Consider the following 250016-nt stretch of genomic DNA (forward strand, 5'->3'; position numbering starts at 1 on the left):
AACCGAAACCCTGGTGGAGAATGCAATTCAGTTGCTCCAGTCCTGGATGGTACTGAGTTATGAGGGGAATGCTCCTCAGTGGGACTTGGGGAGGTGGTGGGAGACTGGAAAGATAAGGCACGGGAGATTTGTTTTTGTACAAGGATGGGAGGATAATTACGGTCAGTGAAGGCTTCAGTGAGACCCTCGGTATATTTTGAGAGGGACTGCTCGTCACTGCAGATGCGATGACCACGGGTGGCTAGGCTGTACAGAAGGGACTTCTTAGTATGGAATGGGTGGCAGCTGTTGAAGTGGAGGTATTGCTGGTGGTTAGTAGGTTTGATATGGACGGAGGTACTGATGTAGCCCTCTCTGAGGTGAAGGTCAACATCTAGGAAGGTGGCTTGTTGGGTTAAGTAGGACCAGGTAAAGCAAATGGGGGAGAAGTTGAGATTCTGGAGGGATGTGAATAAGGTGTCCTCACCTTCAATCCAGATAGCAAAGATGTCACCAATGAATCTGAACCAGGTGAGGGGTTTAGGATTCTGGGCATTTCAGAAGGACTCCTCTAGATGGCCCATGAATAGGTTAGAATAGGATGGTGCCATGCCGGTGCCCATAGCCGTACTGCGGATTTGTTTGTAGGTAATGCCTTCAAAGGAGAAGTAATTGTGGGTGAGGATATAGTTGGTCATGGAGACTAGAAAGGAGGTTGTTGGTTTGGAATCAATAGGGCATCTGGAAAGGTAGTGTTCGACAGCAGTAAGGCCATGGGCATTAGGAATGTTGGTGTACAGGGAGGTGGCATCAGTAGTGACAAGCAGGGCACCGTGTGGTAAAAGGATAGGAACTGTGTAGAGTCGGTCGAGGAAATGGTTGGTATCTTTTATATAGGAGGATAGGTTCCGGGTAATAGGTTGAAGGTGTCACTCTACGACAGCAGAGATTCTCTCAGTGGGGGCACATATTCCGGCCACAATAGGGTGTCCTGGGTGGTTGGGTTTATGGACTTTAGGAAGCATGTAGAAGGTGGGAGTGCGGGGAGTGGTAGGGGTAAGTAGAGAGATGGACTCTGGGGAGAGGTTCTGTGATGGGCCTAAGGATTTGAATAGTGAATGGAGATCCTGCTGGATTACTGGAATGGGATCACTGTGGCATGGTTTGTAGGTGGAAGAATCTGATAGCTGATGGAGTCCTTCTGCCACGTAATCCTTGCGGTTCAAAACAACGGTGGTGGAGCCTTTGTCAGCAGGTAGGATAATAAGGTCGGGATCAGTTTTAGATGGTGAACTGCGGTTCTTTCTGCAGATGTAAGGTTAGTTTGCATGTTGAGCGATTTGGGGAATGATGTTGAGGCAAGGTTCGAGGTTAAGAAATTCTGGAAAATTAACAGGGGGTGGTTTGGAGGCAGTGGGGGTGGATCACGGTTGGATGGAGGAGTGAACTGAGTTAGGCAAGGTTCAATATTGGTCTTTGGTTGAGACTGATTGGTTGGGTTGGTAGTGAAAAAGTGTTTCCACTGTAGGGACCGGGAGAAGGGGAGAAGGTCTTTAACTAGTCCAGCATGGTTGAATTTGGGAGTGGGGCAAAAGGTGAGGCCTTTGGAAAGGACTAATATTTCTGTGGGACTAAGGCTTCTGGAGGAAAGGTTCGTAACTGTGTTGCGGGTCTGTTTAGGTTCTGGGTTCTGTGTGGTGGTGGGAGGGAGTTTTTGAGGGTGGGGTAAATGTAGTAGGTCTGCAAGACAGGGTTTGTCAGCTATGAGGGGATGTGGGGGAGGTTTGGAGGTGGTTGAAGAAGTTGTGGGCAGTGGTACTCCGAGGCAGGAGTAGGAAGTGAGTAGGATGGAGGGCTTTTTGAGGTGGCATTGTGCATGTTGCTCAAGTTCCTGCGGGGCAAGGGTTTCAATGTGTGTTATGGGTTGCAGGAATTTGGGATTGCATAGCAGGAGAATTTTGCGGATGGAGAGAAGGCACTGCAAGGAGTATTGGGCTTGGTTGGTGAGGGCTAAGGATTGGCGGAATCTGAACAGGTGGAGGTCAATGTGGAAGGAGGGGGTGGCACCAGATTTCCCAATCATTGTTAGCAGTTGTGTTAACCACTTCAGCTAACAGACACTTCAGTTTTTCAGTACAACTAACGTAATTAGACAGACAGCACAATTTCTGATTGCTCAATGCCATTTCAGGCATCCCAAAACAGAAGCCATTTGTATTTTATCAGTTTGCCACCAAGTTTTGTGAACTTGATCAAGTATGCCTGGTAGGCAGACTGTTTCATGCTTAATACAAATTTTGTCTAAGTAAAGCTAGTAATTACTGTGATGTGTCTAAGTGCATTATCTTTCCTTTCATTAGGTGTAGGGTTTAACTGGTATAAAGAAAATGTTTTTGTTACTCAGTAGACACAATGCATGTTTGCGTTGATTATAAGTTATGAACAAGGAACTGTTTCATTGCAAGTAAAGTGTACAAAATTCAAAAATTATAGTAAGAACCTTACTACAAATTTTTATAAAATGATGTAGGCGATTTACTATTCCCTCACAACAAGACTTCTGTAATCTGATGTCAAACCTTGCCATGATTTTTGTTCTCAGCTACTCACCTTTTGTAGAATTACATCAGCAACAATTTAGTTGACCATATAAACCAGAAGTTAAGGAAGAATTAATGATATGTGAGAACTGAAGGCAAGTTTTGATGTATGTAACATGAGCTACATCCATGAGACAATGTACATTGAAGTAACAATTGCAGAGGATTGGATTACCCGTGCTGCATGACTTCAGTTAGTCACTATGTTGCTGCTACAGCAGAATAATGTATCAATATGGGAATGCCTTGCAGAGATTGAGGTACTGTGCCTTCATCAGACAGCTACATGTGCCAGGTCACATATGGCGAGGAACGTGAGAGCCTGCTTCAGAGAATTGCCTGTACCGTCGCTTTCCAGTCTTTATGTTCTGACATGTCACACATCAGACGTGTTTGGGGTGTTATGGGTTTGTAATTGTTCATTGTAGTCCATTGTTTACCCCCTCTGTGTTACAACTCTGTGGATGCACATTCGCTAGGAAAATACCCAGCTGTTCTTTTTTTAGACTATGCTACATGGTTTAGAGGCTCTGATAGTAGCATGTGTGGATTTCACATCATATTGTATTCTCAGAGCAGTTGCAGTTGTGTACTCTTTATCATTAGTCTGTTATCATGTAGCTAGCCTATGATATAATGTTGATTCCAGACAGGTACCTTTTATGTCTTGCAGTTTCCACAAAAATTAGTGTATTATCCACAAAAGGAAAATTGACTCAGGAAAGCTCTAAAATTACATGGACACAGAATGTGTACGGTGAAATCCCAAGTTTTGCCAATAAACACATTTAATAGTAGACAAAACTATATCTAGTTTTCAGATATGTTAGATCCTTTCTTAGAAAGAAAAAGAGGGATATTTTGGGAAAGGCTGGAAATAGGGCGCAATTCACTCAAGCCCCATGATGAGCAGAAGTGTGCACATTCCGGAGGAGGACTTTGTCCTGGGTCTCAATTAGTCATACCAGTTCCTACATTTGCTACTCAATGCCTTTTTTATCTGATGTATCCTCATACAGATATTTCTGTTTTGTGCTACAGTCTGCACCTGTTGAACACCCTATTACTTTTCAGACAAGCATTTATGTTTGATGCTGGAAGTAAATAAATAGTGTTACAAAAAAAAGTTGCTTTATTATTAGTAATGTCAATAAAAATAAGATTACAAGACTAAAGTGCAATTATTTCCCTAAAATATACTTTTAACTATGTTAATGATTTTTCATTCTGATGTTTCTTGTTTATTTGTGTTTATGGACGGAATTAGTTTTAGCTCATCTTTTGTACTCTTTGAACAATATTGCATGCAGTTGCTGACACTAATGACAACACGAAGGCATTAGCAATTAATAAATTACATTATAATGTATATGTATCCAGAGAGCAACTGTAAAAGTTGTTTTCTCACCAACTAAAATTTAAGGACGGAATTCATAATATCACAAGAAAAGTTTTAAATACCATATGATGGCAACATAAATATGCAGGCAAAATAAGCTACACAATATAGCATGCTCTCTGCTAAACAAATGAATTCATGTAAGTCAAGTATACACATTCTCAAATAATAATAACTTGCATATTCCCCCCCCCCCCCCCCCTCTCTCTCTCTCTCTCTCTCTCTCTCTCTCTCTCTCTCTCTCTCTCTCTCTCTCTCTCTCTCTGAGGAATGTGTTGGACGGATTAAGTTTGAAACAGAAAAATTCTTCTGGTTGCATCTGCATTACAGCTGTACAGATGCATGACACAAAGGGCAGCTCTGTCGCACAATCATATCTTGTTCTGAAGCACAATGTTTGCATACACCACAGGTCCATACTGAGGACATGTCCAAAAGTGGTCTCCCAGTAGCAATACAACTAGGAAACTTTGTCCCACAACTTGGGCACATTCTAAACCTGTAATAGAAAAATTTAGTTTAACTGTGTTACTGAATAATAATAATAATAATAATAATAATAATAATAATAATAATGATTATATTAGTATAAAGGAATTTTTACACTTCAGATATTTTTTGCTAGACAAATGTCTATGGCAGACTACTGATCAGTAGAAAATGTATCTATCAGAACACTCATTAGTAAGTGACTACGATACTAATCAGTCCTCAGATTGTAAATAATCAATGATAAAGGTGAATGATAACTAGCACTGCTGTGCCATCCCAGAAGACAGTGTCTGTTATTAGCAGCCTTCAACTATTTTTAAGCAAAAGTGCTGGCTAGAGAAACACACAAATTGGATAAGCTGTAAATGACCTCACTGTTGACAGAACAATAAAAAAATTGAATTTTGTATGACATTCATATACTGTACAGAAATCTCTCTCTTATCCACAAATGGTTCATTCTGTTGACTTTGATTCACACCATGTAAAATAAATAGCAGTATGATCCAGCCACATTATTAGTCAAATCCCAAGCAACTCCAAGACAATAATTTCCAATCTATGTGCTTTAGAAAACAGCAACTGTGTGTGTGTGTGTGTGTGTGTGTGTTTGCGCGTACAAAAAAAGTCTGCGTGCACGCACACGCACACACACACACACACACACACACACACACACACACACACACACACACACACATATATATATATTTTTGGGGGGGGGGGGGGGTTCAAATCCGTATTGAGCTATGACGATTTACTTTTTTCCATGATTTACTTAAATTCCACCCCGCCCTCCCCACGTCCCATGATATTCAGAATGGTCCCTTCAATATGGGCATAGCTGATTTCATCCTCCAGTCTGACCTAACACCATGTTCCACACCTGATGGTCTCATACTAAACTTCTCTTTTTTATAATGTGCTGGACAATATATACACACCAATTTCAGCCTTCAAACCTTTAAAGAGTCAAAGGTATGTCCAAACTACCGACAGTTCCACAAGAAAGTATACACCATAACATTAAATTAACGTCTGCAGCAACAGCTCTGGTAGTGGTCTCAAATTTGTACTCAATGTGCTTTTGCACAGTGTTTGGATAAACAGTGTGAGAATTACATGTTTTGCTTTGTTGGATGCAGTTTTAGCTATTTGGACTTATTTGTAGCCAATTTAAACACTGAAAAAATGTGCAACATTTGTCAGAAATGCCTGCTGAGGTCCAGTAAGAAGCTGTTTGGTTCGAACAAGACACACTGGTTGCTTCAAACATCACAGCCATCTCTGTACAGTGTGTAAACAAGACAACGGGGTGTCCATCACGGGTTGGTCTGCAATGTCTCTGGATGCAAATCTGATCAAAAATCTTTCATATATTAAGATGAAGCTTAAAGGAAAGTCAATATATACTTTGAAGCAGCTGTCATATCAAATCAAGATGATATGGAGATCATTAATGAGAGAATATGCAGCATATCTCATGAAAAGCATGCCAAAAAGGTGCCAAGCTATCATCAACAATGGTGACAATTGCATTAACTATTAGATAAGTGTGCAATTAGTAATAACATGTACTTTCATGTAAACATATATGTATAATAGTGCCTTTCATTTCATACAAATAATGACGTACACTTTCTTGTGGAACTGACTGTAAATGTTGTGGCAAGAGAAATGTCATTTACTGCTATTCTGTAAGTCCACAGGGAAGTTACATATATTGTGACAATAGCTTTCTGTGCCATATTGACTTAATTTTGTAATACTGTATAATTACTCTTGGAACAACACTTTTCGTTTGTGGTAAGTGAAGATCACCTCCATATTAACCATTAGCTAAGGCTTCACTATGCGGAAATGTGAGTGAAATGCATCAAAACTTATTCTGGTTTTCAGGTTTGAGAAGTACTGGAACATGGAAAATGACATGCTTCAAAATAGGTTTTAGGTTTTAAGATATGTGTATAAAGACATAAAGACTTTAGTAGATGTACACAAAAAAGTGAATCATGAAATCTTTTGATACTACGCTCTTTTATTTAGTAACATTTGTATTAAGTTTAGAATGACATGAGATACTTAATGTAGAGTTCTGTGTAACACCTCTATGAAACATGAGTGTATTACAGTGTGAATTTTTCATTATGGGATGCACTTTAAAAATCATTATTTTGTACATGTACCTCATGGACAGATGTGTCCACATTACTACGGGAAGTTAGATTAGGGTTTAACATCTCTCTCATGAAGACAAGATCATTAGAGACAGGCAATGTTTGTAGGGTTTTCTGCAACACTATCAACTACTAAACTGACCACACCACATAATCTTGATATGTCTACATACAGTTAACTATGTCACCTCTCTCTCTCTCTCTCTCTCTCTCTCTCTCTCTCTCTCTCTCTCTCTCTCTCCCGACTAAGTTTCCTCTTTTTGATTGTTTTAACCTTCTTATCTTTCTATTACAAAAATTACATAAAACATGGTATGACTAATTTATTAGAAACATACATACTGGGTCCATATCTTTGCAATCAGAACGCACATGGAAGGAGAAATACGATAACGTAAATATTTTATTTACTCACTCATCTGGCACCATAGTCTCACAGGCAGTACATTCTGATCGGTTGAGTCTGGAGTCTTTTGGTGTATATTTTGTGAAAATATCCATTGCTAGGTCTTCATATTCTTGTCTCTTTGCTTCAGAAATCTGAAATTCAATGATAAAAAAAATCTAAATTATTTCAAATGCTTCTTGTGATATACAAGGAGACATCAAGTAGGAAACACTTTAATATGGTATGACAGCGGTTCTGCCAATAAAATACAAATTTGAAGAAAGGAGCCAGGAAACAGTAGATATGTAGCATGAGATATGTTTTTTCAATGATGAATTCTTCTCGGTTTATCAGCCAAGTGGTGGCATCGTCTTGTCACAATGTTTTGTACCCATCATCTTCTGGCATATGTTTTTTCAGTACCACTGAATCAATACCAATGAACCTTGAGGTTCTTACTTGCTCAACATTTAAAATTATATACATCTACATATACGTTTTCCAAGTCGTCTTGCAGTGTGTGGCAGATGTACATTTTGTTTCTATTATAGCAGTGAATAAGAATGGCTGCTGGTAAGATGTAAAATGCTCCAATTTATTTGATTTTTACCATCATGGCTATTAATGGCTATTATGTGAGACGTACGTGAATCGAATTTATTTTATTCCTATAATCTTCTTGGAATTTTATACTCGTGGACATTTAACAGTAAAACTCTACACAATGACCAACACTTCTCTTCTAACATCCACCAGTGGAGTTACTGAGCAACTCCACGATTCTCCTGTGCTGACTAAACAAATTGGTGACAAGATACACAAGTCTTTTAGAATCTTTTCTATCCACTCTTTTAATCCTACCCTGTAAGACTGATGAGCAATGCTCAAGAATCAAATGAACAGAGATTCTGTAAAATACTTTCTTCATGGATGAATTAAGTTTGCTTAGAATTCTTCCAATGAACTTTAGTCTGGCACTTGCATTTCCAGCAACTAGTGTTATGTGATCATTCCACCTTAATTCACTCTGTATGAAAGGTGGACCAATTTCTATTTTCTTTGCCAAGTTATTAGTTGGTCAGTTGAGTATGAAATTTGGGTGGTGAACATGACAAAATTTTAGTGTGTTTGGAGGAGATAAAAAAACTGGCCAGTTATGAGTAGGACTCACACTCTAAGGGTTCCATACAAACTAAATTGTGTATATAGACAGTTCATCCATCCCGGGAATTGAGATTCTTGCCAACTTTTGCCTGTTATTGACACTGATACTGGCAAGATATCAGCCCCAGGAATTCTATGTCGGTAACAAATGGCAAAATAAATATTTTTTGTATAATACAACTACAGATTACTAATTCTTCAATTTTTTTTCCTTTACTTGTGCTGTGAACCATGATTCCAGAGAAATTTCATGATTCTATGGTAATGGGACGTACTCTATAGGTTTTAATGAGTGAGTTTGCAAGTATAAAAATATGTGATACAAATGGCCGTATCTTTCAACTGCATTGACTTAGAAGCATCAAGTTTTTGCAGCACTAAGGGACCATAGACCTTAGCATGTGACATAAATTTCAACTCGATAACTCTACCTGTTCTTTGGAAAAAGGTGTCTTAACACACAAATGGACAGACATTCAGTTGGATAACTAATAAAATTACTTCATGTGATATAATTACAAATTAACAATTTTCTGATGTTGCCTTTTTGTTGTACTGTGAAATCTTGCTTGCTGCCAAATTTCATGATTCTAGGTCAATGACAAGTAGTCTATGGTTTTAATGAGCAAGTTTTCAAGTGTCAAAATATGCAACATAAATAGCCATATCTTTTGATTGCAATGCCAAGGGACCATGGACCTTACTATGTGGCATAAATTTCAACTTGATACATCTACCCATTACTGAGAAAAAGGGTTTTTTACAGTCAGAGAGACAGGCAAACAGACAACAAAGTGGTCCTATAAGAGTTCTATTTTTACCGATTGAGGTATGGAACCGGAAAAATGTCACAGGTGGAATATTCCCCTGTTAGTGAGTACATCAAGGTTTTGAAATTAGTGGCGATCAGAGATGGTGTTCACAGTGTTGTGTGATTAATATTGTTTTAGATATGTCGCTGAAAATGCCGTTCATTTGTGTATATGCACAACTGGCATCTGCATGCTAATGCTTGTCTAACAAGCTCAAAACAACAAGATATTTCACAAATAATGGCTTAAGCTTCAGCCAAAACAGAAAACCAGGTCTTCTGCAGCATCTATTGGTGTCTTGTACTCCAAAAGCCTGATCCCTCCCCACAAAAAGATATCCACTGTAGAAGGCGATGACATCATCAAGCATTAAGTATTGACATTAAGCTTTATATTCATAAAATAAGTGAATACACAAGGAAACACAAATCAAAAGTTGGGAAACAGTAGAAAGAATATCACTTGCAGAGTCTCCATTATGTGAGGAAACAAATTCTCAGACAAAAGTCGTTAACAGCAGTCATAAAAAAAAAAAAATCTGATGAAGATACATAGGTGACATCCAGGGAGCACAAAGTTAAAGTTGATACTAGTGGCAAACAGTTTGGCAAAGTGTTTCTATACTTTGCAGCACACTGCAACTGGACATGCCCACCACACAGTCCGAGGCTTATGCTGCTGTGGTCACATGCCTGCAATGCAACATCCCCTGGTGAGTGATCATCCCCAACCTCGTGAACATCTCTGATGTTTTAGTATCAACACCAGTACCAGACACTAAGAGGGACGATGAATAACATGTTCTCTCAGAGCCTTTCTACTGAAGCATTCTTGCAGTGCCAAGTACACTGAGCTGGAGCATAACAGCAGTAGTAGCAGTGAGGCATGTATGGCAGCATAACAGCTTGGACATATGTGGTTAATGGGACTGCTGATGAGCAGCACTACAAGCTGCTGACTAAAAGTGTAACTTCGTTTTTTGTGCTTTTTCCACTGGGGCTGAGCAGTGTGATAGAATAGCTAAGGGACTAGGCTACCATTCCAGGAGTCATTGGGTTAAAAATCTTCATCTGGCCATCCAAATTTAGATTTTATTTTTATTAAACTGATTTAGGTGAAAGACAGGACAGTCCCTTTTAAATGAACAAGGATGATTTTCTTTGACATTCCTGCCCAATCTTACCTTGTACTCCACTTATAATCTTGTTGACAACAATACTAGGTTAATCTTTTAAGCCAATGACTTCAGCATTGGGTACTAACGTGACAAGATGAGACACGACAGGAAGGGTAATGATGTAATGAAGAACAAAGAGCTTGATTCTTCCATTAACCCTTTCATGCTGGCATTGTGATAGTCGAGGCATGCACATGCACACTGTACAGTAAACTCCCCCCTATCCCCTGCCATGGGCTTTCTCTGTCCCTGCTTTCACACTCACAGTTTAATTACAATAGTAAGAAATTATTTTAAACACTTATTTGGGAAAATATTTCTATATATTCAAATGTTTCGATCTTCATTTTGAATAAAAAGGTTGTTCTGGATCTTTTGGACAATTCGTGTAATTTTTTTGTATCTTCTATTAAATTCACAGTTTCGGACACAGCAATGGTGGGGTGGATGCTTCATTATTTGAAACATGTGTTTAACATTATTTCTGACACTATTATGACAAAGGTAGTCACTACTCACCATATAGCAGAGATGCTGAGTTGCACATAGGCACAACAAAGCTTTCAGCCAAACAGCCCTTCATCAGAATTAGACGACACACACAAGTACACACACACATGTGCGCAAACACAACTCTCACACATGACCTCTGTCTGTGGCTGCCAAGACCACACTTGCCATCTCCGTTACACGGTGAGTAGCAACTATCCTTTTCACAATATTGTCATTACTCCATCCTGGATTTCCATTGTTTAAAGCTATTTTTGTTTACATGTGTACATTAATGTTCATTTACATTTGGTTTACATTATATTACATCAATTTCATCTCACAGAATGCTACATTTAAAAAAATTCTTCAGTTTATGATAAATTGTGAAGCACGGAAAGGCGCACAGTGTTGTATTGCATTCCTTACAACACATCTAAGTGAGGAGCTCACCACATCAGTAAAGAACTGAAACAAGGCAGGAAATCAGTAGTGCAACAGAAGCTGAAACTACACTTTAAAACTGATTGCAACTGTTATCTAGTGAGTCTACTGCTAACTCTACAGTCCTCCAACACAGCTGCTAGATGCTGGATAGGTCAAAATGTCCACAGACGTAGAGTTAGTGAAGCACATAAATACCAGGAGAGACAGAACTGCTACAGCTGAGCGGCACAGGTCCCTCTCGAGTTCTGCAGCAGTTCACCGGCTGAGCAGCACAGTCCTTCCTGATTTCTACAGGAGGTCACTGGTGCAAAAGGGTTAGTGGTGTTCTGTTTATGTTTTCTTTTTTGTGGAGGAAATTATATACTGAATCTCACTGTGGACACTGCTGTTACAGATTTTGTGTTGTATTGCATGCTCACCTCGTCTGCATCTTCAGGTTTTACCTTGGGCATGATTGCAGATTCAGTGGCTGTCCTCCTGTACAGGTTTTACAAATACATACTCAGGTACAAGTGGGACCTATTTCCTACAAGCTACATTATTTGAAACATTCTTTTCTACATCATTGAAAATTTTAAAACTTAAGATAACTGTTAGGATGTTTTAAATGATGTAGCTCGTGTCGCCTTCAGCTGCTTCACTGCCCCAAGGTAGGTTGTGTATTTCATCACCTAGATACAGAAGCTTTGATGGAAGCAGAACTGTGTCAACCACTCAAAACCATCTCTGCTACTGGAAATTGCGTGCAAGAAGCCACACACAAAAATAAAATCTCGGCCAATTTTTTAGGGTAAGTGCTGTGTCAGAAATACCTTTAGAAAAGACATTAATTAAACCCTTAACTGAAAAGTCACAAAGTCCATCATTACACCATAATGTCCAGTCATTCAGAAATAAGATTCAAATGCTGGAAGTGTTACTTCAGTCTCAAATAAATCCAGATGTAATATGTATTACCGAACACTGGCTGTCTAAAGAAGAAATTCAGTCAACCTCTATTCCAAGGTACTCATTAACAAGCTTCTATTGTAGGAATTTCTCCACACATGGCGGTACTGCTATATTTGTAAAGGACCAGATAAAATTCAGTGAGGTAGGCCTAAATGAACAGATTGCATTATCTGAAGATAAGAAATTTGAGCTTTCTATGGTTAAGCTGCCTGAACTAAACTATATAATTATAAATGTATACAGAGCACCAAGTAGTAATATTCCAAATTTTATGACCAAATTAGAAGTTCTGCTGAATAGTGTCAGCTCATTAAATATGAGAATAATACTTTGTGGCGATTTTAACATTGATTTATCAAAAAACAGTAATGCTAAACTTGATTTGTTAAACATGACCAAATCCTTTAATATGATCCCCACAATACACTCTCCAACAAGATCAACAGAGCATACTGATTCAATAATTGATCAAATCTTCATAACTGATACTGGTTACAAATTCACTGGCAAAGTACTGAGCATGGGACACAGTGACCATGATGCTCAGCTACTGAGCGTTGACATGGAAAATAGTAAAATCAGCCCCAAAAAAGTATTTCAAAGAAGAAACTTTTCAGATGGCAATATTAGGATTTTTAACTTCCTATTAGCTAAGGAAAATTGGGACAGTGTTTACATGCAAACAACTGTTGATAATATGTTCTTAAGCTTCCATAACACCTTCCTTTATTACTTTAATACAGCATTTCCTTTTGAAACAAAAACTTCAAGCAATCAAAATAGAAAGTTGTGGGTAACAAAAGGAATCAAAATTTCTAGTGAGACAAACAGATTTCTCCAATATTGCTCCAAAAAATACATAGTCACTGAAGAATTTTCTGACTATTGTAAAGCCTACAAAAAAAACTTATCTTAGAGTGATTAGACAGGCAAAACTTTTATGGAATGACAATTTCATAAGAAACTCTTCAAACAAAATGAAAGCTATGTGGAAAGTTATTAAAAAAGAAACTTGTAGTTCAACACCTAAAAAGGAAAACATTTCTCTAACACTTAATGACTCTAAGGTCACAGATCCATACACAGTTGTAAACAAGTTCAATGAATATTTCACCTCACTAGCAGAAGATCTCATTCAGGCAAACTGCAAGGTATCGTTCTTCAATTCCACCAATACGTCAAACAACACTAATGCTACAATGTTTGTTTATGAAACAAACCCTGATGAAATTATGAACATAATAAAATTGTTATGCAATAAAATCTCTAGTGGCTATGATGAAGTACCTGACCTCATATTAAAGGTGTGTGCTCCCCATATAGTAAAGCCATTATCAACCATCTACAACCAATCATTAAAAACTGGCATTTTTCCAGATGTTCTCAAAATAGCTAAAGTCTCACCATTACTAAAGAAAGGTTCCCCTGATTTAGTATCAAATTATAGACCATTATCCATATTAAGCATCTTTTCAAAAATCCTGGAAAAACTTTTTTATGACAGGCTTATAAATTTCATAAAAAACCACGCACCAATCAGCATCCAACAACATGGTTTTAGTACATCTTTATCCACCCAGACAGCAATTTTTGAACTGTTGGACCACATACTGAAATCAACTGACCAACATAATATAGCTGCAGGTATCTTCTTAGATCTCTCTAAAGCCTTTGACGTACTAGATCATAAAATACTGCTTGCTAAATTGGAAAGAAGAGGAATAAGAGGTGTGGCTCACAACTGGCTATGCTCTTACCTACAAAACCGCAGACAGAAAGTATCACTTCAATACGATATTAATGTACAGAATAAAATAAATAACACAGTTTTCCTCTCGGAGGAAAGAACAATAAGATATGGTGTTACCCAGGGTTCTGTTCTAGGGCCATTACTTTTCCTCATTTACATAGATGATCTTGTTGACCGTATGAGCCCACAAAAAACTATCCTGTTTGCTGATGATACAAGCATAGTGTTGACTGGATCTAGCCCTGAATCCCTTCAGACAATATCTGATAACTCTATGGAAAAACTTTCTGAGTGGTTTAATAAAAATGGCCTAATTGTTAATAGTGGGAAAACTGTATGTATCAACTTCCATCTAATTCCCACATCCAGTCAAAAAACTATCCAAGTAAAGTTAAATAATGATAAAATTGAAAATGTAAATGCAACAAAATTTTTGGGTCTATGGGTCCAACAAAATTTCAAATGGGACACACATATAAACAACTTATCAAAGAAACTCTCATCATTGTGCTATGGACTAAGAATACTAAAATCTACTACAAGTAAATCCACACTAATGCAAGCATACCATGCGCAGTTCCACTCATTGCTCCGCTATGGAATCATCTTTTGGGGAAATTCAACTCGCAGCACAAATATATTTAAACTACAAAAAAGAGCACTGAGGATAATCTGGGGCCTCAAAAAGCTGGAATCCTGTAAATGTAAATTTATAAAACTTAATGTTCTAAGTATCCCATCCCTATTCATTCAAGAAACAATCCTATTCACCAGGGAATACCTCTCAAGAACAGGCAAATTAATCCAAAACAATGATATACACACTCATTATACCAGAGGGCAATCTAATATCCATCAAATTTTTTCAAGGACATCATCATACCAAAAATATATAACTCATCTGGGTGTCGTATTACACAATAAAATTCCAGAACAAATAAAAACTGCTCCAGATACAATATTTAAAAATAAACTAAAGGCATTTCTGACAAAGCACTGTTTCTATTCAGTACAAGAATTCCTGGAAATGAAAAATTATAAAGTTCCTTTGTAAAATACTGTGATTAGAGTAAAACATTCTGTAGAAAAAATAATAACCTAATTTCTACTATACACAACTATGTTTCAGTTTCACTTCACAAAATTTTTCAACTTGCTTTTGAATGTACAAGTACACATTCTATTAGTATTAAAACTTAATTGTCTGTGAAATATCAATGTTAATTTCATGTTTAATGTAGTTTTTAAATGACATTGTCCTTCTGTTGTGTTTCCAGTTGACATTTTCACTATTCTGTAATCTCAGTGATTATTTGTGTAAATTTAAAGTAGCACTACATTGCCTACATGTTTCTTAGTTCCCCATGTAAATTGTTTGTATTCTCTATATGTGAAGTTACTATATTCATCAATGAACAATTTTGTGTACATTTTTTAAATGGCAGTCCATTGCCTATTTTTTTTTCTCCAAACTACATATTTGTTAATAAAAATGACTTGTCCTATATCATGTGTACTTTGTACAATATGTGATCCACAGGATAAATAAATACAAATACACTCCTGGAAATGGAAAAAAGAACACATTGACACCGGTGTGTCAGACCCACCATACTTGCTCCGGACACTGCGAGAGGGCTGTACAAGCAATGATCACACGCACGGCACAGCGGACACACCAGGAACCGCGGTGTTGGCCGTCGAATGGCGCTAGCTGCGCAGCATTTGTGCACCGCCGCCGTCAGTGTCAGCCAGTTTGCCGTGGCATACGGAGCTCCATCGCAGTCTTTAACACTGGTAGCATGCCGCGACAGCGTGGACGTGAACCATATGTGCAGTTGACGGACTTTGAGCGAGGGCGTATAGTGGGCATGCGGGAGGCCGGGTGGACGTACCGCCGAATTGCTCAACACGTGGGGCGTGAGGTCTCCACAGTACATCGATGTTGTCGCCAGTGGTCGGCGGAAGGTGCACGTGCCCGTCGACCTGGGACCGGACCGCAGCGACGCACGGATGCACGCCAAGACCGTAGGATCCTATGCAGTGCCGTAGGGGACCGCACCGCCACTTCCCAGCAAATTAGGGACACTGTTGCTCCTGGGGTATCGGCGAGGACCATTCGCAACCGTCTCCATGAAGCTGGGCTACGGTCCCGCACACCGTTAGGCCGTCTTCCGCTTACGCCCCAACATCGTGCAGCCCGCCTCCAGTGGTGTCGCGACAGGCGTGAATGGAGGGACGAATGGAGACGTGTCGTCTTCAGCAATGAGAGTCACTTCTGCCTTAGTGCCAATGATGGTCGTATGCGTGTTTGGTGCCGTGCAGGTGAGCGCCACAATCAGGACTGCATACGACCGAGGCACACAGGGCCAACACCCGGCATCATGGTGTGGGGAGCGATCTCCTACACTGGCCGTACACCACTGGTGATCGTCGAGGGGACACTGAATAGTGCACGGTACATCCAAACCGTCATTGAACCCATTGTTCTACCATTCCTAGACCGGCAAGGGAACTTGCTGTTCCAACAGGACAATGCACGTCCGCATGTATCCCGTGCCACCCAACGTGCTCTAGAAGGTGTAAGTCAACTACCCTGGCCAGCAAGATCTCCGTATCTGTCCCCCATTGAGCATGTTTGGGACTGGATGAAGCGTCGTCTCACGCGGTCTGCACGTCCAGCACGAACGCTGGTCCAACTGAGGCGCCAGGCGGAAATGGCATGGCAAGCCGTTCCACAGGACCACATCCAGCATCTCTACGATCGTCTCCATGGGAGAATAGCAGCCTGCATTGCTGCGAAAGGTGGATATACACTGTACTAGTGCCGACATTGTGCATGCTCTGTTGCCTGTGTCTATGTGCCTGTGGTTCTGTCAGTGTGATCATGTGATGTATCTGACCCCAGGAATGTGTCAATAATGTTTCCCCTTCCTGGGACAATGAATTCACGGTGTTCTTATTTCAATTTCCAGGAGTGTAGATTCCTTGAACTTTTTCTTCCTCAGCAAAGATTGAGTAATTGCCTGCTCTAATATGGATGATTATGCTGGCACATTTATCAGGGACATGAAAGGGGTACCACGCCCATGAAATCCATGCCACATTTCACACAAGTCACTGTGCCCACATAATACAAAAGGAGTGTGCCCAAACTGCTGGAACTTGTAACATTTCTTTGTATTTATAATGTATGGGTGTATCTTGAGGCACAGAAAACATAATTTCATATATTCAGGTAACACAAGAAATCAAAAGTAAAAGTGATGTCTTTTTCAGTTTACCGTTTGTCTTTCTCATCGATAAATACGAGGGCAGTTCAATAAGTAATGCAACACATTTTTTTTCTGAAACAGGGGTTGTTTTATTCAGCATCGAAATACACCAGGTTATTCCCCAATCTTTTAGCTACACAACACTATTTTTCAACGTAATCTCCATTCAATGCTACGGCCTTACGCCACCTTGAAATGAGGGCCTGTATGCCTGCACGGTACCATTCCACTGGCCGATGTCGGAGCCAACGTCGTACTGCATCAATAACTTCTTCATCATCCGCTTAGTGCGTCCCACGGATTGCGTCCTTCATTGGGCCAAACATATGGAAATCCGACGGTGCGAGATCGGGGCTGTAGGGTGCATGAGGAAGAACAGTCCACTGAAGTTTTGTGAGCTCCTCTCGGGTGCGAAGACTTGTGTGAGGTCTTGCGTTGCCATGAAGAAGGAGAAGTTCATTCTGATTTTTGTGCCTACGAACACGCTGAAGTCGTTTCTTCAATTTCTGAAGAGTAGCACAATACACTTCAGAGTTGATCGTTTGACCATGGGGAAGGACATCGAACAGAATAACCCCTTCAGCGTCCCAGAAGACTGTAACCATGACTTTACCGGCTGAGGGTATGGCTTTAAACTTTTTCTTGGTAGGGGAGTGGGTGTGGCGCCACTCCATTGATTGCCGTTTTGTTTCAGGTTCGAAGTGATGAACCCATGTTTCATCGCCTGTAACAATCTTTGACAAGAAATTGTCACCCTCAGCCACATGACGAGCAAGCAATTCCACACAGATGGTTCTCCTTTGCTCTTTATGGTGTTCGGTTAGACAACGAGGGACCCAGCGGGAACAAACCTTTGAATATCCCAACTGGTGAACAATTGTGACAGCACTACCAACAGAGATGTCAAGTTGAGCACTGAGTTGTTTGATGGTGATCCGTCGATCATCTCGAACGAGTGTGTTCGCACGCTCCGCCATTGCAGGAGTCACAGCTGTGCACAGCCGGCCCGCACGCGGGAGATCAGACAGTCTTGCTTGACCTTGCGGCGATGATGACACACGATTTGCCCAATGACTCACCGTGCTTTTGTCCACTGCCAGATCACCGTAGACATTCTGCAAGCGCCTATGAATATCTGAGATGCCCTGGTTTTCCGCCAAAAGAAACTCGATCACTGCCCGTTGTTTGCAACGCACATCTGTTACAGACGCCATTTTAACAGCTCCGTACAGCGCTGCCACCTGTCTGAAGTCAATGAAACTATACGAGACGAAGCGGGAATGTTTGAAAATATTCCAAAAGAAATTTCCGGTTTTTTCAACCAAAATTGGCCGAGAAAAAAAAGTGTTGCATTACTTATTGAACTGCCCTCGTATAAATGGCGTTCAAAAACTTTTGCACAGTCGTATATAATTTTTTTTATTTTTTGCAGGAGGAGAATGAAATTTTTTGTGAATATACTTGTAACATTTAGCTATACATTGAGCCTACTCAATGTAGCCTCCATCAGCTGGCCCAACGTTCTTTCCACGATGTAAATCCACTTTGGTAAAATTCTAGGGATTGACTTTTACACCATCACTTGACACAGAAAATAAGGTCTTTTTCACTATCAAATGTTTTATCGTGTAGGTGGGCCTTCAGACAACCAAAGATGCAAAAATCAGACGAAGTCAAGTCCGGACTGTAGGGAGGATGAGGAACAATTTTCCAACCCATTTTCCTGATTTTATCTTGCGTCATATGGGCAGTATAGGGTTTGGCATTGTCATGGTGTAGTCTGACAAGCTGACCCTGAAGCTGTGGTCTGTGGGTCTTGATGACACATCACAGCTTGTCCAATGACAAACAGTAACGGTCCTGGTTAATTGTGGAGTCAGGTTCCAAAAAGTCAATGAAAATGAAACTACACTGATCCCAGAAGAAGGAGGCCACCATCTTTCGGCCTGCTGTTCATGAAAGTCTGTTTCTTCTTCCAAGGGCCAGTCCACGGATTGGGTTTTGCTCTCAGTTTGGACAAAAACAACCATGTTTCATCCTGGATAATGACACCGTCAAAACACAGTTTCCACTCTTCAGTAAAGGTCTTCACGAGACCCTTGCGCCCATTCTTCCTCATCGTTTTCATTTCTCTTGTCCATAATCTAGGCACCCAATCTGAACAGATTTTGCTGTACCCTAGTGACTGTACCAGTGATACCACACTACCCAGTGACAAATGAGTCATTTCAGCACACTGTCGTGTCATCACATATGTAATTTTGGATGATTTGATCAATGGTCTCCTTATTCACATCACTCACTGCCATCGATGGTCTATTGCATCGTGGATTGTCCAGTAGAGAGAAATCACCTTCTTCAAACCTCTGCAACCACCGTTGGATACTGCTGCGATCCACTGTGTCCTCCTCACAAACAGGGAGCAACTTCCTGTGAATCAATGAGCAGAGTCATCGCCGGTCTTGGAGAGGAACTCCCTCACCACCCGTTGTCGCAATCTGACATCTACTTCACGGTCCATTATGGCTCACTTGTAAATAAAAGAGAATACTTTTATATACCAACTTGGAACATTTAGCTATAAGTAATTCTCCTCTTGCAAAAAAAAAAAAGAAAGTACAACTGTGCAAAACTTTTTGAACACCCTTTGTATACCTCATTTTGACTTCTTTAGGAGTTCATAAGTTATCATGGCTTCAGCTATACACCCTATCACATGAGTTATTATCAAATGTTTTCTAAGAGCATTACTTTTAAGAAGATTACTGACCTGATGAAAAGCTCTTGAGTTACCTTTTTTATTAGATACAAAAATCTTTTAACACAATGGGCATGTCTTGTTACTTTAGTTCAACTTACTTACCGCTACCCTCTTGGTTTCTCTTAAGGGATCACTAGGTCCAACAGAATCACTTGGAGTGTTTTAGAATTGATCAACAGGTTCCATATTTTTCTTGTGAACTATAAAGAGTGCTGAGTCAAAGTTCAATGGTTGGGTAGAAAGCTAACACACAAGTCAAGCTGGATTCAATCAGGGTAAAAACTGAGTAAGTGAGGTAAATTTTTTTAAAATTTTTTAAACACGTTTGCTACTGTCACTAATAACCTTTCAGCCAGCAAGGCCTTTGTCGAAAATAGTGCGCGCACACACCCACCCACCCACCCACCCACCCGCACGCACGCACGCACGCACGCACGCACACACACACGACAGCAGTCTCTGGCAACTGGAGCCACACTCATAATTAATTATTACTCATAATTATTAAAGACACATCAACTCTCTGCTTTTGAAAGACTACAAATACTTTCTTTTCAGGGTATGTGTCTGATGAATAACAATGGTGCATCTGCAGTACTCTTGCAACTACTCTGGCACATTTATGGAGATGGTGTTTACAGGCCCCTATATCCGTAAAACAGTTTAACAATACAACTGCTGAGTAACTGGAAGCTTACTGTTTCAAGAGATTCAAGTTTGATAAACGCTTTAGAACAAACTCCAAATGCCTTATTTGCACTGCTGGCTAATGCAAGTATGCAATATACATCCTCAGATTCAAGTATATCTTCATATTCACGTAGATGGAGGGCAGTTTTCATTGCAGCTTCAAAATTGCCTGTAAAAAGAGGTATCAAATCTTAATAGCTCCCAAAATGTTTGGATTCTCAAGCAGAAATATGGCATATAAATTATCTCATACATCTACTGCATTGTGAGATCTAAAGAACATTGATTTATTACATTATTTATCACACAACAACTGCAAGATTAAATATAACTGAAACATGAACTAGTAAAAGCTATACTGCAAAAGTATTCAGAACATCATTTGATACTCCATAATATTCAAGTAATGACATTATTTTGTACCAGAAATTGCAATACTAGAATAAGAAAACCATTTACAAGATTTCACAGTAATTTCATAAATGATATTCTTTTCCGTATGAAATTACTGTGAAATATTGTAAATGGTTTCCTTATTCTTATATCACAAGGCAATATCTACCAGAGGCAGAATGCAAAATTTCACCTAAACCAAAGAACTGTTGAGGAGGTGAGCTGTGCCCATCATGTAAATAAATGATAGCTGTTGTGGTAATTAAAATACTACAGTTTCTGTTTTTCCTTATGCAGTTTTTGGTTACAGGGTATTGGTTACTAATAAAGCCTTTTTTCACCCTGTTGTGCAATTTAACACAATCTGCCCAGTAAGGATGGAAGGTATGCTGGCTAAGGGCCGGGAGGGAGAGCCAGCTAGGGAATGGGAAATGAATGCAGCACTCATTAGCTCACCCTGAAGAAGACATGAGGAGTTGTGTGTGGCATGCAGTAGAGAGTAGATTGGGAGGGTGAGCTGGAGTAGAAGAAGAAGGGAACTGCAGAGATGATGTGTGTGTGCAATGAATTATGTGGAGTTGGGTACCCATACCCAAGTGCTAGAAGAGACTGAGGTCATGAGGATTGTGGGATCAAGAGATGTGGTGTAAGGATAATTCCTGTCTATATAATTCAGAGAAGCTAGGAGCTGGTCCCAGGAGAAGGGTCTATAGGACTCGGGTAACAAAGCAGCAAAGCACCCATTGATGTCAAGCAGTTTTGCTCAGCACCCTGTTCTGCCACCAGGTGGGCAACTGTGTTCTTGACCATGGTTTTTGGCAGTGGTCTTTCATTTTGGTGAACCCTTTGTTTGTGCTCATACCCACATTAAGGTTGGGCAAAAGTTAAAGTGAAACTGGCATATGAAGTGACTGTTTCCACCTATGGCCCTGCCTCTAACAGTGAAAGATATGCCTGTGACTGGAATGGAATAAGATGAGCTGGGTGGGAGCACTAGACAGCTCTAGCACCTGGGTCTTTCATATGATCCATGAGACATGGGGCTGGGAGTATATGTGGCATAAGGATATTGTTTTTATAGCAGAATACCACTGAGAGAAGTGACAAGAATTGTGGTTAAGATCCTCCTCATTTCTGGGCATGATGATAGTTGCAGAAGCCTTGGCAAAAGACGTTAAATTTTTGTAGCCCTGGGATGCTACTGGATAGCAAATGTGGCGCAGTCTTGCATCTAGCGAGTGGGAGAGGTTTGAGGATTGGTGGTAAGTGTGAATCTGACCAAGTACAGCTTTATTTCCACTACTCAAACTTAAATTCGCAACTTTTTGGGGTCAATAATAATAGTGTTTAATTAATTACACTGTGGAGGCAATTAATTGGATGATAATTTAATATGTCTCATTAATTTTGCAGATCATTTTAATGTACCGACACAGTCATGGCAAGTATCAGGCTGGTTCCTAATTTCCACCTTTTATACGCAAGAAACAAATAGGTAAAACATACATACAGGCATGTGCGCCATAATACATATGTCTGCTTGTGTCTGTGTGTGTGTGGATGGATGTGTGTGTGTGTGTGCGAGTGTGTACCCGTCCTTTTTTCCCCCTAGGGTAAGTCTTTCCGCTCCCGGGATTGGAATGACTCCTTACCCTCTCCCTTAAAACCCACATCCTTTCGTCTTTCCCTCTCCTTCCCTCTTTCCTGATGAGGCAACAGTTTGTTGCGAAAGCTTGAATTTTGTGTGTATGTTTGTGTTTGTTTGTGTGTCTGTTGACCTGCCAGCACTTTCATTTGGTAAGTCACATCATCTTTGTTTTTGGATATATAATACATGAAGGTTCACACAGGTTACAATATGTGTAAGTACACAGTGGAAACTGCTACAAAAAAAAATCAATGAGATTTGTGGAAAATGTTGGGTAATATGCACTGGAAACTGGTAATCACGAAAAGGTGATACTTACTCTATTAGTATCTGAGACCTTTGACAACACTAATCAATAGACATTGATTATCTATCACATACTTTATCACTCACTTTCACAATGATTTTTGTATCTGACAAGGGGAGGCCACGATGTTTGGAACACAGATTTACTGCAAACTTCGTACACTTGTGGTACTCCATGAGGACAACAAAATGTGTAAGCAGTAGCATGTACTTCTCAAGCGTTATTGAGAAAATCGCAAGATAATTTCAGTCATCAAATATGTACATGTGCGTGGCCGTTATTGTCACGAAGCAGCGGCATCTGAGTGGTTAGTGTCCAAGCCCAGTAGGACGTTGGTCACTAGATCAAATCCCGTTCATCACTCCCCCCCCATAAAATCTCTTGATATTCATACAAGTGGTTCTCTTTTCTCCAAAGGTCTCTTTAATTTTCCTGTAGGCAGTATCTATCTTACCCCTAGTGAGATAAGCCTCTACATCCTTACATTTGTTCTCTAGCCATCCCTGCCTAGCCATTTTGCACTTCCTGTCGATCTCATTTTTGAGACGTTTGTATTCCTTTTTGCTTGCTTCATTTACTGCATTTTTATATTTTCTCCTTTCATCAAATAAATTCAATATTTCTTCTGTTACCCAAGGATTTCTACTAGCCCTCGTCTTTTTACCTACTTGAGCCTCTGCTGCCTTCACTACGTCATCCCTCAAAGCTACCCATTCTTCTTCTACTGTATTTCTTTCCACCATTCCTGTCAATTGTTCCCTCATGCTCTCCCTGAAACTCTGTACAACCTCTGGTTTAGTCAGTTTACCCATGTCCCATCTCCTTAAATTCTCACCTTTTTGCAGTTTCTTCAGTTTTAATCTACAGTTCATAACCAATAGATTGTGGTCAGAGTCCACATCTGTCCCTGGAAATGTCTTACAATTTAAAACCTGGTTCCTAAATCTCTGTCTTACCATTATATAATCTATCTGAAACCTGTCAGTATCTTCAGGCTTCTTCCATATATACAACCTCCTACGCGAAGAAAGAAAAATTCTTATTAATAATAGATTCTTTGGGGTGGGTGGGGGGGGGGGGGTCAGACGAATCCTGGTTTGTACAACGAAATTTTCACCGATGACGAAGGACTTGGAACATGTATGGTTAAAGTCGTACCTCCGAAATGCATGCCAATTTGCCAACTGTGTGATGTTCATTTCTACAGGCAAGTTAAACATTTCATTAAACATCTTCAAAATTGTTCTTATTTAATCGAAAGAAAATGAGTAATTGCTTCTCATGTAGACACTATTAAAATACTCTCGATACTGCATGACCAATTACCAGTGTCGATATTCAAGGAAATGTTGTGTTATGCATGGTATGCTTCCAAATTATCGGATGAAAGAGAGGTTTTTAAAAATGTTAGCGAGGTTTATTATTCCATGGAAAACCTCAAAAGACCTTGTGTGGAAACATAGTATATATTCAATGCAGCTGCTGCCATTTAACTTTATGTTTTCTATGTTTTTACGAGAAATACCATCCTGAAACTTGTAATGTTGAAAGCGACGATTAGTTGTACATCTTTTGAAAGCTGTCTGTGGCAGTCAAAACTTGCAGGTAACAAGTAGTTTTGGGCTCCTTCCAGGTATAAGGGATTTCTCAAATCACGGAAAAGCAAACATTTTCAATATCACTTTATGCGTTTATATGGTTTATATGGTGTGGAGACCTGGACACTGAGGAAGGAAGATGAAAGAAGATTGGAGGCACTAGAGATGTGGATATGGAGAAGACTGGAAAAAGTGAAATGGGAAGACCGAGTAAGGACTGAAGAAGTATTAAGAAGGGTTGGAGGAGAAAGAAACATGCTGAAAGTCACCAGAAAGAGTAAAAACATAACTGGATTGGGCGTTGTTTGAGGAGGGACTGTTTATTGAAGGAGGGAGTAGAAGGAATGGTGGAGGGGAAAAGGGGAAGAGCAAGAAGAACATATCAAATGCTGGACAATATCAAAGGAGACAAATATTCAAAAATGAAAAGACTGGCTATGGACAGACAAAAGTGGAAGAGGCTTAACCCATGACAAGACCTACCGTAAGGCAGAATACCATATTACTACTACTACTTATGCGTCTGGTCGTTTACTAGTCGATAGTTATGAATATTATATTATTTGTGATAACAAAAATTTGTAGACTGCCAAATAACATTGTAAATTTAATAAAAGTTCATCTGATTACACGTATTTTTCCCATTATATCAATTGTAATATAAATATTAAAGAATATGACTGTAAAAAAAGAAGAAGAAGAAGAAGAAGAAGAAGAAGAAGAAGAAGAAGTGACAAATGGGACTCAATCCAACGACCTAGGATTACGGGGCTTGGACGCTAACCACTCAGCTGCCACCGCTTTATGATAATAAAGGCCACACACAGGTACATATTTGATGACTGAAATTATCTTGCGATTTTCTCAATAACTCTTGAGAAGTACGCGCTACTCCTTACACATTTTGTTGTCCTCACAGAGTACTATGAGTGTACAAAGTTTGCAGTAAATCCGCATTCCAAACATCATGGCCTCCCCTTGTGAGTGATGTTATGTTGCCTGTGATTGAAATTACATTTTAAATAGTAGCTCCATTCATAGCTGCCCACTGAGTTGAACCTTCCATGACATAATGGTAAAAACACACCTACAATTGTAACAAACAAAGGCTATCTGGAAAATAATACTGGAACAGTCAAAGCAAATTTATCAGAAGATTATCATCTTCTAAGGATATGATAAATATAAAACAGTTGGATGTTTGTAATGAAATTTTACTTTTACCACGTTTCGATACTGACTACGGGTGTCTTCATCCATAATTACCTACAAAGATCATAAATAAATAGCAATATACATAAAAATAAGAATAAACAGTTTTTATTCTGAACAGATTTATAAGAAAGTTGTACTCATTGTTGCACCTAACAGACAAATTTAAGAGCAATAATACTTGTCACATAACAATACGTATTTAAGAAGTTAATTTTAAAACCACATAAAATTAAAGTCACTGAAACTGACATAAGCTGCTAACTGCCAGTAAAATTATAGTTACATCATGTAGCACAGTACACATTGCTAAGGGCTGCTATAGGAAACAGTTACTGGAGGTGATATCAGCCTAAGAGGCTCCCATGCTGGAGCTGCCACAATGTGGACATGAAACAAGTCATGCCATCTAATTGCTACCAGCTACTTTATTTATGAAAAATATTTTAAACAGCATATAAGTGTTTATCTCGTGTATCAGTAGCCATTAGTATGCACAATGGAAGATTATACGAGACAATGCAACAGCAAATATCACGTACATTTCTGTATGAAACAAATACAATGTAATAAATGAAAAAGTGGTGACAAAGTCTCTCTACATAAAATTCTGCCACCTGAGATTGCAATGACCTTAGAATGGTATCTTGAAATTCTTCATCAGAGTCAAGTGATAGGAGCCAAGTCCCTTTCTTTGAGCTTAAAGAGGTGAAAATCATTTGGAGCAAAGTTTTGGCTGCAAGGTGATTGTTCAAAACACCCAATTGTTACTGATGCCACAATTCTTGTGTTTGTTATGCAGATCAGGGCCAAAGATTGTGAGGCAAAAAAATGAAAGCGCATCATTTGTTTCGAACTGTTACTGCCTCATAGTATGATTCACAACCAATTATCATTCCATATTTCACTAAATTCACAAACAAGACTCCTTCAACACTCCAAAAAATTTCTGCAGCAATTTCATTTCTGACTGACAGAGTTTGGCATGCCATTTTCTAGGGTTGCAGTAGTCTTGTTGAAGTCTCTCTTAAGGGTAAGGTTTGTAATGGAAATGAAAGTAGCATATAATACATCGTAGTGATCTTATCACTACGATGGAATGACCACATTTTACTCAGACCTGATGTCTATGTTGTGAAGAAAAGTCATTCCATCATCACAGGTAAGAGAGGAAATTACACTAATAATACATGTCTGATAAAACAAGGTGCATACCGATGGACTAAAAAGGCCTTGAAAATTAGGAAAGCTGACCCTCTGTAATGTAACTGTGCAAGGAGGATGAGGAAGAAGAGGAAGAGGAAGAAGAAGAAGAAATTGTAATTACTAGTTCTAACTGAGTTAACACACAAATCTACTTCTGATTAATGTTTTAAAATTATGGAAATACAGTAAAATATCAAATAATTAGGTTTCACCATTAGCTTATAATACATAAAATTCTCATATTCATATTAAATTTCAAATCCTTCACTGTTGAAAGTTTCTTACCTTCATACAACTGTTTCTGAGCAAGCATAAAAAAGTGATAAGCTTCTGCACCTTTCCATGCATTGTCAACATGTTTGGTATCTAGATCAGAATCTGTATCACTATTGAGCAAGCCCATCAATGCTGTGCTTCGGCCACCTAAACGGTGATAAGAAAATATCAGTATCTAATTTCTAATTTAATTTACATATTGTACACTGTAGCAATAGTTGCAACAGCAAGGCAATGAACATTAACTATACATAGGTGGTTTCCTGGTAATCTCAGCTGTCACTGTCTTTCACATCTAGTTCAGTCTGTAAGTTACTATTTAAAAATAACATAATCATTTCAGTAACAGACACAAAATAAAAATATTTCCCTGAAAAGTCCAAACATTGTATTTCAAGCAATTGTAAGATGAATCAACGTGGGCTGTAATCAAATTAGCAGGCAGTTTGGAACATCAGTCACTCTGCATGAAACTTTTTGACAGGCACCACTGATTTAACTGGTCACTAGCAGTCATTCTCTTCCTACCTCAAGTATAGAACACACAAAAAAATTTTTAGAAGAAAAAAAACATAGCAAATAAAGTTTATGCAAACATACAGATAGGTGTCTCCCATCACCCTTCCTCAATGATGTTCTCATACAGGTTATGTTAACACAAGTCTCAGAAACAATGAATTTCAAAGACATGATGCATGAACAAATCAACAAAATCGAGTTCATATTATGATAAAATGAGAAAAGATGCAGCTGCATAATGGTGGTTTATTATTATTTATAGTCTGTGAGATGTAGTGTGACCCATGATATCAGCATATGCAGTAGCCAAATACGTGTTCTGTGTAGTGGAGGGAGGAGCTGGCTCAGACTTGCAGTAACTGCCTCATGTTCCCATTGCCCACCTGACTATCCGGGAAACATTGGGTAAATTGTACAAGTCTGTTTTAAACTATGCTATTCATGCGAAAATTGTTGAATCATCTGCTACTGATGATAAACGTATGTGATACTGATGATATGATGTGCATACTCTGAAATGCTGTGATTGCGGCCCTCCTTGCTCTGTTTTGGGTTTTGACTGTCACTATTCCCAGTCTACAATTTGCTACTACCACTGAGATTAATCAGTCTTGCACACTTCTGCCTCGGTTTATCTCCTCATTCCATCCTTGTTCCATCGCCCCACATCCTTACCCCTACCAAACTGCCATATTACTTTCTTCTCTCCTGTACACACATATAAACAGTCAGTGTATGTACAATTTTTTATCCTGTGGATAAAACATCTGGGCTCAGTCTATATGCAAACACTCCACTGTGATAGGGCACATTTATTAACACATATACACCCACCCTGTCCCAACAGATACACACCACACACACAAAGTGTGCACACATATATTTCACAAAATTCTGATCTGTTTTAGAAAATGAAGAATCATTTGTAGGACATAAAGACGTAATTTATAGAGAAAACAGTAAAAGACAAAGTAGTCATCAGTATGCCCATGGCACATTTTTGTCATTGAGTAATTGCCACTCTCATTTTATACAACCAACAGCTTCTTTCTGACTTTAGTAACAAGCCTGGAAAATTAAAGTATTAAACTGGAACAACACACATCCATGTGTTTTATCTTTCAACGAAAGATAATATATCAATGTGCACATCTGCATACTAAATTAATTATTTTCAACTAATGACCTTTACTTTATAGAGCACCACAGTCATACAGAATTTTTTAAAAGAAATTTCTGCGATTTGACTGTCAACTGTTCATTTATTTAACACAATCATGATTTTGGCTTTATAGCCACCCTAAAGTACACAATGAACTGAAAATATTAAAGTGTACATATCATACAGTGCTGGGCACAGGAACAAGTATTTATTACATATTTGAAAACATTACATACATATTAAAATTTGTCTGACCTGCTTTTGACATGGCATCATCAAAAGAATATGTTTCTAGATTTACACACCAGTTGTCGTACTGTATTACAGGATATGAGTACATATCGAAGGCACATAATATGGCTGATATTGTGCACAGTGAAAAACATTTTTTACACAAAGTATGGCGTATTCCCCCCCCCCCCCCCCCCCCCCGCCACCCACCGTATTACCCCCCCCCACCCCCCTATGAACCACGGACCTTGGCGTTGGTGGGGAGGCTTGCGTGCCTCAACGATACAGATAGCCGTACCGTATGTGCAACCACAACAGAGGGGTATCTGTTGAGAGGCCAGACAAACGTGTGGTTCCTGAGGAGGGGCAGCAGGCTTTTCAGTAGTTGCAGGGGCAAGTCTAGATGATTGACTGATCTGGCCTTGTAACACTAATCAAAACGGCCTTGCTGTGCTGGTACTGCGAATGGCTGAAAGCAACGGGATAAAATATTCCAGAGGTAAAATAGTCCCCCATTCGGATCTCCAGGTGGGGACTACTCAGGAGGACGTCGTTATCAGGAGAAAGAAAACTGGTGTTCTACGGATTGGAGCGTGGAATGTCAGATCCCTTAATCGAGCAGGTAGGTTAGAAAAATTAAAAAAGGGAAATGGATAGGTTAAAGTTAGATATAGTGGGAATTAGTGAAGTTCGGTGGTAGGAGGAACAAGACTTTTGGTCAGGTGAATACAGGGTTATAAATACAAAATAAAATAGAGGTAATGCAGGAGTCGGTTTAATAATGAATAAAAAAATAGGAGTGCGGGTAAGTTACTACAAACAGCATAGTGAACGCATTATTGTGACCAAGATAGACACGAAGCCCACGCCTACTACAGTAGTACAAGTTTATATGCCAACTAGCTCTGCAGATGATGAAGAAATTTAAGACATGTATGATGAAATCAAAGAAATTATTCAGATAGTGAAGGGAGGCAAAAATTTAATAGTGATGGGTGACTGGAATTCGGTAGTAGGAAAAGGGAGAGAAGGAAACATAGTAGGTGAATATGGATTGGGGGTAAGAAATGAAAGAGGAAGTCGCCTGATAGAATTTTGCACAGAGCACAACTTAATCATAGCTAACACTTGGTTCAAGAATCATAAAAGAAGGTTGTATACATGGAAGAAGCCTGGAGATACTGACAGGTTTCAGATAGATTATATAATGGTAAGACAGAGATTTAGAACCAGGTTTTAAATTGTAAGACATTTCCAGGGACAGATGTGGACTCTGACCACAATCTATTGGTTATGAACTGTAGATTAAAACTGAAGAAACTGCAAAAAGGTGGGAATTTAAGGAGATGGGACCTGGATAAACTGAAAAAACCAGAGGTTGTACAGAGGTTCAGGGAAAGAATAAGGGAACAATTGACCGGAATGGGTGAAAGAAATACAGTAGAAGTAGAATGGGTAGCTTTGAGAGATGAAGTAGTGAAGACAGCAGAGGATCTAGTAGGTAAAAAGACAAGGGCTAGTAGAAATCCTTGGGAAACAGAAGAAATATTGAATTTAATTGATGAAAGGAGAAAATATAAAAATGCAGTAAATGAAGCAGGCAAAAAGGAATACAAATGTCTCAAAAATGAGATCGACAGGAAGTGCAAAATGGCTAAGCAGGGATGGCTAGAGGACAAATGTAAGGATGTAGAGGCTTATCTCACGAGGGGTAAGATAGATACTGCCTACAGGAAAATTAAAGAGACCTTTGGAGAAAAGATAACCACTTGTATGAATATCAAGAGATTTTATGGAAACCCAGTTCTAAGCAAAGAAGGGTAAGCAGAAAGGTGGAAGGAGTATATAGAGGGTCTACACAAGGGCAATGTACTTGACGACAATATTATGGAAATGGAGGAGGATGTAGATGAAGATGAAATTGGAGATATGATACTGCGTGAAGAGTTTGATAGAGCACTGAAAGACCTGAGTCGAAATAAGGCCCCGGGAGTAGACAACATTCCATTAGAACTACTGACGGCCTTGGGAGAGCCAATCCTGACAAAACTCTACCATCTGGTGAGCAAGATGTATAAGACAGGCGAAATACCCTCCGACTTCAAGAAGAATTTTTTTACAGACGAATGGAAAAACTGATAGAAGCCGACCTCGGGGAAGATCAGCTTGGATTCCGTAGAAATATTGGGACACGTGAGGCAACACTGACCCTACGACTTATCTTAGAAGAAAGATTAAGGAAAGGCAAACCTACGTTTCTAGCATTTGTAGACTTAGAGAAAGCTTTTGGCAATGTTGATTGGAATACTCTCTTTCAAATTCTGAAGGTGGCAGGGGTAGAATACAGGGAGCGAAAGGCTATTTACAATTTGTACAGAAAGCAGATGGCAGTTATAAGAGTCGAGGGACATGAAAGGGAAGCAGTGGTTGGGAAGGGAGTGAGACAGGGTTGTAGTCTATCCCTGATGTTATTCAATCTGTATATTGAGCAAGCAGTGAAGGAAACAAAAGAAAAATTCGGAGTAGGATTTAAAATCCATGGAGAAGAAATAAAAACTTTGAGGTTCACTGATGACATTGTAATTCTGTCAGAGACAGCAAAGGACTTGGAAGAGCAGTTGAATGGAATGGACAGTGTCTTGAAAGGAGGGTGTAAGATGAACATCAACAAAAGCGAAACGAGGATAATGGAATGTAGTCGAATTAAGTCGGGTGATGCTGTGGGAATTAGATTAGGAAATGATACACTTAAAGTAGTAAAGGAGTTTTGCTATTTGGGGAGCAAAATAACTGATGATGGTCGAAGTAGAGAGGATATAAAATGTAGACTGGCAATGGCAAGGAAAGCGTTTCTGAAGAAGAGAAATTTGTTAACATCGAGTATAGATTTAAGTGTCAGGAAGTCGTTTCTGAAAGTATTTGTATGGAGCGTAGCCATGTATGGAAGTGAAACATGGACGATAACTAGTTTGGACAAGAAGAGAATAGAAGCTTTCAAAATGTGGTGCTACAGAAGAATGCTGAAGATTAGATGGGTAGATCATATAACTAATGAGGAGGTATTGAATAGGATTGGGGAGAAGAGAATTTTGTGGCACAACTTGACTAGAAGAAGGGATTGGTTGGTAGGACATGTTCTGAGGCATCAAGGGATCACCAATTTAGTATTGGAGGGCAGCATGGAGGGTAAAAATCATAGAGGGAGACCAAGAGATGAAGGATGTAGGTTGCAGTAGGTACTGGGAGATGAAGAAGCTTGCACAGGATAGAGTAGCATGGAGAGCTGCATCAAACCAGTCTCAGGACTAAAGACCACAACAACGAACAACATATCTCCAGTCTACCACCACCTACCAAAGTCTACATCTACATCTACATCTACATCTACATGACTACTCTGTAATTCACATTTCAGTGCTTGGCAGAGGGTTCGTCGAACCACAATCATACTATCTCTCTACCATTCCACTCCCGAACAGCGTGCGGGAAAAACGAACACCTAAACCTTTCTGTTCGAGCTCTGATTTCTCTTATTTTATTTTGATGATCATTCCTACCTATGTAGGTTGGGCTCAACAAAATATTTTCGCATTCGGAAGAGAAAGTTGGTGACTGAAATTTCGTAAATAGATCTTGCCGCGACGAAAAACATCTTTGATGTAATGACTTCCATCCCAATTCGTGTATCATATCTGCCACACTCTCTCCCCTACTACGTGATAATACAAAACGAGCTGCTCTTTTTTGCACCCTTTCGATGTCCTCCGTCAATCCCACCTGGTAAGGATCCCACACCGTGCAGCAATATTCTAACAGAGGATGAACGAGTGTAGTGTAAGCTGTCTCTTTAGTGGACTTGTTGCATCTTCTAAGTGTTCTGCCAATGAAACGCAACCTTTGGCTCGCCTTCCCCACAATATTATCTATGTGGTCTTTCCAACTGAAGTTGTTCGTAATTTTAACACCCAGGTACTTAGTTGAATGGACAGCCTTGAGAATTGTACTATTTATCAAGTAATCGAATTCCAACGGATTTCTTTTGGAACTCATGTGGATCACCCCACACTTTTCGTTATTTAGCGTCAACTGCCACCTGCCACACCATACAGAAATCTTTTCTAAATCGCTTTGCAACTGATACTGGTCTTCGGATGACCTTACTAGACGGTAAATTACAGCATCATCTGTGAAAAACCTAAGAGAACTGCTCAGATTGTCACCCAGGTCATTTATATAGATCAGGAACAGCAGAGGTCCCAGGACGCTTCCCTGGGGAACACCTGATATCACTTCAGTTTTACTCGATGATTTGCCGTCTATTACTATGAACTGCGACCTTCCTGGCAGGAAATCACGAATCCAGTCGCACAACTGAGACGATACCCCATAGGCCCGCAGCTTGATTAGAAGTTGCTTGTGAGGAACGGTGTCAAAAGCTTTCCGGAAATCTAGAAATACGGAATCAACTTGAGATCCCCTGTTGATAGTGACCATTACTTCGTGCGAATAAAGAGCTAGCTGCGTTGCACAAGAACGATGTTTTCTGAAACCATGCTGATTACGTATCAATAGATCGTTCCCTTCGAGGTGATTCAAAATGTTTGAATATAGTATATGCTCCAAAACCCTACTGTAAACCGATGTCAATGATATAGGTCTGTAGTTAGATGGACTACTCCTACTACCCTTCTTAAACACTGGTGCAACCTGCACAATTTTCCAATCTGTAGGTACAGATCTATCGGTGAGCGAGCGGTTGTATATGAGTGCTAAGTAGGGAGCTATTCTATCAGCGTAATCTGAAAGGAACCTAATCGGTATACAATCTGGACCTGAAGACTTGCCCGTATCAAGCGATTTGAGTTTCTTCGCAACCCCTAAGGTATCTACTTCTAAGAAACTCATGGTAGCAGCTGTTCGTGTTTCAAATTCTGGAATATTCCATTCATCTTCCCTGGTGAAGGAATTTCGGAAAACTGCATTCAATAACTCTGCTTTAGCGGCACAGTCGTCGGTAACAGTACCATCGGCACTGCGCAGCGAAGGTATTGACTGCGTCTTGCCGCTTGTGTACTTTACATACGACCAGAATTTCTTCGGATTTTCTACCAAATTTCGAGACAATGTTTCGTTGTGGAACCTAGTAAAGGCATCTTGCATTGAAGTCCGTGCCAAATTTCGCATGTCTGTAAATTTTAGCCAATCTTTGGGATTTCGCGTTCTTCTGAACTTCGCATGCTTTTTCCGTTGCCTCTGCAACAGAGTTCGGACCTGTTTTGTGTACCATGGGGGATCAGTTCCATCTCTTACCAATTTATGAGGTATGAATCTCTCAATTGCTGCTGCTCCTATATCTTTGAATGTCTGGTGATATAGGAGCATTCCTGACGTGTCTTGGTACCACCCAGGACTGGAGCAACTGAATCACATTCTCTACCAGGGTTTTGACTACCTCTCATTGTACCCTGAAATGAATGTCGTGCCCACTATCCCCCCACCTCTCCACCAGTGGTCTCGTTCATCCCTACACGACTCCTGCTCCAAACCTCTTCCTCATGGCTCATATACCTTTTGTAGATGTGGATGAAATATCTGTTCCACACACTCACCCACCACCCATTGCTCCAGTCTGGTCACAAGGATCAGCTATCCCATCCAAGGAGGGGCTGCTAAAAGCTGAGCTGCAGCCACTGTGTTGCATTCTACATGGCAACCAACTGTCTGTCTGCATAAATGGCCATCGACAAACTGTGACCAAGAAACAGCAGGACCACTGCATTGCTAAGTGCACCTCCCAACACACTGTTGTCCATTTGAATGACAGCCTCACAGCCTGTGCCATCTGGGCCCTTCCTACCAGCACCAGCTTTTCTGAATTGCACAGGTGGAAACTCTCCCTCCAATACCTCCTATGTTCCTGTAATCTTCCTGGCCTCAATCTTTGTTAGTTTTGTCTTTTTCCCCAAGCCACTTTTCTGTTCCCATTCCGGCACTACAGAGTTCTCAATTTCACCAACGCACACACAGTCTTTTTACCTCTCTCCTTTTCCGCTAACCCTCCCCAGCCCTCTGTTGTAACCTCGCAATTGTACCTAGTTGCCCTGCTCTCTCTCTCTCTCTCTCTCTCTCTCTCTCTCTCTCCACTTCATCCTTGTATGATTCTGCAAGCAGCACTCTTTGGTCCCCCCACCCCTACCCTGCTATCCCTCCCCCTCCCTACCCCAATTTCGTCCCTACCCTGCACCACTCAGTTGCATCTCCCATCATGTGCTGCTCCTCTCAGTGCAGCCTCAGCAGCTGGAGACTGTGTGTGTGTGTGTTTCTGACTGGGTAAGAGTGCCTTAAATAGTGCCAACTGCCGGCTGTGTTAGAGAACCTCAGTGCACAACAATTGTGTAGTCATATGTGCTTCAAAGTAAACATTGTAATCAATCAGAAATGGTGGGGTCATTATTTAACCTTTCAGTAGAGCATCCTAACAACACAGGAATCACATTTCTAATGCCTAAGCTGCTAGCTTCCCAAGTGCTACATGCCTACCCCCTTGGGACACAATTCCTATTAGTGGTTGTCATGCCAGACGATCTTCGTTGTGGTTTCCATGGGAAGAGCTCCTGGTTGGAGTAGGGGTCATCAGGATGGACGTTTCACACATGGAAAAACATCAAACTAAACCAGCATAATGACCGTAATGATTTGGCTGTCTCAACAAAGAGGTATGGACAGTTACAATCAAACTGCTTTTCATACCCTGGCTACGTCATGGGAAAAGGGTCAAGCCAGACGACTGGGAACAAAACCAAAAACAGATGGAGATACTTCTACAGCAACAAAACTGTTATTTTTCATGGAACAAATAGAAGATAAATTTCGAGAAGTGGACTTGGAGGGGGGGGATTGTGAAATGGATCACTTTTGATTAGCCTTCTTACTGCACAATCCCAAGCACTTAAGATATGTGAAAGACTGGGTGACATACAAGCGACCATTACACCACATAAACCTCTGAATATGCTACTAGAGTTATTTCACAGAGACCTAATGCTCCAAACAAGTGAAGAGGTATGAGCTAATGTAGAATGAGGAGATGTTCATTTTTGTCAGATGCAGAAAAAAAAAGTCCAAATATAACTGAAAAGGCACCGAAGCTTTCATATTAGACTTGAAGGAAATGTTCAAATAAAGTTAGGTAGGTTTGTATAGTTGTTAATAAAACTTATATCCAACAACGTGAGAAAGATTTCCATGGCTTATGCATTGGACATATATCATCTTGTTGCACAGCATACCCAAAATGTGGAAACTGTGGAAAATCAATTCACAACCACCTTTGTATATAAACGTTACAAATTATGAAAAGTTGCAGCAATCACACCACCTACTTCAACATTTTAAAAGCTAACCATCCTCACCTTCTGTGGGTCCTGAGGCACAGTCTTCAGTAACCACTTCTTGCACCCGACCCTAGAAGCAGCATCATTCTCCAGTATCTGCTGGTGGCAGGGCTTCCTCTTGGAGCCTCTCTCCCAAGAAATCTCCAGTGCAGAGACCCAACACCAGTTACAGGCTGAAGGAGATGCTCACAAGACTAAAGCACCAAAAGTTTTGAAAGAGAAAGATAACCACAGCTAACCAGGACACACTCATGATAATCCAGTGGAACTACAATGGATATTATTGTCACCTGCCTGAACTAAAACTAATTTCTTGTTGTGCTGCATTCTTTGTTGCTTTGCAAGTACTACACTTCAGTGATGATTGTTCCCCAATGATTGGAGGTTACCAAGCAACATGTTGGAACCATATTGACCCTGAGGGGGCAAATGGAGGAGTAGTTATATTAATTTGCACAGATGTTGTCAGCGAGTAGATTTCTCTCCGTACCACGTTGTAAGCAGTAGTGACGCGAGTGGAAATAACCCCAGCAATAAACCATTTGTAATGTTCATGTACCTTCGGTAGATCTTAAGCCAGCTCCTCTCATCCCCCCCCCCCCCCTCCCTCTTTGTTTCTCCTGATGGGGATTATTTCAATGTGCACTACTCCGTGTGGTGAGAAGTCCCACTTTGTCTGATAGGGGCCTTCTGAATGACCAGCTTTTTTTCCGGTCTTGATCTCTCTCTCCTCAATGGTAGTACTCCTACCCACTTTGGTGTTTCCCGTGGTGTCTTTTCAACTGTCAACCATCTGATGTCTGCCTCCAATCTCATGGCTTCCCTACAGTGGTTGCTACATGACAATATTTGTAACAGTGAGCACCTTCCAATGTCCTGTTACTTCCTTGCCATGGCCTTACTGACTAATTAACATGTTGGATGCTTCAAAAGCCATGTGGCAATTGTGTGCCTCTGCTGTCACTTCACCCTATCTGTCAGATCGCATCAGTGATGTGGAAGACAGCCTGACACAATCGTCCATGCCACTGGAACTGATATACACCCCTTTCTACAGCTATTCAGGATTGGTGCAGAACTTTGCAATCCCATCTCGAGCAACATCCTTCAGACAACCCTCCTCACTTTCAAGAGACTTCATGCTAAGTCTTGCTGTCTGTAGTAAAGCAGTAAGGAGAAATGCTTGGAGCACTACATCTCTTCACTATAGGCATGTGCCTCTTCATACCAAGTGTGGGCCAAGATTGTGTGGGCTGCCAAAGCTAGACAACTCTTCTGGTATCTTCCAGCAGGGTGGGCTTTATACCAAAGTGTATGTTGTTGCTGAACACTGTGCGACAGTGTCGGCATCCTATTATCACCTGGCCTACCTTTTGAAAGCATAAACAAGATGTTGAAGACCTCTTCCTGTTCTTCACCCACCTGCCATGCTTAAAAGTATAATGATCCTTTCACTGACTGAGAACTGCTTCAGGCTCTTGCCTTGCTACACAATGTGCCATAATATCCTGATTAGATTCATAGTCAGATGATCTAAAATCTGAATGTTATTCAAAAGGTCCTTCTCCTCAAGTTCTTCAACTGTATTTGGCTCGGAGGTGTCCTCTTCATAATGGCAAGATAGTGTCATTGGTCACCCAGGCAGAAACCCAAAATCTATTGACAGCTGCTGACCAATTAACCTTAAAATATGCTCTGCAAATTTCTGGAAAGGATAGTCACTGACCTATTGTAGATTCTCAAATCTTGGGGATGTTTCATCTCCCCTGTCAGTATGGTTACCGGGAGGCACAATCTAGTCAACCATTCAGTTAGTGACGTCCATTGGACCACTGATCATGCCTGCAATGCATTTTGCTAACTTAAGCATTTCATGTAGCTTCTACCCTGCAGCCTCAGCCGAACACTGGCCCCAAGGTGCCATCCACTAGGCCTCCACTTGGACTGACTCTCATTGCTACCTGTTACCTTGCTGCAAGTCGTGCATTCCTGTCGTCCTGACCGAGAATCCTTCTTGAGTACCAAGAACTTGGACTTGCAATGGTGTCCAAAATTAAAACAACAAACTGCTATATCCCCATCCTGTGTCTGTCACGATATAATCATACCAACTGTCAAGAGATGTCTGCATGGTCGTATTCTGCGCAGAAGAGGCATTCTGGTCAAGGGACAACCATGCCAGCGATGATGTCGGGGCACCCATCAAACAGGGTAGTATTTGTTTGGTAGCCCCACATTCACAATCACTATTTACACAGTCACAGATGGTGCAGTATGGCACAGAGAAGACGTCTGTCACACTCTGTTCTGCGGAGAGGCGTAGGAAGAATGGAAGCAAGACGTATGTGAAACTGGTGTCTCCCAATGGCTTAAAGTGAATCATTCTGTTGTTTCTCGGATGTGGCGGCAGTTTGTAGATACCGAAGGACCAGGGCAGGGCTGACCATGTATGACAACAGAGAGAGAAGGCAGTTATTTGGCTGTAAGGGTACAATAGCACTGGCTAAGTACAGTACAGTACAGCACAGCAACTGGCATCTGACCATGCAGCAGCCACTGGATGTGCTGCATTTAGGCAAACAGTGTACAGAACACTTCAGCAGACTGGCCTTTATTGTTGGAGACTTGCTGTATGTGTACCTCTGACGGGTCTTCACAGAAGGGAATGTCTAGGGTGGAGTCATCAACATGCCATCTTGGATGGTCGAACAGTGGGCTAATGTTCTTTTCACAAATGAGCCCTGACTTGGTCTGGAGAGTGAATCTCGAATTCGCATCTGGGAAGGAATGTTGAACACTGTTTCGGGATCCAAGCATTGTGGAAAGAGATCAATATTGAGAAGGGATTCTAATGATGTGGGCAGGGATTGTGCTGATCACTTGAACAGCCCTTCGTGAAATTGTACAGGTGAATCGACAAGGTTTAACTACTATCAGGTATCGTGCTGAGATTTTGAGACCTTGTTTGATTGTTGCAAGGTGCTGTGGGTCCAGACTTTGTATTAGTGGACAATAATGCTCGACCTCATAGAGCACAGGTGGTTGATGTTTTCTTGGAAACAGAAGGGATTGCACGCATGAGGTAGCCTGCTCACTCTTCAGATTTAAATCCCATAGAGCATGTCTGGGATGCAATATGGAGATGGATTCCATCACATAAGCATCCACCAACTGCTCTTTTAGACTTGTGACAGCTCTGCAAGAATAATGGTTGTTATTGCTCCAACATGAGCTTGGTGACATCATACACAGCCTGCCCCATCATCGTCAGATCGGTATTGCTGCAAGAGGTGGTCACACCTCATACTGGGCACTATAATCAGTTGTCAGAATGTATGTGCAACCCAGTTAAGTTGGAAAAAATGAACGGTTTTTTTGTACTGTTATGTTTGTTGCAGTTGCTTACATTCTGGATTCTTTACATTGTTTATACTTTACTATCACATGTTTATACTGTGTTGTGGCAAAATAAATGCAACCTTGCAAAATTTCTGTTTGTTGCTTCAATTTTAGACACCATTGTGGTTGCGTAGTCCTGAATTTATGGTCTCCTCTTTGATAACAATAAAAAAAACCCTATTTGGCTGCCCCATATTCATCAGACTAGTAACATGCGAAAGCTTTATGCTCTCATTCTTCTCTTCCGCATATTTACTGGGCACTCGTCTCATTCAGATTGGACTGTGGTTGCCAGGTTTATGGCTGATGTCCAGCGCAGTCCTGGACGAAACGTCAGGAGCAGAAGTGTGTCTTGAACCCCCTCTTTCCTATTAAAATTATCCTGATGCTTATATTCAATGGCTTCTCTATATCGTCGTGGGTAATAATTTAACGTTGTTACCAGCAGAAAGAAAACTGGCGTTCTACGGATCGGAGCGTGGAATGTCAGATCCCTTAATCGGGCAGCTAGGTTACAAAATTTAAAAAGGGAAATGGATAGGTTAAAGTTAGATATAGTGGGAATTAGTGAAGTTCGGTGGCAGGAGGAACAAGACTTTTGGTCAGGTGAATACAGGGTTATAAATACAAAATCAAATAGGGGTAACGCAGGAATAGTTTTAATAATGAATAAAAAAATAGGAGTACGGGTAAGCTACTACAAACAGCATAGTGAACGCATTATTGTGGCCAAGATAGACACGAAGCCCATGCCTACTACAGTAGTACAAATTTCTATGCCAACTAGCTCTGCAGATGATGAAGAAATTGATGAAATGTATGAGGAGGTAAAATAAATTATTCAATAGTGAAGGGAGCCGAAAATTTAATAGTCATGGGTGACTGGAATTCAAGCGTAGGAAAAGGCAGAGAAGGAAACATAGTAGGTGAATATGGATTGGGGCTAAGAAATGAAAGAGGAAGCCGTCTGGTAGAATTTTGCGCAGAGCATAACTTAATCATAGCTAACACTTGGTTTAAGAATCATAAAAGAAGGCTGTATACATGGAAGAACCCTGGAGATACTAAAAGGTAGAAGATAGATTATATAATGGTAAGACAGAGATTTAGGAACCAGGTTTTAAATTGTAAGACATTTCCAGGGACAGATGTGGACTCTGACCACAATCTATTGGTTGTGAACTGTAGATAAAACTGAAGAAACAGCAAAAAGGTGGGAATTTAAGGAGATGGGACCTGGATAAACTGAAAGAACCAGAGGTTGTACAGAGTTTCAGGGAGAGCATAAGGGAACAATTGACAGGAACGGGGGAAAGAAATACAGTAGAAGAAGAATGGGTAACTTTGAGGGATGAAATAGTGAATGCAGCAGAGGATCAAATAGGTAAAAGGACGAGGGCTAGTAGAAACCCTTCGGTAACAGAAGAAATATTGAATTTAATTGATGAAAGGCAAAAAGGAATACAAACGTCTCAAAAATGAGATAGACAGGAAGTGCAAATTGGCTAAGCAGGGATGGCTAGAGGACAAATGTAAGGATGTAGAGGCTTCTCTCACTAGGGGTAAGATAGATACTGCGTATAGGAAAATTAAAGAGAGCTTTGGAGAAAGGAGAACCACTTGTATGAATATCAAGAGATTTGATGGAAACCCAGTTCTAAGCAAAGAAGCGTAAGCAGAAAGGTGGAAGGAGTATATAGAGGGTCTACACAAGGGCAATGTACTTGAGGACAATATTATGGAAATGGACAAGGATGTAGATGAAGATGAAATGGGAGATATGATACTGCGTGAAGAGTTTGACAGAGCACTGAAAGATCTGAGTCGAAATAAGGCCCCAGGAGTAGACAACATTCCATTAGAACTACTGACGGCCTTGGGAGAGCCAGTCCTGACAAAACTCAACCATCTGGTGAGCAAGATGTATGAGACAGGCGAAATACCCTCAGACTTCAAGAAGAATATAATAATTCCAATCCCAAAGAAAGCAGGTATTGACAGATGTGAAAATTACCGAACAATCAGTTTAATAAGTCACAGCTGCAAAATACTAACGCGAATTCTTTACAGACGAATGGAAAAACTGATAGAAGCCGACCTCGGGGAAGATCAGTTTGGATTCAGTAGAAATGTTGGAACACGTGAGGCAATACTGACCCTACGACTTATCTTAGAAGAAAGATTAAGGAAAGGCAAACCTACGTTTCTAGCATTTGTAGACTTAGAGAAAGCTTTTGACAATGTTGATTGGAATACTCTCTTTCAAATTCTGAAGGTGGCAGGGGTAGAATACAGGGAGCGAAAGGCTACTTACAATTTTTACAGAAAGCAGATGGCAGTTATAAGAGTCGAGGGACATGAAAGGGAAGCAGTGGTTGGGAAGGGAGTGAGACAGGGTTGTAGCCTATCCCCGATGTTATTCAATCTATATATTGAGCAAGCAATAAAGGAAACAAAAGAAAAGTTCGGAGTAGGAATTAAAATCCATGGAGAAGAAATAAAAACTTTGAGGTTCGCCGATGACATTGTAATTCTGTCAGAGACAGCAAAGGACTTGGAAGAGCAGTTGAACGGAATGGACAGTGTCTTGAAAGGAGGGTGTAAGATGAACATCAACAAAAGCAAAATGAGGATAATGGAATGTAGCCGAATTAAGTCGGGTGATGCTGAGGGAATTAGATTAGGAAATGAGACACTTAAAGTAGTAAAGGAGTTTTGCTATTTGGGGAGCAAAATAACTGATGATGGTCGAAGTAGAGAGGATATAAAATGTAGACTGGCAATGGCAAGGAAAGCGTTTCTGAAGAAGAAAAATTTGTTAACATCGAGTATAGATTTAAGTGTCAGGAAGTCATTTCTGAAAGTATTTGTATGGAGTGTAGCCATGTATGGAAGTGAAACGTGGACGATAAATAGTTTAGACAAGAAGAGAATAGAAGCTTTCGAAATGTGGTGCTACAGAAGAATGCTAAAGATTAGATGGGTAGACCACATAACTAATGAGGAGGTATTGAATAGAATTGGGGAGAAGAGGTGCTTGTGGCACAATTTGACTAGAAGAAGGGATCTGTTGGTAGGACATGTTCTGAGACATCGAGGGATCACCAAATTAGTATTGGAGGGCAGTGTGCAGTGTAAAAATTGTAGAGGGAGACCAAGAGATGAATACACTAAGCAGATTCAGAAGGATGTAGGCTGCAGTAGGTACTGAGGGATGAAGAAGCTTGCACAGGATAGAGTAGCATGGAGAGCTGCAACAAACCAGTCTCAGGACTGATGACCACAACAACAACAACAACAACAACAACAACATGGTGTATTTCACAGGAAATATATTCCTGTGACCTGGATTAGTCACTTCTGTTCAGCAACTGATGTAAACATATGTCAATACAGCGGCAGAGATAATAACAAAGTAGCACCACTGTGTGAGCCAAATGATCTTTGCTTTATCAAAGGTATTACGACGTAGGGGGGCAGTGGGTACTTATCTAGTGATGCTCAAGTACATAGGGTAATATACTAATGTACCATCCCCACCCCCTCCTCTACCCACCCTGTCCTCTCCTCCAACTCCAATTACCCCTCCCCATTCTCCAAACCATAAAGTACTTTCTTAGGCTGCTGGCTTATGTACCTTATATAGATGTAATTTCAGAACCATATTACCTTATAGTGACATCAGTGAATTGTGATTTTCTTTTAGTTTTGCACCGTAGCTTAAGTTAGTCTTCATGTACTACTTCCACCATCTATGTGTTATATGACTTTTCAACAACAGATGGTAATTTTATAGTTTTAACAACTTCCAATAATTTTTGATTATTATCAAGGTATGTCACCTTGAAAAAAGTGTATAGAACCCATTATGTTTGGTAGAGATATTCACATGCTTTAAGTAGAATGGCTACATAAATATGTACTTAATAATATTCATGTAATATTGCAGTGTATGGTCTGGGTACATAATATAGCATATTGATGTACTATGTTAGAAATGTATACAGAACCTATTACATTTGGTTCAGGACTTCATATGCTATAAGTAATGGAAGTACATCAATATGAATTTAATGGAAATTCATGTGATACTGAAGTGTATGGTAAGGTATATAATATAGCTCACAGACGTACCATGCTCTCCTTACCCTGCACCCCTAACTCCCCTATGCACACCCCCAAATCTATTCCATCTCTCAGCCACTCCAACATGTCCCACTTATCTTCATCTGTCCTCTTCTCCGCTCTCTCCACACTCTATTACCTGTCCCTACCCTTGCCACCCCCAGCCATCTTTTTTCTCACTCTACTGAATGGTCATATTATGTAGTGGGGACTTCCGTACTTCAGTAATGTGCCGTGAATAGTTCTGACTCAGGATCTTTCAGTTTCTGAGTTCTGTGGCAGACCCAACACTTCACATGGATCATGGAAGTTGTTGCACAGGTACAACATCTATTATGTAAGTCTCCACAAATCAGTGAATTACAATTTTATAATACTGCACCCATGCAATGGTTGAAGGCCAAAGTTTACTGTGCATCTAAAATGATTATATTTACACTCTGAGTTAAGAATATTACAATGTACACCAGCAAAAAGCTGTTATAAGTGTGTATTACAAGGACATGTTAAGCATTATCTAAATATATATCCATTTTCTATTTCCTAGTAATATCTCTGGTAAAGCGAAGATCATGTGGCTCACACAGTTGTGCCACTTTGTTGTGATCTCTGCCACTGAACTTACTTATGTTAACGTCAGCTGAAGAACATTAGTGACTAATGCAGGTCATAGGACTACAGCGGCTATTAAATATGCCATACTGTGTGTTAGTGGTTTTTCGCTGTGCAAAATGTCAGCTATATTATGTATCTTCATTATGTGGTCATATCCTGTAATATGACAACTGGTCTATAAGACCAGAAATATGTTGTTTCAATGATGGCATGTCACACACAGATCAGACACATAAGTAATGTTTTCAAATACATAACTGCTTGTTCCTATGACCAGCATGTTACGTATACTTTATTAATTTTGAGTTCAACACACTCCTGAGAATGGGTTTAGAGCCGAAACCATGACTGCGCAAAATAAATGAACAATTAAGTCAATTGGCTAACTTTTCTTTCAAAAAATAATTTTTTCGTCTTAATTTCCTCATTTTGCACAATCTTTTCTTTTATCTTGGAGATCTTCAGTTCTAATTTGCCAAAGTGATGTACAGTACACCCATTAGTTAAAAAATCATTCCAGTCCTGTCCATACACCTACACTATGGAACATTTTATTTGTGTCAAGCAAGGTAGCATTCCAACTTTCTTCACTAGTATTATTTGCTAGTGATGTCCAACTGACATGGGTCCATTGCTAGGGACTGATCCCAATAATAAAAAATTAAAACTAATATGTAAATAATCAAACTATCTCACACTCAAATACAATAAAGAAAAGCTTACGAAAAACTACACATCATATTTCAAAGAACTTCTAAAAACCAGGAAATGTACCTGTGGATCCAATAGCTTTTTGCTTTAATAACTGCTGATGTTCTTCAACTAACAAAGCAGCCAGAACATACAACTTTTTTATTCGCTGTGGCTGTGAGTGCTTTCTCCCCTCTTTCTCAGCCATCTGCAAGCAGAAAAACAAAATTAATTATATTTAAAATACATATTTTGTTGCATCAAAGCTGAAATAATTGTTAATTCTGCCTCAGTAGGTGTTGGACTCACAAGGGAACATTACCAACTTAACTTCAAATTTTAAGGAGAAGGAGGTACACTGCCTGTAGGTCAGTCCCAGCAATCAATCCCATACATATGAGCCAAAATTTTGATAGTATACAAGTATGACTTTCTGAATACACGGTTTTTATTCGCTCCACCCTACTGCAGCTGCCTAATGCCTAAGTGCAAAGATACTGCGCAGTGGAGTGACAAGCAGCATCCTCCTATTGATAGGATGTTGAAAGAGAGGGAAAATCAGAGGGGAGGGGATCATGTCTGCTGCACATATTTTGAAATCTTGTACAAGAACACGTTTTACATGAAAAGAGTACATAATATGTCAACCTCACACATATATAGACTATGTTCAATATTACACCTCGAAATTAAAATGAATAAGCTTAATCAATTGAAGAATTAATATGAAATTGAGTTAATGATATCTGATTTACAATTCACTCATGTCAATCATCTCGAAGAACAGCACAGTGCCTGCAAATGTACTTCACTTCAGTAGTGTCACTTTTTCAATCCAAAGAAAGTAATACACAATAATGATGTTAATAATTAAAATGCATTACGCTATTCCTTTAATGACAAATCATTAATTTACACTACATTTGTGGATCGCAACACAAAACTGTTATAACATCAAGTTTAACAAATATATTTCAGAACGACACAACACATATAAGTCACAGAGTAAGTTGACAAGCAAGACATGTGTACACGTTAGCATTCGAATGAGCACTGAGTCTCAGTCTAGCGGCCGCTGCTCGGCTGGCCACTTAGGTGGTGCAGCTGCTGCATGGCTGGCAGACAGCGCCGCACGTAGAGGACGCGCGTAATTGCGTGGTGGCGCTTTGAATGATCGGCGAGTCACAACACTTTTCCCCCCTTTGAAATTGTTGCACTGGTCTTGATGGAGGTGTCCTGGAGATGGCTAACGTCCATAGGCGTTGTTTGACTTGCCGTAAAGTCTTGAGGAGGAGGCTTCCCGTACGGACGGAAGTGTCCCCGATGATAACGGGTCGAGATGACAGGAGACGTAGGGGTCGAATCTGCTGGGACCCCCTGCACCAATCTGCCCGTTGCGGCAAGTCCAGTTGATATGACAGGAGACATGGGCGATGTGTCGGCGTCTGTTGGAGGAGGAGGCGAGTAGATTTGCTCTGACCGAGGATGGTCATCCAGTTCCTGCATGGGCACGTCTCCTGGTGGCGTCCATTCTTGTGCTGGCATCACGATGACGGTGAGAGGGCAGCGTTGTGAGTATTGAGAGATGCCAAGATCCCGAGCGTCAGGTAGGGCCAAAAGTGGTGTAGCGGCATTCGGAACAGGCGTTGCTGGCACACGAGGCCGAAGCTGGTCCGAATGACGCACTGCAACACCCGTGTCCGTCTGGATTTCATACAGGCGTCTGCCACGGTGTCTTAAGATGCGGCCCGGGCTCCATTTTGGCCGCCTGCCATATCCCCGTACCCAGATGAGGTCGTCGGCGGTGAACCGGCCAAGGGAAGGCACCCACGGCTGTGAGGTGGGAGGCCGCAGAAGATGAAGTAGCGTGCAGGGCTGTTGGCCATGTAAGAGCTCAGCCGGGCTGTGGTCGCCCATGGGGGTGAAACGGTAAGATGCCAGAAACTGGAGAAGCGCATCATCAGCAGCAGAAGAAGTCAGAAGTTTCCGCATCTGAGCCTTAAATGTGTGGACCAGTCGTTCAGCCTCACCGTTGGATTGTGGATGGAATGGCGGGGCCGTGACATGTATAACGCCGTGGCGAGCACAAAAATCTGCAAATTCGGAAGAGGCACATTGCGGACCATTATCAGTAACAAGAGTAGAGGGGAGGCCTTCCAAAGAAAAAATGCGGGCGAGAGCACTGGTGGTTGCCGCGGTGGTAGGCGATGTGCAACAGACAATGAAAGGAAAGTTAGAGTAGGAGTCAATTACGAGGAGCCAATAAGTACCTAAAAAGGGTCCCGCAAAGTCAGCATGAATGCGCTCCCAGGGCTTCTCAGGCGAAGGCCACGGTGACAAAGATGACTTCGGGGCAGCGGCCTATGACGCACAAGGGCTGCAGGCAGCGACCATGTGTGCTATTTCAGAGTCGATGCCAGGCCAGTACACATGACGGCGTGCCAGAGATTTTGTGCGAGACACACCCCAGTGCCCTTGATGAAGGAGGCGCAAGACCGAAGCATGCAAAGACGCAGGTACCACGACCCACGGCGAAGCATTGTCAGTGGAGAGGAGGATAACACCATCCCTAGCCGTGAGGCGGTAGCACAAAGTGTAGTAGTTCCGCAACGGATCAGAAGTCTTAGCGGACGGGCGATCTGGCCAACCCTTCTGAATACAGTGTAAAACCCGGGAGAGGGTAGGGTCAAAACTCTTAGCAGCCGCCAGCTTGTCCCCAGTGATGGGGACCCGTCCACAACCTGCTGCTCAGCAACAGGCAGGTGGAAACACAAAAGTTCGTCACTATCGAATGCCTGATCAGGACCCATGGGAAGGCGAGACAGAGCATCAGCATTTGCATGTTGAGCCGTTGGCCGGAAATGAATATCATAATTGAAACGAGACAAGTAAAGATGGATGAAACAAGGAAACAAGTGGTTTGTGATCCGTAACAAGATGAAATTTTGAGCCATAATGAAAAACACCAAACTTATGAAGAGCATAAATAATGGCCAAAGCTTCTTTTTCAATTTGAGAATACTTTTGTTGGGCTTCCGTGAGCGTTTTGGAGGCGTAAGCAATGGGTTGTTCCGAACCGTCAGAAAAACAGTGCGCAAGGACTGCACCAACCCCGTATTGAGAGGCGTCTGTGGCAAGAACAAGATGTTGGCCAGGTCGATAAGTAGCCATGCACGGGGCCTGTTTCAGCATAGTCTTCAATTTCTGGAAAGCCGCATCGCATGACGCGGACCAGTGAAAAGGCACGTTTTTATGCAACAGGCGATGCAACGGCTGAGCCACCGAAGCCGCAGACGGTAAAAACTTGTGATAGTATGCTATTTTCTCCAAGAAGGCCTGCAGTTCCTTAACAGATGTAGGGCGAGGAAGGGCATCGATCGCAGCGACAGTTTGCTGAAGCGGACAAATACCATCTCGAGAGAGTTGAAACCCCAAGTACATGATAGATGCCTGAAAAAATTGTGATTTCTGAAGATTACACTTAAGACCGGCAGTCTGTAAGACATGAAAAAGTGTGCGGAGATTTTGAAGATGTTCTTCAGTGGTGGAGCCAGTGACAACAATGTCATCCATGTAATTGATACACCCAGGGACAGGGAGCAATAATTGTTCCAAGAATCGCTGAAAGAGAGCAGGGTTGCTAGCAACCCCCAATGGCAAGCGTTGGTATTGATAGAGGCCGAAAGGCGTGTTAAGGACCAGAAACTGCCGGGAAGCAGCATCGAGAGGAAGTTGATGATAAGCTTCTGACAGGTCAATTTTAGAAAAATACTGGCCTCCAGCAAGTTTAGTGAACAGTTCTTCAGGACGGGGCATAGGGTAAGTGTCGATGAGGCATTGAGCATTTACAGTGGCTTTGAAATCGCCACAGAGACGAATATCACCATTTGTCTTAGCAACGACAACGACAGGAGAGGACCACTCACTGGAAGTGACAGGAAGCAAGACCCCTGAAGTAGTGAGACGATCCAACTCCCGTTTTACCCAATCACGAAGGGCCACAGGAATGGGCCGAGCCCGAAAAAACTTAGGCCGAGCAGTGGGTTTGAGCGTGATATGAGCTTCAAAGTTGTTTGCACGGCCTAACCCAGGAGAAAAAAGGGACGAAAATGTCGTCGACAAGGAATCCAGTTGAGCATAAGGAATAGCATCAGAGACAATATTGACAGAGTCATCTATGGAGAACCCAAAAATGCGAAAGGCATCGAAACCAAAAAGATTTTCTGCGTTGCTCTGGTCGACCACAAATATGGGAACAGTGCGAACGACGGATTTGTAAGATACCTCAGCATTAAACTGTCCCAAGAGAGAAATCTTCTGTTTATTGTACGTCCGTAATTGCCGAGTGACAGGTGACAGGAGTGGAGAACCCAACTGAAGATACGTCTGAGAATTAATTATAGTGGCAGCAGAACCGGTATGCACTTGATGCGAACATCTCGAACAAGGATTTGGACAGTGAGGAATAACTTCCCTGAAAGGGAAGAAGTGCAAGTGACAGACAACATAGAATCAGAATCAGCGTCATGTTCATGAACATCATGTATGCGGTCGGATTTGCAAACAGAAGACACATGACCTTTCTTTTTGCAATTGTGACACACAGCCCAACGTTGGGGACAATCCACGTGTGAATGTTTCGTAAAACACCGCGGACATGAAGGAAGTTGCCGGGGGTTTTGCTGCAGTTTCTTAGCGGGTTGTTTACGGCTAGGCCGAGGCTGTGCGTGGGAGCGCACTGCGGCCACATCGGCCGACGGGAACGCGCCACGCACGTCGTCAACAGCGCACAGAGGTTGTATTTCCCCGACATCACCCCATGCCTCTATCTGCGCCCCAGCGGCGCGAGAAATTTCAAAAGACTGCACAATGGAGAGAACTTCATCTAGAGTCGGATTTGCCAACTGAAGGACACGTTGCCGAACTTCTTTGTCGGGCGCCGACCGGATAATAGCATCCCGTACCATGGAATCGGCATAGGATTCTTTGTGAACATCAGTAACAAATTGACACTTACGACTGAGGCCGTGAAGTTCAGCAGGCCAAGCACGATAGGATTGATGTGGCTGTTTTTGACAACGATAAAAGGCAACACGAGAGGCTACCACATGCGTTTGCTTTTGAAAACAGACAGACAGAAGTGAGCACATTTCAGCAAAGGACAAAGATGCAGGATCCTTCAAAGGAGCCAACTGCAACAACAACCAATACATTTGAGGTGAAATCCAGGAAAGGAACAGAGACTTACATGGTTGTACGTCCGTGACATGAAATGCCAAGAAGTGCTGTCGAAGACGTTTTTCATAATCAGACCAGTCTTCCGCCGTCTCGTCGTAAGGAGGAAAAGGAGGTACAGCCAATGACGAGAAACGCCCCGCATTTGACGCCGCGACGAAATCGTGAATCGCCGCTGTTAGAAGCGTTTGCTGTTCAAGGAGATTTTGCAATAGTTGCTCGACAGTAGCCATGGAACCCTGTGGGTCAACAGTGAAAAAGAAAAATCCACTACCTCGTCGCCAATTGTTATAACGTCAAGTTTAACAAATATATTTCAGAACGACACAACACATATAAGTCACAGAGTAAGTTGACAAGCAAGACATGTGTACACGTTAGCATTCGAATGAGCACTGAGTCACAGTCTAGCGGCCGCTGCTCGGCTGGCCGCTTAGGTGCCGCCGCTGCTGCATGGCTGGCAGACAGCGCCGCACGTAATTGTGCAGCGGCGCTTTGAATGATCGGCGAGTCACAACAAAAACATAAAAATATTCAAACCAAAGAGATTTCTGGCAGCACCTACAGGGTAGAAATCACATACTTTCACACACTGAACAAAGCACTAGCACTTGTTGGTTCACTGACATTATGCAGACAAAGCTCTCACTCACTCTCTTGTACAGTACTTCAAACTCAGACAACAGGTGGCTGTTGTGACACAGAGGAAGTGCCAACTGGTGCAAGTGAATTTTAAGTGCTGTACATTCAGAACATCATAACTGTGTGCTACAAGAATTATGGAATTGATTGGATGGGATTGACTGATAATGCTGATAGCTTGTAAGTGTGCTTTTTTCTTACTTAAAATATGAGATCAAGTTGGTGATATTTCCTTGTCAGGCACGTTGCTGGGGAGGACATATCTTACTTTCAGTCTCCCAACCATGAAATACAAAATTCTGTTGACATATTATTTGGTGTTCCTTGCATCCCATTTAGAGGAAATATTAACATTGAAAATAATAAATTACTATAGTGGCCGGCACGAAAATAGGGCTTCAAAGTCATCTCGTCTTCTTACAGCATTGCCAGTTTTTTTTGTTTATAGTGATAATTTCAAAGGTTCATAAAAATTCAAAAAGAAATATTGGGCAACTCTATTTTTAGTCTAGAATATGATGGAGTATGTTCAAAAGAAAATTCTCACTAGCTGCTAGGAAAAAAAAATGAAAACTAATGTTACAAGAAATTTTGGAGGAAAATAATTTTTTACTTCAACCTGTGGTAGTAACAGAATCACTAATGTAATTGGACCGAAAAAAAAATTAACATCCTCAAAGTTTACAGATGCACATGATGCGTCTTTTATTTTGGAAACATAAAAGTATTCTGAGATAAAAAATAAAATCTTATAGGAGGAAAGAAATTGTGCCGACTGCATAATGAAAAATGTAGTCACTGATGAATTTTCGTTCTGTATGACTGCGAAGAAACTTCCCGTGAGAAAGTTGTTAAGAAAACTACAAAATTTTTTTTGGTAGCATTTCAGACATAATTATCATATCGTATCACGTACAGAGGAAAATTACTTCTGCGATATTCTGTGCGCAGCAGCCCATGGGTCATTGTAGGCTGTCGCCAAGAGTTTTGTTCGGATGGCTGGCTTTAATATGACCGAGAATATTCCCTACTTCCAAAAAATGTTACTGGCTGCTAATACATATCCTTTGTCATTGCATCAGTCACTGAAACCATCAATTACACTGCCCAAATGTAATTGTAGTTATTTTGAAGCCAATATTTCCACTGAAGTCGAGCAAAGTATTTGTTCAAAAGGTTTTGTGAAACCCAAGTTTTATCTAAATTTGCTGTAAGCCTATTATTCTCAGCAGGCAACAAGTGCTTAGTACACAAAAACCTCGTTCTTACTACTGCAATGTCCCTGTCTTGTGTTACAAATTTCATCCATCATTACAGTTTCTGAATTAAAAACCAAGTGGGTGGAGATGATAGTGTGTTGAAGTGACTGGCCAGAATAATCAACTTTATCACAGACATTACCCTATATTTCTCTAGCCATCGGATACTATCCTCTGTCATACTAAAGTAATACAATTCTACGTTCTAGCTTTTTGTAAAAGTCATCAAATATCATAGATTTCTATGCACTTCTCGGAGAATCAGAATAGGTGCTGGGACTGTTCTGATGCAACTGCACTGTTTATATATACAGTCAATACAGAAGCACCACGACGTTTTGTCATTTTATGAACTACATTACTCTTACTACAAAACAACCAGTAAATCCTACTATGAAAAAAAGGAGTTAAATTTCGAATGTAGAAGTAAACAGAATGAAGTAAGATTATATCTGAATGTAAAGACATTTGATACAGGTTTTTAGGGAAAACTGTCGTTAATTAGTGCAGAATTGACAATCTTATTTTAATTACCAGTTACTGTTGAGTAAACTAATTGCCACCACTTGTGATAAATTTATCAGATGTCTTCTGTAAGGAAAAAACATTCGCATTATGTCCTCTATAACTGAAATGAATAGACAAACATTTAAATCAAGTCTGCTTTTTCCATAGACAGCACTTACGTAAACTGAAGGATCTTCTAGCTCCGTGTCTTCAGATTCACTGTCACTTGTTTCAGCTAGGTGTATCATCACAGATTTCACTATGGTGTCTCTTAAACCCTGGTTCAAGAAATCAGTTTCTTGCAATGTTTCTGCGTGTTTTACGCACCTCTACCAGTCCTGCTGAGTAACACTGTCAAGAGCTTCGTGTGTTAGCTCTGACATCAGCAAGTTTGAATGTTGTTCTTCTTTTAACTACTTATCGCTTTACTTGGGCCCATATCAATTCAATGGGATTATACTGGCAGTGATATAGTGGTAGACGTACAACTTGGTGTCCCATTTTGTTTGCCAGTTGATCTAATTTGTAAGTCTTTTTGGCACCAACGATTTCTTCCTTAGAGAGGAGTTCAGCCTTCGCTTCATCGACTGAAAATGAAACATTCTTTCTCTTTAAACACTCTATAATATCTGCCTTGTGCCAATTTGAACATGGCAGCTTTTCTGTCCGAATGGAGTGGTAGCTGGCGTTATCCATCATGATAATTGACCCTTCTTTCAGCGCAGACAACAGTCGAATAAACCAATTCTTAAAAACTTCTCCATTCATTTCTGAATGGTAATCAGATTGGTAAGAACTTTTCGCACCGTGAAAAACAAGTTTGGCCTCTGGTACGATGCCTGTGGTTAATGAACCAGCGTAGGTGATGATTAATCAGCCACCTTACCAGTAGGTACTTTCAAACCGCTGTTTCCTTTGGAGTCATGCCATGTATGCTTATTGGTGTGGTTCTGTGAAATCCAAGTAAACTACAGGCCTGGTGCCTTCAGCATGCAAGAAATGCATTGTACACAAAAACTTCCTCTTGCTGCTGCAATATCTCTGCGATCCATTACGAATTTCCGTCCGTCATTAACTTCTTGAATCGGAAACCAAGGGAGCGGAGAAAACAAAGAACAGGGGTCTCTGAGCCTGAGTAATTTTTTCATGGAGGTCAGCCTGTATTTTTTTAGCCATTGGATACTGTCCTCTGACATAATATTCAAGTACAGTTCTATGCACGAGTTCTTTGTTAAAATTGTCAAAGTCAGTTGATTTCTGTTCATGTTCGTATCCCTTTCTTGGAGAATTGAAACGCTCATTCATGTCTGGAAATTCTGCCAATGACACAGATTTGCTAATACGGCCTACAGTTGACTTGGAGACACCACATGCTTTAGCATTAAGGTTATGAATTTGCGCAAAATTTAAATTATTCCTCGCTTCTTCATTGTTGGCCAGATCAGTAAAAAACTTGAGTACATTGGATATGATAATTTTCGATTGTTTATGAATGTCTTTCCACCCTTTAAGCACACTGACTGGAGGAGTACTACAAGGAGGCCGTTGCTCCTGCATTGTTGTTCACCACCGAACACACGTCAAAGCACCTTTCTAAAGACAGTAAGATACCGAGATCAGACGTGAGCTTTCTGCTGCTCTGACCTACCGCACCGCTAATGGCACCTACATGGCAACAAAGCCGAGCGGCGGACGAATCACAGCCTGCAGTCCCTGCTGGTGGCAGGCAGTGGCCATGACCTAAAGAACTCTACTTTCATGCTGGCCACTCTAACAATGTAATGTAAAAGGAGAGATAAAAAATCTACTCACCAAGTGACAGCAGGAGAACACACACATAAAAAGGTTTAACTTTTACAAGCTTTTGGAGCCAGTGGCTCCTTCTTCTGGCGGAAGAGTTGAAGGGGGAGGAAGACTGGAGAAGGAACAGGACTGGAGAGGTTTAGGGAAAGGAGTAAAGTTCAGAAAAAGCCACCAAGAACACCATGTTAGGAGAGACTTAGCGGACAGGATGATAAGGAAAAACTGATAGTTAGGGACTGCACCAGACGAGATTTGAAAACCTGAGAGCTTAAAGGAGGAAGATAGCGTAATTCTCTGTATTCCATATTACCCTGGAATACAAACTGTTTCCTGCTGGCCATATACAATTTTAAAAACTCATAACCAGTTCCTCTAATATTCAGTTTCCATAGATTGTCAAGTAATGGTGTGTTAACACAATAAAATGCCTTTTCAAGATCAAGGAACACTCCAGTGGCACACACCTTGTTCTCTAGGGCAGTTATTATTTCATCTTTGAACTGTGCTGTGGCTACTGAAATTGACTTGTTTCTCATAAGCCATTCTAATTTTCAAATAGTAGATTATGTTGACCCAGGTATGTCATTAGTTTAATGTAATAACTTAACTTTTTCAAATATCTAAGAAAATGCAAGCAAGATTGAGATCTGATTGTTGTAACTTGGATACACAACACAACCAAGACTGTTAGTACAACTTTATTTGGCTCTGGCATGCACGCCAATCACCATAACATTTACTGAACAGAATAAGATAAGGCAAATGTATATAAGCAGTAATAACATGATAACTGACCATGAGTGTAGCACGGCTGGGTTTGCCCATGGTGGAGTCTATCGAAAGTTCACAGGATTACTCTTTCGTGGTGCAAAGTCGCGGATGGCATCACATTGCTAATGTATGCAGCTTTCATGTGTGCATGCGTTACTTCATTCCTCTTCCCTTGGGGAAAGGCTGGGATTTGTAAATGTTCATGGCATCTTCATGGCCAGAAGTACTTGGGGCGCAGGCAGCACCGCAATCCGCCTTCCCGTGTCAACCCTTACGGTAGGATGGGTGACATTGGCATGAGCTCCATGTCCGTATCAGGTCCAGGGCTTTGGGATGGATGGATGTTGGTTGGTTGGTTTAAAAGAGAGGGTAAGGGACCAAACTACGAGGTCATCAGTTTCTCGTTCCTAATAAAACAATGCCACAAGTGTGAGAATAAAACAGACGAGACACATAACACAAAACAGAAAGAAAGGAAAAACCACAAGAACGAAGGAGAGGCAACGAACACTAGAACGAACAAAGGAGGGCAAGAAAACAACAGAGAGACACTACAAACAGAAGAGAGTAAAACAAGAAAGCAGATTACAGTGGCTGGCTGACCACAAGAATAAAAAGGAGAAGCCAGTCACCCTGCAACACGCAGAGGGACAAAGGACATTTGCTAAAACTTAGATCAGATGATAAAACCCACCCTCATGAATTACACGAAGAACTAAATCAATGAGTAGTTGTCAGGTAACATTAGCGGCAACGAGTTCAGTAACCGAAGATTTCGTCGCATGGCAGTCAAAGTGGGACAGTGCACCAGAATGTGGGCCACTGTGAACTGGGCGCTGCATCAGCACTGAGGCAGATCTTCACAGCACAGGAGGTAGCTGTGGGTCACCCAAGTGTGGCCAATGTGGAGCCAGCAGAGGACAATTGATTTTCTGCGAGAGGCCCACATGGCAGACTTCCACACATTCGTAGTCTCCTTAATGACATGCAGTTTGTTGTGCGTACTGTTATGCCATTCTGTCTCCCACAGCCAAAAAACTCTACAGCGTAGGTCAGAGTGCAGGTCAGGTTCAGAGATGCCCATCTCCAGAAGCAGTTTCTGCATAGCCTGTTTGGCCAGCATGTTGGCAAGTTCATTGCCTGGGATGCGGACGTGTCCTGGAGTCCATACAAAAACCACTGAACGACAGGACCGGTCCAGGACATAGATGGACTCCTTGACGGACGTCACCAAAGGATGGCGAGGGTAGCACTGGTCGATAGCTTGTAGGCTGCTCAAGGAGTCAGTACACAGAAGAAACGACTCTCCACGGCATGAACGGATGTGCTCAAGAGCATGAGATATAGCCACCAGCTTTGCAGTGAAAACACTGCAGCCACCAGGCAAGGAATGCTGTTCAATATGTCCTCCATGGACATATGCAAAGCCGATGTGAGCATCAGCCTTTGAGCTGTCGGTGTAAACCATTTCGTGGCCTCGGCACTTGTCAATAATCAAGAGGAAGTGGCAGTGGAGAGCCCCGGGGTTAACTGTGTCCTTAGGGCCATTTGACAGGTCCAGGTGAAACTGTGGCCTAGGTGTACACCATGGAGGTATATGTGAATGGACCTCAAGTACAAGTGGTAAAGGCAAGGACTCAAACCACTGTGGGTGGGAAAATGAAACGGTGATTTGGATGCGCAGGAGAACTACGAACTGGCCAGCAGTTGTGTATGCCTAACGTGCAATTGAGGCACTACAGCTTCCACAAGGATGCTGGTCACCAGACTCGTCCTAAAAGCTCCTGTCACTAGGCAGACACCACAGTGGTGCACTGGGTGGAGTAAACGCAATGCTGAGGGCGCCGCCCAACCACAAACCAGACCAGACTCCCATAGTCAAGGCAGGATTGAACAAGGGCTCTGTAGAGCTGCAGCAGCGTAGAGCCATCTGCACCCCAGTTGGTGTTGCCCAGGCAGTGGAGGGCATTGAGGTGCTGCCAGCCTTTCTGCTTAAGCTGACGGAGATGAGGAAGCCAAGTCAAATGAGCATCGAAAATCACACCTAAGAATCGATATGTCTCCAGTACAGTGAGTGGATTGTCATTAAGGTAAAGTGCTGATTCCGGATGAACAGTTTGATGCTGACAGAAGTGCATAACACACGACTTTGCTGCTGAAAATTGGAAACCATGGGCTAGAGCCCATGACTGCACCTTGTGAATGGCTCCCTGTAGGCACTGCTCAGCACCACCAGTACTGGTGGAGCAGTAGGAAATGCAGAAGTCATCTACATACAGAGAAGGTGAGACAGACGACCCTACAGCTGCTGCTAGACCATTAATGGCCACTAAAAATATGAAGACACTCAATACAGAGCCCTGCGGGACCCCATTCTCCTGGATATCCGGGGTACTATGGGAGGCACCAACTTGGACACGGAAAGTATGAACGACAGGAAATTCTGGATAAAGGTCGGGAGTGGGCCTCGGATACCCCACTCATATAAAGTGGCAGGGATATGATGGTGCCAGGTTGTGTCATATGCTTTTTGTAAATCAAAAAACACAGTAACCAGGTGTTGGCATCTGAAAAAGGCTTTTCAGATGGAAGACTCTAGGGACATAAGATTATCAGTGGTAGAGTGGCCCTGGCAGAAGCTGCCCCTTATATGGAGCCAGTAGGCCACATGACTCAAGGACCCAACCCAACCGCCAACACACCATACAAGCTATCCACATCAAGTGGGTTTTTACCAGGTTTGAGCACCGGAATGATGGTGCTCTCCCGCCATTGCAATAGAAAGATGCCATTGCACCAGATCCGGTTGAGGATGACGAGAAGATGTCGCTTGTAGTCAGGTGAGAGATGTTTCATCATCTGACTGTGGATCTGATCTGGTCCAGGAGCTGTGTCAGGGCAATTTGCAAGGGAACTGAAGAGCTCCTACTCTGTAAATGGGGCGTTATAGGATTCACTGTGGCGTGTAGTAAACAAGGGGACTTTCCCTTCCTGCCACCGTCTTAGAGAGCAAAAGGCTGGGGGGTAATTCTCCAATGCAGAAGCTCAAGCATAGTGCTCAGCAAAGTGCTTGGCAATTGTGTTTGCATCGGTAGATAACACCGGGAACAGCCATTGGGGTCTGGTACCCAAAAACACGTCTGATCTTTGCCCAGACTTGGGAAGGTGACGTATGGCCCCCAATGGTTAAGACATATCTCTCCCAACACTCCTGCTTCTGTCGTTTTAATTAGTTGGCAAACATGAACACAGAGCCGTTTAAAGACTATGGGGTGCTCCAGGGAAGGGTGCCGCTTATGCCGCTGTAGAGCTCGTGGACGCTCCTTAATTGCTTCAGTGACTTCTGGCAACCACCAAGGGACTTCCTTTTGCCGGGGGCACCCTAAAGAGCAAGGGATCATGTTTTCTGCCACATCAATGATTGCTGTAGTCACCTGCTCAACCATCACATCGATGTTCCCGTGCGGGGGAGATTCAATGGTGACAGCTGAGGTGAAAGTTTCCCAGTCCGCCTTGTTTAAAGCCCATCTGGGCAGGTGTCCATGGGATTGACGCTGGGGCAGTGGCAGGAAGATGGGGAAGCGGTCACTACCACACAAGTCTTCATGTGCCACAGCCAAAGCCATAGCTCCTGAAGTAGGTGGTGCAGGAGCAACAGGGAGGGAAGTGCCCCTAATCATCAAGGGGGCAGGTGTAGTCTTCTGGCTCTGAGAGGTAACTGGGGTTGGTGGAGCTGATAGGGCTAGAACTGTTGTAGTGGCGGTGTAAGATAATGTCATGCGTACAGGATGTAGGTGTTCAAGTTTCCTCTTAGCCTCAGTGTAGGTCAGTCGGTCCAGGGTCTTGTACTCCATGATTTTCCTTTCTTTCTGGAGAATCCTGCAGTCTGGTGAGCAAGGTGAATGGTGCTCTTCGCAGGTGACACAGATGGGAGGTGGGGCACATGGAGAATTGGAATGTGACGGGTGTCCACAATCTCAACACGTGATGCTCGTGGTACAGCTGGAAGACATATGGCAGAACTGCCAGCACTTAAAGCACCGCATTGGGGGGGAGGGCAATGTATCACCCTTGAAGGCCAAGATGAAGGTGCTGGTGGCACCCTGATTATCTCTTGGATCCTGGTGGACATGCCGGACCAAATGTACGCCTTGACACTCTAAATTGGCACACAGCTCATCGTCAGACTGCAAAAGAAGGTGCCTGCGAAGTACGATACCTTGACCATACTTAAGCTCTTATGGAGTGTGATGGTTACAGAAACATCCACCATCTTATCACAAGCGAGTAACTCTTGTGACTGGTCAGAGGATGCTGTTTTGATCAAGACTGACCCAGATCTCATTTTGGACAATCCCTCCACCTCCCCAAGCTTGTCCTCTAAATGCTAAACTAAAAACCAAGGCTTCATCATCATGAAAGATTCCCCATCAGCTCCCGAACATATAAGTTACTGGGGCGAATAAGATCTGCTGCCATCCTTTGCTTGACGTTCCTCCCATGGTGTGGCCAAGGAGGGGAACAATTTTGGGTCATACTTGTGTACATTGAATTGAGCCTTGTATCACTTAGAGACTGCTGGTGTTTGACCACCAGCAGCGGGCCCTCCCCACGGGCGCCACTCAGCTGCATCAAAGGCCACCTGGCAGGATGGCCAATTCCAGGAGTCCCGATGCCCCAGGGGGATGGGCATCTATCTCTCAGCTTAAGTGGGGAGTTAATGGTGCAGGCATCAGCAGAGTGATCCCTGTGTGGTCAGGGGGCTACAACCAACAGGGTACATGGCAGCCCTACCACAATGGACTGGCTACCGTGCTGGATATGAGGTGCAACCAAGCAAACAAGTCCATTATCATCGTCAACATAGAAAACAATACTGCACAGTTGATGGAAAAATACGCACCCAGGAGGCTAACTTCACCCAAAAGTTGTAGAATGAGCAGAAGTTGAGATCCATGTCGGAGAAGGATGCGATAGGTCTCAGCGCATGATGGACACGATGCACCATGTAAGGCACCCTTCCCCAATTGGCTCACTCTTTGGGAAAATTTTGGAAAATGGAGGTCAAACCCTACAGGGGATCCTCACATAAAGGGTGAAATGTGTGAGACTCCTTTTAGTCAGGCAGGAATACCTCGGGCCTATTCTAACCCCCAGACCCGCAGGTGGGCCTTGGGATGGTGGCCGACCCACAGTTGACGACTGAGGCAGAGGAGATGGCTCAGTTATGGATGGCGCCTGCATCAGTACAGGTAGCAGTATTGGAGGAGCTGCACCAGGTTCATAAACCGGAGATGGGGGACCTCTTGTATGTTGTGGCAGAGACCCAGCCACATCAGGTGATCCATCAGGCAATGCAGACTGGTGTTGGAACATCGGTGTCCTGGACAGGCATAACCGGTTGAAATGACGTGCACAGAGGCCCTCTTCCGTACAGACATTGCGGAGACAGTGGCCGCAGCTTTGGGAGATAATGGTAGGAATACATTTCAGGCAACGACCAAACCCCCGTGCCCGGATAATCACCCTGGCCAGAAACGGGATGACGGTTGCTCAGGTAGGTGTCCCTTGTTGGTCCACAGGAGATGCAGGAGCGTCTGGGGTTGATGCCTATCGAACAGCTGAACGGCATGAACCAATAAGGAGACAGAAATTGATCCAACACCACGTCAGATGGGACCAAGTCATGTACTTTTTCATTTGCATTTTGAATGTCCTAACTAGGTTAGGCAGCAAAACTAAATTGCCGCAAAGGTGTAACCATCCCGATGGCTTCATGACAATGACTTAGGGGGTAGCCCATTTGCTGGATGCGATTGGTTGGAAGAACCTGGTTGAGCTCCTCCCTGACTTGGTCATGGAGTACCATCGGCACCGAGCAAGCCCAAAAGAAACAGGGTCTGGAATTTTACACTGTACAGGAAACCATGAAACTTCTTTAAGGCATAAACAATGGCAAGGGCTTGTTTCTCTATTTGTGAATATCTAGTATGAGACAAATTAGGCATCTTCGATGTGTATGCAATAGGCCATTCAGAGCAATCAGAATATTTATGAGCTAACACTGCCCCCAGCCCAGGCTGGAAAGCATCTGTTGGTAGGATACAAGGCAAGGTACAGATTGTAACAAGATGGACTTCAGTTTGAAAAATGGCATTTCACATGCTTGCAACCAATGGAAAGACATCCCCTTATACAGGAAGGCATATAACGGTTGTGCAACTGATGCAACCCGAGGAAAAAACTGATGACATAAGCAATCTTACCTAAAAAAAAACATGGAGTTCCTTGAATGACGCATGATCTGGAAGAGCCACAATGACAAAGACAGTCTGACAAAGGGGTTTGATACCAGCACTAGAGACCTTGAACACAAGATAAGAAGTGGCACCACTTTTCCAAACTGCACTTGAACCCAGTGGCCTGTGACACCGAGAAGAGTGTATGTAAATTTTGGAGATGCTCAGCAGTGGAGGAGCAGAAGACCACAATATCATCAAGATAGCTGCCACAGCCACACACAGACCTCATGAGTTGTTCATGAAACCATAGACAAATCACTGGGGTGCTGGCCACACCAAATGGTAACCACAAGTATTGATATAAGCCGCTGAGAGGCAGCATCAACGGGAAGCTGCAAATGTGAATTGGATGGGTTGATCTTGGAAAATACTGACCACCAGTAAGCTTAGCAAAAATTTTGTCAGCACACAGCAAGGGTTACGTGTTAATGATAGACTGTGTATTGCCACAAACTCTGAAATTGCCGCAAAGGCGTAACCATCCCGATGGCTTCTTGACAATGACTAAGGGGATAGCCCATTTGCTGGATGTGATTGGTTGGACAACCCCAGAGGCCGTGAGCTGGTCGAGTTCCGCCTTGACTTGGTCATGGAGTACCATCGGCACTGGGTGAGCCCAGAAAGAACAGGGTCTAGCAGAAGGTTTCATGGTGATGTGGGCTTTGAAATTATTGGCACAACCCAAGCCCACAGAAAACAGGGCAGAAAATTCAGAGTGTAGAGAGTCGAGTTGAATGTAAGGCACTTGATCAGAATGAGATTAACTTCATCAGAGATAGTAAACCTGGAAAGGTTAAAGGCATTCAAACCAAACAAATTTTTGGTGCATGTATTGTTCACCACCACAAAACACAGTAGATGAACCACAGATTTATATGTGACTAGGGTCAAGAAACTACCCAATATCGGAATGCCCTGTTTATTGTAGGTGGCTAATGTAGGTGACACTGGCACTAAAGGGGGAGAACCCAAGTCAACTTATGTTTGCAAATTGAGTAATGACACGGCAGCAACAGTGTCGACATGCATGGGCAAAACCTTCTGATAAACCTTGACGTCAATAAGAAGTTTATTGGGAGCAACAGAGATTGCCGATGCACAACTGACATTCATGTCAGCATCTGCAATAGGCTGTTGGAATTTTGCGTTACAAACAGGAGCAATGTGGCCCATTTTCTTGGCTTGCTGTGCTGCTGCTGCTGTGGCTGTAGCTGCTGCAAAAAGTTGTGCCAGCTGCTGTGGTGTTTTGCTTGCTTGCAGACTGCTGCCACCATATCATTCCCCTGTGAACTGTCTGAAAAACCTTCTGATAAATCTTGATGTTGATAAGAAGCTTATTCGGTGCAATGGAGATTGCTGATACACAACTGACGTAAATGTCAGCATCTGCAATAGGCTGTTGGAATATTGCATTACAAACAGTAGCAATGTGGCCTGTTTTCTTGGCTTGCTGTGCTGCTGTGGCCGTGGCTTCTGCAGTGAGTTGTGCCGGCCACCATGATCTTTTTCTTGTGCGCGAACCACTGCCACAATATCGTTCTCCTGTGAACTGTCTGAAAAACGGTGGGCGAAAGCGGGTTGAACACCTGCAACATCACAAGATGATTCAGTTTGGGTACCCGCAGCCCTCAAAACTCAAATGATTATGCTAAAGACAGAATGTCGGAGAGGGAGGGGTTTTCACATTGAATGGCCTGCTCATGAACCTCAAGATCAGGGGCCAACCGAATGATTACATCATGAACCATTTGGTCGGCATATTAATCCTTATCTACACTCCTGGAAATTGAAATAAGAACACCGTGAATTCATTGTCCCAGGAAGGGGAAACTTTATTGACACATTCCTGGGGTCAGATACATCACATGATCACACTGACAGAACCACAGGCACATAGACACAGGCAACAGAGCATGCACAATGTCGGCACTAGTACAGTGTATATCCACCTTTCGCAGCAATGCAGGCTGCTATTCTCCCATGGAGACGATCGTAGAGATGCTGGATGTAGTCCTGGGGAACGGCTTGCCATGCCATTTCCACCTGGCGCCTCAGTTGGACCAGCGTTCGTGCTGGACGTGCAGACCGCGTGAGACGATGCTTCATCCAGTCCCAAACATGCTCAATGGGGGACAGATCCGGAGATCTTGCTGGCCAGGGTAGTTGACTTACACCTTCTAGAGCACGTTGGGTGGCACGGGATACATGCGGACGTGCATTGTCCTGTCGGAACAGCAAGTTCCCTTGCCGGTCTAGGAATGGTAGAACGATGGGTTCGATGACGGTTTGGATGTACCGTGCACTATCAGTGTCCCCTCGACGATCACCAGTGGTGTACGGCCAGTGTAGGAGATCGCTCCCCACACCATGATGCCGGGTGTTGGCCCTGTGTGCCTCGGTCGTATGCAGTCCTGATTGTGGCGCTCACCTGCACGGCGCCAAACACGCATACGACCATCATTGGCACCAAGGCAGAAGCGACTCTCATCGCTGAAGACGACACGTCTCCATTCGTCCCTCCATTCACGCCTGTCACGACACCACTGGAGGCGGGCTGCACGATGTTGGGGCATGAGCGGAAGACGGCCTAACGGTGTGCGGGACCGTAGCCCAGCTTCATGGAGACGGTTGCGAATGGTCCTCGCCGATACCCCAGGAGCAACAGTGTCCCTAATTTGCTGGGAAGTGGCGGTGCGGTCCCCTACGGCACTGCGTAGGATCCTACGGTCTTGGCGTGCATCCGTGCGTCGCTGCGGTCCGGTCCCAGGTCGACGGGCACGTGCACCTTCCGCCGACCACTGGCGACAACATCGATGTACTGTGGAGACCTCACGCCCCACGTGTTGAGCAATTCGGCGGTACGTCCACCCGGCCTCCCGCATGCCCACTATACGCCCTCGCTCAAAGTCCGTCAACTGCACATACGGTTCACGTCCACGCTGTCGCGGCATGCTACCAGTGTTAAAGACTGCGATGGAGCTCCGTATGCCACGGCAAACTGGCTGACACTGACGGCGGCGGTGCACAAATGCTGCGCAGCTAGCGCCATTCGACGGCCAACACTGCGGTTCCTGGTGTGTCCGCTGTGCCGTGCGTGTGATCATTGCTTGTACAGCCCTCTCGCAGTGTCCGGAGCAAGTATGGTGGGTCTGACACACCGGTGTCAATGTGTTCTTTTTTCCATTTCCAGGAGTGTATATCAGTGACAAAGTGACAATGGTGGCTTAAACCATGAAGTTCAGCTGCCCAAGTCTTATAGGATTGTTCCAGTTTCTTGTGACACTGATAGAATTCAACCCAAGTGGCAAAGACGTGTGTCTGTTTACAGTAGTATTTCAAAGGAAGCTCAAAATAGAGTGAAGATGGATCCTGCAGGGGGGCCAGCTAGCAAAGGAGTTGATACATGTGAGGCGATAACCAAGGCAAAAAGAAAGCCCGACATAAAGTAACATCAGTAAACCCAAATGCACGAAAATGCTGCCACAACCATTTTTCATAGGCTTCCCATTCTTCAACAGACTCATCATAAGCTACAAATGGTGGAGAATTAATGACTGGGGTAGGATGTGCAAGGCGCAACACAGCAGGCAATGTAGATTGAGATGGATCCAAACTGGCCAAAAGAGAGGAAAGTGTTTGCAATACCTGGTGACAAATGCTTCCTGCTGTTGACTGAGATGCTGCAATGTCGCAGTAAGAACCCCTTGCTCATCAACCAGCCGGCATAAAAACTCATCAGTAGCACCATCAGAGATTGTAGACATATCAGAAGACCAACCAGAGACTGAAAACCACATGGAGAACAATCCCACACCCGTCACTTGTGTTGTAACTTGGACACACAGCACAGTTAACAACATTAGTACAACTTTCTTAGACTTGGCATGTACGCCAATCGCCATAACATATACCGAACACAATAAGATAAGCTAAATGTATGCAAGCAGAAATAACATGATAACTGAGTGCAAGTGTAGTACTGCAAGGTTTAAATAAGCACTTGTCCGTGGCGGGGTGTATCGGAAGTTTACAGTATTGATCTCTCACAGATGACAACACACTGCTAATGTGTGCGGCTTTCAAGTGTGCACGCATTACTTCATTGATAGTTCTCAATTTTAGATTTACCACCCTTCTTGTAAAGTAGGGTTACTTGTGCTATTTTTAGATTGTTCGCTAAACTAGTTGATACAATTATCTACTGCTGTGACCATGGAATCAGGCATGTTGTCTCTGTGCTTTTTTTCATGTGCTGATAGACAACCCATCAATGGCTGCTGGTTTTGAAATTTTTAGTGATCAGACTGACCATTTTATCTCCTTACTGTTAGTTGTGGCCAAGTATATGCTTTTTTTTTAAAACCGGAATTTTCTTATATCTACACTGGTGATGGCTTAAGAGGTGACTCTGGCATTTTCCAACAGAAGAAAAGTACTTGTCACAAGCTTCTGGTATCAGATAGTGGTAACTGAAATGAACTGCCTTTATAGTTGATGGTAAGATCACTAGCTGATTTGTTCTTACAATCTACAAAGCTACTTACAACTTTCCAAACAGCTATGGCAGTGTTACTTGAGTTTCTTAACATCATGGCTACATACATGGTCCAGTCATACTAATATGACCACCACCTATGCCCAGTGTCAATGCACAATAAACACTCATAGACAGCAGGTGTCAGCACTAGCAGTGGAGGCAACAAAAGCATTTCTGAGGGGATATAGAAAAAGTGCACTAATTGTTGACGTGTGGCAACAGAGCGATTTATCTGACACCAAAAAGGGCATGATTATTAGCTTTCGGGTCAAGGCTGGAAGCATTTCCAAAATGGCTAAGTTTGTAAACTGTTTGTGTGCCACCATGGTTAAAGTATATGCAATATCAAAAATCAGTCCCCAGGCAATAGTGGCGAACCATGGGCCATATATGACAGGTGTGAAAGTTGGCTGCGGAGATGTGTAGGGGCAAACAGACATGCAAATGTTGAGCAACTGATCACCCACACGAGCGAAAAGGCTACCAACAGTGACTCCTCAACAACTATTCGGCGAATGTTGCTGCTTATGGGCCTCCACAGCAGATGCCTGGTTCATGCACTCAAGCTGACTGCTGTTCATTGGTGACGAAGGCTGAAATTTGCATGCCAAAATCGCAAACTGTGCATTCACTGAGTGACGACAGGTGCCCTTTTTAGATAAATCATGTTTTATGCTCCATTGGACAGTGGCCATTGGCATGTACAGCATGAAACATCTGAAAGCAAACATCCTGCCCCAATTGTCAGACAAGGGAGCGTTGTGGTCTGTGAAATGTTTTCATGGCATTCCCTGTGTGACCTCATCATTTCTGAAGGCGCAATGGATCAACACAAGTCTGCATCTACCCCTGGGGACCGTGTCCCTACATGCAGTTTGTTTTTCCTTGACATGATGACATTTACCAGCAAGACAATAAAAGTGGCACACAGCTGGCAATGTACATGTGTGGTTCAAAGAGCACCACGGTGAGTTTAGCATATTCCCCTGACCACTAAATTCCCAGGATTGGGTTTAACCCAATAGAGAATCTGTGAGACCACCTCAAATGGGCTGTTCATGCAATGGATCCTAAACAAAGAGATCTACTACAGCTGGCCACAGCACTGGAGTTGGCATGGCTCCATATCCCTGTCAGTACTGTTCAGAACCTCACTGACTCTGCAAATGTTACAAAAGGTGGTTATTCAGACTTTTGACATGTGGTCACATTAATGTGACTGGATACTGTACTTACTTCTACTTTCTAATAGCAGATCTGTATAATAATCATGACATAGTTTTTAAATTCTACCTTTAGTCTACGATTATTGCCATTCTTCATCATTGCACACTGGAAAAATCTAACTGTTTCTCTCGTTGTCTTCACTTAATGAGTTATCCAGTTATTTGTTTATACTTTTTTGTAGTCATAAACTGGTAATGTCATATTTTCAGTTTAAATCAGTACCTGAACAGCATGGTGGTTAGAAATGGCAAGCTTCTGAACCGATGCATTGTATTTAAAGTGAGTCATGTTAGTTTTAAAGTTGTTGATGGACGATTTGCTGCTATTAACCTCTCTAATGGGTTAATTTATCAGGAAAGTTAAATTAAACTGATGTAGTATTAGTATTAGTTTTTTTCTTTTTTTTGAACTGGAGTAAGTAGATAGCAAGTCCATGTTATGTTTATATCTCCTGTTAGTATGATGTTAACTTAGCCATTTTTTTTCAGTGTTTACTGTCTATATCAGCAAGCAGGTCATTTAGATTTTCAAAGAAAATATCTGCGCTACCACAGGGATGTCTGATAGACCTATAATGATTAGGTTCCATTTCACCCACTTGTAGTTAATAGCTGTTAGATTTATTATACCCTCTATATCAAAGTACTTATAGATATTACATTATAGTTACTACCTCCTGCAGCGAACTCCACCACTGTGTTTCTCTTTTCTGCTGAAGACAGAGAAAAAGATCATGGAGAGTGACTGACATACACTAATTAGCAAACTCAATAGTTTACCGATTACTGTATAAAGCTTCACACATTGCTCCACATCAGTACTGAAGATAAGCCCTGCTTTGTCTTTGGTGTTTCATTGATAATGTTTTGGACTACCTACTTTGTGTCATGACAACTTATTCTTCAACTTTTGATACTTGCAAATTTGATGGCTATTGTCATTTGAGGATGCTGTATGAAACTGTAGTGATTGCAGTTCTGCAAATGCAATTGCAGCCTGTTATGTGCAACAGCTAACACAGCTGACATGCACTTCTAATGTTGTGGTAATTGCAACAGGGACAAAGATATGGCCTAGAAAAATAGCCAAGATCTAATAAACACATCAAGAAACAAACTACCTTGCATTGTGTCAAAATGGTTTTAGGTGATGTGCCATTTAGGCATGACCTTCCAAATTGGTCATTGGTCATTTGTGAACAAAGAAGTTACTAGTATAAACTTGCATTTGTGTGTGTGTGTGTGTGTGTGTGTGTGTGTGTGTGTGTGTGTGTGTGTGTGTGTGTGTGTGTGTGTGTGGTGGGTGGGTGGGTGGGTGGGTGGGTTCATGCGTGTGCGTGGGTGTGTATATGTGTCTATTGCTGACAAAGGCCTTAATGGCCAAAAGCTATAATTGTGTGAATCTTTTTGTTGTGCCTATCGCGACTCAGCATCTCCGCTATGTGGTGAGTAGCAACTTTCCTTCTCTAATATTGTTACATTCCATCCTGGATTTTCCATTGTTTAGTTTATGTGTGTATGTTGTCTATTACTGATGAAGGCTTTGCTGGCCGAAAGTTCACTTTCTGCCAGTCTTTTTGTTGTGCCTATCTGCAACTCAACTTCTCAGCTATATGAAGAAGGTACTGCACACATAAACGATGTTATCCAATTTTCAGCATGCACAAATTCTCCCAAGCTGTTGGAACTATTGCATAATGCAAAAAATTGTGTAGAAAAAATAATTTTGTACAGGAAATTCAAACACATTTCCCTGTTTCATGTGATAAAAAAGTGAAATGTAAAACAAATAAACACAGAAATAATATGTATGTACAACAATACACTAATTCAAAGGTAAAAAGACAGGCATGATATATTGTGTATCAATTAGTGAAATAGTTCAGCATTTTATTGTACATTATACATTAAGTGAACATCTACTGTACAGAATTAAAGGTTGGTAAATAAGTGCCTGACTACAAATTTATACTTTTGTGCATGGTACTTGACAAATTTTATGAAGCCTAGCGTGTTTTATGTAATCTGTAAACTTGTCCAATTTTGAAAATTATTTTAGTCCCATGTGATTCGTTTCAAGCAACTTTAATTGTAAATGTAGCTTCTCAGGAATAAACAGCACACTGCAGCCACAGTGCAGTTCTGTCCAACACCTTTCACCAAAGATTGAACACATTATCAGCAGTTTATAGTCTATTATTAGATGAAATTGCATGCTGTACTGAAATATATGAAACTTCTTGATTTCTCAATCACTCACTATACTAGGATCTCTTTTTTTCACCCAAGAGTAATTTAACTGAGGTGCTGATAGTCTTTAGACATAAAAATAATAGGCTGACCAGTGCCATTTGCATTTTCATGGGAAAAAACTGAACTTACACTTTATAGTGATGCTCCCTCTGCTGTTTAATACAAGATCTTTGCCAGGCAAAAATTTTGCAAGGTAGGGCAGAGATCTGACACACTTCTTTAATTGTGTTAACTCCTTCTCACATGCCTCTGAATGTATAAATCTGACACCATTCATATATAACTGGTCCAAATGATATGAAATTCAAGCCACCTTAGGCAGAAACTGAGCATATAATTTATTTTATACTTGAATGACTGCAGTTCCTTGAGGGTCTTTTGGATTGTAATGTACTTTTTTGCAACTGCATGTTCTGCCATGTTTTCTAAATTTTCTGTACTCAATATTTACACACGTCAGACGGAATGTCTAACACTAAGATGTGCTGTTTTTCCACATACACAGGCAATTGTAAATATGTATGCACTAGGTATACTTCTGAAAAGAACTGATCTCTGGCTAAATTTGTTAACAGTTATTCCAAACAAAGAATAGCATATACGAGGTGGAATCCAAAATTTTCGGGACTGGTGCTGCCATCTGGAAAGTAGGAGTAGTAGATCTTTGCACCGATAGGTGGCGAGAGCTGCATATCTTATCAGTCAGTGTGCAGAGTCGCTTTCAGCTGGGAGGACGTGTTGCATGTCCACAGTGATTTCCATAATACTCTGTGTTTGGTGTGTGGCAATTTTATGATGGATCCGCGAACAGAACAGTGCGTGTGTATCAAATTCTGTGCGAAACTTGGGAAAAGTGCTACGGAGACCCTTGCAATGATTCAACAATGAGTGCATCAATTCCATCCTAAACCTGATGGACAAAAAACAGGAAACAATAGGAGTATTTATTGACTTGTCAAAAGCTTTTGACATGGTGGACCATAAAATTCCGCTATCAAAGCTTGAAAGATAATGGTATTCGAGGTCTGTCTAACAAGTGGATCAGTTCCTTCCTGACTAATCGTAAGCAGGCAGTGTTCATCAAGCACACAAATATTGAACTAAAAACTGTATCTAATCACTTATCTGACTATAAACAAATTAAATGTGGTGTACCCCAAGGATCAGTAATGGGCCCCCCTTCTGTTTCTTCTGTACATAAATGATCTAAGCTTAAATGTTGATGCACACAAAACAATCATATTTGCAGATGACACCACGATTCTACTAAAAGGAGATGACAATGAACAGTTACAGCAGACAGTAAACCAGTAAACGCGGTCACAAAACAACTTAGCAGCTGGGCACAAAGTAATCAGCTTGTAATAAACAGTAAGAAAACCATTGCTCTAAAATTCCACAAAGTTCCTAACAAGGACATGTTTATCCCATCAGTCTCTATCAATGATGAACCAGTTGGTAACAATACTGAAACCAAATTCTTAGAACTTTGGCTGCAGAGTAACATCAGATGGAATAAGCATATTGAATATCTAAATGCAGAACTGAGCAAAACATGTTACCTTCTTTGTTCATTAAAATCATGCTGTAGTGAGAAAACAGTATTGAATGCATATCATGCGTACTTTCATTCTCATCTTAGATATGGGGTCACCTTCTGGGGAAACTCTAAAACAGCTAATAGCACTTTTAAACAACAAAAAAGGGCCATTAGAATCTTGTTTGGGTGCAAGCCTAGAGACTCTTGTAAACCCCTGTTTAAGAAATCTGGTATTCTTCCATTACCTAAGAAATCTGGTATTCCTCCATTACCATGTGTATACATTATGGAAACCCTTTTGTTCTTTAAATTAAAAGTGATAGGTAAGGACTGGAGACTGCAAAAAAACTGTGATATTCATGATCACTTTACCAGACAAAACAGAAACTTATATATGACTCAAATCAGCACAGCACTGTGCCAAAAAGGTACTTTTCACGTGGGAGTTAAGCTTTATAACAAACTTCCTGAAAACATAAAAGCTATCACAGAAAATCTCTAAAGTCATATTTACAGCATCACTGCTTTTACTCCATTGAAGAATATTTAAATTTATGAAATGTGTTATATAAACACTTATGTGTAAAGTATATTATTGTAACCTCAAATATGTATGCCTTGAAATGACTTTCAGCCTGTATATTTATAACTTGACTTGTCCAATGTCTTATGCATAAGCTGCTATGTAGACAACAGGACCACCAAAAAAGTGTTTGGGGGACAGAGAATGACCCAGAGACAAAGCAAAAATTGTCCCAGTGGAAGAGAGCCCAGGCTCTCCAAGACCCAAAAAAGTGAGACAGGTGAAGAGCAAAGTGAAGAGCATGATCATAATTTTCTTTGCTACCAAGGGAATTGTGCACAAAGAATTTGTCCCACCCAACGAAACAATGAATTCCGCATACTACTGTGACGTTTTGCGAAGGATCCGTGAAAACGTGCAGCGACGACGGCCTGAACTTTGGTGTCAAGGGTACTGGCGACTGCATCATGACAATGCGCCCTATCACACGTCCTTGCTCACCAGGAACTTTTTGGCAAAAAACAACATGGCGGTTGTCCCCCACCCACCATACTTGCCAGATTTGACAACTTGTGACTTCGTGCCATTCCCAAAACTGAAACTCAAGTTGAAAGGCCATTGGTTCGAGAGGATTCAAGAAGCATCGCTAGCAGTGATAATCACCCTCAAAGAACAGGACTTCCAGAAAAAGTTTGACAGGTGTGTACGTGCGGATGGGAACTACTTCGAGGATAATAGAGACCATTAGTCCAAAGGTACAGTTTCCAACAGATGGCAGCACCAGTCCCGAAAATTTTGGATAGCATCTCGTATGTCTATATTTTACTGAGCAGTGACCAGGGACTTGAAGTTGCTGCAAAGGCCCACCAAACTGTTTGGCTTTTTTATGACAACCATCTGGAGTGGCCAGAAACTACAAACAATGTAGTAGAGATCACTCAAAGGCCTCTTAAAGATTCTAGTTCCTTTTTGGATTCTGTGCCTCAGTTGGTAAAAAGGAGAACCCTTATAGGACCACTTTGTTGTCTGTCTGTCAGTGTGATTGTTAACAACCCTTTTTCTCAGGAGTGGGTATTTGCTTCAAGTTGAAATTTATGTCACATTCTAAGGTCTTGGTCCCTTGCCCGTGTAAAAAACTGAAGTGCCTAAGTCAATGCAATCAAAAGATATGGCCATTAACGCAATGTATTTTGGTACTAGAAAACACACTCATCGAAACCTATAGGGCACTTTCTGTTTACCTAGAACCATGAAATTTGGTAAGGAGCACGGTTTCACAGTATAACAAAAAGAAAATTCTGGTAGATTGTGAGTTTGTAGTTATATCGCATGAAACCTCTTTTCCTCAGGAATAGATTGACATACGTAAGCTTCTAACTCACTGCAGTCAAAACATATGGCCATTTATGTCACATATTTTGATACTAGAAAACTCACTCATCAAAGCTATATGTGCTTCCCATTGACCTGGAATTATGAAATTTGGCAAGAAGCAAGGTTTAACAGTAAAAGTAAAAGGGAACAATCTGACTATTGTGAATTTGTAATTATAGCACATGAAAAAAAAAATTGTTATTGGTTATCAATTGTTTGTCTGTCGATCCGTCTGTTATGACCATTTTGCTCAGGAACGGATATACAAATGAAGTTGAAATTTATGCCACATACTAAGGGCTACAGTTCCTTGGCTTGTAACAAATGTAAGCTTCTAAGTCAATTCAATCAAAAGATACTGCCATTTATATCAATACTTGGAAACTCATGAAAAAACATTCAACAGCCTAGACCACATAAAATATTTCTTTATTTAAGACAATTGGTTCTGACAGACTTTGCTGTCATCTTCAGGTCATAAAAATCTTTTTGTTGTAAAATGTGTTCATTTTGTGTTGGACTCTACGCCAAGATGTCAAGTGGATGTTTACATGAGATGGGCACATTCTAAAGAAAGTGACAACAAAGTCTGCTGAAACCGGTTGTCTTAAATAAAGAAATATTTTATGCGATCTAGGCCGTAGACTATCTTTTAGCAAGTGAAACAGATCACACCTTCAGTAATCCCTCTGCAGGCACTTAAATGTGATTTGCAGAATATCCATGTAGATGTAGAATCTCAAAATGAGAAAGGTCAATCACTCATCAAAATCTGTAGGATACTTCCCAATGGCCTAGAATCTTGAAATTTGGCAATAAGGGAGGTTTCACATACAAGTAAAAGAAAAAAATACCATAAACTGTTAACTTGTAATTATATCACACACACACACACACACACACAAAGTCATCTGTTATCTGACTTAAAACTTATAAGGAAAATGCATCAAGACTGAATATTTTAGAAGCTACCAATCAGTTCACTATTAAAAATTATACTTTTATAAGTACATTTGACATGCAACTTGTTCTGTCAGCTAGCCTCTCAGTGTATTTCCTTTTTGGCCTTAATTAACCACTTGCCACTCCATCCTGTCAAGTGGCAGTGAACCAATGTCGTCATGACAAGTTAAGGTCCTCTGTCAAGCTGGAGCTTCAACTCAATGGTACTGGCCAACAGTATGATAATTAACTTTCTTTTTGGAATTTCGGTTATTACTATGGACCCCATCTCTATACTGTGAAGCAATGCAGTATTTCACAGTGAAGTCATGTGCTCCCCATTATTCACACTATACCAGATATTCTTTGTTCTGGCAGGCATAACATATTTCGCTTAATGAGGGCAACAATACTTACTATGTCTGTTACAGCAAGTACAGCAAGATTTATGAGACTTACAACTATGGGCATTATTTGCAAAAATGCTGTGTTGAAGTGGTCTTTCTCTGCTTTCAAATATGCCATCAGAGCCAATGTTACATTACATATTCATTTTCTGGAGCTTTTAAAGGTATTACAGAGGTACGTCTGCTAGCTACTTTTCTATTTACTTTACTCTGCAATATCACTTTACTGTAATGCAACAGTGAGTTGGAGGAAAATGATGACAAAATACTGTCAACCAATGAATGCTGATCACAACACTGATTAGCAAAAATGTTTGCTAGTTTCACTTTGTCATCAGAGGCTTTTTGTGTTTACAATGTTACTTCAAATGCTTGAATAATTTCCAGTACTTCAGTAACCGCAAGCTCTGACATTATGAAAGCCTTAACTCTGGTTTCATTGCATTCTTATTAAAGAAGTTGCAGAGTTGCGATCCACATAACATTCCATAAATCACTTTCTTTGTAATAATGATGAAACTCAAGCCTACATGTCACTACAATCAAGCTCTCTAGAACTTTCTAATGGTATATTCATACTTGTAAATAATGGCATTGTTGCACTGTAACATAAGAAATTTGATTATTACTTGGTAAGAGTGCGCACCTGGAAAAGCAGTTTTGCTGCGTCCAAGAAGTGGTTTGCCTTGCGATAGAGTTCTACAGCTTCGAGTAGTTTATTCTTAGCCAGCAAATGGCTAGCGTATTTGGAAAGTAAATCATTTATTTCTGGGAGTTTATACTGTTTGGCTAATTCAACTGCTTGGTCCCACTGATTTAAGCCAACACATGCATCAACTGCTGGTTTTATTTGACCATACTGCAACAAACAAAAACAACATTTAATGAGTAGGTAAACAACCATCATATAATATTTTGAATGAACTAATAGTAAATTTTGCTACCTTAGTGTATGCCATGACAGCTTGTGCACACATCCCTACTGATGCAAACATTTCACCAATAACAGGCAGGAGTGAATGTTTGTCAGGGAGATTTGCAACACATGATTCTAGAGCAGCATAATCTTCTAGCATGTAATAACAGTGGACCAAACGTTCTTGATTGCGACCTTTTTCATAGTATTCCCTGGCACCTTCCCTTCAAATTGTATCAGACCAATCGTTAAAATAAATAAAAAAGTAATACAACGATCTGAAACAGCAAACGTATATTATCATTTTGTTTAGTGTGTAATAACATACCAATTCTGTCTATCTGCAAAGTAGTTGCCAATTGAATTCCATGCCTGTTCCATCTGAACATCCGAGCCACCAGCACCCATTTTCATTAGCTGCACTACTCTAAACCAGTCACCAAGTTTCTCACGAAGGGATATCGCTAGGTCTCTAAAATAAATTATACAAAATTACTTTACAGACAGAAATATATTGTTACATGTACCAGCAGGAAATTCTAAAAATTCTAAATATGTGTACAGTTAAATATTACTACAGAATTTATTTATAAAAAAATTCTATCAGCTCTAACTTATGGATCAATTGCAGGACTTCTATGACAGAATAATCAAATCATTGCAGATTATACATATACTCTCGTGTATTTATGTTAAAAGACTGATTCTATTCCAACATAGAATCTCTTGACACTATCATTTACTTCATGCATCGACTAAGCCATCCTACATTGAAATGATTATGAGCCTATCCTAATCTACCTCGTAAACATAACTAACTTTGTTGTAAAATTGCTGTTCCTTATTTATGTGTGAATGTAATTTATATTGAGTGAGTTTACAGAAATTTATATGGCAACAATGTGACTTCCTTATACCATTTCAGGAGGATTCCACACTGCCAAAAATATTATATTGTAACCCTCTGCTGAGTCAGTAGATAAAGATCAGGAATGGCAACCACTTATCTATAGCTGATTGATCACGGTAGATAAACATGTATCAGCACAGAGGTTTAACTAGCTTCACATACACACACCCTTCTGCACACGTTAGTGATCACATGCCACATGTGCACGACTTCCACCTCCCCCCCCCCCCCCCCCAATGTACCGCACGAGTGTGTGCCCCCCCCTCCCCCCCCCCCCCCACACACACACATTGAGAGAGAGAGGGAGAGAGAGAGAGAGAGAGAGAGAGAGAGAGAGAGAGAGAGAGAGAGTAGCCACTCATGACCGATTAATCATATGTGCATGTGTACGGTTTCCTCATTTGTGGTGATATTTGCAATCTGTCCACGTGATTACCTTCTCTATAAATATTCATTAATAATCAGGGTGTTGTTTCCTCTTTGTTTGTATATTATCATTTGTGACTTTCTCTTCATCTAATCCCTCACCTGCCAAACTCCACAGAGATACTACTGTATCATATTTCCTTAAATTCCCAAAGGAAATTTAGATTCAGAAGTGTTCACTACAGCTCATTCCTTTAATACATAAAATATTCCAGATATCCATATAATTACATAATACATACTATATAAACAAATAAATTTATCAGTCAGGAACATAAGTTGGTAAAAAGGAAAAACAGATAAAACCATTACTTGTTTTGGTGACTATTTAAAAGCTGTAGCCATTGTTACATAGCTTTTAGCACAAACATGTACTGCTTTAATTTAAGTTTTCTACAAATTTCAAACTGCTAGCACATGATTTTTTTTTTTTTTGAGAACAGATAAAAAAAGTGTATTTAATGAGTGAGAACTATTCAAAGATTATAATACCTACGATCCACTTCAAGATAATACTTCTCAGCATCATTAAAATTCTGGAAATATGCTGCGACTTCAGCTTTCTTTAACGTATCATTTTGTATATTCTGCAGTCTTTTAACAAACTGAATTCCAGGATAATCACTGCATCGAACAAATGCAGCTTCTGCGGTGGACAAGTCAAGCTGCTGGACAGCAGCCTCTGCCAGAAGACGCCTGAAAGTAAAATCATATTTCAGTGTAGTATACAAATAACAGTAATAATAAAAACCAGAAAATAAATAAAAACACATCTGCTTCCTACTACATACACCCTCCTCACTATAAAACAAGCACAGATGAGTGATGTAAATGGTATGCAATTATGCAATGTTTCCTTTGTCACAAGAGAAATGGAAAGTGCATGAATGAAGAGAGAGGGGGAGGGGGAGAGGGGGGGGAGAGAGAGAGAGAGAGAGAGAGAGAGAGTGTGGGGGGGGGGGGAGGGGGGGCTAGCTCTCTTACACCTTATACAAGTCTTCGCTTGTAAATTTGAGAAAGAGCATTCACTATAATCAGTTGAAACACTGCAGAACTCCCAAAGCCCTACTACTCTCTCACTTATTTCCCACATCCCACATTTTCTAGCAGTTCTGCTTTTCTTTCCTTCCCCTTCCATATCATTTAGTCTCTTAACACTAACAGATTTTCACCCTCACCCATAGATTTGATCACTCATTTGTCTTGCATTTTCTCTTTAATTCACAGTCATTGGCTTGTGATGTGTCGTGTAAATCCACAAAACAGGAGTTGGCACTGACATCTTTTCAGTTGTTAAAACCAATTCAACTGCAGCACTGATGTGGCTCTCATTAAAAGTCATTTGTTGTATTCTTTTATTCTCTCTTTGTTTTGCATCACTAAATATGTATTAAGTCTCAGTTCAGTGTATCTCCACCTGTCTTCAGATATTTCAGTATCCACGGAACATTTGAAATTCTAATATTCTGCACTGAAGTTAATCAAATATTACATTTCTTCTTCCTCCAGATCACTCTCGTCTATAATATGTCATGTAAATATACACGTGTGTCTCTCACAGCATTCACCTTTGAAAAATAAAGTGATGTTCATAAAGTGGTCCACAATATGCTAATGTTTTCCAGAAAGAGAAATGCGATGTTCTTTCCAGAAGTAACATCTTTAGCTGCACAAGATACTGAATAAAATTTTCATTTTATCCCAATACATGTACATGCTGCAACTTAGTAATGGCAGCCTCAAACAGAATACTGGTAGCTTCTATGCAAACTATCTCTTGTGAGTTCATCTACAAGTCAGTGTTCGTCCTCCTGTAAAACTTTTCTGAGTAATCACTAGCTATATAATTCAATAGTTCCACAATATTATGTGATCAGTGCTTCCAGAGATACTTTTTAATTTATTTATTCATCCATAGATAGTCTCACAATGATACATGATTTGTCAACATAATGCAATCAAAGACACATATGCATAGAATATACAGATATGTGTTTTTATGTCTACAGTTTTATGTGTGAGGAGGTAGGTGGCCTTTAGTCTGTTGGTGGAGTTCTGACAAAATGTATTCACTCATGACAGCAGTCCTTGCAGTGCGGAAGAATGGTATGAAGATTAGTGTGTAAAGTGTCATTGACTACAAGCTCACTAGAGATGGGATACTAATGATGTACAGGGATGAGGAAAGAAATTGGCCATGTCTTTTCAAAGGAGCCATCCCTTCATTTGCTTCAAGTAATTTGGAGAAAAACATGGAAAGTCTAACTCCTGACAGCCAGAAGAGTATTTGAATGTCAATCCTACTGAAAGTGATTCCAGTGTCTTAGCCATTTCACACCCTCATTCAGTACAAATCTCATTGGAACGAAGGCAGATGTAAAACTGAGATTCATTGGACAAATAACAATAAAGTGTATTTCTTCCTATGAATAAGATCACTCATAAAGACAGATTACTGAATACTGTTCAGCAATATGGAACGTGTCCTAGGCTGATAGGATAGGTTGAGTTGGTGGAAGGATTGAGAGACTTTGGGGATGAGATGTGTGGTTCTTCAAAGATTTGTTTAGTCGGCATGATAGTGTCAGGGAAATGCTGCACAACGTCCTTGGTAGAAGTTATACTAATTTTGTCAAGGTTTAATCTTCAAATTCCAAGAGAATACACATGAAGATAAATGTCAGGTAACATCTTTAGCAAAGAGAATGAACCAGATAGTATCTGATTACAATATTATTGGTGAACATCTTGAGCATGTCATGTTATATAAATATTCAGGGGTAATACAAGAAGTGATATGATCACATATAATTAGTAAATCACTATCATGATTCTAGTGTGACCATTTCTGAAGTATTGTCCCAGTGTTTGGGAGTCCTTACCAAGTAGGCATGACAACAGATATTGAACTAATTCAGAAGGAAGGAAGCTTAGAGTTTAATATCCTGTTGACAATGAATTCAGAGATGGATTACCAGGATCATATCAGGTCAATATAACACATACAAAAGTCTAACAGAAGTACTTGGGGAACTTAAATGAGAATCCCTGGCAGAAAGGCAACATACTTCTTGTGAAACTTTGTGGGTGAATTTAGGGAACATGTATTTGGAAAAGAATGTAGACTATTCTGCTGCCATTATCATATATCTAATGTAGGAATAATGAGACAATATTATGAAAAGGAAAGTTGCTACTCACCATATAGCAGAGATGCTGAGTTGCAGATAGGCACAACAAAAAGAATGCCACAAATAAAGCTTTCGGCCATTAAGGCCTTCATCAACAATAGACGTAGACACACACACACACACACACACACACACACACACACACACACACACACACACACACAAAAAAACTCATGTGTGAGTTGCGTGCGTGCTTTTTGTGTGTGTGTTTGTGTATGTGTACATTTATTGTTGACGATGGCCTTAACAGCCGAAAGCTTTATTTGTGACAGTCTTCTTGTTGCACCTATCTGCGACTTAAAAGCTCTGCTTTACGATGAGTAGCAACTTTCTTTTTCATAATATTATTACATTACATCCAGGAATAATGAGAATTATGTAAGAGAGAGAGCAGGGCATGTACAGAGGCTTATGGACAGTCCTTTTTCCCTTGCTCAAAACATAAATGAAATATGGAAGAAAACTGATAATAATTGGTATGATGTACCCTCCTGGGGAGTATTTATGTACATGTAGGTGGTTGGCCTTGGCCTTAATGAAGGAACCATACCAGCATTTACCTGAAATTGTTCAGAAAAACCACAGAAAGCCTAAATCAGGATGACCAAACAGAGCACCATCCTCTCAAATATGAGGTCAGTGAGACTTCCTGGCAGATTAAAAGTGTGTGCTAGACCAAGACTTGAACTCAGGACCTTTGCTCTTCCAGGCAAGTGCTTTACAAGCTGAGCTACCCAAGCATGACTCATGATCCATCCTCACAGCTCTACTTCCACCTGTACCTTGTATCCCACTATCCAAACTTCACAGAAGTTCTCCTGAGAAACTAGTGGCATTAGCACTCCAGAAGAAAGGATATTGTGCAGACATGACTTAGCTACATCCTTGGGGATATTTTCAGAATGAAATTTTCATTCTGCAGTGGAGTGTGCACTGATATGAAACTTCTGGTAGATTAAAACTCAATAAGACTCAAACTCAAGACCTTTGCCTTTTGCACCAAGTGCTCGACAAACTGCGCTACCCAAGCTACTATGCCCAAAGCACATCTCCATATTCTCCCTTCAGTCCGTCTGAAAAACTGAATCAGTGACGAGAATGAGGAGTGAGATGTTGCGCTCAGGAGGATGATGAAAGAATGCAATCATGCGCTATAGATCTTGGCCCATGACTTTATTGTAAACACAATTCACTGTGATTATGTACAGGGTGTTCCAAAAAAAAAAAGTGCCAGGATTTTGAATAAGTGCTACAGAAAAAAAGCTGTTCAAGCTAATTAAAGGATTTAATGTCAAATTGAAGAGTAAAAATCTTAAGTTTTGATGTGAGCTCCATTTGTCACTCTGCAGACATAAAAACGATACTCGATTTCATGCCATGTAGCATCTCTGGTGTTACATTCATGAAGGCTGTCAAAATTTGCTCCTGCAGATGCCTCAAATATCGAATTTCTTCAGCTTAGACAATGTTTTTGACATAGCTCCAGAAAAAGAAGAACAAAGCATTACAATCACGACTTCTGGGAGGCCAGGGAATAATCACATCCCTGCTGTTTCTTTAAATAAATATATTTTACTGACCTTTTCACCTCCTTGGGCAATTTATTACACAACTTTATTCTCTGATAAAAAATGCTGTTCTGAGTTTTTTTTAATTTGTTTTTCCTTGGTAAATGTTAAGTCCAAACTAGCTCTTGTTCCATGATTATGTACGCAAATATTAGCGAAAAACTTATTAATATATTTCCTGACATGCACAACAGATTGGTAGATGTATTCACTTGGTGCAGTAAGGATAGCCAGTTATTAAATAGTTCTTTACAATAAGTCTAAATACTACTTTTAGTACACTTTCAGAAGTGTAATTATAACCAGATTTGTCCAATGTCTTATGCAAAAGATGCTTTTGTAGACATTAGGAGCAATAAATACAATACAATACAATCCAAGACCCTTTTCTGCAGTTTGAAAATAGTTTCTATGTTTTGTGCCTCTGATATCCATGAAAGAACCCCATAGCTACGAATTGAGTGTACATAGGAATAGCGTTGTCATCACAAGACATTGGCTGGTACACAACACTTTCTTTTATTTTCCCTCTTTATGCTGAAGTGTATGCTGTTTGTTTTCTTTATGTTCTAAGTTAATTTATTACATACTTCCAAATTGTAACCATCCTTAAGGGTTTTATTTGCCTTCTCTATTAGGAGTTCTGGTGTTTCATAAATGACTTCCATGTTGCTGTCATCAGCAAAAAGAACTTTTTCCTCATGTCTTATACTGGGTGGAAAGTCACTGATATATATCAAGAACAGAAGTGAGCCCAATAAAACTGAGATTCACCTATATCTATGTGTTTCTTGTATGACAATAGTTTTACTAACGATATATCATTATTAGATATGTGTACTACCTTATGCACTGTATTTTCCAGATAAGACTGGAACCGTTTGTTTTCTATTCCTCTTACACCTAGTTCTTCTAGTTTGTTTAGTAGTATTATATGGTCAACAGACTGTCGTCCTCTTATAGAGCTCCAAGTTTCTTTTTTTTTTGTTTTTGAGCTCTGTAATGGCTGACATTGCACTTTTTTCCGTTTCAGAAACCAAACTGTGCTTCACTGAAAAGGTTTTAATTGAATAGATGAGTTGAAAAAGGTACACATTCCACAAATTAAACTGAGATAGCCATTTTCTTCTTTGGACGTATTGACATCCAGTGAGAATAAAAAAAACATCTTCCTCTACTTCAAATGCGCTTGCCAACAATAGTTAGATACGAGTGAGTTGAAGAAGGGACATATTCCTGGAATATGTTCCTTCTTCAACTCAAAGCCGCACTAGTGTCGGCGACACCCACCACAGCACTAGTGCTCGCTGCTCAGTCATGTGTTTGGCGTGTAATGTAGCAGATGAGCGAGCTGTTTAAGGTTATGTTGGTTACAGTGAAAAGTGATAAGATCAGTGCCAAAATTAGTTTAGTGAAGTTTATTAGTTTTTGGTTTACTTTAACCAAGTAACAATGTCAGCAACAGATAGTGACAGCAGTGAACCAAGACGTAAAAAGGGAAGACATTACAAAGAAAAACATGTATGGGAGATGGAAAAGTTAGCAAGGCATCAAGGTGAGGAGTTTGTAACTTCAGAAGGCGTTCATGTTCCAGCCAAAACAACCAGCCCTGACTGTAAGTGTAGGAAGAAATGCATGGATAGTTGCTGTATTGAGGAAAAGGAGAACATTATTAAAACCCTATATAGTGGCAGACCTAAGGACGAGCAGGGCACATTGTTAATGAGCCTAATGGAGAGGTATGAGGTTGCAAGGCACAGGCCATCAAATGAAAACTCCAAACCACATGAGTCCTCTTTCAAGTACTTTGCCATGAAAGAGACAAGCAGAGTTGAAGCACGTCGTAATGCTTACATAAACCTACGTTCGGTGTCACACAAAGTTGTCATTAGGTTGACACATATTTTGGCCTCTGGGAAATCCCCTATTGACATGAGAGGTAAACAAGAAAACCGTTCTAATACTGTTCCAGCCTCACATCTAATTAAAGTACATGAACATATTGATTCATTTCCAAAATTTGTTGCTCACTATACGTCTACACCAGTCACATATCTCAATGCTCAACTTAATGTGGCAAAAATGCATGAACTTTTCATATACAAATTTCCTGACATGAAGAATGTAATTAAGTATGAGTTTTACTTGGACTATTTCAAGAAAAACTTAAGTTACCGATTGGCAGACCTCAGGTCGATGTCTGCAGTACTTGTGAAGACCTGAAGATCAAAATTAAGTCAAACATGCTTAATGACAATGCAAAACATGTAGCATCTGCTGAATTAATGGTGCATAACAGACATGCCAAGCATTTTTATAACAAGATGCAAGAAATAAAAGAACTATCAAAATCCAGGCCTGATGTCATGGGAATTGCTTTCGATTATATGCAAAACCTGCCACTACCACTGCTGCCTGTACAAGAAGTATTTTACCTTAGAAAACTATGGTTCTATGTCTTCAATGTTTATGACATAAAAAAATGACAAGGCCTATTTTTATACCTACCCAGAAGGTGAGGGAAACAACGGGCCAAATGATGTATGTTCAATGGTTTCGGATTTTATCACAGTTCACATTCCTGAAGAAGTGCAGTACCTCCATGTATTTAGCAATGCATGTGGAGGCCAAAACAGAAATCATGCTCTGTGCAGACTTTTGTGCTCCTTGACCATGAACAGTAGATTCAAGGTTATACATCAGTATTACCCCATTAGAGGGCATAGCTTTATGCCATGTGATCGTATGTTTGGCACAGCGAAGCGTGAAGTCCGGCGACATGATCATGTCTACTCACCTGAACAGTACAGCTCCATGATTGGTAGTGCAAAGAATACACAGCCTACTTTTGAAGTGACTACTATGCAATGTGATTTATTTTTGGAATTCAAGAACTAGTGGCCACAGTACTTTGTGAAACAGCTTAGAAGTGTAGAAAGCAAAGCAGTTTCTTTCAAAATAAGCACATACAGACCCTTCGTCTTCAAAAGTGATGCAAAAGGGTTTGTTGAAACATCCGACTATACCGACAAGCCCGTAAAACAGACCTTCAAGCTGAAGAAAACAAACACTGTTGAAATTCCTGACACCAAGGCATATCCAATGGGACAGGTTCTCATACAGAAAGAGAAACTGCAGGATCTCCAGAAAGTTGAACACTACATCCCAGATGAGCATTGACCTTTTTTTGATGAAAGACTGTCTTGGCCAACCAGAGTTACAAGAGACGTTAATGAAGAAGAAGAAGATGATGATGATTAACTGATCCACCTACAAGGTAAGAGTAATAAAAACATATTTTAAAGTAACATTTATGGGCTATGTATCGCACACAAATAAATAAAACTAAAAATAATAATGATAGTAAAAATAAAAAAGAACATTTTTTTATAATGCTTTTCAAACAATGCTTTTTTCAACTGCTGATTGACTAGAATAAGAAGACTGATGACTGTCTACTATGAAAAGTCCAACAATGAAAAATGTTTACCCGAAAAACATTATTTTTTTGTAAATATATGTCGCCAACAGTTTTGTAATATATTTTTTTGCCTTTTTACAAAGATTGAATACTTTTACTTACTTATTTCTGAAACCTTTTTAGCATAATCCACAAATTCGGATAAAGTTTGTGCATTTAAAAACTTTGAGCTGAAAAAGGTACATATTCCTGAACATATTTACACAGTTACATGGTATATAACAAATATTTATACATAGGTACCATGTGCAATGTGTTTGCTACACTTAATTGTACACATTCACAATAGTAAATTTTTCTGTATAACAACCAGTTTTCTCACAAAACAGTTCTTTTTTTATTTGCCGAAAGTTTATGTTTTTGGAATGTGTACCTTTTTCAACCCACCCATTCAATTATTCATGTAACTGTCTTTCAGGACAGGTTCAATTATTTTTGAGAATGCTGACAGTAGTACATAGAGTGCATGTGAACTCCTAACAAACTGCTAATTCACACACCATGGTTTCTTCCACTTACTTCAGATAGCTTCATAACCAATCCAGAGTGTTGAAAGGAATAAAGAAATCTGTGATAATTTTACAAAAAATTCTTACCACAAACGAGGATGTGGATTCTCTTCAATGAATGTTGTTGCTTCTGCTATTCCAACCTTATCCAAAAGATCTCTGGTATCTCGAAGCGATTTCACTTCCATGTCAAGAATGTTTTCTGAAGTTGGCCTTTCAGGATTCTGCATGATTTCATCTAACAACACTGCTCGAATCTCCAACTCCTGGAATCAAATAATTCATTGAGAATAATTAAAACACACAAACTTCTTCTGTTCTGGACAATTACTCACACAAACTGAAAATTTCATGGATTACAACTAAAGAGGTATTATTTGTTTATTACAACCATAAGACCAACAGAGCATTCAGCAATTTAGTTTCAACTGAACTTGCACTGATGACTCATATTCGGAACTTACAACTATGAAATACACATCATCGTTTCACATGAGATTTGTTGATTATTAAAGTCTTTCCTGTTTCTGCTGCACTTTCCACAGCATGAGGATAAGATGAACATACAATGGAATTCTCGACTAACACACACTTGGTGAATGAATACTGGTGATAGGGTACAGGGGTAGGTATACCTTGATAGACATTTTATAGTGGAGCACAACTGTTATCAACAACACAATGAGTGAGCAAGAGCATTATCACCAAGTTTTTACTAAAAGACATAAAAAATTTTAAAGAGCACTGCATCTCTACAAGGAGAAGGTGCTTTCTTTTCGTGGCTTCCCATGGTTGCGACATAACTCTTTCTGGTTAGCTTTGCGGTGTTCGATATTGTTTTAGTACTTATTTTTTACAAGTAAAGTATTTTTTTATCATTGATAGGTGCTCACTCAAGCAATTTTCATCTCTGCAGTGACACCTCTGTTGCGAAATAAGTGAGGGTAAAGAGAGGAAACTGGTAGTCGTGGAATTGAGTGGGTGCAAGGAAAGATGTGCTCATATCTTTGTACCATTTTTGTTAATAATATGATAAGTTTAAACAATCCACAATGTGACTACATTACTAAACTATCCAATATAATCATTTTCCATGTATGGTTAAGTACTTCAAGCTGCAACTGCTTCAGCACATTCAAGAAGGGATACAAATAAGAAAGACATATTAGAACTTATTGATTGATGGGTGATGGAGCAAATATGAATATGGTCCAGACAAGTTAAATACATACTTTCCTGCTGAAAAAAATTGTCCTAAGTGCTTCTTTTATTCACCAAGATATTCCGTATATTAACTTCGTCCACTGACAAAGAATAATAATGTCCACTATGACTCAACACTCTGGGATGAATTTCGTTCACACAACCTTTTCTACTATGAAGGAAAATTCAAACTTTGCAGTCCACCTTGGTCCATTCCTACTTATATGTTATGTCAATGATTTCCCAGTTACACTCAACAATAATCCCACCACTACAATTTATGTTGATGTTACATGTGGCATCTGCTGGGCAGATACTACAAGTAGTCTACCTTGATAGCTACAGAACTTTATAGCAATTGTAAGAACTTTTTTTTTGAGAAGGCCAATATAACAGTTAAATATCACAGTGGAAGGTCCTCTAATACAAGGAGTAAATGTAACAAGTAACCAAATAGTTGAGATTCTGAGCGAGTGACTGATAGGCATGTAAATGTTAGAAAGGAAATAGGAGTAGTCCACTGAATTACAACTGATGTTGATTTACATCAGGATTTTGGAACTGTGTTCAAACATTACAAATTACCTCTTTATTCTCATGAAGTGATGAGTGATATCAACAAGGGATCTCAAATTGATTTCATATTTCTTGATTTCTAGGTTTTTGATACTGCTCCTTACAAGAGACCTCTAATCACACTGCGTGCCTATAGAGTATCGTCTTAATGGTGGTGCTACTGGATTTCTGATTTTCTGTCAGAAAGGTCACAGTTCATAGTAACTGATGGAAAGTCATTGAGTAAAACAGAAGCGATATCTGGTTTTCCACAGGAAGTGTTATAGGCTCTCTGCTGTTTCTAATCTGCATAAACAATTTGGGAGACAATGTGACCAGCTCTTTTTCGTTGACTGCAGATGATGCTATCATTTGCCCTCTAGCAATATCATCAGAAGATCAATACAAATTATAAAATGTTTTAGACAAGATATCCATATTGTGTGAAAAGTGGCAATTGACCCTGAACTATAAAAAGTGTAAGTATATGATTACTAAATAGAATCCATTAAATTTCAGTTAGATGATAAATAACACAAATTTAAAGATTGCCAATTCAGCTAAGTACCCATGGATTACAATTACAAGCAACTGAAATTTGAGTTGTCACATAGAAAATGTTGTGGGTAAGGTGAGCCAAAGCCTGAGTTTTACTGGCAGAACACTTACAAGATGCAATAGTTCTACTTGAGAGATTGCGTAAACTACAATTGTCGATCCTCTTTTGCAGTACTGCTGCATGGTTGGGACCATTACTAGAAAGGATTTACGGAAGACATAGAAAAAGTTCAAAGAAGGGCAGCTCATTTTGTATTGTAGCAAAATAGGGAGAGAGTGTCATCGATATGATATATGAGCTGTGGTGGCAATCATTAAAACAACGTCATTTTTTGTTGTGGTGAGATATTTTTGCAAATTTCAATCACTAATTTTCTCCTCTGGATGCAAAAATAATTTGTTGATCCCCAGCTACAAAGGGAGAAAGATCAGAGCTCACATGGATAGAGTTAAGTGTTTACTTTTCCTGTGCACTATTCGAGAGTGGAATGGTGGAGAGATAGTCTAAAGGTGGTTCAATCACCCTCTGCCAGTCACTTAAGTATGAATTGCATGATAGTTATGTAGATGTAAACAAGACTGAGAACTTCACGAGCTTTCAGATAAATCCTTTTTCAGAGCTAGAGTACACAAAAACACATGCAGGAACACACACACACCTGTACACTAGCTCTGGCTTATGGGATGCCAGCATTCCTGCACCCTGCGCATCCTCTCCTCCTCACCCACTCCAGCTAATGCAACTGCTCACTCCAATGAGCACAATAATAGCAGGGGCAATGCAGGCACACAGGTGTGTGTGTGTGTGTGTGTGTGTGTGTGTGTGTGTGTGTGCGCGCGCGCGTAGTGAGGGGTGCTCTAGCTCTAAAGAAGTTGTAAACTTTATTCCTTAAATTAATTAATTTCGGAGTTAATGTAGGCTAAATAAATGTTGTGTACTTTAAACCAGGGGCACCAGAATGAAGATATTGTTGTCTCACCTTGCTCTGTATGTGAAGTTTGTGTGTGTGCAAAGAAGACAGATTCTCATAAAAGCCTATATCGATTAGAATACTACCTATGAAACTATGTGGTTCCAGAGACCTTTTAAAGTTTCAAACATCAATCCAGACTGAGTCGATGAGTGAAAATTTGTACCAAGGCTGGGATTCGAACCCGAGTCTCCTGCTCACTAGGCAGATTGCATATATTACTGAACACATTGCATACCTATGAAGAACACAATTTTAGTACTTTACTTGAAAAACTATCAACTCTGTGAGAGTTTTTGCTTTTGAGAGATTAATTACATTATTATTTCTTTTGCAGAACATGGAGTAACTGAAGATTGCCTGTATGCATGTGGCATTGCTCCTTGCATGAACTCTACTGCTTTAAACCTTGAATCGCACATGCTAAACTTTTGCGCTACTTCAAAGAAGTGACTATTAAGTATTATGGTTATCTGACTTCTGTCATTTATTTTCCTTCACAAGACGCACACACGCACACACACACACACACACACACACACACACACACACACACACACACACCTCTTTGCAGCTACATTGTGCTGGTTGAACAAACAATGCCAGTGTTGCAGTTTGGCAGCTAGACTGAGGTTATGGGTTGTGTCAGGTGGGGTGGGTAGAAGGAGAAAGAGACAGAAATAAAAGGAAGGGTTGGTGAAGGGTGGCTGACAGATTCGAGAGAGGCAGCAGATATGCACGATAGGAATACAAGCAGATGTACAGGATAGGAATGGGCAACAGAGCTAGTGAGTTTGTGCAGCGACCGATGACAATGTTGTGGAGCAGTAGATTTGGAGGGAAGACCATTGCGTAGAGGGTGCGGGTGCAGTGGGTCAGTGGACACTGAGGCCAGGAGGAGTATGGTAGCAGAGGATGTGTTGTAAGGATAACACCCATCTGCATGGTTCAGAAAAGCTGGTACAAGAATGATAATGGTTGTGAAGCAGCTATTAAACTTGAGTATGTTGTGCTCAGAAGCATGTTCCACCCCTGGGTGGTCAACTCTGCTCTTTGCCACAGTTTGGCTGTGGCCATTCATTCTGATGGAGAGCTGATTGGTGGTCATGCCAACATAAAATGTTCTGCAGAAATTTCAGCAGAGCTGTGTATGATGTGGCTCCTTTCACAACAAGTGCCCTGCCTCCAATGGGATAGGGCAAGTCTGTGAGGCGACTAGAGTAATATGTACTGGATGGGTGAACCATGGAGGTACTCCTAAATTATTTTACACTGTGGTATTTGGGTCTTCCAAAGCGATATGACCCCTGTGGGAGATTTGGAGTGGGAGTAGCATATGGATGGACTATGTGGGCATCAGAATACCACTTTTGGAAGGATGGGAAGGATCTTGGATAGGATGTCCCCCATTTCCAAGCTTGATGATAGACAACTGAAGCCTTGGTGAAGGACATGGTTGAGTTGCTCCAGTCTGGGATGATGATTTATGATGAGTAGGATGCTCCTTTCCAATTGGTTCTTGGGGTTGGTGGGAGGACTAGAGATGTGCGAGGATATGGTGTGGGATATCTTTTTGAAAAATAGGTCTGGGGGATGGTGCCTGTCAGTGATGGCTTTTTCCAAACCTTCACACATCCTCTGCTCCTGTAATCCTCCTGGCCTCAATCTCCACCAATCTACACCCTCTACCCTAAAGTTACCCGCTTCCTCGGTCATGTCAAGCTCTCCCAATCCACTCCCATCTTGTGCGCAAGAACACACTGGCTCTGGGGGCCATCTTTCACATTCCTATCCCATGCACCTTCTGCCTCTCCTTCCCACATTCCTATCCCGCACATTTGTTGCCTCCCTCCAAGCCATCAACTACCCTCCTCAGCCCCTGCTCCCACTTTCTGCCTCTCTCTCTCTCTACCCACCCCATCCGACACAATTCCTAAGCCTAGTCACCTGCCAATTCACCATCCTGGCACTGTGTGTTTACCTGGCACAATCTAGCTGCAAAAATGTGTGTGTGTGTGTGTGTGTGTGTGTGTGTGTGTGTGTGTGTGTGTGTGTGGGTGGGTGGGTGGGTGGGTGGGTGGGTGGGTGGGTGGGTGGGTGGGTGTGGGTGTGTGTTCGTGTTCATGTGCTTGTGCATGTGTTCAACTGCAAAGTTAACAGCGTCATGATCACAGCGCTTCCACTATTTGGAGGATTTTACACTGTGCAGCGACTTGAGATTACATAAAGGACAGGCAAGTAAATATGAGACATTTGGAAAAAAAGTAAGTAAACTGTTTATTATTCCAAAAGTAATAATTGTAACTGTTAGTACATTTATCAATTACTTCATGGATAAATGTTTACAGTTGCCTATGCAACCCTGATTGTACCCAAGCGTACACCTCTTTGTCCAAAGCAAATTGACAGATATGAATGTTTTTCTTAGAGGCTCCAAAAATATGGAAATCGAATGGGAAGAGATCACGACTGTATCAAGGATGTGTAAGGGATTCCCAGCAAAACTTCTGCAGTGTAGTTAAAACAACCTTGTTCTGATCTCTCCCCTCAATTTCCATGTTTCTGGAGCCCTGAAGAAAGACAGTTGTGGCCATCAGTTTATTTCAGATGAAGAGGTACACACCTAGGTACGATAACTGTTCTGTAGGCAACCACGAACATATTTCCATGAAGGCATTGACTGGCTTGTCTCATAGTGGGATAAATATACAGTTATGACAATTGCATTTGAAATAATAAACAGTTAAGTCACTTTTCTTCATTCGCTTCATAATCATTCGACTGCCACTTATATTTCATGTAAGAGACTAGCAGCACATGGAAGAAAACTAAAGACATTCATCTGTCAGAGGAGTAATTTTGGAACAGTACAGCAGAACTCCTTCTTGATACAAAGTTGTACATAACTGTCACATGCCCATGCTTTACTCATTTTGTATACAACGTAGTAGAAAGAACACATAATTAATTTTGTAGGTGTTTTGGGGAGATAAAAGGAGTGAAATTTAGTACAAAGCTGTATCTCTGACAGCAACAATGGCTCCAACTGGCTCGGCAGTGAGTTAAACTGAGCTTGAATGACAGATACAAGAACATCATTGCAGTGGATGGCAAGTGTTGGCATGCCAGTCTCTTGGTAACACATGAACAGATATCAATGGGTGAAAGATCTGGAGAACACTCTAGCAAGGGTAATAGTCGAACACCCTCTGTACTGAAGTAGGTCATGGCTGCACAGACAACATGCGTTATCTTGTGAAAAGTTAACGTTATTGAGACCTTGAAGAGAGGGCACAATCACAGGTCTTAACATGTCACAAATGTATTGATTCCTATCCATATTGTTGACTACACAAACTAGTGGCGATCATGTTGTGTATCCAATGGTACCCCATAGCAAAGGTTTAAAATGTGTGTGAATTCCTGAGGGACCAAACTGCTGAGGTCATCGGTCCCTAGACTTACGCACTACTTAACTTATACTAAGAACAACATATACACCCATGCCTGAGGGAGGACTCGAACCTCCGGCGGGAGTGGCCGCGCAATACGTGACATGGTGCCTCTAACTACGTGGCCACTCTGCGTGCACCCCATAGCATTGCATTAGGTGCTGACCCTTTGTGATGATGGCAAATGTAACATGGAAACATTCCTTCTCCTTAAAGCCTCTGAACATGAATAGTCACTTGTGATGCTTTAAGTAGAACTGGAACTAGTCTGAAAAGATAATGTGTTCTCGCTCCTGTGTCCAGTACTCACCTATTGTCATGTAAAGGGAAACTGCAATAATGGTCTCCATGGTGACAGTCTGTAATGCTCCAGACTTTGTCACACTGTCTATGTGCACACCTCTCATGCTGCACACAAGCAAATTTTCTGACTCAATGTGTTTGACACGACTGTACTATGAAGTACAGCCATGAAAACATGTAGCATGTACAGCAGGATTCAGCTGCCCTGACTGCTGTTGTTTTATGCATATTGCATTGTTATAACTGGTCTTCATAAACCACAAGCGACATTTTCATATTCTCTCATTTGCTACATGCAAACTATTTTTACTACAGAAAAAATGACCAGAACCTATTCTGTAGGAAATGTAATGCAATTATAAATTTTGTACTGGGATATGTTTTACCTCGAGACCATGATTCTTGAGTTATTCAAGAAAAATGTTGTTTGTCCAACAACCAATAACATAAAAATCAAAGTGGCTGCAGTCAAAACTGTCTACCTTGACACAAATTTAATGGCATTTGGCAAGTTTTCAGGGTTAAAATTCAGTTTACTGTCTTATGTGAATGAAACAGCAGTGTCAACAGTATGTGTATGTATCAAATCCAGCCTGTGTAGGTTCGTTGAGAAGACGCCCTCACCATTGTGCTTTATATTACTGAAAAGTCTTTGGTGGAATACTGTATAGTTGTGGTGCTGAGGGTTGACAGACAGATGAATAATATTGAAAACATAAATACTTTATTCCTCAGTGATGAATTACCCCAACATATGGCATCATATTTTGGGGTAATTCATCACTGAGGAATAAAGTATTTATTGCACAAAAGCGTGTAATCAGAATAATAGCTGGAGTCCACCCAAGATCATCCTGCAGACATTTATTTAAGGATCTAGGGATATTCACAGTAGCTTCTCAGTATATATACTCTCTTATGAAATTTGTTATTAACAACCAAACCCAATTCAAAAGTAATAGCAGTGTGCATAACTACAATACTAGGAGAAAGGATGATCTTCACTATTCAAGATTAAATCTCACTTTGGCACAGAAAGGGGTGAATTATACTGGCACTAAAGTCTTTGGTCACTTACCAAATAGTATCAAAAGTCTGACAGATAACCAACAAGTATTTAAGAAGAAATTAAAAGAATTTCTGAATGACAACTCCTTCTACTCCATAGAGGAATTTTTAGATATAAATTAAGAAAAAAAAACAAAAAATATTTAAAAAAAATTAAAAAAATAAAAATAAAAAATAAAGAAAAACAAAAAAACACAATAAAATAAAGTTGTTATATTAACTTAAGTATGTTGTTAAATTAACCTAATTATGTCATGTATTGGAAAATTCGACCGTTCCACATCATTACGAAATATCGTATTCATGATCCATGGAACTAGTATTAATCTAATCTAATCTAATCTAATCTAGTGAAGTGACTCATGTTATGATGTGCAGCATAATCATATATTAGAAGCCTTAGTCCCATACCATATATTATTTGGCAGTGACTACTAGCTTAATGTAAGGACTATTGATACTGGAGGGCATGGTGTCACTGGCAGCCCATGCACAGTAACCCAGCAACACATATGATAGTCAGTGGCAAGGTATGATGTGTGAGGCAAGAAAGCAATAACTGCACTGATGACATTTCTTGCTTCTTTTCATAATTGACAGTAAGTAAGAAATTCTTCATGCGGAATAATAACAATGAGTAAACATTTTATATTACTGAAAAGTCTTTGGTGGAATACTGTATAGTTGTGGTGCTGAGGGTTGACAGACAGATGAATAATATTGAAAACATTCTTGAGCTTTCATGGAACATTCTCCTTCAGAGCTAGCTAAACAAACAAACTCACTCCTGGCTACATTGTCCTTGTTGGTTATATTCTCCTGGGACTACAACCCAGTAAAGTAAGAGGATGAGACAAGTGGGTGAAGGTAAGAATGAAACATGGGCTACTAGAGACTGAAGCTATGAAGAACACCAGGCTGAAGGACCTGTTGTAAGGACAATCCCCATGTATATGCAATTCAGAGAACCTGGAAGCAGGCACAGCTGTGAAGTAGCCACTGAAGTAAAGTATGTTTTGCTCAGCAGCATGTTTTGCCACTGGGTGGTCATGCCCATATTAATGATAATGCAAAAGTTACAGCACAGGGGGTATATCACATAACTACTTTCACAGGTGGCCTAGATCGTAATAAGGCAGGACATTCTGACATTCCTGGAACAGAATGAGCTGGTTGGGTTTTAGTACAGGTATTGAATCTGAGTTTTCTACAGAGATATCACCAATGTGGCAGGAGGTTAGGAGGAGGTGTGACTTAAGGGTGGACCAGAATAATTCACAAATTGGGTGGGTGGTGGAACAGCCCTTTGGGAGAGGGTGGGTAGGATTGTAGGTAGTATCTTCTTCGTTTTCGAGCATGGTAATAGATGTTGAAGTCATGCTCAGGGCTCTTTTATCTTCATGTTCACTCCACCCAACACAATCTCTCTCTCTCTCTGTGTGTGTGTGGTATTAGTTGGCTCTAAAGTCCATTCTCTGAAAGCTCAACAACAATTTCAGTCTCACTATGAGCCTATCAATCACTCAGTGTGTCAACAATATGGTGAGTGGTGACCTTTAGTCCCCCAATATTTAGAGATTTATTTTATTTCAAATTTTACTTGCCTGTAATTTAGGATATAAATAATAAAAATAAACCAAAATTAAACTTCAACTGAGCATTTAAATTGTTAAACTATAATAACTGCATTTATATGCATCAGGATTTTTATAATAACAATAAGGAAATGATAGACTGCTACTTGCCATACAAAGAAGACGCGATAACTAGCAGACAGGCTCAATGAAAAGGAGTGCTAAAATATTAAAGCTTTCAGATAAAATGCAGTAACACACACACACACACACACACACACACATATTCACACAAGTACAAATGGTCACTGACTCAGGGCACTACAGCCAGACACTAGTGCCACAAGACAGTGGCCATGTGTGTGAGTTGCGCTATAGTGAATCTGTGTGTGTGTGTGTGTGTGTGTTTTTTCTACTGTGGAAGAATGACTTTGTCTGAAAGCTTTAATATTTCAGCAACCTTTTTCATAGTGCCTGTCTGTGACTCAATACCTGATCTATATGGTGAGTAGAAATCTATCCTTTCCACTTGGTTGTTTTTCCATCCTAGAGTTTCCATTGCTGGATTTTTATATTTTGACACAATATAAGGAAAAAATCATCACCTGAAATGAACAAATATATCCAGAGCTGAGTATAGGTTCTTCTGGTTCAAGTCCACGTAACACATACATACGTGTCTTCTCCATTATAGCCAATAATTCAGGATTGTCACTGGCCCACTGCACAGCCCACACATCTTTTCTCTCAAATTTACTAAGCTCCTTGTAACCTGGGCTGCCTGAATTATTCACTGAATCTCTCGGGCTACCAAAAATTGGATATGATTCCAAGTCCAAAAATGTGAGAACACCAGTTACATCAATTACTGCCAGTCTCCTGCACAACAGAAATATGTATTAAAATTATAAGATAAAAAGGTAGGTGTGTAAAAGAAATAAGTTTTAATAGTTACATCATCTTCAAAAGAAAATATAAGTACAAGGAAATATGGTGTACTACCGTACTTTTGTACAAATTGCTGAAATAAGAACTAAAAGTAGAAGCATGCTGCTTTGTTAACTATAGTAAGTGCTACCATTTTAATTAAAGATTATGCCATGAAATAAGCAGAGATTGTTACAAGTGTAGTCTTACAATGTTTCCTCCATAACAAATTTTAACAGCAACAGTCTGTTAACAAGTCTCTTTAAGATGCACACTGTTGCTCATTAATTTATTTTTTCAGTAAAAAATAATAAAATATATATAAACCAATGAAAATTGCATACAATAACATTTAGTAAAAGTTGGAGCACAAGAATAAATATCCTAAATGCAAATTCATCTGAAGGACATATAATGAAGGTATGTAGCCTTAATGTCAACTTTATATATAAATAAGACATATTGGCTTCTGCCTCATGTTCAGTGATTTGCCAATGTAGAGAATATATTAATGTAAATTTCTTGAGTTTACAGTCAGATGAGTTTCTCAAAATGACACACCATTTTGATCAATGTCATTCTTATCACCTTCTACTAAGGGACTCACAAGAAGATGATGGGAGTGACACTTATCAAAATGTCACACCATTTTGAAAAATCCACACAGCTGGACACATAAGAACATTACAATGGTGCAACTCAATGAGGAAGACAGTGAGATCACACAGAGAACTGATATTTGGTCTAAAATACGAGGGCGGTTCAGAAAGTAACCTCCGATTGGTCACAGTGCGGGTTGTGGGGGGAGTAGCGACGCCATCTGTGAGTTCATGCACTCAACAGGTCAGTCGGCATCAAGCCGTGGTCGAGTGAATGTCGTACCTGCGCTAGTTTAGTTTTTGTGGCAGTTTGAAATGTGTGCTGCAATAGAAAACCCCGCCAAATGTGAAGTGCGTGCTGTCATAAGGTTTTTTACAGCCAAAGGATATTCTGCAGCAGCTATTCATCGTGAGCTTTGTGCCGTGTACGGACCAAGAGTTATGAGTGAAGGAGTTGTCCGTGAATGGGTACGTTTATTTAAAAGTGGACGAGAAAACGTTCGTGATGAAGAGAGGTGTGGTAGACCATCATTGGTGACTGACGAACTCGTTCAGACAGTTGATGCAAAAGTTCGTGAAAATCGACGTTTCTCAATGTCGGAGTTGTCTACTGGTTTTCCACAGATTTCTAAGACTCTCGTGTACGAGATAGTGACAGCAAGATTGGGTTACCGTAAGCTCTGTGCACGATGGGTGCCCAGAATTCTTACCGACCACCACAAAACTCAAAGAATGGCCTCTGCATTAGACTTTCTGTCACGTTATGAGGACGAAGGAGAACCATTGTTAAACAGAATCGTGACCGGTGACGAAACTTGGGTTAAGTACGTGAACCCTGAGACAAAAGAACAATCAAAGATGTGGGCACATTCAAATTCGCCTACCAAACCAAGAAAAGCCTCGCAAGATTTTTCTGCCAGAAAACTGATGGCAACGGTGTTTTGGGATGCCAAAGAGGTGTTGTTGGTTGAATTCATGGAATGTGGTACGACCATTAATCAAGACGTGTACTGTGAAACAATAAAAAAGTTACGATGGGCTATACAGAACAAACGCCGTGGTATGCTGACTTCCGGTATCGTTTTTTTGCACGATAACGCCCGTCCTCACTCTGCTCGCAGAACAACGGCCCTTCTTGAGTCCTTCAAGTGGGACGTTCTCAACCATCCACCTTACAGCCCAGACCTGGCACCAAGTGATTATCACCTCTTCATGCATTTGAAGAAATGGCTCGGGTCACAGTGGTTTGATGACGATGAAGAGCTCAAAGATGCGGTCACAGGCTGGCTCCAGGCACAAGCGGGTGATTTTTATGCAGATGGAATTTCAAAGCTTGTGAAGAGATACGATAAGTGCCTCAATCGCTATGGAGACTATGTAGAAAAATAGTGCAAAGATGTAGTTGTAAGATGTATATATTAAAATATTTTTATTTAACTTGGTGTATTTTTTTAAATCAACCGGAGGTTACTTTCTGAACGGCCCTCGTAGAAACTGGGTTAATCAAATATGTGTCTTTACACAATACCTTGACTTGCACCCCATTCCTGAATATTCTCCTTCATTATGAGATATGAGATCTGAAGAGCATGATCAGCAAGGCAACAAATTAGAGACAGACCTGCTTTCCATTAGGAACTTGTTCTATCAAGAGTAACTGGCAAACTTGACCAGTATATGTTGAGCATTTACACAAGGAAAGACATATTTTTTCTACTAAAAAAAAATAACAAATGAAATAATGATCAAATTCTATAAAATGAAGAAGGGTGAAGGTATCCTTGTTACAATGAGGGATAGCATACAAAATAAGTTAAGATATAGTTGCAAACTATTCATTAAATATAAACATAAAAGCATCTTACGTTGAATTGCAGTTGATAGACAATTTGTATGGTCTGGTGCTCAGCGAATACCGGTTGGTAAGTGCTACTTGTGGTAGTGAATAGCGCTGCAACATGCCTGACTCTCTACCAATCACAAGCATTTTGTCAGTGGCACACATACAACAAATTGGATCACCTGTTTCTTGCATGTTTGTGGTAGGCTGGAACAAAAATATTAAAGGATTAAAAATATGTTATACTGAATCTGGTGACAGCAACTTTTAAGAAAATTTCTTCTTTCTTCAGAAGCACAGGAAGTAAAGGTAAATGAGATAAGAGGTGCGCAAAACTGTAAGAGAAAAATAACATTTGACACTGATCTTAAAATGTTATGTATTTGGGAGACATCAAAGTTAAGTTAGAAAAATAAAATGAAGAAAGTTAAATAAAATAGGGTTCATAAGGATTAAAAACATAAAAAAGTAATACTTTAACACAGTTGTAGAAAACTGTACTCTGTTACTCTGTGTTAATCTAAGTAATCTAGGATGGTTTCAGAAGCCTCCCGATAGGTCTGAAAACTTGCATTTACTAATGCGTCAAAAAGTGAAAATTTGAGACTTACATGTCTTATAAAATTCAGGTAATTTCTTACTGGAAAAAGCTGCCAGCTACTATCATTTATATTTATTTAAAACAGAGTAATTAATGGTTCTGAACCTGAAAGGTTGCTCTTCAGATGCCAGTATGTGTTTTATATACTGTCTTTAAATTTAGTTGTTGACAGCATGTTGTTAGTTTATATTGGCTGCTTCCTGCCATGATGGTCAAATCTTTCTGGTGCACTGCAGAAAACTTAAATATTTACAAATGCTTCAAGAATACTCCACTTAAAGTTATGTGATATATTATTCAAATAGATCAAGACAGAATGAGAGATTAAAAGAGGTGCACAAGGCACAAGATTAACTAGATTTTGAACTATTATTGGGAGTTTTTCTTTCACAGAGAAAACAAGCACCTTTAAGAAAGAAAGAGTCTCTTAATACTATATTAAGTGATCAATAAATATATGGTGAAGATAACATTATTCAGCCATTTTGTTCTTTCTCAGAATTCAGAGGATGAATACAACAGTGAGTCGGTAAGTAAGTCACAACATAAGGAAGTGACAGCAGTACTTTTCAACATATTCCATCTGTAAATTTAAACACTTATCCCCTCACTTGACAAGATCTTGAAAGACTGCAGCAAAGAATTCATGTGGTAGTTGTTGTATCAAATGAGTAACTTCTCAGGTTATGGTCTCAGTGTCTTCTAAGTGCTGCGCCACCAAATGATTTTTGAGAGACCCAAACAAAGCCAATGGGAGCTACGTAGCAGTTGTACAGAGGATGTTCCATGTATTCCCAATGGGACATTTGAAATAACCCCAATGTTAGTCTTGCTGTGTGAGGGCACATATTGTCATCCTATGGAATCATACCCACTGTCAAGATTCTGGGTCACCAGTGGTGTGTAGCTTGAAATAATTTCCGCAGATTGGTAGAGTAGGATGCAGAATTAACAGTCTCACCATGAGGCTGGAATTTCAGCAATATGACCTACTGCATGTCCCAAGTAACCTTACTTGCCAATGGAATTGCCTTGAACCCTTTTTTAGCTGGGCAGAAGGGATGTTTCCATTCCATGGATGATCACTTTTACCCAGGTTTCCAGTAGTGAACCTATGATTAGTCCCCTATAATGATCTGTATTAAGAAGCTATCTCCTTCTTAATTGTAACACATGAGGTGCCACTGCTCCTTTTTTTTCTGAGGTGAACCAGCAGAATGTCTAATGTACACAAGCTTTACCAAAATTCAACTGCTAACACATAATATTGTACACAGGTCTTGAAATGAACCTGGATATGCAGCAAGATCTTTGCAAATCATTTATTCCACACACTGCAATTTGGTATCATTGAAAAATTCCAGAGGGGAATAGGATGCTTCTTGCTTGTGGTGCTTCATATTTTGATGAATACCTGTATCTAACTGAGAACAGTTTTCTGCAAAATACAGTCCTCATCATACAGAGGACATATATCATGATGTTCTTCCACCACAAAGTCCCATGGCCCAAAAATGTTCCACAACAGTGCGCTGTTCTAGTCACACATTGCTCTGTACAGTACTTGTAATCTCACACTGGCAACTGTTACCTACTCACCTACTGTGGAATATCATAATATATCAACTATATTACACCTGACATATGCTGTGACCCTAAGAAACTTGGTTACAAAATTTAATATGGTGTTTACGTCTTATTTACTGACTCACCATTGTAAATACTATTTAGTGTTTCAATCTATTGCTCACAGGTTCTACTACACACACGGGGATTAGTTTCTCCTACATTTGAATATTTTCAATCCTAAACCCAGGGGTAAAATAAATATCAGATGAATATTTTCAGTTACCGTAACTGATGCTTTATAAAAATTTAACTGTGATGCAGCTATTTTTTCTGAATGATGCATAAAGTTTAATGAAAGCACTGAATAATATGTAATAGATAATATATGAAGTGTTCTTATTGAAACTGGAACAGCAACTAACTGAATTATAATTTCCACATGAAACAGCAATAACTGTAATTTAAACAACAGACTAGTAGATATATTATCAAACTTTGAAAGCAGTAGACCTGCTATGAATGTATGGAACAACAGTTTTAAAAACAACAGCTTGAACACCATAGTCATTATTTATTAATATTGTACTTTGTGTTTTGAGGCTTAACATGTCTTTAGCCCCATATTTTTACATCTGGATAGGTATTTGTCAGGGTAATGTTATTACACCATTATCGACTGGACATGCCAGTATCCACAGCTTAGTGAACAGATGGCGGAAGAAATTTAGCTGGTAAGGGAGGAGAGACAGTGACATAAAGTTCCTGGTCACCTGACGTAACACCATTGTCTGGATTAAATTCCAAATCTCCCGAGTGTCTCATGAAGTGAAGCTGATACTGTTGATGGTGATCCGACCATTGTACAGGGATATCAAGCCCAGCCTTACGCTTCGTGCTACTCCAGAGAAGTAGGCTACATGTCAGCACTGGGTTTCGCTTTCTCCCTTCTCTCATCATCAGACAAGACAAACATGACAACACAACACACTTACTTACAGTAACTTGCAGTCAACAAATATACTTAAGACATAACTCTTAACACACCATACATATAGGGGCCATTGCGCTGTGTGATTAGGCACGCAAACAATCCTCCAGGGTCTTCCAGTCAACAATGTCATACAACCCTATCTTTTTTTCACTGGAATCATCAAGGAACGGGAACCAGTGTGTCCTGCCATAAGATTGCCTATCCCAGATGTAGATAACATGTACTTGATGATGGAATATATTGCTACTGAATGATGTAAAATTTTATAATATAATTATTCATGTTCAAGTTTTGCTTGTACAAGTTGATTATGAAATACTACCTCATAAGACCTATCGAGATCTTGAATAACTTCGGCAACGCCAGATGGAGTGTCATCAATATGGTACAACCTCTCCTTGCGCTGTCGGGAACCTAAACAGTTTTTTTCATTGTCAGTCTACATTATATTTTCAGCCAATTATACATAATGTAAAATGGTGATTCTGTGACTTACTTAGTGCTGCAAATGTTGAACGAGATTTAGGTGTTCGATAATGCCAAAGTAAAAAGTTGCTGTGTGATGCTGCAAACACATGGGATGAGTTCATAGCCGTCCAAAGAGGTTCAATATCTGTATATTTTGCTGAAACCACAAAGTAATGATTAGTGTGAAGAAGCCAGTCAGACTTACAGAAATAACTACGTTCAGACCATAAACGTTTTTTTTCTCAATTTAAAAACTGAATCCCATCTACTTTACTGGGTTCCAGGGATGAACCCTAGAAAAAGAAATGCCATATATCTTGGACACTAGTGGCTTGGACATCACAAGGGTAACATAACGACATGGAGGAACACCACAAGTTTTGTGAGGTGGTGGGCCATATGTAGTGTGCTTGGGCAAATGTACATACCAAATGCAACTGTAACTGTGTTTCTTGAAGTTTGCCTGATGGATCGAATATTTCATCATTTTTTCGGAGTGCATCCAAAATATTATTAGTATTGAGAATTGCTGAAAGGTTTTCAGTCAAAATATCAGCACAAGAGGTAAAATAACCCAGATGCACTCACGAAAAAGATGGAACAAATGTAGCTGTGAACAACAGTTGAATTGCAACTGCCAGGGTAAGAGGATATTTTTTGTGCAAGAGAAGGCAGTCTGTCTTGAGGCCGGCCAAAATCAAAATGCCAGCTACAGTATTTCAGGCAGAGTGTGGGCGAGTGTCGCAAACCCCCCCCCCCCCCCCCCCCAACCCCACCCCTCAAAACAGTATCCTGCCCTAGGACCAGCAATTTTGACAGACAGGAAATGTTGAATCACTAAAGGGAAAATCTGTGATATCATGGATTACTCAGATGACCACCGAACATGAACAGGGGTCATTTGTGAGAAGTCTGAGGATATCAATTCATGGCCTGGGATAACAACTGCACATGCTGAAAGCCATAGTGCCTGATGTCATACATAAAAACTAACACCTACACAGTTACAAATTGAATGGAAACCCGATTTTTTTGTGTAACACAAATAGATATGATTTTGAATTTCATATATAATAAAAAAAGGGAATTAATGTGTTTTCATGGGACTAACTATGAAATCTTTCACAAGCTTTTTCCAACAATAATATGTATTTAGTAGATTATATATATATATATATATATATATATATATATATATATATAAAAAGAAAGATGATGAGACTTACCAAACAAAAGCGCTGGCAGGTCGATAGACACACAAACAAACACAACTATACACACAAAATTCAAGCTTTCGCAACAAACTGTTGCCTCATCAGGAAAGAGGGAAGGAGAGGGAAAGAGGTCTTTAAATATGTCTGCTTGTGTCTGTATGTGTGGATGGATATGTGTGTGTGTGCGAGTGTATACCTGTCCTTTTTCCCCCCTAAGGTAAGTCTTTCCGCTCCCGGGATTGGAATGACTCCTTACCCTCTCCCTTAAAACCCACATCCTTTCGTCTTTCCCTCTCCTTCCCTCTTTCCTGATGAGGCAACAGTTTGTTGCGAAAGCTTGAATTTTGTGTGTATATTTGTGTTTGTTTGTGTGTCTATCGACCTGCCAGTGCTTTTGTTTGGTAAGTATCATCATCTTTCTTTTTAGATATATTTTTTCCACGTGGAATGTTTCCCTCTGTTATATATATATATGAGGGAAACATTCCACGTGGGAAAAATATATCTAAAAACAAAGATGATGTGACTTACCAAATGAAAGTGCTGGCAGGTCGACAGACACACAAACAAACACAAACATACACACAAAATTCAAGCTTTCGCAACAAACTGTTGCCTCATCAGGAAAGAGGGAAGGAGAGGGAAAGACGAAAGGATGTGGGTTTTAAGGGAGAGGGTAAGGAGTCATTCCAATCCCGGGAGCGGAAAGACTTACCTTAGGGGGAAAAAAGGACAGGTATACACTTGCACACACACACATATCCACCCGCACATACACAGACACAAGGAGACATTTGTAAAGGTAAAGAGTTTGGGCAGAGATGTCTGTCGAGGCGGAAGTACAGAGGCAAAGATGTTGTTGAAAGACAGGTGAGGTATGAGCGGCAGCAAATTGAAATTAGCGGAGATTGAGGCCTGGCGGATAATGAGAAGAGAGGATATACTGAAGGGCAAGTTCCCATCTCCGGAGTTCTGACAGGTTGGTGTTAGTGGGAAGTATCCAGATAACCCGGACGGTGTAACACTGTGCCAAGATGTGCTGGCCGTGCACCAAGGCATGTTTAGCCACAGGGTGATCCTCATTACCAACAAACACTGTCTGCCTGTGTCCATTCATGCAAATGGACAGTTTGTTGCTGGTCATTCCCACATAGAAAGCTTCACAGTGTAGGCAGGTCAGTTGGTAAATCACGTGGGTGCTTTCACACGTGGCTCTGCCTTTGATCGTGTACACCTTCCGGGTTACAGGACTGGAGTAGGTGGTGGTGGGAGGATGCATGGGATAGGATTTACACCGGGGGCGGTTACAAGGGCAGGAGCCAGAGGGTAGGGAAGGTGGTTTGGGGATTTCATAGGGATGAACTAAGAGGTTACGAAGGTTAGGTGAACGGCGGAAAGACACTCTTGGTGGAGTGGGGAGGATTTCATGAAGGATGGATCTCATTTCTGGGCAGGATTTGAGGAAGTCGTATCCCTACTGGAGAGCCACATTGTCTGATCCAGTCCCGGAAAGTATCCTGTCACAAGTGGGGCACTTTTGGGGTTCTTCTGTGGGAGGTTCTGGGTTTGAGGAGATGAGGAAGTGGCTCTGGTTATTTGCTTCTGTACCAGGTAGGGAGGGTAGTTGCGGGATGCGAAAGCTGTTTTCAGGTTGTTGGTGTAATGGTTCAGGGATTCCAGACTGGAGCAGATTCGTTTGCCACGAAGACCTAGGCTGTAGGGAAGGGACCGTTTGATGTGGAATAGGTGGCAGCTGTCATAATGGAGGTACTGTTGCTTGTTGGTGGGTTTGATGTGGACGGACGTGTGGGGCTGGCCATTGGACAGGTGGAGGTCAACGTCAAGGAAAGTGTCATGGGATTTGGAGTAGGACCAGGTGAATCTGATGGAACCAAAGGAGTTGAGGTTGGAGAGGAAATTCTGGAGTTCTTCTTCACTGTGAGTCTAGATCATGAAGATGTCATCAATAAATCTGTACCAAACTTTGGGTTGGCAGGCCTGGGTAACCAAGAAGGCTTCCTCTAAGCGACCCATGAATAGGTTGGCGTACGAGGGGGCCATCCTGGTACCCATGGCTGTTCCCTTTAATTGTTGGTATGTCTGGCCTTCGAAAGTGAAGAAGTTGTGGGTCAGGATGAAGCTGGCTAAGGTAATGAGGAAAGAGGTTTTCGGTAGGGTGGCAGGTGATCGGCATGAAAGGAAGTGCTCCATCGCAGCGAGGCCCTGGACGTGCGGAATATTTGTGTATAAGGAAGTGGCATCAATGGTTACAAGGATGGTTTCCGGGGGTAACAGACTGGGTAGGGATTCCAGGCATTCAAGAAAGTGGTTGGTGTCTTTGATGAAGGATGGGAGACTGCATGTAATGGGTTGAAGGTGTTTTTCTACGTAGGCAGAGATACGTTCTGTGGGGGCTTGGTAGCCAGCTACAATGGGACGGCCGGGATGATTGGGTTTGTGAATTTTAGGAAGAAGGTAGAAGGTAGGGGTGCGGGGTGTTGGTGGGGTCAGGAGGTTGATGGAGTCAGCTGAAAGGTTTTGTAGGGGGCCTAAGGTTCTGAGGATTCCTTGAAGCTCTGCCTGGACATCAGGAATGGGTTTACCTTGGCAAACTTTGTATGTAGTGTTGTCTGAAAGCTGACGCAATCCCTCAGCCACATACCCCCGACGATCAAGTACCACGGTCGTGGAACCCTTGTCCACCGGAAGAATGACGATGGATCGGTCAGCCTTCAGATCACGGATAGCCTGGGCTTCAGCAGTGGTGATGTTGGGAGTAGGATTAAGATTTTTTGAGAAGGATTGAGAGGCAAGTCTGGAAGTCAGAAATTCCTGGAAAGTTTGGGGAGGGTGATTTTGAGGAAGAGGAGGTGGGTCCCGCTGTGACGGAGGATGGAACTGTTCCAGGCAGGGTTCAATTTGGATAGTGTCTTGGGGAGTTGGAACATTAGGAGTAGGATTAGAATCATTTTTCTTCGTGGCAAAGTGATATTTCCAGCAGAGAGTACGGGTGTAGGATAGTAAATCTTTGACAAGGGCTGTTTGGTTGAATCTGGGAGTGGGGCTGAAGGTGAGGCCTTTGGATAGGACAGAGGTTTCGGATTGGGAGAGAGGTTTGGAGGAAAGGTTAACTACTGAATTAGGGTGTTGTGGTTCCAGGTTGTGTTGATTGGAATTTTGAGGTTTTGGGGGGAGTGGAGCTGGAAGTGGGAGATTGAGTAGATGGGAGAGACTGGGTCTGTGTGCAACGAGAGGAGGTTGAGGTTTGCTGGAAAGGTTGTGAAGGATGAGTGAGTTGCCTTTCCGGAGGTGGGAAACCAGGAGATTGGATAGTTTTTTGAGGTGGAGGGTGGCATGCTGTTCTAATTTGCGGTTGGCCTGTAGGAGGATGCTCTGAACAGCCGGTGTGGATGTGGGAGAGGAAAGATTGAGGACTTTCATTAAGGATAGGAGTTGACGGGTGTGTTCATTGGCTGAGTTGATGTGTAGGTGAAGGATTAGGTGGGTGAGGGCAATGGATTGTTCAGTTTGGAACTGGTATAGGGACTGATGGAAAGAAGGGTTACAGCCAGAGATGGGAACTTTAAGTGTGAGGCCTTTGGGTGTAATGCTAAATGTCAGACAAGCCTGAGAAAATAAAATATGGGAGTGTAATCTGGCTAGGGCGAAGGCATGTTTGCAGAGGGAATGTAAATAAAACTTAATGGGGTCGTTGTGGGGATGTTGTGAGGGTGACATGGTATTAGAAGGTGGAAAGTGTATGAGTGGCGGCAACTTGAAATTAGCGGAGGTTGAGGCCTGGCGGATAATGAGAGGAGAGGATATACTGAAGGGCAAGTTCCCATTTCCGGAGTTCTGACAGGTTGGTGTTAGTGGGAAGTATCCAGATAACCCGGACGGTGTAACACTGTGCCAAGATGTGCTGGCCGTGCACCAAGGCATGTTTAGCCACAGGGTGATCCTCATTACCAACAAACACTGTCTGCCAGTGTCCATTCATGTGAATGGACAGTTTGTTGCTGGTCATTCCCACATATATATTTTTCCCACGTGGAATGTTTCCCTCTATTATATTCATCTTTGTTTTTAGATATATTTTTCCCTCGTGGAATGTTTCCCTCTGTATATATCACACAAATGCATAATTCCAAAGCAACAGTGAGACTGACTGCTGATATGAGACTGCCAGTGGAGATGGCTGAGGTGTGAGAGAAGACAGGGCAGAGGCAGCTGGGAGGGGCAGGGAGAGATATGGGTGGCAAAGAGGGAGCAGGTAAGTGGTGTGTGACATAAAGAGTGAAAGGTGGCTCTGTCAGGTAGTGAAAAAATGAGAATTAATCATGAGGAAAAAAATCACAATAATCAGTAAGTGGAACATGAATAACAGAAAGAGAGAGAGAGAGAGAGAGAGAGTAGGTGGGGTGGGTGGGGTGAACAGGAAGTAAAATACTTAGGTTTCATGGTTTTAATATCATCCTCAACTATCAAAATGGATGCAAAGTCCATATGGTTGGAGGGCACAAGTGTTATATGGCAGCTGCCTGATCTGGTGCCTACATGAGTGCTATCCAGAAAACAACCTCCATTTTCATGTTGCAAGAGAAGGAGAAAAGATAGGGGAGGGGTTGGGGAGGGAGGCAATCGTCACACTGTCTCAGGCAGTAGGTCAGCGGTCACAGTGCTTAGAGAAGGTATAGCAAGAAAACTACATTCCTTTTAGGTTGCCCACAGCAGCCATTCAAAATGCATGTTGTGCTTGACAGTTTCATCAAACGAGAAATCCATTCTATAACAAAGAACACAGACAGCTGGATGCCTACATCTAGTAACTTTTAGTATGTTAAAGAAATCTTGTTTACTGATTTTATGGAATGTGAAAGGACCATCAATTCTGAATTCTACGATGGGATATCAAGAAAATTGAGAAAAGCCAATCAAAACAAGTGACATGAACTCCTCTGACTGCTGGTGCTGTGTCTTTGATACATAGCAAACACAAGAATTGATGTGTCTGTTTGAAAGGAAAATTTTTGAACAATCTTCCAACAGCTTAGACTTAGCCCTAGATAACTCTTCAAGCACATGAAAAAGTGGCTCAATGCCTAGTCTTCTGCCTCCAATGAAGATCTTCAGGATACTGTCACTGGCTGGCTGCAATCTCAGGTGTCAGAATTTATAATGATGAAACTTATCGCCTCATTAAGACACAACATAAATACTTAAAACTGAATGGTGATCATGCAGAAAAGTAATATGAAGTGCAGTTTAAGATTTTTCTGATAAATTTGCTTTGACAATTCCAGTCTTCTATTCATATCCTAACAGAAGTCCTCATATAACTGTGAAATAAAGTTCGTGTCATTGCCAAAACAAAAGGGATAGCAAAAGAACTGGGCAGAAAATGACAGGAGAATGTAGGGTGAGTGCAAGAGGTAGTAAGAGTGCAGCTGAGGACAGGAATTAGCAGGGATTTCAGTGTCAAGAATTGTGATTTCCTCTGGTGCTCACAGCAAAGTGGCTCGCTTCCATCCTGTGGTTCAAGTGCTGCGCCACCTTTTCTTTTTAGCCTTCCCCAACCTATCCCTCTCTCCTCCTTGAAGACGGAACTATTAGTCCCAAAAGCTAACAAGTGAATGTACTGTTGTACGTGTCAGTTGGCAGTACTGAAATTTCGCCTCCAGAGGGCACATAACGCCCAGCTGTTCCTTATCATATTTTTAATTTTATGAAAAGGATAACTGCTACTCCCCATATAGCAGAGATGCTCAGTCAGAGATAGGCACAACAAAAAGACTGTCACAAAATAAGCTTTTGGCGAAAAAGGCCTTTGCCAAAAATAGACGACAGATGTGCCCATGCACACGCGTGCCCCCCCCCCCCCCCCCCCCCCCCCACACACACACACAGTCTCTAGCGGATGTGGCCACACTAAAAGCGGCAGCAGAGAATGATGGGAGAAGCAACTGGGTAGTGGTAAGGAGGAGGTGGGGGCAGGAAGGGGGGGGGGGGGTGGATTGCAGGATAGGTGTGGGGGACGGTGAAGTGCTGCTGAGGAGCCTGCAGGGCCAAGGTGGAGAGAGGGAAGGGCATCCAGGTCTCAGTGTGGTTGGGGGGTTAGACGGAGGGTGGGAGAGAAATTTTTTTTTTTTTTTTTTTTTTTTTTTTTGTTGTTGGAGAGTGGGGGGGGGGGGGGTGTAAAAGGAGAGAATTAAAAAGACTGGATGCGTTGGTGGAATAGAGGGCTGTGTAGTGCTGGAGTGGGAACAGGGAAGGGGCTAGATGAGTGAGGACAATGACTAACAAAGGTTCAGGCTAGGGGGTTATGAGAACATAGTATATATCGCAGGGAGGGTTCCCACCTGCGCAGTTCAGAGAAGCTGGTGTGTGTGGAAAGGATTCATATGGCAATATGGCAGAGGCTGTGAAGCAGTCATTGAAATGAAAAATGTCATGTTGAGCAGCATGCTCAGTAACAGAGTGGTCTAGTTGTTTCTTGTCCACAGTTTGTCAGTGGCCATTCATGCGGACAGACCAGCTTGTTGGTTGTCATGCCCACATAGAATGCAGCACATTGGTTGCAGCTTAGCTTGTAGATCACACGATTGGTTTCACAGGTAGGCCTGCCTTTGATGGGATACGTGATGTTTGCAACTGGACTGGAGTAGGTAGTGGTGGGAGGATGTATGGAACAGATCTTGCATCTAAGTCTATTACAGGGATATGAGCCACAAGGTAAGAGGCTGCGAACAGGGGTTGTGTAGGGATGGACTAGTATATTGTGTAGGTTTGGTGGATTGTGGAATACCACTGTGGGAGGGGTGGGAAGGATAGTGGGCAGAACATTTCTCATTTCAGGACATGACGAAAGGTAGTCAAAACCCTGGCAGAGAATGTAATTCAGTTGCTCCAGTCCTGGATGGTACTGAGTTATGAGGGGAATGCTCCAGTGAGACTTTGGGAGATGGTGGGTGACTGGAATGATAAGACACATGAGATTTGTTTTTGTACAAGGTTGTTATGATAATTAAGGCCTGTAAAGGCCTCAGTGAAACCCTTACTATATTTTGAGATGGACCACTTTTCATTGCAGATGTGACGACCATGAGTGGCTACGCTGTATGGAAGGGACTTCTTGGTATGGAACAAGTGGCAGCCATCGAAGTGGAGGTATTGCTGGTGGTTAGTAGGTTTGATGTGGACCGAGGTACCTCTGTGTCTAAACAGTGAGCCTTTGGGAGGTGGTAGGTGACTGGAAAGAGAAGGCATGAAAGATTCGTTTTTGCACAAGGTTGGCAGTATAATATAAAGGCCCCAGAGAGACCCTCAGTATGTTTCAAGAGGGACTGCTCGTCACTGCATAGACCTAGTAGTAGACCTAGATGCAAGACCTGTCATACATCCTTGCACCACCACCTATTCCACTCCAATCACAAACATCACCTATCCCATCACAGGCAGGGCTACCTGTGAAACTAAGTCATCTGGTCTACAAATTAAGCTGCAACCACTGTGGTACATTCTATGTGGGCATGACAACCAACAAGCTGAAACTTCCTGGCAGATTAAAACCGTGTGCCGGATCGAGACCCGAACTCGGGACCTTCGCCTTTTGGGGGCAAGTGCTGTACCAACTGAGCTACCGAAGCACTTGCCTGCGAAAGTCAACAGTATCGGTCTTGCACACAGTTTTAATCTGCCAGGAAGTTTCATTTCAGTACACACTCAGCTGCTGAGTGAAAATTTCATTCTGGAACCAACAAGCTGTTTGTCCGCATGAATGGCCACTGATAAACTGTGGTCAAGAAACAACTAGACCACCCTGTTGCTGAGCACATTGCCCAACATGACATTCTTCACTTCAATGACTGTTTCACAGCCTGTACCATATGGATCCTTCACACCAACACTAGCTTTTCTGAATTGTGCAGGTGGGGACCCTCCCAGCAATATATCCTATGTCCCTGTAACTCTCCTGGCTTCAACCTCCGTTAGTCATTGTCCTCACCCATTTAGCTTTAGCTCCTTCCCTGTTCCCACTCCAGTACTACTACTACACAAACCTCTATTCCACCAACGCATCCAGTCTTTTAATTTCCCTCCTGTTCCGCTACCTCCCCCCCCCCCCCCGCCCCAAATCTCTCCACTCCCCTCTGTCTAACCTCCCAACAGCACCTAAACCTAGCTGCCCTTCCCTCTCTCCGCGTCGTCCCTGCACGCTCCCCAGCAGCACTTCACCGTCCTCCACTCCCACCCTGCTATCCCTCCCCCTCTCTGCCCCAACCTTCTCCTTACCTGTACCCAGTTGCCTCTGCCATCATGCACTGCTGCTGCTGCTGCTGCTCATTATGATCTATTTTTGACAAATGCCTTGTTGGCCAAAAGCTTATTTTGTGACAGTCTTTTTGTTGTGTCTATCTGCAACTCAGCATCTCTGCCATATGTGAGTAGCAACTATCCTTTTCATAATGTTGTTACATTCCATCCTCGATTTTCCACTGATTGATATTTTTTAATTTTATCATGTCTCTGTTACAATTGAGAAATTACATTTAAACAATTTTAATTGTTGATGTGACCTGCCTAGTTTTTATTCAGTTTGTTCAGCAACTGAATTACTTACTGTCAACAGGTGTACTTATAGCATTGCATAAAATAAGCCCGTATTGTCCTCCATTGTCTATGTCATCAGCTCTTGTAGCAAGCACACAGTGTTCACCTGAGGAAGCCACCCCGAGGAGCAGGCGCACATTTTTGTTATAGCACTGTGAACACAGACACCATATAAATAATCAAAACAGTCATAAAGGTTGAAATAAACAGAAAAAACCTATACATTGGTTTTATAAACTACTATGACATAATTATAATTAAAAAAGATAGCTTCGTACATAATCCTGTGTAAATATCTTTAAAATAACTGTTCAAAAGCTATCAGCTTCAGAACTTTTGTGTAGGTTACACTTCTATCTTCCCCCTTTTTGTATGCTGTAGTAATCTATCATAATTTTAGTTGCAGATATTAGATAAATACTCTTATGACAGTCAATATGTATTTCATTTCCCGCAATATGATTCATCTTTGTAGGAAACATACAAGCAATACATACACTTTTTATCAGAAATACAATACCATTTACTGCATAAATAAATGTCTGATTTTAAAAGAATTAGAGTATTTAATTCTGTATGCTTCTGAGACATATATAAAAAATGTGACAGTTTACCTCATTGTTCTTTGTATCCCAAAATGTTACAATGGTTCCAGGTCGATCAGGTCGATTGTAGCAATAAACAACTGTATTCTGGAAGTATGTCCACTTATAGTCAGGTCGTATGTTAGCGAAATATATGAAGGAGTCAACAGCTAAGGCAACTCTGAGAGAGCCACCTTCCCATACACAACTATTCACCTCATGGCCAGGAATTTTAAGCGTACGAAGGTGCTAGAAATGGGGAAAAGATAGTTTAATTGAATGGCAGTCAATAATTAGCATAGAAAAGTATATATAAATACTACAGTTAAATGTTTTTGCATAAAGTGTACTACAGAATTTTAAAAAGGACTAGCACCGTTTTGTAAAAATAAAATTATTATAAAATGCATGGAAATGTGCACTGATGTCACTGAAAACTGTATGAACCAAATAATTTCTAGCATGAAATACAGGTTGTGGTGCATGCTGACACATTCTTGTGCAATGTATTGCACACAGATGTGTGTTTACTGTGCGCCTTTGCACATAGAGATGACAAACAACAAACAAGTAGAATACCTGAGTGGCGCAGAAGACAAATATTCCATTAGGGTTGTCCACAACCAGTTATAGTAAAAGTTCGACAGCATAATTCCCAGAATGAGACATCTGGAATCCACCCAATTTCCAATTTCCACAACTCTGCAGATGCAAACTTACTGTCTAACAGAACCTCTAATTCTATCACCATCTTCAACTCAGCATAAGCTAGCCTATCTCTTCATCTGTTCTCCTTCCTCCACTGGGGTTTCTCAAAAATTTTTTTTTGTTAGTTACTGTCTCCTTTATACTTTATACATTACATTCAATTTTTCTTCCCATATGGCATCTTCTTCTCCCCTTCTACATCCAGTCTTATTTCTCAGTTTGGTTATTCTCTGATCTAAATCCAAGTGGCTGCAAGTCGGTCCAGAAGGTGGAAGTTTGTAACTCTGACCAGTAGATGAAAATAGATCTCATGTGCCTTCCTGATGAAGGTTCTGCCAGTGAGCTCAAAGTGATGGGTTTGAGTCTCGACATGCCTCAGGTAAACGCATTTCTTCCCTGCACTATACCCTCCTTAAATTGCCAGTATCTGTGAATGGCACTCCAGTCACCATCCACATAGACTTTGGATCTTCTTTCAGTCTGCAAACATACAGGTGGTAAGAGTCACCGCAACTAAGACACTCCATAAAACACTGAACATCTACAGGGTGAAAAGTATTTAAACCGACAAACTCTGGGAGGTTGTAGGGGACATCAAAACAAATATTTTCCCTAATGTCATTTTTTCCTATGAGGAATATGTAAACCGGTAGAGGAAGATTTATCTGGCGGCAAATTAATTAAACCAACAAACACTTTTCCATTTTTTTATGACCAAGAGACAACACATTAACACAACCCAATTTCAATTACAGTAGATTTTCAAAAATGCCTCCATTGACATGTAAACAAAGGTTAAACCGTCGGATCATGTTCTGTCTGACACTTGCAAAACCCCAGGAGTATCCTGAATTGTTCCTGCTGCTGCTACTATCCGGGCAACCAGATCCTCTTCTGATGCAACAGGAGTTGCGTAAACAAGGATGCGCATCTCTCCCCACACAAAAAAAGTCCAGAGGTGACATATCTGAGGATTGAGCAGGCCATGGTACAGGACCACCTCTGCCAATCCACGTTTCTGGAATCGACGCACATGACGACTGAAATGTGCCGGCACCCCATCATGTTGGAACCACATGTGTTGTCTTGTATGGAGCGGGACGTCTTCCAGCAATTCTGGAAATGTTCTGGCGAGAAAATTGTAATAGTGCCTGCCATTTAATGGCCTAGGTAGCAGATACGGCCCAATTGAATAGTCCCCAACAACACTGACCCACACATTAATGAAGAACCGCACTTGATGAGTGCTAGTAACTGTGACACGTGGGTTATGCTCACTCCAAACATGCGAATTGTGCATGTTGAAGACTCCATCACGCCCAAACATTGCTTCATCGGTAAACAACACAGGGGATGGAAATGTAGGATGCATTTCACACTGTTCCAGGTAACACTGTGAAAACTGTGCTCTGGGTGGATAATCAACTGGTTCCAGGTTGTGGACATGCTGTAAGTGAAATGGACGTAACAATTGCTCTCGAAGGACTGTTATTACATTCATCTGATTCGTCCCCATGTTACATGCAATTGTACAAGTGCTGATTGAAGGATCCCACTCCACATGCTGCAAGACAGCTTTCTCAAATTGCAGCGTTCTTACCATGCGACGGTGTCCCTGTCCAGGTAATCTGCTAAATGACCCGATCTCACACAGACGTTGGTACACAGCAGGAAAGGTCGTATGATGCAGGATACGGCAATTAGGATATTGTTGTTGATAAACCCGCTGTGCAGCTCATCCGTTGTGGTGTGCTACGTAGTACACACCAACCATATCAGTGTACTCACTCCAGGTGTATCGATCCATTAGTAAACAGAGACAATGCACTACTACACTGGTGGACAGCAGTTGTCTACAACTGAAGAGTGTAATACGCCCTCTAACAACTGAAGATCGTAATACGGCCTCTAACAACTGAAGAGCGTAATATGGCCTCCACTGGTTTAAATAAACCTCATAGGAAAAAATGACATTAGAGACAAGTATTTGTTTTGATGTCCCCTACAACCTCCCATAGTTTGTTGGTTTAAATACTTTTTACCCTGTATAGTAAAGATGAAATTACAGTCTGTGGCCAATAATTCTTTCCAACCACCTGGCATAAGAATCCTATTCTCATGGTACGGTTGCTGGTGGTCCAGTCACAGGTATGATGTTTTGGCTCTTGAACTCTTCTCCAAGTTAGGTTTGGAGGCATACGATTTGACTATCCAGGTATGTGCTCCCTACAACACATGCACTTTTCGGGTCCTGTACGGAAATACATCACCATGTTTGATGGGCAGACAACTTATGTCCAAGACTATGAAGCCCATATCATGTTCCAAAATTTTGCTCCCCTTTGCCTTGAGGGACAAATGGTTCAAATGGCTCTGAGCACTATGGGACTCAACTGCTGTGGTCATAAGTCCCCTAGAACTTAGAACTACTTAAACCTAACTAACCTAAGGACAGCACACAACACCCAGCCATCACGAGGCAGAGAAAATCCCTGATCCCACCGGGAATCGAACCCGGGCGTGGGAAGCGAGAATGCTACCGCACAACCACGAGATGCGGGCGAGGGACAAATTACATCTGAAACTACAATGGTTGCAGGATTAAATTGCCCTCACACCAATCACCAATTGTTTGTTGGCCACATCCATTGTGCAGGTCAGAAAACTGGGCAGCTCCTTTGCATTGGCAGTGATTTTAAACCCATGATAAATGCCCAAACAGTTGCAGATCAACACCTGATATCCAGGATGGAGGACGTCATGGCAAAGCTGGCTGGGGCAAGATTTCTGCAAAGATAGATGTTTGCGAAGCTTATCTTCAGTTGCCCTTTGATGACTGGCAAAACACATCCCAATGATTAATACACCCTTTGGCTTAGTTTAGAACATCATTTGTCCTTCAGGATTTCTAGTGCCCTGGGCACCTTCCAGCACTACTTGGAGCAATTGACAAACAGCATCCCAGGAATGGCTAATTATCCGGATGACATTATTGCCATGCAGACAGCCCCAACAGATCTGTTGTACAGTTTGGAGAAGCTCTTTCAGGTCCTTGAAAGGACTAACTTAAAGTTTACCAAGGGCAATTTTTTTCCCTACCAGTGGAATACTTAGGCACAATTTTTTGCGCTGCAGACATCTGACGTATGCTGAAGCATGCTGAGGCCATCCAAAATCTTCTTTATACCACTGATGTGAAGCAGTTGAAGTTCTTGGCAAATTTAATTATTACAGAAAATTTATTCCTCAGACAGCAGCCACTGCACCATCTGTTACACAAGAATGTAAAGTAGCACTGGTTGCCCAGAAGCCAACAGGTGTTTCATGATCTGAAACAGCCACTCCTGAAGCCCACCTGCTCAATCATGTATGATCCTCAGAAGTGGCTGCAGATGTCTCAGATTATGGGCTGAGAGCAGTCATCTCCCATAAGGTCAATGACGTGTAGTGTCTCTTCACTTTCGCTTCCAAGATGATGACCTCAGCTCAATGTAATTATAACCAACTATGACTAAGGCCAATGTCTTCTCTTGTTAACTGATCATAAGCCATTACTATCTTTCTCTTACACATGGATGCTAGCATATCTCAAAGGATGGCATGCAGCTTTCAAAGGTGGGCCATGTTCCTCTATATATATATACAGATATGATGTTCAGTACTGTACTATCACTCAACATTTAAACGCTGATGTTCTCTTTCATCTTTCAGAAGGACAGAATATATCCTTTTATACAGTACCAGAAGCTGGTTAACACTGATGTTAACTCCATAGTGGCAGTGGTTCATTTCCTCATCCATCCCTAAGCTGGTTCCTGCCAATCCAGTACTGCAGGAGGTCTCACATTAGGCTGCCACATGTTGGCCATTACATAAGAAGTTCATCTACCTAGTGATAACAGTGTCATGAGCCCATGGTCTTCAAAGCTAAAGGTGTTCTCCTTTTCTAGCATGTTAATGGCAAGAAACAGGTCATCATCTCCAGAGCCCTTCACTGTCAAGTTCTCAACTCATCCATTAAGGATGAAGAGGCTGGCACGAGAATATGTATAATGGAGGGACATCAAATGCACTCTTGCTGACTAACAGTCCTGCCAATGCCACTAGGAGGCCCCACCAAGGAGATATTTCCAGTAGCCTCTGCCTACACAGTCGTGTTTGTGACTATATCTGAATACTGTGGATCTATTTTTAGGAGCTCAATGGCTTATTTTGATCAAAGCAGGAAATTTCCATACATTTCTTGTATGAGGCCCATTACTTCTTCCCAAACTTGTCTACTAATGTCATGCATCTTTTCGATTGAAAAGTTGCTGACCAGTCTGGTCACACATATCAGGCCTCAATTTTGTTCACAAGACATGGGGCAATTCTGTGAGGTGAATGGCATGCAACATGATCAAACGGTAGCCTTTCATTTGGAACCTGATGGCTTTGCTCAGCATTTTGTTCAGACTTTCAAGACACAAACAGCCAAGCTACAGCAGCCTTGGAATGGAACAGGCAACAGTCCGTGCAATGAGTATTTAAGTATTCGCACCACACCTAGCCAGCTAGTTCCAGCTGTGGGCTGTCCCAGACGCTCTCAACCCTGTACATTCAACAAGCAGCCAAACTGAATACAAGTGTGAAGCTATCACTCTCACCACTGAACAGTGCCTCATTGGATTCGGCCAATAGTGGACAGTAAACTTTCACGTGGACTTATTTTCTCTGTGAGGAACTTCCCAGTTGGACTTGGTCTCAATAACATACTTTCTAGCTGTTCTAGTATGTCAGTGATTAATTAACTGCTCATTCAAGCACAACAGAACTTTTGTTTCTTTGTTTCAACTCTGAGAAGATTTCACTGTGGATTACCATAATGTCTGATATAGTGGATTTTAACAATCTATAAATCCATGACATTGACCAACCATGGGTGCCATTTCATCACATGTATTTGCAAGTAAGCTACTAACAGACTACACCTTTATCTGAAAAAATACTGTATATCTTCCATTTCTTGTATGACAAAGACCCTTTCACATTGACGGTTCAGTTTCTAGCGTATAACAGTTCCTCCATTACCTCATCATTCCAATTAATGAACCAAACATAAGCTAGCAGCTTTTTTCTTCTACATAAAAGAGCATCTAATCAATTTCTCATGAAACTGTGACATTACTCAATGTAACTGATCTCACCTAGCAACATGTTCAGTTTCTAACATTGTACTGACAATTTCTTTAATTGTGTTAAAACAAGTGTTTGCTCAACAGTAAGTGATATGTCAACAATGGCAAACAGATGCTACACGCCAATTGCAAACAATCTTTCCTGAAGTTTCTGGTTAACAATAGGTGAACAAAGTGATACAAAACTTTGTTGTTGAGTTCAAATTTTATGAAAATCATAAACAATCATTCAACAGAAAACTTATGTGAAATTTCAATTTTTTCATGACACTATTTCTTTAAACACTACCTGTCAATACTCAGCCTATTTCTGAGGTGCTATTCTTTTAACAGCAGCAAATGACTACTGTAGTACCACTGTTCACGTTTACGTCGCACTTCACTTAGCGTAGACCGGGACTGTGTCCTAGGCATGCCCGATGTTAACTGACTGGGCACGGCCCGTGCTGCCGGAGTTGTTGTTGTTGTCAGGCCGGCAGAGGTCACGTCCGAATTCTCGCGTGCCCTCTGGTGGACGGGACTCTACTTGCGGCAACTACCGTCCGTGACGCGCCGTGCCAATGTGCGCCTCCCGCGATCTTTCTGGTGGCTACTGCACTCCTCCTCCTTCGGGGGGTGAAGCCACTGTGATCCACTGCGTCGGAAGGTGGAGCGTCGGGCAGGAGCGATGACCCCCACATCCATTGGATGGTCGGAGTCGAGGGGATCAGCCAACCCTCGAGCCGGAACCTTCGAATACGGCTGGAAGTGACCCACACGAAGAGGCCCCCGTCGTCCCACAACCGGAGCCCGGGACAGAACGGGCAACAAGCTGTCGAACTCCGGATCCTGTTCCACCTCGGGAGGGGCAAGACCCAGTGGCGGGGACGAAGGGGAAGGGACGACCACAGGTGAACCAGCCTCCTGAGAAACCGGGCCGGCTAGGGGGGCCGGCTCTCGCTGGGGCATCACGAACGATGGCAATGCCGGTGCTGGAGCTACTGGAGGCTGCCAAGGCTGAGAACCATCTCCGTGCGGCAGAGTCACAGCGGGGAGAGGAGGTAACGTCCCCTGTGAAACCAACACAGGTGCCGGCAATGGGGAAGCCGGTGTCCGAGAGGTCGGAGGGTGGGTGCCCGAACGTGGATGTAGCTGATTTTGGTGACGACGTACCACCCGGTCCCCTGCCTGCAAGGTATAGAGCCGGCGGCCATTTCGGCGCAGGACCACCGCCGGTATCCAACGTGGATTGCGACCAAACCCACGGGCCCAGACCGACATACCCAGTGGAAAACCAGGTACTCCGTTTTGTGAAGACTGGCGAGGACCAGGCTGGAGGAGGTGCAGCAGAGTCCTAGGTTGACGCCCATGGAGGAGCTCTGTGGGGCTGTGTTCTCCCATTGGTGTGGTCCGGTATGCCGTCAAGAAAAACGTCAATGCTTCCTCTGCAGGAAATTCGTGCACATACTTTTTCATCTGCGTCTTAAATGTGTGCACCATGCGCTCGGCTTCCCCATTCGATTGTGGATGGAAGGGGGGAGAGCAAACGTGCTGAATACCGAAGCGCCTACAAAAATCCTGGAAGGTCTGCGAAATAAACTGCGGTCCATTGTCCGTGACAAGGGTGATTGGCAGACCTTAAACAGAAAAGATTTTTGCTAGTGCCTGGATTGCAACTTCTGAAGTGGTTGAGGAGCAGCAAACCACATATGGGAAGCGGGAATAAGCATCAATGACAATGAGCCAAAAGCCATTGAGAAACGGGCCCGCAAAATCGATGTGAACACGTTCCCATGCTTGGGTTGCCGGCGGCCATGAAGAGAACGCTGACCTGGGAGATGCTTGTTGGCTCGCACACTGGGAACAGGCGGCCACCAAGTGCTCAATTTCTCTGTCAATACCGGGCCAGTACACATGTCTGCGAGCCAAGGTTTTAGTACGGGAAACACCCCAGTGCCCCGCATGTATGGAGGATGCCGTATGGTGGTGAGATTCAATCTCTGAAGCTCTGCTGTGGTGGCACGTGAAGTGTGTGGTTTGGCATTGTCATGCTGCAGGAAAACATTTCCCTTTTCCTTTCGGACCTTTGTTAGCCATCATTTCAGAGTTCGCAGCATTGTGATGTAACACTCCGAATTAATTGTTGTTCCACGATCAAGGAAATCAACATGGATAACATCATCTGTGTCCCAGAACACTGTGGCAATGATTTTTCCATCTGAAGGCTGCATCTTGAACTTCTTTCCCTGGGGCAAGTCTTTTTGTCAATATTCCATAGACCGACATTTCATCTCCGGGTCGTCATGGTGTACCCATGTTTTGTCTCCTGACACAATTGAATGGAGAAAGGCATCACCTTCATTCTTGTAACATGAGAGGAGTTCCTGGCAAATTTAAAGTATGTGCGCTTTCATTTCAGGAGTCAGCATCTGGGGTATCCATCATGCACAGATCTTGCGATAGCCAAGCAAAGCAATAATGTGACCCACACATTCTTGTGAAACGCCAATTGTGCTTGTAATTTCTCTCTGAGTGATACGATGATCATCCTGAATCAATTTGTCACCATTTTACTTGTGAAACTTGGTGGATGCTGTCACAGGATGTCCAATTCATTGTTTGTCATGCAGGTTTGATGTTCCCACCTCAACATCTATAAACGTACTTGCCCAACAATGCACAGTACTCACATCAACACAATCACCGTAAAATGCTTTCATTCTGATGAATCTCCTTTGGGGTGACACCTTCTGCTGTCAAGAATTCAATGACTGCACATTGCTTATATCGCATAGACCAACTGTCTGCGCAGAGGTCCATACTTTACACTGTAACAACACAACCGTTCAATGCTAAGGCTTCCTGCCAACTGGAGCTGCAGTGAAGAGGCTACGGAACAAGCCAGCACCTGCCGCATACCAATGCTGCCAACTGTTGAAGAGTTATGAAGATGCAGACATTACTTTTCAGTCAATCCTCGTATTTATGGATTCTGCCAGATAATGTCCTTACTGTTGTGTAAGTCAGCTACAGCTGTGTGTGAGATTCCTAGAGTGAAGTTAAACCTTATCAGCTATACCATGGTATTCTTTTTCGTCCACATGAATTAACTAACTACTGCAGTGACTTCCAGCACTGTCTATTAGTATTGTCACACATGTGTTACTATATGGAAACTTGCCAGTATTCGGTTTAACCAGCATGTACGGTGAATTAGATGAGCAAATTCTGCATATTTTCTTGTGACTCAGGACAATTATTTTATTTTATTGTGAACTTATTGACTTTTGTTTCATGTTGCAACGTACTTATGCAAATGTGATAAATAACTGTTGCCACAGAAGACTGTGTCACAAAAATTTAGTTCCTATTTGATGGTCATAGAAAAATTATTAGAAAAGTTTAAACTGATTGTAAATCACACTCTGGAAAAGTCTGTGCAAAGTAAGTGGATTAAGGACAGAAAGGACCCACTGTGGTTTAGCAACAAAATTTCAGAAAATGCTCAGAAAAATAGATTGTTGCACTCTTGGTTAAAAAATGAATGCAGAAATGTCATAGGCAAAGGCAGAAATTTGTGTGGCTATAAAAATATCAATATGGAAAGTATACTATAGTTTTCATAGTCATACATTAGTGAAATATTTTTTTAAGAATCCTTGAAAATTCTGTTTCTACATAAAATTGCTAAGCTGCTCACAGCAGAAGAAAAGCTGAAATTAAAATTTTGTTTTAAAGGTCCACACAGTCATATCATCATTTAACCACTACACAAACTTCCAGACATCAATGGACGGCATCGAAATAGACATCCCAGGCATTGAAAAGCAACTGAAAGAATTGAAAACAAATTAGTCACCAGGTCTGGATGGAACCCCAATGTGTTTTTACAGAGAGCACTCTTTAGTATTGGCCACTTCCACAGATTGACTTTTATTACAAATATCTCAGCTTGTGAAAGTAACTGCAAAAGAGTGCAGGTCACTCTCATATATAAGAAAGGTAAAAGAATCGACCCATAAAATTACTGACCAATATCCTTAACATCACTTTGGAGCAAAATTCTTGAATATGTTTAAAGGCCAAATATAACAAAATTTTCTTGAGAGAGAAAAGCATTGGACACAGGTCAGAACACATCTATAAAGAATTGCTCATGTGAAAATTAGCCTGCCATTTTCTTGCACAATATCCTGTGAAACTTGAGTGAAGGGCAACAGGCAGATTCCATATTCCTAGATTTGTGGAAGGCATTTGACACAGTGGCCTACTGCAGACTACAAACATATGGAATAGGTAATCAGATATGTGAGTGACTCAAAAGACTTTTTAAATAATAAAACTCAACACATTATCCTGACCAGTGAGTGTTCATTGGAAGCAAAGATATCATTGGGAGTGCCCTATGGAACAGGTCCACTCTTGTTCTCCATATACGACCAATGATCTGACAGATAGCATAAGCAGGGATCTGTGACCATTCACTAATGAGGCTGTAGTGTACGAGAAAGTGTCATCTTTGTGTGACTGTAGGAGAATACCACATGACTTGGACAAAGTTTCTTTTTGGTGTAATGACTGACACTTTGCTCTAACTGTAGATGAATATAAGTTAACGCAGATGAGTAGGAAAAACAATCCTGTAAAGTTCAAATACAGTACTAGAGGTGTGCTGCTTGTCACAGTCAAGTCAATTAAATATCTAGGCATAATATTTCAAAATGACATAAAACGGAGCAAGCACACAAGGTCATTTTTAGGGAAGGCGAATGGTCAACTACAGTTTGGTGGGAGAATTCTAGTAATATGCAGCTCATTTATTAAGGAGATGACAAAGAGAAAAATTGTGATTGATTCAATAATTGAGGAGGGTTACAGGGCTAAACGGTGAGGTTATCAGTCCCACGATTCCAAAGTTATTTGCAGAAGACAGAGAGGGTTCACTAAAAGTGGATGGATCCAGCCAGAGGAGTCAAATTATAAAACAAGGAAGTTAAAACACACCAGTATAAGGCATAAAAGGGTAGCCCAAAACTAAAAACTGGGAAAACAAAGGGATAAAAGAGAGGTCTTGCAAGGGGAGTGATCGTGGATCTCAGACCAAGAAAACATGAAGAGGGGGCCCCAATCAGAACCACCCTGCCCTTGCTCTAAGAGTAAAGCAAAACGTTATATCTGAAAATAAAAAACACTTCCACAGAGGAATTTAGGACCAGTTCAACCACCCATGAATTGTCTGCTAATATTAAAATTAAGGAATCTAGAAAGCTATACATATTAAGAGGAGCCAAAAGAAGGGAACATTCCACCAATATATGGGATACCATCAGTCTGGCTCCATAAACACATTGTGGGTGTGGTTTGGTACAGAAGAGAAAACACTGAGTGAGTCTGGTATGACCAATGTGTAGACAGCATAAGGCAGTGGACTCCTTCTGAGAAGGGAGAGCGCCAAACTGCAAAAGACTCCTTGATTGTGCGGAGTTTATTACTGAGAGCAGTAGCACATCACATTTCATTCCACTTTTGGGCAAAGAGAGATTTGACATAGATTTGCATATCCACAGCATGAAAGGGAATAGGGGGGGGAGGGGGTGGGGAAGAGGTAAGTATCTGTTGCTCTACGCAGTTCATTCCCTGGGTTGCCCACATGACTTGGCACCCAGAGGGCAGCCAAGGGCGGAGAGAAGATCATGGATAGCAGAGACCAAAGGGTGACAAGAGTAGCATCAGTCGATAGCTTGCAGGCTACTCATGAGTTGGTACATATTACAGCACTGTGGAGGGAGGCCTGAGTAACAAAAAGGAGGGCCTTATGAATGGCTTGCAGCTCTGCAATGGACACACTACATGATCCTGGCAATAAATGGTGTTATAAGCCAGCAGGAGATGTGAAAGCATAGCCTGCCTTATCTATCATCTTATAACCATCAGTGTAGAAGATGGTGACGCCCTGGAACTCTACAAGTATGGAACATACAAGATGCTCTAAGATCATAGGGGTGACAGAGACCTCGGGACCCTAAGAAAAATTATGCAGTCTATTCTTGGATACTGCTTGAGTATTTGGGACTCCCACCAGGTCGGATTCAAGGAAGACATCAAAGAAATTCATAGGAATTCTGGTAGACTGTTACTGATAGGATTGATCAACAAGTGAGTATTACAGAAATGCTTCACGAACTCAAATGGAAATTCCTGAAGAAAAAATGGCATTCCTTTTGCAAAACACAATTGAGAAAGTTTAGAGAATTGGCTTTTGCAGTGTGATTCTACCACTACCAACGGGCACCTCACAAAAAGAACTTGAAGACAAGACAAGAGAAATCAGGGGTCATTCAGATGCATATAGAAAATGAGGTTTCATTTGCTCCACTTGTGATTCGAACAGGAAAGGGAATGACTACCAATTTACAAAATAACCTTCAACTTGTACAATATAGTGGCTTGCAGAATATGTATGTAGATGTAGATCAGTGGTTCTCAAAGTAGTCGGTACTGCTCTCCGGGTGGTAAGCGGGATCCAACGGGCGGTCACAGTATTTTGAGCTACTGTGGGAGACATAGCTCTGTCTCACCAAGTCCTATGGAGATGATCCAAATATCTGCATTGCTTCAAGTTCGTGCCACTGGTTGGTGCTGAAATACATTGCGAATTGTCAAAAGAATGAATAGCATCCACTGTGGACTTGATACACTATTTGTATCTTAAAAAAAAATTATGTTGCTTATGCAGACTCAGTTGAATTTAGCCTAAATTTTATACTGTAGTCAAATTGCAGAAAAATAACGTTTCATTAACTTTTCTATCAAGCTCATTTAACATGCAGCTTCTTGTAGCCTGCTGAGTGTACAGGATATATTTTTAAAGTTATTAAGAAGTGGGAGTCAAATGTAAATGTTGACAAATGTTAATAATCACAAGTCATAATTGTAGGACTATAGAGATAGATATTTGATGGAGGTTATTTCTTAATGACGCTTATTTCAAAATATTTCAGAAAAGAAATGGCAGGTCCAAAGAAAAAATGTAGACAATGTAATGTATAGTACCTGAAGTATGGGTGTATCCCAATGCCTGCAAACCAGTAGCTATGAATGTGCCTAATAGGTGAAAGAGTCTTCTCTAATTAGGCCATGAGGCCTTGCAGAATAGCTGAACATCTGTGAAAGACAATTCCTGACAAGGTGAACATGGATTTAAGCTTTTTAGTCTCTGCAAAATAAATTTGAGAAGCAAACATGTTTCACAATGGCCCACAACAAAGTACTGACACTCTCTTGCACTATACAACATTTCATTGTTGCTAGCTAAATATGGACAAAAACATACAACAGGTGAGGGACTCATCCTACCAGCTGTTAGTTAGGCTCTGTGAACTGTTTTACATAACTCACCACATGGCATAAGTGAGACTATTGCACTGAGTAACAGTTCTGTGCAAAGGCAAATAGATGAAGTGGATGATAATGTGGAAGACACGATATGCTCTATCCTTAGAATGATAGATTTTGCATAACAACTTGATGAGTCAATGAGCGAATCTTTACTTTTAGTTTTACATATGCTTCATAAAAATGAAAGATTGGTTCAGAGGTACTATTTGCACAGCAACTAAACATACATACTAAGAGAGAATCAATAAATGGTGTTGTTGAACAACTCTTCAGAAAGAAGTAAATCCCACATAGGAATATACTTTCTTGTGTATCCGACAGTGCATCGTCATTGGTAGGTCACTACAATGAGTTTATTGCCTACTTGATGAAAGCTGTCACAGGTATGTTTACAATTTACTGTGTCATTTATCACCACCATTTAGTAGAAAAAATCTAAGGGGCTGCTTACACAACTTGATTCCAACTGTCATCACTGCGATGGCAAAATTAAATCCCTAGCTGTCAGTAATGGACCTTTTCAGATGTTCTGTGGATGATGAAAATTTTGAATGTCTGCTTTTTCATACAGAAGTTTAATGGCTGTCAAAAGGCAGCTGTATTAAAAGGTTTTATGACTCCTTTGGTATTGCTGTGGAGCTTTTCTGAAAGGTTGTGTTTTTTGCACAGTGAAGAACTAAAAATGATCAGACATGATGTTGCTTACCTGTCAGATTTGTTTCCAAAACTTGATGAAATTAATGTCCATTTGCAAGGTAACTTTATCAAAGCCAAATCTGTGAGTTCAACATTTGTTTCAAAGCTGGTTTGTTCAAGAGGAACCTAGGCTGTGGAGAGTTATACTGATTTCCAAGCTTCTAAGGCTTAGGTGAAAAGATTAGAATTCATGTGAATAATCTGCATGTTTACTGTATTATATGTGAGTTCTGGATGACAGAACAATTTAATTATCTGATTTTGATGGAAATTCCAGTCTGGGTGATAAATCCATTTTCAGATATTAGGAAAGTGGGAGTTTAGGAGGAAAGAAATAATGGAGTTAGAAACTGATATTAACTTAAAACTAAAATTTCAGAAGTCTTATCAGGATTTTTGGTTTCAGAAACCCATCCTTTGTAAGTATCCTACAGTATGGAGAAAGATTAATAACCTCCTCCATTCATTCCCTCACCGTATCACATAGAACATTGTTTTAGTGTGGTGGTGTGACTATTTTCAATGCAAAGAAATAGCGTTCAGATAACTCAATGGGCAGATCTGAGGCTCTTATTAACTGATATCTCTTCATCAAGTCCATCCATCCCATTATGCTTTTTATGAATGTCAGTTCAGAACATTTCAATGCAAAGTCATTGTTCAGTTATAAAGCTAATCTCATTACTTAATTTAAAATAAATTTCAATATTTGTTTTAAAGTAACATGAGCCATTTTTCCATATTTAGACTTTAAAAATTAGTAATTGATAATTTAGGGTGGCACTGAGGATCTAGGATGATTAAGGGGGGCACTGAGGATGAGTGCATTTAGCTAAGTGAGCAGCAGTCTGAAAAAGTTTGAGAACCATTGATGTAGATGATAATGGCTAGGCCTACCATACATATGGGGTTATCCAGACAGTCTTGGTATTTTAGGACTCTGTAGGATAGTGTTTTGGGTTGAAAAAATGTCCGAGGTTTGAGGATTTTATGATTGGTGAGAATTTAAAAAAAATATGTTGACCTATATGTTCAACATTGCATTTTTAAACCACAGATTTCACTTAGTCATTTGGACACACAAGAGGAACAATGTTTCTATGTTGTTTTTGTATACGACATAACTCATCTATAAGTTTTTGGTCATTTTATCTCTAGTCATTTTTTTCTCATCATTTAGAAATGTACAAAAGTAAATATGTGCTTAATGTCAACTTGCAACAGGAATACAAATATTTTTAATTGTGTAAGGAGAGTAACAATGAACATGTTTGTTGTGCACTATACACTAGAGAATCTTCTGTTGCACACACATGAAAGGGTGTTATTAAATACCATGTGAAAACAGTTAAACATAGAAATGCTATTAATGCTGCTGTTTCAACAAACACAATAGTTTTTCAAAGCCAAAGATGGAAATAACAGTGTTGCTAAAGAGGATACTTTTTCATACTGCACTGCTAGACACAAACTCAGTTCCAAAACATCAGACTTCACATTTAAACTGGTTAAAAAGTTATGCCCTCAAATTATCATCTGATACAACCAATACCGAGATGACTATTGTGTTGTCAATTTTATGATGTAACTAAAACAAACAAATCATTTCCGAAAAAAAAAGTTATGTCTGATGAAACATACAACCGAATAAATAAAGTTTACTGTCAGTAAACTGTTATGACTTCAAAGTAATTTCAAAAGTATGATCTAGGGTGCACCCAAAAAATATGGTAAGCCTGGAAAACTGCCAGCCTTACCTACGTGCTCTTTCTTTATTCTTGATGTTCAATTATTCATTGTAATTCATAGTGGCACAATATGTAACAGTCAAACACATGCTGGTGTTTACTAAGTCCATTACTCCTATATGTGGCTGTACATTTGCATTTTTGTAAATGTGAGACAAGGAAAAGGGTTAGAGATGGGTAAAGGGTGATTGATGGAGGTGAACTAGGTGGACTAACATGCATTTGATAGTGGTGACGGATGTTTACAATCTTGAACTCTGGTCTCTGTGTCCTATTTGTGAATCTAAATTTCTCTATAAGATGAATGGTGATATATTCCTTCCTGATTCACAGTTAATCTGCTCAAGATTTCCCATTGTTATGAATACTGTTGAAGTTACAAAAGCTTCAGAAAGTTATAAACATTTTTAAAATCAAAAGTAAACAGACATTAGAAAAGAAAACACAGAAATTGCTTTCAGTAATACAATGACAAGGAACTGTAAAAATAATTCATGCTCACCTCTCCAAATGGAGTAAAAAACTGAATTACATTGCAGTCTTTTGGTTCATTCTGCAGTTGCATGATTCCTGTAACTGCAATAATACTGCCATTGTGATTCCAGCGACAACACACAGCTGCCATACCAGTGTCAATAAGCACAGGCACTGTAGCAATTAAAAAAGAAAATACAGAGGAGATATTTGATTGTGCTCTCATTGACTGTATTATCAATTAAATAAATAAATATTCACATAATCTGTTGTATCACTTTATGCTGTTCATTTTATTCAGAAACGTCATAACAAGTGATGAGAAATGATCAAGTTAAATGTTTCAATGTTACACATATTTGGATGTCATCTACAATTGTCTTACAAATTTTATCAATAATACAATTTGTTGCTTCAGTCATGACTGCTTCAGCACAAATGGTGTTGTTTATAATGCTTTGACCAACTCTTCACTGACTTCTCAGAATACGTTAAAAACAACAACAGTTGATACTGACAATTTCACATGAAAAATAAAGGGAAACAAAATAAGAGCTTTAACTTACTGTCATCGTTTTCTCCTCTCATGATTTGCATGCAGCCATTCTGATAACAAATAGCCAGAACAGGGCAATCTTGATCAACATAGCCATAACGACCATCATACCAATCCATGCTCACAACCTGCAAAGGTCCTGGTATTGTTGGAAGGCAGTGGACTGTTAGTTTCATCTATGAAATTAAAACCAGAAAATGTTCACTGTCTGGGTGACTTCAGGAATGAATCTCAACAAGTTAATGGAATCTTTAAAGAAAGAGAACTCATGTAGGTAACTCTACATTTTTATCAAACCAAGTGTTATTTTCTGTTAAAATATCAGAACTTTGATGTCCTTTAAAGAACACACACACACACACACAGAGAGAGAGAGAGAGAGAGAGAGAGAGAGAGAGGAGGTGGGGGGAGGGGGGGGGGTCAGAAAAGTCAAATCATTCTGTCACAATAGCTCTACCCTATCCCCTCAGAGAACAATACACAGTACAAGCAAACAATGAAATTATATGAGCAAATACCTCAAAAACTACAAGCAATTGCCAATATTTTTTACAGTCGTTTGCTTCAGTACAGAGGGGTAGAAGAATCACTGTTTTCTGTATTGTGGTCAAACAATATAGAAAAATAGATCAAAGGTTCAGTTAAAATTGGATGGAAAAGCATTTAGCAGTGCAGAGGCTCATAAAAATGGGATTATTGCAGCTACTATTAAATGCACTCTCTCTCAAAACTTTCTGTCTCTTTCTATTATCACTATGGTGAAACTACTTTTTACCAAAGAATTCATGTCCCTTGAGATATATTTTCATTATGCATATCACAGGGATATTCTTGTTTCATAAGATAATGATTTATGCCTGTATCAGGCTCATACAGTCTATGTGGCACATTAAGAACACTGCAAGACCCACTCATCCTCAATACTGAAACACAAAACTCATTCATTCACACACCATGTTCCATAAACCCGATGATGATGAAAAGTGCTGGCTACTTTTCTGTAAAGCACACTAAGAATAAATTATGACTAGTGCAAATCTGCCCAAACTGATAAGTATGGTAATTATTTCTAGATTACTTTAGACATGTAAATTAGGAGACAAACAGCTACTTTAAAAAAAAGAAAATTCACTCCTACTCCTCCTCCTCCTCCTCCTCCTGTACTATTCAGCTAATGTCATTGTCCAATACATCAAACAAAGCATTTACGTAACTTCAGCAGTCTACATAATGGAAAAGTCAGGATCTATCCAACACAAATATTAGAATTACAGTGAAGTTAGTGTCTCGAGTCCAAGTATTCTAACACATTATTGAAGGAGTGGCTAATGAGGTATTTTTTTCATTTGGTTTTCAAATACTTAGGGATGTTTATTATTCAGCCTGAGGTTCACTGGCAACCTGTTATACACTTCTGCCCCAGAATGTAAAACTCCATTCAGAACATTATGCAGCAATTGAGCAGCAATTGATAGTCTATATGAAAAGCATTAGGGCTGTTCAGTAAAGAATGATTATACTTGTTTTTGAAAAAACACCATTATTCATCCAGATAATTTTGGTGATACTTTTCAAAACTGTCTCATTTGGATTTGATGCACTTGTTCCAGCATTTACGTCATTCTGCAAAGACATGCTGGAGACAATTTTCTGAAAGACTTTTCAGAACTCTTTCAGAACTGTCTTGCACCTTTCACCTGTGCTACTGGTGACGGAAACGCCTCCTTCGAAGATGTTTCTTCAGAATAGAAAATCCGGATGGATTATGGGGGGAAGGATGCACTTCACTTCGATTTTTGCAACATATTCAGTAGCAGCACTTGCAATATGAGGCTTTGCATAACTGTAGTGCAGCATCCAGCCTGTTTTGCAGGTATGTGGTGTTTTTTTGCCTGATATGGACTTGCAAAGTTTCCAGGACATGCCTACAGTATTGTCCAGTTATTGATGCATGCACAGATACAATATGCTGGTAAACCATTCCATGAATATCAAAAACTGGAGTGACCATAACATTCTCATCAGAAGCAACCAGTTCTGCTTCTTGGTGGGGTGCATGATGAAGAAGATTTCCTCACTGAGCTTTGCTGTTTGCTTTCAGGATCAAAACGATATAGCCAAGTTTTATCAACAGTGACTACCTTTGACGGAAACTCCATATTTTCACTTACATCAAGTTCTACTGCATGCAGATCTATATGCAATGTTCTTTTGTATGGGAATCAGTACTATTGGAATCCACCAGGCCCAAACACTTGGGTGGTACCCAGTGAAATTTTCAGTGTTTCAGAAAGTGTTCGTATGGTGATTCATTGCGCTTCTCTCACAATAACAGCAGCAGCGATAATGTTTTCTTTGGTAAGAGCAGTAACAAGTCCACCTTTCTTTGAAACTGATTGTCTCCACTCTTTAAACGATCTTCAAGCTGTGCTTCAGGAAAAAACAGGCCTCCTGTAACATTGCATAGGCCTCAGCTGAAGATTTGTTGAAAAGGAAGCAGACTTCCAAAGTCGCATATTGTCTGTCGCGCAACACATCCATTATTACAGTAGGTGACACTGAACATGTCACAGCCTGCCTGTCTTTCACAGATGGGAATCAGAAGTGCCAACAATGAAACTAGTAAGACACATTTGTTAGACATTAAACTAACAGAATATCATAAGATTAAATTCTAACATGAGAAAATATGACAGCAAGAAGTTATCATCATTCTTTATTGAACAGCCCTCATATTTCTGTTTCCAGTACTGTGGCTGTGAATTGCTGAGTTCATACTCAGTTCACTCTCTTTATTAACCTAAAATACCAGTAGGAAGTACATATACTGGAATGTCAATGTAAGAATCCCTACAGCACTGAAGAGGCTTCAGCAAGATGTTCAGTTATCAGTTTCCCACAATATTCTTCCTGAAAGTTAATGTAGCACAAATACTTTTTCCACATTAATTGCAATGCCCCAAAATATTATGCCACAGGACAGAAATGAGTGAAAGTATCACTGAGAGAGACTTCTATGTGCAAAACAGAGAGAACTAACTTCTTGGTTCACTCTTCAACACACTGGTGCCACCTAAGTTTATTATGCATCTGGATGCCTAGAATCTTCACAAATCCATCCATTTGGAAGATAAATGAACAGAGATCAATGTAGTGACATAAAACTGGAAGTTATTTCAGACCAGAATTTACAATCTCACTGATCCACCTCCACACAGTACTCATATACTTATCAAAATCAGAATTACTGCCATAAGTTACTAAGTGTATTCTGTTAAGGATAAACAATATTTTATCTTTAGAATTTTCTATTTAAGTTGTTTTGAAGATTTCATACCGTAAAGCTTCCTTGATTGTCATAAACATGTATCTCGCCATTTCTGAGGCTAAATAGCAACATCTTTCCATCAGGAGACCACTCGACACCAGTGAGTGCAATTCCCTTCAGTTCTTTCCCCCAGATACGATTGCCATCAACAGATCCAACAATTACAGCTCCTGTCATTTTGGAAAAAAGAACCATCAATCACAATGTCAGCCAAATAATTTTAAAACGAATACAGAGAAGAAAACTACAACTGAATAATTAATTTTCTCATTATAACTCTGTTATTTTATAACAAAAACAGCTAATTTTATTTCCTTTTCCAGAAATTAAATATACAGAATATAAATTTACTTCATAGTGAATTAAAATGTGAAGAGAGAACTCTTCACAAAAACTCTCAGGTTTTCCTACCATTCTTGTTGTTTCCAGTTCTTGGGTATTTAGTTGCCTTTATAGCAGATTATTTTAGTAATGTAGCTTGTCACCATTATCAGGTGCCACTGTGCTACAAAAATATTACGAAAATACTCTGAAAAGAAAATTTACTACTCACCACATAGCAAAGATGCTGAGTCACAGATAGGCACAACAAAAAGACTGTCACAAATAAATAAAGCTTTTGGCCATTAAGGCCTTCATCAACAATAGACGCAGACACACACAACACATACACAAATGCAACTCACACACATGACCGAAGTCTCAGCCAAGTGAATCCACACTGCAAGCAGCAGCAGCAGCAGCAGCAGCACCACTGCATGATGGGAGTGGCAACTAGGTGGGGGCAAGGAGGAGGCTGGGCGGAGAGGGGGAGGGATAGTACAGTGGGGGTGGCAGACAGTGCACTGCTGCAGGGTAGATAGAGGGCACAGGAGGCAGAAGCAGAAAAGGAGAGACGTAAAAACACTGAGTGTGGTGGTGGAATGACAGCTGTGTTGTGCTGGAATGGGTGAGGACAGCGACTAACAAAGGTTAAGGCCATGAGGGTTATGGGAACATAAGATGTATTGCAGGGGGAGTTCCCACCTGCGCAGTTCAAAAATGCTGGAGTTGGTGGGAAGGATCCATATGGCACAGGCTGTGAAGCAGCCATTGAAATGAAGAATGTCATGTTCGGCAGCATGTTCAGCAACAGGGTGGTCCACTTGTTTCTTGGCCACAGTTTGTAGGTGGCCATTCATGCAGGCAGCCAGCTTGTTGGTTGTCATGCCCACATTGAATGCAGCACAGTGGTTGCAGCTTAGCTTGTAGATCACATGACTGATTTCACAGGTAGTCCTGCCTTTGATGGGATAGCCTTTGATGTTTGTGACAGGGCCTACAGTACGTGGTGGTGGGAGGATCTATAGGACAGGTCTTGCATCTAGGTCTATTACAGGGGTATAAGCCATGAATAAGGGGTTGGGAGCAGGGGTTGTGTAAGGATGGACGAGTATATTGTGTAGGTTCGGTGGACGATGGAATACCACTGTGAGAGGAGTGGGAAGGATACTGGGCAGGACATTTCTCATTTCAGGGCACAATGAAACCCTGGCAGAGAATGCAAGTTAGTTGCGCCAGTCCTGGGTGGTACTAAGCTACGACAGGAAAGCTCCTTTGTGGCCAGACAGTGGGACTTTGGGAGGTGGTGGAAGACTGGAAAGATAAGGCACGGGAGATTTGTTTTTTTTTTTTACAAGGTTGGGAGGATAATTATGGTCTGTGAAGGCTACAGTGAGATCTTCAGCACATATACCAGGTGAAACAAATGTGGGAGAAGTTGTTGAGGTTCTGGAGGAATATGGATAGGGTGTCCTCTCCATCAATCCAGTTCAATTGCTCTTCCAACTCCTTTGCTGCCTCTGACAGAATTACAATGTCATCGGCAAACCTGAAAGATTTTATTTGTTCTCTCTGGACTTTTAATTCCTACTCCAAATTTTTCTTTTGTTTCCTTTACTGCTTGCTTAAAGTACAGATTGAGTAACATCGGGGATAGGTACAGTCCTGTCTCACTCCCTTCCCAACTGCTGCTTCCCTTTCATGCCCCTCGACTCCTATAACTGCCATGTGGTATCTATACAAAATGTAAATAACCTTTTGCTCCCTGTTTTTTTACCCCTTCCACTTTTAGAATTTGAAAGAAAATATTTCAGTCAACACTGTCAAAAGCTTTCTCTTAAGTCTACAAATGCTATAAACATAGGTTTGCCTTTCCTTAACCTATCTTTTATGAGAAGTCATAGAGTCAGTATTGCCTTGCTTGTTCCTATATTTCTCCAGAATCCAAAATGATCTTCCCCAAGGTTGGATTTCACCAGTCCTTCCATTCTTCTGTAAAGAATTTGTGTTAACATTTTGCAACAATGACTTATTAAACTGATTGGTAATTTTCACATCTGTCAGCAAGTGCTTTCTTTGTAACTGGAATTATTATGTTCTTCTTGAAGTCTGAGGGTATTTTGCCTGTCTCATACATCTTGTTTGCCAGATGGAAGAGTTTTGTCATGGCTGGTACTCCAAAGGCTATTAGTAATTCTAACAGAATGTTGTGTACTCCTGGGGCCTTGTTTTGACTTAGGACATTCTATATACTCCATCCACCTTTCTGCTTTCTCTTCTTTGCTTAGAACTTGTTTTCCAAGAGAGCTCTTGATATCTACACATGTGGTTCACTTTTCTCCAAAGGTCTCTTTCAGTTTTCCTGTAGGTGGCATCTATCTTTCCCCTAGCAATATTTGCTTCTCTAGCCATTCCTGCTTAGCCATTTTGCACTTCCTGTCAATCTCATTTTTTAGACATTTCTATTTCCTTTAACCTGATTTATTTACTGCATTTTTTAATATTTTCTCCTTTCATCAATTAAATTCAGTGTCTCTTGTGTTAGCCAAGGATTTTTATTAACCCTTGTCTCTTTACCTACTTGATCCTCTCCTGCCTTCACTATTTCATCTCTCAAAGCTATTATTATTATTATTTCTTTACTTTCTCAGACGTTAAGTCTGGTTGAGAATGGAAAGTGACGCAGACCTTGATCAAGCGTCACTTCCTTTTAACTGTACGGTATGTGTTATATTGCATTTAGGAACTTTCGGGTAATTGAACATGTATCAATAATTACGGATTTCTGTAGTTGTATATATATGTTTGGATGTAGCTGTATTGCATTGATGTACTGGTGGATATTGTGTGGTATGACTCCTGTAGTTGATAGTATAATTGGTATGATGTCAACTTTATCCTGATGCCACATGTCTTTGACTTCCTCAGCCAGTTGGATGTATTTTTCAATTTTTTCTCCTGTTTTCTTTTGTATATTTGTTGTATTGGGTATGGATATTTCGATTAGTTGTGTTAATTTCTTCTTTTTATTGGTGAGTATGATGTCAGGTTTGTTATGTGGCGTTGTTTTATCTGTTATAATGGTTCTGTTCCAGTATAATTTGTATTCATCATTCTCCAGTACATTTTGTGGTGCATACTTGTATGTAGGAACTTGTTGTTTTAAAAGTTTATGTTGAAAGGCAAGCTGTTGATGTATTATTTTTGCGACATTGTCATGTCTTCTGGGGTATTCTGTATTTGCTAGTATTGTACATCCGCTTGTGATGTGATCTACTGTTTCTATTTGTTGTTTACAAAGTCTGCATTTATCTGTTGTGGTATTGGGATCTTTAATAATATGCTTGCTGTAATACCTGGTGTTTATTGTTTGATCCTGTATTGCAATCATGAATCCTTCTGTCTCACTGTATATATTGCCTTTTCTTAGCCATGTGTTGGATGCGTCTTGATCGATGTGTGGCTGTGTTAGATGATACGGGTGCTTGCCATGAAGTGTTTTCTTTTTCCAATTTACTTTCTTCGTATCTGTTGATGTTATGTGGTCTAAAGGGTTGTAGAGGTGGTTATGAAATTGTAGTGGTGTAGCCGATGTATTTATATGAGTGATTGCTTTGTGTATTTTGCTAGTTTCTGCTCGTTCTATAAAGAATTTTCTTAAATTGTCTACCTGTCCATAATGTAGGTTTTTTATATCGATAAATCCCCTTCCTCCTTCCTTTCTGCTTAATGTGAATCTTTCTGTTGCTGAATGTATGTGATGTATTCTATATTTGTGGCATTGTGATCGTGTAAGTGTATTGAGTGCTTCTAGGTCTGTGTTACTCCATTTCACTACTCCAAATGAGTAGGTCAATATTGGTATGGCATAAGTATTTATAGCTTTTGTCTTGTTTCTTGCTGTCAATTCTGTTTTCAGTATTTTTGTTAGTCTTTGTCTATATTTTTCTTTTAGTTCTTCTTTAATATTTGTATTATCTATTCCTATTTTTTGTCTGTATCCTAGATATTTATAGGCATCCGTTTTTTCCATCGCTTCTATGCAGTCGCTGTGGTTATCCAATATGTAATCTTCTTGTTTAGTGTGTTTTCCCTTGACTATGCTATTTTTCTTACATTTGTCTGTTCCAAAAGCCATACTTATATCATTGCTGAATACTTCTGTTATCTTTAGTAATTGGTTGAGTTGTTGATTTGTTGCTGCCAGTAGTTTTAGATCATCCATGTATAGCAAATGTGTGATTTTGTGTGGGTATGTTCCAGTAATATTGTATCCATAATTTGTATTATTTAGCATGTTGGATAGTGGGTTCAGAGCAAGGCAGAACCAGAAAGGACTTAATGAGTCTCCTTGGTATATTCCACGCTTAATCTGTATTGGCTGTGATGTGATATTATTTGAATTTGTTTGGATATTAAGTGTGGTTTTCCAATTTTTCATTACTATGTTTAGGAACTGTATCAATTTAGGATCTATTTTGTATATTTCCAATATTTGTAGTAACCATGAGTGGGGTACACTATCAAAAGCTTTTTGGTAATCAATGTATGCGTAGTGTAGCGACCTTTGTTTAGTTTTAGCTTGATATGTCACCTCTGCATCTATTATCAGTTGCTCTTTACATCCTCGTGCTCCTTTGCAACAGCCTTTTTGTTCTTCATTTATAATTTTGTTCTGTGTTGTATGTGTAATTAATTTCTGTTTAATGATTGAAGTTAATATTTTGTATATTGTTGGTAGGCATGTTATGGGGCAATATTTAGCTGGGTTCGCTGTGTCTGCTTGATCTTTAGGTTTCAGATAAGTTATTCCATGTGTAAGTGTATCAGGGAATGTGTATGGTTCTGCAATGTAACTGTTAAATAATTTAGTTAGATGTGAATGTGTTGAGGTGAACTTCTTTAACCAGAAATTTGCTATTTTATCATTTCCAGGGGCTTTCCAATTGTGAGTAGAATTAATTGCTTGGGTGACTTCATGTTGCAAAATTATCACTTCAGGCATTTGTGGTATCATCTTGTATGTGTCTGTTTCTGCTTGTATCCATCGTGCATGCCTGTTATGTTGTACCGGGTTTGACCATATGTTGCTCCAGAAGTGTTCCATGTCTGTTATGTTTGGTGGATTGTTTATTTTAATGTGTGTGTTATCTATTGTCTGGTAAAATTTCTTTTGGTTTGTGTTGAATGTTTGGTTTTGTTTCCTTCTATTTTCACTTTTTTTGTATCTTCTGAGTCGTTTGGCTAATGCTTGTAATTTCTGCTTCTTTTCGTCTAATTGCTCTGTCGCTTCTTGTTGTGAGATTTTACCTAACCTTTTTCGTTTTTTTTCCGAGATTTCATTTCTTATAAATTGTGTTAGCTGTCCGATGTCTTTTCTCAGTTTTTCTATTCTGATCTGTAGCCTGTGTTGCCATGCTGGTTTTGTGGGTTTCTTCTGTGTGTTGGTTGGTTCTGATCTCTGTCTAGTGTGTATATTTAGTGTAGTGAGTGCTCCTATATAAACCAGTAGTTATTATTATTATTATTATTATTGCTGTGAAATTGGAAACATATTAAGAATCACAATAAAGCCAAATGGAAATTGTTGAGCGTGGTCAGTGCATTGGTTTAGGCCACAATCCTTAATCTAATGTTACTGCTAACAACATTTTATTAAACCCTAACAAAAAAAAGAAAAGTGATTGTAAAATATGGGGAAGGAAAAAGATTACAAATGCATAATGTTGTACCATATCTGGTTTGAAATATTGTGTGCTAATTTTTTGGCTGTAAAAATTAATAACACTCCTCCTAATCTTTTATGCAGTTGTCCTTGAAAAACAATGAAGGTTATCATTTAACTGCCTCACATTTTTAAATTTGCGGGTAGCAGTTTGGATTTTGCAGACCCAGTGCCAGGCCACATATTTGTTCCATACAGTACTGCACCCCCCCCCCCCCCCCTGCCCCCACCCCACTCATACATGGCAAATGTTCATTTGCATAATGTACAGTTTCAGTATGGAAAAATTTAAATTCCCTGACTATTTGCACCCAGTTAGGATTTCTGTGGTTTTCTTAAATCATTTCAGCAGCATTTCGTGATCGTTGTTACAGTAATATCATATCTGATTCTTCATCCCATTCTCATTCAGCTGTGGCAGAGTTCATCTCTGTTGACCGAAATCCTGATGCAACATCAAATCCACATTCTCCTCCTCTCCACAATGCAGAGTAGATTTTGAAACACCTATATAGAGTATGAGTCATTATACAATAGTGGATAAACAACCTAACGAGGAGGTTGTGAATAGAAATGGGGAGAAAAGAAATTTCTGGCACAGCCTCACTAGAATAAGGGATTAGCTGGAAGGGCACATTCTGAGACATCAAGGGATCACCAATTGAATACTGGAGAGGAGTGTGTGTGTGTGGGGAGGGGGGGGGGGGGGCGGTAAAAATTGTAAAAAGATGCCAAGAGATGTACACAGTAAGCAGATTCAGAAGGATGTAGGTTATTGTAGTTACTCAGAGATGAAGAGTCTTGCACAGGATAGAGTAGCATGCAGAACTGTGTCGGAGCAGTCAGACCAGAACAACAACAATAATTAACAGTTAAGTTCATCTGCTAAGTTTTGCCTTTTACCTTGGTCAAGAACAACTCCAAAACTGGCAGTTTTTGAAAATAATAATTTATAATGGTCACAAGATTGACTGTTGTCTTCTTTATGTTCTTATTACAATACAGTGTAAATTATGGTGGGAGGAATAAGCAAAAATCTTACCATCTTCATACACAATACAGATCTTCTGACCATCAGAATTCCATGCCATTCCTTTAACAACTGACTTATTCCTATTGTTTATCATTTCCTCATACCAGGCACCCTGGAAGTAAACAGTCAGTGAAGCACTTAGGAAACAGTTGATTAAAATGAACTCATACAAGAAAAGTTTTAAGTCTGTAATTCTTACTTGCTACATTTATTATTATTATTAATTTGGCTGATTCTAGACCACATAGAACCTAAGACTATGGTACAATCTTTCTCTTTTTATCTTCCCAGAACTTCATGCATTGGCTGATGGCCTGCCTCTGTTCATTTGCCATCACACTCCTAGGTTGTTGGTTTTATTGTTGGATAGAAAATTTTGCAGTATGGATTAGTAGCCTGAAATTTTCCCTGTCCTGCATGGTGTCTTCTGTAATGTTAAAATTTCTCAAATTCCTTCTTGTCTCTTACAGCAAGCCTGTTCTGTTTTTAATCTGGAAATGAAATTAAAAATTTTCTTCACTAGCCTACTATCATCCATTCTGTAAATATGACCATAAAACTTTAATCTCCTCTTCCTTATAGTGTCTGTGTTTCTATGTTTCTTTATCAATCTTCACTTCTCCTCGTCCAGTTGTTATCTTTGTTCTTTTGTGGTCCTAAAATATTTCTGAGTATTTTCTTTCTTTCTTTCTTTCCAGTTCTTGTTCACCTCTTTCATTCAGTGTTAGGCATTCAGATCTGTATAGTGCCTGTGATTTAATTACTGTTGCATATGTTTATTTTTCACCTGGAACAATACTGATCTTTCATTACATTGATTTTGGGTGAGTTTGTATGCTAATTCCATTTTCTTTTATCTTTCTTTACTTGTGGGATTATCTAACCCATCTGATTGTATCCAACTTCCCAAATACTTAAACTTGTCAAATCTTTTGACTTCTTAACATGATATTTGTAATTAGGTTTTAGCTGCATTTTTGTAAAGTGTTTCCTTCATTATCTTGCATCCCTTTTTTCCTTCAAAATTATTACAATATTGTCACCAAAAGTGAGACATTTCACCTTGAATTTTCCTCTTCCTTCTGATAGATGGACCTCCTTTTTTTTTTTTTTTTAAAAAAAAAAAAAAAAAAGACCAGACTGAAGAGAATTGGTGACCGACCATCGTCTTGCTGGGCTTCTGTATTAATTTTGAGAGGTTCAGGAACTTCTCCTAGAAATTTAACTTTTAAAGTTGCATCTGTGAATGTCTGCTATATTAATGTTACATAAAGCTTAAACATAAAACAACAGGGAGACAAAATGGGGTGGATCTCATTCATTTGTTAATAGGTAATACAGACTTTCAGGCTGAAAAGAAAGGTAATTCCTTATTAGTGAACAACAAGAATGGTGAAACATTTGGAAACACAGCAATATGTTTACACTACTAGTGATCAGAGAGACAAAGGTAAAGCTTAGTGTACTCCATCTCTGAATTCTCATCCTCATGTTTATCAAATGACTAGTAAGCAATTTTGTTTGATCAGCTGGACTTAACTCATACTTGAAAATCCCAATCTATGAATCAGATGATAATATGCTGATGTGGTAGTAAATATGATCTATACAACTGAAATGCTTAGCTCTAGAACACACTCCATAATGTAGTAATAAGCATATGATTCTTTATCTCTGGTATGACCCATACATCAGGATAATTCTACGTAAGTTATAAAAAAGATTTAATTTTCTATTTACTGCAGTCATCTGCTTACCCTAGCATGTCTATTTAGAAGTTCACTACAGTAGGTATGGAAGACAGTAATTATAAAAACAGAAGCCCTTTTCAGTGATGGCTTATTTGTCCACAGGAAAATATATTTAAAAAAAATTGCATATAAACACAATGCAGAAATCAGCAATATGATAACTAATATTAGATCCTGGTATTTAAGCACATATGAATGTAAATTCTTCTTAATGTCACAGTTTACAGAACTTGGTATGTACTTATAATGGGCAAATAAATTTGGCACACGTGACTGCTATATTCAAAGACTTGGTGTATTCATCTTTTGATGCTGCTCTCTGACTGATCAGAGAATAATGTCTGGTCATCAAAGTTGCATGGATTCAGATTCAGATTCTTTATTGGTCATTCAGCATTATTACATGCAATAGACTTTGTCAGTTCACTTAACCTATTAATTTTACAAAATAAATTTTTACATATTTAAGTTGATATTGGGCATTTCTAAAAATTCTTCTAATGAATAGAATGGATTAGTTAACAAGAAGTTATGAACATTGTCTTTAAATAATTTGTCAGGCTTGATTGACCCATTTTTAGACAATTTGTTATATATTTTAATTGCCATATACTTATGACTATTGTTAGTTTTAGCTAATCTATTTTGTGGCAACAGCAGAGAAGTACACGTTCTTGTATAGTAGTCATGCCTTTCATTTGTTGCACTTAAATTAGGTAGTTCAGCAAGTATGTAGTTAACACTGTCAAGAATATATAAATTAATAACTGTTAAAATTCTATATTTAATGAACAATGGTTTACAATGTGTTCTATTATCTACCTTAGCCATTACTCTGATTGCTTTCTTCTGGATCACCATAATTTCATTTATTTTTCTGCTGTTTCCCCAGAGTATTAACCCATACCTTAAAACAGATTGAAAAAAGGCAAAGTACGCTGTCCTTACATACTCAAATGTCACACAACACATCAGTCTCTTCAACAAATATATAACTCTTGACAACCTAACCACTATGTGATCAACATGAGAGTTCCATGTTAGACTGTTGTCAAGTACAATACCAAAAAACTTTGCCTTTTGTTTTTCTATTTTTGTAGTCTTTGATAGACTGAACCACATATTCTGGGTCTTTTCCCCATTTAATAGCAGACCATTGGCATTAAACTATGATGTTGCATATTCTTTTGCCAATTTCATATCACTTACAAGGTTATCAAGTACATGGTTTACAGATAGAAAAGTTGTGTCATCTGCATACATATATGTCTTTATATCTATATTTCCTGGTAAGTCATTTATGTGTACAAGGAAAAGAAGTGGTCCCAATTTAGATCCCTGTGGCACTCCGTGTTGAACCTCGAGTATGTTTGACAGATGACTTCCTGAACTCACCACCTGTTTTCTTTTATTGAGATATGATTTGATGAGTTTTAAACTTTTATCACATATTCCATAGTACTCAAGTTTAGAGAGCACAAGTGAGTGGTCAACACAGTCAAAAGCTTTGCTAAGATCACATAAGGTTACCTGCGTGTGCGCATGCTCCTCAAATGCTGCTAGAATGTCTCTGACTAAGAGCTCTATGGCATGTATAGCTGACCTTCCTTTTCTGTAACCAAACTGTGATGCACTTAACATACCATTTAGTTCTAGGTACTCATACATCTGCTTATATATTATGCCTTCAAAGACTTTTCCTAGTACTGGAATTAGTGAAATTGGTCTGTAGTTTGCAGGATCTGATTTGACACCCTTCTTAAAGACTGGAGTTACCTTGGATAGTTTGAGAGGATCAGGAAAATACCCTTCTGTGAGACACAGGTTTATAGAATATGTTAATGGTGCTGCAATGTAATGTATGATTTCTTCCAATAGATTGTTTGACATATTAAAAATATCTGTACTGTATGAATTTTTCATTTCTTTGACTATTTTAAGAACTTCATGTTGGCGTACCTCTTTGAAGTGTTTCAATGATGATCTGGCCCTATTATGATTTAGGTTTGCTCTCTTAAGATAATCTATACATGTTACACTGGGTTTACTGATCAGCTTTTTGACATCATCAGCACAGCTTACAAAATATTTATTGAATGTATCTGCTGGTATTGGGACTGTCTTGTCAAAGTTTCTGACTTCACCTTTAACAGTATTAATTACTGACCAGGCTGTTTTGCATTGGTTTTTACTATTTTTTCTGAAATTTGTGTTGTATCTTTGTTTCGCCAATTGCAACTCTTTCTTATACAGTTTCTTAGTGATTTTTTCGAGATCCTTAATTTCATTAGAATTGTTTACTTTGGCAAGGTGTTTCAACAGCAGTAGCTTAATTTTTAGATTCTCCAGTTCTTTGGTGTACCAAAATTTACCCTTTCTTGTTGTATGGTATTTCTTTTGAACAAGATGGGCTTTTAAAATACCTGTTAAGTAATTGTGGAATGTTTCATAAACTGTTTGGGCACTGGAATCACAGTTTTGAAATAATTTGTCCCAGTTTGTTATGCTCAGCTGATGTGTTAAGTTTTATGAGATTGTGTTTTGTTAATATTAAAGTATTAGACTTTGTTAACTTTTGTGCAGCCTTGCTCTCATCCCCTTTTATAAAATGTCTTAACTCTACTGTTAACATGGAGTGGTTTGAGAAAACAAATTCCTTTACCTTGGTGGAGTACATATCATGAGCACAGTTGACAAAAGCATTATCCAAGCACGCTTGTAGTCTTGTTGGTTCTGAATTTACATAATGGAAGTTGTGCTGCCTTAGCATATTCAGTAACTTATTTACACTGGGCTTGTTACATGTTACATCAAAGCTTGAATTAAAGTCTCCCCCAATTACAGTTACATACTGTTTCCATTTCGTTATGTAGCAGAGTACACTGTCTAAATTATCATCTGAGTCAGGGGAATGGTAGATACATACTACGATAAGTTTCATTATATCACATATGATCCCGGTAATTTCCAAGTGTTTCTCTACACATGCCCAACTAAGATCTAGTTCTCTACACTCTATTTCATTTGAAGCGTAGATAACAGTACCACCATTACGGTACTGAGATCTGCAAAAACTGTTTCCATGTTTATAACCTTTTGGTACATAGTATTGTATTTGTTCTGGTTTGAGCCAATGTTCTGATAGACAGTGGATCGTTTGTAGGATATAAAGGATAAAGAGTACATTTAATATGCTTTTTGGGTAAAATGTACTAATACTGAAACTTCTTGAGAAAACAAACCTGTGTGCTGGACCAGAACTCAAACCACAACTTTATCCCTTCATGACTATATTCTTTTTCCTGTAGCTGACAGTCCAATATGATACACAATAAGGCCTCCGTAAAGTATGGAAAACAGCAAATAAGTAACAGAGGGTTGAATCTTAAGCAAAATTGTGAAGCATGGCTGTATAGCTGCTATATCTGACAATGATGCTGATATGGAGAGGCAGACTAGCATGTTCAATACTGTGTCCCACTCTAGTTCCAACGTAGCACTTGCCAAAGATACGACATGAGCAGGCCGCCGCAAGACATAATGATAAGAAGGAAAACTTGCTGCCTCAACACCAGCAGCATGTCTATCACCCCATTTGTCTGCAAGATCTCAATAACAATCACGTTCTGAGCTCTGGCCTTAAATACACCCCTCAGATTTCCTGTGTCAATGGAAGCTCTTCTCAGTTTACGGCCACCAGTATCTTGTGACTTTGTATGACAAATTGTGTTTGGCATTGTATGGCAGCTTGGAAGAATATGGTATGAACTGCTCTGTGTAGCTGTGCTTGTGTGCTCTGTGTAAAATAATTTATTCCTTAGGAATTCACAGTTCACAACAATTGCTGATGAGAGTTTCAAACCTGAGTGCAGCTACCTTGGAGCAGCTGCTCCTCGAACTCCATCAGCAAAGAAGGGACTAGTTGGATGCCGTGCAACAATAACTGGCTGCTCTGAAAGATGCTTTGCCAGTGACCCTGACATTTCCTTCGTTTAGTGAGGAATTTGTATCTTCAGCAATTGCACCAACATTTCAATGCTTTGAAGGGGAGGTGGTTCAATTCCTTCAAAAGTCATGTCCCTTAGAGAAACTTGAGAATTGCAATTTTATCACACCTGTGAAGTGTTGATGGAATATCATGTCTAGAAAATCCATGTAGTTACAGTGACACTAGCTTTTAAGCAGTGCCACAAGGAATCCAATCAGTTGTACAAGGAGTGGGAGGCAGAATTGCAGGGTATAAGCCATGGTTTCAAATTCACAATGACAACAAGCTGCAAACAAATCTACACTGATTCTATGATATGTGGTGCAACAATCAGATTAGCAACAGATAAAAAGGTGCAAACACCAACACTATGGATGAATGACACCTCCTCAACACCATCCTTTAAATAGCACTTAAGTTTGAAGATGTGCACGCTATAGGAAAGCTTTTTCTATAGGACTATGAAGTTTCTGCCTCGAGTGTTGCATCACAGTAGGCTCATCACCAGTCAACACTGGTAGACGCAGATATGTTGTGTAGGACTGCAGTGACTCATTCATCAAAGAACCTCTCTGATCACAAGTTTTTCATGACAAGCAGAAAGTACAGTACACAAGGCAGTGTGGTCTCAGTGTCCTACAAGTTCTTCATCTTCTCTTCCTCCTCAGCATCATCTCCTGCACACTGGAAGTGGCAGGGTTATGTCATGCCCCCTGTGTTTTATTAAACATCTGCAACAGCAGTGCGCAATTCTAAATGCTGTGTGTTTTCAGGGTGGCATATCAGGTCATATTAGAAGTGTCTGAACAGCAAAGAAGACGAAGAAAAAGAGAGAGAGAATCTCGAGGTCTACTAGTTTGCAATACAATGTCATCAAGCTAGGGTAATCTGCTCAAATTAATGGGTGAGCTGTCAAAAGGTCAGAGCAAAGTAACATTCCATGTGGACACACTTGTCTCAGTGTCACTGATCAATCGGTACAATTGGTTGCTCAGATCTCTTCCATTAGAAATAAATCCTAAAACTGCAACATCTTTGGCAGCCATAGCATCCTGGTTGTAGGCCTGTTTTGAATGCAAGCATCTTATAGTGGGGTTGTCAGAGATACATCTCTCTTGGTTATAAAGGATGGTGAGGTATAAAACATTTTCAGACTCCATCAATTCAAAGAATTCAGGTTTTTCTATACCAGAATACGTGTGTGTATTTGCACCAAACATGCTTCATCAGGACCTGGCAAACCTCAGTGCTCATTCTGCAGATCTGTTCTCCCCAGGATCAGGGTGTGCAATGAACAAAGAACATATTAACATGCCATCATAGATGGCACCACATTTCACTCATGTTTGCCTGATTCCATACATGTTATGTGATTCCATCAAGACTGATAGGATCAAAATGTCATCATTCCCATCTCGGCTAGTGTATGGATCATAGTTAAGAAACCAAATTGTTCATTCCAGTTGTGTCAATATTTCAAAGCTAATAATTCCCAAATTGCTGCGGATGTATTCCCTATACCACGTCTGAAATATTTATTTTCCTGTCTTAATGAAAGTACATGTTTCTCCAAAGCTGACCTTGCTGATGTGTACCTCCAGTAGCCACTAGATGAGGATTCTCAGAAATATCTGGGCTTGAATATGCCATTTGGCCTATATATATACCTATGTCTATCTTTTGACATTGTCTGCACACCATCAGTTTCTCAGAGTTTGCTAGAGCAGCTGATTAGCAGGGTACCACCCTGCATATGACACTGCAGGAGAAAATATGTGACAATGCATGGACAAGTTAATGCAGTTATTTCAGATATTGCAGTAGACTGGATTGGACATGAATTTTAAAAAGTGTAAATTTTCCCAAAAATTCATTCAGTACTATGGATTTATAATGGAAAAGCATGCAATCCACCCCAGCAAGCAACATATGCAAGCAAATGAGGAGATGCCATGACTCAAAATAAAAAAGAAGTGCACACTATTCTTGGGAAAGTTGATTATTATAAGTAGTTCCTCTAGAATGTGCCTCAGATTGCCAAGCCACTGAACATTTGTGGAAGAAAGTGGTAGCTTTTATGTGGTCCCCACAATGTGAGGGGGCTTTCCCATGCCTTAAAATGAAACTCAACTATGCACCATTTCTCATTCCTTACTCTTGGTGGAAACTTCCAGTTCTAGCACTGTGATGCACCTCAGCATGGTATTGGAGCAGTTTTCTTATATAAATAAAAGATAACGGTGGTTCAGAACAACCAATCAGATACATTTACAAGACTGCCCAAATCAACCATTACCAAATTGAAACGAAGGCAGTGGTGATTACTTATACCATTCAGAAGTTCCATAGGTACTTGTAGGGGACAAAATTTCATCTAGTACCAGATCATAAGCCATTACTTGCACTGTTTGGACTTAGATCTGCCCTGTCAAACCGAACAATGTAAAAGCTTCAACACTGCACACTGCTCTTTAGTTCATACTCATTTTTTACATAAGTCCATGAGTAAACATCTAAACACAGACTCACTACCGTACCTCCCCCATGTGTCCAAGATTTCAATAAAGAAGATGATGTGTGTTTTCAGTTATACCAGGCTGTGTGTCATGACCTCACAGATCTTCCACTCTCCGTAGCAGCAGTGATGCCAGAAACAGCATCTGACCTAACACCTCAAGACAGGGGTGCAATGTGGTTACCCTCAGTGTGTCTTTTCCTATGACAATGGCAGTAAAGGGTCACTTTTTGTTGAAGCACAGATTATCTGTCACCATCCTCCTGGCAATACAGGATTTGATTGATTTTAACAGGAGAGCTAAAACAGCTTAGGTGTGACCCGCCACTGCCCGCACCGAAACTAGGTTTATTGTGCAGTATCGCTCCCTGTATATCTAGTAAAGCCAACCAGTGCCCTTAAATAGTGCAAGGAGTCCCTCTACAAGTTTTCTGTTAGACACAATTTCTTCAGGTCTAGTTGTCCCGAAGATTCTGTATCTTTTACTCTCCAATGCGATAAATTCAAAGATTAGGTGTGATGCAGTTTCTTCACCCTCATCACAGATCCTACATTTAGGGTCCTCTTCCATTATACCCATTGTGTGTAGGTGTTTTTTGAAGTTCCCATGGATGGTAATCAGTCCAGTCATGAGTTTGATCTCTTTCCTGTTCAATCCCAGGATTACAGAGCTTCTTTTAAAACATGGCTTGGGCATCATTACCTTACCATGTTTTTGTTTGTGGACCTTGGTCCAAGGCAATACAGGACACTCACCATGTGGTCATTCCCCCAGGCTCTGCATAGTGGACACTGGGGAATATGGTGAACAGAAGTGGTAACACAGTGTCATGTGTATCAGCCAGCTATTGACAAGGGCAATGAGCATGTCATCAAGGGGTGCCAACAGTGTTCGGACAAAAAGCAGATATTCTCTACCTGGCCAAAACCAACCAAACTGTTGAATGGTCACAAATCAATTTCGGCCTCTACAGTAATTCTGTTTGGCTCATAGTAATGCAGGCTTTCTCAAAATACTTGTTTATCAGTAGAGTGACGTCAGCAACAGCATACTCTACAACCTGTGCACTATCACAGATTTTTGCAATTGAGGGCCTGGCCCTGCACCATAGTTACTGACAACAATCACCAATTCCACTCCATCCAGTTCTCAAAAATTTGCTCATCACATAGGATACAACACCTCCTCACTGCCCCGATTCACCCACAATGAGGTTCAGTTGTCTCAACCAGTTCTCTAATACGTTCTGTCCTACACTATCATGGTATCTATTTCCTCAAAACTCACTTGATTAGGTCAGTTAAGTTTTATATTCCTCGTGCTTTGTTGGTATCCTCGGTATCTCTATTGGCAGGTACTCACTGAAGTGTTTCTTATTCACTTTTTTGAAGCTCCTTTCAAACGGTATGTACTCTGGCTTCATCACAATGTTGACATTTTATGATTGGTCTGTATTTGTTGTTAGAGACTAATTGGCTTGACTGTGTGTTTCTTACATTCGACTATGGTCCAAGAGAAGATAAAGCTGTTGTCAGTATTTTATCCTCTTCACCAATTGACAATTTTGAAAGAAAATGGTAGTTTGCTGCTGTGGATCAGCTGAAGGTCATGCAACTATGTCCATGCCTTGAGCACACTTAAAATATCCCAGAATAACGTTGGTATCACAGTACTATCTTCCCCCACAGAAGTGACAGACATGTTCACCAAGGTTTTATTTAGTGGTGACCTGAACACCAAAACATATATTTTTAGGATTCCATAACTCAATCAGTGAACATGGAACCCTTACAGGATCACTTTGTTGTCCTTCTGTCTTTTTTTCTGTCTGTTGGTCTGTCTGTCTGTCGGTCTGTCTGTCTGTCCAGCTGCTAAAAACCCATTTTCTCAGGACTTACAACCTGTAGGGTACTTCCCGTTGATCTAGAGTCATGAAATTTGGCAAGAAGCATGGTTTTGCAGTACAAGTAAAGGGAAAAAAGCAGAAAACTGATAATTTGCAATTGTACCACATGAAAAAAATTTCTTTTGTAATTTGTTATCCACCTTAAAAATTAAAACATTCTCAAAAGTCTTGGGATTCCTGGGACCAATGTCTTGCCAGTATCAATGTCAATAACAGGCAAAAATGGTCCAAATTCTTGATAAATGGGATGGATAAACTATCTATATACATAATTAAGTTTGTATGGAACCCTCAGCATACAAGTCCTGCTCACAACTGGTCAATTTTTTTAAGTCAAAGCACAGTCTGTGAAGCAAATGAAACTTCATTGATAGTGGAAAGGTGTCTTTATCATGTGCCAAGTACAGCATTCTTTGGCTTCCATGGTGGATTCTGCTCACAGAATCAAAATTTAAAAGCTGTAAACTGCTTTGAAAACCAAGCCAGTTTCTCAAACTTGAATAATTATCTATTATTAGTCATTTTAACATTGTTCCAATGCATATTAAATTTTTGAACTGCCTATCCCACATTACTTGTAACCCACACAAATCATTATCTCATTTCTGTATATGATCTGCATAAGAGAAAATGAATCATGCTCATCCTCACCCTCATTACAAAATGTATTCATGATTGTAAAATGCAAAATGAACAGCTTCCCTTAAGAAAGACAGAGAATAAAAACTGTTTCTCACAAAGCAAAATATTACAATTAAATACAACCTCTATTTTGTAGTGAAATTTAGAGGAGAGTTCACATATTGGTGATTCCTAGTGTCATACACAACTTACTTTGTATAGTGTCCACACAATGATGAGTCCATATTGATCACTTGTTGTTAGCTTCTGATGAATCTCATTCCATGTAATAACTTGTATTTGTCCACTATGGCCTTCCAGAGTTTGATTCATAGACAAGTTTGAAGGTGCTGCTAGCCCTTTCAGTTTTCCATCCTTCCCTAAAAACATTATAAATGAATTCTCAAATAAAATGCTACTCATAAAAAGCCTCTTGTGTCACAGGGAAAAAAACTGAGGTTTGATATATTTCTCAAAAACTACTATTTACCTCTGTGTAACTAAGTAAGATGATTATCTGGAGAATGGATGAAACTTAACTGGTTTTGAGTGGAATTCTATAATTTCTCCAGAATGAGATTTTCACTCTGCAGCGGAGTGTGTGCTGATATGAAACTTCCTGGCAGATTAAAACTGTGTGCCCGACCGAGACTCGAACTCGGGACCTTTGCCTTTCGCGGGCAAGTGCTCTACCATCTGAGCTACCAAAGCACGACTCACGCCCGGTACTCACAGCTTTACTTCTGCCAGTATCTCGTCTCCTACCTTCCAAACTTTACAGAAGCTCTCCTGCGAAACTTGCAGAACTAGCACTCCTGAAAGAAAGGATATTGCGGAGACATGGCTTAGCCACAGCCTGGGGGATGTTTCCAGAATGAGATTTTCACTCTGCAGCGGAGTGTGCGCTGATATGAAACTTCCTGGCAGTTTTAATCTGCCAGGAAGTTTCATATCAGCGCACACTCCGCTGCAGAGTGAAAATCTCATTCTGGAAACATCCCCCAGGCTGTGGCTAAGCCATGTCTCCGCAATATCCTTTCTTTCAGGAGTGCTAGTTCTGCAAGTTTCGCAGGAGAGCTTCTGTAAAGTTTGGAAGGTAGGAGACGAGATACTGGTAGAAGTAAAGCTGTGAGTACCGGGCGTGAGTCGTGCTTTGGTAGCTCAGATGGTAAAGGTCTCCATAATTTCTCTTAGAAAAATAACCAGATTTAAACCATAAATGAGACTACAAATTCATTTGCATCACTGGTGAAAATCTGCACGTCAGTGATGTAAATTATTATTTACTCCATATGCCTCAATCCATTATTGGAAAAATGTTACAATGTAATGTACTAAAGTTTGTGAATAAAGAGAGCAACACACACACACACACACACACACACACACACACACACACACACAGGTAGATTTTCTTATCCTTTTAAAATGTGTAAACAAGGATCAAGGTAAAAACTAAAACTTTTATTTCATTTCAGTAACATGGGTCTTTTTTAGAATAAGGGCCAAAGTAAATTCAAATACATCCCAAAATATATGAAAATTTTGCTATAGTACAGTGATAAAAAGTAGCACTTGTTAAACTACCAGTCAATCCTTTATTTCTTGGTTACTAGGAAACTATCAGCTCCACAAATCTTTGTTTATTTTTGTACAAAAATGACATACACTGTTCATGGACAAGTCTATTATCACAGCAAGGTTGCAAAATGAGAATACTGTAGCAAAATATAGAACAACCTGTAGGGACTGCCAGTAAACCCTGAATAGAAATAAATGCCCCATACTGAACATAAAAAGGTAGAGAGAGCCATTACTGTTTAATCACACTATTGGTGATAAATCACTGAAGGCAGTAACAACTGCAAAGTACTTAAGAGTAATAGTCCTGTGGGATCTAAAGTGGAATGACCACTCAAAAGTAGTTGTAGGAAATCAGTTGCTTGGCTGAGACTCAATGGAAGAATCATATAAGGAAATGTGATTCAACCACAAAAGAAGTAGGTTACAAAACACTTCTTCAACTGAGTCTTGAGTACTGCTCATCAGTCTGTTGGTGTTACCAGCTAGGACTAAAAGGAGGGAGAGACAAGATCCAAAGTGGGGTGGCATATTTCATCACTGGTTTCTTTAGTAAGGGCAAAAAGAGGCATTTTAAAATTCAAAGAGTATACATTTCAACAAGAAGTAGATATGTTACTTTCTCCCACAGACACCTCACAAAATGAGCATGACAAGAAAAACTGGAAAAATTGGAGCTCATATGGGAAGCTTAAAAACACTATGTATGATTGGAACAAAGAAAAGGGGGAAATTATAGTGGTACCAGAAGTGTCCTCTGCCACACACTAATAGTAACTTCCACACACATCATACGATGGCTTGCAGAGTTTAGTATCCAACACAGCTGGTAGGGAGAATACATCAGAGATGCCTCAGGCTCTAGATTACAGCCATAGTAAGCACACCAGGTGGTGTGGCCCTCCGATGAGCAGTTACCAATAAAAACCATGGCTTGCTTCTAGATAGTCATTCTCTCACTAGTCTCTGCAGCCTTTAGTTATACGTCATTAAGCAGCAGAGTCTTGACTGCCTGGTTTATGTTTGTGATTTGGATTAGTCCCTGGATTGTTGTATACACTTAACATGACTTTGCTACACTCTGGACTGGTTCTGGTTATCCATTCACATCATGAACTCTACTGACATTTTCTTCTGGAACTGCACATTCTACATCTACATCTACAACTATACTCTGCAAACCATCATGAGATGCATGGAAGAGGGTATGTCCCACTGCATCAGTTATTAAGAGTTTCTTGCTGTTCCATTCACAAATGGAACATGGGAAGAATGATAATTTGAATGCCTCTGTGTATGCAGTAATTATTCCAATCTTATCTTCACAATCCCTGTGTGAGCGATAGGTATGGAGTTGTATATTCCTAGAGTAATCATTTAAAGCCAGTTCTTGAAACTTTGTTAATAGACTTTCTCGGAATAGTTTACATCTACCTCCAAGACTCCTCCAGTTCAGTTCCTTCAGTATCTCTGTTGTAAGCAATCTCCTCTGTAGATTAATTGCACTTCCCGAGTATTCTAGCAATGAACCTGCTTTACCCATGACTGAACCTATGTGATCATTCCATTTCTTATCCCTACAAAGTGTTACACCCAGGTATTAAAATGTGTTGGCCGATTCCAACAGTCACTCATTGATGTTATAGTCATACAATAATATGCTTTTTTTTTTTTTTTTTCATTTTGTGAAGTGCAAAATTTTATATTTCTGAACATTTAAAGCAAGTTGCCAATCTCTACACCAGTTTGAAATCTTATCAAGATCCAACAGAATATTTATGCAGCTTCTTTCAGATAGTACTTCATCATAGATAACTGTATCATCAGCAAAAAGGCTGATTTTACTATTAATATTCTCTGCAAGGACATTAATATGCAATAAAAACTGCACAGGTCCCAACACACTTCTCTGGGGCACACCCAAAGTTACTTATACATCTGTCAATGACTTAAAAAAAAAAAACAACAACAACCACTGCATCTACCTGGCTGCCTTGATCCAAAGTTTTCAGTGTGTCATGTGAGAAAACTGTGAATTGGCTATCATGTGACCAATATTTTTGAAATACATGCTGGCTGGCATTAAGGAGGTTATTCTGTTTGAGATACCTCATTATGTTCTAAGATTCTACGACAAATCTATGCCAAGGAGATAGGACGGTAATTTTGTGGATCACTTTTACTACTGTTATTGTAGACGGTTGTGGCATGTGTCTTTTTGCAAGAACTGGGCGTGTATTTTGTTTCAGGGATCTGTGAAGGATTGTAGTTAGAAGAAGGGGTAACTCAGCTGCAAATTCAGTATAGAATCTGACAGAGATTCCTTCCTGCCGTGCAGCTTTTTTCAATTTTAATTATTTCAGCCATTTTTCTACACCACTGACACTAATACTTATTTCATTTATCTTTTCAGTGGTACAAAGATTAAATTGGGGCAATCTCCTGGGTATTCCTTTGTAAAGGAACACTGGAAAACAGAGTTAAGCATTTCAGCTTTTGTCTTACTACCCTCAATTTTACTTCCTGTCTCATTTGCTAGGAACTGGAAATAACAGCCTTTACATAGGACCAGAATATCTTTGGATTCTGTGAAAGGTCACTTGATAATATTCTGCTATGCTAGTCATTGAAGGCTTCTCACATTGCTCACTTGACAGCCAAATGTGTTACATTCAGCATCTCTCTATCTATAGCCCTATGCTTTGATTCACACCTATTATGCAGTAATCTCTGTTTCTTTAGAAGTTTCTTTACAGTGACTATATATGATTAAGGTTCCCTACCATTATGAACTGTTCTACAGAGTACGTATCTATCTGGTGCATGGTCAACTATTCTTTCAAACATAAGAGCCACAGTTCTGCTACATGCTACTGCCCTGTGCTGTAAGTTTCAAATTTCTCATTGATATATGTCACTACTGCGTTTTTACCTAGTTTACTGTACATATATATCTTTCTGCTTTTTTTAGTTGCCCTTTGTACTTTGGTAATCACTGTTGCCACAACAGCATCATGGTCACTGATACCAGTTTTAATGTGGATATCCTCAAAGAGGTCAGGTCAATTTGTTGCCATTAGAGCCAATATATTTCCATCATGAGTGGGGTTCCTAACTATCTGTTCTAGACAGTTTTCAGAGAAGGTATTAAGTAAAGGTTCACAGGATGTCTTATCATGCCCACTGCTAAAAAAACTGTAATTTTCCCAATTAATTGTTGGATGATTGAAGTCTCCACCAATGTTGCAGAATGACTGGGGAACTTAAGTACATTTGAACTGAGGTTTTCTCTGAAGTTTTCAATTGCATCAGGAGATGAGTCTGGTGGGTGATAGAAGGCGCCAATAGGAGCCAATTTTATGCCCACCCCTGATACTGAGTCTTGCCCAAACAATCTCACAAGCTGCTTCAATTTCTACTTCAGTAAATTTGAGTTTCTTGTCTACTGTGACAAATACACAACCTCCATTTCCCATTTGCCTATCCTTTCACTATACACTTAAATTTTCAATAAAAATCTCACTGCTATCAATTTCAGATTCCAACCAGCTTTCTGTGCCTAGTATTATGTGAGCTCCACTGCTTTTCATGAATGCTTCAAACTCTGGCACTTTGTTGCAAACACTTCGGCAGTTTACCACTAGGATTTTAATACTCTCACATGTGGGAGGCATTTCTTTTGATCTTATACTGATAGTTCTGGATTTCCTTCAGCTCTTGTTATCTACACTCCTGGAAATTGAAATAAGAACACCGTGAATTCATTGTCCCAGGAAGGGGAAACTTTATTGACACATTCCTGGGATCAGATACATCACATGATCACACTGACAGCACCACAGGCACATAGACACAGGCAACAGAGCATGCACAATGTCGGCACTAGTACAGTGTATATCCACCTTTCGCAGCAATGCAGGCTGCTATTCTCCCATGGAGACGATCATAGAGATGCTGGATGTAGTCCTGTGGAACGGCTTGCCATGCCATTTCCACCTGGCGCCTCAGTTGGACCAGCGTTCGTGCTGGACGTGCAGACCGCGTGAGACGACGCTTCATCCAGTCCCAAACATGCTCAATGGGGGACAGATCCGGAGATCTTGCTGGCCAGGGTAGTTGACTTACACCTTCTAGAGCACGTTGGGTGGCACGGGATACATGCGGACATGCATTGTCCTGTTGGAACAGCAAGTTCCCTTGCCGGTCTAGGAATGGTAGAACGATGGGTTCGATGACGGTTTGGATGTACCGTGCACTATTCAGTGTCCCCTCGACGATCACCAGTGGTGTACGGCCAGTGTAGGAGATCGCTCCCCACACCATGACGCCGGGTGTTGGCCCTGTGTGCCTCGGTCGTATGCAGTCCTGATTGTGGCGCTCACCTGCACGGCGTCAAACACGCATACGACCATCATTGGCACCAAGGCAGAAGCGACTCTCATCGCTGAAGACAACACGTCTCCATTCGTCCCTCCATTCACGCCTGTCGCGACACCACTGGAGGCGGGCTGCACGATGTTGGGGCGTGAGCGGAAGACGGCCTAACGGTGTGCGGGACCGTAGCCCAGCTTCATGGAGACGGTTGCGAATGGTCCTTGCCGATACCCCAGGAGCAACAGTGTCCCTAATTTGCTGGGAAGTGGCGGTGCGGTCCCCTACGGCACTGCGTAGGATCCTACGGTCTTGGCGTGCATCCGTGCGTCACTGCGGTCCGGTCCCAAGTCGACGGGCACGTGCACCTTCCGCCGACCACTGGCGACAACATCGATGTACTGTGGAGACCTCACGCCCCACGTGTTGAGCAATTCGGCGGTACGTCCATCCGGCCTCCCGCATGCCCACTATACGCCCTCGCTCAAAGTCCGTCAACTGCACATACGGCTCACGTCCACGCTGTCGCGGCATGCTACCAGTGTTAAAGACTGCGATGGAGTTCCGTATGCCACGGCAAACTGGCTGACACTGACGGCGGCGGTGCACAAATGCTGCGCAGCTAGCGCCATTCGACGGCCAACACCGCGGTTCCTGGTGTGTCCGCTGTGCCGTGCGTGTGATCATTGCTTGTACAGCCCTCTCGCAGTGTCCGGAGCAAGTATGGTGGGTCTGACACACCGGTGTCAATGTGTTCTTTTTTCCATTTCCAGGAGTGTAGATTGGATGGAGAGTCGCCTAATCTAAAAAAACCTTTGTGGGTACCCCACACAGTCAGCTACCTGAGTAGCAGACGCTGATGTGTAGTGCACTCATGACCCATTTAGGGGGAACCTACAGTTCTCAACCCTATGGCACAAGTCCAGGAAGTCACAGCCTAGCTTGTCACAGAACTTTCACAGTGTTCCGAAACGAGTCTAGGTGTAGATGTAGAAATGTCTCTATTAATGTACAAAGAATGAGCTTGCAGAACGTAATGGTGTAGAGAGATAGCACACCTGCGATGTGTCAGTGATATGGCAACATGTGATTGAATCTTTTATTTAAGGTTGCCTGATAACAGATAGTGAGTCATTACACACTTATTTCCCTCACAATGACAGGAGCATAACTGCAAATATCTATTGTAAAAGTAGGTACTTTTAAATATAGACAAATATGCTTGCAGGAACAAAGCTGGTCAATTTGCAGAACTGCAACTTGAGCTGGCTGTGATTGTGTAAGCGTAGACCAGATGTGGTTTAAATTCAAAGAAATAATATTGAGGACAATTGATAATCTAATAAGAGGGGGTACTGATCCCCCGTGGTACTCAAAACATGTCAGAACACTGTTGCAAAAGCAATGAAAAAAGCATGCCAAATTTCAAAGAACACAAAACCCTGAGCTTGGTTAAGTTTTACAGGCATTCAAAATTTAGTAAGAACTTCAATGTGAGATACTTTTATTAGTGTCCATAATGAAACTCTATCTCACAATCTAGCAGAAAGTCTGAAAATGTAAACTACACTAGCAGAAAGACACAATCAATATTTTCACTCTGCAATAAAAATGGTGACGACATGGATGACAGTGCCACTAAAGCCGAGTTACCAAATAAAGTTTTCCAAAATTCCTTCAACAAAGAAGATGAAGTAAATATTTCAGAATTCTGATCAGAAAGGATTGCCAACATGAATAACTTAGAATTAGATATCCTCAGTGTAGCAAAGAAGCTTAAATCAATTAAAAAAGGCAATACCTCTGATCCAGACTGTACGCCAGTCAGGTTCCTTTCTGAGTATGCTGATACAATAGCTCCATACTTAGCAATCACATACAATCTCTCACTCATAGAAAGGTCCATACCTAAAGACTGGAAATTTGCCCAAGTCACACCAATACCCAAGAAAGGAAATAGCAGTAATCTGCTTAATTACAGACCCATATTGCTAACACCAATTTTTAGAACGATTTTGAAACATATATTGTGTTCCAACATTATGAGTTACCTCAAAGAAAACAATTTATTGACAAACAACCACTATGGATTCAAAAATGTTGTTCTTGTGAAACACAAGTAGCTCTTTATTGTCACGAAGTAATGAGTACTACCAACAGGGTCTGTCAAATTAATTCCATATTTCTAGATTCCCGGAAGGCTTTTGACACTGTTCTTCATAGGAAATTTCTAATCAACCTACTTGCCTAAGGTCTATCATCTCAGTTGTACAACTGGACTTGTGACATCCTGTCAGAAAGGTAACTGACAGAAAATCATTGAGTAAAACAGAAATGATATCTGGCATTCTCCACGGAAGTGTTATAGGCCCTCTGCTGTTCCTGATCTACATAAACAATTTTGCAGACAATCTGAGGCCCTCTAAGATTGTTTGCAGATGATGCTGTCATTTACCATCTTGTAAAGTCATCAGATGATCAAAACAAATTGAAAAATGATTTAGACAAGATATCTGTGTGGTGCAAAAATTGGCAATAGGTCCTAAATTATTAAAAATCATCCACATGAGTACCAAAAGGAATCAGTTAAATTTTGGTTACAGGATAACACAGACATTGAATAAGTTGGGTGCTCATTTTGTATTATCACAAAAATAGGGGTGAGGGTGCCATGGATATGATATGCGAATTTGGGTAACAATCATTTTAAAAAAGGCATTTTTCATTGTGGCAGGATTTTCTCATGAAATTTCAATCACCAACTATCTCTTGAGTGTGTGAAAATATTTTGTTGGTGCCCAACTACATAGGAAGGAACAATTATCATTATAAAATAAGACAAATCAGAGCTCACACGGAGAGATTTTAGCGTTTGTTTTTCCTGCACACTGTTTGAGAGTGGAACTGTAGAAAAATAGCTTGAAGATGGTTCGATGAACCCTCTGCCAGGCACTTATTCGTGAATTGCACAGTAATCTTGTAGATGCAGACACAGATGTTGGTGACACACTGATGTAGATGATGGACAGCAAACACACTTCATTTGTGCCACCTCAGTGAACTGACAAGCCCCTTGACAGAATGACTGTTATGCCACCATGTGAAACGGTATACCAATTTCAGTGAAGAAACAATAGATTGATACTATAGTCGAACGGTATTCCTCAGGACAGTGCATTAGCATTTCTTCTATTTGATATACACAATGATAACTTATCCATTGAACCTACAATTCAGCCTTGCATTTACGCAAACACCATAGTGATTGTTGTCCAAATATCTTATGAAGAGGATGAAAGTAATGTCGACACTGCTCTCAATACTTTGGATACATATCGCGAGTCTAAACAATTATGGGGAGTAGTAATAGTGTTTAATGTACCACCTCAATAAAACGTGAAATAAATGATTAATTTTTTTAAATAATTTATTCTGTGGCACAATCACAACAATTTTGATACAAAATTACTGGCTTCACATATCACTGGTTGTCTGCATTAAGGTTTCTTCAGTGATGGGAGAGAACCATGGCATCTGTCTTATGATCTAAAAATGGTCATTGACAGCTGAAACCCATAATTTCATACTGAAATTGTTGTCATTAGGGCAAACAAAAAATAAATAAATAATAATAATAATAACAGTAATAATATTAATTTCCGTGGAGGCCCGGGAAAAGAATAGGCCTTCGGTATGTTCTGCCAGTCATAAAAGGCGACGAAAAGAACAAACCACTAATAGGGCTAACCCCCCTTTTAGTGTGATTAGTTGGTTCAGGGCAGAACTAATGAAGCCTCGAACAAGCGCTGTCATGGTCGGGGATGACGCTTGAATCCTATGCCCGTCCACAATGGTAACGACACTGCTAGCCACATGGAAAATGATTTAAATCCAAATAGAGGTGGTTTGCAGGATATGCTTCCTGCAACCACTCTAGAAGGAAAACAAAGACAGAGAATGAGATGGTCAGATGAAGTTAACCGACACCTCATGTTTTGTTATTACCAAGCAACAAACTTAGGAACTAACACAACTGGATACAGATCACAAGTATACACAAAATTTATTACCAGATACCCAGAATTGAAACAAGGCCCCGGGAGTAGACAACATTCCACTAGAACTACTGACTGCCTTGGGAGAGCCAGTCCTGACAAAACTCTACCATCTGGTGAGCAAGATGTATGAGACAGGTGAAATACCCTCAGACTTCAAGAAGAATATAATAATTCCAATCCCAAAGAAAGCAGGTGTTGACAGATGTGAAAATTACCGAACTATCAGTTTAATAAGTCACAGCTGCAAAATACTAACACGAATTCTTTAGAGATGAATGGAAAAACTGGTAGAAGCGGACCTTGGGGAAGATCAGTTTGGATTCCGTAGAAATATTGGAACACATTACTTATCTCAGAAGAAAGATTAAGGAAAGGCAAACCTACGTTTCTAGCATTTGTAGACTTAGAGAAAGCTTTTGACAATGTTGACTGGAATACTCTCTCCCAAATTCTAAAGGTGGCAGGGGTAAAATACAGGGAGCGAAAGGCTATTTACAATTTGTACAGAAACCAGATAGCAGTTATAAGAGTCGAGGGGCACGAAAGGGAAGCAGTGGTTGGGAAGGGAGTGAGACAGGGTTGTAGCCTCTCCCCGATGTTATTCAATCTGTATATTGAGCAAGCAGTAAAGGAAACAAAAGAAAAATTCGGAGTAGGTATTAAAATCCATGGAGAAGAAACAAAAACTTTGCGGTTCGCCGATGACATTGTAATTCTGTCAGAGACAGCAAAGGACTTGGAAGAGCAGTTGAACGGAATGGACATTGTCTTGAAAGGAGAATATAAGATGAACATCAACAAAAGCAAAACGAGGATCATGGAATGTAGTCGAATTAAGTCGGGTGATGCTGAGGGAATTAGATTAGGAAATGAGACACTTAAAGTAGTAAAGGAGTTTTGCTATTTGTGGAGCAAAATAACTGATGATGGTTGAAGTAGAGAGGATATAAAATGTAGACTGGCAATGGCAAGGAAAGCATTTCCGAAGAAGAGAAATTTGTTAACATCGAGTATAGATTTAAGTGTCAGGAAGTCGTTTCTGAAAGTATTTGTATGGAGTGTAGCCATGTATGGAAGTGAAACATGGACGATAAATAGTTTGGACAAGAATAGAATAGAAGCTTTCGAAATGTGGTGCTACAGAAGAATGCTGAAGATTAGATGGGTAGATCACATAACTGATGAGGAGGTATTGAATAGAATTGGGGAGAAGAGGAGTTTGTGGCACAACTTGACGAGAAGAAGGGATCTGTTGGTAGGACATGTTCTGAGGCATCAAGGGATCACAAATTTAGCATTGGAGGGCAGCGTGGAGGGTAAAAATCGTAGAGGGAGACCAAGAGATGAATACACTAAGCAGATTCAGAAGGATGTAGGTTGCAGTAGGTACTGGGAGATGAAGAAACTTGCACAGGATAGGGTAGCATGGAGAGCAGCATCAAACCAGTCTCAGGACTGAAGACCACAACAACAACAACCCAGAATTAAAATTTTTAACAGAATGACAACTAGCTGATCAGACCCGTGTAATAATAAAAAATAACAGGATACCCCAGTCAGAATTAGAAAACATCAAACAACAAGTACAACAAATACTGGAACAAAATAATGTGCATCAGAAGAAGAAGAAGAAAATACAGTAATTGACTCAAATATCCCAGAGCAAACAAACAAAGAACAACAGACATCAATTAAACAATCAGAGGAAAACGAAATCTTAAGACAGCCACTAGAACAAGCACAAATAGAACATGAAGTGACACACATGTTAGATATAGAAGAAAAATTACAGCTAACATATATAGAATACAAAGGCACAAATACAGACATTAGACCATTCTTGCATAGACCACCAAATAACCCACAAGTCGAAAGAAGAATAACAACTATCAACAAAATCATACACAACAAAATAAATGAAAATACAACTATGGAAGAGTTACAACTACTGGTTTATATAGGAGCACTCACTACACTAAATATACACACTAGGCAGAGATCAGAACAAATCAACACACAGAAGAAACCCACAAAACCAGCATGGCAACACAGGCTACAGATCAGAATAGAAAAACTGAGAAAAGACATTGGACAGCTAACACAATTTATAAGAAATGAAATATCAGACAAAAAACGAAAAAGGTTAGGTAAAATCTCACAACAAGAAGCGATAGAGCAATTAGATGAAAAGAAGCAGAAATTACAAGCATTGGCCAAACGACTTAGAAGATACAAAAAAAGTGAAAATACTCTCCTGGAAATGGAAAAAAGAACACATTGACACCGGTGTGTCAGACCCACCATACTTGCTCCGGACACTGCGAGAGGGCTGTACAAGCAATGATCACACACACGGCACAGCGGACACACCAGGAACCGCGGTGTTGGCCGTCGAATGGCGCTAGCTGCGCAGCATTTGTGCACCGCCGCCGTCAGTGTCAGCCAGTTTGCCGTGGCATACGGAGCTCCATCGCAGTCTTTAACACTGGTAGCATGCCGCGACAGCGTGGACGTGAACCATATGTGCAGTTGACGGACTTTGAGCGAGGGCGTATAGTGGGAATGCGGGAGGGAGGCCGGGTGGACGTACCGCCGAATTGCTCAACACGTGGGGCGTGAGGTCTCCACAGTACATTGATGTTGTCGCCAGTGGTCGGCAGAAGGTGCACGTGCCCGTCGACCTGGGACCGGACCGCAGCGACGCACGGATGCATGCCAAGACCGTAGGATCCTACGCAGTGCCGTAGGGGACCGCACCGCCACTTCCCAGCAAATTAGGGACACTTTTGCTCCTGGGGTATCGGCGAGGACCATTCGCAACCGTCTCCATGAAGCTGGGCTACGGTCCCGCACACCGTTAGGCCGTCTTCCGCTCACGCCCCAATATCGTGCAGCCCGCCTCCAGTGGTGTCGCGACAGGCGTGAATGGAGGGACGAATGGAGACGTGTCGTCTTCAGCGATGAGAGTCGCTTCTGCCTTGGTGCCAATGATGGTCGTATGCGTGTTTGGCGCCGTGCAGGTGAGCGCCACAATCAGGACTGCATACGACCGAGGCACACAGGGCCAACACCCGGCATCATGGTGTGGGGAGCGACTCCTACACTGGCCGTACACCACTGGTGATCGTCGAGGGGACACTGAATAGTGCATGGTACATCCAAACCATCATCGAACCCATCGTTCTACCATTCCTAGACCGGCAAGGGAACTTGCTGTTCCAACAGGACAATGCACGTCCGCATGTATCCCGTGCCACCCAACGTGCTCTAGAAGGTGTAAGTCAACTACCCTGGCCAGCAAGATCTCCGGATCTGTCCCCCATTGAGCATGTTTGGGACTGGATGAAGCGTCGTCTCACGCGGTCTGCACGTCCAGCACGAACTGGTCCAACTGAGGCACCAGGTGGAAATGGCATGGCAAGCCGTTCCACAGGACTACATCCAGCATCTCTACGATCATCTCCATGGGAGAATAGCAGCCTGCATTGCTGCGAAAGGTGGATATACACTGTACTAGTGCCGACATTGTGCATGCTCTGTTGCCTGTGTCTATGTGCCTGTGGTTCTGTCAGTGTGATCATGTGATGTATCTGACCCCAGGAATGTGTCAATAAAGTTTCCCCTTCCTGGGACAATGAATTCACGGTGTTCTTATTTCAATTTCCAGGAGTCTAGAAGGAAATAAAACCAAACAATCAACACAAACCAAAAGAAATTTTATCAGACAATAGATAACACACACATTAAAATAGACATTCCACCAAACATAACAGACATGGAACACTTCTGGAGCAACATATGGTCAACCCCGGTACAACGTAACAGGCATGCACGGTGGATACAAGCAGAAACAGACACATACAAGATGATACCACAAATGCCTGAAGTGATAATTTTGCAACATGAAGTCACCAGAGCAATTAATTCTACACACAATTGGAAAGCCCCTGGAAAAGATAAAATAGCCAATTTCTGGGTAAAGAAGTTCACCTCAACACATTCACATCAAACTAAATTATTTAACATATATCTAAAAACAAAGATGATGTGACTTACCAATCGAAAGTGCTGGCAGGTTGATAGACACACAAACAAACACAAACATACACACAAAATTCAAGCTTTCGCAACCAATGGTTGCTTCGTCAGGAAAGAGGGAAGGAGAGGGAAAGATGAAAGGATGTGGGTTTTAAGGGAGAGAGTAAGGAGTCATTCCAATCCCGGGAGCGGAAAGACTTACCTTAGGGGGAAAAAAGGACAGGTATACACTCGCACACACACACATATCCATCCGCACATACACAGACACAAGCAGACTTGAGAGAGTTTATTATCTTCCTGATTTCAGAAAGAGAGGTGGGTGAAATTTCAATTGTATAAAATTGTGTGTAAGGCCTCTTCCATTAATTGCCTTGCTTCTTCTAATGAACATTTAGATCCTATTTTCTCTACAACATTTAAAAAATGATTATTCAAAATGTTTTCGACTTCTGGCTTGTTAGTCCAGTTTCCATTCGCTTCGATGGTAATGCCGTCATCCTGTACTCTTACTTGCCCTGTCTCCCTTGTAATAATATTCCAAATTGTTTTGATTTTGTTATCAGCTGCACATATGAGTAGAGAGAATAAGATGAGAGGAGGAGTTGCCATATATTTCAAAAGTTATCACTGTGTAAAAAGCTTAGATACAAAAAAGTTTTGTCTAGAGCAACATATAGAAGCATGTGTCTGTCAACTTTAAACTTAAGGAGGGCTCTTTTATAATTGTAACAGTATATAGGTCCCCTTCAGGAAACTTTCATTTTTTCCTGGAAAACTTGGATGCCTTGTTGTGCTATCTGTCAGATAGGGGAAAGCAAATTATTATTTGTGGGGACTTCAATGTTGTTTCACTGAAAGAGTGTAATAGGAAGAATGACCTAGAAGTCTTGCTCGGTTCATTCAGTTTGACATCTGTCATTAATTTTCCTACTCGGGTAGTAAAGGACAGCAGCACATTGATAGATAACACTTTTATAGACCAAGATAAGTTTAAAAACACAAATTCTTGTCCTGTTGAGAATGGCCTTTCTGATCATGGTGCTCAGCTAGTTACAGTATATGACATAGCTCCATTCAGTAATTCAAAACTACCCTCCAAAGTTGTGTGTTCAATTATGACTCAACAATTAGAAATTTCAGGGAAAATCTTCAGCAGTTAGACTGGGATGAGGTGTACAAGGAACCCAATGCTAATTTAAAATATAACTTATTTCATGATACACTTGTAAGAGAATTTGAAAACTGTTTCCCCAAGAAAGTAGTTAAATCTAATTATAAGAAAACACGCAAAAAACTTTGGCTTACTAAAGGTATAAAAATATCTTGTAACCACAAAAGGGAACTGAATCTAACAACAAGAAAGAGTAATGACCCAGAAATAGCCAAATATTATAAAAACTACTGTGCTACATTAAGAAAGGTTATTAAAAAGTCCAGAAGTATGTGCATCATGTCTGAGATTAATACCTCTGATAACAAAATCAAAACAATTTGGAATATTACTACAAGGGAGACAGGGCAAGTAATAGTACAGGATGACGGCATTACCATCGAAGCGAATGGAAACTGGACAAACAAGCCAGAAGTCGAAAACATTTTGAATAATCATTTTTTAAATGTTGTAGAGAAAATAGGATCTAAATGTTCATTAGAAGAAGCAAGGCAATTAATGGAAGAGGCCTTACACACAATTTTATACAATTGAAATTCCACCCACCTCTCTTTCTGAAATCAGGAAGATAATAAACTCTCTCAAGAATAAAAGCTCACATGGAATTGATAGCATTTTCAGCAGGATAATAAAAGCTTGTTCCCAAGAGATACATGGGATTCTTAGCCACATATGTAATAGCTCTCTGAAGCAGGGTATTTTCCCAAATAGACTGAAGTATGCCCTTGTTGAATCACTGCATAAAAAAGGGGATATGTCTGATGTCAACAACTACCGCCCAATCTCTCTTCTGACTGCCTTATCCAAAATTCTTGAAAAATTAATATAATGTACAGTAGCTTCATACCTTTGTAAAAATAAAGTTTTAACAAAATGTCAGTTTGGTTTCCAGAAAGGTTTTTCAACGGAAAATTCTATATATACTTTCCCTAATGAAATATTAAATGCTCTGAGTAACCGGAAGTCACCCGTTGGGATTTTTTGTGATCTCTCAAAGGCTTTTGACTGTAAAAATCATGGAATACTTCTAGATAAGCTCAAGTACTGTGGTATGAATGGGACAGTGCTCAAGTGGTTTAAATCATACCTAACTGGAAGAGTGCAGAAAGTTGAAATAAGCAGTTCACATAATATGCAAAAAACTGGTGATTTATCAAACTGGGGAACAATCAAGAATGGGGTGTCGCAAGGTTTGGTCTTGGGTCCTCTGCTGTTCTTAATATACCGGGTGATCAAAAAGTCAGTATAAATTTGAAAACTGAATAAATCACGGAATAATGTAGATAGAGAGGTACAAATTGACACACATGCTTGGAATGACATGGGGTTTTATTAGAGCCAAAAAAATACAAAAGTTCAAAAAATGTCTGACAGATGGTGCTTCATCTGATCAGAATAGCAATAATTAGCATAACAAAGTAAGACAAAGCAAAGATGATGTTCTTTACAGGCAATGCTCAATATGTCCACCATCATTCCTCAACAATATCTGTAGTCAAGGAATAATGTTGTGAACAGCACTGTAAAGCATGTCCGGAGTTATGGTGAGGCATTGGCATCGGATATTGTCTTTCAGTATCCCAAGAGATGTCGGTCAATCACGATACACTTGCGACTTCAAGTAACCCTAAAGCCAATAACTGCACGGACTGTGGTCTGAGGACCTGGGAGGCCAAGCATGACGAAAGTGGCGGCTGAGAGCACACGATCATCACCAAACGACGCGCACAAGAGAGCTTTCATGTGTCTAGCAATATGGGCTGGAGCGCCATCCTGCATAAACATCCTACGTTCCAGCAGGTGTTTATCAGCCAGACTGGGAATGATGCGATTCTGTAACATATCGGCGTACCTCTCACCCGTCATGGTAGCAGTTACAAAACCAGAAACACACATTTCCTCAAAGAAAAAAGGCCCGGTAACGGTAGATGTGGTAAATCCAACCCATACCATGACTTTCTCGTCGTGCAATGGAGTTTCCACGAGAGTTCTAGGATTTTCAGTAGCCCAAATTCTGCAGTTGTGGGCGTTGACAGATGCTCGGAATGTGAAATGAGCTTCGTCGATCCACAACACATTACTCAATCAATCGTCATCTTCCGCCGTCTTTTGAAATGCCCACACCGCAAATGCCCTCCGCTTCACTAAATCGCCAGGTAACAGTTCATGATGCCGATGGATTTTGTATGGATAGCATCGGAGGGTACGCCTAAGTGCCAACTAAACAGTAGTGTATGGAATGCTGGTGCGACATGCGACTGCATGAGCGCTGACCTCCCCATGCATAGACGAACCCACTACAGTCTCCACTTCTTCCTGAACTGTCTCAGCAGCATTACACCTTGTGCTCGGTCGGCCACTACAGGGTCTATTGTCTAAACAACCCGTGGCTTAGAACTTCGAAATCATTCTCGCCACAGCTGCATTTGTCAACGGATCTTTACCCATTCGAATTCCCTTCCTACGGTGATAGGATCGTAATGCTGAACTAGCACATTCCCCATTCTGATAATACAGCTTCACTAAAAGCGCCTTTTCAGGTAATGTCAACATGCTGCGACTGCTGGCGCATCTGATTCTCTCTCTCATTACAGCTCCTTTTATACACGATTGTCACGTGCAGTCACTGACGTTTTGCTGTCCAGCGCCATCGGTGGGATATTTTGTGAACTTTTTTTTTTTTTTGTTCTAATAAAACCCCATGTCATTCCAAGCATGTGTGTCAATTTTTACCTCTCTATCTACATTATTCCGTGGTTTATTAAGTTTCCAAATTTATACTGACTTTTTGATCACGCGGCATATTAATGACTTGCCATTCTATATTCACGAAGATGCAAAGCTGGTACTTTTTGCCAATGATACAAGTATAGCTATCACACCCAACAGACAAGAATTAACTGATGAAATTGTAAATGATGTTTTTCAGAAAATCATTAAGTGCTTCTCTGCAAATGTGCTCTCATTAAACTTTGACAAAACACAGTATATACAGTTCCACACAGTAAATGGAATGACACCATTAATAAATATATACTTCGATCAGAAATCAGTAGCTAAGGTAGAATAATCAAAATTTCTAGGTGTATGCATTGATGAGGGGTTGAACTGAAAAAAACACACTGGAGATCTGCAGAAACGTTTGAGTTCAGCAACTTATGCTATTAGAGTCATTGCAAATTTTGGCAATATATATCTCAGTTAATTAGCTTACCATGCCTAATTTCATTCTCTGCTTTCATATGGCATCATATTCTGGGGTAACTCATCATTGAGTAAAAGAGTGTTCATTGCACAAAAGCGTGTAATCAGAATAATTGCTGGAGCTCATCCAAGATCATCCTGCAGACACTTATTTAAAGAGCTACAGATCTTCACTGTAGCCTCACAATATATATATTCACTTATGAAATTTGTTATTAACAAGCCGAACAAATTCAAAAGTAATAGCAGTGTACATGGCTACAACACAAGCAGAAAGGACAATCTTCACTACTCAAAGCTAAATCTAACTTTGCTCAGAAGGGGGTAAATTATGCTGCCACAAAAGTCTTTTGTCAGTTACCTAATAGCATCAAAAGTCTGACAGATAGCCATATACCACTTAAAAGGAAATTAAAAGAATTTCTGAATAGCAACTCCTTCTACTCATTAGATGATTTTTTTGGATATAGTAAGTGGGTAACTTCCCCACCCCCCACCCAAAAAAATGAAGTAAAATAAAATAAATAAAAAATATTAGGTGTCATGTAATATTTTGTCTAATGTAACATCTTGTACGGACATATTTTATTAACCTGACACATTCCACATCATTATGAAGTGTCATATTCATGATCTATGGAACAAGTACTAATCTAATATAATCTACTCCGACCACAATTAATTGGTAATGAACTGTAGATTAAAACTGAAGAAACTGCAAAAAGATTGGAATTTAAGGAGATGGGACCTGGATAAACAAAGAACCAGAGGTTGTAGAGTGTTTCAGAGAGAGTATTAGGGAACAGTTGTCAAGTACAGGGGAAAGAAATACAGAAGAAGAAGAAGAAGAAGAAGAAGAAGGAGTAGCCTTGATAGATGAAATAGTGAAGGCAGCAAAGGATCAAGTAGGTAAAAAGATGAGGGCTAGTAGAAATCCTTGGGTAACAGAGAAGATAATGAATTTAATTGATGAAAGGAGAAAATATAAGCAGTAAATGAAGCAGGTGAAAAGGAATACAAACGTCTCAAAAATGAGATCGACAGGAAATGCAAAATGGCTATGCAGGGATGGCTACAGGACAAATGTAAGGATCTAGAAGCATGTATCGCTAGGGGTAAGATAGATACTGCTTACAGGAAAATTAAAGAGAGTTGGAGTAGAGAGGATATAAAATGGCAAAGGAAGTGTTTGTGAGGAAGAGAAATTAGTTAACACTGAGTATAGAATTAAGTGTCAGTAAGTCTTTTCTGAAAGTATGAAGTGTAAACATGTATAGTAGTGAAACATGGACAATAAACAGGATAGCCAAGGAGAGAATAGAAGCTTTCAAAATGTGGTGCTGCGGAAGAATGCTGAAGATCAGATGGGTAGATCACGTAACTAACGAGGAGGTATTGAATATATTTGGGAAGGGGGGGGGGGGGGGGAAGAGGAATTTGTGGCACAACTTGACTAGAAGAAGGGATCTGTTGGTAGAGCACGTTCTGGGGCATCAAGGGATCACCAATTTATTACTGGATGGAAGCATGGAGGGTAAAAATCATAGAGGGAGACCACAAGATGAATACACTAAGCAGATTCAGAAGGATGTAGGTTGCAGTAGTTATCCAGAGATGAAGAGGCTTGCACAGGATAGAGTAGCATGGAGAGCTGCATCAAACCAGTCTCTGGACCAAATACCAAACAACAACAATGTTCATAGTTTTCTTTGATAATCATGCATTCAAACCTTGAACCTAGCATATTTATGAATCACATCATTCAAACACTTCTTGCTGAAAAGAATTTTCATTTGATTAATCATTAATTTCCTTTTAAAAATGTAAAGCAGTTTGGCCTCCTAAATAGCCCAGCATGTGATAAAATGATGTAGCCATGATATAAAGTTACGAAGCACCCAGTTTTATTTCATATGCAGTAATGTGATTTACTTTATTTAACAGATATCTGATGATGGCAAATGTCAAAATTCATAATATTGGGGATTAATAAAATCATTTTGCCTGCAGTCAATGATTTTTCCCTCAGTGATCCACCCAGCATTTTGCAGATTACATGTATTTGTTTTAGTGTCTTTGTCAACTGTATGTTTTATAATTGTTTATATCTTGTTTGAACACAAAATAAAATACCTATGGGGAGTAAACTACACATTCCGATCACTTTTGCTATGCATTTAGAGGGTAATACTGGGTGGTTCATACAAACATGTCATGATTCCTTTCTCAAAGCTCTCACAGGATCTGACTATCCAGCACAGTGACATACCCCCATACTACAAGGACAACTCTGCCTATTTTAACCTGACCTCTATGTATCTTGAACTAGCACCATTGATAGTAATTGGCTGGCACCTGATGTCCAGTTTCTGTCTAGAAGTAACACTGCGCAGGTACAGTAAAATTTACATTGGCTCTTGGATACCAAAACCCAGACAGACAGTTAATATTTGTATGACACAGCAAATCACATATTAAAAGTTTTTGTGGCTTGAAAGACCAGTTCCCCCCATCCCTCTGTGCTGTATCCCTATCCCTGAGCCTCTTTGCACCAACTGTTGCTGTTCGCAACTGGTAGAGAGAGAATCCTCAGCTCCTACCCATGAGCATTTTTGCAGTGGGTATATTAGCGACATACTGTAAAGACATTTGAAACTAAAGACTATGTATCATCCACTAGTTTCCTCAAAATATGTAAATTATGGAAAAGAAATGTGGCAGGTTACAAACCAAGATAAATGAAATAGACTACTGGTCCAATGGCAAAGAGCTGTGAGAAAAATTTGTGTGGTTGAATACTAAGTCAAGAGGTCTCCTTTTCTGTTTTGTTTCACTATGTCCTGTTTAATATTGAGTAATGTCTTTCTCTTACTATGTCATAGTGTTTTTAAAACATTATAAAGTATTTTTACACAAAAAATGTATAGTGAAAGAAAACTTACATCAACTGAAAAAAGTAAGCTTCTAAACTTGATAGGAGGGCACACTGTATGTACACAAAGAAAGATCTTCTCAATAACAAAAGTTAATGTTATCTTCATCATCTTCCTCATTACCTCAGTCAATAATAAACCCATTATCCAAACAAAAAGTTCTGCTTGAAGGTCCAGTGAAACTAGGTCACAAATAAGAGACCATTAAACTGGAATGACAAATAACACAAAACTTCAATGAGAGATAGCTATAAAATACTTCCAGGAAGACAACACTTAAATTTATATTTGATATTAACATACTTTTAGAAAAGCTTTTCTTCTTATAGACAGTCTACATTTCATAACTTCTTTATGAAATGGAACAGACACATAACCTCAGTCATGGGTAAAGCAAGGGACAAGTTCACACACAGAACATTACAGAAATGCAATGAGTTTACAAAGGTGGTTGCTTACAAAACACTAGCATGTCCCATCCTAGAATAGTGCTCCAGTGTGTGGTAACTGACCCAATAGGAGGGAGAGCATCATGGATATGCTGAACAAAACTCAAGATGCCTGAAGCTAGAAACTATCCCATGAATGCCTACTTCCAAAGTTTCAAGAAACAGCTTTAAGTGAGAAATATAAGTACAATCACCTGTGTGTCACTCCCACAGGGGACACAAAGACAAGATTAGACTAATTACAGCTCACATGTTCACAATCATTCCTCCTGTACACTATACACAAATAGAATGGGAAAATATTGGTAAGTAGTACAAATGGGATGCATCTTCTGTCATACACTCGACACAGTTTGCAGAGTATAGATGTCAATCTCATGTTATTTTGCTGCTCAAATAGCAAAACTAGTGTAACACTTTTAGAGTCCCATTTCCTTATCCAATTACCTAAGCATCACCTGGATGATTCAGATTAACTCCATTAGAGATATTCATGTTTTATTTTTATTGTTGTTCATTGTAGAAAATCTTTTCCAGATAATAATAATTATGTTTAACTTGCAAATCCTTGACATATCTGACAGTGTCACTCCTCACTGAACTTTCATTTCTTTTCTAAATTTATCTTTACATTGCTTTTACTGTTTGCTCTATGTACAGATTGACAAATTTAGTGGATATTTTTATGGAATGTAGCATTATACAAAAGAGAAACAAGAACAATAAACAGTATGTCCAAGAAGAATATAGAAGATTCTGAAAAATGTTGTTAATGATGACTGTATGTATAGATCAGGTAATTAATGAAAAGTTACTGCACTGAGTTGGGGAGAAAAAGAGTTTTATGGCATAACTTGATGAAAATATGGGATAGATTGACAGAATGTATCTTGAGGCACCAAGGCATAGTTTACTTACTAGTCAAGGGATGTGTGATGTGTTAAGATTGGGGGGTGGGAGGGGGGGGGGAGGGGACAAGCACACAAATAAAGTAGCTAAGTTCGAATAGATGTAGTTTCAGTAAATATACAAATATACTTCCACAGTATAGACTAGTAGTGAGAATTGCATCAGACCAGTATTTGGACCACAGATGACATCAACAAAACCTATAAAATATCTTTGGAAATTTTTGTAGTATAATCTTCCCTTTGCAAACTTATTTAAATACTACTAGGCAGTATTGTCAAGTGACAGATAGATAAGCAATAGACATGGGTCTGTAACTGTCATTCAAACAATAAAAAGCAATTTTAAAATGGTACTTGAAAACTTGTAGAACACTGTGTCCTCAGAGTCTTTCACAGTGGCGTGTCTGAATAAAATCTTCCCAGTTTTCAAAAGTGAGAAGATTTTATTCTTGTTGAACTTTATTGATAGTTCAGACCCGAATGCTTAACTGAGCCACCAACTAACAATTTCATGCTTGGCATATGATTAAAACTATTTGTATTGTGTGGGATAATCTGCAAGACTTTGCTTAAGCAAAAGGCCCTTCTTACTCAGTTACGGTGCTGAAACTTTTACACAATCAGTGCAAGATAAGCTGAGCCTGTGTATCACTTTTTTAAAAAAGAATTTAAGATGTAAATATTTTAGGAGTAAAGGAGACCACTCCCCAAAAACCAGAAGCATTAAGTCTTATCAACAGACAGACAGACAGACACACACACACACACACACACACACACACACACACACACACACACTTGCTGTGTGTCCCTGTCAATGACAACATTTCTGACTTTCCATGAGTGGTCTTCTTTACTCTACCAGAGCTTTCTTAATACAATTTAAGATGTACTTCACAAGAGGGGAAAATGTGTGGTTCATATTTCATTTCTTCAATTACAGATGGATTACAAACTTTGGTGCGGACAGAAGGGACAGGAAATTGAGTGAGACATAATTGAAAAAAAAAAAAAAAAAAAATCCTGTCATTCACCGCAGATTATTTAGGAAAGTAAAGAAGACCAACACAGTAGCTCAACTTGTTCTAAAATATGAGTCTCATATCTTAAGGATTGCATGACTTGTTCAGTGTGCACATCACAAGACTTTTAGATGCGTTACATGTAGACAATCGTGATGTGGGTAGATTTTGGAACATCATGCAAGATGGTGAGGATTTGATGCAGAAACTGGATTGACCAAATGAGCAACAATCTAAGCTAATGACGCAATTAACTGGTGTAATCATGCATAAAGGTGTATGGACAACTCCAATGGTTTCAAGAAAGATGAAATCAGTGTAGCAGAAACTGAAGTCTGTTGTGTACTATAATCTATGTGTCTCACTGGATCACTTTATTTTGGAGTTACCGTATGTCAAGTGTGTCTGAAAATACTGATACATTAGTCTTCCTTACTATTCACAGACTATAATTGATGGAGGAATTCTACTTCCAATGCAATTATCTATCACCACACAGCATAATATATATGAACTTACCTCAATGATAATCTTTTAGGATGGTGGGTAACAAAACAAGTATGACTGAGATTACTTCACATTTTCCACATTTAACTCTGCTAAGCAAGTTCTCTCTCTCTCTCTCTCTCTCTCTCTCTCTCTCTCTCTCTCTCTCCACCCCTCCCATTCTCATTTTCCTCTTGTGCCGACCTCCAGTCTCTTCAACCCTCAAGTAGCACTTGAATCTATGCATCCAACACCCTCAATTATTTGTTGGATGAATTCCCATTTCTGTCTTCCCCTACAGTTTCATCCTCTAGAATGTGAACCTGCTCATTCCTAATCTTACCAGTCCACAGTCCACCTGATTTCAACATCCTTCTAGAGCACCAAACATCAAACACTTTGATTTCCTTCTTTTCCAGTTTTCCCATAGTGTATTACTCACCATGTACAATGCTGTGCTCCAAACATACATTCTCAGAAATGTCTTCCTCAAATTAAGACGAGGAATGCCCTCTTGGGCTGTGCTATTCTGCCTTTTATATCCTCCTTGCTTTGTCTGTCATATGTTACTTTGTTTCCAACGCAGCAGAATTCCTTCACTTCATCTACTTTTTGGTCAACAGTCGTGATGTTTCCAGAATGAGATTTTCACTCTGCAGCGGAGTGTGCGCTGATATGAAACTTCCTGGCAGATTAAAACTGTGTGCCCGACCGAGACTCGAGTTCGAGTCTCGGTCGGGCACACAGTTTTAATCTGCCAGGAAGTTTCAGTCGTGATGTTCATGTTACCTCTAATCTCACTTCTGCTACTCATTACGTCTGTCTTACTTTAGTTTACTCCCAACACACATTCTGCATTCATTAGACTGTTCAGTCTATACAACAAGGCCTGTAATTCTTCACTTTCACTGGGGGTAGAAATGTCATCAGCAAATATTAACACTGATATCCTTTCTTCCTAAATTTTAATTACACTCTTGGGCTTTCTTTTTATTTCCGTTATTGCTTCTTCGATGTACAGATTGAATGAGACTGTGTCCCTTTCTTACACCCTTTTTAATCTGAGCACTCCATTCTTGATTTTCAATCTTATGCTCCCTCTTTGTTCTTGTACATATTGTATAACACCTGTCTTTCCCTGTAACTTACTCCTATTTTTCTCAGAATTTCAAACATCTTGCACCATTGTACATTGTCAAAGAATGGCAAATCCTATAAGTGTATCTTGATTTTTCTTCAGTCTTTCTTCCATTATCAAGTTCCTAGTCAGAACTGCCTCTCTCTGTCTTTATCTTTCCTAAAGCCAAATTGATCATCATCTAACAGATCACCAATCTTTTTTTCCCATTCTTCTGTGTACTATTCTTGTAAGTTGTTTTAATGCATGAAGTGTCAAGACGATTGTGTGATAGCCTACCTATCTGTCCTTGCTATCTTCGGAATTGACTGTATGATATTATTCCAAAAGCTTGATGGTATGTTGCCAATCTCACTGATTGTACACACCAACTTGAATAGTCATTTGATCGTTGCTTCCCCCAGTGGTTTTCGAAATTCTGAAGGAATGCTATCTATCCAATCTGCTTATTTGACTGCAGGACTTCCAAAGTCCTGTTGAACTCTTGACTCTAATACTGGATCCCCTATGTCTTCCATATCAGCTCCCATTTCTTTTCCTACCACTTCATCAGACTGGTTCAAATGGCTCTAAGCACTATGGGACTTAACATCTGAGGTCATCATCAGTCCCCTAAACTTAGAACTAATTAAACCTAACTAACCTATGCCCGAGGCAGGATTCAAACCTGCGACCATAGCAGCAGCACAGTTCTGGACTCAAGCGCCTAGAACTGCTCGGCCACAGCAGCCGGCCCACCTCATCAGACATGCTTTCAATTTCACTGACGTTTTTTGACTTCTCTACATGTTGAACCAGTTCTTCCAAGGATCATTTCTATTATGCTTTCTGCACATTTCTCCTTTTCTTCCATGCCCAAGGTTTATGTGCAGTTACCTTCCATGTATCTGTGTTTGCCTAATCAACTTCTGTGATTGCCCTTTTTAAAGATGCCCATTTCTATTCAACTGAATTGCCTACTGTGGTATTCATTAGTGCTGTTCTACAGCCTTAGAGAAATTCAAACACCTCATCATTCAATAGCACTTCAGTATCCCAAATCTTTTCAGACTAATTCATTCACATGATCCTCTGAAAACTTCAATCTACTTTGCAGCAGTACTAAATTGTGATCTGAGTCTGTATATGCTCTTGGATTGTCTTACAGTCCAGTATCTGATTTCTAAATCTCTGTCTGATCATGGTGTAATCCATCTGGCCTTCTCATGTATCTGTGTCTTTTCCAAGTATACATCCTTCTCTTGTGACTTCCGAATAGTGTATTTGGTATATCTAGCTGAAATTTATTACACACTTCAATTAGTCTTTCTTTTCTCTCATTCCTACTACTGAGCCCTTATTCTCCCATAACTCTTTCTTCTATTCCTTCCCCTTGTAACATGTTCCAACCCCCATGATTATTGGATTATCATTTCCCTTTACATCCTGAGTTACCTGTTCAAAGTCCTCAAATACTTTCTCTATCTCTTCACATTCTGCTTGTAATGGGCATGTATACCTTGCCTATTGTTAATGGCATTGGTTTACTGTCAATTCTGATGAGAACAACCTTATAATTGAACTGTTCACTGTAATTCACTCTCTGCTCTATCTTCTTATTCATAACGAATCATATTCCAGATACAGCATTTCTTGCTGCTGTTGAAATTACCCTCTATCTGTTTGCCCAGAAATCCATGCCTTCTTTACATTTCACTTCACTGACACCTACTATATTCAGACTATGCTTTGTATTTCCCTTATCAGATTTTCTAGCATTCCTACTACATTTTAACTTCTGATATTCCACGCTCGATCTTACTGCCCATTGGCAGTTGTCTCTATGAGTGCTGACTGGGGGCTAATTTGGAATATTTTGCCAATAGGGTGATCACCATGACACTTTTCCAATTACACGTCCTTTGGATATACATTATGTATCTCTAATGCAGCATTTTATGCATCATTTATACCAGGGAAACACTGTGGTATGGTACGTAAATGTGTATCGTCTTGTAGCATGCTACAAAAATCAATTGGGGGAGGGGAGAATGATGGTGAAAGAGAAGAATATTTAAAGAAGGCACACGGACTAGTATACTAGGAGATCTAGTGGAAGATAATGGTGCCTTATTTAGCCGTTTTACAGGAGTTTCCAAAAAGGGTTTAATTATTTACTGCAGTTAATTACATCTATTGTTCTAAAGAAAGGTACCAACAACAAAGACGTTATTTCACCAAGAATTTGACTCATTATCATATTACGATTTCTAGTCATGGGGGATTTATACATGTCACTAATGTACTTATTCAAAGTATCACATTCTGCTATTTCCCTCATAAATCCATAAGTATGTAAAGCTGTTTCATCAATGTTATATCCTTTATTAAATTTGATATGCTTATGATAAAACTTATTAGCCAAATTAAAAATACTTGCTGCACAATGTTCCATTTATCTGTGTAAAAATTATTGTTTGAATTACAAATATTGCTGGAGCTCTTCTGTGGTAGCTGTAATTTCAATGAATTCATCTGTCTAATTACCCACATAAGCAATTTCACAATTACCTTCAGAAAGACAGCTTATTTCATCACTGGATTCTGATTCGAGTAGTAGTGTCATGTTGCTATGAATCTGTTTTTTGTACTCCCACAACACAGCTTTGAACAGCCCATTCACAAATACGTGCTTTACACATGTTAAACTTGTTCGGGGAAATTTCCTCAGTTCATTCCCAATGTACTCGCCAGAGACACCTCATTTGTCTCTGGTGGTAGCAGTTCTCAATAACTCCTCCATTTTTTTCAGCTCATCATTCTCCATTTGCTCTGCTATTTTTTTTTTTTTTTGTTAATTTTGTTCCCCAGTGTCTTTTCATGGGATGTACTTGGAGTTAGATGCGTGCTTTCTTCCATACACTGACTTGTGTCATCATCATTCAGTTCTATGTATTCTGTGTGATCATTCTGGGAGAGGAAAAAAAAAAAAAAAAAAAAAAAAAAAAAAAAAAAAAAAAAAAAAAAAAAAGGGAAACTAATGGTTATGTTTTACTTTTCAGATTCCAAAGGATACTGAGGAATGGAAGACTGGTGCCAAAAATACTGAAGTGAAATAGAACTTCCCTTTCTATATAGAAGCAATAGATATCAAACAAAATGTGTGTTCTGCCAAGACTAAAAGTGAATAGAGTGACAGAAAAAAAATTGCAAACACCGAGAAGGAGTTGGGTGACATAAACGAAAGTTGGCAGGCGTGTTTCTACATCTGAAAGATGAAGTCTATATTAAAATTTTGCACCGGTCGTGTAAGAGTGGCACTAGTAGAACAACCACAAGGATGCAAATCAGATTATCTTTAAAAACATGTTGTAACAGTCATGAGTGTTAGTTACCTTTGAGATTGGATATGGTGAGTTGATGTTAGTCAAAAATGCCTCTAAGGTGATGAAGATGCAATTTTCAACACCTCACTGGGTTTGAACCAGGTCATGTAATAGGGCTCCAACAATCTGGATGTTCTTTCCGCAATATTGCAGAAAGACATGGCAGGAATGTAGACACTATACTTGATAGCTGGCAGCAATGGTCACGAGAAAGTACAGTAACAAGATGACCAGGCTCAGTATGGCCATGTGGCATTACCAAGTGGGAAGACTGTTATGTTCAGCGTATCACTCTGGCATATCGTACTGCATCAGCAGCAGCAATCTCAGCTGTAGTTGGCACTACAGTGACACAATGAACTGTTACAAATTGGTTACTTCAAAGACTGCTCTGAGCCAGATGCCCTGTAGCGTGCATTCCACGGACCCCAAATTACTACCATTTGTGACTTCAATGGTTTCAAGCAAGAGCTTGTTGCAGGGCAAGGTGCACGTCTGTTGTGTTCTCTGATGAAAGCTGGTTTTGCCTCGGTGCAGTGATGGCTGTGTTTTAGTTAGAGAGAGACCAGTTGAGGACCTGCAACCAACCTGTCCATCTGCTAGGTGCAATGGACCTACACTTGGAGTGGGGTGGGGATTTTGTATAACAGAACGGGCACTCTCGTGGTTATCCTATGTGCCCTGACTACAAATTTGTATGTCGGTCTGCTGATTCACCCTGCTGTGCTGCCAGTCATGAACAGCATCCCAGCAGGTGCTTTCAAACAGGATAACGCTTGCCCAAATACCAATGTTGTAACCCAACATGATCTACAGAGTGTTGAAATGTTGTCTTGGCCTGCTCGATCACCAGAGCTGTCTCCAATCAAACATATATAGGACATCATCAGATGACAACTAGAGTGTCATTCACAAACAGCATTAACCATCCCTGTACTGACCAACTGAGTGCAACAGGCATGGAACTCCAGCTAACAAACTGACACCCAGCACTTGTACAACACAATGCAAGCATGCTTTCATTCAACATTCTGGCAGTTACACTAGTTATTAATGTATCAGCATTTCAAATTTGCAAAGGCTTATCTCGCACCATAAATGTGTTACCTACACAAATGTCGCGACTGCTACGGTCGCAGGTTCGAATCCTGCCTCGGGCATGGATGTGTGTGATGTCCTTAGGTTAGTTAGGTTTAAGTAGTTCTAAGTTCTAGGGGACTGATGACCACAGGTGTTAAGTCCCATAGTGCTCAGAGCCGTTTGAACCATTTTACACAAATGTATTCCCGAAATTTCATTACCCTACATTACTTATTTTTTGGTGTGATTTTTTCTGTCAGTGAATGTTAACTACAAAAAACATGCTTATGGCAACTGTAGATACAAAATATTATTTTCAAAAATTATGTACATCTTGAATGCCACGGTCATATATCTGATGGAGGAGTTTTCAAAACCACCTCTTTTCAGAAAGCATTAACAGAAAATAAATTAAAAATTCTTCCCTCAGTATCTCTTTCCGAAACAGCAAACTGAGCCCATATATTTTAGTAGCTGATGATGCAGTCCCATTGACCACTAATATCACAAAACCATATGCTGGGGAATTACTAAAGTTACAAAAAAATATATTGAATTAACAACTTTTCTGAGCAAGACATAGTGTCGAAGATGGATTTTTTGCGATAATGTCCTCTGTTTTTAAGAGTTTTTAGGAACCCTATTTTGCTTAAAGTAGAGGATGTTGAGCCAGTGACAAAAGCTTGTACATTTCTTCATGACTTCCTAAGGCAGAGTATAACTTCCAGGATAATTTATCCACCTCCAATGAGTTACTCAGACAATGGTGCAACTGTTCTTGGAGATTGGAGAGAAACTACTCACGGTCATAGAGCTTTAAGCAATTTAGCAAAGATACCTCGAAGACCTTCCAGTGGTGTACCACCAGTAGAAAAAGAGTTCAAGGAATATTTCATGATATCACAAAAGAAGGTTGAGTGGCAGGACCTATGACCATAGTATCATAATAATGTATATCAGTTTATGTAAAATACAATTGTACAAATGAACTCAAACTTTTTAATATCTAGTACTTTCTTCCAACAAATTTTTTTGTATGATCTACTGTAACAGAACAAATTTTGAAACTATTATTTTTTTTTACATCTACCGATCATGTATTTATTCAAATGAATTTGGTAGAAGGTCCTACGTGTAGCCTATTGATTAAAACAAATTATGTTCAATGATCACAATACAACTTTCTAATTTACAAATATGTGTTGTTGTTGTGGTCTTCAGTCCAGAGACTGGTTTGATGCAGCTCTCCATGCTACTCTATCTTGTGCAAGCATCTTCATTTCCAAGTAACTACTGCACCCTATATCCTTCTGAATCTGCTAAGAGTATTCATCTCTTGGTCTCCCTCTACAATTTTTATCCTCCACGCTGCTCTCCAATACTAAATTGGTGATCCCTTGATCCCTCAGAACATGTCCTACCAACTGATCCCTTCTTCTAGACAAGTTGTGGCACAAATTCCTCTTCTCCCCAATTCTATCCAGTACCTCCTCATTAGTTACATGATCTACCCATCTAATCTTCAACATTCTTCTGTTGCAGCACATTTTGAAAGCTTCTATTCTCTTCTTATCTACACTATTTATCGCCCACGTTTCACGTCCATACATGGCTACACTCTATGCAAATACTTTGAGAAAAGACTCCCTGAAACTTAAATTAATGTTCGATGTTAACAAATATACTGATTTATAATTTTATGACCACTACACATGTACCCTCAATTTATAAAATATGTAGTTTTAGTGAAATATTAAGAAACTTAACAATTCAGCTGGCCATTTCTAGATGTTGTTCCATCACATCGAAATGAACTTAAATTATTCATATGTCAACTATTTTCTGTTAATCATATCAGGCACTGAGCCACCTTCTCTTATTGGTCACATGGGAGTGTTCTTTATGAAAAAAGAAACACTCTTCTTCTTTACAGTGCTCGCATCAATTTCATATTTTATTCCAAGATTCCGTATAACATCTCTTTTTATATGGTTATTTTTGTAGTGTGTTCCTTGTGCATTCCACAGCACTTTGGATTGTCTATTGTCCTCAATAAATTCTGCATACTTTTCATCAAATCACTCCATCTTTCAAAATTTAGTGCTGCTGCACAGAAAATGCCATGCAAGAATCCACTGAGCTCAGGTGCTAGCTAGTCATGACACACTGCAGCAGCTTGTGACATGACACACAGTGCTGCTTTTGTTACATGAATAATGTGACAACTTGTGTCGTTGGAGCCAGTGCACTGTTGCATACCACATGTTGCCAGATGTTACCTTGATGTAAATGAGACTATTGGCTTCTGTACAGTCATGCTGCTGATCATTGCTAACTCTTCCAACTTTTAGGGGTAGCTTCCCAACCCAAGCACAAGAGGTTGCCCTGAAACAATGTCTGCTCTTTTGCCCTCTTTGACAAGGCTGTTGGCAAAAAGAGGGTAACTTTATATTGGAACTCCTCAGTCGCCATAGCTGATGATTTTTATTCAAAATTTAAACAGTGGCTGGGTTCGAACCCAGGACCCAGGATTCTGATTACTTTTCAAAGACACTATCCCTAGACCACAGCTCCATCTGTAAGCAATACTAAAGAGTGACGTGTAGTGCAGAAAACAATCTACATAGGCAGAACTTTGGATGGGAACTGAGGTGGCTTGTGCAGCTACTGAAATACATATGTCTCCCAAAAAGCAGCAGCTTGCACAATAGACAGTGAGGACCAAGGTGGTGGTCATTCTGGTACACGTAGTAGCTTTGGGAGTCAAAACTGGCAAGTTTTCTATTTTCTATGTGCATATCAATTCAATGTAATCAAGTTTATATATTTTCCCTGAAATACAATACATTTCCTTGTCATCCAGAGTACAAGACTTCAATTCAATAAATGATTTTGTGCGAGAGAATCAAATTTTAATATGGTCTGGAATGTTTACTACATTGAAATGAAACCTTCCATTTACCAAATATCATTTCTGTGAAACACGCAAAGCTTTTGTGGCTGAGCTCATTTATTCAATGATGTGATCAATTTAGTCTTATTAAATATTAGATAACTGTTATAAGAACATCTGATACAACTCATGATTTTTTTTTAATGAGAAAAATACAGGAAAGTAATTCTTATTCAAAAAATAGTTTATATTCTGATGATCAATTCTAGCATAATTTCTGGAGTTATCTGATTTTGAAACGCCACGTATGTGAAGGAAGAAAGTTGCAACTAGATCTGACTTCCTTCCTTCAAACTTCTGCAGTTGTGAACACTTCTTTCATGTGCCGTAAACAAAATTACAAGCACATGTGATATGTTCTAGATTTTTAATAACTGAAACTGGTGTCTTTGTTAAATCAATATCTTAATTTCTTCCAATTGCATAATACAGTAAGGCTAGCATTAAGACTATGTAAACGAAATCTCCTACCTGATATAATTATGATTTGTACTTCTAACATATATTATAAACCTGGTGTTTCTTGTGGACTATAGCTAAAAATTTTACATTATGTGTCAATATTGATGCAGTATTTTCATTTAGAAAGCACCAATTCCTGCTCGGTTTTGGCCATTCACTACAGTCTTTTCTCTCCATGGAATTACAATTCATAATTTTTATTTTTAATCATTACTGAAAGTCATTCCTGGAATTCTAGACACTCTAGAGTTGCGGTCGCTTAAGTTGATCCATTACAGTTGTAGTGGGCTGGACAGAGGATTTGTGTACGCCTACCTCAACCAACAATGTAACATGGTTTTGTAAACGTGTCCTCAGTGTTGTCACAGATCTGCAGACAGCTACAATTTTCACCTACAGCCATTAGTACTTAACAGCTGAAAGCTGGCAACAGCACTGCAAGCTCTCTGGGAACTCCTTACACTGTCTCCCGACTATAGTACCCAGCAAACTGAGGTTGTTTACAAACTCCTTTGCAGTAAGAGGAGGACAATTTGAAACATTTTCACTATTAGCTCAATAGATACTAAGGTAATCGGAGAGCAGAGGGGACGGTAATACTAACCAGCTCCAGGGTATCTAAGATCACATAATAATAATAATAATAACAATAATAATAATAAGCCTCGGACAAGCGCCGTCATGGTCGGGGACGACGCTTGAACCCTATGCCCGCCCACAATGGTAACGACACTGCTAGCCAACTGGAAAATGATTTAAATCCAAATAGAGGTGTTTTGCAGGATATGCTTCCTGCAACCACCCTAGAAGGAAAACAAAGACAGAGGATGAGATGGTCAGATGAAGTTAATCGACACCTCATGTTCTGTTATTACCAAGCAACAAACCTAGGAACCAACACAACTGGATACAGATCACAAGTATACTCAACATTTATTACCAGATACCCAGAATTAAAATTTTTAACAGAACAACGACTAGCTGATCAGATCCGTGTAATAATAAAAAAAAACAGGATACCCCAGTCAGAATTAGAAAACATCAAACAACAAGTACAACAAATACTGGAACAAAATAATGTGCAATCAGAAGAAGAAGAAAATACAGTAATGGACTCAAACATCCCAGAGCAAACAAACAAACAACAACACGCACCAAATAAACAATCAGAGGAAAACGAAATCTTAAGACAGCCACCAGAACAAGCACATATAGAACACGAAGTGACACAGATGTTAGATATAGAAGAAAAATTTCAGCTAACATATATAGAATACAAAGACACAAATACAGACATTAGACCATTCTTGCATAGACCACCAAATAACCCACAAGTCGAAACAACAATAAAAACTATCATCACAATCATACACAACAAAATAAATGAAAACACAACTATGGAAGAGTTACAACTACTGGTTTATATAGGAGCACTCTCTACACTAAATATACACACTAGGCAGAGATCAGAACCAACCAACACACAGAAGAAACCCACAAAACCAGCATGGCAACACAGGCTACAGATCAAAATAGAAAAACTGAGAAAAGACATCGGACAGCTAACACAATTTATAAGAAATGAAATCTCGGAAAAAAAACGAAAAAGGTTAGGTAAAATCTCACAACAAGAAGCGACAGAGCAATTAGACGAAAAGAAGCAGAAATTACAAGCATTAGCCAAACGACTCAGAAGATACAAAAAAAGTGAAAATAGAAGGAAACAAAATCAAACATTCAACACATACCAAAAGAAATTTTACCAGACAATAGATAACACACACATTAAAATAAACAATCCACCAAACATAACAGACATGGAACACTTCTGGAGCAACATATGGTCAAACCCGGTACAATATAACAGGCATGCACGGTGGATACAAGCAGAAACAGACACATACAAGATGATACCACAAATGCCTGAAGTGATAATTTTGCAACATGAAGTCACCCAAGCAATTAATTCTACTCACAATTGGAAAGCCCCTGGAAATGATAAAATAGCAAATTTCTGGTTAAAGAAGTTCACCTCAACACATTCACATCTAACTAAATTATTTAACAGTTACATTGCAGACCCATACACAGTCCCTGATACACTTACACATGGAATAACTTATCTGAAACCTAAAGATCAAGCAGACACAGCAAACCCAGCTAAATATCGCCCCATAACATGCCTACCAACAATATACAAAATATTAACTTCAGTCATTAAACAGAAATTAATGACACATACAACACAGAACAAAATTATAAATGAAGAACAAAAAGGCTGTTGCAAAGGAGCACGAGGATGTAAAGAGCAACTGGTAATAGATGCAGAGGTGACATATCAAGCTAAAACTAAACAAAGGTCGCTACACTACGCATACATTGATTACCAAAAAGCTTTTGATAGTCTACCCCACTCATGGTTACTACAAATATTGGAAATATACAAAGTAGATCCTAAATTGATACAGTTCCTAAACATAGTAATGAAAAATTGGAAAACCACACTTAATATCCAAACAAATTCAAATAATATCACATCACAGCCAATACAGATTAAGTGTGGAATATACCAAGGAGACTCATTAAGTCCTTTCTGGTTCTGTCTTGCTCTGAACCCACTATCCAACATGCTAAATAATACAAATTATGGATACAATATTACTGGAACATACCCACACAAAATCACACATTTGCTATACATGGATGATCTAAAACTACTGGCAGCAACAAATCAACAACTCAACCAATTACTAAAGATAACAGAAGTATTCAGCAATGATATAAGTATGGCTTTTGGAACAGACAAATGTAAGAAAAATAGCATAGTCAAGGGAAAACACACTAAACAAGAAGATTACATATTGGATAACCACAGCGACTGCATAGAAGTGATGGAAAAAACGGATGCCTATAAATATCTAGGATACAGACAAAAAATAGGAATAGATAATACAAATATTAAAGAAGAACTAAAAGAAAAATATAGACAAAGACTAACAAAAATACTGAAAACAGAATTGACAGCAAGAAACAAGACAAAAGCTATAAATACTTATGCCATACCAATATTGACCTACTCATTTGGAGTAGTGAAATGGAGTAACACAGACCTAGAAGCACTCAATACACTTACACGATCACAATGCCACAAATATAGAATACATCACATACATTCAGCAACAGAAAGATTCACATTAAGCAGAAAGGAAGGAGGAAGGGGATTTATCGACATAAAAAACCTACATTATGGACAGGTAGACAATTTAAGAAAATTCTTTCTAGAACGAGCAGAAACTAGCAAAATACACAAGGCAATCACTCATATAAATACATCGGCTACACCACTGCAATTTCATAACCACTTCTACAACCCTTTAGATCACATAACATCAACAGATACGAAGAAAGTAAATTGGAAAAAGAAAACACTTCATGGCAAGCACCCGTATCATCTAACACAGCCACACATCGATCAAGACGCATCCAACACATGGCTAAGAAAAGGCAATATATACAGTGAGACAGAAGGATTCATGATTGCAATACAGGATCAAACAATAAACACCAGGTATTACAGCAAGCATATTATTAAAGATCCCAATACCACAACAGATAAATGCAGACTTTGTAAACAACAAATAGAAACAGTAGATCACATCACAAGCGGATGTACAATACTAGCAAATACAGAATACCCCAGAAGACATGACAATGTCGCAAAAATAATACATCAACAGCTTGCCTTTCAACATAAACTTTTAAAACAACAAGTTCCTACATACAAGTATGCACCACAAAATGTACTGGAGAATGATGAATACAAATTATACTGGAACAGAACCATTATAACAGATAAAACAACGCCACATAACAAACCTGACATCATACTCACCAATAAAAAGAAGAAATTAACACAACTAATCGAAATATCCATACCCAATACAACAAATATACAAAAGAAAACAGGAGAAAAAATTGAAAAATACATCCAACTGGCTGAGGAAGTCAAAGACATGTGGCATCAGGATAAAGTTGACATTATACCTATTATACTATCAACTACAGGAGTCATACCACACAATATCCACCAGTACATCAATGCAATACAGCTACATCCAAACATACACTCCTGGAAATGGAAAAAAGAACACATTGACACCGGTGTGTCAGACCCACCATACTTGCTCCGGACACTGCGAGAGGGCTGTACAAGCAATGATCACACGCACGGCACAGCGGACACACCAGGAACCGCGGTGTTGGCCGTCGAATGGCGCTAGCTGCGCAGCATTTGTGCACCGCCGCCGTCAGTGTCAGCCAGTTTGCCGTGGCATACGGAGCTCCATCACAGTCTTTAACACTGGTAGCATGCCGCGACAGCGTGGACGTGAACCGTATGTGCAGTTGACGGACTTTGAGCGAGGGCGTATAGTGGGCATGCGGGAGGCCGGGTGGACGTACCGCCGAATTGCTCAACACGTGGGGCGTGAGGTCTCCACAGTACATCGATGTTGTCGCCAGTGGTCGGCGGAAGGTGCACGTGCCTGTCGACCTGGGACCGGACCGCAGCGACGCACGGAAGCACGCCAAGACCGTAGGATCCTACGCAGTGCCGTAGGGGACCGCACCGCCACTTCCCAGCAAATTAGGGACACTGTTGCTCCTGGGGTATCGGCGAGGACCATTCGCAACCGTCTCCATGAAGCTGGGCTACGGTCCCGCACACCGTTAGGCCGTCTTCCGCTCACGCCCCAACATCGTGCAGCCCGCCTCCAGTGGTGTCGCGACAGGCGTGAATGGAGGGACGAATGGAGACGTGTCGTCTTCAGCGATGAGAGTCGCTTCTGCCTTGGTGCCAATGATGGTCGTATGCGTGTTTGGCGCCGTGCAGGTGAGCGCCACAATCAGGACTGCATACGACCGAGGCACACAGGGCCAACACCCGGCATCATGGTGTGGGGAGCGATCTCCTACACTGGCCGTACACCACTGGTGATCGTCGAGGGGACACTGAATAGTGCACGGTACATCCAAACCGTCATCGAGCCCATCGTTCTACCATTCCTAGACCGGCAAGGGAACTTGCTGTTCCAACAGGACAATGTACGTCCGCATGTATCCCGTGCCACCCAACGTGCTCTAGAAGGTGTAAGTCAACTACCCTGGCCAGCAAGATCTCCGGATCTGTCCCCCACTGAGCATGTTTGGGACTGGATGAAGCGTCGTCTCACGCGGTCTGCACGTCCAGCACGAACGCTGGTCCAACTGAGGCGCCAGGTGGAAATGGCATGGCAAGCCGTTCCACAGGACTACATCCAGCATCTCTATGATCGTCTCCATGGGAGAATAGCAGCCTGCATTGCTGCGAAAGGTGGATATACACTGTACTAGTGCCGACATTGTGCATGCTCTGTTGCCTGTGTCTATGTGCCTGTGGTTCTGTCAGTGTGATCATGTGATGTATCTGACCCCAGGAATGTGTCAATAAAGTTTCCCCTTCCTGGGACAATGAATTCACGGTGTTCTTATTTCAATTTCCAGGAGTGTATATATACAACTACAGAAATCCGTAATTATTGATACATGTTCAATTACCCGAAAGTTCCTAAATGCAATATAACACATACCGTACAGTTAATAGGAAGTGACGCTTGATCAAGGTCCGCGTCACTTTCCATTCTTAACCAGACTTAACGTCTGAGAAAGTAAAGAAATAATAATAATAATAATAATTGTGTTTGGCTCAAAGGCCTGGTCCAAGTCTTTCAACTGGATGCCACTTCCGCAGCTTGTGTGTCCCTAAACCTGGAAAAACTATCAGTGACTGAGAAAGAGCCTCTATTCAGACTAATCAATGGATACAAATGTTGAATGATGATGGTATGTACCATTAATAATCTGTAAGAAAGATATTTTAAAAACATGTTCTATATTACAGGCTTTCTTGCAGTCTTTTGGCTCAAAAAGAAACTAGACTCTTTACAAGATGATTTGCTCCAAGCCTGACATACATTCTGCTGCAATGACACCGATTGCTGCAACAGCAAAGAATGATTATGGCTGCAGGAACCATACATGTCACATATGAAGGAGCTGTCATTACACAGACAGCAAGTGGCATTCCCCCCTTTCCTTGAACCATGGGGACCTTGCCTCGGTGAGGTGGCTTGCATGCCTCAACAATACAGGTAGCTGTATTGTAGGTGCAATCAGTTGAGAGACCAGACAAATATATAGTTCCTGAAGAGGGGCAGCAGCTTTTTCAGTAGTTGCAGAAGCAACAGTCTGGAGGATTGATTGATGTGGCCTAAACAACATGGCCTTGGTACTATGAATGGCAGAAAGCAAGGGGGAACTACAGCCGTTATTTTTCCCTTGAGCATGCCACTTTGGTGTATGGTTAAATAATGATAGAATCCTCTTAGGTACAATATTTCTGAGGTAAAATAATCCCCCATTTGGATATCCAAGTGGGAACTGTTACGGCGCAAAGTCAAGTAGCATCATGCCAGTCAGGAATGATAGAGCAGATAGCTGTGAGAAGACGTCAGCCAATCACATGCTGACCGATCCCTCTACAGCATTGGCCCCTATTTGAAGAGGACATAAGCCCAGTTCGGTAGTAACCTCAAGACTACGCTCTTGTAGAGAAGCGTCAACACTAGTTACTTTGCTTGTACATTCTATATAGCTCAGACTTGTGATTGTTTGTACTGAAGAAGATTCATTATTTCATATGTCGCCCTTTGCTTGTGACACATCTATGTAATTGTCAAAGTTAAGTACTGTCTCTTTTCATTTTGTAATAAAACTCATTAGTACAATTTGTTTGAATGTTTTATGCAGGCTTCTGAGACACCCCATACTTGATGACAATGCTGGACATAATAGGAACTACACAGGATGATGTCATCATCATAAAAAAACTAAACTGGCATTCCACGTGTCAGAGTGCGGAATATTAGACGTTCTAATCAGGCAGGTAGGTTACAAAATTTAAATAAGAAAATGAATAGGGTGCCATTAGATACAGTGTGAATTAGTGAAGTCTGGTGACAGAAGGCACAGAACTTCTGGTCAGGTGAGTACAGGGTTAAAAAATCCAAGTGAAATAGGGGGAATGCAGGAGTTTGTCTAATAATGAATAAGAAACTGGGAATGCAAGTAAGCTACTAAGAACAGCACAGTGAATGCATCATTATAGCCTAGACAGACATGAAGCCCACACCTGCCACAGCCGTACAAGTTTATATGCCAACTAGGATCACAAATGATGTAGAGATTGAATAAATGTATGATGAGATAAAAGAAATTATTCAGATACTTAAGGGAGAGGAAAATTTAATTGTGATGGAGGACTGGAATTCAATAGAAGCAATAGGAAGAGAAGGAAAAATAGTAGGTGAATATGGACTGAAGGAAGGAAAGAGGAAGCCACATGACAGAATTTTTCACAGCACATAATTTAATCATTGCTGATTCTTGGTTTAAGAATCGTGGCAGACAACCGTATATGTGGAAGTGTCCTGAAGACACTGGAAGGTTTTACATTGATTATATAACTGTAAGACAGAGATGTCAGGACCAGATTTTAAACTGTAAGACATTTCCAGGGGCAAATGTGGACTTTCACCATAATTTAATGGCTGTGAACTACAGACTAAAACTGAAGAAACTGCAAAACAGTAGGAAATTGGATAGAGGTCACCTGGGTAAACTAAAGGAATCAGAGGTTGTTGAGAGTTTCAGAAGAGGCATTAGGCAATGTTGTACTAAGGAACAGAATAGAAGATGAATGGGTAGCTTTGCGAGACAAAATAGTGAAGGCAGTGCAGGATCAAATAGATAAAAAGACAAGGCTTTGTAGAAATCCTTCGATATCAAAAGAGATACTAAATTTAACTGATGAAAGGAGAAGATATAAAAATGTGGTACATGAAACAAATGTCTAAATGTCTAAAAAAAGATATTACAGGAAGTGTAAAATGGCTAAGTGCCAATGGCTGGAGGACAAATGTAAAGATAAAGAAGGATATACAACTAAAGGAAAGTAAGATATTGCAAACAGCAAAATTAAAGAAGTGTTTGGGGAAAAGAGAAGCAGATGCACGAATATCAAGAGCTCAAATGGAAAACCAGTACTAAGCAAAGAAAGGAAAGGTGAAAAGTGGAAGGAGTATAAAGAGGGGCTACACAAGGGAAATGAACATGAAGGCAATATTACAGAAAGGGAAGAGGACATATATGAAGATGATATGAGAGATATGATACTGCAAGAATTTGACAGAGTACTAATAGATCTAAGTCAAAACAAGGTCCCTGGTGTGATTAAATTCTGTCAGAGCTACTTATATTCTTGGGAGAGCTAGGCATAACAAATTATTCCGTGTGATGTGCAAGATGTATGAGACATGTGAAATATCATCAGTCATCAAGAAGAATGTTATAATTCTGACTCCAAAGAGAGCAAGTACTGACAGGTGTGAATATTACTGAACTATCAATTATGTAAGTCATGGCTGCAAAATACTAACATGAATTATTTTCAAAAGAATGGAAAAACTGGGAGAAGCCAAGTGCTAGGAAGAACAGTTTTGGTTTTGCAGAAATTTTGGAACATGTGGCGCAATACTGACCCTACAATTAATCTCAGAAGATGGGTTAAGGAAAAACTCTGAAATTCGCCAATGACACTGTAATTCTGTCAGAGATAGTAAAGGACCTGGAAGAGCAGTTGCAAAGAATGGATAATAACCTGAAAGGAAAACAAAGGATTCACACCAATAAAAGTAAAATACAGGTAATGAAATGTAACTGAATTAAATCAGGTGATGCTGGGAGAAGTAGATTAGGAAATGGGACACTGAAAGTAGTGGATGAGTTTTGCTGTTTGGGCAGTAAAATAACGGGTGATGGTCAAAGCAGACAGAATGTAAAATGTGGACTTTCAATGGCATGAAAAGCATTTCTAAAGAAGTGAAATTTGTTAACAGCAAATAAAGAATTAAGTGTTAGGAAGTCTTTTCTGAAGGTATTCGTCTGGAATGTAATCTTGTGCAGGAGTGGTACGTGGATGATAAACAGTTCAGACAAGAAAAGAAGAGTTCAAAATTTGGTACTAAAGAAGAATGCTAAAGATTAGATGGGTAGAAGATGTAACTAATGAGAAGGTACTGAACAGAATTGGGGAGAAAAGAAATTTGTGGCACAACTTGACTAAAAGAAAGAACCATTTGTCAGAATGCATTTCGAGACATCAAGGGATCACCAATTTAGTATTGGGGAGAAGTGTTGGGGGTAAAAATTGTAAAGGGAGACCAAGAGATAAATACTGTTAGCAGGTTCAAAAGGGTGTACACTGTAGTAGTTCTTCAGAGATTAAGAGGCTTGTTGAGAACAGACTAGCATGGAGAGCTGCATCCAAAGCAGTGTTCATACTGCAGAACACAACAACAACAATATATGTCAACATAATTCCATCATGGTGAGCAGATACGAGGATCATTTTGAGCCAAATACAAAAGATCCACAAACAAGATGGTGCCCGAAAAATGCTGAGTTCCAAATGACATGTTATATCTGTTATGCAAACAGTTTTGCTAGGATGCTTGCAGCTATTAAGTTATGTAAGCATTCTTGCATTATCTTTGGTGTGAGAGCCACATTGCTTTTTGGCCCAGAAATATTACTTAAGAAGCAAGTTAACAGAAAATCATAGTCACAGTTCAGGTAGGTTTGAACATTCTCAGCTAATATCAAAAAGAAATCTGCCAGGAAAAGATTTAAAGTCAATATTCTCTACTTCTTCAGTCCCACTGTCCTTTCTGCTGCTCCACATAATTCTCACTTGCAGCTAATGAGATGAAAGGAGACAACCAGAGAAGGAGCAGTGCTGAGTAGTCAACTATGAGTAAAGAGCTTTGCAGAATTCCTCACAATGGATGTTGCATCAAAAATGGTTACAGTAAGCACATACACTCTTAAGTCTTGACTCTGTGGGATGGTATTTCTTTTTCAAACTGATCAGATTGCATTATTTCTGACCCCTTAACTACAAAAAAAGTATGGGAAAAGAAGAAATGTATAAAATTATAAGACTTTCATCAATTAAATCAAATTTTAAGAGTAGCCTAAGGAAATTATTTCACAGATTTATAGTGTAGGTCTTTTTCTAAGGGCCTTTCAAGTGATGCTCATGTCAGATAATTCTACGAATGAATGAAACCCAAACTAAGAGAGGCTAAGTGTAATGCTGGATTCTAATACCCAAAATAGGCAGCAGTTCATAATATGCCCATGGTGCTTCTCTGGAAGCAGTAAAGGCAATATTATGACTATTGGAATAGATACAGTTCCCCAGGAGTTTAAATAATAGAAATGAAATTTCTCCTTTCAAAAAGTGATGTAATTATTGTGAAGTGGGTCTTGCCACTATTGAACATAAACTCTCCCAATGTCCTTCAGACTCCAAACCCACATCATTCCTCACACACCTTACCAACTATACACTAACAGACAACTACTTCTCCTTCATAGGGTAATAAATCCACGTCACAGCCATGGGCCACCTAGAGGAAACCTTCTTAGCCTCCCAAAACCCCAAACCCCTGGTCTGGTTCAGAGTCATTGACGCTATCTTCCTGATATGGACGCAGGGCCAGGACATCCTATCCTCATTCTCTCACAGCCTCAACTCACTTCACTTGGTCCACATCAACCCAGCAGGCCACCTTCCTGGATATTGACCTCCTCCTCCTCCTCTCTCTCTCTCTCTCTCTATCTCTATCTCTCTCTCTCTCTCTCTCCACATTAAACCAGCCAACCATCAACAGCAGTTGCATTTTGACAACTGTCATCCCTTCCACACCAAAACATCCCTCCCATACAGTCTGTTCACCAGGGATGGCGTATCTGCAGTGATGGGAGTTCCTTTGTTCAGTACGATGAAGCTCTCACAAAGGCCTTCACAGACACTACGTATACCCCAGACCTACTCCACAAACAGGTTTCTTGTGCCATTTCCTCATACACCTCCAATCCCCAAAAACCAGCTACAAAGAAGAGGGACCTTCATCACCCAATGCCACCCCAGACTAGCACAACTGAATCACTTCCTTCATCAGGGATTTCATTATCTATAACTGTGTCCTGATATGAGGGTCATCCTACATAAAATCCTTCCCACCCCTCCTAAAGTGGTGTTCTGTTGCCCATTCAATCTCCTTAACATCCTAGTCCATCCCTATGTCACCCCCAATCCAGTCCACCCCTATCCCACCTCCAATCCCAATCCTTTCCCACAGGGAACATGTTGCTGTGGAAGACTTAGGCACAAGACCTGCCCAATCCACCCAACCGGCATCTAATATTCCAGTCTTGTCACAGGCTTATCCTTCACCATCAGTGGCCAGGCCACTGGTGAAAGCTGTCATGTTATACACCAGCTCTGCTGCAATCCTTGTTCAGCTTTTTATATTGGATTGACTACCTGGATGAATGGCCACCACCAAATTAGAGCAAAGAGCAAAGTGGGCCACCCTGTGACATAACATTCAGCTGTGTAGAAGGTACTTTATTACACTGGCTCCTTCACAACCTGGGCCGTCTGGATCCTTCCCACCACCACCAGCTTTTCTGAACAATACAGATGGGGTTATCCTTGCAATAAAGTCTCTGCTCTCAAAATGATCCTGGCCTCAATCTACAGTGATCTACTGTTGCCATAGCCTCTATCCAACTGTTTCCACCCCCCATCCTGTCACCTCCTCACAATTTGCCTCCCCTCACCCTGACTGAGCACTGCTCTCTGCCAGTGCATCCACTGGTCTTTTCTCCTTCTCTGCTGCTCTATGTTCCACTCCCCCCCCCTCCCCCAGCCACCTGATGCTGTGCCTGTCATCCTTGTCCTGGCACCTCTTGTCCCTGCACACTCTACCACACAGCACCGATTCCTCTTCCCCCACTTGTATCCTGCTATCCTCCCCCTCCTCTGACCCATACCGGATTGTTGTTCCCATTCAAAATGTTTCTATTGCAGTCTGGCCAGAGTGGCTGGAGGTAGTGGTCAGGTGTGTGTGAAATGTGCTTGCTTGTGTGAATATGTGTGTGTTTCTCTTTTCTGAAGAAGGCTTTGGCCGAAAGATTACTTGTAACAGTCTTTTCATTGTGTCTCCCTGCAGCTCTGCATGTCATCTTTATGGTGAGTAGCAATTTATCCTTTTCATAATACTGTTAAGTGAAGAGCTTGTCATATCACGCATCTCTGTTGTAATGTATTTTACACTTGCATTCGATAAACTGTGTCTAAACTGTTTACAAATTAATACAACAGTTCATAATTATTTAATTCAGTTTGATCAACTGGTGCTTGAAATGTGACACACCGTGCTGTATCATGAGCAAAAAATATGCTCATTGAAAAATTATTATTTGGATATTGTCATTTTGTAATCATGAAGGTGTCCATGATTCGCTCTCTAAAATAATTACTAGTCAAGTAGCTTTTGCTGCAGTAAATAAGATACCATGAACACAATCAAGAACAAAAATTGGTTTTATAAAGCCAATAGCACATGTCAAATCTCAGATGCTACATTACTGCTTCATATTTTTATTTTTGTGTGATATAAATTACAAAATTAATGTGTCAAATTCAAATACCCAAGCACAATCATTATACTGTAAGATACATCTTTAATGACTGGTCAATCTTCATCATGATCTTGATAAGTGTTAGGGTAAACTGTTTCCCAGACTGTAAGAAAAGCAACAAAGAAAAAATATTACAATATAGATAAAATAAGACTACAAATTGTATTGTAGGAACAATAATGGTCGGTATAACTTATAGCAATGATAAAATCAACTGGAACTTATAAAAGAAGCCTATAAAATAGTAATAAATGAACAGTTCTTTCTTCTGTTTACTGAGTGATGTGGGTGGAACACGATAATCACTATCACAACCTTTCGGTATTGTTGAGATAGCACATGCAAAAAACCTGTGAATGTGTTGAATATTTTCTTTACATTGCCAGGGCAACATTATTTTTCAGTTTTGTAATAATATTTAACACATTTGCTGGTGTTGTACTGCACACTATACTAGATCAGTTGAATACATTAAATTCAGAGAAATACATTAAATTTTTGGTATAAATCTTCATGCACATCTGACTGTACAATAGAAAGTAACGCGTTGAAATAATTATTTGTGCAAGTGTACGTAGGAATGGGGGACTTGGTAGCAACCAGCTCTGAGATATTCTTAAACATACAAAAAACATATTTTTTAAATTTTTAAAGCATTACAATCGTAATAATTTCCCGAATAATATTATAGTCATACGAAAGTTAGATATGAATATATACAAAATAAGTCATTGACGGAGACTTCAATCATCCGACAATTAATTGGGAAAATTGCAGTTTTGTTAGTGGTGGGTGTGATAAGACATCCTGTGAAACTTTACTAAATACCTTCTCTGAAAACTACCTAGAACAGACAGTTAGGAACCCCACTCACAATGGAAACACATTGGATGTAATGGCAACAAACAGACCTGACCTCTTTGAGGGTGTCCACATCGAAACTGGTATCAGTGACCATGACACGGTTGTGGCAACAATGATTACCAAAGTACAAGGGATAACTAAAACCAGCACACACACACACACACACACACACATATATATATATATATATATATATATATATATATATATATATATCTCCCGTTATCCACCAGGCCTCAATCTCCGCTAATTTCAAGTTGCCGCCACTCACACCTCACCCGTCATTCAACAACATCTTTGCCTCTTCACTTCTGCCTCGACTGACATCTCTGCCCAAACTCTTTGTCTTTAAATGTGTCTGCTTGTGTCTGTATATGTGTGGATGGATATGTGTGTGTGTGCGAGTGTATACCCGTCCTTTTTTCCCCCTAAGGTAAGTCTTTCCGCTCCCGGGATTGGAATGACTCCTTACCCTCTCCCTTAAAACCCACATCCTTTCGTCTTTCCCTCTCCTTCCCTCTTTCCTGATGAGGCAACAGTTTGTTGCGAAAGCTTGAATTTTGTGTGTATGTTTGTGTTTGTTTGTGTGTCTGTCGACCTGCCAGGACTTTCATTTGGTAAGTCACATCATCTTTGTTTTTAGATATATTTTTCCTACGTGGACTGTTTCCCTCTACTATATATATATATATATATATATATATATATATATATGTGTGTGTGTGTGTGTGTGTGTGTGTGTGTGTGTGTGTGTGTGTGTGTGTGTGTGTGTGTGTTCAGTAAACCAAATAAAAAATTGGTTGTGTCATATCTCAATGAGGAACTTAAAATTTTCAGCACAGGGCAGGAGCATGTAGCGGAACTATGGCTCTTATGTTTAAAAGAATAGTTGACCGTGCACCAGATAGATACATACTCAGTAGAACAGTTCATAATGGTAGGGAACCTTGAAAATAAACAGTCACTGTAAAGAAACTTCTAAAGAAACACAGATTACTGCATAACAGTTGTAAAAAAAGAAAAAAAAAGTTTAGGGCTATAGATAGAGAGATGCTGAATGAAACACGTTTGGTTATCAAGAGAGCAATGCGAGAAGCCTTCAATGACTACTGTAGCAGAATACTGTCAACTGACCTTTCACAGAACCCAAAGAAATACTGGTCATATGTAAATGCTGTCTCTAGTGAATGAGAAAGGAGCTGAAATTGATGGTAGCATGGCAAAAGCTGAAATGCTTAACTCTGTTTTCAAATGTTCTTTTACAAAGGAAAACACAGGAGTATTGCCCCACTTTAAACCTCATACCACTGAAAAGATGAATGAAATAAGTATTAGCGTCAGCTGAAATTGTTAAAATTGAACAAAGCTCCTAGGCCCGAAGGAATCTCTGTCAAATTCTATACTGAATTTACAGCTGAGTTAGCTCTTCTTCTAACTACAATCCATCACAGATCTCTCGAACAAAAACTCATGTCCAGTTCTTGGAAAAAGACAGAGGTCACACCGGTCTACAACAAGGGTAGTAGAAGAGATTCACAAAACAACTGTCAAATATCCTTGACATCAATTTGTCATAGAATCTTAGAACATATTCTGAGCTCAAACATAATGAGGCATCTTGAACAAAATGACCTTCTCAATGCCAACCAGCATGGATTTCGAAAACATCCATCATGTGAAACACAACTCACACTGTTCGCACGTGACATACTGAAAGTTTCATATAAAAGCAACCACATAGATTCAGTATTTCTTGATTTCCAAAAAGCATTTGACTCAGTACCACACCTATGCTTATTGTCAAAAGTACGATCATAAGGGAATATCAAGTGAAATTTGCGACTGGAGTGAGGACTTTTTGGTAGGGACGACACAGCATGTTATCTTGGCTGGAGAGTCATCATTAGATGCAGAAGTAACTACAGATGTTCCCCTGGGGAAGTGTGTTGGGCCCCTTAATGTTTAGACTGTATATTAACAGAAAATATTAATAGTAAAATGAGGATTTTTGCAAATGATGCAGCTATCTATAATGAAGTACTACCTGAAAGAAGCTGCATAAATATTCAGTCGGATCTTGATAAATTTTCAGCATGGTTCAGAGATTGGCAACTTACTCTAAAAGTTCAGAAATGTAAATTTTTGCACTTCACAAAAAGAAAAAAACATAGTATCCTATGTCTACAATATCAATGAGTCACTGCTGGAATTGGCCAACACAGACAAATACCTGGGTGTAAAACGTTGTAGGGATATGAAATGGTCACATAGGTTCATTTGTGGTAAAGCAGGTGCTAGACTTCAATTTATAGGTAGAATACAGGGGATGTACAATCAGTCTACAAGGGAGATTGCTAACAAATCACTCGTGCACCAGGTTCTAAAATATTGCTCTAATTTGTGGGACTTGTACCAAATAGGACTAACAGGGAATATTGAACATATACAGAGGAGGGTAGCACAAATGTTCACAGGCCTGTTTAATCTGTGGGAGAGTGTCACAGAGATACTGAAGAAACCGAACTAGAAGACTCTTGAAGATAGACAGAAACTATCCTGAGAAATTCTATTAACAAAGTTTCAAGAACCAGATTCAAATGATTACTCTAGGAATATACTACAATCCCCTCACGTATGGATTATGAGAATAAGATTAGAAAAAGATTAACACACAGAAGCATTCATTCAATCATTCTTCCAGTGCTACATAAGCGAATGGAACAGGAACAAACTCTTATAACTGGTACAATAGGACGTACCCTCTGCCATGCACCTCATGGTGGTTTGCAGAGTATAGGTGTAGATGTAGAAAATACAAATAAAATAAAACAAAATAAATCACATGGTGGTAAATTACATTAGTACCGTATTTCCCTTCTATTAAGTTCCAACCAGACATACATTAAAAAGAAAATATTGTAAAAATATAAGGTGCATTGTTGATGATTTCATGGTTGTAGGAAGAAACACCTGAACATTAAGCATGTCTGGAACACCATCAACAAACAAGATGTTGTCTTTATGAACAACGAGCAGCACTTGAATGATCATGATCATGCTTGCCAGCAGGTTCAGTGTCTGTTGGGTTCCGTGCCATAAAGTGTTACAGCCATTATCAGGGTTAAAACATGTGCTACACGCTACTTGTTAGGTTCTATAATTCAGTTGTGACTCTGACCTCTGGTGTATAATACTAAAATATATAGGGCACTTGTCTTACAGTGAGGGCACATATGCAATGACTGAAACATTTATTTTTATGTAATATTTTTTTAGGTTACTGCTACAGAACTTAATAAAAAGGGCATGCTGAAGCAGTATTAGGCAGTATGTTATGGCACTGTTACAAAAAGTTCCAGAATTATTTACACTGTAGTGAAACTCTTAATTTGTACGATTCTGCTCACAAACAAAAACTAGACATTGCATAAGATTTCAGTATTACAGCCAGATGATGCCGCCTTTTTGTATTGCTATTTTGGATGAGTCGTAACTGAACACTGTACCTTCACTGGATATTCCATGGTTTATTGTGGCATGAAAATCTTGGCAACAATGTAATCCTTTTAGGATTCAGTTATTAAGGGATCTGTGGAAATGCGTTTCATGGAAGACATTAATATGCATAGTGGCTTTCAAATGCATGAGGCATAGTCCCCCCCCCCCCCTCCTCCAAGACAAAATTCTATTCCTAGTTCCATGCTCAGGAACAATTAATACTATCAATGCGCACAATAACACCATTATGCACCCAGCTGCACACCTCTGATACAGCACAATTTAACAGTGCAGCACAGATACAGTACAATTTGCAGTCATGAAGCCAAGCTCTATGGCCTTGCAGCACCATTCAATTTTTGATATAAACTTAGTGATCTGGGCCAGTAGTCTCCGGCTATAAAATTCACCTAAAGGTTTCTGCCTGGTTGTAAGCTGGAATATTAAGACACATAGTCAGCATAATTCCAAAATATTGTGGAATACTCATTACATTGTAAACACTTCAAGATGGACAGACACTATACACTCAATGAGCAAAAGAATTGCAAAACCTAACTAGTAGTGTGTAGCACATGTTTTACTCTGCTGATGGCTGTAACACATTATGGCATGGATCCCAACAAACATCAAACTTGCTGGCAAGCATGATTATTCAATTACTGCTCACAGTTCATGAACATAGCACATAGCTAGGTCCAAAATGAGCTATCTAGTTTGATGGTGTTCCAGACATGCTCAATAGCGTTGAGCTTAGGTGACCAAGAAGGTAATTTGGGAGGTAGGGGTTGTTGTACAGACATGTCAGAAGTTGCATCCTCAGAAGTTGCATCCTAAAGGCAAACAAATAGATCCACTTGACTGGACAGTAGGTTCCTGCATCGTTCATCAATGAGAGACAATGGCACGTGTATAAGGGGCTCTTATCATCTTATGTAAATATCACCCATTAAGAGAATAGTTCCATCATATGCCAGCATGGTGTCCTGTTGACAAGCCAGTTACATAGCCTCACATTGTATTCAATGTAATTCTTGCCTGTAACCTGCATGTACCAACGACGTGTACTAGGATCCATCATTTCAGGTAAACTATTTTCCATTATTTGAGTGTGCAACAGTGGTGTTCTTAGGCAAATGCTAATTTTCCTGCCACACAATGTGCGCTGAATAGAAAAAAAAATTGTGGGGTAGTGACTTCTCATATGAGGAAATAGTTCTGGATGTTACGGATGTTCACTTACATGATGAAAACCTTGACATGTGACATGTCAACCTCCTCTAATTAAAATGCTTAATGTGCGCTTAGTACATATTCTAAAGAAATAAGTTATAATCTTTTTCTTAATGGATGTCTGCTGACAAGGGCCACCACTACAGGATGATTAGTTATCTAGCATCAATGCAACAATATGCTCTAAAAAGTTAAAATAACATGTTTGTTTGCATGGCCATCTTCCGCAGCAGCTGTAAAAATCTGCTACTATAGCTTATCGATCTTGAGAGAGAGCAATTTAGTTAAAAATAATTACACCAGATGTGTTTCGCTTTTATTTATAATGCATCGTCCATGGTTATTCTGCAAATTAGATACATACGTTTGTACATTCTTGATTGTTTTAGGTTAAAAACAGCATTTTCTTTATAAAGTTTGTCTGCAAGTTACTTATGGTGTTTCTTTACATATTCTGCTCCTTCCCTCCTTGCTAGCAGTGGTTGGTGTCTAAAGGCTTAATTCACATTTGCACTTGGCGGTTTTTGCCATTCTGCAGTATTTCTTGCACTACATTATTTTCACTTCGCTTTCTTACACAGTTGCTCATTCCGCATTGCCACAGTGTTTATGTCTGTTCACTTCCTTTCATTCAAGCTGTAAGTGTTGCCAACCTGTGAAACTATTGTATCATTTGTGTGTGTGTGTTTTACTAAAATTTGTAAAATTGACTTGTATGCAGGTAGAGACGTGAGACGAGTGGGGATAGACTGACTTTTTTTGCAGCGAGGGCAAGGGGTGGGGGGGGGGGAAATGGGCCAGTACGGCAATATACGACAGAATATGGGAGGAGAACCACTGTGTTTCCTTTACCTGCCCTGCTCATGGATAAAGAGCAATGATCAGTAAGACACAAGAGTTCATCACAAAAATAAAATTATAAAACTAAAATCAGATCCAACTAACAAATTCGAAATGAAGTTGAGAAACACTCTGAAAGACATTGAACACACTAGAAAACAAGGAAAAAAGAAAACTGCTACAAACAAATCCCAGTGCACATTCCCTCCGATGCCAACCAAAGCTACACAAGAAAAATCTCTCCCACTTGCAAGATACGTGTTGAAAATCTTATCGGAAAACTACAAATTACAAGAGGACATGACTATCAGAAACACCACACAATTGATTCAGTGCATGAAAGACACACAAGTTCCAGATACAGCCACCCTCCTGTCAATTGATGTAGAGAATATGTATTCCAGTATACCAATAGCTGAAACAATAAACATTATAGAACAAAATCTTAAAACACACAGTACAAATGGCTCAAATGGCTCTGAGCACTATGGGACTTAACTTCTGAGGTCATCAGTCCCCTAGAACTTAGGACTACTTAAACCTAACTAACCTAAGGACGTCACAAATATCCATGCCCGAGGCAGGTCTCGAACCTGCGACCGTAGCGGTCGCGCGGTTCCAAACTGTAGCGCCTAGAACCGCTCGGCCACCCCGGCCAGCACACACAGTACACTTCCACATGAATAATCAAAGAAACAGTCAGGCTCCTACAGCTAATAACAGAACATAACTATTTTCAGTTCAATAATGAATTATATTTACAAAGTGAAGAATTACCAATGGGATCCCCAGTGTCTGGAACCATAGCAAACATGTTTATGAGCCATATAGAACAGATTATATTTAACAAAATTGTGCCAAATAGGTACAACATCCAGCACTAGATTAGATATATGAATGACATCTTGTGCCTGATACATGAACCAAACAATAAAATTGACCAGTTACACACAGACATAAATTCTGTTCAGGATAAGATATATTTCAGAACAGAGAAAGAGCAAAATAGACAGTTAAATTTCTTGGACATCATTATAAAGATTCAAAACAAGCAACACACATTCAACATATACTGAAAACCGACAACAACAGACACAATTGTACATGAGACATCACAACACCCAGTTCTCAAAAGCAGGCAGCACTTAGATACATGCTCCACATACTAAACAGAGTACCATTGCATACAGACAATTACAAAAAAGAAATGAATACCGTAATGAAATTAGCCACAAACAATGGATACAAGAGAACTTAGTAACAAAGCTGGACAAGAAAATCAAGAAACAGAAAAGAACAAACATCCAGCTGTCACCAACACAAGGACAAAATCTCACCAACAAATACATAAAATACAAGAATAGAAACAACACAAAGTGCGAAAGAAACAGAAAGTAAAAGATGATACAAATGGCATATAACCAAAAATACACACTCAGAATATCCAATATTTTCAAAAAAAGCAAGGCATAAAAATATCACACCAAACCAACAACTCAATTCAGAAATACTTTCCAAAAATAATAGGAAAAACTGATCTTTATCAGAAATCAGGAATATACCAAGTGATTGTGTTGGAAGGGACATAGGTCAAAACAGGAGGACATTTGACACCAGATACAAAGAACATGTAGAGCATGAAAGTATATGACAAATCATTCAACTTTTGCAAAACACTTATACCAACCCCAATATAACATTACAGCTAGAGACACAGACACGGAAATTATAAGGATAAACAACTCACAAATGATCAGACCAGCTTGGCAAACCACACACTGTTTAAACTGATTGACCACTTAATATAACATTAAATGTACACATATAACCACAGGCTCCCCTCCTAGATTCTGTCTCCTATAGTCACCGACCAGGCCCCCCACTGCACAAAAACCTAACTACATACAAGACAATTTCACAAATTTTACTAACTCTCTCTCTCTCTCTCTCTCTCTATCTCTCCCTCAAACACACACACACACACACACACACACACACACACACACACAAATACAATAGTTTCACAGGTTGGCAACACTCACAATGTGAACAAAAACAAATGAATAGATAAACAATGTGGTGGTGTGGAATGAGAAACAGTTTAAGAAAGTAAAGTGCAAAACATACAGTGCAGGAAATACCACAGAATGGCAAAAATTGCCAAATGCAAATTGGAAATGAAGCCTTTTGATGTCAACTGCTGCTAGTAAGGAGAGAAGGAGCAGAATAAGTAAAGAAACACCATAAGTAAATTGCAGGCGGACTTTATAAAGAAAACACAAATACAATAAAAAATGTACAGACATATGTATCCAATTTCCAGAATAACCACGGGAGATGCTTCAAAAATTCACAGGTTATGTTAAATTTCCTCGTATAAAAACAGTATCAGTAATTAAGCTGCTTAATTTTATTTTGCATAAATTAAGCACGCTGCTGTCCCTTAGTGAAGTGTGAGAGCTGTATCTGAAGCATAGGGGACTAAAATGGGTGTTTGTACAGTATAGTGATGAGTTTGCATTGTATTATGATGAAATAAGCAAGAGGGTTTTCTTGAGAGGTGCTATTATCATCTAATACCAATCCAGGGTTTGTGTATCAAAACACTAATCACCCTGTTCACAGAAGCAATATATACAATATTTTTCTTTTTCATTAAAATCATACATTTCACAATTAATAATCATTAATTTGCTCTTCTGCTTCTTGGTCACATTCTACTTATCTCTACACTTAACCAAACTGTGTGGTTGTCAATTTCAATTAAATGACCATCAACGGCAAGAAGCCTTTCCATATCACTCAGTTCATCTATCTCTACAAATGCATGTCTACTCTGCGGTTCACACTTACATTCATAGTACTGGGTTCATCAAACCACCTTCAGACTATTTCTCTACCATTCTATTCTCGAACAGCACAGAGTAAAAACAAACAGTTGAATTTTTCTGTGCGAGATCCAATAATTCTTATTTTATGATGATGATCAGTCAGTCCTCCCTATGTGTGTCAAAAAAATATTTTTGCATTCAGAGAAGGAAGTTTGTGATTGAAATTTTGTGAAAAATCTTGCCTCAACAAAAAATGTCTTTGTTTTAATGACAGCCACCCAGGTTGCATATCATATCCCTAACACTCTCTCCCCTATTTTCTGATAATGCAAAGCAAGCTGCCCTTCTTTGAACTTTCTCAATGCCCTTCATCAATCCTACCTGGTACAGATCTTACATCACATGGCAGTACTCTAAAAAGAGGATGGACAAGCCTTGTGAGCATTCTCTTTAATACACTTGTTGCATTTTCTAAGTATTCTAGCAGTAAAACACAGTCTTCGGCTTCCCCACAACATTTACTATGTCGTCATTCTTATTTAAGTTATTCATACTTGTATTCTATAAGTTTTAGTTGAATTAAAAGCCTTTAGATGTGTGTGATTTATTGTGTAAATGAAATTTATTAGATTGCATTTAGTACTTATATTGATGATCACACATTGTTTATTGTAAGAATCAACTGCCATTTTTTACGCCTTACATATATCTTGTCTAAATCATTTTCCAATTGGTTTTGATCTTCTGATGACTTTACTATATGATAAATGACACCACCTTCTTAAAACAATCTAAGAGGGCTGCTCAGACTTTCTCCTAAATTCTTTATATAGATTAGGAACATTGGAGGATCCGTAACACTTTCTTGGAGAATGCCAGATATCACTTCTATTTTATTCAATGACTTTCCATCAATTCCTATGAATTATGACCTTTCTGACAGTCACACAACTGAGACGATAGTCAACAGTCAGGTAATCTAATTAGACACAGCTTGTGAAGAATGTTAGCAAAAGCTTTCTGGAAATCTATAAATGTGAAAATTATTTGAAATCCCCTGTCAATAGCACTTTTATGTCACATGAATAAAGAGCTAGCTGTGATTCACAAGAACAATATTTTATGAATCCATGCTGATGGTGTGCCAATGGATCATTTTTGTTGAGGTTATTCATAATGTTTGAACACAGTATACATTCCAAAACCTTATGGCAAATCGACAACAGTGATATCAGTTTGTAATTCAGCAGCTTATTTCTACTTCCTTTTGTGTGTTGGTGTGACATGTGCAACTTTCCAGTCTTTATGTTCACAGAGAAAAATTTTCTCCACTCCAAACGACTCCTATTCAGGTCTGTATAGAAATTTGGAGGTTATACCTAAATGAGTTGAAAATACACTGTAGTAGAAAAGAATGTGACAAAGACAACAGACTAGGCAGTCAGCCTCATTCCAATAATCTGAAGTTTACACATCTCCTACTCAGATGAAGAAAGTGAAAAGGCTCAAATTGAAATTGCACCAAAGCTCCAGCTCTGGAAAAAATACATAGTGAGTTGCAGTAGGTGTACAGTTAGCCCTGCTGAACATATCCATGTTAGTGGCTTCTTTGTGAGGTTAGCTCTGCCTACTAGACTGGCCCAGACAAAAACTTCATCTCTCATATGGAGATCATCAGTTCCACACTGATCACTGTCTGTGAGGTAGGGAGAGCAGAATGTCAGATTAATATGGAGAGTTATCCCAAAGCATTGCCAAAACGTGTCACTTGTGTATGAGGTAAATTCGGTGATTGTAAAAGGCTTCCCCTTTAGCTCTCTCACCAATGAGATTATTCTTGTGTGTACATTTTCCTTTAAAACAAGAGTAGCACTGTGTTGCAAGTAATTTTTTTGTAAATTTATGGGTATTGTGCAATATATTTTGAGACAACTGACAGAGACTGCATGTAATTCTAATAATTTTTTGGGGACTTTGGATTTTGCTGCAGTTTTCTGAGACTACTCAAATGAAACTATAAAGTGCCAGAAACCTTTTAAAGTCTCAAACATCTATGATGTATGTACATAGATTGAAGTAACGAATGAAAATTTATACCAAGGCCGGGATTCAAAGCCAGGTCTCCTGCTCGCTAGGCAGATGTGCTAACCACTATGTCCTCCTGGAACAGTGGCTTTGCACAACTACCCTAGAATGCCCAGCAAGCAGGAAATCTGGGTTCCAGTAACAGCTGTGATACTAATTTTCATTTGTTGCTTCAGTCTGCATAAACACATCACAGATGTTTGAGACTTGAAAAGGTCTCTGTAACCACATAATTTCAGTTAATTATGCACCTACACCTGTGTTTCAGGCAGGAGGGCCCTCCTCGTTCACTGCTGGTGTGCTACTCCAACACAACTGGATACCTTTTGCAATGTTTTTCGAGTTACAGGGGAATACCAAGTGGGCAGAGGCATGAAGAAAATTTAGACTGAAGAGGGAGGCTTGCTAGGGTAGCCAATGCAGTTGTGCAAGACACCATGCAGGGTGGCAAAGTGGTTAGTGTATCTGCCTAGTGAGCTGGAGACCCCGATTCAAATCCTGGCCTTGGTACAAATTTTTATTCTTCTCTTCAGTCTGGATGTATACATCATTTCTGAGACTAGTTATTACTGTCAAATGATAGTTGCTCTCCCAACTTCTCTGGCATTTCCAAAGATGTATAGAGTGTTTTGAAAAAAATCATCTTATTTCACAACAGTATGTCTCCCACGTGAAACGATAGGTTAATTTTAACTTGCACATCTGGCAACAGAGTTTTTATTTGCAAAAGAAGTATCTGATTTTATAAGCATGCATGTATGTATAACTTTGGAGTACAAAACTCTACCCATTGTTGTTTGCCGAAAACATGAAGGTCTAATAGCAGAAGAATCCTGTTCAGTTTGAAACACAAATGTCACTGCAACACACACCACACAAAAGGCACATCAGAAATGGCACTTAGCTGGTATGATTAGACTTCCATGGACTAAGTGTAAACGTGTACTGAAGGCACTCTACATCTAGTATGAATTTTCGGGGGTGACCTGCGGATTTTCCCTAATGTGAACAACCATGATCCTGAAACTATTACTGCCACCATCAATAGTTTGAGTTGCAGGAAGTTTCTCAAATTATTTACATCACTGTGGTTATCATATGATGCAACTCTTTGGGGTTCCATTTTCTAACTGAGAAGAGTCATACGCTTGTCAAAATGCTTCTATCTAGTATTTGTTATTGCACCTCAATTCTGTGGCAACTCATTTACTTCGTTGATAGTAATCCATTGCTATTGCTTATGTTTATACATGCGAGGGGAAAAAACATAGAGATGACTAAAATTATTCAAAGTTGCGACAGTTCTGTGTATCTCTTGTAACTGCTTCTGAAGCAGGTTAATCCCTGTCACCTGAATATTATTTATATTTCCATTAGATTCCACCCGAAACCACTCTGTGAACAGTTTCTTGTCACAATTAGGGTAAAGAGTGATTACTGGCTTTGTATTAAATATTTTGTCAGGATCACAGTGTAAAAAATAACTACTTCTATGAATTCCCCTGTCCTAAATTAGTCTGGGGAATTAGGTTTTGCCTTATATACATACATGAGAAACATTATGTGTTTGATTTTTTATTTTTACATTACATTTTAACAGAGAGACTGGTTTCTCCATAAAAATTGATGAATCATCAGGAGATCATTAATTTGAACACAATACTTTATATCTTAATGGTTGTTATCATCCATAAATGACAGTTTATTTTTTTTGCTTCTTATGTCAATATAGATGTGGGAAGTATGCAAGTTGGGGAATTGTTTATATGCTCTGACTGACTTTCCCAGTAAAATAACAAAGTTTTCAAAGCCAGATGAGCTCACCAAGGAGGGCAAGGTTTTGATGAATACCAGTCCCATCACCTGGCAATGAGTGACAAAACAGTTGACTTACACTTAAAACTAATTTCTAGGTTACTGATTAAAATCTAATCACTAAGAAATGTGTTGATTTTGAGGTCACAATTTGTGCTCATAAAATCCTGATCATGTATTGTTCACTGTTACAAGTGTTGATGTAAAATTTAACTGTTTCTCTTTTTTCCACACATTATTTATATTCACAGTATGTGTTGCATGTTTGTTTTACGTGTGGCTTCATGGCTAAACATAAAACAGCAAGTATGATAATTAAATGTTCAGTCCTCAAAGTAACCAAGATTTTTGCCAACACCTATCATTTATTTCACATGTGGCAATTAGTTGTACATGTGAAAAATGGAAAGTTCATGGTGGCTCGGAATCCACGTTTAACTGTAGGCTCTACTTCTTTATACAGCTGGTGGGGTACGTCAGATAAGGGATTGTACCATGCATAGTAAATTACCCAAAAATATGATGCCATATGAAAGCAGTGATTGAAAACAGGCATAGTAGGCTAATTTAGTGATAAACATTCCAGTTAATTAGCCTACTATGCCTATTTTCATTCACTGCTTTCAGATGCCATCATATTAGAGGGTAATTCATCATTAAGAGAAAAAGTATTCATTGCACAAAAGCATGTAACCAGAATAATTGCGTCTGATCCCACCTATCGGCTTTGACCTGTGACGTAAGGGTGTTGTGGCGTGTAATGCCATGATGGTGCAGAGCTTAGTTTATGAGTTGGTTGTGTTTGTAGATGTCATCTTGTAACGGTTGGTGGTGTCCTTTGGTGGTGTGTTTGTGGTCTGAGTGTTATGTGGTGTATTGGGTTCATTTGAGCATCATTGGTTGCAGTGTGACCCTACTAAAATTGTACTAGAAGCACTAGATGAAGGCAAGAATGCAACACACATTTTTTGGATCTATCAAAGGCATTTGACACAGCTGACCACAAATTAGAAATGTTAGGAATAAGGGGTATAGCACTGATTTGGTTTAAGTCATATTTGGAGAGTCGGGTGCAAACCGTTGAAATCTCACATATTCCTAAAAGACTAGTAGTAAAACACTTATCACATCCGAAATATATTAATACAGGTGTCCCCCAGGGAAATGTATTGGGCCAAATTCTCTTCCTTATATATACAAATGATTTTCCATAGAATATCAGGTATGGAGAAAAATACTATTTGATGATGACAGCACTGTGGGGATTACAGACAAAAATTCAACACATTTAGCAGAAAAAACCAATGAAGCACTCAAAGGCATCCACAACTGGTCATGAAGGAATAAAGTAACTTTAAATGTGAAAAAGACAAACTGACTAAAAAAAAAAAAAAAAAAAAAAAAAAAACAGTGATACTAATGATGTACTACATTGTGTAACTGATACCACATTCTTGGGGATGAATGTAGTCTGTCAGTTGAAATGGACAGAACATGTGAGAATTTGCCAAAGAAGCTATCCTCAGCATGTTATGCCCTGCACATTCTTGCACCTGTTTACAGCATTTCATTCCTCAAAATAGCCTACTTTGGATATCTGCAGTCAATCCTCAGTTATGGAATAAGTGCTGCGAACATATAAACTATTTTCAAGATACAGAGAAGAGCTGTATGACAGTAACAAATAGCTGTAACCATACCCTGTAAAGATTTATTCAAAAAGCTAGAAACTGAGACAGTTCCTTGTGAGTACATCTATCAAAACATCATGCATATAAGAAAAAATATTAACATGTACACCACACACAGCACAATACATGACCATGGAACGAAATCCAGATAGTGTTCACATCTAAACAGAAGAAACAAGTCAAAAACTCAAAATAGTGTACTACACTATGGAATGTAATTTTACAATAGACAGCCACAATAAATAAAAGATGCAAATGATCCCCACACTTTTAGCCAATTCCTAAAAAATATTTACTTAATAATAGCCACTACACTGTAAATGAATATTTAAAATAATTTCATTGTAACTTATTTTTCACATACATTGCACTGTGTAAAAATTTTTTGGTGATATGATTACAAAAGTACAACTAAGTAAACTACTGTAAGGGGTATGCTTATTTTAATAAGAAATATTGTACAAACATTAAACGACATCCATGCAATTTATATTGTTCAACACTTATCTTTCGTTATTTTTCAACTAACATTAAAAGTCTGGCAGATAGCCAACCAACATTTAAAAACAAATTAAAGGAATTTCTGAAAGACAACTACTCCCACTCAATGGACGAATTATTAGATGTGAAAAACACCACATACCCCCTCCACATCATTACGAAATGTCATATTCATGATGTAATGTACAAAACCACCCTCGGGTTGTGGGCAGCTTTAGTTACCTATTTCACACAAAAAAAACGGCTACGTCGCGCGAAACGCTATAACAGGGTGACACCGAAAACGCTTATAACAACTTAATGGTGTGTCCGTAAAGGAATGATTACTTAATTAATCAAACGGAACAAGCGGCATCTCAAAGCAGAAAGAGGCTTAAGTACCTGATTCCAACTTTAAAACTTTCAGCAAACCATCTTCTCCCCCACAAGCGATGTAGCCTTGCTCTTTATTCCAAGCCAGACATTTTAATTTAGTATTGTTGGGAATCGCAATCTGAAAGTTATTAGATATTAAGTTAATCATACGCCTAAAATATGAGAACAATAAAAGGTAATATGTTGTGGAAATACGTAATATTTGACTAAAAATAACATTTACAAAGGTACGAATACATGGGTGAGATATAAAAGATTGCAGCAGGGGAATGACCTTTTTGCTTAAATAAATAAACATTTTTATTATTATTTTCTTTCGGATGACAGATTCAAAATAAACAAAGTAACTGACGCCGCGCAAAGTACATACGATGAAGATATAACATTCTGACAATCGTGTAGCCATACATATATAGGAACGACCAGAAATGACATACATTGGTGCGGAAGTTGTTACAGTTTGACAGCAGGAGCGACATCAGTGCTCCAAGCGGTAAGGAAGCATAGAGCCACTTGTGTCGGAAAGCTAATGTTTGTTTTTAATTATTTTCTAGTCAATTAACGAAATATTTGTTATGTTTTTGCCTTCCATGCGTTAGTACATTGCTAAGACACATGAATTATCGTGAAATACACTTAAAAACAGGCGAATCACATTGATTCAAAGACATAGCTGCAGGTTATTCATGAAGATATACTTACAAATGTATGTATATTTTCACCTTATTCCTGTGGAAGCTAGAGAATATAAACACAAAGAAGTATATATTACTGTTGTAGTCTGTTATTATCACAAGCGCTTTCCTTGACACTTTTTTTATGGAGTCTAATAATTCGCCCATTCTGAAGGCCCCCTTAAATGAGCAAAGATCTTTGAGGAAAAAGGGCTTTTATGTATCCACATTCAGACAGCATTTGTCAGTTAAACCTCACGCCGAAGCACACGCTATTCGTATTTGTGTGTATTTTGAGAGCAATGAGAATGGCCACAAATGAGGACAAGCCAGTCCTGGAATTGATTTTGGCACTGTGTTTAAAGAAGAAGAAAGATAGACTGTGGCCCAGGGAATAGCTTAAAATGAGAGATTTACCCATGTAAATACGCTAAAGGAAATATTACACTCAGAACCCAATGATTACATCAACTTTCTTCAAACGGACAAAGAAACTTCGTAAAACTTAATAATATCTTGCCTGACAAGTTCGCTCTCATCTAGCCACATATATGTAAAACAAGCCTGTACACGTACTAACAAGGGAATCTACATCTACATCTACATTTATACTCCGCGAGCCACCTTACGGTGTGTGGCGGAGGGTACTTATTGTACCACTATCTGATCCCCCCTTCCCTGTTCCATTCACGAATTGTGCGTGGGAAGAACGACTGCTTGTAAGTCTCCGTATTTGCTCTAATTTCTCGGATCTTTTCGTTGTGATCATTACGCGAGATATATGTGGGCGGTAGTAATATGTTGCCCATCTCTTCCCGGAATGTGCTCACTCGTAATTTCGATAATAAACCTCTCCGTATTGCGTAACGCCTTTCTTGAAGTGTCCGCCACTGGAGCTTGTTCAGCATCTCCGTAACGCTCTCGCGCTGACTAAATGTCCCCATGACGAATCGCGCTGCTTTTCGCTGGGTCATGTCTATCTCTTCTATTAATCCAACCTGGTAAGGGTCCCATACTGATGAGCAATACTCAAGAATCGGACGAACAAGCGTTTTGTAAGCTACTTCTTTCGTCGATGAGTCACATTTTCTTAGAATTCTTCCTATGAATCTCAACCTGGCGCCTGCTTTTCCCACTATTTGTTTTATGTGATCATTCCACTTCAGATCGCTCCGGATAGTAACTCCTAAGTATTTTACGGTCGTTACCGCTTCCAATGATTTACCACCTATGGCATAATCGTACTGGAATGGATTTCTGCCCCTATGTATGCGCATTATATTACATTTATCTACGTTTAGGGAAAGCTGCCAGCTGTCGCACCATTCATTAATCCTCTGCAGGTCTTCCTGGAGTACGTACGAGTCTTCTGATGTTGCTACTTTCTTGTAGACAACCGTGTCATCTGCAAATAGCCTCACGGAGCTACCGATGTTGTCAACTAAGTCATTTATGTATATTGTAAACAATAAAGGTCCTATCACGCTTCCTTGCGGTACTCCCGAAATTACCTCTACATCTGCAGATTTTGAACCGTTAAGAATGACATGTTGTGTTCTTTCTTCTAGGAAATCCTGAATCCAATCACAAACCTGGTCCGATATTCCGTAAGCTCGTATTTTTTTCACTAAACCTAAGTGCGGAACCGTATCAAATGCCTTCCTGAAGTCCAGGAATACGGCATCAATCTGCTCGCCAGTGTCTACGGCACTGTGAATTTCTTGGACAAATAGGGCGAGCTGAGTTTCACATGATCTCTGTTTGCGGAATCCATGTTGGTTATGATGAAGGAGATTTGTATTATCTAAGAACGTCATAATACGAGAACATAAAACATGTTCCATTATTCTACAACAGATTGACGTAAGCGAAATAGGCCTATAATTATTCGCATCTGATTTATGACCCTTCTTGAAAATGGGAACGACCTGCGCTTTCTTCCAGTCACTAGGTACTTTACGTTCTTCCAGAGATCTACGATAAATTGCTGATAGAAAGGGGGCAAGTTCTTTAGCATAATCACTGTAGAATCTTACGGGTATCTCGTCTGGTCCGGATGCTTTTCCGCTACTAAGTGATAGCAGTTGTTTTTCAATTCCGATATCGTTTATTTCAATATTTTCCATTTTGGCGTCCGTGCGACGGCTGAAGTCAGGGACCGTGTTACGATTTTCCGCAGTGAAACAGTTTCGGAACACTGAATTCAGTATTTCTGCCTTTCTTCGGTCGTCCTCTGTTTCGGTGCCATCGTGGTCAACGAGTGACTGAATGGTCCAATGGTCCAATAAGACATGTGGAAATCAACCCTGAATTTTTTTTTACACAGGAAGAAGACAACGAAAGAAATGCACTGTCAAGATGTTAGAGGTTATCACGCACTGCAAGTATTAAAAAAAAGTAGCTGAAAATTTCCAAATTCATAGCACGCCCGGCGGTAGGAATGTACTCCCCTAAGGGTGCTGTAGTAACTGGACACACACAGCCGAGGTCGGCGGTACATTTGTAAATAGAAGCCGGCCGCGGTGGTCTCGCGGTTCTAGGCGCGCAGTCCGGAACCGTGAGACTGCTACGGTCGCAGGTTCGAATCCTGCCTCGGGCATGGATGTGTGTGATGTCCTTAGGTTAGTTAGGTTTAAGTAGTTCTAAGTTCTAGGGGACTTATGACCACAGCAGTTGAGTCCCATAGTGCTCAGAGCCATTTGAACCATTTGTAAATAGAAAACACGACACAACTCGATCACAATTTATAAAGGACGTTTCAGGTTACCGTTCTTTGATAGTTTCTCTGACATTACAGTACTCTCGAATTAGTCACTCAAGTAACATCTACTATTAACTATCCGCTGCTTTTTGGAGTATTGACAAGTACTGACAATACAGATAAAATCCATTAATATTTATTGTGCTTTCGTAAGTCAAGCCTGCTAATAGTACCTTTCTTTTTCTTCCAGTTTCACAGTAATGTAGAATCCAATTAACGTTCTCAATTTAGCAGTGATGAAATATGAAGAACGTGGTTTCCAGCTAAAATCATCTACTTCCCCTGAGAACATACATATGTGCCATTTGTTGGTTGATTTCCTTAAAATTCATCCAAATGATACCGGTATCTCGATTGAAATTGTGGATACGTTAAATGAAATAGGAAATAAATGTGACGATTCCATGAATTGTGGTTTGGGTGACGTCAGTTGTGCAAGTAACAGATCTGAAGAAGAATACCTTCCAAGCCTAGAAAAAACACGTACCGCAACAGCTTTCAGTAACAAAGAAAAGGCAGTAAAATATTGGTTAAACGAAGGATAGAAAAAACACTTGGAGTTACGTAGTATGCTAAGACGTTTTCGTTTCGTAAAATAGGAGCATGAAATGTACGAATGGAAGAATGTATTACATGAAGAAAGAAATATGCGCCAAACGGAAATCCGAAACCATCTGAATAAAAAAGTGTTCAAAAGATTTAGAACTGCTCGTCAGAGTAACCGATGGAGATCTACGAGACTGGGACTCCGAACTGCATCTGACATGAACATTGCTGATTTCAAGACTTCGTCGACCTGGTTACGTAGGTTCAAGGAATAGCACAGAACGGGACGTCGCAAAATTACCAAATTTACGACACGTAAACGTTTAGAGCAGCTGCCAGTGATAGACAATCTATAGAAAAATTCATAGCTGACGTAAAGACGAAACTTGCTGTTTATAACGCTGATCAGTCAGGTTTCGTGAAAGAACTGCGTGCACACCGCACTTTGTCATTTTGGGGTGAAAAAAAGACGGAGTCGGTTGTCCAGTCAATGACTGCAATGACACATTCATATACGATAATAACAGTGATAAGTATGAATGGTTTACTGTTTCCGCAGCTGTATATCTGTCTTCAAGAACCGCAAGACAAATTAGGACAAAAAATAAAAAAATATACTTTTAAGTTGTAAAAATCTGGAAAAATGGGAAATAATAATTTTCAGCATTTAGTTCCGAATGTATTCCTACCAGTTGCAGAAACTAATACATTGCTTTTGTTGGATTCATTGTCTGGGCATAACGACACCTCTGCTTTTGTGTATTACAGCGAAAAATATGTAGAAGTGACGTGGATTTCTCCTGAAACTACTACTGCGATTCAACCTCTCGATAAACAATTTTTTCGACAGTGGAAAGCATTTTTCAGGAAATTATCAGACAACATAATTTCCAATACCACTCTCTTATGTCAGGTTTATCAGTGGAACAGTGTTCTTAAACTCCATTCATTTGTGCCTTACCAATTTCCTTCACCATGCTTTACAAATTTGGTCAAGTATGCCTGGTATGCAGCACAATATGCAGAACGTCCGTGACCATTTCTGACTCCATCCCAGCTCCATCTAAATAAAAATAGTGGTTACTGCGAAGTGCCTTGACTGCATCAATTTTTCCTTTTTCCGGTGTGCATGGTGCAAGAAAAATGTTTGTTCTTGTCGTTCAATAGACACCATATTTTTGTGACGACTACAGGGAATAAACAAGAACTGTTTCACTGATAGTCAAATGTACAACATTCAAACATTATTATAAGGAATGGCCTACAGGAATTGTTATAAAATGTAGTACTGGAAAACACATTATCTCTCAACAAATTACAAGTCCTCATCGATAGAAGTCACCTGTGACATCAAACACTGCTGTGGTTTTACTTTCTCTGTTGGCCACCTTTATCAGAATAACATGTGCAAACTGTCGATATGAAGTTATTCAAAATAAGTTTGTATAGTTCAAGCCAGGTTATCACATGAGCGAACAAGCTAACAAGCACGAGCAAAAGAGAATTCTCCTTTCATGGGCACTCTAACAGCTGTGAGAAGTGAATACTCGGTTAAAAATCATAGAGAAAAAGTTGTGATCTGAACGGGATTTGATCCCACACTCTCTGGATCTCGATTCGCATCCTTTGCCACTAGACCATTTTTGTTTTAGAAAAAAAAAAGAATATGACCATCAGTTACACTCGGAACCTGACGATTACATCAATTTTTTGCGGATGCATAGTGAAACATTTAATAACTAGTTTAGCATTATTCTTCAGATTCAGATTCTTTATTGATCATTCAGTATTATTACATGCAATTGACTTTGTCAGTTCACTTAACCTATTAATTTTACAAAATAAACTTTTACATATTTAAGTTGATATTGGGCATTTCTAAAAATTCTTCTAATGAATAGAATGGATTATTTAACAAGAAATAATGTACATTTTCTTTAAATAATTTGTCAGGCTTGATTGACGCATTCTTAGACAATTTGTTATACATAACATGTGTATTGTTAGTTTCAGCTAATCTATTAAGCGGCAACAGCATAGAAGTACAGGTTCTTGAATGGTAGTCATGCCTTTCATTTGTTACACTTAAATTAGGTAGTTCAGCAAGTATGTAATTAATGCTGTCAGGAATATATCAATTAATAACAGTTTATATTATATATTTAATGAACAATTGTTTACAATGTGTCCCATTATCTATCTTTGCCATTACTCTGATTGCTTTCTTTTGGATCACCATAATTACATTTATTTTTCTGCTGTTACCCCAGAGCATTAACCCATACCTTAAAACAGAATGAAAAAAGGCGGAGTATACTTTCCTTACATAGTCAAATGTCACACAGCACATCAGTTTCTTCAACAAATATATAACCCTTGACAACCTAACCACTATGGGATCAACATGAGAGTTCCATGTTAGATTGTTGTCATGTATGATGCCTAAAAACTTTTCCTCTTGTTTTTCTATTTTTGTAGTCATTGATAGACTGAACCACATATTCTGAGTCTTTTCCTTTTTTAATAGTAGACCATTTGCATTAAACCATACTGTTGCATTTTCTTTTGTCAATTTCATACCACTTACAAGGTTATCAAATACATGGTTTACAGATAGAAAAGTTGTATCTTCTTCATACTTATACATCTTTACATCTATATTTCCTGGGAAGTCATTTATGTGTACAAGGAAGAAAAGTGGTCCCAATTTAGATCCCTGTGACGATCTGTGAACCTTGAGTGTCTTTGACAGATGAATTCCTGAGGTATGATTTGATGAGTTTTTAACTTTTAGAACATATTCCATAGTACTCGAGTTTAGAGAGCAAAAGTGAGTAGTAAACACAGTCAAAGTCATTGCTCAGATGACATAAGATTACTTTTGTGTGAGCGTGGTCCTCGAATGCTGCTAAAATGTCTCTGACTAAGAGCTCTATGGCATGTATAGCTGACCCTCCTTTTCTGTAATCAAATTGTGATGCACTTAAGATATCATTTAGTTCTAGGTACTCATACATCTGCTGGTACTTAATGCCTTCAAAGACTTTTCCTAGTACTGGCATTAATGAAATTGGTCTGTAGTTTGCAGGATGTGATTTGATACCCTTATTAAAGACTGGAGTCACCTCAGATAGTTTCTATTTTTGTAGTCATTGATAGACTGAACCACATATTCTGAGTCTTTTCCTTTTTTAATAGTAGACCATTTGCATTAAACCATACTGTTGCATTTTCTTTTGTCAATTTCATACCACTTACAAGGTTATCAAATACATGGTTTACAGATAGAAAAGTTGTATCTTATTCATACTTATACATCTTTACATCTATATTTCCTGGGAAGTCATTTATGTGTACAAGGAAGAAAAGTGGTCCCTATTTAGATCCCTGTGACGATCTGTGAACCTTGAGTGTCTTTGACAGATGAATTCCTGAGGTATGATTTGATGAGTTTTAAACTTTTAGAACATATTCCATAGTACTCGAGTTTGGAGAGCAAAAGTGAGTAGTAAACACAGTCAAAGTCATTGCTCAGATGACATAAGATTACTTTTGTGTGAGCGTGGTCCTCGAATGAGGATCAGGAAAAACCCTTCTATGAGAAAGGGTTTGTATAATATGTTAATCGTGCTGCAATGTAATGTATGATTTCTTTCAATAGATTGTTTGACATATTAAAATATCTGTACTGCATGATTTTTTCATTTCTTTGACTATTTAAGAACTTCATGTTGGTGTACCTCGTTAATGTGTTTCAATGACGATCTGGCCCTATTATGATTTAGGTTTGCACTCTTAAGATAATCTATATATGTTACATTGTGTTTACTGATCAACTTTTTGATATCATCAGCACAGCTTACAAAATATTTGTGGAATGTATCTGCTGGTATTGGGACTGTCTTGTCAAAGTGTCTGACTTCACCTTTAACAGTATTAAATACTGACCAGGCTGTTTTGCATTGGTTTTTACTTTTTTTTTAGATTTGTGTTGTATCTTTTGTTCGCCAGTTGTAACGCTTTCTTATACAGTTTCTTAGTGGTTTTTTTCGAGATCCTTAATTTCATTAGAATTATTTGCTTTGCCAAGGCGCTTCAACCGCAGTAGCTTATTTTTTAGGTTCTCCAGTTCTTTGGTGTACCACAATTTACCCTTTCTTGTTTTATGATATTTCTTTTGTACGAGATGGGCTTTTAAAGTCCTATTAAGTAATTGTGGACTGTTTCATAAACTGTTTTGTCACTGGAATCACAGTTTTGAAGTAATTTGTCCCAGTTAGTTACGCTCAGTTGGTATATTAGTTTTCTGAGATTGTGTTTTGTTAATATTAAAGTATTAGATTTTGTTAACTTTTGTGAAGCCTTGCTCTCATACCCTTTTATAAAGTGTCTTAACTCTACTATTAACATGTAGTGGTCTGAGAAAACAAATTCCTTGACCTCGGTGGTGTACATATCCCAACCACAGTTGACAAAATTATTATCCCAGCACGCTTTTAGTCTTGTTGGTCCAGAATTTACATGATGGAAGTTGTGCTGCCTTAGCATATTCAGTGACTTATTTACACTGGGTTTGTTACATGTTAAGTCACAACTTGAATTAAAGTCTCCCCCAATTACAGTTACATATTGTTTCAACTTCGAAATGTAGCAGAATACACTGTCTAAATTATCTAAAAAAATTTATGATCTGAGTAAGGGGGAATGGTAGATACATACTATGATGAGTTTCATTATATCACATATGATCCCAGTAATTTCAAAGTGTTTCTCTACACATGCCCAACTAAGATCTAGTGCTCTACACTCTATTTCATTTGAAACATAGATAACAGTACCACCATTACAGTACTGAGATCTGCAAAAACCCTCACACTAAAAAAGAAAAGACAGGTATCCGAAAATTCATTCTCTTCTACTTGGTGCTATTGACAGGCAATACTGCAATGTGGAAATATCGTCTGTGGAAGAAGCAGAGAACTTCGATTTCGTTTATTTATTTCCACTCCGCTTGCATGTCATTGTATGCATAAGATACTGATTTTAATTATTTATTTATTTCATTTGTGTTCTATAGACCCATTAGCGATAAATCGCTTGGGTGTATAACGTGTCATTTACATGTGTTTGAGATTTTTTTTATAATAATAGATTGTACAATGAATAATATATTACATAGAAAAAATGTTTACAAGAATTGTTTTTTGTAAAAAGTTACAAATTACATTGAACAGACTTACAATAGATCAAAATGAATTCACACATTCTCATACATAAATTCGACCAGTGAGTAAATGGTTTTACTTAGAAGATATTGTTTAAGTTGATCTTTAAAAGTAGGTGGATCAGTAACTGACATTTTTATTGCCTGAGGGAGAGCATTAAATATTTTTATGCAAAAGTAGTGTACTCCTTTTTGTACCATACTTAGATTCTTTTGTTCAAGGTGTAGATCATTTTTTACCCTAGTGTCATAGTTATGATACATGCTGTTCATTTCAAAAAGGGAATGGTTTTTACACAAGAAACACATGAGAGAGAAAATGTACTGAGATACTGTTGTGAGTATTCTCAGCTCTTGGAAGAGTTTCCTGCAAGAATGTGTGTAATTGACACCACACAGAATCCTAACGACTCTTTTCTGGGCTATGAGGATTTTGTTTGCCTTTGGCTGGTTTCCCCAAAATATAACTCCCTAGGCCATCAGGGAATGAAAATAACCATAATAGGCAGTTTTCAAATTATTTAAGTCACTGAAGGAAGCAATCGCATGAATAGCGTAAATTGCTGAGTTTAGTTTTTTTATATAGGTAAGGAATGTGTAAGGACCAGTTTAGATTGCTATTAACAAGTAGCTTCATTAAAGATGTGGTACAGGACTTCACAAATGAAAATGTGTGTGTTTCAACACTTTGATGGAAATACCATCAATACCAGTTGAGTTTTCTTTCATGGTCTTCTTAATACCTTCTTAATTTCCTCAACAGTGAGAGGAGGCATGCTAATCTGGGGTGTTGCACTAAGTCCACTTCTTTGTAAAAGATTCAGAGCCTCATTTATAGAACCATTACACCCTCTTTTATCCGCTGCAGTCAAAAAATGCTTGTTGAAAATGTTTGCAACATTTTCACCTTTATCAATGATATTCCCATTATGTCTTACTTCAATATTTTCTGCATTGTTTGAGTAACTACCAGTTTCTCTTTTAATAATACCCCAGATAGTTTTTATTTTGTTGCCAGAATTATCTATTTCTGATTTGATGAAGATGCTTTTTGCCTTTATCAGAACTTCATTTAAGATCTTGTAGTACCTTTTATAATGAGCTCTTATTTCAGGATCATTTGTATTTCTGAGAGAAATATAAAGCAGTCTTTTAGTCCTACATGACGTTTTTATTCCTTTTGTGAGCCACTGTTTGCTGGTATGACTCTAGTACTTGTTCTTTGTAGCTCTTAGAGGGAAGACAGCGTCAAAGTGGCACATAAATTCATTTGTAAACAGGTTGAATTTGTCATTGACTTTTGTGCTCTATAAATTGGACTCCAGTCAATGAGATGAAGATAACTGTTGAAGATTATGAGATTTTCGTTATTAATTACCCTAAATGACATTTTACATTTTGTCCTTCTTAAATACTTGTTTTGGAAATAAAACTGCCGTTTTCTGCTGCTAGTTATTTTATTTGTTTTGTCCTTCTTGTGTGGGCATATATCATTGATAGTTAGAAATTGGCCATCATGGCCTGAAAGACCATTTAGGACTTGTTTTACTGTTGTATTGGTCTTTCTATTCTCATCAATGAAAATATTATCTATAAGACTTGAACAGTAGTTCGTAACCCTTATGGGGAAGTCTATCATGGGTGTGAGGTTGTATGTGTTCATTATATGTAGCAGGTCAGCTCTACTACTATCATAATCTAGAAAGTTAATGTAAAAGTCTCCTAAGACTACAGTATTTTTAGTTTTTGGATATATACGGGATAAAAGAGATTCGAGTTGCTTAAAGAACGTACATTGTTTCCCTGATGGGGCCCTATACACTGTTACTACAATGAGTGACAGGGTCTTGGTGCTAATTTCTATAAAACAAGCTTCAAAATGCTGATCAAAACAGTATTTTGTGAGCTCTAGAGATGTATACAATATGTTCTTTTTTACATATATTACCACAACACCCTTCTGCGCACTGTTTCTACAAAACTGAGAGGCAATATGATAGCCATCTAGATTCAATATATTGATACCCTCCTTTACATGGTGTTCGGTAAAAAAGGATATCGGGATTATCAATAGTATTACTGTCACTAATATTCATTGTCAACAGTTCTAGTTTACCTCTTAGCCCCCTTATATTTTGATGGAAAATACACAGTTTGTCACATTTAGTATTGACTTTCTGAGGAAGTGAGTTGCTAGGTTTCAAGAGAAGTGAGTTATTGCACACGCTCGTTAAATAATTGATTTTGTGCATAACTTCTTCATGCTTAATATATGGCTGGGACAGATGTGGTACCTGTACAATTTTGGTAGTTGTCAGCACTGTTTTGTTTTTATACTTGATCATATTTTTCGTAGTAGCAGAAACTCACTATAGAGTGAGATAAATTGTAGTATAAAAATTTTCACTTAACATATTAGGCGAAACGTCGACTCACACAACGTCCACTATTTTGTCAAACTTTCAGTCAGTCAAAATTTCTCACAAACACGATATCTGCTTGACAAATGCATCAAACTGCACCACACACAGATAAATATTTGGCAAGCTAGTTAAATTTGATAAAACGTTTTATCATTTATGGGCCCCTTAAGGAGACTTGTACGTGATTAACTGCCAAAAATCGTTTTTTAAATTTTGCTCTTAAAAATTATCTGTAGTTTTCTGAATGAGAAAGAGTTTACTTCCAGGAAAATGGGCCACAGAAAGTACCAAAATTAGGGGAGTTTAAAACTGGCTTCACACTCGACTTCTTCATGGACCACAGTCAGCTCTGTTAAAAATGAAGTTTTGCTCTCATTTGTTTCGTTTTTTTGACTTTTAGTCTCTCAATTTGGTTAACCTGCAAAAGCTTTACAGTTGCTTATCTTTCGTTTATACTCAGAGTTTAGTCATTGTTTGCTGTTGTTTGGCTTGAATATTTTGCTTACAGCAAAGTAATTGTGTGCATTAGTTTCTTATTCCACTTGAAAGCAATTGGAAGAATTAAGAAGTTTGATGTTAAACAATGTAAATTTTATGAAAACCGTTTCACCAAACAATTAACTCTGATAACACTGAAATACAACACTTGAATCAGCTTCAACTAGTACAAGTGCTTTGAAACTAAAACTAAAGTATTTGTACAATGGGCTTGACAGTATTAATGCTGATAATATAGAGATGCCAACTATTGATTGAAGTTATGTTATTGTTGAACTGTCTGCTCTATCTAAATTAGTAAATAAAGTTTACAGGAATGTGGCAATAGTTGTGTGGAGGTAGTTGAGGAGGTACATGTTAGAAGAGGTTGTGTATCAAAATTAAGAATTGTTTGTAATTTTTGTGGTTCAAGCAAATGTGATTATACTTGTGTCACAACAAAACAGAGAGTGTGTAATACAAGTATTAAACTTGCTTATGCTATGTAGTGTATAGGCAAAGGGTACAGTAGTGCACAAATTTTATGTGCTCTTACGGACTTACCTCCCCCTACATTTGGCAGGTACAATAAAATTATTGTATAGACATTAGAAGAAGTAGCAAATGCTAGTATAAAAATGCTGTTTAGGAAAATGTAGACATGAATGACAGCAATACATGTATGTCTGCAGCCCTGAATGCATCCTGGCGACAAAGAGGCCATATTTCCCTAAATGGTGCAGTGACAGCTAATTCCTTGGACAATGGTAAAGCCATTGATGCGGAATGTATTACCAAGCTCTGTTATGGCTGAACTAGTGGAATGGAAAATCGTAAATGTTTGATTAATTTTAGTGATTATAGTGGAGAAATGGAATCTGAAGGTGTTGTGAAGATATTTCACAGGATAGGTCAGTGGAGAAATATGGTGTGATGCATACATCTTACCTAAGAGATGGAAACTCAAAAGGGCACCAAAAAGTTTTTGAATCCAAACTTTATTCTGATACAAAAACTGAAAAAATGGAATGTGTTGTACATGTCCAGTAAAGGTTAGGCACAAGATTGACAATTTGGAGGGAAAGAAAGTAGCTGATGGTAAGTGCATAAAGTGGACATGGTCAGCTTACAGGCCAAGAAATAGACATGATGCAGTATTATTAAGGATAAACTATAAGACAAAATAAAAGTGACCTTGAGGGAATGAAAAAGACAATATGGGCTACCTTCTTTCATAAATCTTCTACAGATGACAACCCATATCATGCACTCTGCCCACATGGCAGTGATTCAAATTGTAGCTACCAGAGAGCTGTTAATCAAGATGAGACCTACAACCATAAAAATTCATTGGCATTTCTTATAATGGAAGTTATAAGGCTTATATATATTGGGATCTAAGTGACAAAAGATCATTAAAGAAATGCTTACATGGTAGGACCCAAAACACAAATGAAAGTTTCAACAATTGTATTTGGGAATGGATACCAAAAAGTGTTGCTGTATAAGTAGGACTAAATACTTTGAAGACAGGTGTGCTAGATGCTGTTCTATGTTTCAATGATGGTGCAGTGTCAAGGCATAATGTTATGTACATGTTGGGAGTGCCTGGTGGACTAAACATGCATATAGCCACTGACTGAAGAAGACTCTTCATATCAGAAAAATCAGTTTTGTAAATTATAGATTGCAGCAATCAGTTGACCTTTTTTAATTTTTATTATGCAGATCTAGATTTCAGATAGAAGCTGCACTATTATTTTCAATGCACTATTATTTCGCTCAAAGCATGTAAGTCCTTGTTGACTGGGCTTCACAGTTCAACTGTGGGTGAAGCCTGATCAACAGGGAATACATGCTTTGATCAAAAATAATAGTGCATTGAGAATGGCTAGCTTCTAGCCGAAATGTAGATCTGCATATTAAAATTTAAAAAAAGGACAACTGATTGCTGCAATCTATAATTTACAAGTCAATATAACAGTCGCTGAGTGGAACTGCTTTCTAAATGCAAGGTAACCTGATAGAGAAAAATCAGTGTTGGAATAGCGCCATGCAAGTTTAATAGAAAAAGCAAGTTTTAACTTTAACTTGAATTTCCTGGAAGTTGATTTATTTCATATTCTCATACACTCTGGCTAAAAACTATTAAAGGCAGAGAGCTGAAATTGTGTATACTGTCTTAAAACATGCTTAGCTAAAAAGAAGACTACTCTTGTGACTTAACTTTGAAAATAAAATGCTTATTTGAAGAAAAACCCTGAATTGATTTCCAAAATTTTTGATAATAATAGTTACAATTTTTTTCTACCCAAATTAATGACTGTACCGTCTTTCCTGTAGTTTGCTTTAAAGATAATAGTGTAAAAAACTTACAGGAAAAAATAAACCTTCTACTTCGTCTGTATTTTGGGTAATGTGTAACCTGTGATGTACATGATAATTAGTATGGTTTATTTCTCTTGCAACAAAGAAATACAATTTTAAAAAGTGTGAGTGCTAAAGCTGTGGTTCATGCATAAAAATGTACCCAAAATATGTCCTAAAAAGGTGGTAAGCATTGTATGGGCATATAAATCTTATTCTTTCAGTTACACTGTTTAGAAAACTGACAATTTTTTCAAGGTTTCCCCAAGTATTCACGGACCAGTCCCCTTAAGGTTCCCATAAACGATCAAAATCGCTCTTATATATAAGCAAGCACGTACATGTTGAAACAACATGTGCCAGTTTATGAGTTGAACCTCATTTTCAAGCAGACGCTGTTCATTTTTGGAATTATTTTGACAGTAGTGAGAACAGCCATAACTGGATAATCTGGCATTGACTTTGCCGCAGTGTGTTTAAAGAAGAAGAAGAACAAAACAATATCTCAAAAAGGAAATATTATTCTCTGAAACCTGATGATTACAGAACTTTCTTTGAATGAATAATGACATGTTTTGAAACTTGTTAAGGAGAAAAGTTATCTGTCGAGTTCACTCTTACCTAGCCATGGATGTATCATACAAACCTGTACATGTACCAAGTAAGTTCATCAATTTAACGTTACTTTTGATGCAGAAGCTTTTCGTGTGTGCTGTATTTTGGCACGAGAGAGAATGGATAAAAATGTAGATTAAGCATTTTTAGTAGCATGGAGAGCTGCATCAAACAACTCTTCGAACTGAAGACCACAGAAACAACGACACCGACGCTGGCACTGTGTTAAAGATGGAAACAAGACGCTGGCCCAGGGAACTGTTTAAAATGAGACAGAAATATTCGGCTGAAAACCTATAAATGGAAATTTTGCTTCAGAACCTGATAATTACATCAACTTTCTGTGGATGGATGGTGAAACGTTCAATAACTTGCTTAGCATTGCTTCACCCTCATATTGTAAAAGAAGACACCACTATGCGATAAATTTATTCTCTTCTACTTATACCTCTAACAACAGTTTATTAAGACACCACAACATAGGAACATATAGTCCACATCGTCCGTGGAAGAACCGGACAACTTCGATTTCTTTAATTTCATTTCGTTCATAATCTCTTGTGTAGTATATGGCTGGGAAAGCTGCTGTACCTCTACCATTTTGGTAATTGTCGTGCTATTTTGTTTCTGTTATTTTGTTTCTGTACTCGACCGCAGTTTCGATGGCTGTTGAAACTCACGATATAGTGCGATAAATTGTAATTAAACAATTTTTTACTAAGCATATGAGGCGAAAAATCGTCACAAATAATGCCCACCATCTTGTCAAACTTCCCATCAATCAAAATTTCTGGCAAACACATCAAACTGCTCGCACACTGTCAGATATTTGGTAAGCATAGTTAAGTTTGACAAAATGTTTGATTGGCTACAGGGACCTTTACACTTCATGCCATTTTCTAATACAAAATATTTTTGTAAATGTAATTACTTTTGCTTCAAAAGCGATCTCTTTCGCCACATATTTAGCAACAATAATGTGGGAAATAGTTTTTTGCTTCTGATGGTTTATTATCACGTCTGTGCGGTTTTTTTCTTAAGCTATAGTTGTGGTGGCTTGTTTCATACGTTAAATAATGTAGGTAATATTTGCCATCCGTTTGCCACATTCACTAATATGACTGAAGGTTTAGCGAACAAAATTCTACAGTGTTGGGTAGATATACGACGTCTTTCTGCAGGTCAGGTCGTCTGGTACTTGCTAGCAGTTTTTTGTTATTACAGGAAAACGACATTGTTCAGATGACTGTACATTTCAAGAGAATCGTATTTGAAGTACAGTTCAATGCCTCCCAGGAATCTTAGAAAATAAGTAATGATAAGTGTGGTGTCATTTTTTACCTGTCGATTTTTGTGGCACTTCACTCACTCCCTACTCTAAAAACTATGTTACAACTTACTATAAACGTTAGTATTCGCATTCATCTTATGTATTCAGAAGTGCCACTTGGGGTGTGGGGGCGTGGGTAACAAAAATGAGAGTGTCGCGACCATTTGCCTCAGGCAATGTTGAAAATGAAAGGCAGAAATGAAATTCAAACTTCACTCCAAAACGTTCCACAATTTCAAGTGGCAACATTTACACATGTCGTAAACGGCACGGAATAGGACGTAATGCTACAGGTCGTCACAGCCAAGTTTTCTCGGTAAGAATGTTTTGATGTCGATGTTGGTGAAGGAGAACTTCGTCAGCATCAGCTAAACAGGACTGGGAAGGGAAAATTGGTATAGCAGATTCATGAAAGTATAGAAGGTGGATCTAGGGCCACACATGGTCAAATACCTGCTGTCATAGGTAGGAAAAGTAGTTATTTTTTAGGATAAATCCAGACAACAGGTTCCCCTACCTAAAGAATATCTCTAGTAGTTTAAAGAATACTGAAACAATCACTCACGAGATAGATTTTAACACTTCAAATATCACATATACCAGATATCACAAAGAAAAGAAAACCACTGGAAAGAGTAACATGGTTCATTTCACAGATTTAACAATCCTCCATCAAAACATGCAATCAATAAAAAATAAAATTCAACTATTAGAAGTTGAGCTCCAATATTTGAACTGCACAGTTGTTTGTGTTACTGAGCACTGGTGTAGAGACACAACAATCCAACATGTAGTATTATCATTGACTAAAAGGGAAAACTCTTACTGCAGGACTGCTTCAAGCGGTGGAGGATCATGCATTTATATCAGAAAAGGAACACAGTTCAAATCAAGACATGACCTCAGTAGTGTAAGTGAAAACAAACACTTTAAAATATCAGCTATTGAATTAACAGGACTTAATATCACCAAGAACTTAATCATTTTGTGTATGTATAGATCTCCCAGTGGTAGTGTGGAACTTTTTTCAATGAATTAACAGAAGTTCTAGATTAAATCTCAACTACAAAGGTCAACATAATTCTGTGTGGAGACATTAACATCAGCACTAATATCATAAATGAATCCAGCAGCACCCTTACAAATATCCTTAAAAGTTTTGGCATGTCCCAATTGGTCAATAGTACAACTAGGGTTACTACAATGACTGCATCAGTAATTGACCATGTGGCCACAAATATTGACAGGGAGAAATGTGATGTAGCTGTAAAAGATCTCAGACTATGAGACCGTTTCTCTCAAATAACAACAGTAAAATCAAACACTGAATCATTCCCTAAACTACAAGCCTACAAACGACGTCTATCAGAATTCAAAATAAAAAAATTAGTCAAGAGAACTAGCAAAATAAATCTGGGATGAAGTGTATAAGGAAACTAATGTGAATGTGAAATTCTCTAAATTCTCCACATTGTTTAAATTGTACTTTGAAAAAGCATTTCGAAAAGTACGCATGTCTGTATCAACATCTCACAAAAACAGATGGATAACAGGAGGTATTAAGAAGTCCTCCCATACACTTAAACACCTCAGTTCCATGAAAAAATTTCGCAATGATCCAGAATTCCTAAAATTCTATCACAGATACAAAAAGATCTATATGAGGTGCTGATTGCTGCAAAAAAATAATATATAATGCAGAGAATAAAAGCAAATCAGAGTGGGACGTTATAGAAAAGGAAATGGGGAGAAGCAAACAAACGCAGAATAACATACTGGCAAGGGAGGGGAATAAGGTAATGATTGAGTCACAGTTCCATGAAAAAGATTCACAATGATCCAGAATTCTTAACTTTCTATCATAGATACAAAAAGATCTATCTGAGGTGCTGATTGCTGCAAAAAAATAATATATAATGCAGAGAATAAAAGCAAATCAGTCTGGGACGTTATAGAAAAGGGAATGGGGAGATGCAAACAAATGCAGAATAACATACTGGCAAGGGAGGGGAATAAGGTAATGATTGAGCCACAGTACTTAGCAAACTATGTAAACGAGTATTTTTCAAGTATTGCAGATGAGTTACAGCATAAATTCCCCAAATCAAATATAACACCTGTAAATATTATTGCACTAAATATAATGATGTTACTTCCCACCACAGAGAATGAAGTCAATAAAACTGTTCAAAAACTAAAAAATAAAATGTCAGTAGGCTTAGATGAAGTACCAATGTGTGTACTGAAACAATGCATAGGGATTATACAAGATCCCTTAACAAATGTAATAAATGAATCCTTCACATCAGGGATATCTCCAGAGCAGTTAAAACAGGAAAGAGCTGTACCTTTCCTTAATAAAGGCAATGTAGAAGACATAGAAAATTACTGGCCCATTTCCCTGCAGTCGCCATTCTAAAAATAACAGAAGGAATGATGATAGACAGATAAATGAATTACTTGAATAAATACAATCTTTTAAGCGAATCACAGTTTGGTTTCCAAAGTGGCAAAAATATAGAGTCAGCCAAACTAGAATTCACAAAAGTTGTACTTGATGCTCTTGATAAAGATGAATGTGTCCTAGGCATATTTTTGGATCTTTGATACAGTCAACCACAAGATTCTATTAAATAAATTGGAAGCATTAGGAATAAGAGGGGTAACTAATGACTGGTATCGATCATACATAGCAGATAGGGTACAAAGAGTAGAGATAACACACACTTCAAATTGATCTAAACATATAGTAAAACAATTATCACAAACAAAATACATTAATATACAGGTTCAGTGAGGTAGCATATTAGGACCCATACTATTCCTGATATACATCAATGGTTTTCCCAGTACTCATGGTGAAAAAGTTCTCTTTGTTGATGACAGCAATATTATAGTCACTGAGAATTCAAGAGAACTCCTTGCAGTGAAAGCAAATGAAACTCAAGGAAGTTTATGATTGGACAGTAAGCAATAAAGTGACATTGAACATAAAGAAAACTAATTCCATGAATTTCAGTTTGAAGAGGAAAAAAGACAATGTTAAATTAAAAGTAGATGGCACCTTTGTAGACAGTGTAACAAATGCAAAATTTCTAGGAAAGAATATTGATTCTCACTTGAAGTGGTGTGAACACACAAAGGTAATTGCAAACAGAATGTGATCAGCATGTTACTCCCTTAGAATCCTATCATCAGTGTGTAACATGTACTGTCTTTTAGTCACATATTATTCATATGTACACTCAGTTCTTAGCAATGGCATTCTTTTTTGGGGAACAAATGCACAAAATATGAGCACATTTACCAGTTAATGTGTGTGTGTGTGTGTGTGTGTGTGTGTGTATGTTATCTGTAAAAAAAAGTATTGCATACCAGGAGTAAATCTAATGATTGTCTCTAACTAGAAGTCTGTAAATGTATGTGTATATGAATTAGCTTATTTTAAATTGGTCTAAACTTGTAAATACTTTGACATGTCCCATATCCTTGTAAAAAGAGATATGTGAATGAATAAAACTACTACTACTACTACTACTACTACCAGTACTACTACCACTAGAATCGGAAGTTATCTTATTTCCGACGCTTTCATTCAGGTTGTAATAGTGGAGTTTGTTCTTTTGGTTCTTTATTCTGCTTTGTTTTTGTGAGAAATTGCTGCCATGTGAGCACCGATCTTGAAACATATTTTGAAAACATCTGTTGTATAGAGTTTCAGGTGTTTTGTTTTCCTTTATTATGTCGCGTATATGTGGGAACAACGCCTGATAGTCCTCACATATTGGAAAGATATATAGACACTACCTTCTCTAGAGGATGATTCAAACACAGTCACTTCTAGGGAGTCAAACTCATGTCCTCATAGGGCTTCATTTAATATGAGTAGAGAAAAATTACATGACCACTAATTTCAATTTGTAACTGCTGATGCAATAATACTATATAAATTTGACATGGACAACGCAGCATCTCGCTTCTGAACCTGTGTTCATCAAAGTGAACAGACACGTAATGACAGAAATATTGCACACTTTCTTTGCTCTAAATTTACATGGTCGACCTTACTCTTGACTCAAAACTTTTTTAATGAACCTGTGAGAAGTAGTGAAACTCAGAGATCATGAATCTTGTTTCCTTGAGGATTATATAATGTGATGCCTGATGTAGACATTTGGAGGTAGCCAGAAACACAGCGCAAGACACTGAAATGGCAGGTGTTCAGCAGACATTCCTTCAATCATTCACCAAATTGAATGTTTTGTCTTTGATATGGCTGACCTTCAAGATAGTTTCTTTAATATATAAGTATGTTGTTGCATAGAAAAACTGGTCATGTGAGTCATTCAACTGAAATTTTTCATCTGCATTCCAGAGAGACGACATAGCCCAAAAAAGCCTACTTACAAAGCTTCCAGAATTGTACTCAGTTCATCATAAGCATAAACCTCTTGTAAATGCGTTTGCTGGAATCTCATTTGGATTTCGTTTCATGTGGAGCAGGAGCAGTCCGGAGTACAGTCAAGTAAGATAATGATACGTTTAGTGCTGTGATTTATGCATACATCGACTCGATGATAATATGGGACAACAGTATTACCAGCCACCTGGTCTAACCAACCTGCAGTGACGTGAACAGTTGTAATAAAGATGCAAAAAGAGACGAGCCGAGAACAATGTAGCCCTGAATGTCATTTAATTTTTGTACAGAAGGAAATAATGGTAAAAGTCAGGCAACACGCTTCTTAGGTGATCTTCTGGAAAACATAACATGCTCTCAATCTTAGCTAACGTAGCACTGCAATTAAAAACTAGAGTGATGAATATTGATTACTTTAACAAGGATAATTTTCCTGCATGAGCTACGTGCGGTGTAAAAGTGCACGCCTGAGATTTCACCGTGTAGTTAAATATTGAAGCCACTGAAGGTATTACAGTCATTCGTCTGGTAACCTCTGAACTTCTTCCATATCAGACTCTGAGGAATTTGGTACATTTCAGTGCTGCTACATTGATAACGAGGCAATTAGCAACAGACTCTCAAGCCACCAAAAAGTCCACATTTCTGCCTCCTCTTTTATGATGTGCTGTTCTGCATTTCCCCATCACTTGGCAGAGACGTGGCATAAATCATCGTGCATTAAGTCCAGTTACTTTGGTAGCTTAAATGTCTTGTTATTTCTCGTGATATATCCCTTAACTTGGCTTCAGATCAATTCTATTGGGTTCAGATTGCAGTGTTAAGGTGACACTCTGGCTCGTCATATAAAACAATGGGCATATTCAGACAAATAATGATTTTTCACTTTTCTCTCAACTTCAAAATCTTTAACAATCTTTTGTAATACATCGATAATTAAGAATGTATATTTGCAATGAAAACCAGAATTCTGTGTGTGATATGTAATTTGAAACTAGGAGACATGCATTTTTCTTAAAAACGTGTTGGTTAAGTATGAGTTAATTACCACATATTCGATAAATTTCACTGTAAATGATTTAAGTATTCAAACCGAACACAAACATTTTGTAGATCAGAAAGGGTTTCGAACCACCTCCCACAAGTCCATTTGGTTATCAACCTACCACACTATCGATCATGCTATGAATATAATTAAATTACTATCTCTTATATTTGTTACATCATGTTTCTCGAAAAACGTCAAAGCTGATTTTTCTCTGCAATGTTGTGAAAAGCATCAAGAACAACTTGTTTCTAGGTATTAATGGTGTTCCGCACGCGTGTTCCCAATGAAGCAGGAAGCAGTGTCATCCATTTTTGTGCTACATACGAATAGTGGGACAGTCAGAACACAAGTAGCGCTTACAGAGACTGTTTCTGTACCGGTACACGATTTTTGAAATTAAAATTAAATAGCAAAGGTATGATTAAGAAAAACGTAGATAGCTGTTAAAACAAGATGATTATAATTAAAGTTAAACTTTCAAACCGCTGTAGAAATAAGACCACTGGTCAGAATGACATCAAATTTCAGTGGAATATTATCGGAGATGGAGGAAAACGTATGACAGAAGAAAAATAAGTAGTTACAAAATGTAGCAATAGATGGCGCTGTAAGCATCATAATTTAATAGTGGTCAACTAACAAATGACAAACGTATCATACAACAATGCCTAAGATGTACATTTAACACTAAACGAACTGCACTACTCACTGTGCATGGGTGAAGAGGTGTGATACTGTTAGTTACTTAAGCTCATCCACCATGGCAAGGACATATCATATCGGATTGGAAAAATCGGTTTTTAATGGTCCTGATGCCGAAAACCGCATAAAAAGCATAACTGACATCGGTTTTTAATTGGATTTAGGCCAAAAACCGCATAAAAAGTGAAACGTCCCCTTTGAACAATTATACATGACTGTCCTTAAACTGACACACAATATTTTTTTAGCACAACGCAATCTGACTTTCAAAAATTCCTACAAAAGAATGGCCCTGACTAACATTAACCTATACCTTTCACAAATCACTTACCTCACCAAAAATCTTCGTTACTCGAACTACTGCAATACAGCAAGTGCCACTACTGCCAGCTAAATAAAAGATTCAAACTACGGAAGGCACTAACTACTGATAGGCATAGTTAGCAAATGAAAGATTTTAATAGAGAACAAACAATGTATTTATCTTAATAGTCATAATATATATATAGCAGTTCATGACATCCAGTCTTACAAATTTCAAAACTCCGCCATCTTTCTCCCCACATCCACCACTGCTGGCGGCTCACATCCAACTGCGCAACGCTACGCACTGTTCACATCCAGCTGCCCAACACTACAAAGGCAGACAACAATGCAAACTAGCCACAGACTGCACACAGCACAGCCAGTGATTTTCATACAGAGCGCTATGTAACGTTGCCAATAAGAAAACATAAACAGCCTACTTACATAGCCCCCATGCTCCCCACAAAAAATTTTACAAATTGTTTTGGGCAGTGGCCAACAATGATTTGATAAAATTTTTCATAATTACAATAACAAAGAAATCAAAAGAACACATTTATTGATACAATGTTGGTCAAAAGCTAAAATTTTCTCACAGTCCATAAAGACAGTCCTGATCATTCATCACAGTAAAACTGCCATTTCTTTTCTCAAAGTCTGAGCAGTAAAAGACAATGCACACGGAAGTAGTGGATTTCCATGCAGTCTTGAAGAAGTAGTGTTGTCCTTCCAACGGAAAGACAGTGCTGACTCTTGACATGCTGACAGGTAATGGCCCACAACAGAGCAAACCCACCGCAGAGTCAGTCGAAGTTTTGTGGAATATTGGTAGGTAGGTCATCACAGAACAGACCAATGCAGTCTTGTTAGAGATTACGTTATTGGTGGGCCACCAGAGGTGCAGACCCACTGCAGTCCTTGTAGAAATAATGGTGTTGGTGAGTCATCAAAGGTGTAGACCCACTGTAGTCCTTGTAGAGACGGCCACCAGCCATCTGTTGCGACTGTGCAGGTGCACAATCACCATCGAAGAGTCTTGTGGACAATATAGCAAGTCCATGAACCACCACTTGTGCACTCCCAAATTTTTTTTTGAAATGTCCTTAGAACCAACAATGCTGTTATCCAGTCCCTTGCTGAATTATTAACACTGGTGCAAACACTATCAGTCCCTACTTCTCTCATATTGTCCCTATACTATGACCAACAGAAACGTGTACAGTGAAATGTAACTTACAAGTTACTTAATTTGATGAACTGGTGTCAATTACAATTTTATAACGTAAGAATACAGTAACAAAGGTACAAAATACATCATCAGAGAACATAACAATACAGATAACATTTGTAGTAATACGGGCTTTACAAAAGAATCGAAATAACATATACATCAGTGTTACAGGAATTATGACATAAGTAAATACATAAAAGATCAGAATAACTTTTGAAACATCATGAGCATTAAAACAAAACAGAATAAATAATGTCTAAGCATATTTACAAGGTAAATAATATATTATCAGAAAAATTCTACAACATAAATCTTATTAGCTAGACACATACAGACAGGAAAAACACAAATTCACATAGTGTAATAACACAAAAATACAGGACAGGGTTTGTTTTTAGTGTGACATTTGGTACTGCAGTCCACCCCAAAACTTCATTCCATATATCTTTCCTCTTATTTCAACATTTGTTTCCACCAAAAAAGTTCTAACCAAGCATGCTTTCTGTATTTATATGTTCACACATTTCTTACCTGATTATTTGTTTTCCATTATATTAGCTCATCATTTATTTCCAAGAAAATCCTACCTAAACCTGTTGTCCCTAAACCCTACTTTTTTTGGTTCATATCCTCTTTCAAAATACTTTTTTGGCCAAACCATTTTCTTATAGCTTCTCAATGCATTTCTTCCAATTCATCATAGTTAGTTTCTTATATAGTCTACCCCCTTTTAAGCTAACTTAAATCTACTGAGTTCAGATGCTAAACTAAGGGACGAGGCAATGCAGCAGCACAAAACAATTAACACAAACAGCAATGACAAAAAATTCAAATTGGCAAAGCAATTGCAATATTACAACTAATATAAGGTACTGTGCAGCAAACAAGAAAAATAAATCTGTAGTAAAACTGGCTTAACAGTGTAATACGAAGTCAAATTCAGTAACACTATGCCTGGCACACAGCAGCAGCAAATGCTATAACTTAAATCTAAACATGACAAAGTTCAAGCAGAAAAAATATTACATTAAAGACAACAATGCAGACAAGGGAAATGTATATTCACATCTTAATGTCTATGTAATTAAAGTGGTGCACCACAACTTATTCTACAAAACAAATTACCAAGTACTTGAAAAGAAAATTATGAATGCAGTTCCTGTGAAGGTAAATGTCTTTTTGTGCTCCCTAATTTTTTTGAAAAAATTATTATTTACTCGATCTGTAGACAGAAACTATTTATATTAGTACATCTATAAAATTTTATTCTGACCAACGCTGAAGTGCAGCTAGAAACTAGATATTAAACAAAATGAGTAAATAAATACATAAAGCAAGCCATATGGCATTTCTCTCAACTAGAAAGACAATAGCTGTGAAATGTTTGTCCAAAAAATTTTCACTGGCATTGTGATACATTCACGCATTTACACACATTTCATAACTCTTAAAGTACGATTCTTGGTTTCCAACATCCTTTTTCACAAGTCAGAGTCCCTAACCTCTATTCATTACTCCTTACCTTATTACACATATAAATATTCGTCGACATTTCTTCAATATTTCATCATAATAAATACGTAGCATAATCAAATTTCTCATATAGCATCAGCTTATTGTTCATAAACATACCTCACCAGCATAATACACATCGTCGTCGTAAAAATAACATCATAACACCTCAGTCGAATCTCAAAAACGTCGTAGCTTTCTGCAATAATTTCAAAGCCTAAAAAAATCCTCTGATCATATCAAGTGTCATCTGCCTCAAACGTACTATAAAAATCATGATCCCATATCAAATATATTATTCAAGGCTCTCATAGTATGACAATGGTTCCGAAAAAATATGAACAGTTCACAAAGTACAGACAAAATACAATTTCATAAGTGTGAAGTTATCCAACGGTGTAATTGCGTAAACATGTGTCACTGATGTAGTAAAAAAAATGATCAGATAGCTGTGTAATTTGTGTGTTAGAGAAATATGGTACCGATGTGTAAAGTTGTATAAGCAAATACCATATTAGCTAGGGCTCCTTGTGCTTGCCAAACACATGGTACAAAAAGTAAACGTGTACCCCCCTGAGGATAAATGTAATTATACCCTCAGGTGTTACAGATTACAGCAATGGAATGAAATGTATCACGGAAAACCTTTGTATCATTGTACTTCAAATATCTTTAACAATAAATGATTTAAGTACAAAATTAATCACTCAAATATGTGTACTGTAGCGCTAAACTGTGCGTCTTGTTGGAAGATAATCTCTGTGGAAGTGTCGTAGTTATCGTCCTCCGAAAGCTAAGTTCTGCAGAAGCCAATGTACTTACCTCATGATAAACAAATGTGAAATGCTTTGCGTATAGATATCTAAGTTATTACGCTTATTGTTGTGATGAAGAAAGTACTGTGCTGTAACGTATTGTTGTACTACGGAAAAGGCTGTCTCCTTGTAGCTATACCACAAAAGTTACTACTAAAACATGCTTTACTTTCCAGAATAATTCAGAAAAACTGAGCAGATATAAAACAGAAACACTGCAAAAGCAACATTGTAAATTGTCACTCAATAGTAGCGTCGTGATAAAATCGTGTAGCTGTCACATAAACTAACCACTATGTCATCTGGTATCTCACTGAAAGTACTTTAAATCCAGAATGTATTTTCAAGTAAACCAAAATGTTGCATTAAAATCTCATTAGCAGTACCAGTATATGTCCTAAGTATGTAAGCCTGATAGTCGTTACGTAATCGTGCAACTAACAAGCAAGAATGTACAAATACAACACTGTGTTGTCTGTTCACTATAACAATGCATTCGTAATTCTGTTTAAATAAGTTCTCTTGGTTCTTGATTGGATATTTAACTTCCAACATTGTTGCATGGTACCAGTTTCTAAGTCTGACAATGCATACTAGAAATGTGAAGTGAAAAGTTTTATGGCAAAGACTAAGTTAAAAAGCAGATTATCTCTCAATAAATGGTTTAACATGTGGAATGTGGTGTAATCCTTTACCTTTCCTCAGTACGCAGCAAATCAACTTGAACGCAATTATCATGCGTTATACGTCGGTAAAGAATACTGGAATTTTTCTCATGGTTAGCGTCTATGTTATTTTTCTCTGAGCCAGCCGGCGCACGCGGCTGCCTGCGGTGCGAGTCATTGTCTGTCTCTTTGTTGGCGCACGTCGTTATTGGGATTAGGAGACCTTCTACAAATTCACCTTGTCGAGAGTGCCCTGTTCTGTTTGAATCCCGCCAGTTCTGATGGAATTCAGGTCTGTCGTTTTGTCGGTAGTTTACATAGTTTCTTGTTTGTCGGTCATGTGGTGGAGAATTTCTCCCGGAATCGTAACTGCGCGCTGAACTGTTGCGTCTTAAGTTATTCTGTCTCCCTTGATAATAATTGTTTTTGTTCCCATATTGTCTGTTTCTATGGTAATCTCTGTCATATTCATTACTACGGAAATGCGATCTTTCTCTGTAACTATTATTACTCTGCCAGTGGTTGTCATATGGGTGGTATCTGTTTTGGTCACGATTTGCGTTGGAGGAATAGACTTGTCGTGTCCAGTTAATGTTTCTGTCGTCACGGAATTGTGACGGATGTGACCTGTAGTGATTGTTTTCCTGTTTTCGCATCCCGCGACTGTCTGAGTCAATTTCTAATTCTTGTAAGAGTCCCTGAAAAGCTTCAATGTCGTCTTTGCAACGTCCTGCCAAAATAATATTTCTTAAATGTTCAGGCAATTTCATTAAGCAAATGCGGATGAGTTCTGAAGGGCTGTATGGGTTTGACAGGTATTGATTCTTGTGCAACATGTCTTCAAAATATTTGACAAAACTGGAAAATTCAGATTGTTCAAAGTGTTTCATCATCATGATGCTATGTTTTACTCGGTCTTGCATAGCTTGAGACCAATATGCTGAGAGGAAGGCATGATAAAATTCTCCTTCACTGTGACAACCGTGAATGACCGATCGCATACTTACAGCTGGTTCATTCTCTAAATAGCCACACATAAATTCTAATCTGTGCTCTAATGACCAGTTGGGAGGAAAACAATGAGAGAATTGATGGAGCCATGCTTGTGGATGAATGTCGTTGCCAGAATTCTTAAATGTTTTGAATTTACGTGTAGTAATGAACAGCTTATAGTCAAAATCATCATGTCGGCGAGTCGCACGTCGGTCATTGTTACGTCGTTTCGGCGGTTCCGTCTCAAAATTCGGTGTACCTTTTCAATTTCTTTCATAATTTCCGAAGTGCCCTGAGTTATTATTTTGTGGCTGTTCCGTATTTCTACGTCCCTCTTCCCGTATTGGAGCGCGAGTGGCCTCTGAAATACGTAATTCTTGTATTACCTGTGTCAGCTGATCTTGTACTTCCCGGATTTCTCTTTGGCGTTGTGTATTAATTTGATTCTGATTTTGTTTGAATTTCCTAACTTGTTCGCACTCTTCTGTGTCATTAAAGACTACCGGTTTTGTGTCATTCAGATTATCATCTACCTTCGTAGATAAATTATTTAGCTGATCCGAAAGTTCAACTACTTTCTCTGATAATGAACTAATTTCCTCCATGTGTCTTTCTACTGTGTCCTTTAATTTTTCCTGAGTTTTTGCAAGTTGCGTAACCGAATCGGTAGATGCAACTGAGTCAATTTTAGCTTGCAAGGTCTCATGATTTTCATGAACAATAATTTGCAGTTCTTTTATGGCTGCTTCGTGATTGTGTAATGCATTTTCATGCCGCGAAAAAATAGGTTGAAAATGCTCGCAAATTTGTGTTTTTACGTCGTTACAGACTTTTTGACATTTCGATTCGATTTTATGTAACTCAGTAGTTAAATCTTCATGTGCTTGTTCAAGCGTGGTGTGAAGATTTTGTTCCATTGCGTCTAACTGTTGCTGTGTTTGTCTCTGGTGTTGTTCCATTGTGTCTAACTTTTGAAGCTTTTGCTGTGTTTGTCTCTGATTTTGTTCCATTGTGTCTAACTTTTGAAGCTTTTGTCCCGTTTGTTGCATTAATTGTAATAACAATGCACTGGTGTCTGAAACATGTTCCTCAGTGCTTTTCGGCAGTGAATTTGCACCGGCAACATTCACATTTTGACAAGCGGAAAATGTGTCTTGACTTATTTGAGAAAACGGCGAGGACGCAAAACCTGAGTCTACAGTATTTGCAATATTGTGTTCTGTCATTCCCAATTCCTGAGGCGAGCTGTTGCCGACCGATCGATCGATAATGCTTCCCTGTTCACTACCTGTTTCACTGTCTACACCATTATTTGACGCCCGCTCCATTTCCCTATGCACAGTTACCAAATTACTACTTTGAATGTCTGTTAATTCATTACACAGCGGTGCTGGTAAGCTACGCTCGTCGCCACTATTATTTCTCTGTTTACTTTGGAGCCTAGTGTCACGTTTTTCACACGCCATTATTGTCACAATATTTCACACGATACCACAGAAAAGCACAATTTGAAGAGCAAAAATAAGAGAACACATTAACATAGCACTGAAAAAAATATCTAGTTAATTGCAAGCGCAGCTGCGAAATACTTGGTGCAAATTTACATGCATGCCACAACTGTTTTACTGTACAACAATGCAAGACTGCAATTACAAAGAAGATTCTCTCTACAATTACATGCTAGCAATAAACTAAAGCTACACTAATTACACAAACTACAAGAAAAAATCAGTAGATTCCAGTGAGGTATCCTCGGCTAAGGGTCGACATATGAAACGTCCCCTTTGAACAATTATACATGACTGTCCTTAAACTGACACACAATATTTTTTTAGCGCAACGCAATCTGACTTTCAAAAATTCCTACAAAAGAATGGCCCTGACTAACATTAACCTATACCTTTCACAAATCACTTACCTCACCAAAAATCTTCGTTACTTGAACTACTGCAATACAGCAAGTGACACTACTGCCAGCTAAATAAAAGATTCAAACTACGGAAGGCACTAACTACTGATAGGCATAGTTAGCAAATGAAAGATTTTAATAGAGAACAAACAATGTATTTACCTTAATAGTCATAATATATATATAGCAAGTTCATGACATCCAGTCTTACAAATTTCAAAACTCCACCATCTTTCTCCCCACGTCCACCACTGCTGGCGGCTCACATCCAACTGCGCAACGCTATGCGCTGTTCACATCCAGCTGCCCAACACTACAATGGCAGACAACAATGCAAACTAGCCACAGACTGCACACAGCACAGCCAGTGATTTTCATACAGAGCGCTATGTAACGTTGCCAATAAGAAAACATAAACAGCCTACTTACAAAAGCATCAATCAAATCGGTTTTTAATTGTCCTGCGGGCAAAAACCGCATAAAAAGTATCAATCACATCGGTTTTTAACTGTCCTGAGGCTAAAAACCGAATACAAAGCGTCAATCAAAATCAAATCGGATTATTAATTAAAGTGTAACTGGCGCAAAATATGTTCAATATGCTGTCCATTGTTTTCTGAAACAAGTTGAAATCGAGAGACAGCATGTTCCACGACTGATCAAAGTGTTTCCGTGGTCACATTCAGATTGTGTTGCGCATTACGTGCCTTCAATGCAGCTAATTTTTTAATACGAAAACTAAACACAGTATCTTTGAGTTAGCCCCACAGCCAGAATTCACACGAATTAAGATCAGGTGATCGGTACAGCCAGGCTGTAGGGAAATGGCGGCTGATAATTCTAGCGTTTCCGAAATGACACTTGAGCACCTGCTCAACTGGAATCGCAATGTGCGGAGGTGCGCCACCTTGCATAAAAATAATCACATCCACGCTGTTGGAGACCTGGAATGACGAGGTCGTGTACATGACACATGGGGTTTTTTAGGCTAGGCAGTGGTGCGAGGTGTCCTGATGAACACTCACCAGTCGACGTGCAAGCAGGGAAATCAGGACGCGCTCAGTGTAAAGACACTTCAGCTATCAAGATATTAGCAGTAAATTTTCAGTGTTCGGAATAAAGTTCCTGAATTTACTGCCCTCCAGGAAGCGTGTAGCGCGCAAATTATTCTCGGGACTGAGACCTGGCTAAGCCCTGAGATAGGAAGTTCTGAAATATTTAGTGAGGGTTGGAATGTGTATCGGAAAGACAGATTAGACACCGTAGGACAGGCTGTTCCAACCGAGCTCCAGGGAGCCGGAGCGCTCACTGCGGCAGCTCGGAGCCCGCGTGGAGGGGGAAAGCGAACTCACTGCCCCCTGGCCACATGCAGCCGCAACTGACGCAATAATCCGTGTTCAATGACAGTTATGACTAGCTGCGGGAGCCTATTGGAGGATACCTTTCTATTCATTGAGAGGGATGGTCTTCCGAAATGTCTTGCTTGTCATTAAGTATTTAATTCTGCGAAGAGGTAAAATATACAACATTATACACGTCTTCACGCAGTGCACTACGATCAGGTAGAAGGCGTTGCACGCAGAGAACTGGTAGCCACGCTTAAGGACGACATACCAGGAGACGTAAGTTTAAAAACAGTTTGGACATGGCAGCCGATTTAGAGACACAGCACAGGAAAAAGGCGGAGAGCTTTGTTGCATTTTCGCTAGCACTTGACGAAAGCGCCGACATATCGGACTGTGCTCAGCTTGCAGTCATTGTGCGTGGGGTCGACATGGAGCTGCAAGTAACTGAAGAACTCTTGGATGTGGTACCACTCGATTACACCGCAATAGGGCGTGACATTTTGAAGCTGTTTGTGAATCAGTGGACAGTATGAATTTGCCGTGGGATAAGCTCCATTCTGTAGCGACAGACAGTGCACCACAAATGATCGGGCGTCACCAAGGTTTTGCTTCTCGTTTGAAAAATAAACTCAGGGACGAATTCGGGAAGGACATTTTGACTCTTCATTGTTTTGTTCACCAAGAGGCACTGTGTGCTGAAACAGTAGAGCTAGGTGGCGTAATGAAAGATGTCGTGAAGTGTGTGAATTTTGTGCGGCGTCACGGTAATGAGTCATCCGCAATTCAAAGGATTTCTGAAAGATATGGAAGCGGAGTATGGGGATATACCTTACCACGGTACAGTTCGTTGGATGAGTCGGGGAAAAGTTCATGTGTTTTCTTTGCCATTCGTGAGGAAATGTCCCTTTTTCTCGAAATGAAAGGGGAAGTAATGGTAGTGTGGAAGATACAAAATGGATATCAGACCTGGCGTTCCTAGCTGACATAACTATGCATCTGAATAATTTAAATCTGTCATTACAGGGCAAAGGGCAGCTAATCGTTGACATGCACGACCAGGTCAAAACGTTCGTGGAAAAGTTACTCTTATTTGAGATGCAGATGAGTAATGGACATTTAATGTTCTTCAATCGTCTTACTTCTTTAAAACTACCTGAAGGTACTACTTTCGGCGATTACCAAGCAAAGTTAAAGCAGCTCATCACGTCGTTTGAAACACGATTCTGAGACCTCACTAGTTTGGAAATGGAACTTCAGGTGTTCAGCACTACTTTTTCAGTTTCCCCCGATGACCTGTCATCGTCACTTCAATTGGAGATTATTGATTTGCAAAATTCAAACTTTGTTGAAAGAGAGGTACTACAATACGTTGGATTTGGCACGATGCTATCGTTCATTACAGCAAAAAACATTTCCCAAGCTTCACAACAATGCCGCTCAGATCATGTGCATGTCTGGATCTATGTATTGTTGTGCGCACTTTTCTCAGCAATGAAAAGAGTAAAAGGTAAGGAACGATCATTTCTTCAGGATGCAACAATGAAGGCCATCCTCCGCATTAACGCTGCAAACACTATGACGCCTGATATTTCCGATCTTGTAATGAAAGGAAAATGTCAAGCTACTGAGGCCCAATAAATTTAGTATGCAATTTCTTGTAAAACAGTTGTTTCTTATTTATTTCCTGAATATCGTATTTCGTCGTGTAGCATGTCACCACGTCTTAGCAGCTAAGGGTATGAGGTTGTCGATCTTGTAAGACGCAGCTGGCACATGAAAACGCTTGCCTTGCCGCCTGCCTCAGCCAGCTGTGCCACGTGCCGGCCCACTTGAATGGTCACAGCGAGCGACACGGCTCCCTGGAGCAGGGAGCGCTCCGCGGCTCACAACGGAGCCGACGAGCTGGAACAGCCTGCCATAGGAGGTGGTGTCTTCATTGCAGTTGACAAAAATATTGTGTCTACTGAGGTCGAAGTACAGTGTGATTGTAAAGTTACCTGGACACGTTTAACAGGGCTAGGAGAAATAAAGTTAATTGTTGGGTGTTATTGCCGGCCACCAGGTTCCACCGTGACAGTTCTAGAATCATTCAAAGGGAGTCTACACTCTGTATCGCAGAAGTACCCAGATCATGCTATATTAGTTGGAGGGGACTTCAACCTCCCTAGTATAGATTGGGATGTCTATGGATTCATGACAGGTGGTACAGACAAGCCATCGTGTGAATTACTTTTGAACACATTATCCGAAAACTGTCTTGAGCAGTTAAATCGACAGCCAATGCGTAATGGAAATATGTTTGATCTGGTAGCCACGAACAGACCATACCTCATCGACGGTGTCAGTGTTGAGACAAGGATTAGTGATCATCATGTTGTCATTACGACTATAGTTACGAACGTTAAAAAGTCGGTCAAGAAGGCTAAGGAGAGTATTCTTACTAGAAAGAGCAGATAAGCAGTTGTTAGCATCCCACTTAGTAAATGAATCGACTTCATTTACTTCCGGTACGATGGACGTGGAAGAATTATGGGCGAATTTTAAACACATTGTAAATCACGCATTGGACAAGTATGTGCCGAAAAAGTGGATTACGGACGGAAAAGACCCACCGTGGTTTAACAGCGCAATTCGGAGAATGCTCAGGAAGCAAAGACAGTTGCACTCGCGGTACAAGAAAGATCGGGAGAATGAGGACATTCAAAAGTTAGTAGAGATTCGTGCTGTTGTAAAAAGAGCGATGCGGGAAGCGTACAACCATTAACACCGTCATACCTTAGCAAAAGATCTTGTTGAAAACCCAAGGAAATTCTGGGCTCACGTAAAATCGGTAAGCGGGTCGAAGGCTTCCATCCAGTCACTCACTGATCAGTCTGGCCTAGCAACGGAAGACAGCAAAACGAAAGCTGAAATTTTAAATTTAGCATTTGAGAAATCTTTCACGCAGGAGGATCGTAAAAACATACCGCCGTTTGAGTCTCGTTTGGAGGACATAGTGAGACATCCCTGGGATTGTGAAGCAGCTGAATGGGTTGAAAATAAATCGCCAGGTCCTGATGGGATTCCAATTAGGTTTTACAGAGAGTACTCTACTGCATTGGCTCCTTACTTAGCTTGCATTTATCGCGAATCTCTTGCCCAACGTAAAGTCTCGAGAGACTGGAAAAAAGCGCAGGTGACGCCTGTATATAAGAAGGGTAGAAGGACCGATTCTCAAAATTAAAACAGACCAACATCCTTAACATCGGTTTGTTGCAGGATTCTCGAGCATATTCTCAGTTCGAATATAATGAATTTCCTTGAGACAGAGAAGTTGCTGTCCATACATCAGCACGGCTTTAGAAAGCATCGCTCCTGCGAAATGCAACTCGCCCTTTTTTCACATGATATCTTGCGAACCATGGATGAAGGGTATCAGACAGATGCCATATTCCTTGACTTCCGGAAAGCGTTTGACTCGGTGCCCCACTGCAGACTCCTAACTAAGGTACGAGCATATGGGATTGGTTCCCAAGTATGTGAGTGGCTCGAAGACTTCTTAAGTAATAGAACCCAGTACGTTGTCCTCGATGGTGAGTGTTCATCGGAGGTGAGGGTATCATCTGGAGTGCCCAGGGAAGTGTGGTAGGTCCGCTGTTGTTTTCTGTCTACATAAATGATCTTTTGGATAGGGTGGATAGCAATGTGCGGCTATTTGCTGATGATGCTGTGGTGTACAGGAACGTGTCGTCGTTGAGTGACTATAGGAGGATACAAGATGACTTGGACAGGATTTGTTATTGGTGTAAAGAATGGCAGCTAACTCTAAATATAGATAAATTTAAATTAATGCAGATGAATAGGAAAAAGAATCCCGTAATGTTTGAATACTCCATTAGTAGTGTAGCGCTTGACACAGTCACGTCGATTAAATATTTGGGCGTTAACATTGCAGAGCGATATGAAGTGGGACAAGCATGTAAAGGCAGTTGTGGGGAAGGCGGATAGTCGTCTTCGGTTCATTGGTAGAATTTTGGGAAGATGTGGTTCATCTGTAAAGGAGACCGCTTATAAAACGTTAATACGACCTATTCTTGAGTACTGCTCGAGCGTTTGGGATCCCTATCAGTTCGGATTGAGGGAGGACATAGAAGCTATTCAGAGGCGGGCTGCTAGATTTGTTACTGGTAGGTTTGATCATCACGCGAGTGTTACGGAAATGCTTCAGGAACTTGGGCGGGAGTCTCTGGAGGAAAGGTGGCGTTTTTTTCGTGAATCGCTACTGAGAAAATTTAGAGAACCAGCATTTGAGGCTGACTGCAGTACAGTTTTACTGCTGCCAACTTATATTTCGCGGAAAGACAACAAAGGTAAGATAAGAGAGATCAGGGCTCGTACAGAGGCATATAGGCAGTCATTTTCCCTCGTTCTGTTTGGGAGTGGAACAGGGAGAGAAGATGCTAGTTGTGGTACGAGGTACCCTCCGCCACGCACCGTATGGTGGATTGCGGAGTATGTACGTAGATGTAGATAGCACTTATCAGTGACGGTACAGGTAACACGGCAGGAAGCACCTGTCTCTTCAAAAAAATATGGCCCTATTATAAATGATGCCGTAAACCCACACCACACAGTGACATTTTCAGCAAGAAATGGTACTACTGGTTGATTTGCGTGTGAATTTTCCGTTGCCCATATCTGACAATTCTGTGTATTTACATATCCTGTCAGATGAAAGTGGGCTCCGTCTGTCCACAAAATCTGCCATGGCCACTCATTGTCCACTTCCATTCAAGTAAGGAATTCTAAAGCAAAGATCTCTTTTGCTAGCAACGTCAACAGGAAGCAACTTGTGCACATGTGTGATTTTAAATTGATAGCAAAGAAGGATGTTTCGTAGGATCTTACGCACCATGTTCACAGGTATGTCCAATGGGGTTGGCTTGTTTGGGGAAGGAGACCAGACAGCGAGGTCATCGGTCTCATCGAATTAGGGAAGGATGGGGAAGGAAGTCGGCCGTGCCCTTTGAAAGGAACCATCCCGGCATTTGCCTGGAGCGATTTAGGGAAATCACGGAAAACCTAAATCAGGGTGGCCAGACGCGGAATTGAATCGTCGTCCTCCCGAATGCGAGTCCAGTTATGTCCAATGTTTGGGAAATTCTCCGTGCACTACACATTTGCACACCACCATTCGTTTCCACCTGCATTGCTGTGGCCACTGCTCCCACTGACGTAGAATCAAGTCGTTTCCACCCTCTACCAGATCGCACATCAAAAGTACCCATCTTTTATCCAGACCCACAGCAATCATCGGACCAACACCTTTTTTTCAAATCTTTCAGTGTCCAGAACTTCTTCAGAGCTACTTGTGCAGTCATCATTCTTATAATACAGCTTTATGAGCAGAGCGCGATCGCGCATTGAGACAGCCATTGCGAACATTGCAGCTGCGAAAGGAGGAAAAGCCGTGTACCTGACGTGTTTATAAAAACTTCAATGGGTGATGCACATGACAGGTGTTTTCATTTACGTATTCTGACACATACAGCGCCATCTATTGATCAATTTTCACACTATTTTTTTCTTCTGGGATACGATTTCCTCCTCCGTTAATATTCCGTTGCAATTTGATGTCACTCTGACCAGTGGTGTTATTTCTATAATGTTGTGAAAGTTTAACTTTAATTATAATCACCCTGTACATCAGTCTCTCTTAAAGTTTCATTTACAATGACATAGTAATAAGATATCTAATACATAAGTCGGACCTACTTCCAAGAGTGGAACAACACGCATACCAGAGTTACAGCTGCTGACCAATCATCATGTTTCTTTACGGAGTACAGTGTTAGTGAGGAAACTAGGAACAGGCGACCCCTAAGTTTCACTCCCACAGGGTCCACAAAGGCAACCTTAGCTTGATTATAGCACACACTTAGGTGTTTTGCTGCTCTACATGAGAACTGAAAATAACACCTCATCTTTTGTTTTAGTACTGGTCTCCCCACTATCACCCTCCAACACCAAAATCCAACAGTACAACAAAGCACATCTATTACATTTTTAATCATTAAACTAAGGGCACCATATTTCTTCATTTTCCGGAGAACAGTCATTAATTTTCATGCTTTGCTCTCAGTTCCTTCAAAAGTGCCCGAGAACAACAAATGTCTCCAGTTACTCATTTTTTCCTCAATTTTTAAAATTTCCAAAACTAGCATGAATAAGAAGAATGTGTTTTACATTTTAAACTAGAACTCAACTAAGTATACTAGTGCAACCAAATTTGGCATCAGTTATTTTATTTAATGGCAAGAAAACGAACTAATAAAGGAGTGTGGTGAATGAAATTTTCCTTGAATTTAGAAATTATGCTGTACTCATGAGAGCATGCCAAAGTA

At 39.7% G+C, this 250016-nt stretch overlaps 1 protein-coding gene across 2 annotated transcripts; it reads right to left on the reverse strand.

Moving 5' to 3' along the window:
• Window positions 1-4197: 4197 nt before the first annotated feature.
• LOC126260758 (WD repeat-containing protein 35) lies at window positions 4198-213110 on the reverse strand. Of its 2 annotated transcripts, none has more exons than XM_049958106.1 (23): window positions 212972-213110; window positions 212276-212387; window positions 150874-151040; window positions 139888-139990; window positions 132809-132969; window positions 129482-129647; window positions 128944-129089; window positions 112766-112984; window positions 112162-112303; window positions 102356-102484; window positions 102182-102273; window positions 98724-98905; window positions 95938-96211; window positions 85736-85914; window positions 77392-77595; window positions 75892-76035; window positions 75592-75787; window positions 75294-75506; window positions 45411-45534; window positions 27201-27338; window positions 20560-20720; window positions 7063-7187; window positions 4198-4477 (listed from the first exon to the last, which is right to left on the reverse strand). In XM_049958106.1, exons 3-23 carry the CDS (start codon window positions 150991-150993, stop codon window positions 4303-4305), a joined length of 3393 nt encoding a protein of 1130 aa, XP_049814063.1. In that variant the 5' UTR covers window positions 150994-151040; window positions 212276-212387; window positions 212972-213110; the 3' UTR covers window positions 4198-4302. The 2 variants fall into 2 exon arrangements, with proteins under 2 accessions (XP_049814063.1, XP_049814057.1); XM_049958100.1 differs by lacking the exon at window positions 212972-213110 and adding an exon at window positions 212544-212640.
• Window positions 213111-250016: the final 36906 nt, after the last annotated feature.

Source organism: Schistocerca nitens, chromosome 1 (genome assembly GCF_023898315.1).
Source record: "Schistocerca nitens isolate TAMUIC-IGC-003100 chromosome 1, iqSchNite1.1, whole genome shotgun sequence".
NCBI lineage: Eukaryota > Metazoa > Arthropoda > Insecta > Orthoptera > Acrididae > Schistocerca > Schistocerca nitens.

Excerpts from the sequence above, each read along its gene's own strand:
- LOC126260758 (XM_049958100.1), bottom strand. The coding sequence starts at position 212,567 with ATGTTTATTTATTTAAGCAAAAAG. Across the intron at positions 132,970-139,887 it reads CTGTATTGTGTATGAAGATG|GAGCTGTAATTGTTGGATCT; the intron begins GTAAGATTTTTG and ends CCAAAATGACAG. Across the intron at positions 27,339-45,410 it reads AAAAGCTATTGGATCCACAG|GTGGCCGAAGCACAGCATTG; the intron begins GTACATTTCCTG and ends ATCACCGTTTAG.